This window comes from Dermacentor silvarum, chromosome 1, assembly GCF_013339745.2.
Source record: "Dermacentor silvarum isolate Dsil-2018 chromosome 1, BIME_Dsil_1.4, whole genome shotgun sequence".
NCBI classification, from domain to species: domain Eukaryota; kingdom Metazoa; phylum Arthropoda; class Arachnida; order Ixodida; family Ixodidae; genus Dermacentor; species Dermacentor silvarum.
Genome location: NC_051154.1, coordinates 125272054 through 125560411, shown reverse-complemented (window position 1 = coordinate 125560411; position 288358 = coordinate 125272054). Strand labels below are relative to the sequence as shown.

Below are 288358 nucleotides of genomic sequence, written 5' to 3'. Positions count from 1 at the left end.
GGTATACACCTAAGATGGCATAAAGACGAAGAGCCCGCAGACTCCAAAAGTCTCTTCATTAAACCTTGATTTGAGGTCTGCCAACACATTATCCAGTAGTGGGACGTATACCGACACGGCGACATCCTGTAGAAGCTCTCTGGATCAAGCCCTGGAGTGTTAGACCTGTGGCCGATCACCCTGAGTGGGTTGTGCCATTTCACTGTAAGGAACAGGAACAAGACCCGTGGGTCTGTCTCTTCGTGATGCGAGGGAGCCGCCACTCTGTTTCAAGCTCATCCGCGAGCGCGACGACTTGCTCGTAGAGAGGCGTGAATACCTCTCAGCAGTTTTTTCTCTGAGCAGTTAGAACAGCTATGGTGTCTCTCAACGTGTTCTTTGCTGTGTGCACATCAACGCGCTCCTTCTGGTAGAGGCCACTCAATGGGAGCATGTGCACCAGTAGGTCCGAGAGACAAACTACAGTTAGACCTACTTATAACGAACCTCCATATAACGAATTCCTGGATATAACGAAGTTTTTCTATTCCCCGCCGTTACTCCATGGAAGCACATGTATTTGAGACCTCTACGTAACGAAGAGGCTGCAGGAGACCCCCTCGAAATAACGAATTTTCCCCGCCGACAACCTAGAGATTTCGCCCCAAATTTTGTCATTTTTGCGCGAGCAGCAACCGGAAGCACCTTCTATGCCGCGACGGAATGCGAAGCGGCAGCGTCGCGCTTGGCGCGCTAAATTCACGGCAATTTCGAGGCGAGAGCGAGCGTGCGTGCGCGAGGCGGGCCTGCATCCCTCGACCCGGCGATCTTGCCGCCGCGGGCGTGACCTTTCCCCCTCCCTTCATTCAAACCTGATCCCGCCGCTTGCTGCAGCTGACCTAGCCCGCCAAGCCGGTACTCCGCCTTTCCTGTTGATGTTGCCGAAGGAAAAAAAAAACTTTTTTTTTTCAACGCGCTGGCAGCGCCACTCTGGTTACTGCGCAAGTCTCTGCGCTTCACTTCACTAACCTGACACTTGGTGACACTATACTACAGTGTACTAGAGTGTACACAGTGTACACTGTAACTATACGACGCTACGACGCCATCGTGTCGCTCGCTCTTCGTTTCCAGCGCCTCGCGCTTCTGCGAAACGACACGCGTCCACGCATCCAGTACCTGGTGTGACATTCTAAGGATGAGTGCTTCGACGAAGAAACGCAAGATATTGACCTTGTCTGCAGTTCGCTTTGAACAGAAGCCCGCGCGGGCGCACACTTTTTCCACATTGCAGATCGCTTTCAAGATACGGCGGCCGCCGCCGAAGTAAACGCCTCCCTTTCTCGCCTCCCCCGCCGTGCCTAGCGCGAAAGCGCGCTTCCGCCCCCCCCCCCCCCCCTTCTCCCTCGCGCGCGCGAGATTGAGTCGGCTGACCCCCACAAGCCATAGAGTTTCTCACTATAGTGTGAAACTATGCCGCAAGCATGGAGGAAGTATTTTTTACCTCCATGCCCGCAAGCTTTCACTCGCACACACAGCGTACGGCGCGCGGCGACGATGTTGCCGTGTTTGGACTTTACACGGAGCCTCAAAGCGACGTCCACGGGAACGGCACAAATGCGCTTCGCAAAAAAACGTGCTTCTGCACGGTTACTACTCCGACGGCGACTAAAACTTTAACGGCGACAGCGAATTCGTACCCCCTACCGGCAGTTTCTCAGCGTTACCAGGAACCGATCTCGAAGGCCATGCTTTTGTGCGCGGCAATCGGCAACAGCTGTACGAGCAGTAAATACGTCATGGTGGCCATGCTGTAAGTTCACTATCGCTGGCGACTGTCGTCCGGGCGTCGCAAATCGAGAATCGAGCGTCTGCGCACATAAGATTTTGCCGATTTTGTGCCTGTGGGTGTAGAACAAGAAACACAGTACGCACTAACCGTTTGGTGGGCAATGAGCGACTACGGCTTAAGTGGTCATGGGGTTCAATGGGGGCTGGGTGGGGGAATCTTGGCGACTACGTTTAAACCACAATTACGCATTAAGCGGGTACATATTAACGAGGTTTGACTGTACTATCCTTACTTCGTATAGCTGTCTGCTAATTTGCCGTCGCAGTCGCAAAAACCTTCGCCTTTCGGGCGAAACTGGGACATTTTGTTCATCGCAACTTTAGTGTATTGGGAGTAAATCTAAACGTTAAGCGTTTCTTTTTCTAATTTTCGTGCCGAACCTGCATATAACGAAATCCTCTTTATAACGAAGTTTTTCGGGAATTTGTCAATTTCGTTATATCCAGGTTTAACTGTATCGCCATTCCAATCTCGCCATTTCCAACAGTGACGCAGAGCGTCCTCGCTTTTGCAGCGCTTTGTAGTTATCTCCAGTTGGCAACAGCGTTGAGAGCTTTAGCCACGGAGCCAAGTGAGTCTGGAGACTGGATGACACTGTCGTGTCGTTCGACCCATCTCACCTAGCAAAGACCTTTAAGCTGGTGGCCAAGTGCTTTTAGGGGCGAAGCTCTTTAGGTCGAGCCTTGTCCCTCGTCGCGCCGTCGTAGCCACGCTAGTAATCGCCGCTCCGGCTAGAGGCGCAGCTGTGCTCTCTTTCTCTCTCGTTCCCGACGCGCGCTCTGTCTCTCTCTGTCTCTCTCGTCCGTAGCTAGGGGCGCTGCGGTGCACAAGGGCGTTCGTTTCTCTTTCTCTTTCGTTCCCGACGCGCTCTCTCTCTCGTCCGTAGCACGGCGGGACTCGACTTCTCCTCCGCGCTCCCTTACGGCCTTTGCAACGCGACGGGAGTCAATGTAATTTTTTCTGACGAGCTGCTCGATGGCTCGCCGCAAGAGGTCGCTACCACCTCACCGTGTCCGTGGGAGCGAAGGGTCGCGCGGGTAGTCACCGTAGCGCGGGCACAGAACACCCATACGAACTTGCGCGGGTTTGGTTTTGCTGCTGCCATTTTCTTCAGTAAATGCTGTCAAGTTTGTTCTTTGTTCTATGCTGTTGTCCCGACTGGTGAGATTCTTGTGCGCACAACGTTCGTTAGAATTGTCCGCTGATGCCCACGACATGAGTGTGGTCGGTTTGGTCTGCTTTTGTGGGCGCAATTACTTCACCACTTCTGTTCTTGACGGCGGCATGTCTATGTCGCCGATCCCTCGTGTGCTGCCTACTGTGTGCCAGGTTTTGCAGCTGAATGCGTGAACTTTCTCCGCAGGATCGTTGCAAGCGTGAAAGCGTCGTTCCTTCCTTCTGCCTCAAACGCGATCACTGTAGCCATGGTGTACTATTGTGTGCCATTTTTCAAATCTCAACAGGTGAAGACGCCGGGTGTTTTTTCATTTCACCAATTTCCTAGCGATGCGGAACTGTGTTCTAAGTGGCGAAAAAACATGTCCCGTGAAAATCTCGTCATCAACGACAAGTCCTCATCAACGGTAAACTGTAGTGTGTAGCAAACACTTCAATGAGAGTGATTATGTTCCCGGATGCCGAATACGGAAGTTGCTTGTGGGAGCTGTACCGACCATCTTCGAACTCTATCCGTCCTACATAATGCCAGCTGCAAAGAGACCGCTTAAGGACCCTGCGTGTCGTGACCCCCCAGCTCCTGGGAATTCATCAAAGCGAAAATCAGAGTCGCTGTTGCCTGCTCATTAATATTTTGGTGCCAAGGAGGAGGTAACCGAGGAGAGACAAAGTGCTTCAACACAAACCACCAGTAACAACACTTACCTAGCTAGTCACTATCTGGTCATGATGAAAAGGCTTCGGGCTCAAGTTGCCTACCAGCGCTCGAAGGGCGGGGGGCTACTGAGAAAGTTCTCTATATATAGAAAGAAAAGATGAAAGAGGACAACGACGACAAACACTATATTGCCCTCAAAAAGATCGTTGGTGATTCCCAGAAACGTGAGAAAAAGGCTGTTTTTCTCCGTCACCAGATACAAGTCTATGGCAGTAAACGACCTTGTTATTCAGAAGAAGTTGTCAGAGAGTGTGAGATTTGGCGCTTCCTTTCGTCAAAAGGTTATGATCACGCTCGAAAATCTGACCTCTTGACACGGCCGGCGAAGTGTACGCTTCACCAAAATCGCATGTTTTTGGCACTTTTGGACAACATTGTGGCTTTCTTTGAAACGGCTGCGAAGCACTTTCCGCGAATAAAAGTGCATGAAGTGCTGCAACTTCTCGTTGCACTCTACCATGAACAATCGCGCATCTTGAACTGCCCAGATGTTGGCAATTGTCACGCCAGGCGCACAGCTGGTGTGATTGTTGACAAATTTGTCCGACTACTTTTAGTAAATCACACAGATTAACGAAAAAAAATTAAAAGCCAGTTGCTTATGTGCATAAGCCACCCAGAAAATATTTTAGGCTTTATTGTACACGATGTGAAGGTTGTTGGCACCAAAATGTACAAGAGTGCACTGTATTGATCAGGAAATAAATAGTTTGTGCCTGTAAAATTTTTACCTTTGTTGTAGCCTCGCAGTATTTGCACCTCTCTTATAAATTGAAGTGCATGTACTGAGATAATCATTTTTCCTAAGTAACGACATCTGTATTCAATATTTGTGGATGTTGGCTTAACCTTCCCCTTTAATCTTTCGAGCGTCGTCTGCTACAGGCGTGCGGCTTCAAACAGAGGCTGTAAGCCGTTTATTCACATCGTATGAGGCTATGGTGTTGACTACTGGCACTTAAAATAAATATTAGGCTTTAAAATTTGAGATAACTTGCGTCTTACAGCCGGAATTGCACAGATGTTGCTGGTGCCTGAGCGCATCTGTGAACGCGCTTTGCGGAGGCGGCAACGGTGAGCTAACAGCGCCACCACAGAGTTGCGGCGACAGGCGGCAGCATCCATCATTGCAAAGGCCGTAAGGGAGCGCGGAGGGTGGAGTCGAGTAAAGTTAGAGTCGAGTCCGGCCGTGTCCGTAGCTAGGGGCGCTGCGGTGCACAAGGGCGTTCGTTCCCGACGCTCTCTCTCTCTCTCTCTCTCTCTCATCCGTAGCTAGGGGCGCTGCGGTGCACAAGGGCGTTCATTCCCGACGGGCGCTCTCTCTCTCGTCCGTAGCTAGGGGCGCTGCGGTGCACAAGAGCGTTCGTTCCCGACGCGCGCTCTCTTTCCCTCTCGTCCGTAGCTCTGGTTTACCCGAATGATCCCCCGGTGCTTCGCCCACTCATCATCATTCACGTCGTGGATATGCGGTGATTTTTTTTTTCAGAACAATATTTCGTTTTGGTGATGCGGTGACGAAAGAAATGATCTCCTTCATAATCCCTACTGCATTCCTGACGGCTTGAACGCACAATGACTTGGATAAAGACACAATGAGTGCATATTTAAAGCACGGGGGGCGAACTGTGTTTGGGGCACACCGCTTAATTTCGGACACGATATCACAGAGCTCTGACACATGACACTGCAGCCATCTGTCGCTATGCCAACGTACCTGCCGAGGTAGAGTTCTAGGCCCTTTAGCATTTTAGAGAATGTTCACCGAGTACTTTTCCTGTCATGATGGGCTCAGTTACGTTGGCGTCAACAGTATCGCTGTAACTGTGCAGGTCGACGAAACGGAAAGACATTTCAATGGCAGAAAACTGACCACTGCAAAACCACTGAACTAAAGAAAAAGAACAGAACTACTGCAAAAAACTTGAAATATTGCTATGAGAAATAGAGCACATTTCTCGCAGCTTCCGCTAGTCCAAGGTTTTTGAAATTTGATGACTTCTTGATTGACTAATTGATAGCTTAGATATCTATGCCGGATCATTCATAAGTCTTGGTTTTATGCAAATTTTGGCTTTGCACAGTTTTAAGGAGCTTGAAGCAAGCTGAAATAAAACGTTCTTCCTCTTTCTCCAAGCATCATTTGTTGCTGCTATTACTATTAGCTCTTGGAAAATGACAAGCACCACACTATCTTCATCCTAATCACAATTACAGAATGATATAATGTTTATAGAAAGAGATAAAACAAAAAAGTGAAAAAGATGCAAGGGAAGGAATTACAAGCTGCTATTCTAGCACATATTCTAGCAGCTTGATGGAATTCTTGCCCCAGATGTTCTCGCGCAGTGTCAGCAAATTGTGAAAAAAAGAAGAAAGAAAAGAAAGAAAAGTACATATCAATCGAAAAAGAGAACAAAAGAGTACAAACATACAACATACATGCAGTTACAGGTGAAATATACGCAGACAAATTCTAAAACTAACAAAATTAAAACAATACCAGTACTCGCGGAACAGTAAAACAATAAAAGGAAACAAATTTGAACTGAAAGAAAAAAATGTGCAGTAAAGAAAATTGGTATGCACATATTTCATTCTTATGTATCGGTACAAGTATATCATAAAGAGCTTGCAAAACAGTTGGACAACTCCATATGAAATATTAGATCTATAAAGCTTTATCAGAATGTACAACAGTGGTACTACTTTTAGTGCATTCAACGGTGATACATGGCATCTCTAATTAAACAATCTTTCCACTGCTTCCTTGTCAATGCATCAGCATTGATATCCTTACTGTTTAGTTAAGGATTGATATCCTTACTGTTGATATCTTTACTGGATATCCTTACTGATATCCTGTGTAAGGATATCAATGCATCAGCATTGATATCCTTACTATCAGCATTGATATCCTTACTGAAATACATATCCTTACAATATATATCATGTAATTGACATAATATATTGTAGTCTCTTTAAACCTAAGCCTGTCTGTGAAAAAGGTATGAACCACATGTCTCTTTGCCTGATGTTATAAGGTGTTTTAACAGGCTTTCTTAGGTGGCACAGTGTAAGAAAAAAGTCGTTTTTATTTTTCAGATCTTGCTTATGCTTGATGAAAAGGTTGAAATTGTACAGCTGTTCTATTTTAAGCACATTAAATTATTTGAATATGTTACATGTATGTATGAACGTCACGGGTATCTGCAATATAACAGATTGCCTTTTTCTATAGTGTGAGCAGTTACAACTTGTTTCTTTGTCCAGTGTTTCGCCAAACAAGGCCCTAATAATTTATGTACGAATAACAGGGGGCATTATAAATTAGTAATCTAATTTTGGGTGCAACTATATCTCGAATCCTGGAAATTATGCCACATGCCTTCACAACACCCTTGGAAACATCATCCATGTGGGAATCCCAGATTAGATTTTCACTGAAAGTAACTGCCGGCATTTTCAATTTCTAACTGCTTCCTCACCAGTAATGGTGCTAACAAAAGTATAGCCAGTACAAACATTATATATTTTGCCACCAAATGTGTTCTTTCACAATAAAACAAACCTCTGTACTACTCTGTTTAAAAAAAAGAAAACCATATGTGCATGCTGTATCATATATGTATAATAAAGCAATTAATGCTTGTGTCACGGAGTGGCATGGTTTCGAGAAAGCGCCACGCCAATTAAAGGGCGTCAAAAAAAAAGCGTCGTGGTCCCACTGTGCGGCATATAGTCTCGAGAAAGCGACACGCCGATTAACAGACGTCAAAAACGTCGTGGCCTCACGGGGCGGCATCTGGTTTCGAGAAAACGACACGCCGATTAACGGACCCAGGTGTGTGCGTGTGCGTCCGTGTGGTGCAGTGCGGAGGCTCGACCTTGGAGAGAGGGGAATCTACCGTTCCTTCGTCCCTGGTGAAAGGGGCACGGCCAAGACTTTTGGGAGGAATCATGAAATAATTAGGTGACCTCTGCATACCGGTAGTTCACTAGGGAAAGGAGAGGCTATTTAAGCGCAGGTTTTGGGCCCTGTTATTTAGTCTAGAAGCTGAACCTATGAGCTGCTGAGAAGGTGTCGGGAGGCTAGTGCCGTCCAGTATCGCCTGGGCCGCCTAGCCGCGACGGAACTCCAAGTAACTATAGTTGATGTACGAGACGTCAAACCAGCGTCTGCAAAGTTCACGGTAGTTCGCCTCAAGTTAGCTCAACCTACTTGAGGGAAGTCGTCAGATCTAGACTCCCGGGAAATCCAGCCCAGCAATCGCATCCACCTCAACAAGATCGGCCCGCCAGCATTCTTCGGGAAAGCTCTGCGCGCCGACTTCACGGTTTGTGGACTTGCTGCTGCTGCCCGGCCACGCATATGACATCGTTGTTTTCTTTTGAACTTTATTTTATTGCGATAGCAATTATATGGACACTTCAACCGGTATTCTGCCGTTGGCGTCGCCGTCGTCGTCGCCGTCGTCGTCGCCGTCGCCGTGAGGTTCCCTATAGATAAAATCTTCGCCGCGTGCCGTATACCGAGTGGAAGCGTGTGGGGACGCGCGCTATCACGGAGAGCGAACGCACTCAATCTCCCACGCGCAAGCAAGGAAGCGGGAAGCCAGCGCCGGAGGGAGCGGGGGGGGGGGGGGGGCGCATTTCCACTCTGCCAACAACCGCGCTCGTCGCTCGCTCGCACCGTCTCTTATCTCCACACGGCTCTGACCTTTATGCGCCGTGCATTCGCCGCTCAGTTTCCGTTGAAGCGATAGACCGCACGTACCTTCGCCGCTGCGGCGTATCCGCTTGCTGCCAGAGTTTTGACGGTCGTTGTCTGCAGTCATTCAGTGTGATCTATTCATGTTTGTTTGTGCGTGCTCACACCACGCTTGTTCATTCAGTTAGTAATAGTCGGGCCACATTTTCCAACGCACGCTACACATGCAATGCTGCCCAGATCGGCAGTGCAGCGCTACAGGTGTGTCCCTTCGCACGCGCTGCCCACGGGAAGCGCTTCTCATCAACACCACCGTTTCACACGCGCCTTCTCGTGGTCATCGAGTCTCTCTTCATGTCGGTCTACTTACGCCGCAGCACACCTGCTTACTTAATCAGCTCATGTTTACTACAATTCATATTGCTACCAAAGCCGCTCACCTTACTTCGTATGACATTGCTGTGTTGCTATCGCATTCATTGCTTCGCCCTTAGGGCGAAACTGTGACATTTTTTAGTGAAACGCTGTTAGGTGTTATTCTTGTATATTTGATCCGCACCCTGTTTCATATGTATATGTATTGTTAATTTCTCATCACATTTCTTTGTCATTATTGTGTTATATTAAGTTCAGATGTGTTAGTCTGTCTGGTGTCTTTTTATTATTTTAATTTATTAATTGTGTACTGTGGTTGGTTTTCTTTCTTTCTTTCTTTTTTTTTTTTTTTTTTTTTTTTTTGTTTACTCCCGACTCTGACTCTTTTCACTGTGTTCGCTTGAGTACGGAACGACCAACCGGTTTGTATACCCCATCGATCGACTTCGCGCCGACGACGAATCGGTGACAGCTGTGACAGCTTGCTTCACAAAACCACCCTAACCCCCCCCCCCCCCCCCATCTCTCTCATTCAAAACATTACAGTAGGTTGATATAAACAGCAAACAAACACACCCGGTTATATTTTGTGCGCTATTTTCAAGAGTATTAATTGTGAAAACATCCTGTTTATTTACTAACTTTTTGCATGTTGTGTGACGAGCTGCCGCGATACATTTTTTAAGAAAGAAGAACTAAAAACATTATGTACAGTGCTACTGTCGCTACGTATTTCATTGATAGAGAGGACATACATTCCAGATAAATCTGTAGGATTTCTTTGTTTTTCATTTTATTATGCTAGAAGTTGTTCTTTCTGTATTGTACATATGATATACACCGGTAAGGGGTTAAGGAGGCAATTTTAAGTATTAATTATTCAAAACAAAAAAAAATATTGGAGGCTTCTTCAGGATGTTGCTAATAGGCAACATAGATCGTTTCATCTGCACAGAAAGCATCACTTTTTTTTACCCATGTTAGCTGGGACCCACCAAACCTCCCAATTGCTTCTAAAAAAAAGTCTGCTGTGCTTAGTGTACAAACCAGGTTTCAGGTGCTATGCATGTGTGATACCACATGTGAAAATCTGTGATCTGATGCTGTGAATCAGATCAAAGAAATCTGTGAATGATGCTGAATTAGAGCACTGCACGGGCCCGCTTTACGAGGCCCGAGCCCAGCCCGGGACCGTAATACAAAGCGCGAGCCCGGGCCCGGGCGTACATGACCTAGACTAGCCCGGGCCTGGCCCTGGCCCGTGGTTCCAAGCCCGGTCCCGCCCCAGGCCTGTGTTACTGAGCCCGGGCCCGGGCGTTCATTATACTAAGCTTAGCTAGGCCCACGTGTGCAAGACCAGGCCCGGCCTGTAAGAAAAAATTACTTTTTTTTTACTTGCACATTTTACCGTATCTGTCAGCCTCACCTTCTCGAGGTTTAATCAGCTGCAGTATATAAGCAATAAAAGACCGAAATCTTTTGTTTCTTCCACGGGAAATCTGTTTTCCTGCTGGTGCGCATGCACTTACCTTGATTTGTACGATATGGCTCTATATGATGTCATTTAGTATGCAAATATACAGGGTGTTTCATTTTAGCTGCACCAAATTTTTTTAAATTGCCTGCAGGTAGCACAATTATAATCCTTGATCTAAACTACTCAATGAGGCGGCAACTACTTCCAAGAGAAATCAAAATGCCTAATTGAATAATTAACATAATTACGCTAATTAACTTTAATTAACTTTAATTACTTATTTTACGGCACATATTTTAATCAACGAATTATAGCCGCTGAGTTCGCAAGGCGTATCCACTTGGAACGAACTCTCAGGACTGAACCAGTTTCGAGATATTAATTTCCAAGGTGTCCGACGAAATCAATCAAATCAAATCAATTTATTCGCCAGTTTACATGCTGGACTGTCATTTTGGGCTAAAAGCTACATACGTAGCGTGACGTGACCCAAAAGACAGTACAGTGTGCGCACATGTACACTAGTTCACATATATTTCCAGCTCTCGCTGGAATTCCTCATGGATGAAATAGCTATGAACGGAAAGACAAAGAATATTTCGTCACAGCGAGTTAACAGAATTGGAAAAAGTTTTAACAGAATGCATTTTAAACAACACTACAATAGCAATACTAGCTATACAAAACAACGCAACACCAGCTATATAACATAGCATGAGACTGAATTTTACAATATTAACATTGGTAAGAAAAGGAAACAGGTTGTACACTATATACTTAGAACCATACACAAAGGCAGAATAATAATCACATCAGATATATTACAAGCGAACAAAGTATGAGCAGAGTTCTTTCTTACTGAAATTATCGACATTTTTGTATTCGTTCGAAGTGAATGGTAGGTTATGTATTAACGACTGATGCTTATAGAGTGTTCTGAAGTATGGAATTGACCATATCTCAGGATTTCTTGTGTTCGCATTAATGCGACGACGCTCTAAGGAGGCTAATTGTTTTATGTAGTTCCAAGCTAATTATGACATGAATGGCCTAAAGGATGGTCAAAACACCTAATTGAATAATTAACATAATTATGCTAATGAACTTTTAATTAATTATTTTACAGCACATCTTTCAATCTACGAATTATATAGCCGCTGAGTTTGCAAGGCGTATCCAGTTGGAACGAATTCTCAGGACTGAACCAGTTTCTAGATATTAATTTTCAAGGTCTCTGACGAAATGCATGGGTGTACTAGTTAACTTTTTGAGGAAAATGCTGTTTTATGCATTGAAGCACAAAAGTAACTGGCCTTAGCGCTAAAATAATGCAATAGTATCGACACTGGCAATAGTGCAATCGCAAAAGCGGTAACATGGAAATGGTTTGAGGAGTGGTTCTCAGTATAATTTATTTTTCCTTACGCAGAAACAATATTCGTTTTTGTGGAAAAGAAAAAAATTTGCGTAGCTTGCACTGGCGGCGCAATGCTAAAGAGACAGCGGAGCTGATGGGCACATAGCTAGTCCTGGCTTTTGGGCTAGGCTTTTAATTAAATTATAGGGTTTTACGTGCCAAAACCAGTTCTGATTATGAGGCACGCCGTAGTGGGGGACTCCGGAAATTTGGACCACCTGGGGTTCTTTAACGTGCACCTAAATCTAAGTACACGGGTGTTTTCGCATTTCGCCCCCATCGAAATGCGGCCGCCGTGGCCGGGATTCGATCCCGCGACCTCGTGCTCAGCAGCCCAACACCATAGCCACTTGGGCTAGGCTTTACGCACTACTTGGGCTAGGCACTACCAAGTCATCCCCAGAATTTTTCTGGAATTTATTGATTATTGATTGATTATCGATTAGCTATTGATTGGCTATCAATTGCCTATCGATGACTGACTAAGCTTAAGTAGTCCCCACCATGCTTAACTAGACTTATGCAGGCTCATCTTCGCTAGTTCACAGGTGTATGTGCCATTGCGTTTGGACCCTTTCTGCACTGCTGCCAGGATCGGCTCACACTTTTGGATTCAGCAGACTCATTACGCCCGCCTGAAACAGCTCCGCTGTTAAAAATGAGAACTTCATCCGTTTTACAATGTTCTTTGATAAGATATACAGTCAACTTTCTTGCACGTGTCACTTCAGCTTGGCACAGAATGCATTGAACCATGCAATGCATAACGGTCGCGTGTGCTCGAAGGCCTACTTAGGCCCTTTAATGAGCGGGCCCGAGTCTGGCCCGGGCCCGTGGCTTCAAGCCCGAGACCAGCCCGTGGCCTCAAGCCCGGCCCGTGGCCTCAAGCCCGAGCCTGGTCCGAGCCCGGCCCGAGCCCGCCGATAAACGCTTCGGACGGCCCGCGGGGCCGGGCCCGGGCTTTCGGGTCGGCCCAGGCCGTGCAGTGCTCTATGCTGAATGACTCACACTGATTGGTTCTTCTTTTTTGTAACGTAGCACATGACTCGGTAAGTAGTGCTGACTGAAATATTCTACATGTCTTGCAATGATTGACTGCTTTTTAAACTGTTTGACATTTTCCACTAATACAATATGTTTATGATAGCTCTGTCATACTATCACAAATACTGGTGTGTAAAAGATTTCAGTGTTAATTAAGCTGCCTTCTAAACTTGTGGTCCAAAGAAAGCACAGCTGCATGTTTCTTGCTCATGAAATCTGAGTTCTGTAATCCACCTTCAACTCTTAACATATTTTATTGTTTATAAAAAGCTAGTTTTATCGCATTGCGTGTTGTTTGATCTGCGCAAAAAGCACTAAGACTCCTTTTCAAACTGTTTATGCTAGAGTGATTGAAGAAGTTAAAGGGCTTTGTCCTCGTTGTATCTGGAATCTGTTGCCTCCTTCTCACAAACTTCTGAACTCCACTGAATTCTGCCAAACTCAAAGATTCTAGCTGACCAAAGTTCCTTATTTGTGAGAAAGCCAACAAGGTCCTTCCAAACAGCAAATGCTCTCCTGAAACCGTTTTTATGATATGCCTTGGCTAAGCAAGTCAGCTGGGCTTGACTCTTTCAGGCAGTAACATTGGTGATCACAATGGCCTGAATATCCCTGACTCTGTTTGCAAAGAAGGTATTTCGCTTTTCTGGCCTTAAATTATTCTATCCAAAATCTGCTGGTGAATTTAACTAGAACCACGAGGAGGAGGTACCTGAAAGTTCCTTCACCACTATCAACATTGGTCTGGCTACTGTCGGAGCTCCAAGAAGTTCCATTAGTCTAGGTGCGAGCATTTGCATATGTGTTAGCCTGGCCTTGACAATGCAACGTCTTGTGAAAAGGCCCTTTCATCTAAATCTGGCTTTGCGTATATCTCTGCTCCACAAATTAAGATGTTTTGCCATGCACCAGAAAAAGTATGGGGTTGTTTTGCACAGTTCTCCCAAAATTGTATGTGAAACAAGAAGGAGTATGTCTGAAACATGCAAATCTTCATACCACCTTACTCATCTTTTAGTTCCTAGATCTAACTTTCATCCATGTTGTCTTCTTCCAGAATTTTTAAAATAAGGTGTATGCCTACAGAAACTATCTGAGTTGCAAGTCTGAGCTGCTGCTTTGAGTGTGTTTCTGTTTGTGGCAAACATTGATACAATGAACATTTTTTTATGTGTCAAATCTATGTGTCCTCCAAGGACATGCCAGATTACTCCCAATATTTTCTCTGACATAGGGTCTGGTTTCCATGCGGCATGTGTTTCTACCTCTGTATCATTGATAGTACACTTTCTAATGTACATACCTGCTCTATACTAGAGTCGCATTATTGCAGGTAGCAACTGTCAAGCTGTTTATTCTGTTTTTTTAATCATAATTCTTTCCAGGAGGTATGCTGAAAAAATAAATTGAATTGAAATGAATGTCTAAATCTTTTTGCGCTGTTTCTGTGCTGGTCACGAAGTCATCCGCAAATTCTTTCATCTTCTGGAGGTGTTCTATAAGCTTTGCAAGGTATCCTTCAACCTCATGGGTGTTTTTTGATGGTGTCCACAGCGCACACATACTACGGAAAAAAAAAGATAGGCAGAGTGAAAGAGTGCTGACTGGAGTAGGTCTTGCAAACAAGATGAGCCCATGTCAGTTGTACATTGCTACTATAACCAAATGCGGTATACCCAAGCCTGGCTACCCACACAAGAGTAGCCCTAGTCGTCATGAAAATCGGAAATGAGGAGAAAAAAAAAATAGAGGAAAGGACAGGTTGTAAAGGAGAGGTGAAAGTGAGAGTGGGAAAGGGGATAGGAAAAGGAGATTGCTGATTTCTCCCGGTTGGGTCCTTCCGAGAGTACAGTCTACGTGTAGCTGAGGCCAAAAAGGTGTGTTGCCTCCACTGAGGGGCTATAAAGGTCCAAGCACTCGGCATTGGCTCAATCCTCAGCATCTTCTTTTCAATGGAGACGGCCAAGTCTCACACGGCTAAGCATGGGATGATCCAATTAACCCCCATGTGCTCGGGTTCGCAATGTCACAACCCACGAAACACCTGCTCACGCAGATGCCCTTGCAGGGTAGAGGGTGACAAGATAGAGGAGCAGTCATATATACCAGAAGTAGCTGTAATGGAACTCAAACAAGCAGAGGGAGCATGGATTAGCTCCTTCTGCTTGCAAAATATATAGGTGGATTAGGAATATGACAATGTAAGCACTAGAGGCAGACATAAAAATAATATATCATCTGAACATCCATGGAGGGTGATGGGAGCAAAAGTAGCAGGAGCTTTCTGATGCAGTTGAACCTTGATATAACAATAATGTACATAACAAATGATTGGATATAATTAATGAGTTAAATCTAGTATATTTCACACCAATATCAGCAAGTAATGAATACTTGCTTACAACAAATATTTAACGTCCTTCATTTTGGGTTTTGTTTATTTAATATTATGGAGGTAGAAATCGGGTGTTATTTTTAATAAGTAAAATTGGGGAGAGTGCAGAGTTCTTGTTGTCTAGCCTACCAAATTTCGAATTAACTTTCACAAACAATTAACACAGGCAATCACCTCTTTTTGGACACAAAATCTGTATTTAAACAAGCAAGATCACTCAAAGAAACATTTAATGACCAAGAGAGTTACTCGCAAGTCATGTTACAAACGTCTATAGAAATCGTTGTTGGCGACCATTATTTACAATTTTTAGAAAAACCACATAAACAAAAACAGCAGAGCTTGGTGATCCTTTGTTTACTTTGTTCTCTACGCTTGCTTAACAGAGGAAAAAAAGCAGGAAGAGTACTACACATGAGAATGGTTGCAAGAGGTGCCAAGAGGCGTCTTTTCCTTATCTTGCAAGCCCTTGTTGATGTACATCATTTCCATTTTGATAATTTCTATGTATGTCCTGCCAGGCCTTTGAATGTACCTTAGTTGGGAAAGCACCTCCTTAACGTCACAGCTACTCTTCACCTTACAGAGCAACGTCAGTACTGCATTCACTTACTATATAGCTCATTACGCATTGTTTACATGTGTGTGACGTATGGGAAATATTCGATGCGCCATTGTCGCATTCATGTAAATGTGGCTACTAAAAGTGCAACAAACTCTCATTTACTCAAGGCCGATAGGTGTTGAATATATATATGCCGATTTTCGCTTGAGTGTTAAGCTAAAAGGAAACATATATATATATATATATATATATATATATATATATATATGAATAACAACAATATGATATACCTTGAATGCTTGTTCACACAAGTTGAGAAGCATTTATTGGTTTTGTAACATGTGCATTTATTCTTATCCTTTACAAAAGGGTGGAACTTGGGGGAGAAATCAGGTTTAACACAATTCTTGAAAATTTGTCTAGGGTGAAAAAAAAATCGGGAGTTATCATGTTTTACCAGAAAACAAAGGACCCTACGAATATTTGATATAATGAAGGTATTTTCGTGCTAGATGCAACTTCATAATAACGAGTTTTGACTGCAACCTGGAAAAAGGCAATATAGAATTGGCCTACCTAACTGTAACACACTTCCGTACAGACCACCCATACCAACCCCACATGCAGGTTTTATGTCTGGGGAGGACTTCACGGTCAGGGAGACAAGTGCAAAGAAGGCGAATTGGGGTTTCTTTACCAAGCTAATCCACCATGGGAAAGGTCTCTGGAAACCTGCATGGAGCCATGTAGATATTGGGAAAGGTTCGAGCAGAAAGAATAGCTTCTGGCCTATTTTACCTGTGGGCTGGAAGCAACTCTAATGTGAAGAACTTAGACATATTGTGTTGTATGGAAAGAGACATATTGAAGCTAAACATTCATACCATCATTATCGGGGGACTTCAATTCTTGTATTGAGCACCTCGATGATAGAACAGATAGAATGAGCAGTGCCCTCTTCGTCAGTGTGGGCAGAAATGATATGGGTGCTACTTAACACTACTGATGAGTGTGTAGGCAAGACAACCTGAGCAGCATGTAGCAGAGGAGCCTGGATTAACTATTGCTTAGTGACTTTTTCATTTGCACTTCTCTCTCGATGTGTGGGCATGATAATCAACACCACAGGCCTCCGCAAAGTAGGCAGTGACTATATAATAGCTATGGCTTATGTTCAACAATCACTGTCTTCATACTTGAACTACCGACAGAACCAGCTCCTGACTTGAATGGGCAATTGACCATCTATCTGACCAGCTTGAGGTCGTAGCGCAGGATATACCCATGCTCGATTATGATGACTTTGAAAAATGTCCCCTGGACACAATTCAAAATGCAACAAAAGAGGTCATCACCAGAGGAGACCGGAAACGTCAGTACAAAGCATGGTGGAATAATGAAGTCTCAAATGAACTGCCTGAGTACAATCAGGTTTGTTGCCAAGACTAATGTGCCATACAAAATTGAGCTACAACCACCCAGATTATCAAACTGTGGGTGGGTTACCATCATGCAAAAATGTGCATGGTGTTATGATCGGCTTGGAACTGCACCTGTCAAATGTGGAAATCAAGCTCGAGCGCCTTTCCCGTTACGAGATAATCCTCTTTCATCCCCGAGAGAGCATCTGACCTCTACGGAGCAGACGAAAACGGCGAGCTACCAAGAAGGAGGACCCGAGGGAGAGGAGGTCGTCAACTTGACCGCCCGACAGAGGTCTGACACTTCCACAAGTTCCCCGAAGGAGTCATCGGCAGGTTATGATCTTCCTGGAATCTGTATCTCTCCAATGTGGGAAGCAAGCCCCAGCGCTTTTCCCGTGACGAGATAATCCCCTTCATCCCCGAGAAAGCTTCTCACCTCTACGGAGCAGACGAAAACGGCGAGCTACCAAGAAGGAGGACCCGAGGGAGAGGAGGTCGTCACCTTGACCGCCCGACAGAGGTCTGACACTTCCACAAGTTCCCCGAAGGAGTCATCGGCAGGTTATGATCTTCCTGGAATCTGTATCTCTCCAATGTGGGAAGCAAGCCCCAGCGCTTTTCCCGTGACGAGATAATCCCCTTCATCCCCGAGAAAGCTTCTCACCTCTACGGAGCAGACGAAAACGGCGAGCTACCAAGAAGGAGGACCCGAGGGAGAGGAGGTCGTCAACTTGACCACCGGAGAGAGGACTTCCCCGAAGGAAACATCGGCCACCACGAGGGGATTTAAGGCCGTCCTGGCCCCCGTGTTAATCAGAACCGCTCGAGACTCGGATAGAGTCAAAACCATGTACCAATGAAGTGAATACAATCTTTTCTATTTTTCATCATCACGATGCCCGCCTTCATCGTCGTTTCCTGATTCCTGCGGTGACGACCCACCTCACCCGGTCGAGATTATATCAGCTGGTTGGCAGCAATGGGATACTCCACCCTTCGTCCTGGCTTCAGCAGAATGGTGAGCGCTTGACTTTCTTTGAGAATTTGCGAGGTTTTAGCTTGTGTGTTTTCTAAAACGGTGAATTAGTTTGTGCACGTGCAGGCTCCTGTTGAAAGCTTCCTCACGTCACAGCAGAGTAAGAAAGTCCTCGTTCGGGATTGACCATGGATTTGGGCAAACGGAAAAAGCCAGAGTTGTTATTACTTTGTGAAGAGCTGGGAATTGAGGTCGGGAAAAGTCAGAGAAAGCCACAGCTTATTGGGGCGATTGAGAAGTGCGGGGCTCTTGAGGACGAAATTTCAGAAGCATGGGAAGAGATAGAGAAACGAGCTGAGAAAGCTGAGCAAAACGCTGCAGAAGAGAAGGAAAGGCAAAGAGCCGAGAAAGCTGAACAAAACACTGCAGAGGAGAGGGAAAGGCAAAGAGCTGAGAAAGCTGAACAAAACGCTGCAGAAGAAAGAGAAAGAGAAAGGCAGAGAGCTGATCAAAAGGAAGCTGCAGAAAGAAAGGAACCCGAGGAACAGAGAGCTCACGAACTAAAGCTAAAAGAACTAGACGTGCAGCGGGATCTGGCCAGGCAATCAGCAAATAACCTCGCAATAGATGAAAGGCATTCAGTTGAAGCAAGAGTGAAAATATGGGATCTCATGCCGTCGTACAAAGTTAACGATGACATGGGATTGTTTCTCGTTATTTTTGAACGAACCTGCGAGAGAAACGGGTTGGCACTAGAGAGTTGGCCGCAACAGATTCTGACCGTTCTTCCTGGCGAAGCAACCGAAATAATTGCAAGGCTAACGAAGGACGAGTCAGAGGATTATCAGAAAGTAAAAGCTGCGTTGCTAAGGAAATATCGGCTCTCAGCGGAGGCTTTCCGCCGCCGTTTTCGGGAGGCAGTTAGGACACCGGGCGAGTCTTTTCAGGATTTCAGTTATAAACTGAAAGTCAATCTAATTGAGTGGCTAAAAGGGGAAGACGCGTTCGGTTGTCACGACAAGGTTGTTGAGCTAATCTGCATAGAGCAGTTCTATGGGTCCTTGAGCGAAGAGATGCGCCTGTGGATTCAAGATAGGTCGGGCGAGAAGGGCTTAGAACGTGCTGCAGTGCTAGCGGATGAATTCGCCGCACGTCGCGAATCCGAGAAAACGCGCGTCAGGCCGTTGACTAAATTCGGCAAAGAGGAAAACAGGCGCCCCTTTCACAAAGAGAAAGCTGGAAGTGAGACCAAAGACATGCCGACAGATAATTTAGGCCAGAATAACAGTGCAGCGAAAGACGAAAGAAAAACAGAAAGGGCGTTTGAGGCTAGAAAACCGGTCGTCTGTTTCCGTTGCCAGGAGCCTGGACACCTTGCGATCGGCTGTCGGAAGCCTAGGATTGTTTTTTCTTTCGTAAATGACGACGGCAACTTGGAGCTCTTAGAACCCTACATTCGCGACCTCGCAGTGAACGGAACGCCATGTAGGGTACTTAGGGACTCGGCTGCGACAATGGACATCGTCCACCCTGCGTATGTGCAACCTGAGGATTTCACCGGGGAACATGCGTGGATCCGGCAGGTAGTTGAGGAGAATAGCGTCTGCTTGCCCATAGCCAACGTGAATATTGAGGGGCCGTTCGGACTATTGAGGACTGAAGCCACAGTATCACAAAATCTGTCCAAACATTATCCCTACTTATTTTCAAATCGCTCAGAAATGCTGCTAAAGAAAAAGGGCCTGAGTTTTGGCGACCCTACGGTCCAAGCTCTCCCGCGTAACACAGCTCAGGAAATCGCGGTAGAAGAGAACGATTGCGCCACGAAAGTGGAAACAGTGGCTCTTCCGGAGGCCGTTCCTTGCGGAGACAAGGCTTGTTTCAGCAGCCCTAAAAAGGTCAAGGAGGCGCTGAAAAACTCCCTTGTACTTCCGCATTTGAGCGACAGTCCTGAACCGCCCAAAGGAGAGGAGACTGACATGGCGGCCAAGCAGAGCAGGAAAATGACACTCGGGGATAGCAGAGACACATTCGGTGGCCGCCTGGCAATGCAAAAATTTTTCAGACGGCGCAAACGAGCGAAGTATTTAGCGCAGCGCAAATTCGAGAAAGAAGCCACACCGCAGCCCGTAAACAAAGGGCCATCATGCAGAACTTCAAAGAGCTCGTTATGGTGGTTAAGAAAACGGAGACTTCGCCAAAGGCGGATGACAACAGAACAGGGCGCGTCTCCGCGAGTAGGACTGCGGCTGAAAGGGGCAACCTGGCTGAGGTACGCGCGCACGCACAGGGCCAGTCAAACAGTCAATGAGGGGGAATGCGCCGCGAGAGCGAGGACAAAGGAAGAATGGCGATTCTCCTCGCGTTTACGACCTCCCTCTCTGAGACGCAAAAGAAAGCTGTGGCCACACGAATTGACAGGTGACGGGAGGGGGCAGTGTATGTCTGGCACCCTTTATTGCCCATGGCGAGGCCCAATGACTTTCAGATTGCGACCTAGTCGAGTGCGCATTAGGAGGTAGTAATTGTCGAATTGGGCGCCTCCATAAGGTTCCCGTTTGTAAATTTGTAAATAGAGCACGTTGCATTTTCTTTTCATTTGTTAGTTATTAAGACCTTATTTCTTTTAATTTCAAAGATTCCGCGTTAATCTCGGTGATTCGTTGTGATGATTGTTATGCGCGCCAGTTACGCGAATAAAACTGCGAAGCAGGTTTTGCGACGGTGGTGGCTCGTGAACGCGCTGTTTTTGTAGATAGGCATTGACCATTGGAGGTTTGTAGAAACAAACCATTTTAGGTAATTCAATGCTTACAGGGTAGGTGCGTTTATCGGCTACCATTGCAGATAGAGTATGGCTTTTGGTTTTCTGGCTTTAAAATGCCACTTTATGAATCAGCTTAATTAGGAGTTCAAGCGGTCATCAGAGCGCAGTACATTTTGCCTTAGAAGCGCTGGTACTGGCAGATGCTATTGACCCAACGAGTAACTAACTCACTGCGCAGCATTTATCCGTCTGATCATTTTCAATGCACTCTCAGTCTCTCAATAAATGTGGCTTTCCCGGGCAGGAGACCCAAGCAAAAAAATGAGCTCGGCAGGAAATCGGGCGGCAACCCATGGCCAGGTAAAAATACGAAGGCCCGATCTCGGCCTTCTGGGTCGGGCCGGGCTCGGTTGTTGCACGTGGCCAATCTGTTTGCCGACCACCGGCAGGTGGTCGGCAGTCGGCATCGGGCCGACGTCATGGCCGCCGGTTACTTCATTGTGGCCATGGTTGGCCACCGTACGGCCCAACAACTTCCGCACGACGGTCACAACGTGGCTTGTCCACGGCCAGCATTCTATTGCCGGCATTTATATGTCGGCTTTTTTTTTTTTTTTAGCTCACATGCACTGAGTGTTTTTTTTTTTTCTTTCTTTCTTATGTCGACTTTTTAAGGCCCCTGCTGCAGATACCAAATAATCCGCTTGTTCAGCAGAGTTACCTTAACTGCAGACATTACATTCTGGATAACTTGCTAGTGCAGCAGCATTTAATTGAAAGAGTCGCGCTAATTATATTTTTAGTTAATCGCTTTAGGGTACATGTCGTAATGGTGAAATTAGAGGCCGTAAGTGCGCAGGACATATTCAATCGGAACCAATTTTTTAACTAGCGCCAATTTCGATATATACGAAGTCAAATTAAGTCAGCAAAATGAGCTGGTGTCCTGAATACTACTCTCAAGCATTGCATATATTCACAGTGCCGCAAGAAAATACAGATGACACCAAGGCATTTTTGCCCCATATTTTGACGTATACCTTGAAACTGCGTGGTACTAGTTGCAAAATTGGTTCCAGCTGAATAGGCCCTGTATGTTAACGGGCTCATTTCCACCGTTACAACATGTGCACTAAAGTTAATAATTAACAAGATAATTGGCACGGTTTTGTCAATTAGCAACTTATGCACCAGACTGCTCATTTAGAAAGTAATGCCCACCTGTTAAATGCAACCCAGATGAAGAAAAGGATTGCTGGTATCTGCAACAAGATTAAATATATATATATATATATATATATATATATATATTGTTTGACATAAGAAAGGACACCCTGTATAATTCGCTATTTATATCATGCGCACGTTTGTGTCCTTAAGCGCGCTATATATAAAAAAGGCGAGCGCTTTGTAGACAAGTTATCACTACAGTTGATTTTTGTCGACTTTTATTGAACTATTTAGATACAAACACAACAGAAACTGGAATACTTTGTTGTGAAATGCTTTAATAGTAGGTTAGTTATTGTGACAAACATTAAATGGGAATTAATCAATGACAGTCTTGTATGGGTACTTGAAAATGTCCTTCCTTGAATTGCGCGTAAGCCTGTTTACCAGCGAACTCTGCAGCCAGGCCACTTGACTAATTCTGCTATGGTCACGCTCTGGTATCTGAAATACAGACATATACTACGTAAGTTTCAGAAATGGGACATGTATAACTATAATATTGGACCAGATGCACCGTGGCCTCTCAATAACTCTTTAAGCATTGTACTTAATTATGAACAACTTCTGACAAAACCCTGATTTTTCATGACAAACCCTAAATACGCATCGCACAAGCAAACGCAGTCTCCCATTATTTAGCCTCAAAACAAGCGTCGCGAAAATCTCACGCTAGCGGGGCGAAATTCGCCTTTCTTTAAATTACCTGCACCACGACTGCAACGTAGTACACACATCGTGCGCGCGGCATATACTAGTATAGGGTGTCCCAACTATCATGCACCAAGATTTAAAAATATGCAAATACAACGTAGCTGGACATAACCAAGGTAATATTGTTTGTCATCACTTGGAGATACTGAGATTTTTTTTTCATTGCGCCTAATTGCATATTTAGTCCTAATTAATTAATGAACTTGTCAAATATTATAGATGAAAAGTGTCAACGAAAAAATTGTAGAGCAACATGAAAAACTCCCGATACAGCTTTCTTTTGCTCAATACGTGTTACATAAAAGTGTTTTTCCGAGCGTGAAAGAAGCCCGCGAATACACCTAAAATTGCCGCGCAACTCGCGGCTTCAGGCACTTTGCGTGTATTCGCAGGTTTCTTTCACACTCGGAAAAACACTTTTATGTAACACGTATTGAGCAAAAGAAAGCTGTATCGGGGATTTTTCATGTTGCTCTACAATTTTCTCGTTGACAATTTTCATCTATAATATCTGAGAAGTTGATTATTTAATTAGGACAAAATATGTAATTAGGCGGAATGCAAAAAAATAATCTGAGTATCTCCAAGCGATGACAAACAATATTACATTGGTTCTGTCCAGCTATGTGGCATTTGCATATTTTTAAATCTTGGTGCAAGATAGTTGGGACCCCCTGTGCAGTATACGTTACGGGCACTGCATGCACTCATCGGTGCTTCATGCATATCACGACGCACCCAGTCTCTCAATTTGCTTGTACGATAAGCTTTGGCATGTGAACTCTTGCACATTGAGTGCAGCTCCATAAACCACAAGACATGACATTTGGCCGCGCTATTATAATGTCGCTTTCAACAGATCGAAAAGGGCAGACGAGCTCTCGAAACAAAGAAACGCAGCCTTACTCGCTCTCGTTCCAAATTAACGCTACAAAAGATAGCCTCTAATAGCATAAATAATACGTGCAACTTACGAGTAAATGTGGACGTCCGTAGGAGGTGAAAATCCGCATGTTGGAAATGTCCATTTTTCGTGAACAAGAAGCGCAGCGCCATAGCATCCTTGCGAAGCTGCGCCGATCAAGCAGCCACTGAACGTCTCTTCCCGCCAAGAGCTCCCCCGAACAGCCGCCATCTACGCGCCTGCCTCTTGCTGGTTCCTCTCCGTGAATGCTGCATGAACCGACATGCCACAGACGGTTGAGGCGACCTCCTGCTTTCTATTCTTTCGCTACCCGATTCTCTCGCCCAGGCGGATGTCGGCGCCGACTAGGCGGTGACTTCTATTCGGGCGCCGACTAGGCGGCGGGCGGGGGCATCCTGTATGATCGGCCAGCAGCGTCAGGCCAGCGTGAAGCCGACGTCTCTGGCCAGCCAAAACTTTCGTGTTCGGCATTATGCAGCCCTACGCATACGGGCCAGCATCCGTGACCAAGCCAGCGCCGACGGGGTCGGCAACATAAGTCGGCCTTTTTACGGCCCAAGCTCTTCAAGCCGACATGATCGGCTCCCAGCGATCTGCCGAGCACCACCCGATTGTCGGCCCTCGGCCAATTTTGCTTGGGGAAACAAAAACGTTAGGTATTAGGTTAATTGAAATATGCACTTCAGTCTAGTTTTTTTTTTTTTTTTTTTCCTTTTGTTAATTTTCGGGGAAGCTCGAACGAGGGCTGCAGGTTTAATTCTGATAAGGTTTTGTGTGAAGAATGTGTGAACCTGGCAGTTCTCATGGTTAGTTGGGTGCTCTCTGTTTGTTGTGCCTTGGGCTTGGCGTGGTCTACTTCCAGAGGGTGTCACCTGGCCTGCCTTGGAACGAACGGCGAAACAAAGCAGAGGCACGGGGTCTACGGTCTCTTCGAGGTGCTTGGATGTTGCAACCCCTTCGAGACCTCCTGTGGCGGTGGACGGGCTGTTATGATCGGCTTGGAACTGCACCTGTCAAATGTGGGAATCAAGCTTGAGCGCCTTTCCCGTTACGAGATAATCCTCTTTCATCCCCGAGAGAGCGTCTGACCTCTACGGAGCAGACGAAAACGGCGAGCTACCAAGAAGGAGGACCCGAGGGAGAGGAGGTCGTCAACTTGACCGCCGGACAGAGGTCTGACACTTCCACAAGTTTCCCGAAGGAGTCATCGGCAGGTTATGATCTTCCTGGAATCTGTATCTCTCCAATGTGGGAAGCAAGCCCCAGCGCTTTTCCCGTGACGAGATAATCCCCTTCATCCCCGAGAAAGCTTCTCACCTCTACGGAGCAGACGAAAACGGCGAGCTACCAAGAAGGAGGACCCGAGGGAGAGGAGGTCGTCAACTTGACCACCGGAGAGAGGACTTCCCCGAAGGAAACATCGGTCACCACGAGGGGATTTAAGGCCGTCCTGGCCCCCGTGTTAATCAGAACCGCTCGAGACTCGGATAGAGTCAAAACCATGTACCAATGAAGTGAATACAATCTTTTCTATTTTTCATCATCACGATGCCCGCCTTCATCGTCGTTTCCTGATTCCTGCGGTGACGACCCACCTCACCCGGTCGAGATTATATCGATGGCCAATCTTGTGCAGAATAAAAATAGGCAGTAAACTTACATGTCCTAAAGGAAATTAAGGAGTATTAAAATTATGCACCCAGCAACCAACAGCAGCCCTGCGTCATGTTCCCATACATCACACATGATTGGGCTCCATGTCTGAGGATGACGACTGCCTCCAACACATCGAGCCACACATGGCTACCAAATTCAAGACCCAAGCTCCCACTCCAACTTGCCTAAATGGCTGTCCACAAATGATTATCAACAACTGTGACATTATTATTTCAGGCAAATTAGAGTGAATAAAATACTTTTCATGGAGCCCAGAGGTACGACCTGAAGGCATGCCACCACTGCTCCTGAAGAGGTTGAAAAATACCCTGCAGCTCCTCCAGGAGGTTCCGAATGAGATCATTCAAGGTGAAAAAGTACCACAAAGTTGGACCTGCTTCTGTATCAGACTTTCTTGCTATAAAGGTGGAAGCAAGACCCTCCTGGAAAGTTATAGACCAATCTTGGTTACATCTGCCCTGTACAGGCTGTTTAGTGTCATACTATACAACAATGCATGATGGTATGGGCATGGGAGGTCCTTGGAGAGTTCTAGAATGGTTTTCAATGTGGCCGATGCCATGAAAATAATCTCATCACGTTAAGTCATCACATAAAAAAACAAAAATTTGTTCTAGTATCCTTGATCTTGTTGAAGGCTCTGATTCAATAGAACAGCACTTTCTGTTGCCTACCCTCAAAAAACTGTTTACTGAGCAGCTTATTGAAACTCCTGGAAACCCTATACAGGAACAAAGAGGCAGCAGAGGAGAAACCAACAGGCCCGATAAAAATATACAGGGCATTATAGGCCATGGCTGACTGCTGTCTCATGTCTTTTGTGACTTGGAGAAGATTGGACAGGGCACCTGTAATAGCAGTCTACTGGCACTTTTCTATGCAGATGTTAAAGTGCTAATAGCTGAGAGTGACCTATCTCCAGCTGCTATACTGATCCTCTGTTCAATGGAAGACAGAACCTTCGGCCTGCAGTTTGGTACGGCTAAATCTCTAGCCATGTGGTTTGGCTATAGAGATAGATGGTCCGATTGCTCCTTCTCTCACCGTGAAGGGCAAGTCTGTAGAATAGGCACAGAGCTAAATACTTGGGCCTAACGTTCGCAACAGGACAGGAACTACACCAGGCATTTTGTGGAGAGGCTGCAAGTCAAGGCAACATCTAAATGTGCCTTTCAGTCTAGGACACTGTGGTCCTTCATTAGACATTAAGTTACAGGAGAGATGTGTAAAGCAGTAGCAGTACCAGCCTTAACCTTTGGGAATTCCGTCACGTGCCTGATGTTTCTCAATTAACGAGCCCATGAAAAACGCAAAAGGAAGTGGCTAAGTCTGCCTTGGTTGTCATGCACTACTAAGGTCGACCTACCAGCCTCTCAGCGTTATTTAAGGGCTTGTCGAGGTCACTGGGCTCTTAGGTGAATAAACACCAAGTGGGCACTAGTTCAAGCTGTTTTTATTTATGGAGGAGATGCTCCCCCATGGTGAAGTGCAGAAACATGGCCTTTTCTTCTTCTTACCTACCTTGCTTTTCGAATTCTTTCACCTTAATTGGTGCTGGTTTATGGCTAAACTGCAGAGCATGGTGTCAGCCACCATAACACGTCAGCCAATCATAGCAGCTGGTGACACGGCTGTGCTTTCCAGGTGCAGTGTCATCGGGGCGGCTGAGCGGTAAAGCATATTTAACTGGCAATCTGATCGGTGGGTCCATATTTCGAATCCCAACAACGCACTGCAGATATTTTTTCTTTAGTTCTTTCATTATATCTTTATAAACTCCTTGCAAAGCACTTTGGGATTCCTGTGACAGACACCAGTGATCCCGCTAGACATCAACACTAGTTGAGTGAGCCTGTAATAGCTATCACTGTGAAAGAAAGCTTATATTTGCATTGTTTTATAGCTTATAATGTCATTTACAGCTGGATGTCAAGTTAACTGAGAACTTTGTAAATAAAAACTGAAAGGTGATTGTCTCTCGTGCATCATGACAGTGACAGTAATGAAAGAAAGGAACCATCATAAGATGAACATAGTATACTAGTTTGTTGTCCTCATTGAAGGAGGCAAGTGTAATGCACTACAGCACTGAAAATCGCATTATGAAACATTGTTCCAGCGCACAATTAAACACGGACGAGATGAGAAAGAGAGCACGAACGCCGGCCTTGACAAGATACCCTGCCAGGAGCCCTTTTCAGTGACAATAGCCCTGAATGGAACAGATTCCTTGTGTGTCTTTACTGTAAAGAAAATACTCAAAGAAAGTAAGTTAGCCGTGTTAATGCTCTTTCTTAATTTTTCTAGGTTGATCTCTTCACATAAAGGAATAGCCTTCTTCTCCACCTTAGCTAACGACACATTCACAGGGACAAAGTTTTTTTGTGATAGCCTCGTTTGCCTTCTGTCGGAACAGAGCTTTTGGCATCACAACAAGCCACCCTCTTTGTCCCCAACTAATAAGGCAAGATCCTTGCTCTTCAAGTAGTTAACAGTGAATTTAACAGGTAATTTGGAAAGGCGCACCTCTATGTCGCAGAGACTCTACGCGTTCAGCTATACATCACTCGTGTTCATCTGAACTGGCTGTCGCCGCGACATTTCTGACTATTGACAGCCTTCGTACCGGTTCTTCTTTAGGCTCGATACAAAACTTTGGATCACGGCTTAGCACGGCTACAACCCTTTCAGGCAAGTCACACTCACTAATGCAGGTGACTTGCTTTGGTCCAACTTGCTGCCGCACTTGCACTTTCTTCAACGCACACAAATTAGTAAGACACATGCTCCACAAAAATTTGGAAGTTCTTGTAGCCTCACGGGTCAGCGTTCGGAAAAGTGGGTCACCATTCTGTCCAGGCACTAACGAAGCGGAGTATGTGCGCAGGTAGTTCTGCAGGTGTCTGCTCGGAGCGCATAATCTTCAATTATCCTTCTGGAATGTCGGGCAGACGGGAAGCAAGGCGCAAACAGGGCATGAACACCAGGCAGGACAAGGCGATGGTCGAGAGCAAATGTGAGCTCTCTTGCACGGCACGTGGTCATTGCTAAAAGGTTGGCAAGGGTCGAGGAAGGGTTTGCACACATAAAAGAAGGGGAGACAGGGCCCATTGTACTAGAAAGCATATCGTTAAGCGTGGACAGCAGGGCTAGTTGGTTGTGATAGCATTATAAAACATCGCTCCAGCGCACAATTAAACATGTATGAGAAGAGAAAGACGACACGAGTGCAAGTATGTGTACCAACCCTTCCTCGGTGTCTTCGGTGTTTTGCAATGCTGGCGTTCGTGTTGTCTTTCTCTTCTCCTCCGTGTTTAATTGTGCGCTGGAACGATGTTTCATAATGCTAATCACAACCAACAAGCCCAGCTGTCCTAGCTTAACGATATACTTTCTAGTACATTGGGCCCTGTCTCCCCTCCTTTTATGTGTGCAAACCCTTCCTCGACTCTTGTCAATCTTTTAGCAGTGACCACATGCCGTGCAAGAGAGCTCACATTTGCTCTCGACCATCGCCTTGGCCTGCCTGGTGTTCATGCCCTGTTTGCGCCGTGCTTCCCGTCTGCCCGACATTCCAGAAGGATAATTGAAGATTATGCGCTCCGAGCAGACACCTGCAGAACTACCTGCGCACATACTCCGCTTCGTTAGTGCCTGGACAGAATGGTGACCCACTTTTCCGAACGCTGATCCGTGAGGCTACAAGAACTTCCGAATTTTTGTGGAGCATGTGTCTTACTAATTTGTATGCGTTGAAGAAAGCGCAAGTGTGACAGCAAGTTGGACCAAAGCAAGTCACCTGCATCAGTGAGTGTGACTTGCCTGAAAGGGTTGTAGCCGTGCTAAGCCGTGATCCAAAGTTTTGTATCGAGCCTAAAGAAGAACCGGTACGAAGGCTGTCAATAGTCAGAAATGTGGCGGCGGCAGCCAGTTCAGGTGAACACGAGCGATGTATAGCTGAAGGCATAGAGTCTCTGCGACATAGAGGTGTGCCTTTTGCCCCCAAATTACCTGTTAGATTCACTGTTAACTACTTGAATAGCAAGGATCTTGCCCTAATAGTTAGGGACAAAGAGGGTGGCTTTGTTGTGATGTCAAAAGCTCTGTTCCGACAGAAGGCAAACGAGGTTATCACAAGAAACTTTGTCCCTGTGAATGTTTCGTTAGCTAAGGTGAAGAAGAAGGCTATTGTTTTATGTGAAGAGCTCAACCTAGAACAATTATGAAAGAGCATCAATGCTGCTGACATAGTTTCTTGGAGTATTTTCTTTACAGTAAAGACCCACAAGGAATCTGTTCCGTTCAGGGCTATTGTCATTGAAAAGGGCTCCTGGCAGGGCATCTTGCCAAGGTCCGGCGTTCGTGTTGTCTTTCTCTTCTCGAGTGTGTTTAATTGGAACGATCTTTCATAATGCTAATCACAACCAACTAGCCCAGCTGTCCGCGATTAGCTCACTGAAAATCGTTTTAGAGGAATCCAAACATGGTGACATTCGACAAATAAAAAATTGCTTTGCTTATAGCCATACAGCAAATTCATGGGCTATGTAAGGCAAGGCTTGCATATTTAATGACTGGAAACTATTGTACACAAGTGATCTCCATGCCTTCGCTCAGGAACTGGTGCGTCTGCACAACTATCGCAGTTCTCCTGCAGCAGAATGATTCATAAGTCTTTACTTGCACCAGTCTTTCTCCCTGTAGACTTGCAGCACCTGATGTTATTTTAGCAGAAATGAATATTCGACAGCTTTGTACACTGAAGTCTTGAATCAAATACAAACCAAATAGAAAGGACCATTTGACTCGTAGTCGAAATTTCGAATACTTGCACACTTCTACTGTTAAATAATGTTTTTGCATACGTATTAAGCCCGTTTCACATGGTGCAATTTTGTCTGCGAATTCGCAGCTGTAGGAAATAGGCCGCTGGACCCTTCGTGTGTGCGATTTTTCGATGTTTGAACTTCTCTGCGAAAACGCAGATGCGGTGGTAGCCACTGTAGCGGTGGAAACAGACGACCAATAGGAGGCGGCTCGCTCATACGTCATCGCCATTCAGAATGCTTAACGAATATGCGAAAAACGCAGCTGCCGTAGATGCATGTGAAACGGGATTGCGAATTTCGCATCTGCGGAAATCGTAGCTGCGAAAAATGCACTGCAAAATCGCACCATGTGAAACCCCTTTTCACCCCGTTTCACCCTGTTGGTAGAAATTCGCAATCCATTTTCACATATGGATCCACGGCAGCTGCGTTTTTCACATACATGTAGCACAGGGTTTGCAAACTCGTATATTGTTTGGTTATGTTTAACCAACTTTTTTTTTTTTTGCTAAAATAACAACTCTGCAATGTTTCTAAACTATACATTTAAACTCTTCAAAGTTTTATTAACGTAGTTAATGAAACAAAAAAAAAAAAGCGTTCCGCCTCCTATTGGTCGTCTGTCTCCACCGCATCTGCGTTTTCGCAGAGAAGTTCAGCACGCCGAACATCGAAAAAGCGCACGCACGAAGGGTCCGGCGGCCTATTTCCCGCAGCTGCGAATTCGCAGACAAAATCGCACCATGTGAAACGGGCGTTGCCAATTCATTGTGATGGCTGCATGTGATGCGCGCACCGCCTCAACGCGCCGTCTCGCCTCTTCCCCAGAGCCAGTGGCGCACCGACGGGAGGGGGAGGGGGGCGTTTCAGGGGTTCTAACCCCCCCCCCCCCCCTTCTTTTGTTTGACCCCTTTTCTTTCCTTGCGCCTTTGAGTACTGCAACGAAGATGTGAGACGCGCAATCGTCTGCACACCCGCAAAAAGCGCATTTTTTGACAATTTCCCATGAAGACATTTAAATTAGTGCTGTTTAGATTGTATTGGCAAACGACGGCAAACTGTCAACCCCCCTCGCAGAGATCCTGGGTGCGCTACTGCCCAGAGCAGTGCAGTTGCGGTGTCCTCGCTGGGAGAAACTTCACAGCACATAACGCCATTTCCTTACCCCTAAAACTCTGCAAAGGGAACTGCTTGAAAATGTCACAATTAGTCACAATGCATTGTCGTGAGAAGCATTTGTTCATGTCTCATGAGGTGCTGAATATCGTCAGAGGAAAATAAATGATAGTTCAGTGGACTTAAACTAAAGGCCGTTTAAATCGAGTGCCGACACAAAGGCAAATTAATAGAAAGAAATGCGGCCTTTTTCAAACGTTATCTTGAACGACGCGCAATTAAGCATAGAGTTAGGGTGGCTAGAATTCTAGCCACCCTAATAGAGTTAATATAACTGGCTATATTAACGCTAATGCAATGAAGGCGCTGCCGATGGCGCCGAGCATCCGTATGCCAGATGGGCCGTTCATTACGTTGAATACTGGCGGATTGCAGACTTATTACACGGTTACATTTGCTCTGACTATTATTAATGCATCTTCATTACGCTTAACCGGGTTTCCCTTCGATCGCCCGTTGCAAAGGGCACGGGACGGCACTAAAGCCATCATCATCATTATGAGTTGAAGCGCTGTGTTGGTTTCGCTATGGAAGACGTGTGGACAGATTTCAGTTCAGTTTATTTGCTTTCTCTCGTCACTTCAGCATTCGTAGTATTATTTACGGCTGTTTTTGCGTACAGAACATCGAAGTATGGCTGCATTATGAGACAAAACAAAACAGGACGAACTGTAAGTGCATGCGAGACATATACCGCGAACTGTGTACTTACGGATGTGTTTACACTGGCGCGGTTCATTTTGCGTTTGAACTTACTGCGCTAGAACTAGGGCACGACTGTAACAACAAATACATTCTACCGACGAGCGATGATGTAACTGGTATGATTCGAGCGGCATCTCCCTGATGAGTCTATATGCGTATGCGAAGAACAGCTGAATAAGTGAAAAGTGACGCTTACAATGAATTTTTATATTTCTTGCACGTCCTCGAACGTGATTAAGTTCGAGCTAATTTCTCATCAAAAACGTCGATCCAACATATTAGTAGGACAAAGCCAATACAAGATGATTTCGGGTTGCTTTCTGATTGCGACATTCTGACTGCTACAGCGCTGGTTGCGACGTCGTTCAACAGGTTGTTTAAAATAAAACGCACGTTATTGGTGGAAATAGAAATGTGGTAAAGAAAGGTACCAAAACAAGTGCCATAAGGGAAGGATTACTGTGAGCCTTAGCACACCAGAAATATTGCTAATGAGTCATGCACTTGGTGGTTGTTATATCTCTGTTGTGCAGAAAAGACTGCTTCTTACATGTGAACTTGTGAAGTAGGGACATACTCCGCATATTGTGCAAGGGCTGCTGTGGTGGGAGGCGGAATGGGGTGAAAGTTCCCCGTTCCCCTCCTCCATCTACCATGTAATGTCGTGATGAGTGCCCTCTCCTGACAAAAATGAAAAATCATGTTCTGCCCCTCCAACATACATATCCTGGCACCACCCGTGATATTCGGCAGGAAATGTTTGTTTTAAACTCCATTTTCTTTATACAGAACCTGCAGTTCTGTTCCTAATTCTCTCTCGTTTGTTTTGATTTTTTTTTATGCAAAGCTTGCAGTGGTGGAAAAGGTGCTCAAGCTTCCTTGATATTCGAAGTATCTTAATGAAAAGTTCTAAATCCTAAATGAGCTTCACAGAAAAACCAAGTTGGTCTAATACGAGTTTCACATGGTGAACATTCGATGCAAGTGGGATCAAGTTTCTCGATTTTGATTAGCTCCTTTGCAAAAGCTGTGGAAGGGAGCTAATTGTGGTTAAGAAATTCAATCCCGATCAGGCTTGATTGTGATTGAAAGTGCCCTTGTGACACTGTTATAGCCAGCCACTATGCCAAAACCATCCAGCCAAAACCTAAGCACACTCACTCTAAAATGCACTGTGAAAAAGTAAAACTTCTGGCAACGCTATGCCAATGCAACAGATAAAATATCGCTTGTAGCTTCGAGTAGGCTTTCAGTGGCTACTGTTTGTCTGGACCCATTAAAAATAATTCGGGAAGGAATGTGCATCCAGACGTGGGCAATGCTATGAAAAACAGTCCTGCACGTGCTGCAAGTCTGTTTCCTTCTGCATAGCAGGAATTATAGAGATGCTATAGCAATGGTATGATGGCTAAACATGTTAAAGGAGTACTCTTGAATAACTTAGTTTCACAACATTGGGATGTTTCATTTTCTTTGTTTAAAGTCCTGGCTAACCTTGGAACAACCCTTGTAATTCAAGAACATGTTCAAGCAGCCAATTCGTGTTCAAGCACAAGGAAGGTTGCCCGAGATAGAGAAAGGTGTCAGGGGTTTCAGCCAACTAATGTCGCACTTTCCATGCTATTCATGCATATAAAACAGGTTGGATTGGGCCCTGTGGGCTCTTGGTATACCTTTGGCTATATGCAACTTGCTGCAACATGTAGATTCTATTTACTACTGGGTTAATAGCAGCCACAGCCTGTGCTGTGGCTACAATTTAACGGGGTTTTAATCTTTGTTATTTAAGCACTGCTAAGGAAGCCTTTTATTCATCGTAGCCTGCTGCCCAGTGTTCAGCAGCTCGACTTAATTTGTTGAATGCAACAGGAGATTCTGCTGTACAGCCTTGCGTTGTCAGCGCATTGAGCTTTAAAAAACAAAAAAAGCAACATTTAAGCACATATTTGAAAATGTGCTATTTGTTTTCTTTTCCCATTGCATGTTCTCCTACATTTTATTGTTCTTAAGTGCTCAGTCTACTGTGTATTGTTACTTTTTCGTATGTACAAACTTTGACCTTGACCAGAAATTTTCTCGTTTTCCAGGGCCCAGCTCTTGATGAGTTATCTGATGACGATCGGATGTCTGCAAAACCCCAGGCAGCCAAAGCAGCCGAGTCATTAATTGAGGCTACAATGACCGAAGAGCAGAAGACATTAGAAAAAGAGTGAGTGTAGGAAACAATAGCTGTTTCACTGCTTCCATTCATAAATTTAGTGGCTAGTTGGTTTTTGCTATTTTCATGTTGCTAATTCACATGAAAATGCATGTTTCCTTCGTTTGTTACATTCATGTGGCTATGTATTTGCGTGTTTACTCATTTCACTCCATATTTTAAGTGCACAGCATGGAAATGGGCCTTTTTGAGTCTCATGTTTGTGTCTTCATGCTACTTGAAATAACTTTTTCTTGGTGTGCTAGTTGCGATGAAGCTTGTTAGAAATTGAGCAGGTGATATAAGCTACGTTCAGCCTCATCAAATTGTTGCATGCAATGTGTTTAAATATAGTACCTCCATTTCTTGGAAAATGAAAACAAGCAGAGAAAGAGAACATTTTCAGTGGCATGTTTTCTGTTATCAACATGCTGCAAAGCATCCTCTGTGAATTGGGCAATCAATGGAATTGTGCTTTCTTGAATAAAGTGTTGATGATGAAGAGTTAACCTAAAACAAGTGAACATTTCAATGGCTCTGAAGCTATAATGAAACTTTCTCCTAGGTCAGCTTTTGGTGATTAGGAGCTATGCTAACTCTTATATTTGTTGGTGTAAATTTGCTTCTAAACACTACAATGTAAAACGTGGGCCACAAGGATTGCACACATGTGCAATGCACACCTGGCTGAGATAGGATGAGAGAACACTGTGCACAAGTAGAAGCAACAGCAGGGTCGGGTCAGGGCATCTAGCTGGCCACACATTCTATGCCAATTTAAGTGAAACAGATTGATCTTTGAAGCATTCTGCATCAACAAAGAGGATAGCTGCATTAGCACTGCTTATATTGGTTTCAAAAACAAAAGGAAGTGGCACATATATGGTATTGTTTTTGCCTCATGTAGCCTATGTCAGTTGTTGTCCAAAATTTGTGATGTCTGTGTCCAGGGGCGCTATAACGTAAAGCTATTCCAAACTTTTCTATTCCAATTCTGCAATCAGCCCACCACGATTGGTCAAAACATTTTCGGGCCACTCCCAACTTCACCTGTCTGTCACGTGATGTCACGAAAACTGCGATAGCTCCCCATCTGATATAACGTGTACACACTGATTACGCATGATTAAACCGCACAAAAGAAAAATAATTATTCCTGATTCGACGCCTTTTCACTATTAGCCCTCTGCTATTGGTCCAGTGTTTTTGGGCTGCGCCCACTTCGCCTGTCTGTCACGCGACCTCACAAAACCGCGAAAACTCACCACGTCAAAGTGACGTGTATGCGAAAAAAATGCATTAATATGCCGAACAAAACTGAAAATTTTTCTGAGTAGCCAGAGACTGCCCAGTTCCGAAAGGAATAGAAGATGGCTGCCCGCCGATCGCTCAGGCCCTCGCTACTCGCACCTGCCGGTGAGCATGTATTTATTTGCGCATGATAAACCTTTTTGTGTGGCAGTAAAACGTTATTGAGCCCTTTCGGCACGTATATGACATCGCTCTGCCAACTCTTCCTTGCTGAGGATCCGTTTTAGCGGTATTCTTATCCTTCCGTTGCACGCCGCCGCGATTTTCGACCAGCCATCGCAAGCTAAGTTAGGCGAAGCGGACCAATCGAAGAAGCCGGCACCACCCTCTTCATGCGGTTATCTATTTTCACTGTGCTGGCTCGGCCCCATCGAAACCTTCTCCACTAGAGCGTGCTCCTCGCCTCTTGTCAGCCAATTAGATAACGAACACCTCTCAGTGCAGGCAATCTTATTCGTTTTGAAAGTGAACAAAGGTGATTTCCTATAAATGAGGAAAGTTTGATTGGGTTGTTCAGACAACGCTGTGGGTCACCGCCCGATGCTTGCGTCGGTGGTTACGTAAATTTGACGTCAGGAGATTGGAATAAAAACAGTTTGGAATAGCTTTACGTTATAGCGCCCCAGTTTTATTTTGTGCTGGCAATATAGTTGCAAAATCTAGCCACCAACTAGTACACCTGACAGCACAAGAATTCTGTGGTACTGCTGTGTAGCCTTAATTGCAGCTCATTGGGGCTGTAGAGTGTCACAAAACATGACAGTCCAGTCATATACATATATAGTTGAATAACAGGCCACATTTTGGCTGTGAGAACCTTAAGGGTAGAAGGAATGATTGTACTACTCGTAGTAATCACAGAAATGTTGCTTTAGGACGCGCAACAAAAATCTCTGCCTACACACTGAAGTAAGCCTTCAATGAGATCAACTATCATCACAGTATTGTTTAAAGGCTGCCAGTAACACCTTTTTAGGTGCTGCTTATTGATCTCCAAAGGTTCTTTAATGCAGTAGCAAGGTAAATGCGGGAAGGGTAATATGTGCAAATGAAAGTTATATTACTCAGAAAATTAAAGATACAAGTAAACAAAAGCAAATTCATTCTCACTCATGATTCCCTTGCACAGTGGCAGCAAATGCTGCACTTAATTGAAACAGTGGCTCCTGTTACAGGGAGAAGTTTTTATTTCACAAAGGTCTTGCCAGTGTTGACTGCACTTTTTATTGCATTGTACTAATAGGGTGCATTTACAGTTCTGCATATTACATGTATTTGGATAGCTGGCATCGGAGTTAGCCCCGAGCTAAAGCTTCCTCTTAAGGGTCTCCTGAAAACCTTGCCGCACATTTCGCATTAAATAGCAAAGTCTTGTGCAGTGCAGTCAAATTTTACAAAGGTTTGTAAACGTGCATGCAAATTTCATTTTATGAAAGCTTAAAAGTGCTGTAGATAATTTTTTTGTTGCTGATTTGCTAGGGCTCAGCGGAAGCAGCTAGAAGAGATCTATCGACTCATGGCAGCACACAGTGACAAGTTTGGCGACACTTCAATGGAGGACATTGTGAACCAAATGGCATTGTATCGATGATGGCCAGCTGGGAACAATTTTCTGGCATCACATGTGCATGTGAATCCGCAGTTTGAACACCTTATTTTTCTTTGTTAATGCTTAACTCATGCCTATATTTTAACTAGTCATGTCTGTTGTTCCTCTGTTGTTTATTAAGTTATAATTTTTGCATAAAAGCAATTGTATTGCTATGTATACAGCCACATTCCATCGACTTTGATAGCTTTTATTTCTGTGCAAAGCCATGTAACCCAAAATATTACACTGCCATAGTCATAACATGTTTAACAAGATAATACAAAAGCATTTTGTGAATATTCTTTCTTCTGCATAAGTGGCACTCTACTGATGGCAATACACTATTGAAAAATAGCTTTGTGTGCATGCAGTGCAATATGCGCTGTCTTTCCATCATTTGCCATTCAGCTGGTTGTTAGCTAAAGTCGTTGCATCTCGTGTCTGCTTATGAGACAAGAGAACTTGTCACAACTGTAGCACACCTTTAATACTAACTGTACAGTTTGAACCACTAGTACGCAGTGGCAAGAGCCTGTCATAACCACATTGCCTACTGCATGTAGCTCATATATTCAATAGTACTGAAGGTATGAAAACCTGTGCACTTGTGGCATAATTCTATCTTAGTCAAAACTAGGAATTTGTTTTTGGGATGAGCGGTTCCAGCATTGTTTGCCCATATGTGTGTTATGGTTGTTTCTTTACTACCTACACCTTTACAACTTTGCTCTGTGTTCTTCAATTTTGTGCTATACTTGGTTGCAAATGGCTAATCCCATCTTTCGCTTATATTCAGTATGGTTTTTTTCAGTGGCTGAAAACTTAATGCTCTTGGAAGTGCCTAGAATACATTTCCTGGCTTCTTAAAAAAGATTGGTTCCAGTACAGTTCAGTGAATGTTACACAACGAGGCATGGATACCAAGTCAAAATGTGCAAGTCTTATTACACTAATTACTAGAGGCCGGATCTTTTGGCATTAAAAAAGTGCGTTTTAGGCGCCAAAAATAGGCAGGCAAAGCAACGTTTTAGGCCTCCAACGTCGTAAATATAGGCACAATAAATTATTACATAAATGCAAATAATTTCAAATGAAGACACAAGTACACAAGTACAATGTAGACCGCACAAAACAGGGATGGCTTTCTGCCCACTGCTGCGCATGTGGATGCAGGCCAAGATTTTTTTTTAAATGTAGTATCGTCGCGAAACACAGAGACCGTGTTACATGGGACATAACCGAAGCGGGAGAAATTCTACGTTTGAGGGATGGTTGCGTCAGTACCCCCTCTGTCGCTCTCACTGACAAGGAGATCAGATACTTCGGGCTATCACCACGTTGAATTTTGTGTGGTTTTGTCGTGGCATTCTGCGCATGGTTGGTGTGCTATTGTATGACTTTATAAATAGCGATGATTTCTGGAAAGAAAATAAACTGTTGGAAGTTCAGCGCTCTGTTCTCTCTCCTGTCCCCTCTGGTGGCCTTGCGCTGTTAACCTACCTTGACAAATAGCACACTACCACCATCTCCAGATTTTTGGATTCAAAATTGTTCCTCTTGTCACTGAGAAGGAACACTCGATGGCAGTGAACACCTTAAAAAGTAAATTACAAACAAAACAAAAGCCGCGTGCACATCACATTTTTCTTTCTTTTGCTCTTTACTCTCCTTTCCCCTAACGGCTCACCGCGGTTTTGCATTCGCCAACCGCGGCGCAACTGCTGCCAACGGTTGTTTTCCGAAAGTTGGTTGAACTAGATGACTAGGTTGAATCCCATAACGTTCCGAACAGTCAATGTTGCCCGGTAACATGAATTACGGTCTCTAACTGCACTCGAAAGCGAAACTTGAGGCTAAATAGTGTTCATATAGGTGCCGATATTGAAAATAGGCATTTATAGGCACTACAAAAGCCCTTCTTACCTTCTAATTCATGCTCATATATCAAATGATGGCGATAGGAGCACAAGGAACAAAAAAGGCATTTGCCTAAAATCCGGTCTCTACTAATTACAAGCATGTTATACGGCATTATATAACAGATTGATGTCCTCAAACTTTGCACGGATATTTGGCATCATTTAGACAGCCTCTGAAGTTGCTGTAATTTGCAGCTGTTGAATTTTACAAATAAATTGTTGCACCTTTCATCATCAAGTGATGAGAAATGCTTTCTGCGACAGAACAGCAAGTATCCTAGATTTGAAATTTAACTGTAAAACCCCATAATGTGGCAGCTGAAATATTTCAAATAACGGACATACATGTATTCACAGCAGTTCATTCATAGCATTGCTTGTCTGTGTCTTGGATTCAGCCATCTGATGTGTATAGTAGGAATGGACCAAAACATGAGCTTGTGCTCTGCAGTGCCCAGTCTTTATCAATTTTTTGGATGCTTAATCTAAGTGAAACCTGTGTGGATTGAAGACATGCCAGTGCATAAGTGGTAATCACGAGTCAGTCTAGCTGGTTAAACTGCACAAGTAATCCATTCTTGTTTGTCCATTGTGGGGGCAATCAAATTTGTGTGTGCCCTTATGTGTCAAGCAATTTTCAAATCCGAAAATAAGAGTTTGGCAGCAGTTTAACACAATTATGGGCATAGCTGCCATTTCGGGTAATTTTTACATACTGTACACATTATTGTAAGAACCATTTAGTATTAGCATTCATTAGCTCTAACCTCTAATTTCTTCTTTATGTGCGTTCTTGTTATGCTTACAAGTATGCCAGTGCAAATGCAAGAATGTCAGCATTATTCTGGTATTGTGAAAACTGGGGCATGCCATGGTGGCTTTAGTGGCAGGCAAAGCACACACTTTGATGTTAAATGCACTGCAGTGTCTCTCTCCAAGTGTAGTAACTCCAAACTGCGACCTGTGAAGAGCAACACCTATAAGGCTTAGTTGTTCTCAAAGGTTAAAAGAGCACATTTCCTCCATTTCCTATTGAAGTGCAGATAGAACTGAAGTGCTAAAAGAAGTGTAGTCTAGAGGTTGTGTATGTGTAACAGCACTTATGCCAGCAGATTCCTTTAGTAGTTTTTACTAGGGAAACTCACCCTGAAGTTTCGTGTTAAGACACATCAACAGTGGTCAAACAAAGGATTTCAACAAGGGGACTTGTCTTTGTCAGGGCAGCAACTGCTTTTCTTGAAAGTATTCATATAGCTCATCGCCCCACCACCAATGAGGGAGGAGAATAAGGGGTGCATAGGGTAGTGTGAGGGAAGTTGAAATGTTCAAAAGAAAAGAAGGGTAGGGAGGAGGCAGGGGAGGGGTTGTGCAGCTGGTTCTTCCAATAGGGGCGAAAAATGGTAAGGATTTTCATGTGTAAGTGGGCAACGTCAACCTGGTTTAATTTTTGCAGCAAGCTGGACATAAAAAAAAAAAAACACTTTCCGAGATAGTTGAACAACTAAATCTATAAGTTCATGCACTATTTTCAAGTTTTCAAGGACACCTCTATGTATACACTAACAAACAGATACACAAACAGACATCGCCGCTGACCTCACCACCAAAACAAAGCCCAAGAGAACAGTACCTTCCTGAGGTCTGCTCGAAACACACACATGCGACTAACAAGCACTAATGGCTGTACATGCAACCACAAGTTTGGCTCCTCTTTCAAATCCTGTAAAATCACTACGAAACAAACACAAATTACACATTAGAAAATACTCTAGTTACACCAGAGGAAAATTCCATGCGTTCTTAGGATTATGCTCAGATGTGCCCTTGGTACTCTATCTCCGCCTTGGCTGCGGGAGTGAAAGAATATTCTACAAAATGCCTTGCCTTTAACAGACATTTTGCAAGAACATTGCCGAGAGCAGGTCACGCTAATTATCGATCAACTTGAAGACAAATCTAGCTCTGGAAGAAAAGGCAGATCCTGGAGGAATTTGTTGAACGTAGAAAAGAAATTATTAATGAAAGATCAGTGTAAAAAAAAAAAAAAAAAACCATGCCACAGACTCCAGCTAGAATAATTCTATAAGCTTAAACCCTTGGTGCCCAGTGCCGCAAATTCGCAACATACTGAATTTTCACCCAGCACGCATTAACACACAAAAATTCCAGGCTAGTTTCCAACTTGGTGTGTCATCCACAGTTGGAACTTCATCAAAGTGAACAAGAATTGAGCGCATAAAGGCGACCATGCTGGAGTCGACAAAATGCAAGTACACAATTTTCCGTTATTGTCTGTCGACATAAGAGATGAGACTGGTGGTAAAATAAAATTGCTTTTTGTACTCGACTACCTCTACTTTTACTCCCTCCATCACAAACCTACTAGAATGCGAATTCAGCGGAGCAAATCACTGGACTTCCGCTGTGTTGCAAATTTGCGACAGTGGGCATTTTCACTTTATCTTGTACTGCTGCGGTTGGGTGGAAACGGGCCACGCGAGGAGTAAACAAATATAGGGAAGAGATTTAGCAGCACTGGTGAAGTAACATCAGCAGGCAGGCCATTGTGGCGACGCTGGCAGTGCTCTGAATCTCCAGTTTCATGGGTTTTGCTGCAATGCAACATTGAGTGTGTAAGTGTGCATGATGCTCGAGTGCTTTGCTTACTTTTGAGCGCATTTGCCAGGCTCAGAGGCCAGTCTGAGGTAATTGCATCGTGTTGTGCGCACTCTATATTACGGAAGCATTTATGGAAGAAGTCAACTTGGGACACATATTTCACCTGAAGACACCCGATGACAGGTGTCTGTGCAATGAAGATTAGGACTGCACATGCAGATTTCAAGACACGACGTCTCCTATAATGAATGCGAAAAACAGAGGTAAACTGCACTCGCTCCAAATGCGTGCCTCTGAGCATTAGAAGAGATGGCGTGAAGTGGATGAAGACATCCTGCTCCGAACAGTGCGTGGTAGATGCCTCAGTGGCAAGGACTTCCGAGAGTGAGAGTGAAGACATCCTAGTATTTCAAAAATTTCCTTGAAGCAACATGATCAAACAGGCAAAGGACCCTGCTCCAAAGCGAAATGGCAGGTAGCCATTGTCCATGGAAAGCACTGTGGTGGTGAAGTGGAAGAGGCCCAAAAAGCCGGTTGAAACTGCTGGCATCATAGCACAGGGCACTGGTGACTTGTTCAGGGTGTCTACCAAATTACTTTTTCCAAATTCCCTGACTTTTTCCAAGTTTTCCCAAACCATTCTGTGCGTTTTCCCCGACTGTTCTCATGCAGCTGAGGAGAGCATTCAGAAATCACCATGCTAGTGATGAAAGTTGTGAGTGGCATTAGAACTGGCTGCTCAACTGCACTTCGATGCAGGTATTGGTGTTACTGACATAAAAAGAGCAAGAGTGCAAGCTTTGGGTTTTCACACACGTTATGAATCAAACAAACCCCTGCTATTATTAACCACCAATAACCTGCTATCAACAAATGGGCTAGTAAAATTTTAAACCACCATTTGTGTTTGTGAAACATGTCCCTGCATTCGTGATCGAGCTTATTACCAGTGACCTCATTTTATGGACCGATATCAGTAGCCACAAGCCTACTTAGCTAGATTTCGGAGTAAGGGCCGCGCCGCATCAAAATTGTGAAAATTAAGTGCAGCCATTTCACGAGTCTGCACGGTATATGTTGCAAAGGGATACCACAACGTCCCACTGTGTCCCGTTTTAAATGTGCCGCTCACAACTTGCAATCCACAGCTCCCTGTGTCTAGAATATTTGACTTGTATCACATGCAGCAAGCTCCTCCTCCAGGCACCTCAACAACTGCAAATTAATGTTCGGGCCGTCTACTAATATTTGTAGATTCTTGCATGCTAATGTTCTATATGTTTTTTTTTTAATGCAGCTGTGAAATCTTCTGCACGAGTATGGCATAAAAACATGACATCAGGTAACGGGTTTTCACACTGGCATCTGCTGGTTCCCAGATCCGACTAATACATCCATTTGCTCCTTTTGTGCAATTTTGTTCAGGGACTCGTCAAAAGCCACAACCACGTGTGACACACCATCCAGCTTCAACAGCAGCCTGCTTCGGAAGTATGGGGCAATACCGTGACAAAATGTATAGTTAACTTTGTCATTCCCCAAGTTGAATTTTCTTCGCGATGTTGCACAGTGGGCAACATCGGGGGGAAAATGTGGCAGACGTTGCTGCTGAACGAAGTGATCCATGTATTGTTTCAGCGTTCAGGCACCAAACAATTTCATATTCTGTGACATTTTTTCATGACAAAACTGCTTGCAGAAGTTTTCATGTCTGGCACGACAGCCAAGTCTTCCCAGGAGCCTATGTATGTGCTATGTACTGCGAGGGCACGATCAGTAGTAGAAGTCACGGAACAGGCAGACTAAGTTGAGTCCAGCACTAAAATATCTGTAAAGGTTCATCTGGCTAGCACTCTGCAACGAGCTCATAGTGGATAAGTGTTTTATGCTTGCAGCTTGGCTAGCGACTACTGTGTTGCTCATGTTGCTGAGTGAGAAAGTCTTATGGCATACTTTGCATTCAGCCCTACCGGTGTCCGAAACGTTTGGCTTCACCCAATCAAGGTTAAATGAGTACTTCTTTGTAGTCAGCATCGCGTACCACATCCTACATACCTTGTTGACAGAAGAATGGCAATATGGCGGCCACCCTGCACAGATTGGATCAGATCGAACCTGGATTGCTGGCTAGGCTATACTTTTCTTCTTTAGTGGGCGGTCAAAAACTATTTTACAGCTAGCTCCCGCAGGCATAAAGAAAGGAAAACCGCTTTTTTTCCCCCCGGCCCGGAGAAAGGCCCTTGCGCCCGTGATAGTTGTAGCGGTGTTAGTCTGGTCCCTTATTTATTATTTGATACGAATGAGCGAACATTGGCCTAACATGAATGCTTTCGAGCCAAGCTAAGACATGCAAACGCTTTATCAGTTTGAGTTGCGTTATCGTTGCATTTGCTGTATGGTGTCTAGAAACAATAGTTGTGCCTTGCCGTCTTCGTAAACTTTTGCTCCACTGTTCACTGTGGTTGAAGCAAAGGGAGCGACTTTACCAGCTTTGATCTAGGGTTAAGGTTGTTTCCATCGACCTTCGCATAGACTTCCTTCTGTCAATTTCCGTGACCTGGCCAGGTTTTTGACAGATTCCTTGACTTTTTCAGACGGGTTGAAATTCCCTGACAATTCCAGGTTTTACAGGTTGGTAAGCACCCCATGTAAACACGTGCGGCAAAGTTGCAAACAACTGATCTGCAAAGAACGCTAATTGTAAAGGTTTTCATGTGCACCAAGTAGAATGTGCATCTGCTTCAATAAACACAATTTTCATCAGCACTTAAGGGAGGACGAGGCTCTTAAAACAGCTCATTTTTTTAAACAATTTGAGTTAAATTGGCACAGTTATTGTATTCTTAACAGCCGATTTCAAATATGCAATTTTTATCCTAGGATAAATATTCTTAATGATATCCAAACCGTTCTTTGTTTAGGGCCTAATTAGCTACTTAAGGTGAAGGTATTACTGTCGCCATTTGCGTGTAGTTCAGATTTGCCCACCAGGCGACGCCACTCAGTCATGTTTGGAAAAAGCGAAAAAAATCGGCTCTTCGCCGTCGCAGCATGCCCCGGTCTGGCCCTGTTGCGATGCTGCGACAGGTGATCCACTGAGTTGAGGAAAAGTCTCCCTCTGCCCCATTTTTCATGCCAAGTTGTGCCTCGCACCATTGTTGTTTTGTAAAATGGTCAGTGCTGATGAGGGTGGCTATTAGTGGCTTGTCACTGCCGCTTTTGACGTGGCTGTCATGTGAGTGAGGGCCGCTGCTTCGAAATCCATCCTGGCAGATGGCCTGCAGACTCAGTGCTCACTGCAGAACCTTGAGTGACATTGATCGTCAACTAGCTTTGTTTCTTTCTCTTCCTAGTGTGTATTTTTTTTTAGCATTTTTCAAAGTACGGGCCCACTAAACGAAGGTTCTAGGCTTGAAATGGTCACTGTTGCTTTGTGATTGTAACGATAAAGGAAAGGGAAGGAAACTGCTACACACCACAGTAACTGTCTAGCGCAGTCTGCTGACACCTGAACAGCGGTCAGCAGTGGAGGAGAGGTGGCGGTAAAAAGAGTAGGGGTAAAAGTTAGTATAGAGTAGCAACGAAATATTTACAACAGAGCGACTAAGTAAAAAGAAAAAAAAAAGAAAAGAAGACCATTTGTGGAGTGATTTCCTCAAGAAAGTTTGTCACAGGTCACAGTAGCAACGAAATATTTACAACAGAGCGACTAAGTAAAAAGAAAAAAAAAGAAAAGACCGTTTGTGGAGTGATTTCCTCAAGAAAGTTTGTCGCAGGTCCCGCACACCGGCACTGTTAGGTTGTGTGGAACATCCGAGTGTCGAGGCCCTACTGTTCGAAGAAGTAGCAGTGCTTTTGTAAGCTGCCCCCGTCCACGTCCACAGAGATTAGAGTTGTGGGCACGGCTGACACCAGTTTTGTTTCGACCGCATATGCCGCTTGACCTGATGCCTATTTCCCGACGTTCAGAAGCCCCCCAACAATACACAGAGCCCCTACTGCGCGCCTTGCAGAGCGCCAAAGAGGGTGCTTTTTGCATACATGCGCGACGGAAAGGCTTTGAGTGTAGCCAGCTAAAGCACTATTAGCCTCATGTATCCCAAAACAGATTTTTTTTCGCACTATTTGCAAACTGCATGAACATGAATGAGGGAATGGAATGGGCTGGCGAACAGATGTTCCTAGGGCGTCGGCCATGTTTTGGTGCCGGAGTGCCAGTTCCTGCAATTTCTGAAGCTATGCAGCGTTGATATGAGCTTAGTACATCAGATGGAGACCACTTCCAGGATTGCAACTGACGATAGCTCCGCCTGTCGTGGAATAGTTCAAATCTTCACCTGGTGCGATACAGTAGAGCGGCAAGTTGGGCTAGTTGGTGGATGTTTATCTTGTAAAACGGGGATACTGCGCTATAAAAACAGGGGCAACAGAAGTATAAATGGACAGGACGCGCGCATACTCATAACCGAATTTTATTGGGTGAAAGACGACATATATGCAACGAACAAAAAACACCTCATCATGCTAAGTGGCCATCCAAAACACTGCTGCCACATTCTTGCGTCCAGAAATTGCACCTCACAATCAGCAAGTACCATGGAAGGATCTCGCTAACACATACAGGTTTTTTTTTTTATACGCCTCGAACTTTTTGTTCATTGTATATATGTCATGTCATTGTATATGGAAATCTCCAGTAACCGAAATACAAGCTGGTTGCAACAGTTCATGACGGTACAGACAGCACTCGTGTTCTGTTATTCTGTCCGTGTCTGCGGTTGCGCTACCCTCATGCACGAAACTGCCTGTCACTTCAGGACCCATTGAAGTGGGAACAAATATGTTTCCAACCACAGGCAATTGTTTTGAAACTTGAGGCTCCAGTTATGTTCAATCATTTTTCTCGTTCACTGAGGTGCATATTTATTGTTCTTTTCAATATCGAAACACTTTGGAAAACCTTATTTTTTCAGGCATTCGCTTTGCCAGGCTTCTGAAAACCTTAGTACGTGCACCAACTTTTGTCAATAATTCGCGTAAAACACGAGACAGCACTTAGTCCGAAGAGCAGAATGCCATCGGGACGTGGGCGTAGCACCTGGGCCTTAGGACAAAATAGTTGCACACGAGGGAGGGGAACGGGTTGACTCTGCATTCACGTCTGGCAGCACCCTTGTTTTCTCGTGTGCCATTCTCGCGGTCTTATGGAAACTGCCAGTTGCGCCAAAAGTTGAGATAACTGGAAGAGCGCCGGCCCCCGGGGAGTCCTCTTTCTCCTCCACTATCCCCCAAGCCCGCACCTTTCGAGATAGTAAAGAGCGGTGCACTATAATATACGCTGCGGCATAGATTCTTTTTTTTTTTTCTTGGCCTTTTGTGATCGCCAACCAATGAAAACCTTACCGTGACTTTCGATTTGGTGATAAAAGTTATTATTCATGCGCCCCTATCAAATAGACAGCATAGTACACGTGGTTAGGCTGCTTTATTGGGGTAGAAATTGCGCACACAATCGCTGTCACGGGTTCGATGGCGCACCCGCTAGAAATCCCGTGCGAGTAGTTTTGGAGATCACGTCATTCGAGTTCCAGAGCCGCGGCACAGTGGAATGGTAAATGAAGCGGTTGCACAGAATGTTTGCTTTAGGAAATTCACATGCGCTCACCGCTGCTAGCGCTCATCGCGCCAGCGTTACGATTACGATGGCCATCGCAAGCACTTGCGCACAGCCTTGCACGCAGCCCCCAGAAGTTGTCCATGTTTTGCCAACAGCCGTTTTCGTGACACACGCATCCAATACCAAGTCCTCACATTAGCCTATGGAATATGATCACATGATCTACACAAGCAGGGACTGCATAAAGATTATTTGCTAAATGTACTTTTTCTAATAGTCATCAATCTATATAGTGTAAATTGTGCACGTGTTGTCTGCCTTTTTCGCGCTGTCCATGCTTTCCTTTATCTCTCTCTCTCAACTTTTTTCTGCTGAATTCGGAGACTTTCGAGCACATGTGTTACTGTATTCTGTTGCGCACACTGTTGTGCATGCAATGTTGGAAGAGCTTCGCAAAAAGAAATGGCAGAAAACTCTGCTCGATCGGCTGCCATGCACCGCAACAATTAAACTGCAGTCACTGCAGTGATTTTCAAGGGTACGATGATCACTCGAAAAAGAAAGTGGGGGTGGGACCACTATGCGAGTGCGATGATTACGTGGATAAATACGATATATCTTTCAACGAGAAAAGCACCTACTGGAAATCACGTGTTTCAAAACTTCACTGGGCGTTGGAACACGTGACATTTGGTTAGTAGCGCGCGGCTTGAAATGCAGCAGGTCATGCAGCCATCAGCACTTTTCGCTGCAGTCTGCAAGGCTCGATCATTCTTTGCTGCTAATCCTATCGTTCCACCGGCGTCGCATGCAATAGTCAAACACAGTACCCTGCCACACACTTCGCACCTCACCGCGTGGGGAAAGCAAGTTTCCAGATATCACCGTACGAGCCTTCAAAATAGAGGAGGCGAGGGCAATTTGCAATTCTCCTTGGCACAATAGCCTAACCTGCTGGCTAGCTGGCATGCACTCATGATGTACCGTGCACGGTGCTTTCTTTTTCATATTTTTCTCCCCGCAGCCACAAGTTAGTGAACTCATGTAGGACTACATTGAAGGCGTGGTTGCAGACACGTGTGCTTGAAAGAATGTGGGGGAGGCGCCGTGACTAGATTGAGCCAAACACTTAAACCTGGAGAGAGAATTCCCTCCTCGTTCTGCCCGCTTTGTAATGTTTAGTGGCGCCACATTTGACAAACGTTGGAACTGACGTGAAACTGCTTGATATCTTTTGGCACAGATGGTGCCACCACCAAAAATCGCCTGTGAGATTTATTATTTATCGAAAATCTTCTGCTTCAAGCACTGCTTAGTAAAACTCGTTAGTGCTAGTAATTAAATGACACTGTATGGTTATAGTAATGTGCAACAATGGTTGTAAATTAGCGTGTACATGAAAAAGAATGTCAATTTGCACGGACCTTGCAAGCAGATAAATTAGCTAAATTCACTACTCCCCTGTAGATTCCCTAATTAACATAAGCCAATTTTCTCTTCATAGAATCGGAGATAAGGGCTTGCTGCTTGATTATTCAAAATTTAGTTTCAGCTAGAATAGTTTTGTCTCGTCGACGGTAATGCGTGACCAAGTATAGTCATAAATTGCCAATTATAAGTAATACCTCACGAACTGTTCAACAGAACACAAAACAACTTTGCATAGATAAGTACACTGTAGCCTAGAAAACCACTAAATATTGTTGTCCTGAGTTTAAAAGGTAAAAAGATTAAAATGGGGGTGTTGGTCTTCAAGCAGGCCTCGATGTGGCGTTACAGAAGGCTACCCGAAAGGCAGGTCTGGTTACCGGCGAGCGCGAGCTAGAGCGTCAACAACAACCACACTCTTTGTCATCTTCTTGTCCCAGACATCGAAGCGCGGTCAATCGCCTTCAGTACAATTACCCCCCGCGGAATAAGGAGCCATCCTGGCGACCTAGGGGCAAGAAAACACAGGGGGATCGTAGCACTGCTTGAGTCTGGACACGTGGACAATTTCTTGGCCACGACGACGATGGTCAGATGACGGTTCTAACGGCTGATGAGATAGTTCACCGAAGATGTTTGTTGAAGTACACGATATGGTCCCTGGTACCGGCGAGCGCGAGCTAGAGTGTCAACAACAACCACACTCTTCGTCGTCTTCTTGTCCCAGACATCGAAGCACGGTCAATCGCCTTCAGTACAAGATATTCATTCATAAACTTTTGTAGTTTTGCCCATTTTTATTGGCACCTATATAAATTTCTAATTGCTTTACATGCAATTTCTCTTCATAGAAACCTTGTATAACATTTCATTTAAAGACACAGCAAATTTCATTTTGTTATGTTGAACAGTTTAGCCGGATGCGCAGTACAGCGGAGGCTAGTACAGCAAAAATGCAGTTTTTTGCTCCCACTGTTTTCACTGCTGTCAGGTAATGCTTCAGGCTAGGCGATAATACTAGGTGTCATTGGAAAGCACAGAAAGTAAGCTTTCTAACGCAATAAAGTTCACATTTGTCCAATGAGCGCAGGAAGCACAGTGCGTATGCAAACAATGACTAAAATGCCGAGGGCGTGCCGCCGGAGTGGGACCGCCACCTTAACAGCAACTTGCACAGTAAAGTACAGCACACGGAACCTCTTCCAAATCTTCATAGTGTGTCTAAGCTACATGTGGGCATTTTAGGCCACTTTGAAGCAAAGTTATAGGTTGCCAAACTAAGTCATAAAAAATGCCCACTTTGATACTAGAAAAACTGGTTAATTTAGAAAACTTCCTTGAAAAAGTATTATAACAAAATTTACTTTACGAATACATATCTATTTATCTTTCTAGGAAAGAAAAATGACGATAGCCCAAGTAGAACAAGAGAAATCACTCGTCCACTACACGCGCTTGAGTGAGCTGTGCCTTGAAGTTGGTGCCCTGGTTGGAACAGATTACCTCGGGGATACCGGTACGGCTGAAAGGATGAGAAATCAAGGGAAAATATTCCGAAGCATCTTTCTTGGGCCATAACTTATAAAATATTGTGTAAATGAAGGGTCTTGGAAGTGCAAATATAAGAAAACTGAAAATACAATTTTTGGGCCAGTTTTCAGCCTTCAAGTGGAGCTTCCCCCCTTAAGGCAGCAAGACCGTATTCAAGAGTTTTGCCAATATGAAGCACGTACAAGGAAAAAAAAAAGAGCGTTCCTTAAACGCATTTTGAAACTGTATAAATTTTCAACATTAGCCACATAAGGACCAAATGCCCGTGTCACGAATTTGCAACATACGGATTTTGAGAAATACATTATGGAGAAAAGCAGGTCTTGCTGCAGAACCATCCTAGCCAAAAAACCAAAATTGGCAAAATGGATGCTTGAACAAATCGGTGAACTGTTGTAGCCAGCTGGTGTGTGCATGCACGCACACACGTGCATACATGTACACCCTCCTGCATTTTTAACTATCGCGCGAGTGACCATCATGCATCATTTTAGCGCCTTTAAGTGGCGATAATCAGGGAGACTGGCAGAAGTACTCATGTGCACTAAGTACTCTCCTGTGAAAGAGTCATCTAATGCGATGTTCCCTTCAGGACGACGTACGACTATATTATACTGCTCTCGCGCAATATAGTTAAAATGTGCGACGCTGTACATGCACACAGAATGTGAAGTACATGCTTCCCCTGACCTGTGGCTGTAAATACAATGGACAGACGAGATTCTGTTTGAATGGCAGGCTTGGTGAGCAATGAAACGTTTGAAATAGCACATGGGGCATTGTTCCATACCTGGCCCTTCCCGCCGAACATGGACGCATGCAAACTACAAGCCAGACTTAAAAACAGGAGAGTTGAAATGCTGCTCCATGCGAAGTGGAGGAACACCTCTAATGACCGCCCCGGGACGATGTGCCTTTCGTCGTATTTTTAAGGTGGCACCGCAAGCAACTATGCTAAACAGTACGCGACCAGACGTTACCAGAGGTTTATTTTTCATCCAACATCCTCCTAGAGTGAGCTCCATGCCACGCTGGTACGAGGAGAATATCGAACTGCAGCACGTATGGCAGAAACAAAAAGATCGTACAGTAGCAGTACATTGGAACATCCACTGGAGAGAAATGCAGCAACAAAAGCAAAAACAGCGAATGGAGAACTGGCGGCATAGTTGCATGATATGATGATACACGACGGTGCATGATATCTGTGGCTATGGCAGCTTTTGACTTCCAGGATCATGATGAGCTTTCGGTTTTATTTTTACTACTGAGGCAGCTGTAAAATATCATCAAGATACTCGAAGACGAAGAGCAAGAGAACGGCTCTCGCGCGCTACTTCACTTCTTCAACAAACCATTCATGTTCGAAGCAGTCACCGGTCTCGATCGTTTTAACAATGGTGCCGTGACCAGGATTACTACCTCCCCGCCCACAAGAAGGTGAACCTGCAAAGAAGCAGCAGAGAAGAAAACGGGGGAGCAGCGGATCGACCTGGATCGAGCAACGAGACCGAAGTGAAAACCATAAGCATCGGAAGGCTGACTGACAAGTAAGACGTCATTGTTACCCACCTAGCAATGAGCAAAGAAGTATAGTAACCAAGAAGGGGAAAGCACTTCGCTCCCAGATAACGCAGCTCATCAACTCAGCCGAACAGCAAATTAATGAAGGAGCTAACAGAGAAGAGTTGCTCTCAACGCATGCGCAGATTAAGGGAATAAGCGAAAGCCTCAAGAATGGCAACGAACAAATGGAGAAATTTTTAACTGATGATACTGCCGAAGGTGAATTCGAGAGAATAATAGAGTATGACATGAAAATAGTGAAGATCTTGTCTACCACAGAGTTCAGAATTAGAGAGCCTGCACAGTTGTATTTGAATAACGGAACAAGGCAGGCGGCATCAAGCACAGCACAAGATGCAAAGGAAGTAGTTAAACTACCTAAGCTAGAAATGACAAAGTTTGGCAGAAGAATTTTGGAGTGGAACCGCTTCTGGGCTCAATACGAGTCAGCAGTTCACCTCAGACCTAACATGAGCAAGGGACAAAAGTTCAATTATTTATTAGCATCTCTAACCGGAAAGGCAGCGTCAGCAATAGAAGGGCTTCAGTACTCTGCAGAAGAAAATTATGATGAAGCGATAAAAATTCGACAAACAACGTTCGGAAATGGTGAACAATCAGTGGAGCTGCACATGACCGAGCTATTGAGCCTAGAGAAAGTGAGATTGGCGCAAGAAACTGATGAACGACGCAAGCTAGTGAACAGAGTGCAGGTCAACACATTGGCACTCAAATCATTGAAGGTGGAGACCGAGAGTTTCGCGCTGATGTTATTGATAGCATTGAAAAGAGCAATTCCACCGGAGTTATCCCAGCAGTTCAAGTCAAAAGAAGCAATGAGAAACAGCTCAGACATGGAAGCTAGCGCACAAAGCAGCACAACAAGAAAAGAATGTGAGGAAAAGCTGAACAGGCTTATGTCATTTCTGTGAGAGCAAATATCGTTTCAGGAAGTAACACAGCGTGAACAGTAGAGGATAACTGAGAAGCCAAGGGATAACAGCAGACAGCTTAGAACAACTTCCAGCTTTAATAGCTCAGAAAACAGAAGCTGCCTGTTCTACAAGCAGAACAACCACGCAACTTAAGACTGTCGTTGGAACATTCCAATGACAGATAAAAAGGCCATTTTAACAGAGAATAGAGCATGTTTCAGATGCACCCGGCCAAAACACACTGCACGTATTTGTAGAGCAAGAGTGATATGCAAGCAATGCAAAGGACGGTATGCTACATCAGTGTGTAGAACGGTGAGGCAAGAAAAGGCAGATCAGGTCACAACAAAGCAAGCGGAAGCAACGACGTCTACTCTACATGCAACTGAGAATCTAAAGCAAAACTTTGTGCTTTTGCAGACAGCTGTAGCTTGGATAGATAGCGAAAAAGGTGGCCGACATTGCCGTTTGTTATTGGACAGCAGGAGCCAGCGAACATTTATTCAAGCTGGATTAACAAAAGAAATATGTGCGAAGATAATATGAAAGGAAAGGCTGACAATTGGTTCGTTCGGAGGAGACGAAAAATTAAAACAAATGAACGTGGTGCAAGTAACTATAGCGACGCGAGAAAACAAGTCAGCCACGGTGATCGAAGCTCTACAAGTCGACATCATATCCCACAGTTGTCTACCTGCTCCAAATCAGAAACTCAACGAGAAAATGAATCAACTAAAGCTACAAGTGGCGGATGACAGAACCGAGACGACTGCAACAGATGCTATAGGGCTGCTCATCGGCTCAGATTATTACTGGGAGTTCGTCACTGGTAGAACACAAAAAATCAAAAGCAGATTGATGGCTTTCGAGACAATACTGGGTTGGGTACGGCAAGGCCCATTGGAGCAAACTAAAACACAATTAACTCAAGCCCAAAATCAAGCAGTCATGGTTCTGAAGGTTGAAGCTGCGGAAACAAAACTACAGCAAGAGCTACACAGGTTTTGGAGCTTGGAATCAATGGGAATCAAACATAGTTGTACTACTACAGAAGCTGAAATTGTAGAAGAATTCGAGAATAAGATAGTACAACTAAACGGTCGTTATCAAGTCAGCTTGCCCTGGAAAGAAAACGTCAACTTGGAAATCAACAAGGACAATGCAATGAAAGGACTCCTCCAACTGACGAAAAGGTTAAAGAAAAACGAAGACATGCTGTGTCGCTACGATCAAGCTATGACCTTGGGAGTTGTGGAAGAGGTTCAGGAATCTGAAGAACTACTGAATACGTTGTGTTACTACATGCCACATCATGCGGTTATTCGAGAGGACCGAGCAACGACTAAAGTTCGTGTAGTATTCGACGCCTCTTCACACACGCAGCAAGGCATGTCATTAAACAACAATCTAAAGGCAGGACCTAATTTAAACGAAGACATGCTGTCGCTGCTAATCAACTTTCGAAATGAAAAGGTGGCCCTAGTAGGAGACGTTGAGAAGGCATTCCTACAAATCTCAATCCCTAAAGAGGACAGAGATGCCATGAGATTTCTGTGGCGTACAGAAATCTGGCGCATGACAAGTACAAACCTGGCGCATGACTAGAGTTACTTTTGGTACAACACCTAGCACGTTTGTTCTGGCAGCTACAATCAAGCACCATTTGAAAGAAGTGGCTGAGCGATTTCCAGATACAACAGAAAAACTACAGAAAGCAATTTATGTGGATGATGTAATCACAGGAGCAGCAACATTTGATGGAGCTGTCAAGCTGTACAAAAAGTGTTCAAAGAGGCGGCGATGAACTTGAGAAAGTGGACATCGAATGAAGAGAGATTAAACAAAATAATAGATGAAAACGAAAAGGACGACGCTCACATGGAGATTCGATCGAAAGGATACACAATGCTTCTTGGCATGATATGGAAGCACTCAGAAGATGTGCTCTTCCCTGTGGACAAATGGGCGTCCTTACCAGCAACAACGTGCTTAACCAAGAGGACAGTATTGCAAGCAGCAGCAAGAATATTTGATCCGCTTGGTTTGCTGTCACCCTTTACGATACGCGCTAAAATAGGCTTTTAAACACTGTGGAAAACGGACGTCACGTGGGATGATCCACTCCCTAAAGAAGAACTCAACAAGTGGAGAGACTTGATGTCCGAAGCGGAGGAGCTGCGAGCTCTAAAAATTCTGCGATGCTACGCAAGCAGGGATCAAGTAATACAAGCATACAAGCTGCATGTGTTTGCAGACGCGAGTCCAACAGCATACGGAGCTGCAGCATACTTGGTACTAGTGTACAACGATGGAACAAAAGAATCAAGGCTACTGACAGCAAAAAGCTATGTAGCTCCAATCAAAGAGCTAAGTTTAGCAAGACTTGAGCTAATGGCAGCGGTTATAGCATCAAGGCTAAGCGACTACATCAAAAGTCACTTTTCAACGAAAGAATTCAAGAAGCTGCCTGCTGGACCGACTTCATTGGATCAAAGGAACAAGCAAAAGGGATCCATTTGTTACCAACACAGTCGCAGAAATAAGAGAACGAGCTGGTCATTCATTCAAGGTGAAGACAATCCAGCAGATTTACTCACAGGAGCTATCAGCGCAAAGACGTTAATGAACTCGAAAATGTGGAGGCATGGACCCGAATGGGTTACCTCCGTGGAGCTGGAAAGAGCAAGCGTGATTCGCCTGAATGTACAGATGGACGATCAACACAAAGCGCAATGTTAAAGCTGCACAGAATCAACAGAGAATGAACCAATCTTGGAAATAAAAAATTATTCATCATACGGGCGACTTCTAAGAGTAACAGCATGGATATTCAGATTCATAGACAATGCAAGAAAAGAACATCACGAGGGGCCGTTAACAGGAAAAGAGATTATAACTGCAGAGACATATTGGATACGACAACACTAGTACTACTCAGAAAGACAAGTGGCGATGCTAATTCAAGCACTATACCCTTTAAAATAAATGGACAAGAAGTCTACTGTGACGACAAAGGACTAATAAGACATAAAGGACGATTGCACTACAGCCAAGAATCAAGCCGGCACGTCATGGTACTTCCAAAGGACAGATATTTCACAGAACTACTGATACGTCACGTTCAACAAATAATATTGCACGGTGGAGTTCAAGCCACGCTAGCGCAACTGCAGGCTAAGTTCTGGATATTGCAAGGTCGGCAAGCTGTAAAAAGAGTTTTAAACAAATGCATAGTATGCAAAAGGCATAACACAAGACCAGCCACTCAAACTATGCCTCCCCTCCCGGCGGACAGAGCCAACGTTTCGGGGCCATTTCAAGTCACAGGAGTTGACTTCACCGGAACACTTTATGCGAAAAGCAAACACAAGAATGTAAAAACAATACGTAGTAATTTTCACCTGCACGGTAACGAGAGGAGTACACTTGGAGATGACCAACGACATGTTGACATCCAGTTTTTTACAAGCTTTCCGGCGATTCACCGCATGACGTGGTATACCCATCATAATCTACTCGGACAACGCCAGAACCTTTAGGAAGGATGAGAAGGAAATCAATGGAATGCTTGAAGCTGTTGGGCATGAACTAGTGAAGGATTTCTGCAGTGTACGCCAAATACAATGGAAAACAATCGCCGAGTGTGCCCTGTGGTGAGGAGGATTCTACGAACGCCTCATACGAAGCCTAAAGACATCGATGCAAAAAATAATCTCAAGAAAAACAACTTCAGTGGAGGAGCTACGCACAATTGTAGCAGTAGTTGAAGGAGCACTCAACAATCGACCGTTAACTTACGCAGTGATGCTACTGCGGACTTCTGATTTGGAGCAATTTTTGGAGCATCAGAAATTTCATTTTGGAGCACTTTGGAGCAGGTAATTTGGCAATCGGGAGCAGCTTGGAGCAGCTGATTTTTCACATCCTGAAGTATTTAAAAAAAAAACGAGTGTACATGCGACACACACACACACACACAAATTGATATCGTGTCATATATTGCTAGTTTTCCCAGATGTCATTCCGTATATCCATAAACAGAAATGATGGACACATTGGCGGCATGCAGTTATTATAATCACATGTCATGCTGCGCTTCAAACAAGCGACAGTAGAACCCCGCTGTTACGTTCCCGGGCGCTGCGTCTTCCCGGCTGTTAAGCTCCCATAGTACCCAATGCATTGGTAGCACCGCTGTTGCGTCGCAAATGTGGGACCGTTCCCGCATCATGTGGCCTCTGGGCTGCTGTGCCTTTGTTCTGCATTTTTCAAGTTTGTATGGCATTCTTTACTGCTGCTCTACAAAGAGCATGGTGCCTGGGTTTCAAACCAAGTGAGGTGCAGAACTATGTGGGCATAAATATACAGTAGTTCTAGCGTTGTACCTGCAGACTGCCTCATTGATAGCAGTCTCTAGTGCAGTCAGTGAGACATTGTTTTTTTTTTTTTTTTTTTTTTGTAGAATCGACCATGTTACTGAATGAAAGCTCTCAGCAGCCTTCTGAATCATATTCCATTGACATGGAGGTTAGGAGAGTCACTGATAGATAGGCAGCAATGCAGCTGCTAGGTGCTTTCTGCAGCCAGGTGTCTGTGCCAGCCCAAGTGGTCTAGTGAGCAGAGCTCATGATGAGGTTCTCTTTATGAAGGGGTGGTAGATAGATATTGTTACGAGATATCGTGGCATTACGATAATACAGTCGGCACACGATGTGCTAAGTCGCGGGTACGAGGTGGCGACGCGCGAAATGCCTAGCCGCGGGTCCGAGGAGTCGACGCTCGAGGTGCTTAGTCGCGCAGTCGGAGGCGCCGATGCACGAAATGCTTAGGCAAGGATCCGAGAAGCCCGCGCGCGATGTGCTTGATCGCCGAGTCGGAGACGCCTACGCGCGAAAGGCTTAGCCGCGTGACCGAGGATTCCGTGCCCGAAGCGAGGTCGCGAATCCGCGTCACCGATGCTCCAAATGCTTAGCCGCGGGTCTGAGACGTCTACAAAAAGCGGGATCGGCCACGCTACTGCGATGTCCACGTAGCGCCCGCTCTAATACTAGTCGAGATTACGGAAACCGCCCAGAGCTCGCGAGGAGACCGCAACAAGCGGTGCAGACGACGCCATCGCGAAGCGAGCACCGGACCAATGGCGAACTGCGCTGGAGTCACGTGGCGGGCGCGGGCAATCGGTGGCTCCGGCACGACCTTCACTCATTGCTTTTTGTGTGCTTGTTTCTGTATGGAGGAGATAGCTCAAGCGGCAAATTTGAAGACGGAGAAATGCGCTTTCCAACGAGTCCAAGATGGCGGCGCTCGGCTGCGCCGTTCCGGTAGAGTGACCTAGAATATGGGAGAGTGTCCAAAGCGCCGCGCGAATACATGGGAGGAGCGAGGACCTTTTTGTGTGAACTCCCGCGCCGCGGCGCTGCTGTACCGGACCCGTGGGCTTTCTCCGCTGCGGAAGCCGCGCCAAGGCGGCGGGCGTCTGCTACAAGCCTGATATTTTGGTTACTATTAGCCAACATCGCGATAATTAGGGATATATTAAATACCACGTCACCGCAAGGTAATACCCCAGTGACTCGCCGCACAGAGAACGCTTTTGCCGGCTGTGAATACGGGTATTTTGTCTATATCCTTCTAGCTCGCTTGGTCCGCGCTTACGCGGCGGTTTGGGTAACTCATTCCGCTCACTTACTTCATTTAGTTATGCGTGGAATGAACAACATGAACGTGCTGCAGAAGAAAATAAGCTGGAGACCGCGATAATAACCAATAGAACGTAGCAGATATGGCTAGCTCATGCTAACGCTTTTACACCCTATCGTTTCCTTTCTTTTATTTCATGCATTCGATTTGATTTACAAGACTGCATCCCGCGCTTTGTTGTTTCTTTATTAAGGCGGAATTCTTAACTTGGCTCTTGGGAAGCGGAATGGGCCTGTTGGCCGATGCCGCGGTTTAAAAAATAAATACAAACCGCGTAACTCTCGCGGCTCGTTCACTTAATTGGTATATATACCAAAGTATAGTGTGGAAAGGCACAAATGTGTGACTAAGATGACTGATGGGTCATGGCATTAGTAACTTGACATACTTGTACTCACGTCACGATTAACCATAACAATATGACGTGTGCTCGTATGACGACGGCCAGAAATGCCTCTGATGCTGTGGTTGTGACGAGAAAAACGTGTTGAATGCCAATCTCGATCTCAACGTGTCGAACTTACCCATATATCATGAAGAACTGAGAGCACATGTAAAGGGTAATAATAGTAATGATAATTTCTGGTGTTTTACACCCAAAAATCACAATATGGCTATGAGAGACGCCTGAGGTTCTTTAACGTACGTGCACCTAAATCTATGTGCACGGGTGTTTTATGCATTTCGCCTCCATCAAAATGTAAGCTGCCGTGGCGGGGAATCGAACCCGCGTCCTCGAGCTTAGCAGTACAACCTACCAAAGCCACTAAGCTATAGTACGGCGTGTACGTATAGGTAAAGGGTACACGAGAAATATACGCTGCAAAAAACAAGACAAACCAAAATAAATGAAACGCGAACAGTGCAACATTGTATACGTATGCCTCATTTCATAATTACGAGCAAGCGTCAGAAAACGAACATAATGGATTACGTATGTGCAATTCGTCTTTCGCCTTCTTGTGTTGCAGGAGCGCAAACACTAAGCGAATTTTAACATGAATGTAATTTTAGGAATATTTATTGCGTATGCTCGCTGGTTCGTACACAGCAAACATACTTACTGATCAATAACTACGTACTTTCAGTTACGTAATGACCGAGGCAACAAATCACCAGAACATAAACTTTTCATTTTTTGCTGTTATTGAAGATAACTATTTTAGGGATATGTAGAATCAATAGCGATATTTTTAGTGCATAAAAGACAGTAATTTTCAAGACGATTTTCCACTCAATATAATGCAAGCACAAACATCGTCACGCGCCGTGAATGCTTGTTAGTTTACGTAAAAAAATCACACGTTAAGCAATAACTATGGTATCATGAGAAGTTACATATATGTTGGTAATTTCAGAGAGGATTCACTGATTATTAAAACAAGGCTATTGCAGTAATAACTTTTACATACCAAATTAGTAAATGGCTATGCCAGTACTAGCTATCTAATCATTTCAATGTAGAAAAAAATATATATTTGTTTAGCTATATTGGCTGGATCGAATGGCTTTTCTTTCGAATGTTTGAATTTGAAGAAAGCTTCGCTCACGGTGAATCTTAAGGTACATCATGCGCGAAGTTTGTATTGAAGAGATAGCGTACAGCAAGAATTGCTCGTGTACGCAATCTCTGAAGCAAAATAAGCCAACAATATTGCGGCGTTAGGGCTGTCTTTGCTCTTTCTCTTGCTTCCCTTACACCTTCTCACTCTGCTCTGTTCATAATAAAATATTGTCGTGGCTAAAAAATATTCGAATAAATACATATGCACATAGCTGTAAATCACTACTGACCGTGAGCGAAAAGCGCGTAATGGTAAGCGAAGCGGTCACTGCACGCACGTAAGTATTTCGCTTGACTTCGCGAGTAATTTACCTTTTTCGTTACTGTTATTCTTGCAAGCATGGTGCTATTGCCCGCGTACCCATGCGAATAACGTTTCTTTTTTACGTTCTTTTCTTGCGCGGGCTTATTTAGAGCGTTTCTACGCACGCACAGTTACCGTAATACCGTTCCCGAACTCTAGCACCGGAGCTAGGCCGCGCTGATGAGTTTGATACGTTAGTTTTTGCATTATCGTGCTGCTTAAGCACAAAGAAACGCTCAAAGATGGGTAAGCTCCATGCAGCACCACACTGTTGAAGTTAAATAGAGTTTAAGTGCTTTGCGTGAAAAACGAACGCAAAAAACTACAGCGTGTAGCAGACGACCCTCGCTTCCCGCGCGCTTCGCGAGCGCGAAAAGCCCACGGGTCCGGAGCAGCAGCGGCGCGGCGCGGCAGTTCACAGAAAAAGGCCCTCGCCGGAGCCGGCGCTTTGGACACTCTCCCATATTCTAGGTCACTCTAGTTCCGGTACACCCTATTCTAGCCACTGTAGTTCCGGAGATATCGTGGCTTGAAAAACGCCGTTCTTTCGCGATTTCCGCGAAATTTTTCGGCACCTTGGCTGATACAATTTTTTTAGAGCACTTCTACTTGGTTTTCAGCGATGATATTTCGGAATCAGATAAAATAAGAGTTACAGAAATTGAAAATGTGATTTTAAAAAAATCGATTTTTTAGCCATTTTTCGCGATGCGAAAGCCGCGTCCCCCCTTAATCGGGACGCACGCGCTAGTGCTGTTTAGTCTCCTGTTCGCAACTAAGGCTAGCCCTATCATCGCGTTGCACGTTTTAATTCCCCGTTGGTGCAATTGTCGGCGATAGACGCCGCCAAATCCGAGACTGTTTGGCGCAGTTAGGCGCAATTTTCGTCGATTGTATCAGGATGGCGCAGTAAATCCCATTTGGCGCACTTTGGCGCAGTTGGCGCAGGAATGGAATCACTGCTTACGTGTATGGTGAACCTAATGAGCCCATGCCACTAACTCCTGCAGACATTATAGGCGGTCGCCAACAGCTTCAAGACTGACAAACAAGACCATACAACGGAGATGTTGAAGAAGCATTGCAAGGTAGATGCAAACTAGTGAAAGCTTGGTGGAAGAGATGGCATCACGAATATCTCAAGGAAATAGGAGCTACTGTTAAAGCCAAGACACAACAAGCAAAACCATTGTCCCAAGACGATGTGGTTTTAATTGAAGACCGGGGTCCAAGAAGATTTCGGAAAATGGTCCGAGTTGAAAAAAGTTACCCTGGACAACAAGAGTAACAAGAGCTTGCTTACTTCGGACAGGCAACAAAGAGAACATCTACCCTCTTGAAGAGTGCTTCAAATAGCCTGCCAAAGCCTATCTCGGTGCCAGTTGGGCGGGCAGGAGCTTGTAAAATATCATCATCAAGATACTCGAAGACGAAGAGCAAGAGAACAGCTCCTTGGCACGAGCGCGTGCTACTTCTTCAATAAACCATTCATGTTCGAAGCAGTCACTGGTCTCGATCGTTTTAACAGCAGCATCAACAGAAGGTTTTCGTTCTTATGTTTCATTTGAAGCATACTTGACAAAACTTTCTGATAAAATGCTGTTTTGGAGCAGGGTGGCACAAAGGTTTGCCTGTGGTACAATTTGTCACAGCTATTCCTCATCTAACTTAGACACAGCACCTTATGTGCACATTGCAGAGATTGCGGATGTTAGCTGTCATTCTGTGCTTGTACAGTTATAACAAAACACAGTGATGCACGAATGCACGACACATTAGGCAGAACAAATTGCTCAGCAACAAATGTGCAATTGGTCCATTGATTGAGTAGTCTCAGAGCTAAAGCTCATAAATGTCTGCACAGCCCCATTTGCAGGTTAAGGACCTGGTCATTGGGCAGTCTAGCTGGTTTTTTATACGTGGTTTTACAAAAATATTTTGACATAATCGGAATCCATGTTGACTAGGTGCTCATTGCACCTGCACAGTATGCACCACTCTATGTATGTATATCTGCCTGTACTATCTAACGAACCTCCATTACAAGTAAATGCTTCATCTGTTTCTGTACATCGTTGTCTCTAATTGTGTGCTAGCTGGCTACCTGAAATTGTGTTTGAACATTGCACTGCTTTGCAATGTAATCACCGCAAAGCTGGACTTATCAGCACTCTCAAGTAGTGAAAGGAAAAAAAAAATTGTCATCCACCAGACTAGCACAATCTGCAAAAGTAACCCATATAGTTTTTTCATAAAGCTCCACAGTTGCAATATTCGTCCTGGTCCAAGGATCGAACCTGGGACCAATGCAATGGAACAGTTGCTCTACCATACGAGTTAAGCAGGAGGCAAGCAGATTGCAGAGAGGCCAAACTAAAAAACTCAAAGCACTGGGGCACTGAATATGGCAGAACAGCTCTACGGAAGTCCGCAGTGTAGATGAAGGTTTATGAAAGAAATTGTTATCCACCCTCCTTGAGGGCTTCCGCAGAACTGATTTGTCATTCAGCGACTTTTTAGTGTGGCTGCTTGCTGGCATTTTTTCCCATGTAAGCCAGATTATCTGTGCTAGTAAAGCACTAGCACCCCAGGAATGCATGAAGTCGATGTGTCGTACTGCATCCAGCAGTGAGGGCCCTTGTAGGAGAACATTTGCTGTGGAGCCAATTGGCCATATGTTACAATTTGCGCAACACAGAGCCATGCTCCCTTTAAAAAAGCACGCAGTCCTGAAATAAATATGCACTTCACCTCCCAGAGCCCAATAGGGCACATACTTATGCATAAAAATGATCTCGCTCCAGATTGCTCAGGCTGCGAAACTCCTTATAATGGATCAATAATTACGCAAAAAAGTCATATCTAGATTTACTGGAAAAAAAAGCTTGTTGCAGTGAGCCACCTACAATGAAAAAATTGAGTGAAAGCTGCTTTTATGCTGTAGTGCCTAGGAATTTCACCAATTTTAAAAGGTTCATGCTTTCTGCAAATGTGAAGAGTAATGTGAGTGTGCATGCAACTAGCTACTGCTGGAGTGTGTCACCTTGTCGGGATATGGGGGGATTGTCCACGGCCCTCTGCCTCGACCCACCGAGCCCCGCGGTTGGCGCATGCCTGCGCATCAACCGCGGTCTGGTACAAGCTCGAGGAAACAATACACGACAACCACGTGTACACTCGGAAAGCATTTATTACGACTGCAACTAACACTTCGAGCAGGCCAGCTAGCTATAGTTGACATCGCTGAGGGTTCCCTCAAAGAGAACAATACACTAGGTAAAGCAGGGCTTCCGACTTACCAACTGGGGAATACGGAAGGGCCGCGGCGTTTGCCAAGGCAAGAACGCGGTTGACTAACCACGTGCGGGAATACGGAAGCGGCGGCGGAGACTTCCGCCATCGCCGCTTGCTGGGGACCAAAGAGACCCGGCGATATCAGCGGGATCTCATGTAACCCACCCGGTGGCGCTGATAGCGCTTGCGATTGACACAGTGTATTGAAATAGCAGAAAAGGAACACAGGCCCCTATGGCTTGCATTTCTGGATATCAAGGGAGCCTATGACAGTGTAATCCAAAAGGATTTGTGGGACATACTGGGCACTCTAGATGTGGAAGATGGAGTAAGAAATCTTTTAAAAGATATCTATAAAAGTAACAAGGTGCTTATAAAATGGGAAAACAAGGTATCTGGGCCTATAGAGATACAGCAGGGGCTTAGGCAGTGGTGCCCTCTGTCACCTCTGTTGTTCATGCTGTATTTACAAGGATTAGAGAAAAAATTAGAGAGGAGCGGACTTGGCTTCACCTTTCCTATTTCAAGCAAGGAGAATGGATTAAACAGTCATTACCAGGACTGATGTATGCGGATGACATTGTACTTATGGCTGACAGCAAGGAAGACTTGCAGAGATTAATGGACATCTGTGGTAAAGAGGCAGATGGCTTAGGTTTGAAGTTTAGTAAAGAAAAATCGGCAGTCATGATTTTTAATGATAATCAGGGCACCGAGCATAGGATACAGGAGGTTACGCTGGAGGTGGTGGATAAGTACAAATATCTTGGAGTGTGGATAAACAATGGGGCTGAGTACCTAATGGAACATGAAAAATATGCAACAGCTAAAGGTAGCAGAAATGCAGCTGTGATGAAAAATAGGGCACTGTGGAATTACAATAGGTACGAAGTGGTGAGAGGGATTTGGAAAGGGGTGATGGTCCCTAGTTTGACTTTCGGCAATGCGGTCCTGTGCATGAGATCAGAGGTTCGAGCAAGGTTGGAAGTTAAGCAGCGAGGGGTAGGTAGACTGGCTCTGGGAGCACACGGAAATACACCAAATCAGGGGGTACAGGGTGACAGGGATGGACGTCATTCGAGGGCAGGGAAGCCAGCAGCAAGATAGAATTTGAGGAGCGATTGAGAGAAATGGCAGAAAAGCGGTGGGCAAGGAGAGTTTTCAGTTATTTGTACATGAGGAATGTTGATACAAAATGGAGGAAGCTGACCAGAAAACTGTCAAATATTTGGACTGCAGGAGGGGTGCAAACCAGGGAACAGCGGTTAAGAAAAAGGTTAAGGAAACAGAGAGGGGTCTGTGGAAAACAGGGATGCAGACGAAATCAGCACTGGGAACATACAGAACTTTCAAGCAAGGAATTGCCAAAGAAAATATCTACGATAATTCTAGGAGAAGCTCTTTGTTGTTTGAAGCCAGGACGGGAGTATTGCGGACTAAGATGTACCGAGTCAAGTACCAAGGTATAGACACGTTGTGCGGTGCGTGTGGAGAAGAAGAAACGGCTGAACACCTCATACTTTTCTGTAAAGGGCTTAACCCTACATACAGTGCAAAGCAACGGGGCTGATTTTTTCAAAGCATTGGGGTTTAGGGACAGTGAAGGCAAAATAGACTTTAAGCAGGTAGAAATAACCAAACAGAGGTTATCTGATTGGTGGATAAAATCAAGGCAGGGGTGAAATTAAAGTACAAAATATGTTAATAGTCATGGCTAGGTGGCGTATGACACCGCCCGATTTAAAGGGTTCAGCCTCATCCATCCATCCATTCCCGTGCGCCGCCCGCGGAAGGAAAGTTTCCCCTCTCCCAACTCTCCCTGGCACGCATGCGCCTGACGCGACGTTTGTTGCCCGTGCGGCGGTTATGGGACCCGAGGATTCCCACAACCTGCATAGGCAGCATTAAGTGTTAAAATTATGGGGTTTTACGTGCCAAAACCACGATCTGATTATGAGGCACGCCGTAGTGGGAGACTCCGGAAATTTGGACCACCTGAGGTTCTTTAAAGTGAACCTAAATCTAAGTACACGGGTGTTTTCGCATTTCGCCCCCATCGAAATGCGGCCACCGTGGCCGGGATTCGATCCCGCGACCTCGTGCTCAGCAGCCCAACACCATAGCCACTGAGCAACCACGGCGTGTCTCGCATGTCAAAGAATACGCCAACTTGTCACTAGTTCACGTAGTGCGTTGCTCTAAATTATGCAGTCATCAAATTGTGCTAGCATGCTTGGCACCACTGTTAGTTGCAAACCACTTCTCATATGCAGCATCAGTAACTTACAAGTTTCACAAGGGCACCATCATGATATCAAGTTGTAATGGATGTGGCCTGCACAGAGAAAATGGAGATGGGATGAATGCGTACCTTCCTTTAAGGGGGGACGCGGCTTTCGCATCGCGATAAATGGCTAAAAAATAAAATTTTTGAAAATCACATTTTCAGTTTTTATAACTCTTTCTATCTGATTCCGAAATATCATTGCTGAAAACCAAGTAGAAGTGCTCTAAAAAAAATTGTATCAGCCAAGGCGCCGAAAAATTTTGCGGCGTTTTTCAAGCGCCGCCATCTTGGTCTCGTTGGAAAACGCATTTCTCAGTCTTCAAATCTGCCGCTTCAGCTATCTCCTCCATGCAGAAACAATAACAAAAAAATCAAATGATTGAAAGTCGTGCCGGAGCCACCGATTGGCCGCGCCCGTCACGTGACTCCAGCGCGGTTCGCCATTGGTCCGGTGCTCGCTCCGCGATGGCGTCGTCTGCTCCGCTTGTTGTGGTAGAGTACACTCTAGTTGTGGTCTCCTCGCGAGCTCTGGACAGTTTCCGTAATCTCGACGCGTGTCAAAACGGGCGCTACGCGGACATCGCAGTAGCGTGCTGATCCCGCTTTTTGTGGACGTCTCAGACCCGCGGCTAAGCATTCCGAGCATCGGCAACGCGGACTTCGCGACCAAGCTTCGGGCACAGAATCCTCGAACACGCGGCTAAGCCTTTCGCGCGTACGCGTCTGACTCGGCGATCAAGCACATCGCGCGCGGACTTCTCGGACCCTTGCTTAAGCATTTCGTGCATCGACGCCTTCGACTGCGCGACTAAGCACATCGAGTGTCGACTCCTCGGACCCGCGGCTAGGCACTTCGCGCGTCGGCACCTCGAGCGTCTATTCCTCGGACCCGCGGCTAGCCATTCCGCGCGGCGGCACCTCGGACTGCGTGACTGAGCTCATCGAGCGTCTATTCCTCGGACCCGCAACCACGCATTTCGCGCGCCGACTATTATCGTATTGCCACGATATCTCGCAACAATACCTGTCATACCACCCCTTCATAAAGTGAACCTCATCATGAGCTCTGCTCACTAGGCCAATTGGGCTGGCACAGACACACGGCTGCAGAAGTGAGGCATCATACAAAAGTACAGGCTGGAAAGCACCTAGCAGCTGCATTCCTGCCTATCAGCGGCTCTCCTAAGCTCCATAGCCATTGTCAATGGAAGATGATTCAGAAGGCTGCTGAGAGCCTTCATTCAGTAACATGGTCGATTCTACCTAAAGAAAACAATGCCTCACTGACTGCACTGGAGACTGCTATCAATGAGGCAGTCTGCAGGTACAACACTAGAACTACTCTATATTCATGCCCACATAGTTCAACACCTCACTTGATTTGAAACCCAGGCACCATGCTCTTTGTAGAGCAGCAGTAAAGAATGCCTTACAAAAATAAAGGCAGAAATAAGGCGCACCAGACCAGAGGCCACATGTCCAAGAAGCCCCACATCACAAAACACATCAAAGATTACAAATTTAGTGTGTTTTAGAGAACTGAAGAGAAGGTGAAACTTTGAGAGGCGTTTTCTAAAAACTTTTTTTTTTTTTTGCCTTTCTGCTCAGTTTCTGGGGTGATTTTTTTGTTACCATTTAGCCTATTCTGATTGTTTTTTTTTTGTTTTTTTTTTTGTCACGTTCCTTGAACTACAGTGCAGGTCGTGACAGTCTCGCTTGGTGTAAAGATAACTTGAAAAGTGACTGTCTAAAAAATTTGTGTTGCGCAAAAAGAAAAGTAAGACTGTCACAACCTCCAGCACGCATTGAGCTATGCAGTCAATACTCAACGAGCCTTCCATCATGTTTTTTAAGCTCCCCAGGCCCTCCAGAAAGTTCAAGAGAAAAATTCTTCTCAATAAAATGTTCTCAAGGCATCACTCTGAAACTTTTATAGAAGTATCAGGGAGACATTCTAATAAACATTTGTGCCAATTTTCATCAAAATCCATGAAGAAATCAGGAAGTTGATTTTCAAAGCAACGTCCCCCCTTAAAGGTGCAGCACCTCCATCCCTATTCTAATGCAAGATGACCATACCAATGCCAAACTGAACAAAGAGAGTGATATAACACACAAGTGTACACCCTCATCGCGGTTCCTCTGTACTTTAGTAATGTGTGTGCCAAGTGCACTTGAGGTTTACAAAGCTCTTAGTATAAGGATGTTTATTGGAAGGCACTTGAAGTAGCGCAAGGGCGACTGTCCAAAAACCACAGCACGGACGCTCAGCACGAGCGGCGCTCGAGAGCCGAAGAAAACGACCCACTAGAAGGTACTGGAGAAGGAGACCCACTTCAAGGCGCTGGAGCGGACAACCCACTTCAGGGTTCCAATGCTTCGCTACAATTACCCCGGTGTGAAAAGGGAGCCGCCCGACGACTTAACAGGTTGTCACCATGAGTAGGTCATGGTATATCTTGAGGTGCTCCACATTGACCATGTCGCGCCCTCGACGGCGCATGTCCGAAGATGGTTCGACGAGGTAATTTACTGGGGACGTGCGTTCGACGACACGATAGGGGCCTTCGTATTTGGGCATTAGTTTCAAAGAGTCCAGTTGGTAGGGACTGAGAGCCAGACGAGCGCCCCAGGGAGAAACATGGGCGCAGAAGTGGTGGTGTCACCGCGAATGCGGTTCTGCCGCTCTTGTTCATTAGTAGTAAAGGTCCGGGCAAGGTTGCGACACTCTTCAGCATGTCTGGCTGTGGCAGATAGAGGCGTATACTCAGACGTGTCTGGCTTGTATGGAAGGATCGTGTCGATCGTGTGCGACGGGTGGCGGCCATACAATAAGAACGGTGAGAAGCCAGTAATACTCCGAGGGGCGGTATTGTAGGCGTAGGTGACAAAGGGCAGAATGACATCCCAATTTGTGTGGTCGCGGCGATGTACATTGAGAGCATGTCGCCGAGCGTGCGGTTAAATCGCTCTGTGAGACCGTTTGTCTGTGGGTAGTAAGCAGTAGTTTTTCGGTGAACGTGACACTCTTTGTGAATGGCTTCGACGACTTCCGACAAGAAGACACGGCCTCGATCGCCGAGTAGCTCCTGGGGTGGACCGTGGCGCAGCATGAATCGGTGGAGCAGGAAGGAGGCTATATCTCGTGCTGTAGCCGCTGGAAGGGCAGCGGTTTCGGCGTATCGCGTGAGATGGTCAACAGCGACGATGGCCCAGCGGTTACCAGCCGACGTCAGGGAAAGAGGTCCGTATAAATCGATGCCAACGCACCCAAACGGCCGGTTAGGACAAGGTAAAGGTTGTAGACCTGCTGGCGAGAGGTATGGCGAAGATTTGCGGCGCTGACAATCGAGGCAGGAGCGAACAAATTTCTGCACGTACCGATACATTCCCCGCCAAAAGTACCGTTGTCGAATTCGGTGGTAAGTTTTGTATACCCCAGAGTGTGCACACTGCGGATCAGAGTGGAACAATTCACATATTTGAGAACGGAGACTGCGTGGTACTACCAGTAACCACTGGCGGCCGTCGGCGCTGTAATTGCGTCGGTGAAGTAGCTCGTCGTGAATGGCGAAATGGTGAGCTCGACGACGCAATGCGTGAGTGGGTGGTGTTGCCGACGAATCAGTGAGCAAGTCTATCAGCGAGACAATCCATTGGTCCTTGCGCTGTTCTGTAGCGATGGTGTGAAGGTCGATGGAAGAAACGGCCAGCTGAGTTCCTGAGCAGCGGGCGTTGTCATCGGGTAAGGGTCGCGAGAGGGCGTCGGCATGTTGGCGTCCGCTGCGGTAGAGCACGCGGATGCCGTAGTCCTGCAGACGAAGTGCCCAACGGGCGAGATGGCCTGAGGGATCCTTCAATTACGACAGCCAGCATAGTGCATGGTGGTCAGTAACGACAGCGAACGGGCGACCATACAAATAAGGACGAAACTTCGCAAGGGCCCAGATGATCGCCAGGCATTTTTTTCGGAGACGGTGTAGTTGGCCTCGGCTTTAGTAAGCGTACGACTTGCATACGCCACGACATATTCAGGGAACCCTGGCTCATGCTGCGAAGGACAGCGCCAAGGCCAACACCGCTGGCATCCGTGTGTACCTCTGTAGGGGCCGTAGGGGCGTAATATGGGCGGAGACGTCAACAAACGACGGAGCTTTGCGAACGCGTCCTCGCACACTGACGACCACGAGTCGAGGGGCCCCTTACTGCCAAGGAGCTTCGTCAGTGGCAATATAATAGTGGCGAAGTATCGGATGAAACGTCGAAAGTACGAACACAGTCCTACGAAACTGCGCAGTTCTTTGATGGACGTAGGTCTGGGAAACTCTACTACGGCCCAAAGCTTGGCTGGATCGGGGAGGGTTCCATCCTTGGACACGACGTAGCCCAGTATGGTCAGCTGCCGTGCTGCAAATCGGCACTTCTTTAGGTTCAACTGTAGGTCGGCGTTGCTCAAACACGTCAAAACATGACGGAGGCGTTGAAGATGCGTGGAGAAGTCTGGAGCGAACACGACGTCGTCGTCGAGGTAGCACAAGCACGTGTGCCATTTCAGGTTGCGCAAGACGGTATCCATCATGCGCTCGAAGGTCGCGGGCGCATTACACAGTCCGAATGGCATGACGTTGAATTTGTACAAGCCGACGGGCGTGATGAAGGTACGAGGAAAGATACCCAGCACCTCCACCAATCCGCCTTTTTCATTTTCCTGTGCTGCCCTCTGCCGCACGCCACCCGAAACGTTTTGGTGGGGTGCCGGGGCTTTCGCAGGTTGATTTGTGAACCTGCGCCCTTGTTGGGTGTGCATCGGTTGTGCATTTCGTGGATCGCAAATAATTATTAATGGCTCCTGCGGGGCAGTATGTCGTTCCTGGAAGCCATGTAGCACTCACCAACTATATATAGGGTGAGCAAGCATGATAGCGCTGTTTTGTTTATAGTGTGGCCTATAAAGGTACGCTGAGTACTCTCTGCCGGCGCGGCTGCTTTAGAGTTTGTTGTTGCTGACTCCTGCACTTGCACCTCGCTTTTCTTTCAATTCTTTTTGCAAATTCTTTAAGACATTTTGCATAAATAAAAAGTTTTCGACCGCGCAGCCTTCCGCGTCGGATTTAACAAAGCGGTGCGCTTGTTTACATCGACATCTACAGCCACAGATCGTTGTTAGTGTCAAACATTGGGAAAAGGTGCATCGCTGATATGAAAAAAAAAAGTCGAAACGTTGAATAAAACACACATACCTGCTCATATGAGCCGCGTTATTCCACCGTGAGACGAGTCAGTATGAGCGCCTGAGCTACTCAACGGCGACTGTGATCCAGTTACAAATATCCAGCTGTTAATTTATTACTGATTCTCGCTTTTCTTTAACTTCATAGTTAGCGCATGTCATAAAGCATTATTAGAGAAAAATGTGCTCACATAAGCGCTCATTTAAAGACCGTGTTGTTCTCCCGCAAAAACGCGGATGCCATCGCTGACACCGTTGGTATATAACTGAGCGAGGCGGCTGTTTATGCTGCTGTACCGAATGTACCATACGTCTCTTGTGTCGCGTTTGACGCAGAGATAAACAGTATATCTCGGGAATTAAGAAATGCGTGAGCATACCAACACGTACAAACCGACCCATCTACGTTGCAAATACGAGCGGCAGCCTACGGGAATGGTGACCTACAGATGTTGGCACAGCCGTTGGGCACAGCACTGTGTCGCCGCTTGCAGATTGTGTACGCGCCGTGCAAAGCGAAGAGTAGTTTATTTTAAATCGCTAAGGCCAGAACTGAACTTTCCTTCGTCCTCACTTTCTTACTTTTCTATTCAGGTCCGCCGGTAGTGGGTGCACGAACTCGACGGAGCCAGGCCTAAGCTTCGCTGAAATCAACATTGGCTCAAACTTCATGTGCACGGCTTGAGAGTGTCGAAGCCTTGCGCATTTCAACCTTTCAACTTCGTAGGCATGTTTTGACTCACTTTGAGCGCAATTATTTATATATACCAACGAAGGCGTTGCGGCTATCGCGTTATCGGTTCGACGGCCTATCGCACGGGTTTCGGTCGAATGATGGTATAGGCACGGTGATTTTCTCGGTGCCGTCGACAAGAAAGCCCGTCGCAGTACCAAAGCCAGTCTTACGCTACGCACACTTTCAGTACTGCACTGACGTCGAGCTTGGAGTTTCAACGCGGTACACGGCACGAGCGTCCGAGCGCTTTTTTTTTTGGGGGGGGGGGGGGGGGGGGAACGTTTCCCCCAGATGGGGCCGCACGACCGCGCGCGCGACCCTTCCAAAACGTTTTGCGACTAATCCGCCAGGGCAGGGCTCATGCGCCATCGGGCCGTGAAAAAGGCGGATTTATAAAGATGTTTATTGGACGGCACTTGAAGGAGCGCAAGGGCGACTGTCCAATGTTCGTTAGCGTTTCTTATTCTGCAGGCACTCATTTGCTTTCTCTCTCCTAGAAAGTTGGGTTGAGTCATCCGTTTTATTAGAAAGATCAAAACATGGTCTATAGCCAATATCGCGTTTATTCGATTATAAGGTGAGGGTGCAATTGGGGGTACACAAGAAAGAAAGAAAAAAAGAGTATGCACACCAATATAAGGCAATACAGAGTAGCCAACACATTATCGAGACTCAGCGGGGATCGCCTGAAATATTGAATTTCTAACACAACCAAAATGCAAAATGGCAACTATGAAATAGGGAGGAAGGGCACTCCAACACACAAAGTTCGGGTTATATGCGAATTTTGTAGGGATGGGTGAATATTCGGTATTGGCGGATATTCGATCGAATAATTCTATATTCGTTATTCGCTGCCATACATCAACCATAAATTCGGTATTGGCGGATATTCGATCGAATAATTCTATATTCGTTATTGGCTGCCATACATCAACCATAAATTTTTAAGGCTATACATTTTTGCATTAAAGAGCCAGAAATATGCGACGCAAAAGAGCAGAAACGGCACTAGCGTACAACCGAAACGAAGAGGCGGAGTCCGAATTGCCATAGTCATCAGCGGAAATCGTACGTGAATGATACCAATGACGGAACGCTTCGTGCCTATTTGTGCCTTTATTGCATTTACCACCGCGTATAACAACGTGTTGGCCGCGGGATTTCATAGTCGCCACCCATGATCGCGTCGATAGCTGCCGCAGTTTCTTCCGTAGCGGTTGCGGCAAAAAGTAGTTTCGTTTTGACTCAATACGCACGTCGGCCGCATGGCTAAAAAGCTGCATAGTGGCCATCCATGATCGCATAGATAGCGACCGCGATTTCGTCTGCAGTTGTTGCAGCGAACAGTAGTTTCGTTCTGACTCGATGCGTGCGTCGACCGCGTGCCTTAAACACCGCAAAGTCGCCGTTTATAATCGCGTCGATAGCAGCCGCGGTTGCGACAAACAGTTGTTTCGGTTTGACTCGGTGCAAAGCTGTCGAGGATGAAGAGCACCGTCTACATCGCGATGGACGTGCGATCTGTTGGTGGCCAGCTTACTGGCGAAAAAATAATCGGGATGTGCACGCCGTAGTGCAAAGCGTGTCGGAAATGATTGGCGCGCGCCGCAGCCGTGCTGCGAAGGAAGTCGCGAGGCCTCGATCGCCGCTGCAAGAGCCAATCAGTCACGAGATGACGAGAATTGCAGCTTCCGCACTGCTTTTGTGCAAAATAGCAAAAGGACTTGCTCATCCATTACACTAATAAAATTGTGCTGATGTAGTAAGCATTTGTATTGTTTTCTGTATACCCTGATGATAATTCAGCATTCGGTTAATTCGAACATTTTTTTTCGGTCCTGTGAAATTTGAATTAACTATGTTTTACTGTAATATGTGATATATACTATTCGAACTATTCGATTAGAAATTACTCGACCAAATCACTATTCGCTTCGAACCTCACATTCACTATACACCCATCGCTAGAATCCTTTAGGTTCACGGCAGCGCGAATTTCTCCTTACAGTGTGGCTTCACGGCACTACGGTTTGCGTTGCCGTGAAGCCACACTGAAAGGAGAAATTCGCGTTTAAGGTGGGGCATGACTTCGAGGTTAAAAATTCTGGGAGAAGAACCTCGCCTTACATTCGAATAAATACGGTAGATTGTTGTATGTGCAATTGCGCAATGTAATTGACAAACACACATGCTACTCCAATACAAAAGCATTTATTTGAATCTTTAAAGTAAAACCACAACATCAAATTTAAGTCTCCATGACAAGTGTGCACAAACAAACAGCAAATGAAGCATAAAAACAGGCGCACGACTTGCTTTGTAATGTTATGAACTAACCTCCGAGGATGAGTCATTGCTTTGTCGCTTATTCACAGGGGAATAAAAATGATCAGAAAAAAAAAAAAACATGCCTTGTCCAAATGTATGTACACTGATTCAAAGCAGCTTAACTTAAATGTTACATGTTGGATGTGGAGCATGTTGGCAACATGCACATGCTAGAGAAATAGCAGGCAAAACCTGTCTCTTTTCACATGGTGACACGTACAAGAACTATTTTACAGGTCTAAAGAAAGCACAGTCCAGCTGGTCACAGCATGAACATGTTATGTTCAAACCATGTAGAGCATGTGATGGCATGCATAGAAAACATGTTTACTGTGCTATAGCCACCACTGCATTTCAATCACAGCATTAAAAAGAAAGGTTAAAAATGAGGAACACACATGTCCTGTGAAGAAACTAGTTCATACTGTGTTCAACACCACCACTGCTTGGAGAATGGCTGCTGATCCCACGACATGTGCACAGGGCTCCACCCTAAAACAGTTAAAGCAAGTAACACAACATATATGAATATTTCTTGGCAAAATACCTTAAGCCTGTAAGCTTATGTCATTGTTAAAATAGCCATGCACAAGCACACAAAACCAGCTGTTCAACACTTAAAGATGCACAATTATTCAATAGATGTGCAGAAGTAAAGAACAAAACTTCAATTCCAGTCTCAGAGTTTCAAATCATACTGGGTGCTTGTACCTTTGTTATTCCTTGACCTATAAAAAAACTTGATACAGTGTAGACCGCTTATAATGCAAGTCGCCGGAGTCGCGAATATCTGCACTATAACCAATACAACTATTTTATTGCGATAATGGACACTCCAGGCGCATTCCTGCCGTCGCTGTCACCGTGCTCTAGGTTTCGTATTCGCTTACTAAATAAATTAACAAGCACAGTGTCACGTGCGCACAAGCAAACATGAACACATCTCACTCGACTGCGGAAATGAACTGTCAAAACGCTCGAGTGACGAAGCGCGGCGAGCGAATTGACCTTCGAGCTATAATGCCTCTCGCTTCAAACGGCGAAAACATGGCGGGCGGCGGACTTTTCCCTTCGCAGATAGCTTTCAAGATAGGGCCAAGGCGATCGTATCGCCGAAGTGGATCGTCGCAGATTACGTCCTGCTTCGGTCCACTGAAACCGTCCTGCATTGCTTTGCTGGCGAAAATCCTCTCCTCCTGTTTGCGCCAGTCCCGCAAGTTTCGGATTCTCCGAACGCCCGTGATGTGACCCGATTTCCGTCCGTCTCCGCACACATGATCACTTTCCCTTTAAATGCGGCGTCATGATGAACTATGTACTTCATGCTGATAGAGCAGACGCAGAGAACGTGAAGATAGACGGTAGACAATTGCCTAAGCACGTCTACTGCAGCACATGGAGGAAGCTACGGTAGCTAGGCTCGACACGCGCGCGAGGCGGCCGTATTGAAATGCCGACGCTATATGGTAACACAGACTTAGGGTCGTACTCGATTCTAACGCGCACACAATTTTTTAACCTGTTTTATTGGGAAAAAAAGTGCGCTTTAGATTCGAGTTAATAGGGTTACTGTGGCTTGAGGGGAGCGTTTGCCGTCTAGATTGACTGCCAAACTTTCAAGCAGACGCACTGTAACCGGTATTTCGTGTCCCGCAACTGCACTATAAGCGATACGCGTATACATAGAGTGCTATGGGAAAATTAACGGGAGTCTGAAAACACCATATTATATCCGGTCCTGCACTATAAGCGGTTACGTTATAAGTGGTCTATACTGTATTTACCCTTGATGACACCAGACCACTTTTTCTGTGACTAAAGAAAATGAGCCTCAACAATCTAAGACCTTTTTCTGGCACAGGAGCTTTCCTCCTGCGCCGTACGAACACCTTTCAGCAGCAATAACTGAAGCAAATGAGGGAAGATGGTGCATGTTACTGCCTAATTCAAACAAAAAAATGTATTGTTTATTGTTTAGTTATTGTTTAGGTGTGACGGCACCTTGCCTCTTTATGATGCCAACTAGCTAATGTTCCAGCATGCCACTGCTTTTTTTTTCTTTTTCTTCATTACGACAGCTGACCTAGGAATCCATATACAGTAGAACCTCGCTGATACGTTCCCCGGCTTCTACGTTCGTGATTACCCGGCTCCTACGTTCGTAATCGCGAAAAATATACATAACCCCTTAGAGGAATGTGTTAATACGTTCCGGTTAATACGTTCCCGGAAAATGCAATTATTCAGCAGCAACGTTCAGCATTGCGGCAAACTGCGATTGTAGGATACGTTTTGGAGCGAAAAATTATCATTCAGGTGTGCAAAAAGGCCGCTCTCATGTGTTTGTGAAGCGCTAAGTGGCAGACGGCCGCAACGCGGCTTCTCTGCAGTGCTCAATTCCCCCCACAACTTCTGCGCATTGCTCGTTCGCCCGAAGTAACGAAGCGCGGCAGCAGCGGCGAGCAAATTGACGTTTGCGCTACCTCGCTTCAACGCGAACTACTAAGCGGCGAAAACAGGTGGAGCGCGCGTGGCGCTACGACTCGCCGAGACGGCGAGAACGCAGGCTTGCGCCCACCGGCTACCTTCGCCGAAGCCCTTGCTGGCCTGGAAGCCTTACAAAGCGCTTTTTCTTTCGCACAAAAGACAACGAAAATGCGGACAAGGATCTGCAATGTGTGCAAAAGGAGTTCCTGTCCAAGGGTGTGACGCAACGGCAGAAAATACAGCTGAGTCTCGATAATTCGAATTCGAAGGGGCCCGAAAATTTGTTCAAATTAAAGGAAGGACTTATTTTTTATGTATTTGTGCACCATAGCGCTACGTACAAACGGTGCTGAAATATCGCGGTGCGCAAGCCCATAGAGAGCGATAGCCGCGAAACTACCCACGCCGGCCAACGCTCGCATCCCGATAGCGCCTCTTCCTCTTCACAACCACAATCTCTCTCTCTCTCTCGCATCCTGATAACGGCAGTGAACGAAACTTCAGGGAGCGGGCGGTGCCGGCACAGCGACGCACGCACGTAGAGTCCGTCGAAGGTGAGGGAGGAGGGCGGCAGGGAAGCGCATTAGCCTTGGCAACCCCGTCGCTTCGGTGGCTCCCCTCGCCCTCACTCTCAACTCCCTCGTAGCTCCCTCACCTTCAACTGTCTCCGTGCGCGCCCGCCGCCGTGTCGGCGCCGCCGCTCCCACCAGCCCGGCGCCAGCTTAGCACTTTCGTGACCGCGCCTATTCCCGTCTGCAGTATTTTCTCGATAGTACAAGTTCGAATTTTGGCACTTCTCCGAGTGCTTTGGAAAGCTAGCGCCATCGCGCGGGTTAAAGAGAGACTATTTTATCAGTTTTGGATTTGTGTTTCTCTTTTTCACCGCGCAGGGATTTTTAAAGCGCCTGCATAGTCGGGGTGACGAGCGCTCGTCGTTTGGCATCTACGTCGCGCGCGTCCGCTCCACGGAAACGGCGAGTTTCGACGGATTCCGACGCATCTGGGCTCGAATTTGCGGATGATCGTAGCAGCACAGACTCGGAAGACGACTTCGATTCGTCGGACTTCAGTATTTTTGTATATTTCAATTTTTTGAATATCTTTTTTGTGCAAAGCAGCGTGGATGTTTTTATCGATCTTTCTCGTTCTTGATGCAATTTTTTTGTTTTGATAATTTTTTTCGTAGTATGTTTAATAAATACGCTGTTTGAAATTAATACCGTTGGAAAGATAATTTCTTCTTCTACAATTTGATACCATACACTTCAACATGAATCATTTCCTGTGGCAGGAAAAAAAATTATTGCCAGACTACCCGAAAACTACCGATTTTCCTGCGGTCACGTAAGTGTTAGCCCACTCCCCGAAGTTTCCTTTTCTGCCGTTAAAGCGAGCGTTGGCCGGCGTGGGCAGTTTCGTTGGCCGGACTGGGCCTCTGCATCGCTTCCTTCTGCGCAGCAGCCGTAGCTTTGGCCGAGACGTTGGCACGTACACGCGTGTTCCGGCGCGACTCAGAAACAGCGACCTTGCCATTTGAAAGTGAAATTTTCGTTGCGGTATTTTTTTTTTCTTTTTTATTTCTCCGCGCGGCGTTGAGGGGTCTCTCCTAAGCTTTTGCTTTATGGCGGTGTCGGAGCAATGCCGGTAGGAAGCGCCGCCACGTGATTGGGCGTGCTGCTGAGAGCATTGTCGGTGCGCGGTTATGTTCGAATTAACCGTCGCAAATGCTTTCACGTTCAAATTACCGAGCGTTCTCGCCCATTGGAGTACACTTAACTTTGACGGGACCACAGCGTCAGTTCAAATTAATGAGATTCGACTGTAACTATGTTTTGAAAGAAATAAATGTTTTCTGCCCTTGCACCTCAATATGGGCTTGTCAGCTTCAATTTTTACTGGATTCGGATCATACGTTTTCCCGGATCATACGTTTATTTTTCGCATATTTTTTGAAAATGTATGAACAAGGTTCTACTGTATATACTATTTAGTGCACGCACCCTTCGAGGCTGAATAATCCTGTGTGATGGCCAAAATTGAAAATTAGGCATAGTAAAAAATGTGCAGACTGAATCAGACCTGCCAACCATAGCAGTTGAAAAATACTATGGTCAAAGCCACAAAATACTAAATATTGTTTTTACTCAGGATATCAACTGTTTATTCAAGAAATTCTTGAAATGTGTTCTGTAAAGATGCTAAAGATGCTGTGAACAGGGAATCTGCTCCGTATGGTTGTAGCAAGAATGATCTGCACCAGACAACCAATGTTTGCATGTTTATTTATGAAGATTCACCTAACGGCGGACGATATCTTGGTTCCCATTATGTCAATAAGTGGATAGTGCTAGCACGGGGAGGTCCAGATAATCCAGCAGGTCCGAAAAATCAGGCTGAGAAATCCAATCATTAAAAAAAAATAATAATAATGAACTTTAGCCTAAACTAGATACAAAGGAAAAACCATAAATTTATCTGTGCCAATACAACAGTCATAAACAAGCTCTGAAAACCAAGCATTTTACAATAAAATTGTCAAAATTGGCAGGTATGCTGAATAATAAACCCAGCAGCATGTACCGCAGCTGTAGAGGCAACTGTCAGGTAGACTTGGCCTATGGTCCACCTTGTTTAGCCCTTTCAGACACCAATTAGTTGTGTTGATTGAAAACTTACTTCCCCCCCCCACCACATTTCTCACATCTTCAGAATCATAAAAAGCTTACAGCTGCAGAATAGATTTAAGAGTTTTCAGTTCTTTAGTAAGTTCTGTTAAAGAATGGACCCCATGCAAAAACTCACTGCAGGAACATCAGATGTGCGAACATCAACTAGTTCATGTCTACCAGGCACGAAAAGCACCTATCCAGCTACTCAAAAATTATGACTGGCATAACACATTGCGAAAAACAATGAAAGAAGTGAACCCGCTACATACAATGACATACTCAAACCTAACCGTCTACCTTCACACTTGTTTTACTAAAACAATTTGCCTGTGTACTTCAAACTTGCAGCACTTTGTGTTGCAAGCTTGAAGTGTTTCAAGATGTACGGGATACATTTTATATATCCTTACTTTTATCAATGCTTTTGCTGTTCATGCACTACCTTGGTGTACACAATTGTGTACATAGTGTCTGAAAGGGTTAATTTTCAGTTTTTTACATGTGAACATTTCATTTTCCAATGTGCGGTGGAGGAAAAGGAGTTCAGTTTATAGAATTTTTTTTTAAAAGCTCATTAAAAACAATTTAGTATTTCGTTCTGTTTGTTGTGCAATATGTAAATTTTTGCGGTAATGTAATGCGGCAATGTAATGTAACATTTTGTGGTAATATAAAATTTTTTTCATGTGCTCTGCCATGTTGCACAAGTGCTCTGACGATTGGTGGTTTAATGCCTCAACCATGATGAGCAAAGCCAATCCCCAAAAAACCGAAGGAAAAGGCCCTACCAACGTTTTATTTAATGGAGCTGATTAGAATGACTTTCAAAGAGACTGTCACCACAAAATAACAACCTACTTCACTTGTGACTAATGCAATCAAAAGAAAACTCTCTTTTTGTTTACGTGCCATCCGACAACGCTGCATTCTATAAAGTCTTAAGCGATAGAGCGGATATGTTTATAGCAGAACTTAGCTCTCTGTGAAAGGGTGGGAGCTCGGTGATTACTGCATAGACTGTGTTATTTCTTCCCGAATTCTTACATGAAGATACAAATGCAGATGCTCGTGGGCATGTGTACTTATGTTGTGAAGAGTGTCAAGAAAGAAGTGGCGCCTTGTTCTCTCTTTTTTCGTACTCCCATGGCGCAAACGTGTCAAACAGGCAGCAGGTGCCCGAAAATAAACTGCGGGCCTTAACCCACAAGCAACATTGTAGTGCTGTTAGTGCCCTGAAGATACTCAACAACACGGGCATTACTTAAAAAACAATTTATAACATTGCAGAAGCTCACCTTTAAATGTTTCCTCCACTCTTTCCTTTCTAGATGCGGAAAACTGATGGCACCCACAGTCTCACTTCTTCTGCTTCTTACGCTGCTCAGAGCCCTTAGAGTCAGAGTCACGCCGCCGTTTAGCGTTGCTACCATTCTTTTGGGGGCTTGCAGTGCCCTTCTTAGATGGACTTCGGGAATCCTTAGATGGACCACGGGAATCCTTTGATGATGGACCACGGGAATCCTTCGATGATGGACCACGGGAATCCTTCGATGATGGACCACGGGAATCTGGAGCTGGACGTTTGCGGTCCAAACCTTTTCCGCCTTTGCGTTTGGTGTATTCATCCTCAAATTCGTTACGGTTTCGGTCAGCTGCATGTAAAGCCACAATCCATTAAATTAACATGTGTCAACATACACACACGCAAGCACATGCGCACGCATTCAAGGAAAGATGAGCAAGATGAGCAGTAAATTTAAAGGGGTTAGTGTACTGATATTAAGGACCTCCATTTCTGTAGCCCAACCAAAATTTCATTAGAAGCATCCATACCCACAGCACAAATATTTTATATACATAGACAAAATATACAAAAAAAAGAAAAAGAAAACATGTCTATCAAATTGTATGCCCTGCAAAAGTCTGTCACAATTTGCAGAGATATTTTAAATGTTTTAATCATATAGAGTAAAACCTCGTTAATTCGACCCTCGTTAATTAGGAAAATCATATAATTCGGACTTGTCCTTTGGTCCCGGCCATCATAAGCATTATTCAATGCAATGAAACTCTCGTTAATTCGGACAACTTTCGGAGCTCGGCGAGTGAGGAGCGCCACAAATGTGCACCACCAAAACAGCGCTAGCGTCCAACCGAAATGAACCGGCAGAGTCTGCATCTTCGCATCACATAGTCATCAGCAGAAATCGTACGTTGACAGCAACGCCAGAACGCTTCGTGCCTATTTATTCCTTTAAAGCCTTTATTCTTGCCTTTACAGCTGTGGACAACACCGCGTGGCCGCAGGCTTTCACCATTGCGTAGTCGCCATCCAACGCTCCTCCTCGGCTCAAGGAAGTGGATGACAACGCCTAGCGCCAATAGCAAAGTTTCTTCTGCAGCCAGTTGCGGCACAGTAGTTTCGTTTTGACTCGGTACACATGTCAGCTGCGTGCCTAAAAAGCTGCGTAGTCGCCATCCATGATCATATCGATAGTGACCACGGTTTCGTCCGCAGTTGCAACTCTGTGCGAGCGTCGGCCACGTCCCTTCAGCACCGCAAAGTCGCCGTTTATAATCGCGTCGATAATAGCCGCGGTTTACTCCACAGCGGTTGCGGCAAACAGTTTCGATTTGACTGGGTGCAAAGCTGTCAAGGATGAAGAGCACTGGCTACATCGCGATGGATGGATGACCTGCTGGAGATTTGCTCAGTGGCGAAAACATAATCGGGATGTTTGTGCAGTAGTGCAAAGTGCATAGCAAATGAAGGCACGTGCCACAGCCGTGTTGCAAAGGAAGTCGCAAGGCCTCGATCGTCGCTGCGAGGGCCAATGAGTCACAAGATGATGAGAATTTCAGCTTCCGCTCTGCTTTTGTGCAAAATAGCAACAGGATTTTCTCATTCATTCACTAAATAAAAGCGTGTTGATGTAATAGGCATTAGCTAATTTTCTGGATACCCTCGACAATTCGACATCCGGTTTATTCAGACTTTTTTTTTTTTTTGATCCCGTGAAATTCGAATTACCAAGGTTTTACCGCAGTTAATTTTTTTTTTTTTTGCTGCCAAAGCTGTGTTTACTTCAAGTTAAGTTTTTGCAGTGCACTTAATAATCAGTGTTGCTGCAAACAAGACACAATCGAAGGAGCTTGCAGATCTATAAAATCTGCAGGAAAATTTAATGCTTTCAGCAGCCAATGCGGAAACGATGTTGCGAGTATGAACACTATTGTTTCGGTGATAAGCCTTGGATTGTGCTACAAAAACAGGGCTTCCTAAAAATTTGTAGTCGGACTAAAGAACTTCAGCAACTTATATCAGAGAAGTGGTTGTTTACTTGTTTTAGATTTCTCTGCACCTTTTGTCATGCATAAATACAGTTCAATTTGTGTAATTTTGGCTGAATCGCATTTGCACATATATATAGCAACAGATGGGCCAAACTCAACCTTTGTTGATGTACTAGCAAAGGCCCCCACATGAAGCAGTGTAGCATGTGTGCACCATTGATATTTTCCTGGGTGTCTTCATTTTGCTGCCCTGATTACCCTGGATTGTCCAAAACAGCACGTCAGCGCTCATTGGCTGAAACCTACTTAATCTGTATGAAACACCCAGACACAGCATAAGGTAGTGCAGCACTGCTACGGCTACCACTTGCCACAGAAATATTGACAAAAAGCACCGCAGTGATTAAAGAAATTCATTTTCTCTTTAAAAAAATTTCAGCTGCAGCTGGAAAGCAGCCACAAATTATGTACTTCCTGCCCCGCTAGGACTAAAGCCCCAATAGCCCAGTTGTTCCATGTCTCGTACTAGAATTAAGCATTCCAATTTAAAGCCATATGTAAAACCAGTGCTGGGCAATATCGAAGATACTATCCTTAGATACGCTTTGGCTATCTTGTATCTGTATCATCATAAGTCTGGCAAGACGTGTATCAGTATCTTTAACTGAAGGAAACTACATTCTTTTAACGTTCCGCCAGAACCCTCCAGCGAGGCCAGACGATGAGGTCTGCACGTCCCTATTGGTGGAGCATAGTCATGTGGTGGCACTCATGGAGTCTCAACAAAAACAAGCCAACCCTTTGTTTTCTTGACATTTTGCTCGTAGCCACCGTACTGTGCTGTGTACGCCAACCCGTGCGTCTTTCGTGCTAATTCTGATTCCACTACAGTGTTGTTATCAAAGTTTCTCTTGCGTGGTGCTTTGTTATGAAGTCTGAAGAATGCAAGAATGGGGTTGCCTTGCGTCTAGTAGTTGGCTTTCAAACATCAGCGATTTGAAGGATCTCGTGGATGCAAGTTTTACTGTTGTGAACCAAAGCGTGGATAGCACTGCTTTTGGGAAACTTGTGCATAAGGCAGCTAATTCGTGCACATGATTGTTGCTCGCATGCTCCAAAAGCAATTCTTGGACTACGTTACATGATAAGAATTCTGCGAATTATGAATAAGCTACGAAAGCTGCACATTACAGATGGACTAGCGCTTGTTTATACAGTCGAATCTCGTTACTTCGAACATGCTTAATTCGAACTGACGCTGTGGTCCCGTCAAAGTTATGTGTATTTCAAGAAGCGAAAACGCTTGGTAATTCGAACGCAAAAGCATTTGCGACGGTTAATTCGAACATACCGTGAACCGACAATGCTCTCAGCAGCGCACCAAATAACGCGGCGGTGCCTCGGACCGGCATTGCTCCGACACCGCCATAAAGCAAAAGCTTAGGAGAGACCCCTTAATGCAGCGGCAGAGGCCCAGTCCGGCCAACGGAACTGCCCCACGCCGGCAAACGCTCGCTTCCCGATAACGACAGACAACGAAACGTCAGGGAGCGGGTTAAGCTGGCGCCGGGCGCGCACGGAGACAGTTGAAGGGGAGGGAGCTGAGAGAGAGGGTAAGGGGAGCCACCGAAGCCACTGCCACCGACGCGGCGGAGTTGCCAAGGCCAAATCCGTTTCCCTGCCGCCCTCCTCCATCCCCTTCGACGGTCTCCGCGCATGCCCGCCCGTCGCGCCGTCGCCATCCGGCGCCGTCTGCTCCCTTAAGTTTTGTTTGCTGCCGTTATTGGGAACCAAGCGTTGGCTAGCATGGGCGGTTGCGCGCCACGATATTTCACGATTCGCACCGTTCGTGCATCGTGCTATGGCGCTCGAATACTTCAAAAATACGTCCTTTCTTTAATTCAAACTTTTAATTCGAACAAATTTCTGGGCCCTTCAAGTTCGAATTATCGAGATTCGACTGTACATAATGAAAGTTTGATATGCTCGATAGCTGGTCGCCAAGCAGAGCAACTGACTGCAATCAAATACAAAAGCAACAAGCAAAAACCGCGGACAGTGCAGCGTATAAAGAGCTTTCATGTTAAGCCGCTAAATCAATCCCAATAAATTGTTTCAGAATGAAAATATACCTCGAGCAAGAAAGAAAAATTATGAGATACTAACAGATGTTTCATTCAAATGAAACAAGGTTGGTTGGAGTTCAGAAAATTCCAAGCAAACATTTTTGTGCATGCAGTGTTTGCTGCGACACTATATAGATATGTAATAAATATTGATGAATGTATTGAAGTATCCTAAGATACAAATGGAAAGTATCGTATCAGATACAATTGCAGTAGTATGTTGTATACTTGTTGCCAGAGTATCTTGTATCATGACACAACTGCAAAGTATCTGTGCCCGGCCCATTGTAAAACAAGCATTCACACTTTGTAATGCTTTGACACGCTTAAGATTGGTACAGCAGCTCTGTGCCTCTGGGCATCAAAAATCATGACGCTATTTACTGACCCGAAATACTGTTTTTGAACAAAGTAACCGTTTGCAATCAAGCCAGTTAACCTTTAGGCTTTATCACAAAGTCCTTAGCACTGGCAAGCGGTGTGAACTAACCACTACACCATGGGTTCTCAAAGTGGGTTCCGCGAGCCACTGATAAATTTTCCGTGGTCCCGCGCTCGCCAATTAAGTGGCTAAAACGGCGAACAAGAAGTGTGCTCGATCCACAGAACTTCCATTACCCATGCCCGAGTGTCAAAACGCACATCACAGCACGTAACGGCAGTGCGTGAACTGCGCAATAAATCCGCAAACAGCTTGTAGCCACCCAACCTTCGAAAACGGGCAGTGCGCCTAAGCTTTTGCACTTGAATCTCGGAGGCCGTAACTTACCAACATGCGCATTTCTCCCGTTTGTAGATAGGGTAGGTACCGATAGCATGCGCACTGACGTATACGTCGGAGGAATAAAAAAATAAATGCGCGGAGCACCACAAATGCGCACCGCGAAACAGCAAAAACGGCGCTAGCGTCCAAAAACAAAGCGGCGCAGTCCGCATCGCCATGGTCCTCCAAGGCAATCGTATGCGATACGTGACTGACAGCAACGCCGAAATGCTTTATGCTTATTTGTGCCCTCAAAGCCCTTATTTTGCATTAATCGCTGCGCCTAACACCATGTTGGCGGCTAGCCACGTGTTTCCCTAAGTTCGTAGTCGCCATCTGTGATTGCATCTGTGATTGCGTCGAGAGTCACCACAGTTTCATCCGCAGCGGTTGCAGCAAACAGTAGTTTCGTTTAGACTCGGTGCGTGCGTCGGCTGCGTGCCTTCATAACTGCATAGTTCACCATACATGATCGCGTCGATAGCAATTGCGGATTCGTCTGTACTTGTTGCAGCAAGTGGTAGCTTCGTTTTGACTTGGTGCATGCGTCGGCCGCCTGCCTTCTGAACCGCAAGGTCACCGTCCATGATCGCGTCAATAACGGCCGCGGTTTCGTCAGCAGCGGTTCCGGCAAGCAGTAGTTGCGCTTTGACTCAGGTGCAATAATGTCAAAGATTAAGAGCACCGGCTGCATCGCGATAGACGGACGATTTATTGGCGACCAGCTCCCTAGCGAAAAAATAACTAGATGTGCGCACGGTAGTGAAAAGCGTGTCTGCAGATGAAGACGCGCGCCGCAGCCCCACGGCGAAGGATGTTGCGAGGCCTTTGCCGCTGCTAGCCCCCCCCCCCCCTTAATCAGTCATGAGATGACAAGAATTTCAGCTTCCTCACTGCTTTTGTGCAAAGTAGAAACAAGATTTGCTGATGCATTCAGTAAATAAAAGCTCGTTGACGTACTAATCATTCAATTAGTGTTTTCTTGATACTCTGGCTAATTCGACAGTAGTTTAATTAAGACATTTTAATTCGGTCAATTGGGGGGGGGTCCTTGACGCTTCATGGAGCTTAGTAGGGTTCCCCGGAAACGAACATGCTTGAGAATCCCTGCACTACACAATACCTAAGTGTGGAACCTTGATTATACGTCCCCCGGTCATGCAATGACCCGCATTTTACGACGGATTCGTTTGGTCCCGGCAAAACGGCCATAGAAATAAATTAAAAACCTCGATTATACGACGCAATTTTGTGCCGACCCCGGCTCACACGACGCCTCTCTCAGTACCATTCGGGGGGAAAAAAGTCCTAAGCAGACGCAGGCTGGCGCATGAGCACACTGCAGCCAGCTGACAACGGGTGTGCAATAGTACTATATTTATCCGAATGTAATGCGACTGCGATTGTAACGCGAGGGGCGACTTTTCAGTTACACGAAATAATTAAAATAAAACCGCAAATGTAACGCGAGATGAACGGAAAAAGAAATGGTACCTTTATTCGAGGAATCGCAATTCGGAAACTTGTTCTTTTCACTCATCATCGTTGTCTGAAGAAGAGACAGATCTTTCCTTGGGCGGTATTTTCGGGCGATCACTTTCGTAGATGGTTTCACTTTCGCAATGTGTGACTCGGCACTGAAAGCGTCCCCACCAATTGTTTCTGGCACTGTCCTAAGCACGCTATCAGCGCCAAGAGCACTGTCGGCCATATACTTTGAGGGGTTCGGTGCTGGGACGAGCAGTCTCACAAAACCGAAACTATCTCCAGAAGTGATCGCCAGAGAATCAAGTCATCTTCCGTGCTGTCGAGCTCGTTTGAGATTTAAGTACTTCTTAAGGAGGGACATGGGTCTTAGGCCCAAAAATTACCCAAAAATCGAGCTTTGCAAAATTGCACTTTCGGATTCTGCATCTATTCTCTTGATCTACAAAGTTTCTTATCTCGTATGTCGATATTTAAACCATAATATATTAATTTTAAAACTAAAGTGTGGGAGATTTGTTTGTTTCTTCATTTTTACAAAATACTAATTTTGCACACCTAGCAATACATTTACTGCGATACATCAGTAGCACTTGCAGATAGAGTAATAATTGTTTTTGCAGCATGAAGCGAGGTGTTTGGAGCACACAACACAGGAAGCACTTTTCCAAGTTTTTTTGTTTTAAGTTTTTAAAATTGGCCTTTTGTGTGGCCAGCCTTTTGTGTGGCCAAATGCATGGCCATGTTCAAAATGGAGTTCATTGTACTATAAAATAAGAAATATTGACCCAATCATAAAAGTGCTTCCTATGTTGCAAGTCTTGAGCTTTCTGCTATTAATCCATGTCATTTGTATATTTTCATGTGGCGGTTATTTTTCTATTGTAGTAAGAACAAAATACATTGTTTTCTTAATTATGTAATGAAATAATGAACATACAGAAAAAATAACTGCATTTTTAGAATCAGGAGAAGAAACTAAACAAGCATGCGAACATTTATCAAGTTTGATTCAAAAATAGGCGAGGATAGCTCTAACCACCATATCCCCCCTTAAAAGACCGCACAAACATTTCATTCAAGGTCATTACCAGGCCACTTCAGGTTCCACAGAGCCTTTCCGACTGGTCTGGCATTTAAGGGGGGTCGTGGCTTTGAAAATCAACTTCCTGATTTCTTCATGCATTTTGATGAAAATTGGCACAAATGTTAAGAATGTCTCCCTGATACTTCCATAAAAGTTTCAGAGTGATACCTTGAGAGAATTTTATTGAGCAGAATTTTTCTCGAACTTTCTGGAGGGCCTGGGGAGCTTAAAAAATATGATGGAAGGCTCGTTGAGTATTGACTGCATAGCTCAATGCCTGCTGGAGGTCGTGACAGTTTTACTTTTTTTTTTTTTCACTACACAAATTTTTTAGATAGTCATTTTTCAAGTTACCTTTGCACCAAGCACACTTTCGGGGTGAACGAATAGCCACACCATAAATTTATAAAAAAGTCAAGATAAAAATGCGAGACTGTCTCGACCTGCACTGTAGTCCAAGGAACGTGACAAAAAAAAAAAAAAAGAACACAATCAAAATAGGCTAAACGGTAACGAAGAAATCAGCTCCAGAAACTGAGCAGAAAGGCGAAAAAACTTGAGAAAAAGGCTCTCAAAGTTTCACCTTCTCTTCAATTCTCCAAAACCCACCAAATTTGTAATCTTTATGTGTTTTGTGATGCGGGGCTTCTTGGACATGTGGCCTCTGGTCTGCTGTGCCTTCGTTCTGCCTTTTTCATGTTTTTATGGCATTCTTTACTGCTGCTCTACAAAGAGCATGGTGCCTGGGTTTCAAACCAAGTGAGGCGCAGAACTATGTGGGCATAAATATACAGCAGTTCTAGCATTGTACCTGCAGACTGCCTCATTGACAGCAGTCTCTCGTACAGTCAGTGGGACATTGTTTTCTTTTGGTAGAATCGACCATGTTACTGAATGAAGGCTCTCAAGCAGCATTCTGGATCATCTTCCATTGACAATGGCTATGGATGTTAGGAGAGCCACTGACAGATAGGCAGCAATACAGCTGCTACGTGCTTCCCAGCCTGTACTTTTGTATGATGCCTCACTTCTGCAGCCAGGTGTCTGTGCCAGCCCAAGTGGCCTAGTGCACAGAGCTTATGATGAGGTTCTCTTTATAAAGCGGTGGTATGATAGGTATTGGTACGAGATATCGTGGCAATACGATAATAGAGTCGGCACGCGATGTCTAAGTCGCAGGTCTGAGGTGCCGATGTGTGAAATGCCTGGTCGCAGGTCCAAAGAATAGACGCTCGGCGAGCTCAATCGAGCAGTCCGAGGTGCCGACGCGCGAAATGCCTAGCCGCGGGCTCGAGGAGTCAACGCTCACGATGCCGACGCGCGAAGTGCCTAGCCACGGGTCCGAGGAGTCGACACTCGATGAGCGATGTGCCGACGTGCGAAATGCGTAGCCGCGGGCTCGAGGAGTTTACGCTTGATTAGCTTAGCCACGCAGTCCGAGGTGCCGACGCGCGAAATGCCTAGCCGCGGGCTCGAGGAGTCGACGCTTGATTAGATTAGCCGCGCAGTCCGAGGTGCCGACGCGCGAAATGCCTAGCCACGGGCTCGGGCAGTCGACGCTCGCGATGCCGATGCGCGAAGTGCCTAGCCGCGGGTCCGAGGAGTCGACACTCGATGAGCGATGTGCCGACGCGCGAAATGCCTTGCCGCGGGCTCGAGGAGTCGACGCTCGATGTGCTTAGTCGCGCAGTCAGAGGCGCCGACGCACGAAATGCTTCGGCAAGGATCCGAGAAGTCCGCGCGCGATGTGCTTGATCGCCGAGTCGCAGGCGCCTACGCGCAAAAGGCCTAGCCGCGTGTCCGAGGATTCCGTGCCCGAAGCTTGGTCGCGAAGTTCGCTCGCCGATGCTCTGAATGCCTAGCCGCGGGTCTGAGACGTCCACAAAAAGCCGGATCGGCCACGCTACTGCGATGTCCGCGTAGCACCCGTTTTAACACTTGTCGAGATTACGAACTTTCCAGAGCTCGCGAGGAGACCGCAACAAGCGGTGCAGACGACGCCATCGCGGAGCGAGCACCGGACCAATGGCGAACCGCGCTGGAGTCGCGTGGCGGGCGCGGCCAATCGGTGGCTCCGGCACGACCTTCAGTGATTTGCTTTTTGTGTGCTTGTTTCTGTATGGAGGAGATAGCTGAAGCGGCAAATTTGAAGACGGAGAAATGCACTTTCCATGGAGGAAGGAAACCCCAGGAGAGGCCCTGGCCAGCACGAGCGTATTGGAGAAAGTGTGGCGGAAGTCACGTGCTGTTTTTCGCAAAGGAGCACTGGGATGGGTACCCCAAATGTCAACGTTGCCATGACAACCGCGCTCCTGAAGCTTCGCTGCTGCTCTCGGTCTCTGAAAAGTGAGATAAGATTTTTCCGCCGGTGTCTTTCCCGCAGCACCTTTTGTTCGCGAGAAAAGCTGACTTTGGAGTGTGGTGCGTAAGCTTGAAAGCTGTGTTTTGGGTCTGTGAGTGTGAGTGTCGGCCAGCAATAGATACACTCAAGCAATCACGGCGCGGGTCTTCGTCGTCTTCTTCAACGTGCCACGGAAAAACACAGGAGCGCGTCTGCTTCACTAAACCTGCTACAGAAGTGTCGTAAGCTTTGTTTTGACGCGCGTCGGCAGCACACACTTCCGGCCGCTCGTAACAATGCAAGTTCAAAGTTCGCGCCCATCTGCTCCGGCGAGCTGCAGAACCCCTGATTGGAGGCGCAAAGAGAGGTGGCACACCAACATGGCTGCACTTCCGGCTTCAAAAAAGTGACGTCAGGGCCTCTCCTGTTTTGTTTCCTTCCTCCATGGCACTTTCCAACAAGACCAAGATGGCGGCACTCGGCTGCGCCATTCCGGAGATATCGTGGCTTGAAAAACGCCGTTCTTTCGCGATTTCCGCGAAATTTTTCAGCACTTTGGCTGATACAACAATTTTTTTAGAGGACTTCTACTGGGTTTTCAGTGATGATATTGCGGAATCAGATAAAATAAGAGTTATAGAAACTGAAAATTTGATTTTCATAAAATCTCATTTTTAGCCATTTATTCGCGATACGAAAGCCGCGTCGCCCCTTAAAGAGGGCCTGCCGCTGGTCCTGCCATCCGCAAACCGTCGACGTCTCTTGAAGCGGGCATCATACCGAATGCGCTGTGTCGCCATAATGTCGCAAATGAACGTAGTTGAACCGCAAAAGCCCGTAGGGTATTGCGGCATCGTAACCAGGCACAAGCACAGCGAAAACAGTGTCGATTGCAATAAAAAAAAATGTTTCGACTTCAGTCGACTTGTATATGAATTGGATCGAGACAAAGTTGCAGGTTGCTAACATAGCGCTAGAAATTGCGGAATTTAGAGCATTTGTTTTAAAATGGCCAATTTTGCTGTCATACGACTGCAACACGAGGGTTGAGTTCAAGCAACGAAAATCATTAAACATATGTGCGTTACAATCAATAAATATGGTAATTTCTTTATAATTTAGTCTACCTTCCTTGGAGCAGTGCAGGTTCATGTCACGGGCTTATTCAGGCGGTCTGTACCCGTTTTTTGGGCAAGACTGAGCGTCCCTGCTCATATTCTTAGTTATTCGATTATACGATGGTTCTGCGTGGTCCCCTCAAAGTTGTATAATCGGTGTTTCACTATCTACATTTCATTCTTCAGCATGAATACAATGCCTTTTGTGCACAGATATTACTTAATGACTCCAACTTAACAAGGTAACTACTGTTGACTTATTCACATATGACATTGGTCATTCTAATCTTAATTTTGACTGCAAGTTACACAAGGCATCTATGCTTTTAGAGTCGAACCCGGACATATCGAACCCACATATAATGAATTATTGTGTATAACGAACAGCAGTAAACTCCCCTTGAAAATTCTTGAACATCATTTTTGTTTTATACGTCAAATTACCTATATATTGAACTTTTTTGAGATCCCCTTCAGATTCGATATATCCGCGTTCGACTGTATAAACATTTGTTTGAATTCGATTGTTGGATAATTTAATACAATAATGCATGCCTCACAAGAGGTGCAGTTGATAAATGCCACACATACACTTCTATAACAGCTACATTATCAAATGAGACAGACATGACAGCATCTCCCACCTTCTCTAGCTTCTTCTTCAAGCTCAGACCAGTCTTTCCCACTCTCCTCGCTGGTGCCAAGCTCGCCACCTGTCACAAAAACATAAAAGCAATCGTACTGTAAAAAAGCATGGGCATGTGAACTGTACTGAGAACCAACCACACCTTTTAGGTTCCTTAATGCCAAGCTAATGATCGAACAAGCAAGACCTCTCTTGTACATTTCAGCCAGTTTTTAGCTAGTTGATTTATTAATTAAGCTTATCATACAACACGGACTATGAGAGGAGCCGGTTCTAGAATAATTTGGCCACATGAAGTTTTTTGATATCCCCCTCAATCTGCACTCAAGCACTTTGGCATACTGTCTCATAAGAAAGCGGCAGCTGAGGATCAAACCTACCTCCTGCTTAGCAATATAATGCCATAGTGAATACTACTACCAAAACAGGGGTGGGACTGCCCAAAGTCATTTTGGAGCAATTTTAGGAGCAAGTAAAATTGCGTTTTGGAGCAGCTTGGAGCTGAGTAAATTTCATTTTGGAGCAGCTTGCAGCAGGCCAATCTGAATTTTGGTGGTATAATGAAACATGGCAGTGCACTTCGTGAAACCACGATGAAACAGAAAATAAACCACCACAAAGCGCGTAGTAGAAGCACACTTTGCTTATAGCTACAGCTTACTATAGAATATGCAAGAGTGTTTGGAGCGGCGGCACGGCGCATGTTTTCCTGTAAAGCGGAAAACATCAGTGGAACTACAATCGAACTACGTATATATTCCCACGCCGACGCTCATGATGATAGCGGAAAATGTTCTCAATATGCAGTCCAATCGAAGCTAACATTATTTCTGGGTCACAATATGTCACTGCAGACCCAGAGAGCCGCAATCAACCCTGCGCTGGTATAACGTAAAACTATTCCATCTGTCTTTTTTGCGATAGCAATGATATGGACACTCCAGGCACATCTCTGCCTTCGTCGTCGCCGTGATGTTCCGTATAAAGTCTAGGGGCGATAACATAGTCGCCGCCCGCCATATGTACGACTGAAATTGTGCGAGGGTGAGCCGACGATGGCGGCTCAATTTCGTGTGCTAAGGGAGGAAAACGCAGAGGAAGCGCACAGCCTTCTGTCGCGCGCAAGGCACCGCGTGGGGAATGGAGGGAGGGAGGGGGGCGTTCTCCGGCGGCTGCTGCGTATGGCAATGCCGCGTAGGCCCTATCTTGAAAGTGGTCTGCGATGGGGACAGAGAGCGAGTCCTCATAGCTTCGTACGCACTGTGTTTTCACCGCTTACTTCGTGTTGAAGCGAGAGGGAGTACGAAGGTCAATTAGCTCGCTGCTGCTTCCGCGCTTCCTCACTCCAGCGTTTATAATGCGAGTTTCCGCGGTCATCGAGTGAGATGTGTTCATGTTTGCTTGTGCGCGCGTGACACCATGCTTGTTAATTAAGTTAGTAAGCCAATGTTTACAAGTTTATACGGCCGATAAAACTACTATCCTTACTTCGTATAGCTGTCTACTGATGTGCTATCACAATCGATGCTTTGCCCTTCGGGGAAATCTGTGACTTCTTATTCCAAATCCGCTATCAGCCCTTCGCGGTATGTCAAAATGGCTCTGGCCTCGCCCATATGGTCATAAAAGCAGATTGGAATATTTCTATGGTATACTGACCCTGTGGATAGAGACGCCCGCCTGCTGAACCTGCTGCAGCCCGTGCCTCCCTATATTATCTAGTTCGCTTGCAGTGCCCTCAGCCTACTTTCTGTTGTTTTGTGCCTCAGCTAGGGAGAAAATAAGCATCTTTATTATGTAAATGCAGCTTTGGAGAGGCGTCCTCATTCCAGAATGCCTTGAGCTAGGGCCGCGTCCTGGGTCCTCGCAATCAGCAACGGCTGATCTTCGAGGTCGGAGCTGGCCAAGGCTCTCTCGCAAAGGTCGTTAGTGTGGTAAGGGTTTGGAGGATTTGGTGGTGCCTCTCTGCAATCCCCTACTATGTGCCTGAGGAACCCGGGCTCTGCGCAGAAGCGGCATTGCGGAGAGAATTATGTAGGGGCTAAGAGGTGATTTCTGGTTGGGTGGGGGAATGTATTAACTTGTATAGCTCGGAGGAATCGCTCCTGCTCTCTAGGTAGTGACTTGTATGGGGGTGCATATGTTCTGCGGGTTAGCTTGTAGTGTGGTGTGATGTCTTGGTACGAGACTAGAGGGTGCATGCGCTCGGGTTCAGATTCCTCAGCGTTGGCTCGGTGGGTCAAATCTCGAGCCACGTGGCTGGCGACCTCGTTGCCAGGAATGTCGTGATGAGCTGGCGCCCAGATGATCATGACTGATCTGGTTAGCGGCTTGACGATCTTGCGCATAGTGGCATGAATTCTGCCGCTAGCGAAGTTGCGGCACGCCTATTGGGAATCGGTCACTATGACTTCAACTTCTGTTTGGGAGAGTGCAAAGGCTATGGCCGCTTCCTCGGCCCAATCAAGCGTATTCTAGTACACTCTAAATACAGCCGCCCTGGCCGTTCCGACAGCAGTGACAACAGCCGGAAGTGCCGAAAAGTAGTGTTATAAGTGCGAAAATCCTGAGAAACTGCACGGGAGGCACGTGATCGGCTGCACTCTTTTTCGGAGAATGAATCTGCTCTCTGTTCGCGCAGCGTGTTTTCTGTGTTTGGCGCAGTAATCTTCATTTGTATCAAAATGGCACAATTGGCGCAGGAGTCCCACCCCTGCCAAAATAGACTACAGTAGACAGGGTTTGTACAGAACATTAGACTCAAAATACAAGGACAATTCAAGGATTTCAAGAACTCCAAAGGCCAAAATTCGAGGGGGAAACAAACCTTCATGCAGCTAAGCAGCTGAAGCTTTTTTAGGTTGCCTTTCGAAGTTGACTTCCCCATTTTCAATTGCCTTCTAGCATGATGATTAATAGTGTCCGGCTTCAGCCAGATACTCGTCACGTTAAAGCCAAATTAGAAACTTACTTTCTGCTAAGCATTCCTAGAACCTAAGGCTTGAAAATGGAGCCATGATAGCTGCGATTTGAGCAAATTAGCACAACAAAAATACAGTCAAACCTCGATATAACGAAGTTTTACTTGCAGAGAAAAGCTTTGTTAAATCAAGGTTTCGTTAATTCAATATAGCTAAGATGAGGAAATAAAAATAGTTTGTTACATCGCAAATTTCATTAAATCGACGTTCGTTATATCAAGGTTTAACTGTGGTGGTACAACTTCGTCACACTTCACTGGGCTTCGTCTAACCCCACGACAACAGTGGTAGCTTAAACAAGCCTGCCGTTCGTGACTGGGACAGGCCACAATGCATCGCTTAGAGACACTGAAAATAAAATATCTAGGATCGTTTCCCAATAGACAGTGCCCATGGCATAGCCCTGATGCAGAGATTATTGCTTTGAATGTTCAAAGGTCGCCCCCAACCCCATTTTTCAAGGAATTCAAAGTGCACATTTATTTTCAATGAGTTTTAGAGGCCCTTGAATCTTTTTTGAATTCTAGAGCTTTAAAGGATTTCAAAGAGTTGTACAAACCCCCAGTAGAGCCTTGTCAATACTTTTTGAAACAAATGAGAGTATAGAATATCCAAATAGAGCATCTTTAGCAGTATATACTGTGGATGCTTAGTGAAATTTGTACAAGCCAGCAAGATATCAACAAGGGTCTACTGTGCAATTAACATTGTAAAATTACTGTTGTTTAGCACAAAAAAAAAAAAAAATTCACAATGTCAGAAACCATTTTCATTTCCTGATCCGAGTTCCATTGAAAACTGTTTTTTTTTTTTTTTCAATGTAATGAAACCGTCACACGGTTTCAATTTAACGAAGTATTAAGCGCATAGTTGGGGCATGGCTTGTATGGCCAACAAATCTAACAAAAATTTCAAGAATATCGGCCAAGGCAACAATTATTTCAAGTGTGTTTCCACATGTAAGTTGGGACGCGATAGGGAGGAAGCAGCACTGTGAAATTTGTAACTTTGGCAAACTCGCGGAATTGCAGCGGCTGCAGGGTGTGCGGCAGCTTACAGCGCTTGGAGAAACATGAGAGCTGAGGATTCCTTCTGTGCAAAGGGGGATGGGGAGGGAGTGAATGCACACACATCGGCCCTCTTCCCCTAGAGCACAACTCCTCCTCCCGTGCTGCGGTAAGTGCAAAAGATGAGCGGAGACAGTTGGTGCTTTGATGCACATTGTGTTCCCACGGTTACAGTGTCGCGTAATCTCACGTTTCGGAGACATGGTGCGAAGGGTTCGCTCGCATTGTGACAGCGAGGGGGCAGCGTTGTACTCTGGCATCAGTTGCGTACTGCGCAGTCGCGTGGGCCATATTTTGAAAGCGATCTGCGTTGGGGGCAGAGTCTAGACAGTGTAGGTGTGTCAGTGGCTCGTAGCTTTGTGCGTGCTGTATGTTCTTGGCACTCAGTTTGCGTTGAAGCGATAGACAGCACGAAGTTCACATCGCTTGCCGCTGCTGCAGCGCTTCCTCACGCCAGCGTTTTGACAGCGAGTGTCCGCCGTCATCGAGTGTGATGTGTTCATGTTTAGCTATGCGCGCTGGCACTATGCTTGTTAATTTAGTAAGTAAGTGAATATTTCCATGTTTATACGGCCGGTAAAACTACTGTCCTTACTTCATATAGCTGTTTAATCTGCTACCGCAATTGATGCTTCGCCTTTCGGGCAAAACAGCCTTTTTTTAAGCCTAAGAATTGAATTTGTGTGCAGTTCACCACTTCTCTCATTTTTTAATTTTTCCCGTCCCTCGGCTTTTCCCTTTTTTCTTTTAACGGTCCCGAAAAAAACATATCAGCGGGGTTCTACTGTATATATATATATATATATATATATATATATATATATATATATATATACACACAGCAGAACCTCATTGATACGATACCATTCCATACGATTTCTCAGCGCCAACGTTCGCGATCGAGAACACTAAAAATGACAGTTGAGTTACTTTTTTTTTTACCAGTTCATACGTTCTCAGAAAACACAATCTTTCAGCAGCAACGTTCAGTACATCTCTAAACTGCGATCGTAAGACATTTTCTGAAAACAAAAAAATGCTTGAGGAGTGTGTGCACAATCAAGAATAGTAGCCACTCGCTGCACCAGCTTCACCACAAGCTCCTCCGCCCACTGCATGTGAAAACGCCGGCATGCACTCAGTTTGTTGCTGCGGTACCAGCAAATCTCCTCCCTGGTCGTTGCGCGCCGCATTCACAGCTCTTGCCGCCAACCCTATTGTGATAAGCATCCTCACCAATCTGTTTTACAGTGCGTGGGGGTAGTGCCATTGGAAATGTGCTGGACATTTTAAGTAGGCAATAACCCAAACACCGCATGCAGGCACTGTGATGAGAGTGTCACTCCGGTGGCATCCGACATTGCTTACCAGGTTGATTTTGTGGTTTGCTGTCGCCGTTTTAAACATTACAAACTAGGAAAACAACAAAAGGCATTTTGGGCCGCTCAAGCCCCACCAGCTCGACGCACGTCAGCGCCTCATCCTGCAACGATTCGCGAAACACTTCACAATACCTAAGGCCAACTACAATTGAGTCTGTCAACTTTCTTTAGTTACTTCGGATTGTATGCTTTTTCTCGCGTTTGTTTTCCACAGTGTATGAACGAGATTCTACTGTGCGTGCACGCATAAGGGGGGGACTGTAAAGAGCAAGGCGCCCCAACAAGAAATCTCCAGCAGCCCTCTGCAGGAGAACATAAGGAAGATGCTTGAGGCGTGTTCAGATTAATAACAAACTTCACAATCATTTGCAAGCATGTAAACTGTAACCAAAGAGCAGCCACACTGTGGAGATCAATTAATATATTGTTTGAGGCCCCTTGCGTGTTGGAGATAAGAACTCCTGTTCTGACCTTTGAAAGCTATGGAAAGCCAGCATTGTTTAGTCCATGAAGTGGTCAATCAAAAGGCCACTAATGAGCAACACCAAGTTGGTTTAGTGTGGTGTATTTTTTTTCATGACTTGATTTCTATTTATTTGGCAGAAGAAGATTAGCTATTGGTGGACAAAATAAGGGCAGGGCCAAGGTTTCTTATTCTAAATTTCACTCCTGAACCATTTCGCCAGTACGGTGGGGTACCGTATTTACACGATTGTAGGTCGACCCATTTTTTCAAATTTGACAATCCAATGTTGGGGGGTCGACTTAGAATCGAAACCGAACCGTGTACCGCTGGTAGCAGCAAGAGAAACGAGAAATCAGGGGCGCTACGGCGTGGTTACAACTTTGCCCCTACGTTTCCATGGTTACGGTAGAAGCTTAGCGTATTAATTTACCGTATTGCATACATTTTGATTGCGCGCACCACGAGCGCACGGCTCTTGTGGGAGCATCGATCATGGAAGAGCCGCTATTTGGGGGGTATGGTAGTTGGCGGATGAGCCGTCGTTTGGGGGGTATTACCGTATTTACACGATTGTAGGTCGACCCATTTTTTCAAATTTGGCAATCCAAAGTTGGGGGGTCGACTTAGAATCGAAACCGAACCGTGTACCGCTAGTAACGGCAAGAGAAACGAGAAATCAGGGGCGCTATGGCGTGGTTACAACTTTGCACCTACGTTCTTATGGTTACGGTAGAAGCGTAGCGTATTAATTTACCGTATTGCATACATTTTTATTGCACGCACGGCTCTTGTGGGAGCATCGATCATGGAAGAGCCGCCGTTTGGGGGGTATTGGTAGCTGGCGTAAGAGCCGCCGTTAGAGGGGTATTGGTAGCTGGCGGAAGAGCCGCCGTTAGGGGGGTATTGGTAGCTGGCGGAAGAGCCGCCGTTAGGGGGGTATTGGTACCTGGCAGAAGAGCCGTCGTTTGGGGGTATTAGTAGTTGGCGGAAGAGCTTTTCTTTGAGATACGATTGTTTTCGACGGCCGCGCACATATGTCACTTCTGTTGTGCTGAATCGTCGCGCCTGTCATGAGTGCCAAGAACTTTCGGCGCTCATTCTCAGTAGCGTTCAAACGGGCTGCTATCCTCCATGCCGAGGAAGCTAACAACTGCGCAGCGGGACGCAAGTCTGGAGTCAGTGAACGTGTGGTGCGGCAGTGGCGGCTTCAGCGCGAGGAAATTTGGCCTCCCTGGCTACTGTGTGCGGGTGGGTCCTCTCTGCGTGGGCGGCTGTACCGCGCGATGTCGTGGTGCGGTCGTTCGCGAAGTGTGAACTCACACTTGATGACGACATGCTGTGGGACTGCAGCAGCTATGATGGCAGCAGTACCAGTGAGGTCAACTCTAGTGACGATGAGTAGTCTTAGCAACCCCATCAATGAATTTCCCTTGAGTGAAATGCACTCGCGTGGTTTTTCTCCCCCCCCCCCCCCTTTTTTTTTTGAGACATGCAATTTTGGGGGGGTCGACCTACATTCGAGTCGACTTACAATCGTGTAAATACGCTATAACATGAAAATTTCAAAGTATTGCAAGTTCAAGCTGTAGAAAAAAATTAAAATACGAAATGAAGTCTTTAGTTCTTTTAGAAAGCAATGTATCATACTTGTTAGCTAAACCTAACAGTTCGAAGCAGATGCTGTCCAAATTTCATTATGTCAGGACGAACTATAGTGGGCACGTCAAGCCAGTCTCATTTTTGCATCTTTTGTGGCATATCAAGGCTCCACACGCATTACATAACTGATGTTCCTGGTATTCCAGAAGTTTATAATTTGCCAATTCGAGCTTAACAATGCCTTCCTCCGTTTGCAAACTAGTTTATCATGATGCTCTATGCTATGTTACCAACATCTGCAATCGGTGAACTTTGCGTCAAATAGCACATGAAGTCATGTATGATTTTTTAAACTTCGGCACAAGAACTTCACTCAAAATCTATTGGAAACAGTACTTCAACAGCAACTCCAGTCATGCACATGGCTGCTAGAAAACTTTAAACAAGACCATACATTGTCTAGACCAATATATATATACGAGGCTCCTGAATTAGGCCACTTAACACAAATCATTTTACAGAACTTTCAGGGTAACCGAGAACTTTCAGAGTAACTGATAATGAAAAAAAAAAGATGTTTACCGACAGAATCTTCATCTTCACTGACTTCTGAGGCTGAATAGTCTTCAGAGTCGTCCTCTTCATCAGAGTCAGATTCATCTTCACCAGAGTTTTCTTCTTCACTTGGATTGTACTGGTCATCTTCCTCTGAGTCATCATCCCCATCACCTTCTTCACCATCAGACTCAGGATCCAAGAAAGACCAACCACCAGACTCAAAGAAGCCCTCTGGGTCATCTGTGATTGTCTTCATTATCTTGGTCCAGTTCAAACTTTGAATTCCTTCTGTGTAACGAATGTCGCATGAACTGCAGGAGAACAAACACAGTTTTATATGAGTCAATTACATGAAGTGTGGACAACAGTCTCCACATCTTTCTACACACAATTATCAGCCCGAAATAATGTCCTAGTGTTGGCCTACAGCGAAAAGAATATTGAACACCATACAACAGATACATGCCGACAGCTCTGTTCCCCCCCCATCACACAATATTTCTTTCATTTCATTTCTTTTTCAATCCCCCAGACTGCCATTTTTTTTTTTTTTTTCATTTCTTTCCAGTTCATTATGCACAGTGAGAGCCTTGGGTCAGTGGTTCTCAGCCATGGAAGTATCCGGGACCCCTTGTGCACCTGTGGAAGGCCTTCAGCTTTACGAAAAAAAAAAAAAAGCCAATCATTGAAAAGTGCTTGGTGTCGTCTAAAGCAATGCTTGAGGGTTACCAGGGGCTCATCAAGGCTAGCTTGGCTCAGAAGCGCATTAATGACATTTACCGTATTTACTCGATTTCTAACGTGCCCTCGATTGTAACGCACACCTGTCTTACGTGACCAAAAAAGACAAGTCCCTTACAGTACCGCACATCTCATGCTTTCATACAGAAATACAATTTTCTCTCATTTGGAAAAACAATGATTTACTCCCGATGCACTAAAATTGCGATGAATAAAAAAAAGTCTCAATTTCGCCCAAAGACAAAGCATCGATTGCAACAGCAAATTAGTAGACTGCTATACGAAGTAAGGATAGCAGTTTTATCAGCCGTATAAACTTGCACACATTCGCTCACTAAATAAATTAACAAGCACGGTGTCACGCGCGCAAGCAAACATGAACACATCTCGCTCGTTGACCGTGGAAACTCGCTGTCAAAATGCTGGAGTGACGAAGCGCGGCGAGCAAATTGACTTTCGTGCTAGCATGCCTCTCGCTTCAACACGACCTATAAGCGGCAAAAACAGCGTGCAGCGGAAGATAGGGCCAAGGCGATGATCGTATCGCTGAAGAGGATCGTCGCAGAATACATCCTGCTTCGGTGCACTGAAACCCTTCCGTGTTGCTTTGCTGGTGAAAATCCTCCCCTTCTGTTTGCACCAGTCCCATACGCAAGTTTCGGATTCTCAGAATGTGCGTGATGCAGCCTAATTTCCGTTCGTCTCCGCACACATGATCACTTTCCTTTTAAACGCATCATTATGAACTCGGCACTTCATGCTGATAGAGCAGACGCATAAAACGGGAAGACAGACGGTAGGCTAATGCCTAAGAACGTGTACTGCAGCACATGGAGGAAGCTACGGCAGCTAGGCTAGAGTGTAGCTAGGCTCGAAGTGCGTGCGAGGCAGCCATTTTGAAATGCCGACGTCTATTTGGTAACACAGATTTATGGTCGTACTCTAACGTGCACGCAATTTTTTAACCTGTGTTATCTAAAAAAAAGTGCGCGTTAGATTCGAGTAACTACGGTAGTCTGTCCACGTATTTCTGACTGATGCTAACTCTAGCCTTGCGAAAAACATGGCTAAGCTGGCAGCTGTAAACGAAAAATTCATAAATAAGATGTACAGTAAAACCCCGTTAATTCGAATTTCACGGGACCGAAAAAAATGTCCAAATTAACAGAATGTCGAATTATCGAGGGTATACAGAAAACAATAAGCAAATGCTTACTACGTCAATGCGCTTTTATTTAGTGAATGAGTGAGCAACTGCTGTTGCTATTTTGCACAAAAGCAGATCTTGTCATCTCGTGACGCATTGGCTCTCGCAGCGGCGAGAGGCCTTGCGATTTTCTTCGCAGCACGGCCGTGGTGTGCGCCTTCATTCGCGACATGCTTAGTACTATTACTATTGCGCGCACATCGCCATTATATTTTCGCCAGTGAGCTGGCTAAAACAAACTCGATGTAGCCAGTGCTCTTCAACCTCGACAGCTTTGCACAGAGTCAACATGAAACAACTGTTTGCTGTAACCGCTGCGGAGAAAACCGTGGCCACTATCGACCGGATTATGAACGGCGACTTTGAGGTGGTAAAAGCACGCGCCCGACGCACATACCGAGTCTGATAGAAACTACAGTAAAACCTCATTAATTCGGACTCGTCCTCAGGTCCCGACCGGTGTATGCATTATTCAATGCAATCCAACTCTCACTAATTCGGACTTATTTCAACACACATCGGTTAATTCAGACAAAAGAGCAAGAAAGGTGCTAGCGTCCAACCGAAACGAAGCGGCGGAGTCTACATTGCCATAGCCACCAGCTGAAATCGTACGTGGATTATAGCAATGCCGTAACGCTTCGAGCCTATTTGTGTTTTAAGCCTGCATTCTTGCATTTACCGTCACACATAACAACGCGTTGGCCGCGGGCTTTTATAATTGCGGAGTCGTCATCCACGATGGTGTCCGCAGTCATCTCTGCAGCAGTTGCCGCGAAGTGTAGTTTCGTTTTTACTCGGTACACGCGTCGGCTGTGTGCCTAAAAACTGCCTAGTTGCCATCGACGATCGCATAGATAGTGACCGCGGTTTCGTCCGAAGTTGTTGCAGCGAATGGTAGTCTCGTTCAGACTCGACGAGTGCGTCAGGCGCGTGCCTTTAACACCGCAAAGTCTCCATTCATAATCGCGTCAATAGCAGCCACGCTTTTCTCCGCAGCGGTTGCGGCAAACAGTTGTTTCGTTTTGACTCTGTGCAAAGCTGTCGAGGTTAAAGAGCACTGGCTACATCGCGATTATGTTTTAGCCAACTCACTGGCGAAAACATAATGACAATGTACACGCAATACAGTTAAACCTGCTTATAACGAACCTCCATATAACGAATTCCTGGATATAACGAAGTTTTTCGATTCCCCGCCGTTACTCCATAGAAGCACATGTATTTGAGACCTCTACGTAACGAAGTGGCAGCGGGAGACCCCCTCGATATAACGAATTTTCCCCTCCGACCACCTAGAGATTTCGCCCCAAATTTTGTCATTTTTGCGCGAGCAGCAACCGGAAGCACCTTCTCCACCGTGATGGAATGCGAAGCGAGCGCACGTGTGCGAGGCGGCCCTGCATCCCTCGACCCGGCAATCTTGCCGCCGCGGGCGTGACCTTTCCCCCTCCCTTCATTCAAATCTGATCCTGCCGCTTGCTGCAGCTGGCCTAGCCCGCCAAGCCTGCCCTCTCTCTTTTTCCAGCTGATGTTGCCGACGCGCTGGTACACACTGTGGCACATCAGACTCGATAAGCGCGGACACGCGCTGTCAAACGCTGGCGGCGTGAGGAAGCGCCGCTGGAGGAGTGAGCGAAGTGACCTTCGTGCTGTTGTCTATCGCTTGAACGCAAACTGAGCGCCGAGAACACACAACACGCAGAAAGCTACGAGCCGCCGACGCACCTACACTGCTAGACTCTGCCCCAACGCACATCGCTTTCAAGATACGGCCTGCGCGACCGCGCACCGCCCCGCTATCCCTCCCCCTCGCTCCCTCGCCGGTGCCTCGAGCGCAACGGAAGAAGGCGCGCTTCCTCCCTGCTTTTCTTGCGCGCGCGAGATTTAGACGCGGTCGTCGGCTCCCCTCGCACGTTTTCACTCGCACATACAGCATACGGCGCGCGGCGACTGCGTTATCGCCCTTGGACTTTAGGGTACGGCCACGCTAGCGGCAAAAACACGCAGCAAAAACGCGCGTCAGAAACGCGCGGCAAAAGCGGCAGGAATCGGGGGTCTTGCGGCGTGCCGCGCGAAATGGTTTCTGCGGCAAATGCCGCGTGCCGCGAGATGAAGAACCAATCAAGAGCGACGAGGGTGACGTCACGGAACCACCATAACCGGAACGCCGCCGGTCCGCGCCGGGTTTTCAATCGACGATCGTCGTCTCTCGCATGAAACAACGAGCGCTCGCGGTCTTGCTCGCCCGTTCGGAGAGTGCGGGAGATTTTATCGCGCTGCCGCGCGGCAAGGCGCTGACGCGCGGCAACTTGCCGCTTGCTGCATGACGCGCGCGTTTTTTGCTGCTAGCGTGGGCGTACCCTTATATACGCAATATCTACGAGCCAAAACCAATTTTAGGGCCACAACGCGTCATGAAGACCATCTTTATATAGCAAATACGGATCTCAAGGGCCATACTTTTGCGGGCGGAAACCAAAAATACGTCATAGTTGTCGACCCCAGCACTTTGGCAATGCCATCGTCAAGCCACCAAGCCAAGCGACATGAAAAGTCAAAATGGCCGCTCGGGCCGGCGCGGGGTGGCAGTTCGCAACGTATGATGCGGGAACGGTCCCACAGTTGCGACGCAACAGCGGGGTTACTAATGCATTGAGTTCTATGGGACCTGTGCCGGGATCGGTCAAAAACGACGTAACAGCCAGGAAAACGCAGCCCCCGGGAACGTAACAGCGAGGTTCTACTGTAACACTATACGACGCTACGACGCCATCGTGACGCTCGCTCTTCGTTTCCGATGCCTCGCGCTTGTGCGAAACGACACGCGTCCACGCATCCGGTACCTGGTGTGACATTCCGAGGATGAGTGCTTATACAAAAACGGAAAACGGGTGCGCGTTACAATTGAGGGCGCGTTAGAATCGAGTAAATACGGTAAACGTTTATTTTTCGAATTTTCGTGCCGAACCTGCATATAACGAAATCTTTATAACGAAGTTTTTCGGGAATTTGTCAATTTCGTTATATCCAGGTTTAACTGTAGTAATAAAATGTAGACCGCTTATAACGTAAGTCGCCGGAGTCGCGAATATCCGCACTATAACCAAAGCAAGAATTTTCACGGTCCGCACATATGCAAAACATGTGCATCGAGCCGCCACGCGTATGCGACAGTCGAGGAATGCGGCTAGAACGTTTGCATTCAATTTACAGTCGAATCTCGTTAATTCGAAACAAATCACGCGGCGGCGCCTCCGACCGGCATTGCATCGGCACCGCCATAGAGTAAAAGCTTAGGAGAGACCCCTAAATGTTGCGCGCGCGAAAAAAAAAAAAAAAAAAACGCGGCAGAAATTTCACCCTCTCTCAAATGGCAAGGTCGCCATTCTGCGTTGCGCCGGAAGCTGCGTGTACGTGCCGACGTCTCAGCCACGCTACCGTAGCCACGCGTAGAATGAACCCTTCTTTCTCCTTTATATTTCCTCTACTTTTTAGTCACGTGTTGACCTTGCACGCTGCGGCTACGGCGCAGAGGGAAGCAGCGGCGCTGTCCCAGGCCGGCCAACGAAACTGCCCCCGCCGGCTAACGCCCGCTTCCCGATAACGGCAGAAAACGAAACTTGAGGACGTGGCGCCAGGCCGGCTGTAGCGGCGGCGGGCGCGCACAGTGACAGTCGAAAGTGAGGGAGGTACGAGGGAGGGCGAGGGGAGCCACCGAAGCGGCGGAGTTGCCGAGGCGAAATCCGCTTCCCTGCCACCCTCCTCCCTCACATTCCACGGTCTCTGCGTGCGCCCTTCCCCGTGCCGTGCCGGCGCCGCCCGCTCCCTGAAGTTTCGTTTACTGCCGTTATCATGAAACGAGCTAAGCCGGCCTTGGCAGTTTCGTGGCCCTCGCTCGCTATGCGCGCCGTGATATTTCACGACTCACACTCAAGATTCTGGTTTCAGCCTCACTGGCTGTTCGTTCGCACCATGTGCCCTTCTCCTCCACTTCGTCTCTCTTTCTTCCTCGAGCACTTTTTGGGGCGCCCGTTTGAGGGGAGCGTTCGCCGTCTCCGCTGACTTGTGTACTCCCAGGCAGCCGCACTGTAACCGGTATTTCGTTTCCCGCAACTGCACTATAAGCGATACGCGTACACATAGAGTGCTATGGGAAAATTAACGGGAGTCTGAAAAGACCGCACTATATCCGGTCCTGCACTATAAGCGGTTACGTTATAAGTGGTCTATACTGTAGTAAAAAGCATGTCGAGAATGAAGGCGCGCGCCACGGCCGTGCTGCGAAGAAAATCGCAAGGCCCCTCGCCACTGCGAGAGCCAATGAGTCACGAGATGAGAATTTCAGCTTCTGATCTGCTTTTGTGCAAAATAGCAACAGGAGTTGCTCACTTATTCACTAAATAAAAGCACGTTGACGTAGTAAGCATTTGCTCATTGTTTTCTGGATACCCTGGATAATTCCGTTAATTCTGACATTTCTTTCAGTCCCGTGAAATCCGAATTAACGAGGTTTTACTATATCATTCGCTGCAACAACTGCGGACGAAACCGCGGTCGCTATCTATGCTAGCATCAATGGCGACTACGCAGTTACTTAGGCACGCGGCTGACACGCGCACCGAGTAAAAACGAAACTGTTTGCCGCAACCGCTGTGGACAAAACCGCGGCCACTATCGACGCGATCATGGATGACGACTACGCAATTATGAAAGCCCGCGGCCAACGCGGTGTTATGCGCGGCGGTAAACGCAATAATACAGGCTTTAAAAACACAAGTAGGCACGAATTGTTCCGACAATGCTGTCACTCGCGTACAATTTCAGATTATGACTACGGCGATGCGGACTTCGCCGCTTCGCCATAGTTTCAGTTGGACACTAGCGCTGTTCTTGCTCTCTTGCGTCGCACATTTGCGGCTCTTCTCGCTAACCGAGCTCTGAAAGTTGTCAGAATTAACCGATGTGCGGCCAAATAAGTCTGAATTAACGAGAGTTTGATTGCATTGAATAATGCATATGCCAGGCAGTACCAGAGGAAGAGTCCGAATTAACCTATTATTCCAATTAACGAGGTTTTACTGTGCCATGTTTAAGCATACAGAATGCTGAGGAAAATCCATCGTGGCTGAGCATCGTGCAGAAAGCAGGTGCCACTCTGCACCTGCTCTTTTATGCTACTGCTTTACCTTGTTATTACATTTATTGATCTGATGTCTGTTGGCTTTTCGATTGCTTCAATTGATATTTGGGGAAATTACAATCCCTGACACTATTCAGGAGCAGGTAAAAACCAGGTGTAGATAATGGAGTTTTCAATGCTCTCCAATGTAAGCAATCCGGGAAGTGTTCATTGAGTTCTCTGAATCATCCCAAAAAAGTGCGGAACTTTCTAATGCTGCTTAACAGACCAAACTATCAGAAAACAAGGGGCTAGCACAAGCCACACTATCTTTCAGCATCTGCTTCTTTCTACATGCAGGTAAGTAGCACCTCTTCCACATATCTAGTATTCTTTCATAGCACCTTATGCTAAGAAATCAATATTCTTTTCACAATTTTAGGTGATAGAACTGGCACTGTTGAATAGCTTGGCTATGTGCTCAGAGACTTAAAATTGTTGCTTCAAAAATTTGTGTGAAATTTCGCCTTAGTATTACTGCAAGTCAAAGATCTAACTATAATTAGGGGACACAAGAGGAAAGACTAACTTGAGCCACTCCTTCACATGGTCAAGCATGTTCATTGGGACGGCATTGACCATAGCACACTTCCTGTGGTAGTCCTTGAATACGAACACCATATCAAAATTCTTCAGATGAAACTGCACTCGTTCAAAATGAACCAGTTCCACTTCTTCCAGGGTAACAATGAATGGTGGCTGTATTTGGAAGAGAAAAATATCAATGAGAATCAAAGCACTTGAATTATGTTTAGACAATAATACAGTACTTCCAATTTGATCAAATTGCATCAGCAGGTCTTCAACAGTTTCCAAACGAGTTGGGCATTCAGAGTTGAAAAATTAGCAAGGATAATACAAAATAATTACAAAAAACAGCCTGTAGTATGTACAATACACAGTCAACTCTCGTTACAACAAACCCTGATAATCCGACAAAAAATGCATTATCCTAAGTCCATAATATCCAAAACGCCTCACCTCTAAAACTTTGGTCACGATTTCTAACAACGTTATTGCAAAGATTGAGGGATGAACATCGAAAGTAAAAAAGTCTTACTTTTGCTCAAAAGGCGAAGCATCGATTGCAATAGCAAACTGGTCGAAGGATAGTAGTTTTATCGGCCGTATGAAGTTACAAATATTTGCTAACTAAATTAACAAGCATGGTGTCACGCGTGCACAGCTAAAAATGAACAAATCTCGCTCGATGACCGCGAAAAGTTGCTGTCAAAACACTGGAGTAAGGAAGTGCAGCAGCAGCAGTGAGCAAATTGACTTTTCTGATAAACGTCGAAAGCACACCGCATACGAATCTACCGGCACTGGTAGATTCGCAGATCGCTTTGAAGATGAGGCCCGCACAGGCACCTACATCACAGATCCCTTTCAAGATACAGCTCCTGCGCCATAAGTAGTAGTTGCTGGAGTAGAACCTCCCTCCACTTCCTCGCCTCCCCCCATGTTTGCGCAAAAAAAAAAGACAGCACGCTTCCACCCCGCCTTCCTTCCTTCCTTACTCCCTCACGCGCGCACGATTGAGCCGCGATCGTCAGCCGACCCTCGCAAGCCTGTTGTCAGCCGTGTCGACACAGCAAAACTACACTATATACTTTGGAAAATTATAACTGCGCTAAAAACGAGACACGAGAACGAAGTGGACAGAACGATCGCAGTCTATAATTTCAGCAACTTCGTTCTCATGTCTCGTTTTAAGCGCAGTTATAATTTTCCTAAATGTCTTACCAACTAGCCCCCCATCAAACGCTTCTCGAGTACACTATATACGGGCTATATTGAAAAAAATTGCCGCTAATTTCATCCTCTGTAGCCGATAGTCCGTCGTAGTGTGGCCCGTTAAAAGTGAACTTCGTTGCATTAATAAAATAGGCAGAGCAAATTAAGTCGGAATCTGGTCCTTTATAACGAGCTTATACTATATTTTCTTAGTCTCAAATTTTGTATCACAAAGTTAGCATCTTCCAAAATTCCTGTCCACAAAATGGTTTTATTCTCAAAATATTGCAAAGTGAAAGCACCTACCCATATTAAAACAAAATGGGCACCATTTCTTGACATGTTTTTTTTTGCACTTTCTTTCAGAGCTATCAAGGCGGAAAAAAATCTAGCAGCCAGATATTATTGATTTTTGGTATCCAATGGCTTTTCACACTTCAACTGCATTGTCATACCTGACAAGTTCGGAGAAACTAAATCCGGGAGCTCTTCCGACAGAGGGAGGGGTCAGTCGGTAACACCCCCCCCCCCCCCAAATGTCGATATTACAAGTACTCCCAGATGAACTTCAACAGATATACAATTGACCACATGAACATCAAGGTCTCACTTTTGCAAGCATTTCGTTGTTGCCAATTTTGCCTTTAAAAATCCTTTAAAATTTAAATTCTCGGGTCTTCAGTCCCACAACCACCATCTGATTATGAAGCACGCTGTAGTGGGGGACTCCGGATTACTTTGGACCACCTGGGGTTCTTTAACGTGCACCCAATGGACAGCACACAGGCGATTTTGCATTTCGCCGCCAACGAAATGCGGCTGCCGCGGCCGAGATTTGATCCCGCAAGCTCGTGCTTAGGAGCGCAATGCCAAAGCCACTAAGCAACCCCGGCGGGTAAAATTATTCAGATAATGATTGATTGTAAAAAATTCTGTTTTCACATTTTGCGAGGTTGACGTTTCCCAGCAACTTGAACGAGCGACACATGGACAAGCGGCACTGCGTCCTCGTATTTTTCATGATGTTAAATTGCCGTTCGCACTTTGTATTGCTCTCTGGTATCAACAAAATACACAGCGTCACTTCGGCTGAGCGCTCCATTAAAAGTACTTGAAGATACTTTTTGCACTAGCGCTCCTCGCTTTTAAAGCCATGACTGACCGTAGGCCTATGCAATGCCAGAGTGGCTGACGCCGAGGAGTACGATGGAGAGTCTAGCATTGCTAGTTGCATAAGAAGGCATTCGCTGTCTAGTTTAACGAGACTAGGATCACTAGGGCACCCAACAACCTCGTCAGCGTAAGGAGCGGCTCTGCGGTTAACAAAATAGCGCATGTATAGGGTTTCCCTACTACTTTCTTAATTTTGCGCGATGAACCTCTAACTGGATTACATTGTTCTTTTGTTTTTTTTTGCCAATGTCCCCTCACAAAGCGCTAGACGCGGGAACAGGACACAACAACAATTTCCAGATTTTCCTGTCAACCGTAGAACCGGAAGAAATGATCAAAATCCGGGAGTTTCCCAGGTAATCCGGGAGACTTGGCAGGTATGCATTGTGAAAGTTTTATAAATACCACATTATTATTTTGAACATGATGATGATGATATATGTTGTTTTGTGGCGCAAGAGCCAGCTATGGCCAAAGAGCGCCAAGACGTGGTGTACTGAGTGAGCAATGGTATGATCAATGACAGTGGGTAGGTGTAGGGTGACTGTAAAGGGGTCTAAAATCCTGCGCACTAAAGGTGCGTAAAAGAAAAAGTTATTAAGATCATGACAATGACGTGATAGGGGGGGCAATGAATATAATATAGTATAAAAAGGTAATAAGCGATACCAGGCACTAATGCCTCACAGAGACCCTTAGAAGCAAGGGCCTGGAGGAGAGTGCATTTCAAATATGCTGTCGCAGCAGCATATTGTAGCGGGATACCGCTACGAATCTCACGGGTGAAGAACTTGCAAAATGTCGATGTCGTTTAAAAAGGCTAAAACTGAATCGTGCTCAAATACCGGGTCATTATGTAAAAACATCGCTGGGTGAAGGGGTATATTCTCTCTATAGGCTTGAACAAAGTGTTTTTTTCTTTCAGGTTCTATTAGTGGACACTGTACTAGGACGTGAAGTACAGCAAGTGCTTCCCCACATCTAGTACAGGTCGGGGGTTCGCCTCCAGACAACAGGTAATTATGCGTGCCGTAAGTGTGTCCTATTCTGAGCCTACAGAATAGGACATCATTTCTTCTAGATTTCTTGGTCGATGGCAAGTTCCCCAAGCGAGGCTTAATTAAATTAAGTTTGTTATCAGTCTGGATGTCCCACAAAAGTTGCCAGTGGATTCAAAGTCTCTTGCGTAGGTATGGCTTCATATCGGGAACAGGGACGAGCTTAGATGTTTTGCCAGCTTTTGCCTCGATAGATGTGGCAAGCTGGTCTGCCAGTACATTTCCCTCGATGTCTTGGTGTCCGGGTGTGCTGCCCGGACGCATAAATAGTATTACATACAAGCGAATAAAGTGATACTATTACAAGATTTTTGTTCCTTTTAAGAGATTTTAAGGCTTTTACTACGCTCAGCGAGTCTGTGTTGATGATTGCTTTTGGTATTTTCGATTCTTTGATGTATTTAAGAGCCGACAGTATTGCATAAGCCTCTGCTGTGAAAATGCTCGTTAGGGGGTGCAGGGCGTCGGCATCTGAAAATGATGGACCAACCACTGCATATGAGACGCCAGCATGAGACTGATGCATCGGTGTAAAATTCCGGACAGTATTTATGCTTCAGTTCAAGGAAGTGCATTCGAATGTGTGTAACCGGGGCGTGCTTCGTAACATGTAAAAAAGACAAATCACAGTATACAATCTGCCACTGCCACGGTGAGACCTCTATAGTGGGTGTCATTAGACGATGTTCAAAGAGTGGGACATCCATTTCCTCAGCCAGACTTCTCACACGCAACGAGAAGGGCTCTTTTACTGCAGGTCGGTTATGAAAGAGGTGGGAGCTGGACAAACCATTTACAGTGGAATATGAGGGATGTTCACTGTTTGCGTTCACTCTAAGGAAATACCGTAAAAACCCGCGTATAATACGAGGTTTTTTTCTCAATTTTACCATGTAAAATTTCTGCCTCGTATTATATGCGGATCCCAATGTTTTCAGTGTAAAATTTGCAGTTTCGGGTTTGTTTTTGCTTACTATCACCATCAAGACTCGTAGCGGAGTATGCGTCATCTTGCGGTGGCGTCGGCAGGCTGCTACTGCTTTCAACGGGCGCCATTTTGACCACGCTAAGAATCGGCACGTTCGGTAGTCTATCTCGCACGATGTCGGGACTGCGAAAGTAGTATCCAGCTGCCTTTAAAAGGAAAGTTATTTTAGCTGCTGAGGCCATTGGAAATTGCGCCGCAGGGCAGCACTTCGGCGTCACCGGGAGTAAAGCCCCTATATATAAAAAGTATCGTCACGCTTTGAAGAATGCCGCCGCCTCCTCGCACACCCCGTCCGAGGCCGACGCCGCGTCTGTATTGGCCTCATGGCATCACGTCGACCGTCGCGCCGCCGGGCGCTGGCTGCGTTTGTTTACGATCACGCTCCATCGCCATTTTCGCCCGAGAAGCGTCTACCGACTGGCGAGGAGCACAAGGATAGCAGTGAACACAGTTGGCGATCGTCGAATCTGATCAGCGGCAAAAGATAAACAAGTGCACGTGTTTCAAGCGGTGTTTGCGGCGCAACGGTCGAAAAAGGAGCGCGAAAGAGAGGAAAAACGAGGAGGAGGGAAGGCGGAGGAGGAGAGTATCGCTACTTTTTATATATAGGGGCTTTAATCGGGGGCAGCGCTCATGGCTGGGATGACATCCCAGTTGCAACGTTGCAACGGTGGAAGAAAAGTGCATTTGGCCTTGGCAACGCCGTCACAGAACACCCATACAACGCCGTCGCTTCGGTGGCAGTGGCTCCCCTCGCCATCCCTCTTAACTCCCTCGTAGGTCCCCCTACCTTCAACTGGCTCCGCGCACGCGCGCCACCGCTCCCGTCGGCGCGGCGCCAACTTAGCCCTTTCCCTGAAGTTGTCGGGAAGTTGGTCGAGACGTCGGCTCGTACAAGCGTGTTACGGCACGACGGCGAAACGGCGACCTTGCTATTTGAGAGTGAAATTGCCGCCGCGCGTTTTTTTTTTTTTAGTTTTTTTTTTCTCCGCGTGGCGTTGAGGGGTCTATCCTACGCTTTTGCTCTATGACGGTGCCGGAGCAATGCCGGTCGGAGGCGCCGCCACGTGATTTGGAGCACTGCTGAGGGCATTGTTGGTGCGCCGTATGTTCGAATTAACCGTCGCAAATGCTTTCGCGTTCGAATTACCAGGCCCATAGCAATACACAACTTTGACGGGACCACAGAGTCAGTTCGAATTAAACGTGTTCGAGTTAACGAGATTAGATTCTCAATGCTTTCTGTGGGTTTTCCTCGCTCGCATTATATGCGGGTGAAAACTTTTTTTTTTCGTTATTGCTATCCCCAAATAACACCCCGTATTATATGCGGGTCCGTATTATACGCGGGTTTTTACGGTACATGAAAGCTGTGTAGGTCCTCTGCAAGTGGAGTGACCACTCAATGGATTCCATGTAAAGGCTTTCTACAGGAATTGTCCTAAAGGCACCTGTAGACAAGCGAATACATAGATGGTGGATGGGGTCCAGCATCTTCAACACGGTTGGGGTGGCTGACTGATAAATTATGGCCCCGTAGTCTAGGCGTGTTCGTATGAGGCTTTATACAAGTTTAACAGACACTTTTTGTCACTACCATATGTAGTGCATGACAACACTTTTAAAATATTCATTGTTTTCATGCACTTGATTTTTAGATGTTTTAGGTGTGGTATGAATGTAAGCTTTGTGTCAAGAATTATGCTTAAGAATTTATGTTCCGTTTTTACAGGTAGACTCTGACCTGGTCAATGTCGGGGTTCTCGGCCTTTTGGCTAAGATCAAATGTATTATTTTGAACACTACGACAGTGTACTTTAGAGAGTAAGCTGGGCCTTTATGGTAGCAAAACCTGATGCAGCCCCTCAAGGGCACACTACAATTTGTAATGTCTTAAAACAAAAAGACTTTGAATGGTAAAATGAAACTTTATTTAGACCCACTTGGCCTTCTGATGGCAAAAATTTGCATTTTAGCAGAAAGTGTTCTTTGTTTGGGAGGTGTTTTTACTATTCGTGGGTAACAGATTTATGCTGGTAACAGGAACGGAAGGGCTTTGGTGTTGCTTTACCAGATGCACGCGGTGCTAATACATATATTGATTCAAATGAAGATGTAATATTTAACGATGGACAAAGGCGTACAAGAGTAAAGCATTCACAATTTGGTTCAATGGTGGTTGAAACATTCAACGTAATGGTAGCCTCTTTTGCGATGACAGTCAATTTAAATTGCTCAAATCATATGCCCTTCCATTCGCAAAACTTCACCTGCAACGACTTGGGCAGCTGGCACGGGTGAACATTATTCCCTCGGTATCTTTGCATAACGAGTCCAACCCCTTCGATTTATTGGCGTTTCATTCCTTGCATTTCAGCTAGCTGGCATTCTTGAACTGGCAATATAAAACCCCTTTTCTGTTTGCACTGCCCTCTGTTCTTTGTTTCTAGAGCATTTGAAGCCCAACAAAACCAAAAATTTCACTGAATATCGCTTTCCATTGGGTGTGACACTCGTTCGGCACAGCATTTCAGAACACTCGCATCAAATGCATCGTTGAGTAGCACTGGTGTCTCCCACCATTGGCGCAATCACCGTGGTCTTTATGATCAAGTGGTGTGTGGTGTTGCGCGCCGCACAGGCTGGTGCAGCTAGGCATAACTGGCCAGGCCAAGCCAGCCGGCGCAGTGGGGCTCATTGGCTGCTGTGCCGAACACCCTTGCTCATACAGCACAGCCACATAAGAACGGTGCATCAACTACAGTGTAGTTGGCACGCTGTGTTGAAGATGAAAGCATCAGATTGATACAGTGCAGTCCACTTAACAATATAAGAACGGACGAAAATCTGATTGTAATAACCTATCATTGCTATGGTATCTAGACTGCCATAAAAAAAAAAAAAAAAGCTGCCGAACATACCTCTGTAGCTTCGAACCAATTTGTCACTTGTGCTAAAGATCAGACGTAGAAAATAGCCTGTGAAAAATAAAACATTTATCTATACCTTTAAACAGCGCTGAAATAGTAAAAAATCTGGTTTGCTTTCACAGCAGTTTCAGGCTTACAACCGCGGTGTGCATTGCGTCCAGATGTTGCACAAACACTGACAGCACTCCTTTAGTGAGCACGAAATCAATGAGCGACTCGATCGACGGCACCACTTTGTATTAACATCGAGGTTGGGGTCAAGGTCATTGTCAGTCGCTGCTGTTGTCGCCTCCGTCGCACAACGACGCCATCTGCCGCGACAATGACCACCTCATCGCAGATCTCTTTGCAGAACGAGGCAGCACTATCTGCACTCAGAAACTTCTCCATCCAAGCATCACCTGCTTTATCACAGTAGTGACTTACTGTCAGTGTTGGTTTCACTATCATGGCGAAATTCAACCTGGTGCACAAAGCCCACCTTTTCCTTTGATTGGCATGGCCACTAGTTCCAGCCTTCACGATCGCAGCGCTCCCCTGTTTTTATGAAATGTCAATATTGTTAAGTGCGCAAATTCATACTTCTTCGAGTCTCACAAAATTTCCACTTTGTCTCAAGCGACACAACTTTTCGCTTTGTCAGTGCCATTTTCTACAAACTGGGCTGTTTGCTGCTTGGGGGCTGCTCTGTTGCGGCACATTTTCGCGCTCCCTGAGGGAGTGCAGAAAGGGAGAGCACCACCGCACTGCTTCACTTTCACTTTTCACTTTCTCTCTCTTCTCTGGACACACATGGAGCACGATCATGGGCAATGCAGATGCAAAGGAGCTGGCGCCATCTTGTGGAGCGCAACTCGCAATGCTCTCCATGGCTTTTGCAAAAGAGGCACGGGTGGGATGGGCTGGGCTGCAATGATGGCAGATCTTGCGTAGACAAACTTTTTCACCCCATCCCGGCATCGATCGTTTAAGGGGAACTTAGCAATGCAAATGTCAAGCTCAGTCTGCATGGAAAACGCCATCAAGAAAGCAAAATTATTATTGTATCCAACTTGTGGTCATAACGTACGGTTATGTTTTTTTTTCTCCTAGCCCTAATGCATAAGATGATACTCGTAAGTCAACTCGTTGTCCTAACCAATTTAAGTATAGTTATATCTGCTATCATAAGTGAACTGCACTGTAGTATGCGAAGAGCGTGTATTTGGCTTTCACCAGCGACAAGTTGCTTTTTAGTCCATTTTCATTTCCCTTTACCTGAGCATTTCTACACATCAATTAAAACATTGTCCCTATGCTTTCCTTGGCTTCATTATCTGTTGGATTTATATGGTCGTAACACAAAAATCGGGGCCCCCTCAGTTCCTCTTCTCGTTTAGGCCAATAGCACGCAACATTCAGTGTAGAACCATACATTGCGACATTAGGTTATCTTCTCAATAAGCCTCCTTATCAATTACTCCATCTGCATTTTGATTTATCTCACTAAATGAGTGCCAACACTCCCAGCATTTGTGATTACCATCCGTATTCTGGGTAAGCACTATTTTGAGTAAACAGTATTTTGTGGCACGTAAAGGAGCCTCCTAACTTCTAATTACATAATTCACTATACAGCATGGAAAGGACAGCAAAAGAGCAGAGGGGTTGACACATAGCACTGAAACACTCTAATAGCTATGTTCATTGACTGACTTTAGCCTACATTGTGCCAGAATCCCTCAAAGAGGTGCATCCTCACCCAGTCCGTCAAGTTCACTAAGCAGCCCGATGTTGGTTGAAGGAGCACTGTGCTGCGATAGGGTACACCAGGAAAGCCCAAGTCCCGGAAGGGTGTGTCGAATTCGATTTCTCCTTTGGTAACCGCCTCGACTTTTTCACAGAAGGTTTTGAAGGCAGTTTTGAGCTTTTGGCGCAATTCCCGCTCAGCCTGTGGGACAAGAGTAACAGCAAATCAGGAAGGCCACAATAAACTTAGGGTACTTTGTGGCCAGTGGAAAATGCGAAATCCACACACCTTCTTACCTCAGACCTGAAGGAATACTTGGGAACACTAACTCCGTACAGAGAGGGCAATAGTGAAAAATTTAAATTCTGGGGCTTTATGTGCCAAAACCACAATCTGATTATGAGGGATACCCCAAATCAATTATGACCACCTGCGATTCTTCGCACGGTACAAAGACATATCTGCTTTTTCGCCCTCATTGAAATGTGGCCACCGTGGCCCGAGATTTGATCCCACGACCTCATAGGGTAACAGTGAAGCATACTATAAAGAACAAGTTAATTCTGCACATACACATTGTCAAGGCTTTGACTCGGGCTTGAGAATTTAGAAGCCTATCACAACAATGAACAGCTTACAGTTCATAAGCTATGGAAACAGCACACATGCCTCTCCTTATAGGATGATCGCTTGAAATTTACCGCAAGATTAGACTTAACAAAAAACATAAGCATAACAAAATACAGCCTTCTACTCACCTGCTCTGCAGCAAGATCATCTCTATCGTGCATGTGTTGATGTTTTCCCAAATCTGTAGTGATCTCTCCAACTTCAGTGTAGAACTGAACATCATTGTGCTTCTTCTTGCCAAACATGATGGCATTCTAGAGGGGGATGAGCCCACAATAAGCAAATTTGTACAGAAAAGTCAAGTAATGTCAGTTAACAAAAAAAGGATCTTAAACTTGAATGTTCAATCATAGATATTGATCACCAACTTTCATTTCTCCCATTTATCAATGCATGATCTGTCTTTCACCATTGTTTCTCACATATCTGCCATATATCACACACATTTAAGAATTATTTTTTTTTTTGCATTAAATACCATGTACTTTTCCAATCAAGTGCAGCGCTCCCACACATTGGTGAATCACTACCCATCCATGAATGCCCACAGTAAATCCTCCCCCATTCCCCCCCCCAAATTGGTACAATATGCGTGGGTCATGTCTCAGTATTTATGCAGAGTAAGTACATGAACCATGTGTGAAAAATACCTCGCACAACTAAGAGTCAAACCCTTGCCAGTGACCCCCAACATTTATTAATTCCTTGTCCTACTAAACCCATCATATCAGGCCCAACTTGCTGAATTAAAGTAGCACCTGTGACTTCAGAACTTTTTCAGTTTTTAAGTGCTGTGACAGCAGTACCAACACCTGTAAATGCCAGTCACTGGTTCAGTTTGCATTTACAGTCAAACCCGTTTATAATAGATAGGTCCGCAAAAAGTGGTCGTTATTTCAGTAGTTCGTTATATATGAACTCGCCCTTAAATATGCTCAAAAATTAACCTCACTGAAGCTAGCATCAGCAGTTACAATTCGGCAGCACTTTAGCCCGAAAACTAGATTTTCAGCGTCATTTATGTTCCCGGTGCATTCCCACACCTAGCTGCAAACTTACATCCATCTTAAGTCCGAAATGCGGTGTCGTGTAGCTCTTTCAAAACGGCACCCAGTTCCGATCACGTAATTCCGAAACTGCAAGTGCAGCCGCTATTTTTCATTTGGGAGCTTGTGATCTATTCTACTACCAGCGAGACATCACCGTATTCTGCACATGAGACCGTTCTAGTTGGCTGGAAGCGTAAACTTTGGAAACCACTGTGGCATGCCTAAAAAGGTCTAGGACATCGTGGTGTCGGCATTACGACTGCGTGTCAGCCACACGCGCATACCTATGTCACTTTGAGCGAGAGAGAAAAAAAGTTCACAAGTCAAAACGGCACCACGAACCATTACCAGCAATCCGCAACGCGTAAATGAAGCAGTGCCAAACCATGATCTGCTGATAATGGCATAGTAACCGCTGACCCTTTGCAGCATTGCATGGTGGCAGTAGGTGGTGCAGCGTTGACAGTAACGCTTCAGCGGCCTTTGTTACCATGGCAATAAGACAGATAGTCGTCCTAAATTGTTGAAACACGCATAATGCACATGGTGCCACAAGGACAATTGCGCAAAAACGAGAGTGACGCTGTCATGGCATCCAATATTGCACCAGCCCACGCCCCGCGCCATGCTGTTTATGCTATACTGGCTCTAGGCTGTGCGACATGCCTCCCCCCTGGAGGCATCCCTTAAAAATGCGTGACCACGCGTGACCTTGCGGCTTCCAAAATCCCCGCGAGGCAGTTGCTTCTGTGCGCCCAGTTTGGACGTGCTTCCGTGCTTTGGTACTCCGCGTGTGCCCTCTTTTGACTGCGACAGAGTTTGAAGCATTCGTTTTATCTAGAAGCAGCTTCGATAGGGAGGGTTGGAAAATCGTAAATGCACTGAAATGTGTTCGTTATAATCGATAAATACTAGTTATAAGGGGGTTTGACTGTAGTACATGTTCTTGAAAGAGCCCATGCACGTAAGAAAACAAAAATATAGCAGACTTCTGTCAATTCAATCTCAACCAAAAGTCCTGCCAAGAGACCATACATGCGAAACCATGAACCTAATAAATTCCCTCTGCACATGCAAGAGCTTATGGTGGCCTAGTCAGATGGCACAGCATGTGCCACAAGGTTGCTGAACATGGTAGGCCTGTTGCACCACTGCTACTGTGTGTATGGTGATGGCGGAGATGGATTAGCTTTGACAACTTCATTAGACATAGTAATTTCACTAAAGAAGATGCAGGAGAATAACTTCTTGTTTAATGGCAGGTTTTTGAATCAGCTTCAGCTTACCTATTGGTAATTATAATGGTATAATGGTATTGGTAGTTATAATGAAGTAATTTCCGACTCCTCTTCAATACAGGAAGGTTTTGTAGTACAAATCTCAGGATTTGACAGGCCTCAACAAACTTAACAATGTAAAAAATAAAAGAAATGCTGTGCCTAACCCTGAGTGTAAAGTGGAGAAGGATTATCATCTCCCCATCACAAGGCTGGAAAAAGGCATGCTTGGTGTTGTTGTACAAGATGTCAACTTTGTCACCTCGCACTGAAGTGAAGCGGAAACCTGCAGGAAAAAAAAAAAAGAAGAAGAAAGCCACATGTCCACATTAACATTCAGATGGCATAACTGAAACAAAAAATCAAATTCAACATTTAGTTACATAAGGAAAAGTTTGCATGCCTTTTGAATGTAAAATGAATGCATGCCTTTTACTGCACCCAAGACAAATTGCCACTGGCAGGTATGAAATAACTCTGAATACCTGTGGATACACTTATTAGGCGTATCGGCGCTCGTACTGGGACAGCAGAAGGCAGGTGTATGCATGCGTAATTAAGGAATACATAGTGTCTTGTGACAGTTGCCCCTTGCTACTCTTGGAATGGTTCACCACAATACATCGCGTATGCTCTACTGCGTAACACTATATTGCAGCAAAGCTGACGTTTAAAACCAACATTATGCAACGCGCCGCGATTCCCACGCTTCGAAGCCATCAGCAAGGACTACAAAGGCGAAGTTTGCGCCATTACTGACAGCAGCGAATTCCTTCCCATGAAAAACACAGCACCGAACAGCAGGAAGCTTAATAGCAAATATCAAAGCAGCTAGACCTAGCGGTGACAGCCAATACCCTGGCCATGGCTGCTGGTGGATCTATGTACGAGAGCACCGGTTTGAGGCTATGCGATAATCGAAATGGTGGTAGTGGTGGCTTCGACTAATGCCATTTTGGACCTACAATTACAGCAAAAAAGTCGGGAAAATCGTATGGCGAAGGGTTTTTGCATCCGAAATTTCAGGCATTCTTACACATTGGCTCTATCGGGCATGTAGCTGTGCCACGGAGGTGTCCGAAAAATCGGTCATAGTATTTATAACGCGGGAAAAAAGGCCAATTTGAACATTTTGATAGATTTTTTATAAAAGCTTTCTATTTATCCACAGTCTTGGATCCAAATAATTGGCAAAAATATTTTGGCAAGCAAGAACCACAAAATGTCAGGAAATTGATCTCGAATTTGCAACATTGCAATTTTGTCACGTTTTCAGCTGTAAATTCTGCATTGGAGTGTTCCACCTAAAAATATTAAAGGTTGGATATTGGACATAGGACACCTAACAATTTGTTTCAAGAAGCCTATTCAGTAATTTTTCACTTTGCAAATTCTTTTAAGTAGAAATTAAAATAACATCTTGAAAGCATGCATAGCTATAACTTTTATGCTGGCAACCAGGATTTAAAAATGGCGCACGCATTCCGGCGACGGCTGCCCTCTAAAAAAAAGAAAAAAAGGTTTGTTTCTGCAAGTTTTATGGGACTCCACTGTTGAAGGCCGGCTCTCTTAAGTTTTGCAGCGACTAAACAGAACAGCAGCAGTTCTGCCCCAAACTGTCAAACTCGAATTATGACAGCGTGTTGCCGTATCAACAGTGGACGCAGATGGACATAAAAAACCCCACCGGCGCCTCCAAGATTTGTTTTCTTGGTCGTGCCTGCCATCAAGATGTTTTCAAACTTCTAATGAGCAATTTCCCGCACGTAGGACTGCAGAGACTCGGGGGGGGGGGGGGGGGGGATCCCTTGCTGTGCAGTGGAATGAAGACAATCTTTTGTCCCAATTTTCAAAAGGGTCTTGTGCATCGTTCTCACAAATAGTGTGTTATATGAATTTCTGGGTAGTTTTAAGACAACAGAATTGATTCGGCAAATAAAAGAAAACTTGCACTCTTTTAACATCTTCAGCCAGAAAACTCTGCAGCAAAAGGGTCAATTTGAACATATGTTCCACTATTCATACACCCCTTTCTTTGGTCAAATGACTTACCATTGGAGTGCGCTTCCAAGATGCCTGAAATACGCTTTGAGTAGATGTTTGGCCGAATGTACAGGTCCTTGAGCTTGGGATTTCCTTTGTTTGAGCTTAGCACAAGAGTGTCCTGCTTTACTATACCCTGCACCAAGCAAAGAATACCACATATTATAATTTAAGAACTTGAAATAAAAGTAAAGTGTTTTTCTGGAGCCTGCACAAGGACAACTTCATGTTGAACAAAAGCTGGTACCTCTTTCTCTCGTTCCTCAGCTTCCCTTGTCTTAAATTTCTTCTGAACTTCTTTGATGAGTCTGAAGGCTGTGTTCAGGTTGGATGAGGGTGCCGAGATCTCCCCTGGCTCCTTCACGTTGGTGCTTCGGTACGTTCTGCAACACATGCAACAGAATACAGGTTTACAACCACCGTCATGAAGGCAGCATGTATAAATTAGGTACACAAGGATAGTACAAGTGTGCGTGCATTAGTTATGACTAGTAAACGAAACAGTGCATCACAGATCTTAATTTAAAATAACTGTAGCAAAAAGGCTTACATTTCCTTCAGAAATGTGGCTTCTGGATTAGGGAAGATATTGCCTTCATTTCGGCCCAAGGCCGAACCAGGGTGAAAGAAGTTTATCCGAAGATAGGTGTAGTCCCCTTCAACAGATTGTGATATGTTCTGAAATCAAGCACAAGAAAAATGGGTAATGGCAATTATGGCTTACTAAAAAATGTGCATTAAAAAAATATTAAGGTGGATCTGAGATGATGGCAACAACCATAGTCTAAGACTCATTGCTACTGGCCTGTTCGTATCTTTTGTCCAGTACTAGCACAAGAGACCCATTCATTCACAGCATGTCTTGGGCACCAACACTGCTGTAGCACGTGCATAGTTGCAAGGCATTCTTTCAATCTTGCAGTACTTCCTCATGGGAACATAATGCGATGTTTCTCAATGCATTTAGCTTAATACAGTCGAATCTCGTTAATTCGAACTGCCGGTTTATTCGAACTGACGCTGTGGTCCCGTCAAAGTTATGGGTTATTCAATAAGCGAAAACGCTCGGTAATTCGAACGCAAAAGCATTTGCGACAATTAATGCTCTCGACCGACAATGCTCTCAGCAGCGCGCCAAATAACGCGGCGACACCTCCGACCCGCATTGCTCTGACACTGCCATAGAGCAAAAGCTTAGGAGAGACCCCTTAATGCAGCGACGGAGGCCCAGTCTGGCCAACGGAACTGCCCACGCCAGCAAACGCTCGCTTCCGGATAACGACAGAAAACGAAACTTCAGGCAGCGGGCTAATCGGCGCCGGCCGGCGGCAGGCGCGCACGGAGATAGTCGAAGGGGAGGGAGCTGCGAGGGAGCTGAGAGAGAGGGCGAGGGAAGCCACCGAAGCCACTGCCACCGAAGCGGCGGAGTTGCCGAGGCCAAATACGCTTGCCTGCTGCCCTCCTCCCTCACCTTCAACGGTCTCAACGCACGCCCGCCGGTCGCCATCCACTCCCTAAAGTTTCGTTTGCTGCCGTTATCGGGAACCGAGCGTTGCCCGGCGTGGGCGGTTGCGCGCCGCGATGTTTCACCACTCGCACCGTTCGTGCATCATGCTATGGTGCTCGAATACATCAAAAATACGTCCTTTCTTTAATTCTAACAAATTTCCAGGCCCCTTTGAGCTCGAATTATCGAGATTTGATTAATTAATTGCCGCATCTCACTCCAGCGTGTTGACACAGAGTTAATTTTCCGCGGTCATCGAGTGAGATGTGTTCATGATTAAATGTGCGCACCGCCCTCGGCAATTTAGTTAGCGAATGTTTACTAGTTTATACAGCCAATAATATGACTATCCGTAGTTTGTATAGCTGTCTATTAATCTCCTATCGCAAGCTATGATTCGCCTTTCGGGCGAAACTGCGAGATTTTTTCCTTCCGCTTTCTGCCTCGGCGATCATATGTGCCTTCTCCTCGAGAGAGAGAAATTTTCGTTTGTTCGTTGACGTAGCCATTTCGACAGAAAACGGCAGCGATTGCGGTGATCCCCTATAGTCTCGCGCAGGCGCGTGATGACCACGCGTGGCTATGGATTGCAGTGGCTTAAATTGGTACTTTGAATTTGATTTTGTTCACAAAAACCTCGTTCAAGCGGACATACGATCATCATAGCTTTGGAAGGGCCTTCTAATTTGACTACGCGGCAGTTCGAATTTCAATGCCGCCCCAGTTTCGTTCTCGAAAAGTTCGTTGAAGTGGAAATACCGAATAAAACGCCTTCGTTATGAAGGGACTTTTTTGGTATTACTTTCTATGGGCAGCTGACGGGGAATCGAAATATCTTCGTTGTGGCGGAAATTTCGTTGTAGGGGGATTCAACTGTAGAATATTGCCATTAAGCACAGTAAGGCCAACTCTGCTGTTTTTTCAGCTTCAGAGGAAAAAAAGCACAATATTTTCCAGACCTTAGTATACGAACAGAGTTATCTGTACTAGAATACTAATTTAGTGTTCCATTTAGTAAGAGTAGAGCATACTCTACATCTTGATTCCAAGGTACCAAAGTTACTGATAGCTAGCAATATTCTTGTTACGTAATGTGAGTAGTCTCCCAAGCATGTCCAGCACTGCGTTTTCTTGCTCAAAATTTGTAAGTGTTAAACTTGGGGATAAATTTTCTGATATTTGCACACCCCTAGTTAATCTCAAAGGCCACTGGTCTTGACTGAGGAACTTGTGATAATACATAAATGCTCAAAAATATTTCCTGTGCCACTATACAACTCTACTAAGCACTGCATGCCATAAACTTACCTTGATAGTGGAAATGTGGTAGGGAACTGGAATGCCAAATATGGGCAAGATCACAGTTTCATACTTCTTGTCTGCACAAGGAAAGTGAAACACAGTATAAGGCAGGGCAAGCAGCAGCACAACAGAAAGAACTACAAAGTTCTTCAGTTATAGCCTCCATTTCTAAGAGCATTCTAGAAAACTCACTCAACTCAGATTATTACCTATGAAAAGTAGGACTATACAAAAAATGTGAACACCTTCCAGCAGAACCCCAATTAGTGTTCAAGGAGTCCATGAAAATACAGCATAACCCCGCTGTTACGTTCCCGGGTGCTGCGTTTTCCCGGCTGTTACGTCGTTTTCGGCCGGTCCCGGCACAGCTGCCATAGAACCCAATGCATTGGTAACCCCGCTGTTACGTCGCAACTGTGGAACCGTTCCCGCATCATACGTTGCGAACTGCCACACCGCGCCGGCTCGAGCGGCCATTTTGACTTTTTATGTCACTTGGATTGGTTGCTTGGCGATAGCATTGGCCGCCCAAAGTGCCGGGGGCGACACTTATTACGTATTTTCGGTTTCCGCCAACAAAAATATGGCCCTTGAGATCCACATTTGCTCTCTAAAGATGGTGTCTATGACGCGTTGCGGCCCTAAAATTGGTTTTGGCTCATAGATAACGCCTTCGACGCGCGCCGTATGCTGTATGTGCGAGTGAAAGCGTGCGAGGGGAGCCGACGACCGCGTCTCGCGCGAAAGGAAGAAAAGCAGGGAGGAAGCGCACCTTCCGTTGCGCTTGAGGCATCGGCGAGGGAGCGAGGGGGAGGGATAGCTGGCAGCGTTGTGCTCTGGCATCATACCACGTTTATATGGGTGTTCTGTGATCATACTGCGCAGTGGCGCGCGGTCGTGCGGGCCGTATCTTGAAAGCGATCTGCGTGGGGGCAGAGTCCACACAGTGTAGGTGCGTCGGCGGCTCGTAGCTTTGTGCTTGCTGTGTGTTCTCGGCGCTCAGTTTACGTTGAAGCGTGTGGGGATGCGCGACTCTCACGCACCTCCTGTGGTCCAGCTTCACCGCGTGGCTGGGTGCCGGAGGCGGTCGTAGTGGTTGCGGCGCGTTGCGAGAGATGGCGCGAGTGTCGCAATGCTAGCGCCACCGAACGGCGGGGTGACTTGGGAGAAAAAGGTCGAAGGCTCTTTTGGGCTTGGGATCGGCGGGCAACACGCACGAACGCTTTGCGAGTGCGCCGGCCCACTTCGCGCGACCGTCGCGCGAGGCTAAGAGCAGGACACCAGTATGGACGAACACGGATCGTTCGAGCGCGCCACCGTTCGCGTGACTGTACATGTGAACAACTAGGCGATGGTGTCATAGCACGGGGCGAACGTATTTGCTCGCTATCGGGTCGCGGTGAGTCGGACTTCCTTGATTTGTCGCGCGCCCTTGTGAATGTTCAATTGGTTGTAATTCGGCTAGTGTGTATTAGTGTATGAAAGGTGCAATAAATGCCCTTTTGATTGTCTGTACTATTGTGTTGTCGTTCCTTTGTCCCAAGAGCCCGTGTGAGACCCCACATCTGGCTGCCCAACGTGGACCTCTTGGGGCATCGGACGATAATATTAACTGTTTTGCTCGGTTCGAGATGTTTCAACCGAAGCGTAGTCCTAGCGTGCATTTTGATCGCTAGTTTCGGCGGCGTGCTTTCTTGAGCGAGGCGACAGTTGCTGTAGCATGTTTGAACATTTCAACATGCTAAGCCTTTTCGCGAGTGTTTTGTTGAAGTACTGTACACTCGTCGGTACGAGAGCCACGTGGTCTGCATCCTGGGAGAGCGAGGCCTAGCGCCCGCGGAGCATTGGCAAGCCTGAAGCGAGCGAGTATGGAAGCCTCGTGGGCGGTCCGAATTTCTTATGTAAATAGCTTCTTCTATCTCTGACTTCGGAAGTCGCGGCTCAGGGAGTCGGGTGGCCGCGGGCCACGGGTGCCACTACGGGCTGACTGGTATTGTGGCCTGCAAGCAAGCGCTTGGACCCAGCAAACGGTTTTTAGTTTTATCGGACATGACTTGCCCCCTCTTCATACCAGAGAAATGGTACCTCAAGTCCTCGTGCACAGCGAGCCTGACAGTCAACTCTGCAATTTGGAGCTCCTTTGCAATTGCCCACATATACTTCCCTGGGTCGTCACTCAAGATGACTTGCAGCCACCAGAGAAAATCAGGGGTTCTCACGACGTCTGACCGCTGACTGTGCTTTTCCCTTTTTGCCACAGAAGATGCCCTGTCACCACTAGAACACATCAGTTCTGTCTGCATGTCATAAACGAAAGACTTCGCTACATTCAGAAAGGTGGCAATTTCCTAGTCGCTGTGTTGTGCGGCCAGGGCGACGAGAACTGTCAACCTGCACACTTCCATCTTTGAACAAACTGCGCAGTATGAATGATAAGGGGTCAACAAACAAGAAGCCGCAGGCCTAGATAGATATGAGCCTGCTGGTGTCTATGGCGATAAGGAATAGTGTTCTCAAATACCCCGCGCACCCGGTAAATGTCCTCCCAATTAATGTTGCAATGAATTAACCCAGGGGTTCTGGGTTCGCTCCAGGGAACCCTGCTAAGTTCCATGAAGCACCAACCGAATTAACCGAATTAAAATGTCCTAAAGAATCGAATGTCGAATTATCGAGAGTATCAAGAAAACAATAAACAAATGCTTAACTACGTCAACGCGCCTTTATTTACACAATGAATCAGCAAATCCTGTTTATATTTAGCACAAGACCAGTGCGGAAGCTGAAATTCTCATCATCTCATGACTGATTAGCGCTAGCAGCGGCGAAGGCCTCGCGCGCGTACATCCCGATTATTTTTTCGCCAGTCAGCTGCTCGCCAACAAATTGTCCATCCATCGCGATGTAGCCGGTGCTCTTAATCTTCGACAGCTTTGCACTGAGTCGAAGCAAAACTACTTCTTGCCGCAACCACTGCGGACGAAACCGCGGCCGCTATCGACGCGATCATGGACGGCGACCTTGCGGTTCAGAAGGCAGGCGGCCGACGCACGCACCGAGTCAAAATGAAACTACCGTTCGCTGCAAGAATTGCGGACGAAACCGCAGTCAGTATCGACGCTACCATGGATGGCGACTACGCAGTTGTGATGGCACGCAGCCGACGCGCGCACCGAGTGCAAAGGGGACTACTGTTTGCCGCAACCGCTGCAGACGAAACTGCAGTGGTTATCGACGCGATCATGGATGGCGACTACGCAATTATGAAGGCATGCGGCACGCCGCCAATGCGGTGTTACGCGTGGCGATAAACGCAAGAATAAAACCTTTAAGGGCGCAATTAGGCACGAAGCGCTCCAGCGTTGCTGTCAATCAAGTGCCGCGCACGATTGCCGCTGAGGACCATGGCGATGCGGACTGCGCCGCTTCGTTTCGGTTGGACGCTAGCGCCGTTCTTGCTCTTCTGCGGCGCCTATTTGCGACACTCCACGCATTTTTTTTTCTTCATTTTTAATTCCTCCAACGTATACGTCAGTGCGCACGCAATCGGCACCTACGCTATCTACAAACGGGAGAAATTCGCACGTTGGCAAATTAGGCCTCCGAGATTCCAGTGCGAAAGCTTAGGCGCGCTGCACGTTTTCGGAGGTTGGATCGCTACAAGCTGCTTGCGGATTTATTGCGCAGTTCGCGCGTTGTCGTTACACGCTGTGATGTACTTTTTGACACTCGGGCATGAGTAATGGAGGTTCTGTGGATCGAGCACACCTCGTTTTCGCCAGTTTAGCCACTTGGTGACGCGGAACCACGGAAAATTTATCAGTGGCTCGCGGAATCCCGAGCAGGGGCCTGCGGAACCCCAAGGTTCTGCGGAACCCACTTTGAGAACCCATGAATTAACCGATTGTCTACACATATAAAAATACTAACAAAAACAGTGCAAAAATTACAGGATAACTCTGACAGGGTATCAACATGTAGCTCTGTGTAAGTCAGTCCTCAAGTTGCCGTTTCCAGCTGTGCAGCAAGAACTAGTTTTTTTTGTGTGTGTGTGTTTTTTAGTACTAGTACTTGCAGCTGGAAACTGATTATGGCAAAAAAAAATTATTTTCAGGTTTCTGATCTTAAGGAGTAAAATTTGCTCGACATGGTGGTCTTACAGTTTGTTGGCTACCATGTTGTGCACAAAGATGTTCAAATAAGATTCCATCAGAAATAAGAGCTTCAGTTGCAGCAACAAAAATATGTTCAGACTCACTAATCGGTGTAGCCATGCAACCTAGGTATACAAGATTAAGTTGCTGAAGCACCATTACCACTGCAGGAGCTTGAGGCCTCCAATGTCCATGGTTTGGTGTTTTAACCTTAATACTAAAAGCCACTGCAGTGGAATTTTAAAAATACGCGCAATTTTTTATACATGCAGAACTCTTATTTTTTGGACCTCGCTCCACACACGAGCATGCACCGACCCTGTGGCTTCCGCATTAGGCACCACACACCAACAACAGCATTTCAGTGCAAACAAATTGCTGCATGCACAAGTGGTGTACTATTTTGACATGAATATCTTATAAAATGATAAAAGTGCATGTAATGAAAACATGTTCTAATATTATTGTTTATTTATTTGCAACCAGACTACCCACGCACCTTACTTTGGTATCACTGTGTTGAGAAAAGAAGCCATAACTAGAATCTCGGTAATTGAAACTCGAAGGGGCCCAATTAAAAGCAGTTCGAATTAAAAGAAGGACTTATTTTTGAAATATTCGTGCCTCATAGCACGATGTAGGAACGGGGCCGATTCGTGAAATATCGCTGCGCGCAAGCGAGGGCCACGAAACTGCCCCCGCCTGCCCAACGCTCGGCAGAAAACGAAACTGATAAAACAGGCTCGAAACATCGCCGCAATCATCTTAGGGACCCCAGACTGTCCTCTTTCTGTTCAAATATTATTAATAAGGATGTTTTACTCTCTCTCTCTGGGAGCGGGCGGCGCTGGCACGGCGACGGGCGCGCGCTGACACCTTCGAAGGTGAGGGAGAAGGGCGGCAGGGAAGCGGTTTGGTGTCGGCAACTCCGCCGCTTCGGTGGCTCCGCTCGTCCTCCCTCTAAACTCCCTCGTTACTCCCTCACCTTCGACTGTCTCCGTGCGCGCCCGCTCCCACAGGCCCGGCTCTAGCTTTCACTGCTATTTTCTCCGAGTGGCTGAGACGTCGGCACGTACGCGTGTGTTCCAGCGCGATGCAGAAACAGCGACTTTGCCATTTGAGAGAGAGTGAAATTTCAAACGGGTTTTTTCTTCTCGTCTTCATTGCGCGCATCGCTGAGAGGTCTCTCCTAAGCTTTTGCTCTGGTAGTGTCAGAGCAATGCCGGTCAGAGACACCGCCGCGTGATTTGGCGCACTGCTGAGAGCATTGTCGGTGCGCGGTATGTTCGAATTACTTGTCGCAAATGCGTTCGCGTTCGAATTACCAGCCCATTGATTGAATACACATAACTTTGACGGGACCACAACGTTAGTTCGAATAAACCGGAAGTTCCCGATACAGCCTAGAAAATTTTTGTTGGGGATCATTTGTGCCAAGGAATGGTCCATAACATAATAATCGCTGTATGAAACTGAAGTGCAACAATACTGATATCAAATACAGGAAAGTACTCACAAGATAAACCCTATTATTGTTAGATAGGCCAATAAAAGCATGACAAGCTCCCATGTCACACATGGCAAGAATCAAGGCAAAAAACTGCTTACCAACAAATATTTTGAGCTCTTTGACTTCTGGTTCCTTTGGCATCTGATTCACAGACTTGTATGAAACATTCGATTTCCGGATTCTGGTTCAAGCCAAAAAAGCAGAATACAAAATCAGAACCTACATCAACATATATCAAGTCATGTTTCCAACATAACAATACAAAGCCCTAAACATCACACAAGGTTTGGCTCAGCGAAAGATCACCTACAATGTATGCTTGTTACCCTTTCTGCCTAATTTTTATTACCATATATTCCCGAGCAAGAGCTGGACTTTTTTTTTCCCACAAATTTGAGCCCAAATTTCTTGGGTGTGGCCATCCAAATGTAAAAAGAATGAGTGATGCTTTGAAAAACAGACATGCTTTCTGTCGTGTGCGACGACATTGGAAAGCCTTTATTTTAACTTTGCTACCTCGTTCGTCATTACTGGCATGTGACTGTAGGTGGAGCAGCTGGAATTGGTTGACTGCAAGTATGTTACAAGATGAAGCCACCCTTAGTAATAGGCTCAGACATGCCACACATAAGGCTAGGCGGTGAAATACCGGTGTTTTCATACAAACCGTGAATGGAATATTTTAGTCGATAGCACCAGCATACATTTCAAGAGATGTGGGAGCAATAAAAGCTCAATGCACAAACGTGTACAGTTGTACAGTAGGAACAAAGCGGAGAGCTTAAGCGTGCCACATTAAGTGGCGGACATGAGTTGCATGAATACGCATGCATGGCACAATACAGATCAACGACAAGTAAGTTACGTCGGTGCCTAAGTTGACAGGCTTCCCCTTATCAAATGCAGAAACAAGCGAAGAAGAGACAGATATGCTATGCATTGCTCTGACTAAAGGTGAAGCTGTCACACCTCGTTACTGCGCAGTGACAGAATCCTTTAAAGCTATCTTACGACATGTAATGGTATGTTGCAGTCGATAACACCTGCATACACTTTTTGGGCAATGTGGGGGTTTTTGGTAACTTAGAAATCCTCCCCAGAATGTGTAAAAATGCCCGACGGCACAACCTGTGGCTGCTGGGAAATGACTTTCATAACATCTACGATCAGGTTGTGAATGAACTTCCCACGAAAACGCTATCATCTGCGGGTACAATCAAACAGGAGAACATACCCCACTGTGTACAGCATCAATAACGTACAGACCTAATGTAGTATAGCAGTGGAGAACGAGGAGTGCACTTAAAAAAAGGGACTGCAGCCCATACACAATTTTTTTTGTCCCCTATAAATAATTAGGTACAAATTTAGGGGTTCAGCTCTTACACAAGAATATACAGTATTTGCGAACATTTGAGGCTTTATATTTGTTAACCTTCTCAAACGAGAAATTTTTTTTCCATTTTCACATGTTAACCGTTTAACTGGCAAGAAACATGACCTAGAATGGTTTTATTGCTTCAGTCCTTTACTTTGCTCAAATACATACCAATTGAAATATTAAGCGGTTTCTCTAAAAACTAAAAGAGATACAGTAGGTCAAAATTATTGTTGACCAGGTGGTGAAAGGTAAATGTATGATCCAAAACTCGTTTCTGGCACTTGCTTTGGCAAGGTCAATGTGTGTTTTTGAGATGCACCTTTATGGAGTTAAGAAATAAGAGCTTGCTTAAAAAAATTAAAATTTCACTTTGGTGAGAATATGACCCCCCACTTGCGCCAAGAAGAAAACAACGAAGCCTTCAGGTATTGTGACCAATACATCTGCTACTGCTGCTCCCGCTCGACATTTTATTGAATACCACTGTTGAGCTGGTACATAAATAACGGTAAATTGAAAGGCACAGACTAATATATTTGGATTTCTCTAGTTTTTGCAGCTGCTTTTGGTAGGTCAACAATTTTGTTAAGCTACCAGTTAAAGGGTTAACACACAGCCTCGCACGATTTACACAACCCCGAATCCATTTGCCAATTTTGCAGAGCCCATGATCCCCCTTTTATTAGTGAAGCAATTCTACCTGCACTAAAGAAAAGAGGAGGCAGAAAAGAAAGGAGTGTTATAATTAAAGCAAAGCTACTGATATCTATAACTATTTAAGCTGCTGTATTACGCGCTAAAACATTTCAGCGGCTTGCGGCTCACACATGTTATAATCTTAAAGGCCACGCAATTGTGGATGAAACAATCAAAATGACCAACAGAATATAAACATGGTTGTCCTCTATTTCATGCTGTGCATACTTATCCCAGTCACTGCAAGTGAAAGGAAAGAAAGACAAGTTAGAAAAGCACCGTAAGGCCATGCAAAGGCAAGAGCAGAGAGCACCAAAGACCAGCACACACATGCTCCTAAGTCAACTTGCCAACTTACTTCTCATCCTTTTGCACGCCGCGTTGTGATGCCAGCCTGTCTTTGGCTGCCTGATTCAAGCGTTCTGCAAGCAACTTTTGGTTCTGCTGACGTTTCTCTTCTGCTGACTGTTCAGTCTGCATTGAAAGAGTCGCCAAGTTGAATGCTTTTTCAGATATATACACTGGAACCTTGTTATATTAAATTCCAAGGGGACTGTGAATTTATTTAGAGAGACAGAGAAAAAGGGGGAGCGGGCTGGCAAGGGAGTTTCGAACTAAAGAGAGCCCTTTTGAATATAGCACTAGATCATCTTGTGATACAGCGCAACATATCACCGAACGTTAGTGCCAGCATTACCATTTATTTTTGAAGCGCTGCCTCAGAAATTGCAAATCAAGAAGCAAGTACAGCTACAGCTGCCAGCTTAACTATGTTTTTAGCAAGGCTAGAGCTAGCATGAGTCAGAAACACCTGGACAGACTAAATGTCATCAATGCTCTCCTGAGCCAAGCCAGCCTTGATGAGCCCCTGGTAACTCTCGAGCATTGCTTTAGATGACACTGGGCACTTTTAAATGATTTGCTTTTTTTTTTCGTAAAGCTGAAGCCTCTGCTCAGCAATTAACTGATTCACAAGTGGCACCAACTGATCATTTGGACACCACCAATTCCGACAATCTCGATTATTTGGACAACTTTGAGGTGCCATCACTGGACCACAAGTTTATTGTACAGTTAAACCTGGATATACCAAAATTGACAAATTCCCCAAAAACTTCGTTATAAAGAGGATTTCGTTATATGCAGGTTCGGCACGAAAATTCGAAAAAGAAACGCTTACCGTATCTACTCGATTTTAACGCACCCTCGATTGTAACGTCGTGCACCCGTTTTCCGTTTTCGTCTAAGCACTCATCCTTGGAATGTCACACCAGGTACTGGATGCGTGGACGCGTGTCGTTTCGCATAAGCGCGCGGCATCGGAAACGAAAAGCGAGCGTCACGATGGCGTCGTATAGTGTTACAGTAGAGCCCCGCTGTTACGTTCCCGGGTGCTGCGTTTTCCCAGCTGTTACGTCGTTTTCGGCTGGTCCCGGCATAGCTCCCATAGAACCCACTGCATGGGTAACCCCGCTGCTGCGTCGCAACTGTGGGACCGTTCCCGCATGATACGTTGCGAACTGCCACCATGCGCCGGCCCGAGCGGCCATTTTGACTATTCATGTCGCTTGGCTTAGTGGCTTAACGATGGCATTGGCCACCCAAAGTGCCGGGGGTGACAACTATGACGTATTTTGGGTTTCCGCCAGCAAAAGTATGGCCCTTGAGATCCGCATTTGCTATCTAAAGATGGTGTGTATTACGCGTTGTGGCCCTAAAATTGGTTTTGGCTTATGTTCCGTATAAAGTCCAATTGGGCGATAATGCAGTCTCCACGCGCCGTATGCTGTATGTGCGAGAGAAAACGTGCAAGGGGAGCCAACGACCGCGTCTAAATCTCGTGCGGGCAAGAAAGAAAAGCAGGGAAGAAGCGCGCCTTCTTCCGTTGCGCTCGAGGCACCAGCGAGGGGTGAGGGATAGCGGGCGGCGTTGTACCGTACTCTGGCATCAACTGCGTACGGCGCGGACGCGCAGGCCGTATCTTGAAAGCGATCTGTGGTGGGATAGTCTAGACAGTGGAGGTGCGTCGGCGGCTCGTAGTTTTGTGCGTGCTGTGTGCTCTCGGCGCTCAGCTTGCGTTGAAGCGATAGACAACGGCACGAAGGTCACTTTGCTCGCTTCTGCAGAGGGGCTTCTACACGCTGCCAGCGTTTGACAGCGCGTATCCGCGCTCATCGAGTGTGATGTGTCACAGCGTCTGCCAGCGCGTCGGCAACATCAACTGGAAAAGGAGAGTGCCGGCTTGGTGGGCTATAGGCCAGCTGCAGCAAGCGGCAGGATCAGGTTTGAATGAAGGGAGGGGTAAGGTCACGCCCACGGCGGCAAGATCGCTGGGTCGAGGGATGCAGGCCCACCTCGCACACGTGCGCTCGCTTCGCTTTCCGACACGGCGGAGAAGGTGCTTCCGGTTGCTGCTCGCGCAAAAATGACAAAATTTGGAGCGAAATTTCTAGGTTGTCGGAGGGGAAAATTCGTTATATCGAGGGGGTCTCCCGCTGCCACTGCGTTACGTAGAGGTCTCAAATACATGTGCTTCTATGGAGTTACGGCGGGGAATAGAAAAACTTTGTTATATCCAGGAATTCGTTATATGGAGGTTCGTTATAAGCAGGTTTAACTGTATAAGTACAACCAAAATTTCGGAGACCTTAAAGGCACGCCGCCGTTCAATAATTCGGACTCCGCCTGTACAACTACATGCTAATTTGACCGCCAAATTGAGTGGAAATAGCAATATTCTGGCTTTGATATGTTGCTGGCATCGCTGCAGCATGGTCGTTGCAGCATGTTGCCGACACGTCGAAACCAAAACTAGCAAAGCCTAGTTAACCAGTTTGACTGGTTAATAATAATAACTAGCTCTGACCGTGCTTTACAATAACTAAATAACCTAGCTCTGACCGTGCCTAAACCATAGGACAAGCGATCCCTGGCAAGCCATTCGCGAGTATTGCGGTGTTCAATCCGTGCGGCCAACATTTGGTCATTCACTTGTTAAAATGCGATGCGATCCCAGCTACTTGTTTAGGCGGCGCTGACAAGGACTGCTGCTTAAAAAAAAATTCGAATATGTTTAAGCTTCGCCTTTTAAGAGTGGAATGCGACCCCGATCGCATCGCATTTTTCTTTCGGTGGGCTTCACTGCAACACAGAACGTTGGAAAGCCAGCTTACAAAGACCAAGCTTACACCGATCCCCTTAATGTCGACTTCACTTTTAGACAGAAATGCATTGCTGGGAAGACGTTTTTCCAGGGGCAATATAAGTCGTCTTATATTAAAATGTGAAGGCCTTGGCACCTTTTTTTATTATTTTATTATTTGTTTGCTATTGCCCTGACGCGTGCGCGTCCAAAAACGCATTAGGCAGGCAAAGTCCCAATTTGACCTGCCGAGGATACGAGCGCCATCTGGATAGTATTTTCGCAAGTAAACTATCCGAGCACGCCCGTTCGCATGGTAGAAATGCTGGAAAAGGGGTTTGTGTTTGAGTTTCCTCGTAACAGCGTTAAGTTTTCTCGTACATTCAAATTACAATCCGACGCCACCATGTCTGTAGGTTGTGGTGAAGTCGTACTTTACCATTTTTTTGACGGATTTCACTGTGAGAAATTCAATTTTTGTTCACCATAACCTTGCACCATGTGGAGGGCCTGCGCAGTCGGGATGATTTTCTCCTTCGCTAACACCTAGCGCAACGCGGAAGGCCTGCATGGTCGGGGTGGTTGGGGATAATTTTTTTCCACCACAGAAGCCGACATCCACGCCAACGGCGGATTTTCTGAGACACGGAGCCCTTAACGCTGTCATGTAAAAAACCTGCCGCTATTTGGCTATGATCGCACGGTCTTACTTCTGGGCCGCGATTTTGTACCAATGCATTCTGCTCAATTCTATATGCAGCCCTTATCATCCACCCTTCATGGCCGGCTGATACCACTGATAACGCAGGCGGAGTGCCACTCTTACCACTGATGAAGTGCAATAAGGAGTGGCACCGGAAAAGGCATCGCTACAAAATTACAGTCTTGCCATGTTGACAGGCGTTGAAGGTATGGTGCGTGCATTGATTGTACTTTCGTCTAGATGTGGCTACAACATGACAGTGGTAGAGATCTGGACTGACCAGATACTAGGCAAGTGTACATGCACCACAGCAACGTGTTGACAAACTTCAGCTTTATTTTTTAACGATCCCCTTTGGGGGTACTTTTACTTTTGGAACATTTTGTGTGACCAGAACCAGACACATCAATGAACGATAGCGTTCTTGGCACAGTCCCAAGAATGCCATCGCTCGTTGAGGCCCATGCGTTTGACGCTAGTGACGCAAAATCCCGCAAAAGTGAACGTATCCCTGAAAGTGGTAATCCGAAAATATTGTACACCTTTATAGGCACTCATGGAATAAAGTCTTGTTTTCTGGTGAATTTGGTTATTTCGGACTCCCAATTACTCAGATTTTTAAGTAGTTGCCGCTGAGCCCAAATTATAAATTATAGATAGGCTACGTAAAGATAACGGAAATTCAATTAGGTCACTTTAGTCTAAGCGTTATGCATGTCTGCAGACCACTATGGCCACACACGTATTGTGCAGTCATTAATTTTGGTGCACTTTGGCGCAAAATAGTGTTTTTTTATCAGGGTGGCGCGGGAAATCTCGTTTAGTGCAGAAGTGGGAACACTGGTCTGACGGCAAATGTAAATCAGAATCACACTATCGTAAAAAACAAAATTAAATCGGTGCGGAAAATAGGTTGACCCACCAGCAGCAGGTTCAGTTTTGTTTTCTCCTGGGAACCCTTTACCTTTGCGTGCCGAAGCTGCCCCCTCCCCTCCATGGTTGCCCAATCTCATCTTTACGGATCACCACTATGCATTTAGTATTTAACGAATAGCCCAGGCAAACTAGAACTCAGATTACGATGCACTGAGCTCGTTATTCATCCTAGCGCAGCAGAAGCTGATGATAAAGCTTTCACACAACGAAGCAAATCGCGACTTGAGATTGCAGACTGCCTATCAGGTGATCATACGTATGTCACCCATGCCCGCAGAGCTCCCTCAGTCCACATGAAGTGCTTCATAATACGGTTCGGTCGTGTTTACTCCGTTACTGTTGCTCATGCGAAGGCTGCTCCGCCGCACTGTCACCCTCTGTCGTGTGAATGCTAGCTGCGAAGTGACCCGATTCCTGTCCCATGTCACGTAACTGATTTGCCCACGATCACGTTGTGTGAATCCAGTTTTATCAGCATCGCCTAGAGACGGGGATAGAGCTGCTAGCCGAAGATACGATGTGGACGAATCATGCATTCGCGAACGGATACATTTTGCAAGGATTGGAACTATGTATGCAGTTATTTTCGCAGGTTATACACGGCAATTTATTTTCTTCTTTCCGGGTTGTACCTGGGGGTGCGGATTATATGTGGAAAAATATGGTACTGATGCACTACGACACACAGGCTAGAAAGCTCTGGTTTCGTTTTAACAATCATTGCCACCGGGGGACGTATTTTGAAACGTTTCACTTAGGCAATGGTTCGCCTAGGCGATAGTCACGTTCAATAAATCAACCGGCTGCTTACCCGTGATGTCAGCATACACTACCAACACGCGCTCTTGAACGTTTCACAACACGCGAAAGAGTGCACCGTGCGAGTGCAGAGCGACTCGGGCATGCTGTTTTCGAATGTATAGGCAGTAGTACGTCACAGGCGTATAGATGTCGGGAGCACTCAATGACACCGTGACGTCAAAATGACGTAGACCAGAACTACTAGACGGCGCGATTATTTTCCGGTTTTGCTCAACCAGCCAATCAGCACGCGTCTGAAGGCGAAATGGTCACCTAGGCTAATTATCGCCAAGTGGAACGTTTCAGAATATGTCCCCCCAAAAATTATGGGGTTTTACGTGCCAAAACCATGATCTGATTATGAGGCACGGCGTAGTGGGGGACTCCAGAAATTTGGACCACCTGGGGTTCTTGCACCTAAATCTAAGTAGTACATGGGTGTTTTCGCATTTTGCCCTTATCGAAATGCGGCCGCCGTGTCCGGGATTCGATCCCGCGACCTCGTGCTCAGCAGCCACCACCATGACCACTGAGCAACCACGGTGGGTAATATGGCCCCAAACCTCCAGCAGAAGTCTGGAGAAGACATGGAGCCATTACTGCTGAAATGAGGCTTTTGAAGCAGCCTTTAGCAAGATTTGCCCTTTGAATCAGCAGTTCTTTGACTAAGTTTGATACCAGTGACCACGGGACGCATTCACCAAGACAGAGACCACATGACATGCATCAAAATGACCTATAAAAATTCTTAAAAGCTGGCAATGTAACTTTCCACCTACAGGGGTAAAGATGCCCTCAGGTTCTGTAAATATTTCGCAGCACAACATGACCTACCCTGAGCTTAGAGTCCAAGATCGCTGTTCTTCGACCTCCACGCCCCAAGATTGGTGCATCTTGCTTCTTCTTGCCATCCTTTTCCTCCTCTTCATCATCCTCCTCCTCCTCCTCTTCCTCCTCATCCTGCAAAATATAATGCTGAGCCCGAACATTACAACCTCAAAGCTAAGCTTACCTTGATGAAAATGGCAATGTTCTTCAGCTTCTTCTTGCTGTTTGTCAAAATTGTTGCTGGCTGACCCTAAAGCCACAAGATAAAAGAATTATTTGCACTCTGGCAAAAATTAAAATAGGATTAGAGGGGACCAAAAACATCTCAAATGGGAGAAAAATCTGCCAATTGCAAGATGTTTTCTAAAAACAAAGAAGTTCTACTTTATGCGATGCTGTGCAGAACCTATAGTTTGCTCATTGTATTTTGAAAGTGACTCACCTGCTACTGTTAGAAGACACACTGGTGCTATCTCAGAAAGCATTCTACAGTATAGACCACTTACAACGTAACCGCTTATAGTGCAGGACCGGATATAATACAGTCACTCCTGTTAATTTTCCCATAGTACTCTGTGTATACGCGTATCGCTTATAGTGCAGTTGCCGGACACGAAATACCGATTACAGTGCGGCTGCCTGGAAGTTCGGCAGTCAACCTAGTCGGCAAACGCCCCACTCTAGTCACAAATACCGTATTTACTCGAACCTAACGCGCACTTTTTTTCTGATAAAACAGGTCCAAAAATTGTGTGCGCGTTAGAATCGAGTACAACCCTAAATCTGCGTTACCAAATAGCTGTCGGCATTTGAAAATGGCCGCCTCGCACGCGCGTCGAGCCTGGCTACTCTCGAGCCTAGCTACCGTAGCTTCCTCCATGTGCTGCAGTACACGTGCTTAGGCAATAGTCTACCATCTGTCTTCACGTTCTCTGCGTCTGCCCTATCAGCATGAAGTACCGAGTTCATGATGCCGCATTAAAAGGAAAGTGATCATGTGTGCGGAGACAGACGGAAATCGGGCCGCATCATGGGCGTTCGGAGAATCCGAAACTTGCGTTCGGGACTGGCGCAAACAGAAGGTGAGGATTTTCGCCAGCAAAGCAATGCGGAACGGTTTCAGTGGACTGAAGCAGCATGTAATCTGCGACGATCCACTTCAGCGATACGATCGCCTTGGCCCTATCTTGAAAGCAATCTGCGACGGGGAAAGTCCGCCGCGCGCCGTGTTTTCGCCGCTTATCGGTCGCGTTGGAGCGAGAGGCATGATAGCACGAAGGTCAATCCGCTTGCCACACTTCGTCACTAGAGCGTTTTCACAGCTTGTTTCCGCAGTCAACGAGCGAGATGTGTTCATGTTTGCTTGTGCGCGCATGACACCGTGCTTGTTAATTTATTTAGTAGGCGAATGAATACGGAACCTAGAGCACGGTGACAGCGACGGCAGAAATGCGCCTGCAGTATCCATTATCGCAATAAAATAGTTGTCTTGGTTATAGTGCGGATATTCGCGACTCCGGCGACTTATGTTATAAGCGGTCTACACTGTATCAAGTTTTTTTATAGGTCAAGGAATAACAAAGGTACAAGCACCCAGTATGACACCCAGTATGATTTGAAACTCGTACGCAGGAACTAACAAGCTGGCAGTTAAGGAATGACAAAGGTACAAGCACACAGTATGATTTGAAACTCGTACGCAGGAACTAACTACAAGCTGGCAGTTAAGTATAGCGGCAACTGTCCAATAGATACACATGGCTAACAAGTTATTATATAGAGGTTTGAACTGTAGTAACAGACACACAGGGCCCCACTCATGCACGGTTCACAATCACCACACGCTAGTGTTAGCCCAAATAAACTAAAATGAAGGTGTCTGTCTTAAACAACTCGTCACCAAGGAGCGTTATTGAAGGCCAGTGCCTTCTTCAGTCGGGATGGTGCTGTGCTCTACACAATGGAGTCGACGCCCATTTGGGAGTACGCGAGTCGGAGCCTGCTCTTCCTCAACATGAGCGGGTGTGCCACAAACATACTGAACACAATACAGTAAAATATCATTACTGCGAACCCGACATTAACAAACTGTTCAGAAATCCCCCGTTGGCTTCTTATAGTTTCAATGCAAAAACATTTCAGTACTACGAACTTCAGAATACCAATCGTTATTCAGCTTCCATGTCATGTTAACGCCTCAGTACTACGAACTATTATTCCAAAACATGGGGATTCTTAGATTTCCGTGTATCCAGTCACGACAGCTGAAACAGGAGCTAGCAGACGACAAGGCGCAGAAAGACGCCGCGGTGCATGGGTTCGGAAATCTTGAGATGGCGCCTAAGGGAGGGGGGGGGGGAGGGGGGAAGCATGCTGGCACGCATCATCGGCACGTCAGAAAGCGGGGCGGCCGTCTCTCGAATTCCAATCGCCCACGGTAATCACTTCTCGAGTTCCAAAAAAGCCTCAAAAGCACAACGATCACGTGAATCAGTAACAGCGGCATGTCACAAATGCCACAAGGGAAGCGGCTGTCGCCTGCACGTGCACAGGTTTTTCCGCGCATGCCTTTTCCGCACCAGACAACCCGGATGGCAGATGACATGTTGGCGCGCATTGCAATGGGTTCGTACCTGGTTTAGGACGGTACCCTTGCACTCTACAGCGATGCAGTGTGCCCTAAGGACCCGCATGGACTGATATTCAGACATGGCAGCTCAGTAGAGCAGCAGGACCAGCGAGGCGAGATGCCGTGCACGGGGTCGGGTATCATCGAAAAATAACTTTCGCTCTTGACACTTGTTTTTTCGCTCCTTGGCAAGGTAACAGTGTGCCAGCTGAACAGTCAGGCGAGCAGTTCTTTCTGAAAAGGTCCCGAAGTGGCGATTGTCATGCGCACGACGTTCGAACACTAGCTCGGGGTTCCTGAGCTGCTGCTGCTCCGCCCAGAAAAGTGTCGCCTTGCAATGGAAGCCTGTCACTTCCTTCTTTTGCCCTTCTTTATGCGGCCATCTACTAGCTACGCGTGTGGAGAAATGTAACCTCCGTACTCGCGGGGTTGCCACACGGAATGGTCACACTTTGTCCACCTCAAGCAAGACAGTTGCAGTATCCAAGGCAAGGAATGTGAAAAACAAAGAAACATCACGCTTTAGAGGCAACTTTGAGCTTTCTTTTTGTTGGTAGTTTTCTCGGCATCAATGTCTGTTTTGATCGTGCCACTCTTATGACACGGTGCTTCGGTAGTGCATGGGACCGAAATCTAGGGCAAATAGCAATAGCACAAGCCGAGAGCCAACAGCGACATCTTCGTGGATAGTTCGTATGGTGACAATTTATGAACTGATGGGCGGAAAGGTAGATTTTGGGGCTTTCACTAATAACAACTTTTCAGAATAACGCACCATTTACCGCGGTCCCCTGAAGTTCGTTTTATCGAGATTTCACTGACTACAGCTTGGAAATAATAGACTCCTCAGTTTTGCAGTGATCTTTCCTATCCAAAAAGGCGACATTCCACCTAAGAGAGTATTCAAAATCCCGAATAAGTACTCGTAAAAAAAACATTTAAAAAAAATATTCTTTAACATGCTACGGCGGAGCTCATAGCCACCCCCCCCCCCCCCCAATAAAGAAAATTTCAGCTTCATTCCAGATCACTTCAGCTACAGTAATACCTCGTTAACTTGAACTCACATATCTTGATAAATTGGCTAAGTCGAAATTTTATGCAGCACTGAAGCATTTCCTATACGTGCCATATATTTACTGCCCTCGGCATCAATTTTTGGGCCAAATTGCAGATATCTCGAAATCTTGACTGAGAGTGGAACAAAAATTCCACCGCCGGACCGTTTAACAAGCTTCGGGCGAGGCTGCCGCGCCTACCACAAAGCGGACGCCCCTTTCCTTGAACGCGAAGTCGGAACCTAGTGGCATAACAACTTTGACAAGCAACCATGTGGCACGTCATGTGACGGGAGAGACATGCGCACGTGCCTACGCAAAGGCAGGCCCTGCAAAGCACGCTTGACGCAGTTTCTTTTGTTCTCTTTATGCTACGCACGTGATTTACCATCATAGGTGTGATTTCCATATTAATTATATTTTACGCAACACACGCAGCACGAGTACGCGCTATGCGAGCAGGATGTGGACCTCAAGATGTGCCAATATCAGCTTAAACAAGAAACTTGCTTCGCTTGGTGCAAATAAAGTTGAGTGCTGCAGTGTGAATGATCAGCTCATGCAATGTGTGAAGCAGCTCGAGGACGCCTTTCTAGGTCCAAGTGCTACCACGAAGCATACCAGCCTTACGCAGTCTTTTCTGCACTAAATAAAATGGCAGTGCTGCAAAACGGAGCTGGCTGACATCTCTGATATATTTTTTTATTTTTTCTTTGAAACCTTTTTTTTTTTTTTCGGTCTTTACTACTTCGAGTTAACAAGCTATTACTGTATACAGTGGAATCTCGATGATACGATTACGGCTATGATGAATTTCTGGATGATACGAATTTTTCTGAGGCCCGGCCGAGCCCCATTTCTTTGAAACGTGCTAGAGAACGGTTGTTACGAATCGATTTTCGACCCGCGTCGGTTGATACGAATAAACGCCGCCCCACCGACGGCCGCGAAAGAGAACAGCGCGCAGTCACGCACGTTTTCCCTTTCTCTTTTGGTGCGGAGCGCGGACGCGGCGCCGGACAGCGCGGAAGCCGCGACTGGGCGCGAAGAGTCACGGCCGGGCTCGACTGGTGCGCGCGCTCGCAGTAAGAAGCGAGCGTGCGCGCCAGTCGAGCCCGGCCGTGGAAGACTTTGAAGCGGTGAGCTTTTGTTGCTTATGTGCTTTTCTTTTTGTCCCTTCGCTCGCTGCGGCCACCGCAGCGAGCGAAGGTTCGTGCGGTCTATCGCTTCAACGGAAACTGAGGGTGCGTAAGCACAGCGCATACAAAGGTCAGAGACGTGTGGAGATCGCTTTCAAGATACGGTGCGCGCGACAACACCGACAGCCGGCACAGGCGCAAAGTACAAGAACGCATTTGTTGGCAGAGTAGGAGCGCCCTCCCCCCCCTCCCTGCCCCCCCGCTCCCTCCCTCCCGCGCTACCTTCCCGCTTTGCTCCTTTCGCGCGGGGATGCGTCGCCAGTTACCCAGCTCAGTTGCAAGATACGCATTTGGCGCCGCAGCACAGCGTCGTCGTCGCCCCCCCTCCCTCCCATACCCCCCCAGCCTTTCGCGCAACGGAAGTCGCGTTTGCTCTCCGCTGTGCGTTCGCTGTCGGAGAAGGCGCGCGTCCCCCGCGCGCTTTTACTCGCACATACGGCGCGCGGTGACGACTTTATCACCCTTGGACTCGTGCTACTCCTCAGCCTCGCCCTCGTTGGCCTCCTCTCCCATCGGTGGGCGCACCTCGTGCTCGCTACCGCCCTTGTCGGCGAGATTTTCCCGCGGAAGCCGCAATTTCGTCTCACGCGGCTGCACTGGAAGCGGTATGCGTATACATGGAGTTCTATGGGAGGGTAAACGGGAGTCGGAAAAGGCCACGTTGTAGCCAGTTCTGCACTATAAACGGTTACGTTATAAGTGGTCAATACTGTAAATGCTTTTTACGTACGTGTGCCAGAGTGAGTTCACCTCTCGACTCTTTAATTTAGCTAGTTTTAATTGTGTTTCGATGATACGAATTTCGGCTACCTTATTTACACGATTGTAAGTCGACTCGAATGTAGGTCGACCCCCCCAAAATTGCATGTCTCAAAAAAAAAAAAATGGGGGGGGGGGGGGGAGAAAAACCACGCGAGTGCATTTCACACAAGGGAAATTTATTGATGGGGTTGCTAAGAATACTCATCGTCACTAGAGAGTTGACCTCACTGGTACTGCTGCTGTCATAGCTGCTGCAGTCCCACAGCACGTCGTCATCAAGAGTGAGTCCACACTTCGCGAACGACCGCACCACGACGTCGCGCGGTACAGCCCCCCACGCAGAGAGGACCCACCCGCACACAGTAGCCAGAGAGGCCAAATTTTCTCGCGCTGAAGCCGCCACTGCCGCACCACACGTTCACCGACTCCAGACTTGCGTCCCGCTGCGCAGTTGTTAGTTTCCTCAACATGGAGGATAGCAGCCCGTTCGAACGCTGTTGAGAACGAGCGCCGAAAGTTCTTGGCACTCATGACAGGCGCGACGATTCAGCACAACAGCAGAAGTGACAGATGCGCGTGGCCGTCGAAAACAATCATATCTCAAAGAAAAGCTCTTCCGCCAACTACTAATACCCCCCCAACGACCAGCTACCAATACCCCCCAAACGGCGGCTCTTCCGCCATCTACCAATACCCCCTAAACGGCGGCTCTTCCATGATCGATGCTCCCACAAGAGCCGTGCGCTCGTGGTGCGCGCAATCAAAATGTATGCAATACAGTAAATTATTACGCTACGCTTCTACCGTAACCATAAAAACGTAGGTGCAAAGTTGTAACCACGCTGTAGCACCCCTGATTTCTCGTTTCTCTTGCCGTTACTAGCGGTACACGGTTCGGTTTCGATTCTAAGTCGACCCCCCAACATTGGATTGCCAAATTTGAAAAAATGGGTCGACCTACAATTGTATAAATACGGTAATACGAATTTTTTTCATGACCCCGTGAGATTCGTATCATCGAGATTCCACTGTATTGGTAAACTATGGGTACATTCAATTTGGTTTCTACCACACTCAGACTGTTTGCAACAATATACAGTAAAACCTCGATACAGTGCCACGAAAATGTTATTGTTATAACTGGGTTGCATAGAAAAAAAATCAAAATAGGGGGATGGCAGAACTTTTGTGAAAAAACTATAATGGCGGGGTGGCCAGCGTCCCACCCCACCACCTTCCTCCATCTCGATGCCGATTGTGTTGACTCATTTAACTGTTTAATACTGCTTCCTGCGTGCTCTGATCGCATGTAACAAGTCACGGCTGTCGGCATTCAAGAATGGCACTGCTATAGTAAAACCTCACTAATTCGGATTTCACGAGACCGAAAAACTGTCCGAATTAACCAAACGTCGAATTACCGATGGTATCAAGAAATCAATAAACAAATACTTTCTACGTCAACACGCCTTTATTTGTTGAATGAATCAGCAAAATCCTGTTTCTATTTTGCACAAAAACATTGTAGAAACTACAATTCTCGTCATCGCGCGACTGATTAGCGCTCGCAGCAGCAAAGGCCTCGCGACTTCTTTCACAGCACAGCCAAGGCGCACGTCTTGATCTGAGACACGCTTTTCACTACCGCGCGCACATCCCCATTATTTTTTTTCGCCAGTGTCGCCAGGTCGCCGCCCATCGCAATGTACACGGGGCTCTTCATCCTCGACAGCTTTGCACTGAGTAAAACTAAACTATAGTTTGCCGCAACCGCAGCCGCTGTTGACGTGATTATGAACGGCAACCTTGCAGTTCTGAAGGCGCGCGGCTGACGCACGCACTGAGTCAAGACAAAACTACCGTTTGCTGCAACTGCGGACGAAACCGCGCTCGCTATCGATGCGATCTTGGATGGTGACTACAGGCGAACCAGACTACAGTGGAATCTCGATGATACGAATCTCACGGGGTCATGAAAAATATTCGCATTAACCGAATTTCGTATCATCGAAACAATTAAAACTAACTAAATTATGGGGGGATGAGGGGATCAGATCGCGAAAATCGCGAGAAAAATTGATTTTTCAAAACCACGCGTTTCGGTATCTGCAACGCCTAATCTACGCTGTATCAAAATGGTTTGGCTGAAAATGCACTAAAGGTGGGCGAAAATGATTTATTCGTCAATGCGCAGGGCGAGAAAACAGCTTTAAATCGCGCTAGATCACCGCAATTCACGGAGACATCTCGTATTTCCCGCCACCGAGCGCCGCCATCTTGGTATCGTTCGAAAGCTCAAAGTTTCGCCGTTCCGCTTCTCAATTCGTCCGTCGTCGCCATCTTGTAACAAACGCGCAAACTCAAAAGAAGCGCGGGTCTGCGATAGGTAGTCACACGGGCCCTCCGATGAAAGCGGGCCTCCGATTGGCTGCCGTGCTGAAAGGCGTCTCTCCATTGGTTGCTGCTGCGGCAGGGGCAAGATGGCGACCGCAGTTGTCTGCTTCGTAAACCACGCCGGCGTCTTCACTTGACACGCAGAATTCAGATTACTGAGAGCTCCTAGATTAGTGATGGATCGTCGCCCGTTGGAGAAGAAATTTTGGACGAAGCACGCCTTCGGAATACGGAGGCATGCTCCTACGGCAAGAATACGGTGATTAGCGGGAGAAGCGGAGGAGCACCCGACTGAACGTGCCGCGCTACCTTGCACCGTGGATTACGTGCCGCGCTATCTTGCACCGTGTGACTACAGCAGCGAAACCGACAATCGCCCTGTGCCATCGGCACCGATAACGCAGTCGACGGAAGACGTGCCAACGGAGGCTCCTGCGCCTCGGCATACCGCCGCGCGAATCAGCCGAGATCGTATCTCGGTCGACATAGCTTGCTGCGACTAGGCAAAATGGCGCAAATGCAAAGAACGTGGCCCGAAGCACAGCAGCCACTCCGTCCAATGGGCGGCCGCCGAAAAGGAGGAAAAGCACAAAAGCAACAAAAGTGCCACCGCTTCAAACTCTTCGCGCCCAGTCGCGACCTCTGCGCTGTCCGGAGTCGCGTCCGTGCCTCCAAACCAAAAGAGAAAGGGAGAAAGCGCGTGACTGCGCGCCGTTCTCTTTCGCGGCCATCGGTGGGGCGGCGTTTATTCGTATCAACCAACGCGGGTCGAAAATCGATTCGTAACAACCGTACTCTAGCACGTTGCAAAGTAATGGGGCGCAGCCGGGACCACGAGAAAATTCGTGTCATCCGGAAATTCCACTGTATATCCGACCCGTTTACATCGAATTACCCCGTATATCGAACATTTTTGAACACCGTAATGTTACAATGAGAATATATAGCAAAAAGTAGGGTTACATCGGACAAAAATAGCAGCCACTATTGATATACCGAACTTCAAGCAGCGCAAAACAACCCCAGAAGTTGGCTTTCCCGCGCGGCGAGCGCCCTTTACGCGATCGGGCGAGCTGCCATTACCCCCCCACCCCCAGCAAAAAATGCGCACAGTTGGGCTAAGGCCCAACTGCGCGCGTGCGGCGCTGCTTTCGCTCTCTCGGACAGCCACCCCCTAGAAAAGGTGGTTCGCCTAGTCTCTCTCTCTCTCACAGCCTTGTGTGCCGCAGTGCTCATCTGCTGCGCAAGAGATGGCTGCCGTGAAACGGCAGAACCTGACAATATCCGCAAAGCTGGAAATCATCAGAAGAGTTGAACGCGGAGAAAAGAAGTCAGATGTCACCGCAGCATACAGCAATTTAAGAAGTATGCCGAGTACAATACTGAAAAATAAGGCCGACATTAGGAGCTAAGGCGGACAAGAGACCAGGTGCTACCCGCCGTGGTTGCTCAGTGGCTATGGTGTTGGGCTGCTTAGCACGAGGTTGCGGGATCAAATCCCGGCCACGGCGGCCGCATTTCGATAGGGGCGAAATGCGAAAACACCCGTGTACAGTAGAACCCCGCTGTTACGTTTTTCACGGGACCGTAAAAAAAGAACGTAAGAGCCGGGAAACGCAAGCGCCGGGAAACAGGAAAAATTGAGAAATGGGAGTACACACAGCACGCACAATGCTACGAGCCGCCGACGCACCTACACTGCGTAGACTTTGCCCCCAACGCAGATCGCTTTCAAGATACGGCACGCGCGCCGCCGCGTAGTACGCAGTTGAAGCCAGAGCACAACGCTGCCAGGTATCACTCCCCCCTCGCTCCCTCGCCGGTGCCTTGAGCGCAACGGAAGAAGGCGCGCCGCAATCGTCGGCTCACCTCGCACACTTTCACTCCTACAGCATGCGGCGCGCGGCGACGGCGTTATCGCCCTTGGACTTTATGCGGAACATCTATGAGCCAAAACCAATTTTAGGGCCGCAACGCGTCATAGACACCATCTTTAGATAGCCAACACGGATCTCAAGGGCCATACTTTTGCTGACGGAAACTGAAAATACGTAATAACTGTCGCCCCCGGCACTTTGGGCGGCCAATGCCATCGTCAAGCAACCAAGCCAAGCAACATGAAAAGTCAAAATGGCCGCTCGGGCCGGCGCGGTGTGGCAGTTCGCAACGTATGATGCGGGAACGGTCCCACAGTTGCGACGTAACAGCGGGGTTACCAATGCATTGGGTTCTATGGGAGCTGTGCCGGGATCGGCCGAAAGCGACGTAACAGCCGGGAAAACGCAGCACCCGGGAACGTAACAGCGGGGTTCTATTGTACTTAGATTTAGGTGCACGTTAAAGAACCCCAGGTGGTCCAAATTTCCCCAGTCCCCCACTACGGCATGCCTCACAATCAGAACTGGTTTTGGCACGTAAAACCCCACAATTCAATTTTTTTTGTGCTATCGGCGCCCAACGAGTATGCACGGCTGCATATGAAGACGTGGAGGCAGCAATGTACAAGTGGTTCATGGATGTTAGGTCACGAAACATCCCAATTTCTGGGCCCATAATTGAACAGAAAGCGAAGAATTTCGCTTTCCTTCTGAACAGACCCAACTACAAAGGTGGCTCAGGGTGGCTGCAGCATTTTAAAGAGTGTCACAGCATTGTCGGTCGGGCGGTCACCGGAGAAAGCCGCGCAGTGGGCGTCAGCAGCGTGCAGAAGTGGATTGAAGAGAATTGGATTGACATCACGACTAGGTACCATCCCCGTGATATATTTAATGCTGATGAGACTGCTTTGTTCTGGCAAATGCTACCGAACAAAACGCTGGTGTGTCCCACGGCGGAAAAGTTAAAGCCCGAATATCGGCGTTGCTCGCCACCAACGTCGATGGATCGACCAAGTTTTGACCACTCGTGATCGAAAAGTGCAAATCGCCGCGGTGCCTAAAGAATGCACTTTCTATTCCGGTGATCTACAGGTCCAACGGGAAAGCTTGGATGATAAGCGAACTTTTTGACAACTGGCTTAAGTCCTGGGACGATGACCTGGTAAGCGAAGGCAGAAAAATCTGCTTACTCGTTGATAATTGCTCTGCGCATCATTGTAAGGTAAGCATCAGCAATATCGATCTTCGTTTACTGCCGCCGAACACAACCTCGGTGCTGCAGCCCTTAGACTAAGGTGTCATTCGTGCACTGAAGGCAGGCTATAGAAAGCGCCTTGCGCAACGGCTTTTGCTTGTGGGGATTGAGGGAGGCGCCGGCGCCATTGCGCAGGCTTCACCTGTTCTGCCTTCCTTCGCCTTTATTCCCCGCCCGCGCCGCCTAACCGGTTCCCGCGGTGGCGCTGCGCACGCGGCGGTTGGCGGTGAGGGCGGGGCGCTGACGTCACAGCAGCCGCGTTTCGGCTGCGAGCGGCGGAGCGTGACTCTCTCTCCAGGACCAGCGCACGGTACTTTCTTTCCTCTTGTTCGCCGACACCTTTGTGACTAGGACTGGAGCTCGCGCACGGTGCCTTTGCCCATGCGGGGAGCGCGTACTGTGTGCTGATCCTTCTCCCGACGCTAAGCCGATGAGCGGTGCCATAGCACTCGCGTGAGGTCGTACCACGCCGAGCCGCACTTGCCGAAAGCCTATTGCCCGAGCTCTCGCGAGTTGACCCACTTGTTATCGCCAGAGCAAGTAGCATAGCCGCCGGGACTTTTCCTAGCGGCATGTCCCAGCTTGAGCCTGTGCTCTCGCCGCGACGTGCTATAAGCGCCTGTTGTATTTTCGCCCTTGCTGCGGGACGGGACCCCTTTGGTTCCCCGCCGCGCGGGCGTTTGTGCAGTGCGGGTGCCGACGGATTCAGTAATCGGTTTCCGTCAACTCGGGGCTTTACTGTGTTTTTGCGTGCGTCGCTCGGTAGCCCCTTGCGGCCTCTGAGCTCGCGCGCGACCGGTGCTGGAGGCGACGGCTGACGCAGCCCTGTGGCTCGCTATGCTCGAACCCGTGGGTGCTTACGGCTGCACTTACAAATGTCAACAAGGGCAGGCACCATGTACAAGAGGATGTTAAAAGAAGGACCAAGAGATGGATGGCGCCGCCGCCATCCCGTGCAACACGCTCCGCTCCCGCCGTTTCTGCAACCCTACTTCCTCTATATCTGAGGGTGCACCTTTTTTGGTGTCGGAGCGAATATGGAACGAATTTTCTACTGCAGTCTTAGATGCAGTCGCCACCTGCACTGCAGCACTTGCCACTAACAGACAGGACACGGAAGGACACCTTTATAATGTGTTCACCCCCAATTGTTTGAAGCCTGTAGCTTCCAGAGTGCTGCTCAGAACTACTGAAACAGAGCATAGGCATTGCCAATCAGCCAAAGCCAAGCACGGACTTAATTGATGCAATGATCAGGCCAGTTGCAGTCTGTAGCACACAACTACCATACAGAAATACAAACTAACACTGAACAGGACATTCTCTACACAAGTTTGCAACATATCTATGGATTTGAATATACTATTCAATGACTCACAAGCAATGGTAGCCAACTCACCTCATTTACCAAAACTGTGTCTCCAATAAAAAGTGCGTATGTCTTGATGCCTTCATCACCACTTCCTTTCAATTGAAGGCCAGAGAAGCCTATGTTGATGTTGAAGACCATACCTATAATAGAAGACGTGATTATAGTGACCCCAACCTCAAAAATTCAATTTAAAAGCATAAAGGAACACTCCAACGCAGAACAAATCATTTTTTTTTTACAGGAAGTATAATGTCGTGGTATAAAACATGTTTAGTGAAAGGGTCCCAGCACTAAAATCTTACGAATTTATTGTTTTAACCTGGTAAAGAAAAGCAACACAATAGAGCCAACTATATCATCGTGCAGTGCTGGATGACTGATTACACCTAGAGCATATCACCAATACTTCTAATGAGTTATTGTGAATTCCGATATGTTTTTTAGGCTTCCGATATTCTTGCGCTTACATAAATACAAAGTATTAAAAATATGTGGCATTCTAAAGTCTTCCAGAGGCTGAGTATTTTACTTCTAGTGCTTTTCTTACAGACAATAATAAATAAGCAAAATTATTGGCAGTACTCTTCCTTCCGTAACAGTGCTGCAGCCTTTCCCAGATTATTCAGGGGCCATATTCTAAAACGTTCCACTTCGGCGATATTTCTTTTTCGCTTTGTGAGCGCTGATTGGCTGGTTGAGCAAAATTGAATGACGTCAGGCTCAACCAGCCAATCATCGCGCGCCTGAAAGGGGAAAAGAAATATCACCGAAGTGGAATGTTTCAGAATACGGCCCCAGGAAGTTCACGTATTCACCTGTAAATGTGAAGGGGTACTGTGTTCACGTCTGCCACCAACACCTTGTGTCGGCCTAAGATATCCACCAGGTAATGTCATTACATACTGGTTTCTCAGCCCGCATGAAATTGAATGTGCTTGTATGGTCACTTATTAGGTAGCCAGCGCTGCACTTAGTCATGGCACCAACGACGCACACTGCGTACAGTCTGCCTCACTCACTGCAAGATCATTTCCTTATACAGTCGCCGACTGATTTTCCGGACCTCGCAGGGACCAAAAAATAGTCCGGAAAACTTGTTCATCCCAAAAAATAAAATTTATTAGGGTTAGAGTGGCATAAAAAAAATCTAATAATGCCCTGCCTCATAATACACTTGGAGGCGATCAGATCTGCTTGGATTTGCGCAAGACAGACGTCTCTGTATACAGTCGACAAGAGCATCACTGCATTGGCGATCTCCGTTGGCAGAGATAGAAGGAAATGAATTCTGGGGTTTTACGTGCCAAAACCACCATTTGATTATCAGGCACACCGTAGTGGGGGACTGCGAATTAATTTTGACCACCAGGGGATCTTTAACGAGCCCCCAATGCACGGGACACAGGCGTTTTTGCATTTTGCCCCCTTGAACCGCGGCCACCATGAGGTTGCGATTTCATCCAGCGACCTTGTGCTTAGCAGCGCAACACCATAGCCGCTAAGCCAATGTGGTGGGTGATCATAGTAACGAGCCCCATTACTTAGCACCACTTGGATCTCACGAAGACACAGGAGGTGGCGCCGATCACACAAATGCGAAGCAGCACAAACACACGCTAAGATGCGACACCTCCAAGACACACCTCTGTGGACACACCACATGCAAAGCAGCAAACGAAACTTTAAAAAAAAAAAAAAGACTGATGCCGCATTAAGTGATTATGACGATAGTTCTGGCCAGAAAAAGAAAGAAAAAGAGAAAGTGCCTTCCCGCGAGCGTTTTGTACGCTAAGGAAGAGCGGGCATGGCCTTCGAGACTAGAGGATGGCGTGCGCTTTCTACTGATAGCATGCGCTTCACAATCTTGGAGGCTATAGAGCAGGCCACTGGAAGCCAAGCCTGGCAATGAGAGCGGAAAATCCAGCATGGTGGCCTCAAAGATCGGGTAGGGCCTCATGGATCGAGCATTAGCCGTATGGGAACCCTGGCAGTGCATTTACAAGTCCGAATTTTCGGGGTCCGAAAAGTCTGTTGGCGATTCGATCCCAGCCAGCACCCACACATTTCTATGGGCCCAAACTTTCCTTATTTACATTTCAAAATTGTCCTTCGCCAGATGATTCTAACTTGATCAATCAGCATGCATTCGCATGACCCCTAAGTGGGAGAGTCTTTAGTGGCAGAGTCTCGGCGGAGCTTAGGGGACAGTGAATACATGGAACACACATCATCTCTTGTTGAAAATGGCTATTTTCGGCCAGCTCTATAACTATTTCGAAGCAATAACCACAGCTCACAATGTGATTACGACATTTGCCCAATGACAATCGGTCCAAACTAGCCTGCATGGAGCAATCAGACACGATACAAAAGCTGCCCTTGAAATGTTCGCATGCTTTGCTGCATAACACTGATGTACCGTACTGAAGTGGCTTTTTAAAAATGTGTGGCGGAGCTGACTTTAGGAAACCAGCTGCCATTGTGGCCATTGTGCAAAAGTTGTCTCAAAAAAAGAACCAGGTGCACATTAGACGTTTACTTCGTTAAGGAGCTTTAATGTCATTCCTACGTTAGTTTGCCACTTTGGACACAGCATTCGACTCGAAGGGGGGGGGGGGGGTAGAATTTGGCAAATACTGTCAAACTAAGGTGATTTGGCACTTTCTCTGCATCTTGTTTATAGGTAGTTCAACTCGCTGGATAATTCAATCAATTTTGTAAGTCTCTTCAGGGTCTAATTAACGAAGTTGACTGTATAGATCAGTACCTTATCTAAAGCTAAGGTTTCAAACCTCCTTCCCCGGGCTTGGCATTTACCTGTTCCTCACCAAATGCCCAAACTGGACCAATCCCAGAGACAGTATTCAGTGCTTTCACTACATTATTGGTCCCACCTATTAATTGATAGATTCAACATTATGACGCAGGAACTATTCGTAGAACTGTGCTAAATTCAAGTGCTCATCTATGAAAGATAACATATACTCACACAGTGAACGCACTCGCATAATAAATGTTGCCCAACTTTGCTCTTTAACCATAACATTGGTATAAAAAATCCAAACAGGGTGTAGACATTTGTCAGAAGTAAAAATAACATTCACCACTGCAAAATTATGAAATCAACACTGAAATCTGATTTCGACCATAATCGGCACTGCCAAGAAAAGTGCTGGGGATTCCCTTTAGGTATAAATATATCATATGGTTCTTTTAAGTGTCTACATAAATTCACTTCCATAGGAATGCCAATTATGATAAGAAACTTAACAAACCTTTACGAGCGACTGCCGTGGTCTTCGACTGAATCACTAGGGAGCTCTCACGAAACTCGATCCCAGTTGCAAACCTTTTGTAAGGGAAGACAAATGCAATGAAAGAATATAATGAAAAGGGCAGCACCATTAACCAAAACAAACAGCAGTTAGCTACTCTACACTGAAAAACAGAACAACAGAACTGAATAAAAGGATCATAATTGAGCAGAAAAGATAGGCAGACACATTCAAAAAAGCGCTGTAATGTCACACACTGCATGCCATGTGCCTTCCCTTGCATGTAGTGCACCCACACGTACCCCTGACTGTGCCGATTAGGCTTGGCAAGAAGTTTTTTTTAACAGTTTTGGGGGTTCCGAAGGCAACTTAAAAATTGCTTACATGTGACTCCTACATCCAATTCTCACATCAGCATGACCAAGCTCAAAACAAGCCGAAGCTAAAAAGGAGACGCGCTAACCTACCCTCATCCTCCTCCTAGCATGCACAACACCCCACGCCCCCTCTAGAGCGCGTGAGAAGACAGCACACACTCTTCCCGTTGCCCTCCTTTGCTTGCGCAAAAAGACGCACGCTTTTCCTCGCACCTACAGCATATGGTCTTAAGATGCTATCGCACTTGACTTTATTGGAACCTCACGGTGACGACAACGGTGAAAATTCATTTGGCGTGTCCATACAGCCAATTATAAAAATTGAGGGACGCTTTGCTGTCAAATACTGATGCAGAAAAGATACAGTATTTTCTCGCGTATAAACAGCACCGCCAATCACAACATCCTTAAAAGAAAAACGTGTATTGTCTTAGCCCGCGGCTTTGTTCCCCACCTCTTCCGTGCACCGATAATCTTCAGCTTTTGCTGCACTACGGCTGTCGGGTACTGCTAATCCTTATCCGAGTTGAGGATCACTGGTGCTGTGTGTACTTTTCAGTAACGACACTAAGGTAACACAAAATAGTGACCCGAAAAGAGGGGAGAAGAGAGCTTCAACACACGGAGAGTGAGAAGGAGTAAGGTTTTTAGGAGATAACGAAACTGTGGATGACAGAACTTTGCCTTGAGGTGTGGCTTCTGCGGTGCGTGCTGCTCTGAAGCCACATTTAAAGGCCAACTGCAATGAAATTCCACTTGGGCTAAATTGCCTATAAATGTGTAGCATATACTATCCATGTAATCTTGGCAAAGCCGCAAGGCTAGTAATTACCGCTGCGGACAAAACCACTGCCGCTATTGACGCGGTTATGTATGGCAACTACGCAGTCATGAAGGCACGCTGCCAACCTGGTGCTATGCACGGTGGTAAACGCAAGAATAAAGGCTCTCGAGTAGGGATGGGCGAATATTCGGTATTGTCGAATATTCGATCGAATAATTCTATATTCGTTATTTGCTTCGATTCGAATTCAGGTATTCGATATTTTCAAGTTATTCGGCGCTCCCAAATAGGCAGGCAAAAGCAACGGACGGCCGGTACACATCTCGGAGGCTATGCTTCACGTCATGGCTGCCATACATAAACCATAAATCTAGAAGGCTATACGCTTTTGCATTAACAGCTGGAAATGTGCGACGCAAAAGAGCAGAAACGGCGCTAGCTTACAACCAAAACGAAGCGGTGGAGTCCGCATCACCATAGTCATCAACGGAAATCGTACGTGAATGACGACGACAACGATGGAACGCTTCGTGCCTATTTGTGCCTTTATTGCGTTTACCGCCGCGCGTGATTTCATAGTTGCCATCCATGATCGCGTCGATAGCTACCGCGGTTTCTTCCCCAGCGGTTGCGGCAAAAAGTAGTTTTGTTTTGACTCAATACGCACGTCGGCCGCGTGCCTAAAAAGCTGCGTAGTGGCCATCCATGATCGCATAGATAGCGACCGCGATTTCGTCTGCAGTTGATGCAGCGAACGGTAGTTTCGTTTTGACTCGGTGCGTGCGTCGGCCGCATGCCTTAAGGTACGGCCACGCTAGCGGCAAAACGCGCGCGTCATGCCGCAAAGTCCACTGTGGCAATCGCGTCTCTCCGCGCGACATGATCCCGCGCGCCCTCGGAATGCGGTATCATCGTGAGCGAAAAGGGTGCGATCGGACAGCGTCCAGAAATCACCCTAGAACCACGAGAGACGACGACCGTCGATTGATAACCTGGCGCGGAGCGGCGGAGGTCCAGTTGCCATGGCTCCGTGACGTCACCCTCGTCGCTCTTGATTGGTTGCCACTCGCGCGCGGCATGACGCGCGCGTTTTTGCCGCTAGCGTGGCTGTACTAACCACAAAGTCGGCGTTCATAATCGCGTCGATAGCAGCCGCGGGTTGCAACAAACAGTTGTTTCGGTTTGACTCGGTGCAAAGCTGTCGAGGATGAAGAGCACCGGCCACATTACGATGGACGATGGACGGCGAAAAAATAATCGGGATGTGCGCGCGGTAGTGCAAAGCATGTAGCAAATGATGGTGCGCGCCGCGGCCATGCTGCGAAGAAAGTCAAGAGGACTCGATCGCCGCTGCAAGAGCCAATAAGCTGACAAGATGACGTCACGAGATGACAATTGCAGCTTGCACACTGCTGTGCAAAATAGCAAAAGGATTTGCTCATCCATTACACTAATAAAATCGTGCTGACGTAGTAAGCATTTGCTTATTGTTTTCTGTATACCCTGATAATTCGGCATTCGGTTGATTCGGACATTTTCTTTCGGTCCCGTGAAATTTGAATTAACTAGGTCTTACTGTAATGTGATATATACTATTCGAACTATTCGATTCGAAATTATTCGACCAAATCACTATTCACTTCGAACCTCAAATTCAATATTCGCCCATCCCTAATCTAGAGGCACAAATAGGCATGAAGCTTTCTGGTGTCGCTGTCATTAAAGTACAATTTCCACTGATAACTATGGTGACGCAGATTTCAATGCTTCGTTTCGGTGGACGCTAACGCCATTTTCCCTCTTTTGCGTCGCGGATTTGCAGCACTTTGGCGCTCGCTGAGCTCCGAGAGTTGTCCTAATTAACCAATGTGCAGCCAAATACGTCCGAATTAACGAAAGTTTCATTGCATTAAATAATGCATACGCCTGCCGAACCAAAGGACGAGTCCGAATTATCCAATTTAGCGAGGGTCGAATGAACAAGGTTTTACTGTACTGCACGACCTTAAATAAATAGAATCTCATCTAAATATTTGTCTGATATTTTTATCATCGAAAAGACCTAAAATCTGTAAGATGAGGTAGTAAAAGGGCCTTAATTGCAATTTATTTATAGCCAAGTATGCTCAACACTCACAGACCTGCAGCACGTTAGCTTTGTCCAGCGGCAAAAAAAAAAGTGGAGAAAAAAAAACTCCTTTCCACAGCATCATACGCCCGAAAGAGTTCTTTTATATATTTTTCTTCTCGCGCTCAGGTGCAAGATGTCTAGCTGACATTCTGTTACGCTGGGACCTCATGCGCAGCAGTGTCACGGCCATTGAACTACTGCGACAGGTGCCATCAGAGAAGTCGAACCAACTTGACACGAGTGGGTCACTTACCCAACGTTCTTCGTCATTTTGTCGGCAAGCTCTTTGTGGTCCTTGTTGATGCGTGCCATTACAGCTGCAAACACATCGCACAGCTTAACTCCGTCCCGAAGTTTCTCAAGAACCACTTCTTCTTCAAGCTGCAACAAGAAGTCATAGAGGTCCTGCTGCTCTTGGCTAGGATTTACCAGCAGTGTGCGGACGATGTTGGAGCAGTACGACTTGTAGCGGGCTCCCAATGCACAAGTGATGGCCCCAAAGTGCAACGTATTCTTGTCACTGTGTAGAGAGAAGAGATGACCATGATTAAAAGGGCCCTCAAGGAAAATATGTAGAGTTTGACAAACTAGGCTTCTGTAATAACAAATTCGTCATTCGTAGTGAGAAATGAGCTATTGCAAATGATGAAAATGAAAAATCAAAATGGCACCACCTATTTTGGACTATGGTGCCCCTCATCTGACCTCAGCACTGGCTGATTCACAGATCCTGGCCAAGAGGGAGGTCACATGGGGATTACATTAACTCCATAAGATGTGGGTGATTAAAATTGAGGAGCAGCTGCGGGACATTCGGTGGCAATTTTCTATGCCACTAAGTTGTATCGAAAACAATGACACAGAAAACAATGATAGACATCAGACAAATATTCTATTGATCTAAGATGGCGTAATGTTCCCCTTTTGTATTCCTTTATTATAGAAAGAAGGTGCTGAGAGACAAGAAGATTTAGCATAGAAAAAAAAAAGAAAGAAAATTAAAGGCTATTTTGGCGTGACCAAATCTATGAAATAGGTAAAGCAGCAAGCTACTGTTCACAGTTTGGCCGCTATGTTGATTCCTTTTGTCTGGCTTTTCATATCCTTTTTATTATTGTCCTCAGTACAGTAGAACCCCCCTGATACGTTTTTCACGGGACCATAAAAAACAAAAAGATCATATGAGCCGGGAAATGCAAGATCGGCCGAGAAACAGAAAAAATTTAGTAACGAAGGTAGTGGTGAACTGCAAACAATTTTATTTTAATTCTCACGTTTAAAGAAAGTTGCAGTTTCGCACGAAAGCTGAAGCATCGATTGCGACAGAAAATCAGTAGACAGCTATACAAAGTAAGTACAGTAGTGTATCGTCCGTATAAACTTGTAAACATTTGCTTATTAAGTGGATTAACAAGCATGGTGTCAGCCCGCACAGGCAAACATCAACACATCATACTCTATGAGCATGGACACTCGCTGTCAAAATCCTTATGTGAGGAAGCGCGGCAGCAGCAGTGAGCGATCTGACCCTCATACTTTCTATTGCTTTAACGCAAACTAAGGGCCGAGAAAACACAGTACGCACAAAGCTACAAGCCGCTGACGCACCTTTCAAAATACGGCCCACGCGAGCGCTCAGTACGCAACTCATGCCAGAGTACAACACCACCATCTCCTAACCCCCGTCCCCCCATGCCTCAAGCTCGATGAAAGCCGGTGCCTTGAGCGCGATGAAAGAAGGCGCGCTACCTCCCAGCTTTTCTTTCTTGCGTGCGCGAAATTTAGTCACGGACGTCAGCTCCCCTTGCACGTTTTCACTCGATCATACAGCATACGGCGATGGCGTTATCGCCCTTGGACTTCATACGGAACATCTACGCACCAAAACCAATTTTAGGGCCCCACGGCGTCACAGACATCTTTAGAACCGAAAATACGTTATAAGTGTCACCTCCAGAACTTTGGGCGGCCAATCCCATCGTCAAGCCACCAAGCCAAGCGACATAAAAAGTCAACATGGCCGCTTGGGCCGGCAGTTTGCCGGAACCGGCCGAAAATGACGCAACAGCCAGGAAAATACAGCACCCGGGAACGCAATAGCGAGTTCTACTGTACATTAGTGCAGGTCACAAAACTTGATTTTTTTTTTTAACAAAGTCTCTTGTTTATCGCTTAACACTTTCCTGTCCGCGCCTATATCCATCGACACCATGTTGTCAATGGTTTCAACTTGAATTTTACCGCATTCGGAGCGCTTATGGACAGCTAGCACCATCCAGCGCATAAAAGAACTATTTTTCAAGTTTCGCTTTTGTATTTCCTTTTTTCATTGCGGGGGATTTTTAAAGCGCCTTTAATTTGTGCTTGACGAGCACTCGTAGTTTCTGACATGGCGTCGATGTCGCGCGCAACTGCTCCTCGGAAACGGCAAATTTCAACGGATTCCGATGAGTCTGCATCAGAATTTTGTTATGGTGGTAGCAGCAGAGACTCGGGAGATGATTTTGATTCATCCGACTTCAGCACAGACGGTGAAAGTGCACCAAGTAGCCCCGGAACGTCGACAGGTATCCGCCGGTAAGTTCAGTTTTCAACTCCGAACCATTTCATCGTGGCCACGATCAGGTCTAAAGACATCCGGTGTGTTCTAAAGGTCGCGGTTCTTATCTGCAGGGTCAATGGCGTTTGGACAGGACCACTTGTCGGCGGCAGCACAAAGAGTAGAGTTTTGCACGAGAAGACGGCCGGTTGTTGACCTCGGTATTGCCCTCCGCAGTGCCGCGCGGTGCTTCGCAAGAGCCGTTGACTTCTTCGCGCTGTTCCTCACGGCAGAAATAATCGCAGATATGCAACATGACTAATAAATATGCGTGGATGCATATTTAGGAGAAGCAGTCGTACAGTGAGAGAGACAGATCATGGAAAGAAGCGACTCCCGATGAGATGAAGTTTATTGGACTTCTTATTTACATGGGTATCGTACAAGCGCCGCGCTTGCACTGCTACTGGAACACGCGGAAATTATTTTCTGGTCTTCTTCCGTCTTCGGTAATGCCAAGAAATCGATTCAAAGCATTGCTTGCATTCCTCAGTGTGTCTGACCCTGAGAAGACAACTGCCGCATCCCATGGCAAGCTGCATCGTGTAGCTTCGCTGCTGAAGCACATCAACACCTCATCCGATGAATTTTTTAAACCTGATCGGAGCCTCCCCGTTGACCCGCATCCCCACAGTATGCATCAATCAAAGTGTAAGACCTATAGCCTAATGCCCCTTACAACACACCAACCTGACGACGCTGAACTTGAGATTGTAGTTGCCACCAGATTGAATGATTGCCGGGTAACAGGAGTCCACTTGAGATGGATCCACACCACCTAGGTATTTTTTCTCCTGGAAAGCCTGATCCACACCCTCAGCAAGCTTGAAGTGTTTCACTTTCTGGAATTATATAAGAATTCAGATCAACATTTCAAAAATAAACCCCTCGCAACAAGGATGGTTATGAGAAGATGCATCTCCACAAATTTCAATATGAACATTAGTTTGCAGTGAAAGTAACCGATCTACAATAGACTTATGATGGACACGGCTAAGCCAAATTTTTGGATATGAAGAACAATGTACAACATTGTGTGAACATTTCCTTGGTTTCCCATAGAGCCCGTGTAAATGTTTTTAAAACATCTGCGTACACAAACTGCTCAGTGAGAGCCCCGGATCGGCAGACTTTGAGGTGGCTCTGCCAGCTACACGAGAAGTACAGTGGAACCTCGATTATACGTCCCCTGGTCATACAACGACCCACATTTCACGACAAATTGGCCTGGTCCCGGCAAAACCCCTACAGAAATAATGTATTAAAACCTCGATTATACGACGAAATTTTACGCCAACCCCACCTCGTACGACGCGTCTCTGGTACTGTCCGAGAAAAAGAAAAGAAAAAAAAGTCCTAGGCAGACGCAAGCGGCACGTGAGCAGACTGCAGCCGGCTGATAACAGGTGTGCAATACCCTATTTACCCGAATGTAACGTGAGGGGTGACTTTCGAGTCACCCGAAATAAAATAAAGAATAACACTGCGAATTTAGCGTGGGACGAACGGAAAAAGAAATGGCACCTTTACTCAAAGAATTGCAATTCGGAAACTAGTTCTCTTCACTCATCACCGTCGTCTGAAGAGGAGATGGAGCTTTCCTTGGGTGGTATTCTAAGGTGATCACTTTAGTAGTTTTCACTTTCGTGAAATTTTGCGTGACTCGGCACTGAAAGCGTCCCAGACCAGTGTTCCCGACGCTGTACTAAGCTCGCTATCAGCGCCAAGAGATCTGTCGACCTGTATACATAGAGGGTTTCCGTGCCGGGATGCGCCGATTCTCGCGAAAGTGAAACTATCTCCAAAAGTGATCACCCGAGAATCAAGTCATCTTCCCTGCCGCAGAGCTTGTTGAGATTTCAGTACTTCTTAAAAGACGCTAACCATTTTATTTGGGGTAGATACCAGGTGACTTCAAGTTCCACAGTGCCTTTCCAAATGGCCTCGCATTTAAAGAGGGCCAGCCGCTGGTCCCGCCATCCGCAAAACGTTGAGGTCGAGACACCGAGCCGCGGTAGACTTCCCCAACTCCTCCGGCCATCAAAATTGCTCATCTCTCGAAGTGGCTGTCATACTGAATGCGCTGCATCGCGAATTAACAGAGTCGACCCGCAAAAGGCCGTAGGGTAGTGCAGCATCGTAACCAGCAATAAGCACACCGAAAGCAGTGTCGATTCCACCCAAAAACAAGTTCTGAATTTGATCGACTTGTCTATGGATTGGATCGAGACGTGAAGTTACAGGTTGCCAATGTAATGCTAGAAATCGCGGGATTTAGGTAGAATATTTGTTTTAAAATGTTTAATTTTGCCGTCATTCGAATGCAACGCGAGGGTCGAGTTCAAGCAACGAAAATCATGAAAAAAACTCGTGTTACAATCGAATAAGTACGGTAACCTTTAAATAATTTAATATACCTTCCTTGGAAGAGTGTGGGTTCGCGCCGCGGGTTTATTCAGGCGGTCTGTACTCGTTTTTTGGGCAAGACTGAGCGTCACTGCCTATATTCTTAGTTTTTTTATTATACGACAGTTTTGCATGGTCCTCTAAAAATCTCATAATTGGGGTTCCACTGTAAATGTTACGGAAACCCGCAGGGTTGACAGAATACAAACAATAACTGAAAAGGTGCTCGAGGTGCCTCTGCATGCTGATTTATGGTGAGCACACTGCCCAAGAGCCCCACCTCTACCACAAAGCCCAGCTTTTCAAAAGGTCATTATTCCACCCATTACCTCAATTGCACAGGCAAATAAATGCATGTGTGCAAACAACAGCTGTAGCAGATCTGTGTTCTCAGGTAGAAGCGCATCATTGGTTTGACGAAAAGCCCGCATTTATTACATATTTATGTTTACACATACAAATTACCATAACACACAAAACTCCACAACTCAAACCAGTAAAAAGCGAAAAAAATTTGAGATAAGAAAAACGAAAATAAAAGGCCACAGGTAGCACAGGGTGACCCCATGGAGCATTTTCAAAATGGTGCCAGTAATATTCTTGGTCTACACTCGAACGTCATTTAAACGAAGTTGAAAGGGGAGTAGAAATTAATTCAATATACCCATTATTGCCATTTACTGCAATATATGCCCAATGGGATGCACAATTGAAAACATGGAAATAAGACAGCTTTGTAGCCCGCGGAACCAATACATGGCCCCACATGCAATGAAATTTGAATAAAACAAAAAAGAATATTCAACGTGTGCAACGCACGACTTGGCACCTGACGCAACAGCCTTTAGTTAGGTGCCTTCTGTTTCATTGTGATGATCCTTTGCGTCCACTTTCCACTTGGCTTGTCACGGTCGAGCAGCACGTGGCACACAACACAGCGCTCCGCTGTGTGATCGAGGAGGTTAGCGAACTTCCCTGCGCCGACTTGGCTCGGCCGGCTATTGGCCTTCGTGATTACACCAATGTCAATGCAATCTCTGAGCCCATGCCCAGCTGCCAGCCCGTGAAGCGAGCGGCAGGGAGAGGGAGAAGTGAATGCACTGCCTGGGGTGACCCCCGAGATTGCACCGCGGAGATCTGTGAGGCCACGTTCAGCTGCCTGGCCTCACAGAAGTGAAGACGATGGTGACGAAGGAACTCGAGAGGTGCCGATATCAGCCGAAACAAGAAACATGCTTCGCTTACTGCGAAATAAAGTTGAGTGCAGCGGCGGGAACGATTGGCTCATGCAATGTGTGAAGCAGCTCTAGGACTCCTTTCTAGGTCCAAGTCCTACTGCGAAGTAGACCAGCCTTAAGTATAAACACCACGCAAGCAATCTTGCACGCTACGGCGACAAGTGATGTGATCGAGATTGCTGTTGCATTCGCTTGTCGCCTTCAAGTGGATCATCAAGCAAGCGACAACAATGAGCAACGTCTCACCACTGTTGCCTTTAAGAGGGCAGCAAATATGTGCGAAAACTGGTGTGACGCGTGCTTCATTAGTTTGTGTTTTACTGTAAAGAGCAGCATAAAATATTTCTGAAGGTCTTGCAGTAGGTTCCTATCCTTGCATGTATCAAAATTTAGTCGTTTGCTCGTTCCGTGCTACAATCTGTAGTACTTGACTGATGTACATCCAGTTCTAGCTTCGGCCTATTGGCTAGTCGCTCAAAGCCCTTTCGGGCGACGAGCGCTGAATTCTAGATTTCCAGAACCGAGTGATTGAGTAACAAGAACGAGCGTTTTGTTCTCGCAGCGGCCCATTTCATCACTGAAAGCCGTCGCTCGTACAAAATCACTCTCATGGGGTTTGGGCGTAACGCAGTTTTCCCTGCACTAAATAAAATGGCAGTGCCGTGAAATGGAGCTGGTAGGCAACAACAGTATGTTTATTTTTTTAACCTTTACGAATAGCCAGTTTAGAAGCTCTTGTTGAATAGCTGGTCACTAGTAGTGAATTTTTTTAGAAAGACCTCGACTTTTCATTGCAATTTCCGCAACATTGCTCATCTCAAAATTTTTTCAATTTTTTATTGCTTCGAGTTAACGAGGTATTACTGTAGAGTTAAAACATGCCAAACCTTATCTGCATCAATTATCTCCATGATCTGGTCTCGCAGGTACTTGGCATACACATCCACAGTCACTTGGCAGGCCTTCTTTGTAAGAGCTATTTCTTGCTCCTCCTTGGGAGCCATCACATAGGCCACAGCTGCACTGATGTCCACCTGCCATCAAAGAGATACATAAGAACCAACAGTGACACATGCATGCTTTGGGAGTATCACAAGTGTGAGACACTGATGTGTCCCTTATCCTACAGCTCATGGCTTGTGCAACACAAATCGAGAACAGGCACAGTATAGCACAGCACTGAAATTAAGAAACAGCACAGACTCAGGTTTTGTATTAAAAACGTCCCAGTCCAAAGTGGGCAACAAGGGCAGCAGCTTGTACGACAACCGCAGTGTTGAAGTCAATGCAACTCGCGAATTCATCAAAAAGAAGGAAACGTATATGAAGAAGGCAAAACAACATGAGACGACTACTATTTTGCGTGACATCCGCGTGTCGACTGCGCTTTTCACGATTGCAATGTCCGAATGTTTCAACACAGTTGAAAACTCGTCATACACAAATTCGCAGTAAAGCGCAAGGGATTTGTCCTTTTTCGAATTCATTGTGAAATTGAGTGCGCCTCACTTATTTTTTTTCGTCTACGAACACGTCGATGCAGTGCTGTGTTGTAAGTGCTGAACATGAGCAACTTGTTAAATTCTGCTCTACTGTCGGCCTGCAGAAACTGCTGCGCCATTGAGCTTTTAACACCTAGAAAATCCACAGCGCTGTCATGAAAGCTGCAAGTGAAAACTTGGATAAAGCCAGAGCCATGATAAAATACAATTGGTAGCACAATTAGGGAAGACAGTTGGGCTACTTGGTGCTTATTACAGACTTGAGACACCATTAACTAGCGGGAAAAAGACAGGACGGTAGCGAGAAGCCCTAGTATTTTGTCCTGTGTGCTTCTCACCTGCAAGAACCGTGAGGTTAGAACTTGTGGTGTAGTAGAATTCTAGCGAATAGTCATACATTACAGAGCCCCTGCTGAACATTATGGCCACTTTTCTTATTTTTATAACTAACAACTTTTTCAAATTTTTAACAGCGTTTTCCTCCTCTTCCAGTTTTGCGCAATATGTAATTATGTGCACATTTTTTAGTATACTTCAAACTCATGTCTGCATGAAATTATACATACACATTCCTGAAGGTGTATAGATTGCGTATATCTAAAATTGCTATAAGTCATACATGCTAACGAAATTAGCAAATCACATGCAAATGCATTATCAAGTAGAGCCACAACAGATGTTTTTTTTTGCATTTCATACTGTCAAGGCCAGATATTTTGAAGTTAAACATGTCATGGCAAGACAAATCAACCCTGTAATCAAGATTAGAAGAAAGCTGCATGATAATAGATACACAGGTCAGAACGGTAAGAATTGCAGAAGACATGCTAATACAGTGTAGACCGCTTATAACGTAAGTCACCGGAGTCGCGAATATCCGCACTATAACCAAAACAACAATTTTATTGCAATAGCAGCTATATGGACACTCCAGGCACATTTCTGCAGTGGCCATTGCCGTGAGGTGTCATATGAAGTCCAAGGGCGATAAAATCATTACCGCACGCAGTATGCTGCATGTGCAAGTGAAAGCGTGCGAGGGTGAGCCAGCCATCGAGACAATCTCACGCACGCAAGCATCAAGGGGGGGGTCTACTCCTGGCGGTCCAAGCAGCCACGCGCGCCCATTGGGGCCGCTGTATCTTGAAAGCAATTTGGGGTGGGGGCACAGTCCGCCGTGCGCTGTGTTTTCGCGGCTTAGTTCAGGTTGACGCGAGATGCAGCACGAAGGTACGAGGTGTGTTCAAAAAGAAACCGAACTTTTGAAATAGCGCGCCAACCGGCAGAGGTAGCGCGCTGCGATTACCGAGTGCATGTAGCGGCAGGTTTAGACAACAAACTGCCATTGGCCGCGTTTCACTCTGACCGTTAGCTGGCGAGCTACAGCCGCTGAAGTGAGCACATGAACAAGCTGTTCTTCGGATTGGTGCCAAAGTGACAATGAAGGAATTGGAAGAACAGCGTGTGCGTGTGAAGTTCTGCTACAAACTTGGGAAAACTTTCACAGAGACATTTCAGTTGCTTAGCCAAGCATACGGGGAGGACTGTATGAGTCGCATGCAGTGCTATGATTGGTTAAAGCGTTTTTAAGACTGAAGAATATCGGTCGGTGACGATCCCAAGCCTGGACAACCTTCCACATCAACAGATCATGACCACGTCGAGAGAGTTCGAACTGTGATTCGTGGAAATTGTCGTTTCGCTGTTCAAGAAGTCGCTGACGAAGTGGGTATCAGCATAGGATCATGTCATGAAATTTTGAGCGACAAACTTGGGATGCGTCGTGTCAGTGCAAAATTCGTGCCACATTTGTTGACTGACGAACAGAAGCAGACCCGTGTTGAAATCAGCCAGGAACTGCTCGCCGCTGCCAATGACGATGAAAACTTCCTTAATAAGAACATCATAACAGGCGATGAGACATAGGTTTATGGCTATGATGTTGAAACTAAAGTGCAGTCATCGCAGTGGGTGGCCAAAGGTTCTCCTCGTCCAAAAAAAAAAAAAACAAAAGCACGCATGAGTCAGTAAAAAATGAAGGTGATGTTGGTTCTGTTTTTTGACTGCAAAGGCATTGTCCATCAGGAATTTGTGCCGCATGGTCAAACCAGGGAAGTTTACCAGGGAATCCTAGAACGTTACGAGATTCTGTGCGAAGTAAGAGGCCTGAATTGTGGGAAAATCTGGCTTGGATGTTGCATCATGACAACGCCCCGGCTCAGCGTCGCTCCTTGTCCGCAGCTACTTAGCGAAACACCACACTCCTGTTGTGCCCCACCTACCATATTCTCCGGACCTAGCCCCAGCAGACTTTTTTCTATTCCCCAAGCTTAAAACCACCTTGAAAGGACGTCGTTTCCAAACCATAGAGGAGATCAAGGACAATGCAAGAAGAGACCCGCGCGTCATTCCAGAAAGTGGGTTCAAAGAGGCTTTCCAAAAATGGAAGATCAGAAGAGTGCATTGCCAGTAGAGGGGACTACTTTGAAGGGGACAGCACTTAAAATGTTGTACCATAAGCAGTAAAGGTGTTATAGCAAAAGTTCGGTTTCTTTTTGAACACACAATTCGCTCGTTGCTGCTGCCACGCTTCCTCACTCCAACATTTCGACAGCGAGTGTCTGCGGTCTTCGAGTGAGATCTGTTCATGTTTGCTTGTGCGCGCGTGACACCATGCTTGCTAATGCACAGAGAGCTGCAGCGACGGACGCCCTTTTGCGTTGCGTCATTCTGCCCGCTCCGCACGAGGAATGCTGGGATGCGTAGCCGGCATGGTGAATTAAAAACAGGAACGGAGCTATTCACGCGCCAGCAACGTTGGACCGCACCCGACGGCGCCAGACACGGGAGTACAGACATTGGTTGTTCACCACCTTGATGTTGCGGAGCTCGATACGCGAGCGTTACGTCAGGGTATACAGCGGCTATAGGGAAGCGTTCTCCATTTCGGCTGACTGCTTAACTTCCAGGCAGCCACACTGTAACCGGTATTTCGTCTCCCGCAACTACACCATAAGCAATGCGCTTATACATAACAGCGCTATGGGAAAATTAACGGGAGCCTGAAAAGACCGTACTATATCCGGTCCTGCACTATAAGCAGATATAAGCAGTATAGAACACTAAGTGTTCAATACTGTGTATGCCGACCTCATCCGCCTTACGTTCAATTTTTGCTCCCGCTCTAGGAGGTACCAGTACCATTCAAGCTACAGGACCACTGTGATCTAGAACAGCCATACCCATTACCACATTAGAAAAACAAGCTTTAAACAAATTCTAGACAATATCACCACCAGGCACTCAACATTAGCATTTTCATCATGTATGTCAACTGTGCCGAAGGAGGATGGTACTTTCCGATGGTGCACAGACTACCAACTGGCACACTAACAGACTTGTGTCCATTTAATGTGCCATGCATTGATGGCATGAACAAAATTGGAGGCTTTGAGAGGTTTTTGTGAAACTTCTGTCTGGAAAGGTTATTGGCAAATTCCTAACTAAAAGAATACAAGAAATTAAGAGCTTTCATAACACCTTTTGATGCATATAAACACAGCAGGCTCCGATTTGGTTAGGACTCGAGTGCATGCTTTTAAAAACTTATGCAAGTACTAGCTGCTCTTGCAAGCAAATTGTGAAACGTCTATGTAGAAAACAATGCGCACTCAAACAGCAACAGAGGACCAACATGCAAAGCAATTAACACACAAAACAAAAACAAATAGACTTGCCATGTCAAATTTTTCTGGAGAGATAGCAGACCGCCAGGCATCCATAAACTCACCAGGAAATTTATCTTTGCTAAATTCACCAACCACTTTTCCCTGTTAAAATTTACAAGCGACAACAAAGTTTTCCCGCGTAAGTTCACACCATAAAACACAGCTCCTGCACCAACACAGACAAGCAATAATTTACAACTGGTGAGCAAACTTCACTTCAACAAGAATAGTTAGGATCACAGTTCTCCTTATGATGGGCAACATGGGAAATGCTGCTCGTTGCTCTGGTTGACTGCCCAGAACTTGGCAGTTGATTTGGTCAAAATCTGCAATAACTTTTTTCCAGAAATTCTCATTTGTTTTTTGATCAGGTGGGGAAATATTAGAAAGAAATATGAAGTACCAGCTGAGAGAATCAGGCTCCAAAAGGTGCCATCGCACCGCAGATCACGCGGCTTTACGTTGACACAACTCCAGCATTTTGGTAGTCGCAAAGAGGAGATGGGACCTTCAGATATCCACAGCACCATACTTCACCGTGCAAAACTAAAAGCAATAGAAGCGAGCAAGAGGAAAAACTAGCATTGCAGTTTGTTGCTATTGCCACGTGCACACAGGAAGCACTCCTATGGCTGACACAGATTTGAATCACTGGCACACATTTCGTGCAAAAATTTCGACAGCGGCAAGCTGTGCATTTCTTTGTTCTGGCAATGTTTGGTAAATAGTGGTAGGCTGCGCTGCTGGCTCATGTTTCTTTCACCAATGCATCCAAAATGCAAAATTGTTCACTGTACACTTCAAAATGGTGAAAGGATCATAGCAAGAGAGAAAAAAGAAAAAAAAAAGCTTATTTACTGAGAACGACAGGACGTTGAGCTATTTGGTAGAAATACATGCCAGAAAGGAGTTAGGTGCACAGACAAACACAAGAAAAGGGAAACGGACAACACCAACGCAGCTTATTTGCGTGTGTAACCCCCTTCCCTTCCTTTTCAGTCACAAGTGGTCCACCCCTCCAAAATTTGTCCTGAACTGTGGTTACGATGCAATAATACAGTAAGACACTGCTTTCAGGTGAATCCACTTTTTGTTCATGATTATTCAGTTTAAGCTATATGCGCAATGTCCCTCACTGGAAAGCACTATAATATTAACTGCTAGAGGACTTTAAAATCTGAGGAAAGCATGGTTGCGCGAACAGGAAAAGAAAGACATGGAAAGAAAAGTAGGAAACGATAGGTCAGGCGCTGAACTTTTTTTTTTCAAGTTCAGCGCTTGACCTATCATTTCCTACTTTTCTTTCCATGTCTTTCTTTTCCTGTTCACCGCAACCATGCTTTCCATGTCAACCAACTTGCCCATGCAACAATTTCTACTCGACTTTAAGATGCTTACTTTATTTTTTAAAACACAAGCACTTTAGTATTCTGCCCTTTATCTTAATGGTTGCCCATGCAAAGCAATCAGCTGAAGCATACTTACATTACGGCTTTTCTTGATGGCTTCGATCAGCTTTTCAAAGTTAGCCTTGTCTTTGTCAGCCTGGAGAAAGTTCCAAATAAAGCAATGTTACTACAAGCCTGACAACTGTTTAAGGCAAAATCAAATACTATATCAACGAAGAAAAAAATCCTCTCCATATTTAATACTTACCAACAAACCACTATGAAGTGTGACTGTCTTCCACTAAAACAAACTTTATACACATGACAAAATACAGCGGCAAGCACACTTGGAAAATATTTCAGTGAGTAAAAGTGTACACAGTGTAGCAGACTACCGCAAGCAAAGAAAAAATTTCCCTCTTGGCATCGACCTATGGGCTGTAACATGAAACGTCTTTAACCTTAACTTCAAGGCAAGCTACGCCAATTTTCCGACTCCTTAACCCCAATGTTAGAATGGATGAAAATGTCCCTTAAAGGGTCCCTGAAACGGTTCGGAGAAATTTTGTAGACGGGTAGGGTACAGCTACAGTAACATTCGCGTCGCAATTTAAGTGAAGCGTCTCATATTAAGAGAGCTACGGACGATTACAAGTTACTTTCCTCCCTAGCCCTGCATTTTGTCCTCAACTCGGTCACCGAGTTATCGGGGCTAAGCTCCGCCTTCGCTGGCTCTACGTCATGCTGTGACATGTTGTCTTCTATTTCTGGTTGTCTTGGAGCCAGCGCGCGAAGGCTCTCCAACCTCTCCACTAGCCGCCCGGCCGCCGATCCCCAGCAAGAGCGATCAAGTAGCGTGCGTTGCGAGCGTTCTGTCGCAGCGCCGAGCGTGTCCGGTATTCCGGTAACCACAGGCGAGCTGGGTGTTTTGACGGATAGCCAGAGGCGTAAACTAAAGCCCCTCCATATCGCTGTGATGAAGGAGCTTCGTAGACGTATGTGAGCGGCCTGATCAGCACGCACGGTCCAGTCATCTGGTGGCACAGAGCTTAACCAGCCAAATACAGAGCTAATATTCCTGTAACCAAGTGTAAAACATTTTAAACATATAAAAAGACATGTTCAAGATTAAGCTCCTGCCAAAAATTTGAGCCAGCAGCAAAGTAGAAAAAACTTGGTTACTGCTATATTAGCTGTGTGTTTGGTTGAGTTTTGTGCCGCCAGGTGGCTGCACCGTGCAAGCAGTTCACATTTGCGCCACTGTTCATCACGTAAAACGTGGTGAAACGGCCAGTACACTTGCGCTTGCGTTTACCTGAATACCGGACACGCTAAACTCTATTGTGGCAAGTCTTCGACGTGAAGTGACAGCCGCAAACGTGTAGATGCTGGCGCCGTTTGGATACCGACAGTTCGATTCGCTGCAGCCACGACGCTTATTTGCTGCCTTGCAGCGGGGCACGATGTCGCAGCTTGACATGTCGCCGATCGTAGCCCACAACGCAACAAGGGCGAACCATGGTGCTCGCGAAAAGAAAGAACAAGACCAACACTGACCGCGCAGCTCTCACCAACACGGAGCACGTTTTAACACAAGTAGGCGACACTTGCTGTGGGCCGGAAGTGCTTTTAGTGTAGTGATACATGTCCTTGTCCATTCTCTTTGTTACTTTTTTTATAGAAACAGATTAACTAACATCTAAACTATTACGAACAACATTTCTTTACCATAATGTTGGAAAAATTATCGATGACGCGCCCTGGGCAGCCAATCGGATAGCTGGCCCAGTGACGTGTTATGGTGAAATCACTTGGTCACAAAACTCATCCGATTGGCGTGCTGCAATGGGTAGCGATGTACCTTTTTAAAACCTTATAATAAATTACACACTTTACGTGGAACGCTTCGATGCGTCAATTAATGATCAGAAGGACCTACTGTTAACGAATCAGTACATTTGTGCAATATCGTCAAAATCGTTTCAGGGTCCCTTTAAACCAAGGACTTCATTAGACATTAAGGCTTTTATTAATAGATGTCTGAAGTAGACATCTAGTACTGGCCCCATTTCCCTCAGAGTAGAAAAGGCGAGGTTATATACACTTGAACCTCATTAAAACGAAACAGTATGCAACGAAATAAAGGAAATTCCCCTCGAAATTCCTATAGAGATCAATGCATTTAAAACCGCGTTTTAACGAAGTGAAATTGTCCTGCCAATGGATATAACGAACTTGATTAGTCTCCGAAACCAAAAAATATCTGACCGTTGCACGCTCAGTACATCGCTTTCCGCGGGGTTTGGCACTTGTTCGCTGTGGCAGTAAAAAAATCTCGTGTCCCGTGTCGGAATACGGCGTCGAGCAACAATGGTTTCTTCACCGCCACGCCTAACGGCGCACCTGCAGATGCTCACTATCGCACTTCTCCACTCACCTCTCTTCTGCGAACCTGGCTGCGCGAGCCGCGCAACACTGCGCGAGCCGCGCAACACTGCGCGAGCCGCGCAACACTGCGCGGCTCCATTTGGCTTGGCCGGTTTGTCTTGCGTTGTTGCAACCTCATAAGCAGCAACATTACACTCGGAAACATAACGCAGCAGCTATAAACTTGACATTTCACCGCAACACTGAACTCAGCGACAAGTAATGCTCTCGCATTTACACATCACAAGAATTGCTTAGGTAACCTCCCAGTTTTTTTCTGTCTCCTGTAATGGGCAAGCTAGTTAAGTTTGCCTAAGAATGCAGAAATAATTTTAAATAAAGCAAAGAACATCCCATTGAAATTCAAACTGGGCTGGTCAACCCAGAGCTTGTTCTTATAACATCAGTGGCAACATTAGGAAAAGCACACACAATAGCTGTTTGAAGCAGAATTAATTGTTGGAAAAGATCCACAAGGAGATGCCCCTTTTTAATAGCAGATGCATTCCACACCTTTCATAAAGATGTAGCAGGCCCCCTTCAATACAAGCACCCAACCAGTTTTAACCTGTGCTAGAGGATGATGTGTATACAGGTCCAACTATCCAAACATAAGCCCACCCTGTTTATATCCTCACAAAAAAAGTTTTGCTTGCAACTTACCTTATCCCGAACAAGCAGGGTGATAGGTGGTGCTTGGGCCTCGTTCTCTTTGCCAGACTCCAACTGCTTGAGAAATTCAACTTTTTTCTTGCTGGCCAGAAAGTAGATAGCAGACTCGCATAGCACCATGATGGTGTCAGTCAGCTCATACCCAAACAGCCACGTCTGCAACATGAGAAAGAGTATTTAAGGTATTACAACATTTCTTGGACTTTTACTCTGCAAATACCAAGTCACTTGCTGCTGAGAGAGACACTGAAGTGAAATTTCGGATGTTGTAGACTACACTGCATAGGTTTCTAATGTACCATTCTGACAGGATCCAGATCTTTTACTTATCAAATGCATAAAGAGAGAAGACAACCGGTAAACTGCAGCAAGCCACGAGTCAACAATATGCATGAGGTTGGTTGATACAGACATGCATGCAATCATGTTTTACTTTATTTTCATTAAAAAAATGTACCTATGCTGTATTTATCCGTGATGATTCAATAAAGAATGCGAAAATGAAGTCACAGCCCCAGCACAGTGATCAATGTCTACATGCAAAAGTCAGCCGCTATCAGTGCGTTCTTTTTGCAAAATAAGGGCTAATCCACACAGGTGTCTCACAGAGGTCACCCGATGAAGTTGGTCATATCGTATATAAGGCCACAAATGGTCACTTTGGTCAAAAAGCGACTGTTTTGGGTCAGTGGCTCACGGCTCTATCACCCATGTAAATGAGCCCAAAGATGCAGACCCTGTATTGCATCTTGACTGCACACAATAAGGTTGCCTTGATGCCAGCCCTGCCTACGGCTTTTCAGAATGATGTCAGCCTTTGAGGGAGCCCGTACTGCCTCGCCGCCATCACGTGTCAAAGTGGTTAAGGTGACATGCACATACATGCAGAGGTGGGACTGCCCAAAGTCAGTTTGGAGCAATTTTTGGAACAAGTAAAATTGTGTTTTGTAGCAGTTTGGAAAAGACAAAAGTTCATTTTGGGGCAGCTTGGAGCAGATATAATTTTGTAGTTTTGAAGCAGTTTGGTGCAGGTCAATCTTAATTTTGGTGGAATAATGGAATATAGCAGCACACTTCAAAACCACGACAAAACACAAACCAACACGAAGTATGTAGTAGAAGCACGATTTGTAGCTACACCGTACTAGAACATGAAAAAAAGGTTCGTGCGGCGGCATGGCGCATGCTTTCCTGTAAAGCTGAAAACATTGGTGGCACTACGATCGAACTATAGATTCCCGCGCCGACGCTCATGATGATAGCGGAAAATTTCTCAAATGATGTGGTCCAATCGACGCTATGACAATTTCTAGATCACCATATGCCACCACAGACCCCAAGAGCCACAATCAACCCTGGGCTGGTATAATGTAAAGCTATTCCAATCTGTTTTTATTGCGATAGCAATTATGTGGGCCCTCCAGGTGCATTTCTACCGTCGGTGATATTCCGTATAAAATCCAGGGATTAAATCATCGCCGCCGCGGGCCATATGCTTTATGTCAAAGTCAAAGCGTGCGAGGGTGAGCCGAAGATGGCAGCTCAATCTCGCAGGCGGAAGGGTGGAAGCATGCCGTTCTCCATCACACACAAGGCCAGAAGGAGGGGGTTGTACTCCGGCGGCTGTTGCGTATGGCGCAGCACTATGGGCCGTATTTGAAAGCGATATGCGATAGGGACAGAGTGTGGGCGCTGATAGCTGCGTGTGCGCTGTTTTCGTCGCTTAGATCGTATTGAAACGAGAGGCAGCACTAAGGTCAAATTGCTCGCCGCTGCTGCCGCGCTTCCTCACTCATTTTGACAGCAAGTTTTCGCGGTCATAGAGTGAGATGTGTTCATGTTTGCTTGTATTGGCATGACACCATGTTTGTTAATTTAGTTAGTAAGCGAATGTTTACAAACTTATACAGCCGGTAAAACTACTATCCTTACTATGTATAGCTGGCTACTAATTTGCTATCGCAATCGATGCTCTGCCTTTTGGGCAAAACTCCTTTTATTCCAAATCTGCGATTAGCCCTTCATGATGTGAAAATGGCTCAGGCCTTGACCATATGGGCATAAAAACAGATTGGAATAGTTTTACATTATATCGGCCTTGGGGACACAGACGTCCGCCCGCTGCACCCACTGCAGCGCGCGCCTCTTAAATATCTAGTTCGCTCGCAGCGCCCTCAGTCTATTTTTTGTTTTGCGCCTCAGCTTGGGAGCGCCGTGCTAGAAGGAATTTTTTTATATCCACCTATGCGCTATATTCTAGTACACTCAAAATACAGCTGCTCTGGTGGTTTCGACAGCAGCGACAACAGCTGGGAATGGCCGCACGCATGCCACCACTTGCCGGAAGTACCGAAAAGTCCAGTGTTATAAGCACGAAAATTACGAGAAACTGTGCGGTAGGCACCGTCGCACAGTATAAGGAATGTGAATGGCTGCACTCTTTTTTGGAAAAAGAATGCGTTTGCTGTTCACGGCAATTGCCGAAGCACACATGCTTAAGCCGTTCTGGCACAGCGTGGCGCAAATTCGATCAATGTTCTGTGTTTGGCGCACGAGTCCCACCCCTGTACATATATTACTCAGTGCAGCGTTATCTTGTTTTATCACGTCTGCAATGAAAACAGTGTCAGAGACACATTTCCTAGTGCGACTTGAACTTGCAATCTGCAGTGCGATTAAGGGTGCACAATAGCTCTGTAGCTAGAAACACCACTATGCCAAGCTGCTGCATGCCTTTGTGCCCCAGCTCAAGGACACCAGTGCATTCAGTTTCCTCTCAACCAAGAATGAATGAAAAAGTTAATTCAATAAAACATGATTATTTGTTCAGGAATTTTTAAGACAGCGTAGCGTGTCTTGCTCTCCAGTTATTTATTGCATTTTCTATTTGTCATTTAAGCAACAGTGGTGCAGTTTTCCTTGACTGTGCAGTTAGTAGCCTCACCTGGTTGCGTGCTTACTGAAACCTTCATTCTAATACATTTGTTCAAGGGAACATATGTTGCAGATGCTCATCCTGTAAATGCCGGGCGCTGCATGGGCAGCGATAACAAAAGTGTAAATATGAAAGTATTGCATTGTGTATGAAATGGATCAAATATAAGCAACTTTTTGCAGAACATGTTCGATCGATTGGCACCTGCTGTCACTTGAGGACATGTTAGGCGAGCGAGCCAGCAGTCACATCAGCAGCCGGCCGGTCTCGTTACATTTCGTCAGTGTTCCGTCATTTCATATCTAAAAAAATGCACACCTGTCAATTGTGCAACATTATGTCATAAAACGTTTCGTGCTCATGAGGGTGTAAAACCATTGAAATAATACACAGACTGACAGCACAGTTCGGAGATCAAACACTGTCAAGGCTACATGCGTTTGCCTGGCAGAAGGAATTCATGGAAGACCGTAAAGAGGTAGAAAACAAGGTCTATGATTGTCACCCATGGATGAGCAAGGCTTGGCTGTTATCTGGCAAGGTGCTTGAACTCTTTTTTGCGACCTGCATGACATTTTGCACATTGATTTCTTGCATGAATGTTGCACCATCAATACTGCATATTACTGTGAGCTTTTGAGTGAGATTAAACTTGCTTATTGTTGAAAAGGACGTAATCAACCAATACGTAGACATTCTCCTTCATGAAAGCACCAGACAGCACACTGCACCTGTACAACATTAAGGGAATTGGGTTGGACACTGCAACACCACCCCGAGTTGTCACCCTGCGACTCTTTGGGCCACCCAAAACAGCTCTGGGATGCAAAGAATTCGATAACAATGCAGCAGAAAAGTATGTGCATAAATGGGTGCTCACTCAACCCACTTCTTTTTATGATGGGATCAAAAACCAACCGATTTGCAGGGAATATGCGTATATAAATCAGAATATCATGTAGAAATATAATGGATTCTTGGTTTACTTATCACAAATAAAATAAGTATAAAATGATAACCTCGTTTATATTTCATCCACCTTCGCAACATTGCATCAAGGAGTATATTATTAGTGTCAACTTTCTAATCATATAAGAACAAATAGTGAAAAGCTGCAAAAAAAAAAATTTTTTTTCAGTATTGTCGAACTCAATCGATCAGCTTTTTCACTTGTCACTAAAAACGTGTAGCTTGCAACTGCATCAGTAGCTTGTTATTAATGGTTTGTGCAAATTGCTTTTCTGGATGAAATGCTGCACTGAAAGCTTAGCTGCTGTATTTTATTAAACCTCATTTGAAACACAAACTGCTTTGTAACTAATGCTTGCAGTTCAAATACTCAAAACAACCCTAGTCTTTTTATTTTTAATCTACACTTCAATGGCGACCAGTTTAAGTGGAGGCAAGAAGAACATGGAAGCTGACTTCTCAAATTCACCAAAGTTCAGACCTACTCTTGGGATGATACCTGTTCTACGTCACATTTCACAGCACATGCAGTTTTTTAAAAACTTGTTGCCTACACCTTGTAAAAGGGTATTAAGATTTCATACAGAAACAAACTACAGTGGAATCTCGATGATAGGATCACGGCTAATACGAATTTCCGGATGATACGAATTTTTCTGTGGTCTCGGCCGAGCCCCATTACTTTGCAACGTATTAGAGAACAGTTGTTACGAATCGATTTTCGACCTGCATCGGTTGATACGAATAAACACCGCCCCACCGACGGCCGCGAAAGAGAACAGCGCGCAGTCACGCGCTTTCTCTCTGTCTCTTTTGGTGCGGAGGCGCGGAGACAGCGCCGGACAGTGCGGAGGCCGCGACTGGGCGCGAAGAGTTTGAAGCGGTGGCGCTTTTCTTGCTTTTGTGCTTTTGGGGAAGCACGGCCACCACAGCGAGCGAAGGTTCGTGCGGTCTATCGCTGCAACGGAAACTGAGCGACGTAAGCACAGCGCATACAAAGGTCAGAGCCGTGTGGAAATCGCTTTCAAGATACGGAGTGCACGACAACACCAACAGCCGGCACAGGCGCAAAGTACAAGAACGCATTTGTTGGCAGAGTAGAAGCCCCCCCCCCCCCCCCTCCTTCCCTCCCGTGCTGCCTTCCCGCTTTGCTCCTTTTGCGTGAGAGATTGCGTCGCCAGTTACCCTTGCGCCCGGTTGCAAGATACGCATTTGGGGCCGCAGCACAGCGTCACCTCCCTCCCATACCCCCACGGCCTTTCGCGCGACGGAAGTCACGATTGCTCTCCGGTGTGCGTTCGCTCTCCGTGAAGGCGCGCTTTCACTCGCACATACGGCACGCGGCGACGATTTTATCGCCCTTGGACTCGTGCTCCACGTCTCATGCTCCTCCTCCGCATAGCCCTCGTTGATCTCTCCCATCGGTGGGCGCACCTCGTTGAGAAGCGTGCTCGCTACCACCCTTTTCGGCAAGATTTTCCCGCGGAAGCCGCATTATAACCGGTATTTCGTCTCACGCGGCAGCACTGTAAACGGTATGCGTATACATGGAGTTCTATGGGAGGGTAAACGGGAGTCCGAAAGGCCACGTTGTAGCCAGTTCTGCACTATAAACAGTTACGTTATACGTGATCTACACTGTAAATTCTTTTTATGTGCGTCTGCCTGAGTGAGTTCCCATCCGACTCTAATTTAGCTAGTTTTAATTGTGTTTCGACGATACAAATTTCGGCTAATACGAATATTTTTTGTGACCCCGTGAGATTCGCATCAAGATTCCACTGTAACAATATAAATTCAGGAAATTTTTTTTTAGTTTAACATTTCATTACCAATTATCTAGCCAGCAAGTTCAGCCGCCTTTCAAGCTTTCTAAATGCACCCTCAGCAACCACGAGTACATCTCGATCATGCCCACAGAGAAATTTTCTGTAGGTTTTCGAAGAGTGACATCTCATATGACAATTTTTGATGGTGAAAGCAATTTACCAGCGTAACAGAAAGCACATGAAAACTACTTGTCATTAACAAGGCTCAAAGCTTTCTATAAGTTGCTCCACTGTGAAACTTCAGTTCAGCCCTGCTATTGAGGTCAAGTGTAAGCACTAAAAAACTCGCATACAAACAGCAAAAATAGTATTGCATAGCCAGCGAGCCTATACGAGTTTCAACCCAATAAGGCCCCTGGGCTGTACATGTCACCACCCTGAACTGATAGGCTTGATATCGAGGCCACCCTAGCATTATAAAGTAAATTCAAAACTATCTGACACTCAAGCCTGGAGGGACATGCATGGAAGCTCTCATTGGCATGTTCTAAAATGAAATAGTTTGTGAGCTGGTACCTTTTTTAGAATGCAGAAACAGCATTCCAGTCTTCGACCCTAGCCTCCTGTGTGCACTCAGGAGAGACTTCACTCGCAATAAGAGCAACATGCTGAATACATATGCAAGTGTCCCTTTGTCCATCTCCATTTTCGACAACACTAGTTACTTAAGCCAGCACAAATAATGTGTTCGCTCCAGTAGCACCTGCTGTGATAATTATCCCCAGCTCTTAAGTGGCTATTAACTTTGGGCTTTGATTTACAAGTCCCAAAACTGCCCCCGCAGCATGCCTCTTCTGCAGGGACATCCCTGAGGCTCTGCTCACTGGCCTTAGAGTTTTCCAAAGCATATTTGTTTTTCACGTTCAAAACCAAATGCAAGTGCCCACAACCTGTCGGAACATTTTCACTCTGACCACTAGCAGGCATCTTAAAGGGCCCTTAAGCCACTTCCGACATCTTGAACACATTTTAAATAAACATACAGAAACAGAATACTGAGACAACCTTGATCAAATTGTTGCAGCTGTATGTTCATTGTAGACTAGTATATACTACAGTGAATATCTTCAGAGTGGGCCCTTTAAGGTGGACGCAAGGAGATTTCAGGCGGGTTTTCTTGCTGCTGCTTTATGCAGACGATACACAGGCATTTTTGCATCCAGCCTACAGCAAATTCACCAAAACAGTATTTTCCCAAGGCAGAAGGACGATGGTTTTCCCAATCATCGACAATGGTGGAATGTCCGTGTTCAATGAGGACATTCATAATAATTTTCATGGTGAAATTCTCTGCCTACAGCTGCAGCCCTTCCGGCAGAGCCTCAAACAAAGCAATGAGGGCTGCACTAGTGCTCCACAACAATTGAAGGAGCTTGTGATATTCATCATCCATGTAGGCTGATACCAGTTTCTACATACAACAGTAATCTGCGCCAGCCCTCCCTTGAAAGCCTTGCAACAACCTATGCAGACAAAAAATCTATTGGTTGATCCATCCTCTTCAGACTGCAGATCACGTGTGTAGCAGTCGTCCTTTGGATGCTAGAAAGTCAGATGTTTGCAGTGAGTGTGCCAAAATCTACCTCCAGCGGAGTATACGTGACATTTAGCAGATGACAGATAGGATGATGCCAGGCGAGTGCTGGATTATCATGTGCGTCCATCTGCCTGGATCCTTTTACCTATGCGGCTACATATCTTCTTATCAGAGAAGTCCACGAGCTGCAAGTGGACTTGAAAGAGACCCTTGGCCACATAGCAAATTTTGATTACACACTGGAAGTTGTTACGTGCCCTCTTGGGTGTGTTCTACCGCAAGAATTTTTCAATTTGGTTCAATAATAGCCGAGATAAAAATATTTCAGGAGGCAAGCATCACTGTCAACAAGAGCACTCTCTCCACTTGCCCCGTCTAGCCTCCACAAGTGAAATTCCTTCCCTGCGTTCTCCCATACTGGAGTTCGAGGATTGCGTGATGCATACATCACGGGCCCTGCGTTCTTTTTGTTTTTTCTCGCGCATTTTTTTGCTGCGCAGCACACTTCCGCTGACGGTGGCACGCGTGAGCTATTGCGTTTGCCTTGTTTTTTTCCAGCAAAACGTGGTGTAGGGCATATGGATTAAAAGTTTTGGAAGCAAATAAAATAAACTTTTAATGTCCTTTAAGCATAAAGTTTCATCAGAAGACAAATATTTTTGGTATAGTCATATTTTGCCAGACTTAGTACTGCTGAAGGCAATACCATCATCATCATCAGCCTATATTTATGTCCACTGCAGGACGAAGGCCACTCCCTGTGATCTCCAATTACCCCTGTCTTGCGCTAGCTGATTCCAACTTGCGCCTGCGAATTTCTTAACATCATCCCTCCACCTAGTTTTCTGCCGTCCTCGACAGCGCTTCCCTTCTCTTGGTATCCATTCTATAACCCTAATGGTCCACCGGTTATCCAACCTACGCATTACATGGCCTGCCCAGCTCCACTTTTTCCGCTTAATGTCAACTAGAATATCGGCTATCACCGTTTGTCCTCCGATCCACACCACTCTCTTCCTGTCTCTTAACATCGAGCCTAACATTTTTCATTCCATCGCTCTTTGTACGGTCCCTAAATTGTTCTTGAGCTTCTTTGTTAACCTCCAAGTTTCTTCCCCATATGCTAGCACCGGTAGAATGCAATGATTGTACACTTTTCTTTTCAACGACAGTGATAATCTCCCAGCCAGGATTTGGTAATGCCTGCCGTATGCACTCCAGTCCAATTTTATTCTTCTATAAATTTCTTTCTCGTGATCAGGGTCCCCTGTGAGTAATTGACCTAGATAAACTTACTCCCTTACAGACTCTAGAGGCTGAATGGCGATCCTGATTTCTTGTTCCCTTGCCAGGCTATTGAACATTATCTTTGTCTTCTGCATATTAATCTTCAACCCCACTATTACACTTTCTCAGTTAAGGTCCTCAATCATTTGCTGTAATTCATCCCCATAGTTGCTGAATAGGACAATGTCACCTGCAAACCGAAGGTTGCCGAGATATTCGCCATTGATTCTCACTCCTAAGCCTTCCCAGTCTAAGAGCTTGAATATTTCTAAGCATGCAGTGAATAGCATTGGAGAGATTGTGTCTCCTTGCCTGACCCCTCTCTTGATAGGTAGCTTTCTAATTTTTTTGTGGAGATCCAAGGTTGCTGTGCAATCCTTGTAGACATTTGCCAAGATATTCACATATGCTTCCTGTACTCCTTGATTACGTAATACCTCTATGACTGATGGTACCTCTACTGAATAAAATGCTTTTTCATAATCTATGAATGCCATATAGAGAGGTTGATTGTACTCCGCAGATTTCTCTATTACCTGGTTGATGACATGGATATGATCCATCATACAATATCCCTTCCTGAAGCCAGCCTGTTCTCTTGGTTGGCTGAAGTCAAGTGTTGCCAATTTTATTTGAAATTACTTTAGTGAATATTTTATACAATACTGAAAGCAAGCTAATGGGTCTATAATTCTTCAATTCTTTAATCTCCCTTCTTATGAATGAGTATAATGTTGGCGTTCTTCTAGCTTTCTGGTACACTTGAAGTCGTGAGGCATTACATATAAAGGGCCGCAAGCTTTTAAAGTATGATATCTCCCCCATCCTTGATTAAATCGACTTTTATTTCATCTTCTCCAGCAACTTTTCCCCTGGTCATGTCTTTCAAGGCCCTTCTAACTTCATCGCTAGTTATAGAAGGGGCCTGTGTCCTGTTCATCACTACTTCGAATGAAAGTATCTTGGCTGCTCTAGTTACTGTACAGGTCCGTAAAGAATTCTTCCGCTGCTTTTACTATGACGTAATAGTTCAGCGGAAATCCGCTAGGTGGAGATAAGTAATTAAAGGGAAACTGAGACATCCACCAAAATGTAGCAATTTGCTACAATGGAAACCCAACCGGGTTCCTCGAAAGAAAGCCTCGCAGTTGAAGAAAAATTCGTCCTGGTCCGGGACTCGAACCCGGGACCACCGCCTTTCCGGGGCCGCCGCTCTACCATCTGAGCTAACCAGGCGGCTAGCAGATGGCAGGGCGAAGTCAAATTTGTCGACAACTCGAAGCAAAGGCAAGTGTATGACGTAATAGTTCAGCGGAAATCCGCTAGGTGGAGATAAGTATGTCGTCGAAATTGTTGATATTACCCTGCTTATCTTTCAGTGCATACATTTTGCCTTGTCCTATGCCTAGTTTTGTTCTCACTGATTTCATGCTGTGTTCATATTTTACTGCTTCCTCAATCTTTTACAGGTTATAATTTCGGATATCCCTTACTTTCTTCTTGCTGATCAGTTTCGACAGTTCAGCAAATTCTATCTGATCTCTCAAGTTTGACACTTTCATGTTATGCCGTTTCGTTATTAGGTCCTTTGTTACTTGGGAGAGCTTACCTACTGGTTACCTTGGAGCCTTACCTCCCACTTCAATTCCTGCTTCTGAGATCAACCTAATACCAAGCAGCAGTTAAACCCAACTATACAAAGCTACATTTCGTTATGGTGACCAGACTTCCCAAACTACAAAGTGGGATGGGGAAAGGCTAAGGAAGGCATAAGGTGTGGTTGGAGAAGCCATGTCAAAGAGGCATGACCCACAGATGCAGAGTACAAGGAAGCTTGCTACTGGTTTACTTTTGGCACTTATAGTCGGGTACAACTTTAGAAAACAGCAGCATTTGCCCCTCAAAGGCAGATGCACACAAGCCTCCTCTAATGGGCACACACTTCAGACTGACGTCATGAGCCAGACGGCCGGTGACCCCGCCGACAGAGAACATGGCAGCCCGCGCTTCGAGCTGGGCCGAATCGTGTCAGCGAGACTATTTCTTTAGTCGCGGAGACAATTGGCTGCCGCACTTCAGTCATCTTAAGTTGTCACCTTAAGTCACCTTAAGTTGTATCAGACTAGTTTCAATTTCTTGTAAATCATAGAACTTATGGAGGGGTTACAATTTCAATTAGGCTAAATTTTTGGCTCTGAGAGTGGTGAAAGAGCTGTGTATGATTGTGCACACACTGGTATACATTCTCAAATGATGCGACAGTGCTGCATAAACTAATAATTTAATTATGGGGTTTTACGTGCCAAAACCACGATCTGATTATAAGGCACGCTGTAGTGGGGAACTCCGGAATAATTCGACCACCTGGGGTTCTTTAACATGACCCCATCAAAATGCGGCCGCGGTGGCCGGGATTCGATCCTGTGACCTCGTGCTCAGCAGCCCAACACCATGGCCACTGGCTGCATGGAAACTCCGACCCTCAATGTGCAGCCAATGACCAGCTGCTCTTGGTAGTGTCACAAGACCATGAAGCCTGGTGCCAGAAAATATGCAGGCTGAAGGCAATAGGACAGAGCATACCATCAAGAGAATGAGATCACGGCCACAAAATTAAGATATATCCTGCCTCAATCATGAAGCATATTCCAGACCGTTGGCATGAATTACAGCAATATGAAGAAGTCACTGAACATCTCAAGGCATATAAGGTCACAGGAAGAATGCACTGCTACAAATTTCCAAGACAGCATTTCAGTCCGCTACCAATTGCTTAGAAAGCATTGAAGTAACAGGTCCCAGATGTCACATGTGCCATCTAACACATTTGGGGCAACTTGCAGTGCTTTTTCTAACTCTCACACCTTTGAGTTCGCAAAAAGCTAATGTAAATATATTGCTACAAGGTGGTTAATAATTATTTTTAAAAGTACTTAACAGTTAAACATGAATAACATGCGAGCAAGGTTAGGTCAGCAAAACTGGCTCACATTTTATTCAAGTCTGGTTACATACCAATGCAACTGCAACATGCTTTCCTTATACTGACTTGACACCACCGTAAACATGCAGGCAAATAGGCGGTTATTCACTTGTGTGAACCTTAGGATGAAGTTCTGCTTTCAACCCCTATAAGAACGAGACACATAAATACCCCCCCCCCCCCAAAAAAAAAATCCCATCTAAATGAATGGAGCGTAAGCATAATCAATGTAAAGAAAATATTTTGCGGAATCTTTTTTAGCAATAGGCGGGGCAACAGGCAGAGATCTGGGAATGGGCTTCACCCGAAGCCACCTATGGCTTCCTTTAAAACTCGTGCAGACCCTAGGTGCACATTGCATTTAGTTTACATTAGGTGTGCAATACCACTGCATCCGGAGATCTTGCATCACTCTGTCTCCTCTGACCGTGTTTTCAAAAGTAAGCGAGTTATATGCCAAACATTTTTTCTCGTCGTGTGTTCCTGTTCTAAACCAACACATGAACTTGCTGCCTGTCATTCAGTGTAAGCCAAAGTCATTTAACTTTCTTAGACACTGTACTCAATACCGAAACTCATGAAGAAAAAAAATTTCTTCCTGGTGTGTTGCTAATAGGCAACACTCGTCCATATAGGGTTAGAGGACAGTAAAGGTAAACATTTAAGCATTACAAAAGCGTCAGACAAGTGCTGCACATCCTCCCAATGCATCAATCACTTTTACAGGAACAAAATTTTCATAAGCAAGAAAATGATGCAACTATAAGGCAAGGTCGGCACTATCACTGCAAGAATATGGTAGCAACTCTTGGTAGATAATTTGACATGGGAAAAAATGCAGCTTGGCTTGTTTGAACTGAATTTTCCTACAGAACAACTCACTCACACTACATCTCTACACCACTCAGGGCCATTTGCAAGTGTGTGGCACACTATATAGACTTCCGACTCAAGCAGGTGGCAGCAGTTGGCGGAGCATTTTGCTCGGAGATTGCAGGTGCACTGCAGGATTCCTGTGCTGCAAGAGCATCAACAAGATCCACCGTAGCAGTACTTCAAAGACTGCCATTTCACAATATGTGCACACCGGTTGGCATTTTCATTTGGCACTGCACTGTAAACGTCATTTCCTGATGCCACATTGCAATTTTCACTAAACAGTGCAGCATCTTAACTTATACACCTCTAGCTAACCATCAGCGGCAGGTGGTGGAGCATAACATGCACCAACATATGACCTTCAATTCATTGCAAGCAATTTTAACTGCAAACAGAGTGTGGATCTTTCAGTCACACTTTTCTCCCCAACTCACATCACCTTTTGGCCCAAAACAAATCCTATAAGAATCTTAAAATAATTTGTCAAGATTACCTGTCCTTGTCTTTGGTGTCTTATCAAATACTATAATACAAAGCAGCTCACACAAAATGAAATGTGTCATTTTATTTCTCTATACATCTAGAGGTTGCAGCTGGCTGCTGGCCAGTGTCTACAAAATGAAGTCAAAATACACTACGATCACAGAAGCAACAAAGGTGACAAAACGCAAAACCTTTAAGCCGCATGAGACCGCATGAGAGCGATTTTGTGCACAACAGCGACAAGAGACTGCTTCAAGCGACGAAACAGGCCGTCGCGCGAACAGATCGCTCGTTCTTGTTGCTCGGTTCTGGAAATCTAGAATTCGTCGCTCGTAGCACGGAAGTGCTGTGAGCGACTAGCCAATAGCACGAAGCCGGAACAGGATGGATGTACAGCTCGGTCCATTCTTAGAGGGAACACGCGAGCGCGTGGCCAGCGGTCCGCAAAGCACGAACTGTTGGCGAGATTTGGAAACACGGAGCATGCGCATAGATTCATTCGGACGGTGCGTGCCCTGCGTCGTCTGCTACTTCTCCGCCCTAACGCTATCAAGCGCTAGCCCATCCAGCTTTCTTGTTTTTTTTCGCCACTGTGAAGCACTGATACTAACCCTGCCTCCCGCTTATTGAATAGGCGGACATGATACGGTTGGATGGGCAAACTTGGTATGCTCGCTGCATCGGGCTTCAATTGTTTTGTCTCTTAAGAAAAGTGGCCAGTTGCTGCGAGCAGCACGGGTTAAGTACTGCTCGCAGTTACGTAACTCCAAAGTTACGGGTTGCTCCACAACCATTATTCAGGTAAATTTTCTCAGCTGTGAACAGCGCTTGGTCCTATTTCCCTTGCACACGAGTGTGTGTTTTTTGTTTTTGTTTTTTTTTTCATTTACAGAGCATGGACTTTTGCCAACACACTGCCAGCTATGCATCCTTTTAAAGTCGTACGACTAGTTCTGTTCCCATATACCCTCTGTCGCAAAAATATAATCAATAAATTTTCTCCACGTTTACTTTCATGTGTCGTTCTATGCACACTTACATCATTGTGTGCATGTGTGGGTGTAACAGAATAATTTTAATAAAACTGCATGTCCAATCAATATCACAAATATCCTAACTATGGACCTTCTGTGGACATTGCTTTAACGAACAATTAAGAACCGCGTCGAGTTAAAACTCGCGAGAGACTGCAGCGACAAACAAAACTTTCTTTTTTTTTCTGCTTGCTGATTACCCGATGAGCAGCAGGCAGAGTGGCGGCTAGATAAATCCTACCGCGGAAAAACGGATGCACTCTCTAGCGCTTGTTGAGCGCAAGGGCGGAGAAGTAGCAGACGAAGCGAGGCACGCGCCGCCCTTACGACTATGCGCATGCGCCGCGATTACAAATTTCGCCGATAGCTAGCGCCGTGCGGGCCACCGGCCACGCGCTCGTGTGTTCCCTCTAAGAGTGGACCGAGCTGTAAATCAGTATAGTATTACCGATTGTTGCACGGAACGAGCAAACGACTAAATTTTGATATGTGCAAGTATAAGAACCTAGTGCAAGACCTTTAGAAATATTTATGCTGCTCTTTACAGTAAAACACGTCAACTTAAATTAATAAAGCACACGTCATGCCAGTTTCAGCGCGTATTTGCTGCCCTCATACTGGCAACACAGGGGAGACGCCCTAAGTCGTCGCTCGGATGCGGTACGACTTGTAGGTGACGAGCAAATGTGACAGCCATCTCCAACGCGTCGCTTGTCCCTGTCGCGCACATGATCGCGTGCATGCGGTTTATACTTTTACGAACTACTACCTTGTCGCCATTCAGAGCCACTGCATACCCTCACCTGTATAGCTGTGGACTTGCTGTACACAATCTCTTCATCAACTCCGACAGCAGAAACAAGGGCGTCCATTTTACCCAATGAGGCATAATTGTCATCAGGTTTCTGCACACAATAAAAATCAAGTGAGATTTCTCTCCCAAGTTACACCTTAGCCACGGTATAGCATAACAGGCAGCCACAGAAGGAAAATCAAAAGCAATGTCTGTCAACATCTTATACTGAACCTTTTAATTCTATGAAAGATTGCACAGCAAATTAAAAACTGAAGCTACCTTAAAAAGGGAAAAATATTACACCAGCTTGAGTCAAGGGAACAAATGTCACCAACTCAAAAGGACTTGTCACGGGGAAAGTTGGTGTGGTTTACTATCCATTATTTTTAAAGCCACGAAAAACACACACAGAGAACGAAACAAGAATGGGAACCGAGGGGCTCGATTTTATTAATCATAACCACATAAAAGCCAACAGACAACGAAGCCAAAGAAAGCATCGGGGGAAATTAAGTGTAGTTGAAATTGGAATGTAGAAAATAACGAAGAAAAGGGAAATTAAAGTGGACGAAAAGATAACTTGTTGCCGGCGGGAGCCGAACCCGCAGCCTCCGCATTACGCGTGCGTTGCACTACCAATTGTGCTACAGCGACGGCCATCAATTCGTCCACTAACTTCGGTATTTATGTTTTACTAGATACTAGCCCTAGGAGTGTTAGTCAGCGCCACTCAGAACCATGGTGGGCGGATGTGGAACATCCTTTTTAGCCCGATGGCTAAAAGGATGTTCCACACAACACACAAGCACTCACATGTGTGTTGTGTCCTCTGTGCCCTGTCTTGTTTTTCATGATGAGAAAAAGAATTATAAATGTAGCTGTTGCAGAAAACATGCTGCTGGTTAAAATGTGGTACACAGTGGCTGCAGATTCTTTTACAGCATCAGTCAATGTGCATACTTTGTACTTCTTTGTCTGACGACCCAATACTTCTATTCGTATAAAATATCCAAGATCGTGAGACTTCTGCTCAATATTAGATCTAAAAGGCTTCACAAGTGCAGGCAAAAGGTTCAGAACAGTATCTTGATGAAGCTTATGAAGCAACAATAGTAAATGCAGCTGAATAAAGAGCATGACTTTCCGGATTCGGAACTTTTACAAGTGGTTGAACTACAACATCTCAAGTCAGCATGAATCTACACAGACTGACAAGATGCCTGATGCGTTGCTTGACACTAGAACACATGTACAGACCTGTTCCGACATCAACGACAGATCTACAGGCAAGTGTGGAGCGCGCATTTGCAACAAGCGCTCTTCGCTGACCGGCTGACAGCAATTGAATACAGTTACGCAGTTATAGCCCTACAGCGGAGTACTGGTTTAGGGACCAAAAAGCACCACGATTTTCGTTTTTCTGAATATGCTAGCACATTGGCATAGAAAGCATTACTTTGTTACTAGCAGCGAAGAAAACGTTTTTTGCACATCACGCTGAAGACATTCGACAACACTGTTCTGCGCTACAACGAAGCTAGTAGAAGCGCAATTTTCCACACGGTGCGCTTTTGTAACACGGTTTACGTGAACCTTCATGGCACACAGTTAAATGAACAGCTGTCATGACATCCGTGGCATAAACGACGAGGCATTCCCAAGTCTGCATAAGCTTTCTTCCTACAAATCGAAGGTTACAGCACACACCGTTCAAAGGCGACGGCACGTGTCTTAGAGTCAAGACCCTACCTAGCCAAATTCATTCTCAAAGGCAAGACTCGCGTTTTCAGCGAGAATGACAGTTGAAGTGCGCTAAGAGCTTTGAACTCCCGGTAATAAAATGACCTGGGTGAGTGCTTGCGTTTCTGCAACTCCCATTACTTGATGCAGACACGAACATGAACAATGTACCCGGCTCATTCACAGCGTATAAGAGCAATTAAATGTAAGATAAAGCTGCGTGCGAATAGGAGAAATAAATAAATGTATGCATACCTTCCATGCGGCGTACAAACGTCGTATCCGTCGGTAAAAGGTATCTTTATTCACAGTCAAATTCGCCATGTCGCTTGAACAACCACCAGAAAATGGCGGTTTTCGTCGGTTGCGAATGGCGCGAGTAGCGCGAGAATGGAAACGATCATTCTGCCACTAGTGGCGCTAGCTAGGGCAATAATTTAATAGCGTAATAAAATTATGTATGTGCTAGAAATCTTCAAAATGTCCGAATATTTATTTAGTATTTATTAATACTGTTGGCACAAACCAAATTTAGGAGGCGTTGCACAAACAAACCATAAAAACACCGCATAAACGCTTAAGCTCTGAGCCGCCAGGTGGCCATCAGCTTGCATGGCTAGAGCGAAATATGGGCGCTTAAGCGAGGGTCGTCTGCTACGCGCTGTAGTTAAACTACAGCGCGTAGCACTTAAACTCTATTTAACTTCAACAGTGTGGCGCTGCATGGAGCTTTTCCATCTTTGAGCGTTTCTTTGTGCTTGGGCAGCAAGATAATGCAAAAACTAACGTATCAAACTCATCAGCGCGGCCTAGATCCGGTGCTAGAATTCGGGAACGGTATTACGGTAACTGTGCGTGCGTAGAAACGCGCTAAATGAACCCGCGCAAGGAAAGAACATAAAAAATTGATGGGCACGCGGGCAAAAGCACCATGCTTATTCGCGCAGTCACGCAGTCATTAATCGCGCAGTCAAGTGAAATATATACTTACGTGCGTGCAGTGACCGCTTCGCTCACCACTACGCGCATACCACTATATACGCGCATATCACTCACGGTCAGTAGTGGTTTAGAGCCATATGCATATGTATTTATTCATAATTTTTTTAGCTTCGACAATACTTTATTATGAACAGAGCGCCGTGAGAAGGTGTAAGGGTACACGACAAGGAGCAGAGACGGCCCTACCGCCGCAGTATTGTTGGCCTATTTCGCTTCAGAGATAGCGGACATGAACAATTCTTGCTGTACGCTATCGCTTCAATACAAATTTCGCGCACGATGTACTTTATGGTTCACCGTGAGCGAAGCTGGTTTCAAATTCAGACATTCGAAAGAAAAGCCATTCCAGCCAATAGGTAAAAACATAAAAAAGGTGAACAAATATATATTTTATACATTGAAATGAATAGATATATCTACTACTGGCCTAGCTATTTACTCATTTCGTATGCAAAAGTTATTGCAGCAATAGCCTTGTTTTATTAATCCGTGAATCCTCTCTGAAATTACCAACATATAACTTCTCATGATATAATAGTTATTGCTTAACGTGTGGTTTTTACATCAACTAACAAGCATTCATGGCACGTGATGATGTTTGTGCTTGCATTATATTGAGTGGAAAATCGTCTTGAAAATTACAATCTTTGATGCACTACAAATATCGCTATTGATTCTACATATCCCTAAAATAGTTACCTTAAATCAGTAAAACATGAGAAGTTTATGTTCTGGTGATTCATTACGCAACTACAAGTACGTAATTATTTATCAGTAAGTATATTTGCTGTGTACGAACCAGCGAGCATTCGCAATAAATATTCCTAAAGTTACTTTCATGTTAAAATTCGCTTAGTGTTTGCGCTCTTGCAATACAAGAAGGCGAAAGAGTCGCACATCCGTAATGCATCACGTTCGTTTTCTGACGTTCGCTCGTAATTATGGAATGAGGCGTACGTACACAAGGTTGCACTGTTAGCATTTCATTTATTTTGATTTGTCTTGTTTTTTGCCGCCGTATATTTCTCGCGTATCCTTTACCTACACGCCCTGGTAGCTAGCTTAGTGGCTTTGGTAGGTTGGACTGCTAAACTCGAGAACGCGGGTTCGATTCCCGGCCACGGCGGCTTACATTTCGATGGAGGCGAAATGTAACACCCGTGTACATAGATATAGGTGCACGCATAGGCGGAAAGTTTTCATTTTTTCGGAGGGGAGTTTCCGAACCCCACCCATGTATGCCTATGGGTGAGGTTATTATTTGCTATATAATAATATAATATACTAATAGAATAATATATTTGACCTTATTTGCTATATATATATATATATATATATATATATATATATATATATTACCTTTAATAAAAGTTACACTGCAAACTTCGTGTGACCTCGAAAAATTGTTCACTGAAGTGACGAGCTTATACGAGTCTTTGCAAGACCTCAGAGCTGGAGACAATTCAGTTTTACAGCCTGAGTCCCCTCGCACCGCCAAGAGACTGGCGTCTCTTGGTTGAGCCATGCGACAAGCGGATTCAGTTAAACACGTTAGGGAGATACATGTATTTCATGCGTATTCAGTCGCACAAGTACACATCTATGAAAAAGCAATATAACGCCTTGTAAAATATTTAATACAAAATATACAATCAAGAAAACTTTTCCTCACGAAAGGTCAGTTATTGAGAAGTTAAGACATAGCATATATAAGCATTAAACGATATATAACAATTTCTGAACACAACTTATGACTGGAATTATTAGCATAAGCATAATGTAATTCCATAACGCCATATATAGTTTCATTACATGTCAAAGCATGTCTGTGCCACTGGTTTCGTTTATTTTCCGGAGGCAGAACAAATGATTATAGAGTAAAAATTATCAGGTGCCCAAATAAATAAACATATTAACAAACAAATAAATAAGACAGCGATATCTCAAAAGCGTGAAAGGACTCGATAGCAAATATAGGAACAACGTGGATTGTGTTATTGAGAGGCAAATGCAGCATACGACGAATAAAAATTAATAAGGAAAATGCACAGATAGACTTATAGACTTTTTTTTTATAGGCAGTTTTACAAATAGCGCAACCACGCGTCTTTTCTTACCCAAATGCCCTCACTCTGCTTGCGCTGTTATGGACCCCATTTTCGTTCCTTAAATTTGTATAACTTTTTGCGTTGTTTTCTAAGTCAGGTGGTTTGCTTTGACTTGTAAGTTGGTGCATTTCTCTCTCCTATTAAAGACATCAGTTCGTTCTCTGATGCGATGATTTCACCATCATTGAAAAAGTGTTCGTTCGGGCGTTTGATCTGGAGATGAAGTCGTTGGCAATCTTAATCAAATTGATTTTGCGGGAGAGTTCTTTGTGGGCGTGAAAAAATTGCCAGATGGTTCAAACGGGCTTGTCCAGTCGTCGGCCGCAGGTACATTTTCAGTCACCGAAGGCAAGAAAAGGACATTTCGGATGTGGTCGACGAGACCGTTCCCAGTGAACCACAAATATCCATTGGATGTACCACAAAAGACCAAATATCCAAAACATTTAACGACGTCCAGTTTACATCTATAGTATGTTCGACTAGTACGTGGCAATCAAGGGTCATCCAGAGGACGTCGAATGTCCTTATGATTTGGACATCTCTTGCACATTCAAAGCTCTCGTGCATTGATCGTACATTGTGCGTTATGAGTCGATGCATGCACTATGCCGCAGAAATACAAGCAAATTGTCTCTAATGCCTACCAATGGGAAGCTAGGAGAGCAAAAGCATTAAATTGATTATTTTGCAATTTAGCACGACCTTTGCACGCACTGCTGGAGGTCTAGTAACGTTGCTGCTGGACACCGCGCGCAAAAGCCAATACTTTCGCCATTTTTTCGCTATGCTTTCGGTCTCGGTTACGTCATTTTCTTTCTCATACAAGGATGCTTTATTTTTCAGTTATATCTATTAGTACACTGTTGAAAATACGTAACCTTTAACTTGCTGATGTATTACGACAGTTTATAAAGAAAAAAAAAGAAGCTTGAACTCGCAATAGCTTTGACTTCGCATCGCCACTGATTCAGCAACACGCGCCTCGATGCAAGTGCGCAGCAATGTTCCGAAACGGGCGCGAGCAGCGTGTGCTTTATTTGTGTCTTTTCGACTTTTGTGCGGTTGACCATGGCCCAAGTACTGTACGTATATACTAGGCAGAACTGTACAGTTGCGTGCTGAAATTTAGAGCTGTGCTTCTGACTGCTATTTGTGGTATGTTTGTTCGCCTTGCGGAGCGCTTACGGGAATGTTCTGGAGGCAATGTTTTGATGGTTAATTTTCGCACATGTTTGTATCGCTTGGTTTTCCGGCGTTCCTCTTCAAGTGTCAGGGATATTTCTCATTTGCAATGCCTATCTCTAAGTCTCTGGCAGCATTATGTTATTGGCACTTTTGTGATCTGAGAAGCTGCCCGACCAAGTTGCCTATCAAGATGAACATTCCATCTCTGGATTCTGCTTGCGTGGAATTTATTTTACCATATATTTTTCAATGCAGCTAGAAAGTACTGGCTTTCTATCTTGAATCCGGTGGCCCCAGAAGCAGGTGCTGGCAAGCAGGCCATGCACTTTTGGTCATTAATTAGTATGCGATACTACCTCTTACTAATCAGTTTTATTCTTTTTAATTATAATTGTGACACTGTGCCTACTAGTCATTTTGTGCCTACTCGTTACTTGTGTTTTAATAAAGTTTAATTTTCAAGAATCTGTTTTTGATTACGCGTTTCTTTTTTTTTTTTTTAGATCCGCGTTCAACCTGTTTGTATACAGCGAGAACATGTAATGAATAATTTCATACACGTGCGTGGCTGGGGGCCAATCATTTTTGTAATAAAGCTTTATCAGTTGTATAAATAAAAAAGTAACACTGGTATGACATTGTGAGTTTCACAGGTGTGCTTTACCTAGTGCTTACTGAACTCACTATTTTTCATTTATCCATTGCAGGATTTGTAATGATGCATAATGATCAGAATGCGGATTTACCGGTTTTCTCATCACAGTTTTCGCATTTTGATGAGCGCTAGAACTATATATAAAGTTGACAGTCACTTAAGCGAACACTGAAGAGGATGAAGGCAGAAGCCTGCACACTTCACGAAGCATTAATAATTATTTGTCATTCGCATGCGTTGTTACTTCTATTGTTTTCTCCTACCAAAGTTGTGGGCTCGAGTGCCTTAATTACCTGTGCCTTAATTAACTTCGTCATAACACCCATGGTTGCGGGCTCTACTCCCACTAAAGGTCGAGGGTTTGTGTGCCTTAATTGTATCTTAATACTTTGTCTTAACACTAAAAGTCGTGGGTTCGACTTCCACCAAAGTTCGAGAGTTCGAGTGCCTTAATTAACTCTGCCGTAATTAACTTGCCTTAAATAACTTCGCTCTAATGAACACCCAAGGTAGTGGGTTCGACTCTACCTTCACCATGTCAATTGGAATCCAACTTGGAGATAATTTGGAGATGTGGCCGGTTCGCCCATATCTCCAAGTGGTTTCAACTCCCAACAAAGGCCGTGGGTTAGAGTGCCTCAATTAACTCTATCTTAATGAACTGTGCCTTAATTCGCTTCGACCTAATTAACACCAAAGGTCGAAGGTTCAATCCCCAATTTTGGTGCCATTGAATTTTGGTGCTGCGACGCTGGACATCGGATTTTTCTACCATTGAGCCATCTAAGGATTTCACCTTAAGTGTTGCAATTTATATTTTCACATTCACACGTTACGTTAACAAAACATTTCAAGCAAAGTCACCAGCTACATGCCGACAAGGGGGGTAACTGTGCCATTAGTGTGCCTCAGCAGATGTACCATCGAGGACAAATTAAATGCGAACAGCGGAGTGTGTGGCCGAAGCATAACTAAAGGTATACGGTGTATGTCATCGGCCAGTCGTTGTGCACTGTGCGTGGGGATGTAGTTCTCAAGGAAGAGTGCAGTGCTGCTCGCCCTATTGCGATAAATGTCACCCGTATTTTGTCCGAAAGTTGTTTTCTCATCTCTCCTCGGGCAGTGCCATACCCACCTGGCACTACACTGTTATGGTGACTAGCACCATCGCTACATCTGTAGCGTGATATAGCTGGCATGCACCCAGCTTGCTAACGTGCATTGCTTTGCTTTTGTTACCACCATCAAAGCTGCCAGTGTCTAATCGTAATTTGAATAGCACGAAAAATGTATTGCATTGGATGCGCAACAACAGTGCTAGCCAGCCACCTTAAAAGTAATCACAGATAGGAATGGCACTGCAATGGCTGCGGTGAGAATACAAGCTTCCAACAAAATACAGGTGACGTAATACGCACTAGGACAAGCAGCCCCGCACTCTGCATCGAAACCACATGCATGTGTACAATCATCGCTGGCCGACGCCACACATTGTGCTTTTAGTTACGTTTTGGCCACACACTCTGCTGTTCGTATTTCATTTGTATTCAATAGTACATCTACTGTGGCACTCGCAGGTATACAGCTCATTATAGCGTCAGCAGGAGAGATCCACTAGATGTTCTATGGACGTCCTGCGTCCCAAAAAAGAACATCTATTAGAGGTTACTTATGTCCAGCTGCGACATCCTTTCAACGTTGGAGCAACGTGATCTGGATGGGACTTAGATTATCCATGGTACGTACTTGTAACGTTGTTTGGAGAAATATAGATATCTATAGGACGTGTGCAATGTCTCAAACATGATGTTCTATGGACATCTATGGTACATTAATGGTTCACTGGGTTATAGCCAACGCAATTTTTTAATTAGCTTGGCCATTTCGATCAGGCCAACGCCTCCAGATCAGGCAAAATGTTTCTCAGCTGTTCGCCCTTGCCCCCCGTAAACATGTGCACGACGTCCACAAATGTGTGCAATGAAGCCGACATTTGCTGGCTTAAAATGTCAATCAGCATATCTCGAGATCTGTGCAAAATCAGGCGTCCTAGCTGGTTCAGGGTCGTCACCGTAGAACCATGTTATAAATGCTCAGTCTTCCTTCCCTATGGCAAGCTGCTCAATGTTGGACATATGCTGCCATATATCAGGTGGATAGGTGTTGTTTAACGAAGACAGCGCTGTGTCAAGTACTTCATAGAACCTCTGGTGGTGCATGTCACTCGCTGATGGAAACACGTGAGCTGAGGAACCTTCGCGATAGCGGCGTGGAGTCGTTTTTCGCCTAGCGGCTTGAACACACGGGTCCTCAACTTCTACTTTTCCTGCCTCTGTCATACATATGTGGGTCACGCGATTCATTTTGGAGTTAATCTGCGCCGAGTTCAAGCTTGGGCCATCCGAGATGGCTGGTCCCTTCGCGTGCGCTGTCTCCCCGCGCGCCTAGTGTTATGTTTCCGCTGGAGCTTATACGGTGGAAAATGCGCTTCCTTTTCAGCGTCAGACGGGTTCTGGCGAAGTGCCGATAAGCGAGGTGCCCACTATTAGTTTTGTCGTTGGTGCTCATGCTGTGTTTGTATCCGGCCGCACATTGCAACGTCCGCAGCCGCGGTAAAAGCGAGCTCGACGCCTGTTTTCTATTTCTCCTTTTATTGCGACAGCTATTATATCGACACCCCAGGCAAATTTTCGCTGTCGTTGTCGCCGTGATATTCCGTTAAAGTCCAAAAGTCATATGAGTGAGCAACCCATACACTGTGGGAGCGAGAAAAAGCGCGTAACACTAAGCCGAAAAGGATGGCGGCTTGATCGACATTATCTTCCCACGCGGTCAATATTCGGGTTAGTTGGAGGTCACGTGATCAAATGCGCCCATAGGGAGGAGAGCACGCGTCTTCTCATCTAGCCCTGCCGCAGCTGCAAATTACTGTTTGCGGTTGACGCTTACGCGGCCCGCGTGCCGTATCCAATTGTTGGTAATCATTGGGGGGTGCAATGATCAAGGGCGAGCAAGGATGCCTGCGAACTTCATGCGCGCTGTCTTCCTTCTTAGGCTGTTTTTTTCCGCGCCCCAAGTGTTGCAGATCGCATAGCCTAAGTTAAGAGACAGGGGTAATTGGAGATCGCTGACAGAAGCCGTCCTGTAGTGAACATAAATATGTGCAGATGATAATGGTGAATCTAATTTTTGGAGTCGCGGTGAATCGCATGGCTGTACGAACCATTCGCCCCCGCTGCCGGCGTTCATCATAATGCCAGCGTTGTGATAGCGACCGCTCGTGGTCATCCAGCGGGATATTTACTGGTTTACATGGTCTGTGCATTGCACGATGTTTGTTATTTTAATTAGTGAGTAAATGTTACTACAATTCATATAGGCGATGTAACCAACGTACAGACTCGTGTGAGGGCCGCACTTTTTTGCCGCAATTTTGACGAGCCTTACAAGGGACCGGGCCATTTTATCTAATTTTTCCAACTACGAGTATGAAATCCGCTGTAAACCTCCGCGATCGCCTCCTCTCACCATCTATAGTGGTGTAAAACTTTAGAAGGCAGCGGCATTTGCCCCTCAAAGACGGATACACACGAGTATCCACCAGTGGGCGCGCACTTTAGACTGACGTTAAAGTCGCTATATATAAAAAGTAGCGCCGTTCTTAGATCTTGCCGCCACCGCGCTCACCCCGGCGCTTCCTCCTTGCCGCCTCCTGTCGCGCCAGCCTCCTCCGCCTGACCGGCCTGGCACAACACCCCTGCAGACTCTGCAGCACACCAAGGCCTTCCATCTCGGCCTGATACGTGCCGCCTATGCCTGCCGGTTTTGCTTCGCCCAGCCATGGCGACTCCACTCTATCCCTTCTTTCGCTCCCACCTACCCCTCCCCGTTGGCGCTGAGCCGTGCTCCCTCAAGGGCTGCAGAAGATAGCGCCAACCTTTCCCTTTCCCTCAAGAACCACTTATCATCCCCATTGGCCAATCCGTGTCACGTGGAAGCTCGCGTCGCGCTTTTGTATATTTTTTTCTTTCCAGCGCGCTCCGACTGCCATTCTCGGGCCTGTGCGACGAAAGTGCTGTACGCACAAACGGATCAAACGTGTTAGGGACAAGAACTTCGTTGTGATGGCATGCTGCTGCTCCTTAAGTTGCCGCAACCGACAAGGCGAGGGCAAAAGGCTTTTTCTTGTTTACCATCCGGCGTGCGCAAACGCTTGCTGCACACTTGATATTTGCGCCGTCTCGCATCGTCGCGTTTCTACTTCCAAAACGGCATTATTAAGACCAGTTACTGACTGACGAAGCAAAATCGCGCCTCAAAAACGTCTCCGCAGGGCGCGATCGAAGTTTTCCTCGGATTTCCTCTGGTAGCGCGTTAGCTGTCGTCTGCCACGGCAGGCCCGACGAAGGCGGCGCCACTGTCGATATCGCGCCTCGATCGCGCTGGTCGCGCCGAGCGCGATAGTGGAACGGAGGAGGAGGGAAGTGGATGGCGCTACTTTTTATATATAGGGGTTTTAGATCGTGCTGGTCGCGCCGAGCGCGATAGTGGAACGGAGGAGGAGGGAAGTGGATGGCGCTACTTTTTATATATAGGGGTTTTAACTGACGTAGGGTGCCTCGATACCCAGCGCCGCCGTTCAGGGTGGAGACAACCCCGCTGGCGCCGCCATATTGAATCACACGAGCTGAGACTCAGCTATGCTTACGTTCAGAAATAGTGTTACTCGCGGCGCACTTCCAAGTGCTTTGCCTTGATGAGGTTTTTTTTTATCGCTATCGCATCTGCACATCTTTATAACCAATAGCCGTTAACTCGTCGAAGGTCCAAGATGTAAATGTATGGCGCCGGGAACATGCCCCAAGTTGCCTAATTCAATCACATTTAATATGACGTGTGTATGTTTGAAATACGCACTATTTTTTTTTTTTTGCACTTCGATGCTTGGTATATAAGGTTTGCGACCCCCTGTGTGTGGAAGTTTTTTTTTTTTTTTCGCTGTTGTATTTTGGTTTACACGTCACGCATCCTTTACCGTAGCCAGCCACTCGCGCACGGCGGTTAGTTTCCCTTGCGTTGCGCGTGCTGTTCGCGTTCGTTGCAATTATTTGACGATATCTACGCGCAATTTTGTTTTTTTTTTTGCCCACAAAACTGTGTGCTGGCAGAATTAAGCTGGTGTAAAAATAACTGCGATGTGAAAATAAGGTTTCGTTAGTGCTGTAGAGAAACATGTAACGTAACTTGTCTGTGTCAATCTTGCGTGGTACACACAAGAAACCAAACGATGCACAAAATACATTTACTTATGTCTAGTACAATCAATCATGAAAGAGATATGTACATGAAAAATTATATGTACTGTGTGGCGCCTGACGGTTATGTTGAAAGACGAGATAAAAATATTCGCAAGGTAGGCTCGACACACAATTCGGGATAGGGAGAGTTTTTTTTTTAAATTTATTCATTACATGGGGGGGGGGGGGGGGGGGGGGGGTTCAAGTGAGTACATCAACCTTATTACACACAATATAAATCGAAAACAAGAATGCAAACAAGAAAACGCAACCGCGGGTAATATTAAGCAAGATATCCAGCCAGTTTTTTTCCTTCCTCCATGGTCACGACTGTCACGACCACGACCTCCTCAGTACAGCTATCCAATCCAAGCCAACACAAGCCGAGCCGGTTTCGTGCAGCGTACGCAGGCGCTTCGACTTCGGGGTTTGCTGAAGTAGGAGCGGTTGAGACGGAGGAACAGCGGTTGGAGCGGTGGTCGAATTACTCGTCAGAGTTCATATTGTACATCACTTTCGCGCTCTGTAACCTGTCCGTGCCCCTCAGCCCATCCTGCAAAGCTACCACGGATGTGCTGCTTGTGTCGGGAGTGTCCGAGCTATTCCACTTTCAGCTGTTCACAACGTCCAAGGCTCGCCTGAGGTGTTAAATATGGGTTGAATGCGAGCACTGCACTACCTTCAAGGGGAAAAAAGCCGCAAGAAAAAGCAAGACTTGCATGTTGGTCGTCAGTCATCCAAGAGATGTGTAGCTTCAAATGAGACCCTGTGCCGTGACTCCTCGAAAATTTATGATGACTGTTATACGAAAATTTGTGATGACTGTTCTAGTCACACTATGGCTTGCATCTGTTTGTGAGTCAGCATTAGAAAAATCTACACGAACATCGACTCGGGCGTCAGCTATGCAGATATCCAACAATAGTTCGTCGAACGCAGCGGCCAACGTGTAAGCTGACTTATCGCGAGAATGTCGACTCGCTTACACTGTTGCTTGTTGACTCCAAGCGTGCCGCGAATTTCGTTTTACTTGAACTAGTTGCCATCGTTCTGAGACGGCTACAAAACGAAAGGCTGAGTAAAGCGTAAACATGTTTGTAGCTGTTAGGAGCACATTAGCTAAGTACGATGTCGCGGGTTCGACTCCAGGCTGCGACGGCCGCATTTCGATGGGGGTGGTATGAAGAAACGCTCGTGTACCGTGAATTGTGGGCATGTTGAGAAACCCCAGGTGGTCGATATTAATTTATTATCTGGAGTCCCCCACTACGTTGTGCCTCATAATCAGATCATAGTTCTGACGTAAAAACACCAGAATATAATTTAATAATTTTTTATGTAGCATCACATTTAACCTAATAAAGTTTCGTGCTGGTCCAGTAATGTGTGCAAGTCAGTATGCAGTTTGTATGAATTTTCTGGTGAACTTTACAAGTGATAGAAATGTGCTTCACTTTGTTTACTTGCAGCAGCATGGCGTAATTCTTATGTATCTTCATAACACTTAGTACGAGGGGCATTCATAAAGTTTGTACTATCGATACGCAACCAGCTCAGCATAGATCTCTTTGGACTTGTGTCCCATGAATGCAGAAAGCGGATTGCTGCCCGTGCTTTCTCTGTGGACACTGCATTATTTTGTTTTGATACCCAAGCGGTGTTCCATGGTACATAAAATGCAATTTTTATATTCTGCTAAAACTAAAGAGACGTGCGCTCATTTTGATGCCTATCGTGTATGCATGCTCCAAATTTATTGTACTGATAGTACGAACTATATAGGTTGGTCTTCATTTGATAACTGTACTGATTACAAGGAGCATTAGTTTGTTTTATTTTGGCATCAATTTTATTCCGTTTATTTTTCATAATGTAAACAACTTTTGCAAATATTCCTCTCACACTCAGGCTGTAGCTTTACAGGCTTGACGCTTGCCAAGGAGTAATCACTGCTGCTGGGCTGTTGTAACTGAACTCTAGCTAAGTAGCTAGACATTTTAGCAACATGCATTTAAATTCTCCAGCGGTGCTGCTTATGTGCTTCGGAAACATTCGTAACAAGGCATTAAACTTGTCTAAGGACTCTGTGCTCTGTGATTATAGTAGCGAAGAAACCGTAGAGACTTATGATCGACTTCTTATTTCACTGTAACGCTCCCCTTACCCCATGCGAGGCCTGTAAGGAATTTTTGAATAAGTAAAAACAAATTGGTTGCTGCCCTTATGTGTATCTTGCTTTGACAAATATTTATCTTTTTAAAGTGGGCATGTCCTTGCGTGAAATAAAGAGCTTGTCAGTTGCCTTTGCGAAAACATTTATAGTTCACTGACTAGTGTTTTTTATGTCTGTATGAAATAATGTTTAGGCAATAAGCTTTGGATATCTATATTGTAAATCCTTAACATGTCTAATTTCAGTTTCCATCATAATTTTGTTCCATTTATAGAAGAAAACAGGGCAGGACACATGCTGACAACTGCTGATTTCTATAGTCATAATTTTTCATGTGTATTTTCAACCAATGACATAATTCACAGCCTTTATACCTCGCTCAGTAATTAAAACAGAATAATCGGCCCGCATAGCGGCCAGTGCCTTTTGGGCCACTGGTGATTGTTGGGGGGGCCAAATACAGTCGCAGTGTGTCACAAAGACTCTCTCTTTCATCGTATACCACGATGCATCCGCTCAATGCCCCCTGCAACTACTGCTGGCAAAAAAAGCGCCGGTCGCCTTGCAGGTTGATTGTCACATTTTAATCACTGTGCGCTGTACAGAGGGGTTCACTGTTATAGGGAACACTTGAGTGCAGAGCATGTCTGGACTTTCCTCTCTTGCAACAGTACAATCGCTAGATTTGCAGCAGGACACTTGTGGTTGGCAGTTCTGTCTCCTTTTGGGGGGACGCACCTGTGCAGTGCACTGATATTGCTTCCGCAGCCACTTGCAGCTAGGACGCCAGCAAAGTGATAGCCGCACATGTGAGTGTTCCCTGTAACAATGAACCGCACTGTACACGTTTCAGTCCTAGTGCATTATTAGTAGTTTGTTGTAGGGTAGAAAGCAGGGTTAGTTGTAACGGATGCATAAGTGAAATTGGTGCGTAAACCGACTACCACACAAAAAGGACACAGGATGAGCACTCGTCCTGTGTCCTTTTTGCGCTGCCCTTGTTTTGTGTGCTGGTTTAAATATTAGTTTGTTGCACCATCTTAAAGGCAACTGGACAGCTTTCATGTCTGGCATGTCAATGTTGCAGCTGAAACTCTTGTATTGTCTGTCTTGGCTCATGTTTCTAATTTAACTGCAGAACAATGTCCATATCGAATGGAACAGACAGCAATGTTTCAACAGTTGCTGTGACAACATCAGTCCTTCCTGCCCAGCCAGCAGAACCAGTTCTTCCACAGAAGGAATCTGCTGAAGAAGAGCACCACTCCAGCATGACTATATTCTTTGCACTCAGTGTTATAGGTGTGTTTGTAGCAGAATTTCAGCCCATGCACTTTGAGTGTTAATTTGTGTTTATAGGATATCTAGGAATATTTAACTGTGGATATCAACAATGCAAGAGATTGATGTGTGCATGTGTGTTTTACATAGTAAAAAAAATACTCTTGTTTTTGTGTTTACTAGTGAAATTCAGGTTGTCAGCAGGATGGCCTTTCTTCCTTTACTATTTCCTGCTAGCTTCTCCTCTAGTAAGGGTGACCATCATTTGGTCTGTTGCGACCATCAATTAGTGTGAATTCTAGATTAGCCATTAACCCTCGTATTCACCAGTGCATGCTGGCTGTAAACAATTCCTTAAATGCAGTGAGTGTGAGAAAACAGCACCCGTAGACTGAAGTAAACACTGTGCTTCAATAGTGCTCCTTTGCAATTATCACAATGAGGAATTTCTTGAGCATTATGTCCTCACTTGAGTGCCTTCATTTTGATGCTAAGAGTTACTGATGATTAATTTCTTAATCTTGGTATTGTTGATAGGAATGATTGAAGTGTGGCCACATCTGCTGAGTAGTGTCATCTGCCTTCTGGAGTCAGAGTTGGGTATCAAAAGACAAATATTAAGTGAATTTTAAGTGGTACATAGGTGCTGCATGATGTCCAACGTGTCACTTTTACCGAGACTAGAGCTTTTGTGAGCGAGAAAATAAAAAAAACCTAGCTCCCGGTAGGCATTGCCACTGTCAAAATGTGATATTGGCTCAGATGACATTACATGACCCATTTATAAATGTTAAATTGTAGTCAACCTCTAACAATGAAAGAAAAAGTTTGCATTGCATTTCCCCATAAAAAAAAAATATGAGGTGTGGCCTGGTTTATTGGACTTTCCTACTAAAGAATTCACTTATGCTACCTCTCCATGCAGCTGTGTCAGTGCTATTTGAAGGAGTGGTGCCCACATTATGCAAGCCTCTGCTTTAATGCAGGGAGCTGTTCCCAGCAGAACATGACCTCGAAGATTGCGGATCAGATATATATGGGAGATCCTGTTCGTTGCAGGCAATTTGAATAATGGGACAGTTCTGCAGCCTTTTCAGTCATAATTTTCTACACGGCTATGAATCAAATCTAGCCATAAAACAAATGTAATGTTTACAAAAGGGTGATGCAATATTCTGGACTGATTCATTCTTTTACCTTTGGTGTCCCTTTTCTAATTTCGGAGTAAGACTACCAGTATCTAGATAACTGCCTTTTCAGCAGAGCAAAAAAGAAAACACTTTTTTTTTGTTGAATAACTAATATGTCTACTTTCTTTTTCAGCGGTGTGCATATTGATGATTCACTTTTTGATCCAAGCCAACTTCGAATTCCTTCCTGAAAGTGTTGTTGTTGTACTCATTGGTAAGCACTCGTCGCAGTGATTGCATCACACGAAGTTTTACACATTCAGGACAAAGCATGTGCCAGCATCGGTAATAGCTCGTAATAGAAAAGCAACACAGCCAATTATACATGTGCATTTTTATCACTTTGCATTTGTGCTCTGTGCCATTCTGCACAACACAACTGTGCAGGCTACTATTATTGTACTAGGTGCTTACATGACTGCAAACGTAATTTGAGGGAGACCTCACATTTCATGATGGTGTCACATTACATATTTCATGACTAGCATCTGAGTTGTATATAAAACAAGCCTGAACTAGTGATATATGGTATAGGTTTTCATGAAGTTTTCATTTTGCTAGGGTAGGGATGAACATATTCATTGCTGCCTACCGTCATGTCGCACATTGCGATGAACAGAGGCTGTCAGCCATGAATTGTGTGATTAAGTGGGCCTCTCATTCCCATCTGTTTAAAGTTCTTTAATGCTAATAACCATTCTACGTAATTGCAAATGACTCTTTGAAGGGTTTCATCTGTTAGGGCTATCAGCAAGAACCCTTCATTATTAATTTTTGAAATTCACGAACTCCTCATGTTATCATCAAGAGAGGTAGAATGCAATAGCATTTGGCAAATTCCATCATTCAGTGATCTCCTACCAGCCATTGAATGATCATTGAATGAACTCCCTCTCAGCCTCTACCTTAGTGGGACAAAGCGTTTCACATTCTTCTGTCCTTGCCTTTTTCAAACAATGCATCTTCGATGCCTGATTGACTCTGAAGTGGGCAGTGCATTGCTTGGGCATTTCGGCAGCCCGACATTTCCACACTGCTTCGTCCTCACAAGGCCATCTCTCTGCTGCTGCAGCAGGCAGCTCCTTCCTGACTGAGTGCCTTCTTGTGAGGCAACTGGTGCAATGCATATCATGGACAGCTTCTATAGCTAGCCAAAAGGGTGATGCATTTGATGATGCACGAAGCGTAGAGCATGATGGATTCAACTCTGTGACCAGCGTGACCCAGCGAGCAAATATCGTCAGGATGGGGGGGGGGGGGGGGCATAATCTTCTAAGCATGTCTTACTCCTTTCCAATAATGGCGGCTATCACGTGTTCCTGATATTAACGCCTGTACCGCCTTTTTCTGTCTGGTGCATTGTTTCTTGTCATAGGTTTTGACCCATTTCCTTCGTATTTACTTCCATGTACCTCCCCTCCTTCCCAGCTGTTTTATATGACAACTGATGACATTTAAGGGTGCTGAGTGCCCTTGGAATAATCCGAATTACGCTATCACATTAAACAATCCTTGTCCTTGGCTGGGTGCTCAGTTGTGAGTTCAGTTCACGTGTCCCTGACACTACTCCACAGCATTTCCATTGAAGTGATGGAATAGCAGGAACATGGTGTACAGCTTGAAACACATGCTTCATGGAGGACTAGAGGCTGTTGAAAACATCGTAACACTGAGCATGACAGTGAAAAGGCGGATTTCATTGTTTGTGCAGCCAGATTCCTTGTGTGATTTCTCAGTAGGAACTTCAGTGTATGAGCAGTCTCTACACAACTTAATATGGTGTCGACATGTTGTAATCACATAAACGTGTTCTGAAGTGTTTGTGTAAATGCACTTATCAGTGAGAACATGGGCTATCACCAACACATCTCATTCGCTCTCAAAAGCGAAGAGTCTTGTTGCCAAGAAGCTTCAGCTGTTAGCTTCTGAGCATATAGTCTGTAACATATAGTAACTGTTATTTTTGTTTTGGGTAAGTTTTTTTATACGAAAGTCGGAAGCAGTACACATGTCAGCATTATGGGTATGCGAAGACAAGGCAGAAAACAGGACGGGCTCTAAGTCTCCATTGGAGTTAGCGCCCACCCCGTTTCCTTCCTTGTCCTCATCTTTTCTTGCACTACTGTATTCGTAATTAATTATTACCAACTAGCCCAGTAGTCAATTCTATTGTCAGACGTCAGCAGCAGTGGGCAGGAACAGAAAACACATTCTTTAGCACCTGTACATTTGTTTGCGCTATGGACCTGTTTTCACATTGTTGCATAGTAGACTCAACATCACTGAGATGAATTATTTGATAAGTTGAACAGTTTGGTGACTTCAGTATAGTTTCCTGTAGAGTCCAGTCAGTTTCTGTTAAGCCAACTTCTTATAAGATCAACAGATTTCTCAAGTTCCTTCACATTTGTCTTAAACAGAGTTTGCTGTAGTGGTGTGTCAAAGCAATGATTTTACTCAGCTAATTTCTTTATTTTGCACCCCGTGTTCTCTATGATTGCTATTGCACTACAATTTTCTCTCTGAATAATCTAATTTAAGCATTACATGTAAGTGGCACAATCTTCTTTTTGCCCAGTCTTGTCTGTCTTAATGACCCGGACATTCTCACCATGAGGCTCAAAAACATGTTAAACGAAACCATTTGTATATGCGCCTGACCGATTTTGCAAGATACGTAGAGTACCTTGAAGCTTATATGATTGCAGTTAGTTCAATTCCCAACTGCAGCAGCTGCATTCCAATGGGGTTTGAAAGCAAAAAAACACTTGTGTACTAATGGCACCAAAGAAACCAAGACGGTAATGTTTTATATTTATTTGTTTTGCCGATTTGTACATTTAGCAAATGTATACCCACCCTGCTAAAACCCTATGTTAGGGTTGCAGTATTCATAAATAAAAAAAAATAAAAAAAATTAATATTTCAAGGCCATCCACTACTCCATTTCCCTGTGTTGCTTTAGGATGTTAAACCCCGTCAGTTACCTTATGGTTTGCTGATAAACACATCAATGTGATATGGGTGTTTTGTTAGTGTGAAAGAATTTGCACGTCTGTATTTGTTCCCCTTTAACATTCAGGTGCCCTGATAGGCCTATTTTTGAAGTTGATCTCAAGTCAGCACCTTGGAAACTGGCAGGTAAGATGATCACTTTACCTCACCATATTTTTGCTCTACTTATCACTGTGTTTCTTATTTAGAGTCCATATTTATTACAATAGATATCCAAACACACATAAAGCAATGTTTCATACAGGAGGAGGTCCGTAGTCTGTGACTGGACAGGGGCCTCCTATACTGTTGAACACAGAATAAATTACAATGACCAAACCTAATAAGGAAAAACGTTACCATATAGGCTCGTGTAAGGGCCGCACCCATGTAAAGGCCGCCCCCAACTTGGCAGCCAAAAATTTTGGATAAAAATTTTTTTTCGACGAAGGAGCAATTGCATTCGGTGCCCCGATGTTGTGCGGGTGTTGGCGGATTTTTTCATGCTGCATACTTCCGCTGCTAGGTAGTGAGAGCCATCTAGTAGCGGCCCTCACACGGGACCGAACCTTTTAGTTCAAACCTTTTGGTTCAGTCCTGTAAAAGGGCCGCGCCTCGTCATAATTGTGAAAGAAAAGTGTGGCCCTTACACAAGTCTATATGGTTTGGGGCAACTAAGGCAACTGATTGTATGATTGTAACTGAGCATGCTAAATGCTAATTTTTATAAAAAATGAAATATGTGATTCAAAGATTATAAATAGTAAAAAGCCAACAAAGGGAATTGGTAGCAAAATATATCAGACAAGAACTCGGCACATTTAACAACAAGAGTTTACATTTTGAAATGTGGCAGGACATACATTGCAACGGTAGAGTAAAAATATACTTCACATGAATAAAATGAGCAACTGGGCTAAACAGCAGCTACATATGTTCTCTACCAGTAAAAATTTATTTGCTTTTAAATGCATAAGGAGACAGATGATTTTAAGATCAATAACATTTCGTTACAAAATAGTTGAAAACGAAATGTCTGTTTACAGTTGTCAGCGCATGGTTTCGGAAAAAGAAAATTATTAACTTAAGTAAACCTTGTATTACTAGTATTTAACAGATATAGCTGTTGGACTCAAGACAAACGAAACTTCATTCTTAAGTTATCTGAACAATATTAAGCAACCTGATTTGACACAGTTGAACCTCAGTATAACCGAATGCACCGAAAAAGTTAATTCAGTTGCATATATCATTAAGTATGTTTCAGCAGTAACAATCACAAACAAATTCTTAGAACAATCATGCCAGATAACATCTTCTCAGTAAGCATTTATGAACCTAATCCCACAAGAAACTTGAACATTAAAAAAAATGTCGCAGTTTCACTCTAAAGGCGAAGCATCAATTGCGATAGCAGATTAGTAAAGAGCTATGCGGAGTAAGGATAGTAGTTTTATCAGCTGTATAAACTTGAACATGCAGCAGCACCAGCAACGCGGAGAGCTGTTGTCGACGCCATCGGCGTATTGCCTGCGTCCGCACCGAACGCGCGCGGCATTGGTGACTGTTGCCAGTGCCTCTGGGGGTGGCTCGGAGGTTTTCGATGAGGTCAGAACGGGACACTCGTCGAGCAGCGTCGAAAGTATTTACCACGTTTTCGCCTCGCAACGTTTTTATATAATTACGCATTTGGTGCCGCAGCTAAATGTCGCCTGCCCTCCCTCCTTCCAGTCCTCCCAAGGCCTTTCGCGCAACGGAAGAAGTCGCGTTTGCTCTATAGATATGGCGATTGTAAAGGAGGAAAGAGACACTTAATTCTGCAGCCCTTCTGGGAGCATGGCACAGAAAGCGCGTTTGCTCTCTGCCATGCGTTCGCTCCTCGTGAAAGCGTGCGTCCCTCGCACGCTTTCGCTCCCGCATACAGCATACAGCGCGTGGCGACGATTTCATTGCCGTTGACGTCATACGGAACCTCACGGCGACGCCAACGGCAGAAATCCGCTTTGTGTGTCCATATAATTGCTATCGCAATAATACATAATCATAAGTGCTGTTGCATGCAGTAGAGATTGTGTTGAGAGCAAAGCCTTGGTTTGTATTGCGTCCAGTTTTAGCAGCTGCTACCAGATATTGCCATGCGTGCATGTGTATCATGATCATCGTCATAATCATATCTCACTAGCATTAGGCATTAGTTTTGTTTGTTTACAATGTTGCTGTTATATGCAAGGCCAAGATCACTATAATGCTGTTTGCAGTATTTGTTCATGATACCAGTAGCAATGCAATGCAAGTGTTTTAAAGTGAAGCTTTCTTTGCGAACCCTCCCAGACACGCACACGCGTTGTATGAAGGTATGCTGACCGGGTATGTCAAGCTTTGTTCTGCGTAACAAAAAAATTACTTATCCTGTCTGTTCACAGGCATCTCCAAAGCACACCAATCTGTTAATCCAATGGTGAATTATATTTAACAGATTCATTTATTTACTTTATTTTCTTTTTATTTAGTCTGTCAGTATGTGCCACTAGGTTCTTGGACAATCCTCCAGAATGGGCATGACCCACTATAGGCATGATTCCTACATAAGACATGAAGTTATCTCTAAAGCACCTAGATTTGTTAATAAAATGGGTAATTATATTTCACAAATACCTTGACTTAGTTTACTTTCAGTGATTTAGCCATTCGGTATGTGCCACTGGGGGTGTGCCCATTCTTGGCTAATCCTCCAGAATGGGTATGTCCCATTGTGACACAAGGGCCACAGAATACCTAAATGTTGCTTGATACGTGTCATACTTTTCTGTGCATACGCCTGTCATCACAAAATTGTATGCATCACCATTAGCTGTAAAGCATTTAAGTTAGCCGCTTTACTTAAGCTTCGCCTTGCAGATTCCAACGTGTGTTGGATCTGCAAACTCTTTTTCTTTTTCTTTCATTTTTTTTTCATTTTTTCTTTTTCTTTCCTTTTTTTTCATCTATTTATTATTATTTTTTGATATAAATAATAAGTTTATTTGCCATCATACATATTAGGTGGGAGGGCGGAGGGAAAAAAGCTGCTCACATGCAGCTTGACCAGCCCACAGCCCCTGATTTGTTTATTTTGGCAGAAGCAGCATATCAACGCATAAAAGTATACACAAAATTGGCACAATAAGTGTAATGTAACAAACACGGTAATGATGGCGTCTCGAACAAAAATGTAATTCCATTGGGAATACAAACCACAGAACAGCATGAAATCACAGCGAAGGGAAGTATGCAAAATTAAGCACTGTACATAATGCGGAGATTCCAATAATAACAAGAAAATAAATCAAAGCGATCTAATTCGTAGGCGTTCAAAAGACAGGGTAACATGTAAGATAAACGCTGATGTCCGGTATTAAGACGACGAGTATGAACTAACCAGCTTTCTGCATATCTAGTTGGGTAGCATGATAGTTTATTTTGCAAATTTGCAAGAATTTGTAGACTACTGAGGTTTTCTGTTATCTCTGTTTTGAACTTCACGCTCAGTTTGTATTTATACAAGTTGTGTATGTTGATTACTCTGGCACTGAGAAAAACGTTGAGCTGTGTGGGATCATTATGGTGAATTATAAACATGACGAATGTACTTTTACTGTAAAAGATGAATGTGTTGCAAGCTAGAGGTAGCTGAGGTTCCCCATACTAGTTGGCAGTAGTTGAGATGAGAAAAAACAACTATTTTATTATGATAATGGACACTCCAGGTGCATTTCTGCCGTCGCTGTCACCGTGCTCTAGGTTCCGTATTCGCTTACTAAATAAATTAACAAGCATGGTGTCACGCGCGCACAAGCAAACATGAACACATCTCACTCGTTGACCGTGGAAACGAACTGTCAAAATGCTCAAGTGACGAAGTGCGGCGAGCAAATTGACCTTCGTGCTATCATGCCTCTCGCCGAAGCGAGAGGCATGATAAGCGGCGAAAACACGGCGCGCAGCAGACTTTCCCCGTCGCAGATTGCTTTCAAGATAGGGCCAAGGCGATCGTATTGATTGTATCGCCAAAGTGGATCGCCGCAGATTACGTCCTGCTTCGGTCCACTGAAACCGTTCCGCATTGCTTTGCTGGCGAAAATCCTCTCCTTCTGTTTGCGCCAGTCCCGAACGCAAGTTTCGGATTCTCCGAACGCCCGTGATGCGGCCCGATTTCCGTCTGTCTCCGCACACATGATCACTGTCCTTTTAAATGCGGCATCATGATGAACTCGGTACTTCATCCTGATAGAGCAGACGCAGAGAACGTGAATGACAGACGGTAGACTATTGCCTAAGCACGTGTACTGCAGCACATGGAGGAAGCTACGGTAACTAGGGCTCGAGAGTAGCTAGGCTCGACGCGCGTGTGAGGCGGCCATATTGAAATGCCGGCGGCTATATGGTAACGCAGATTTAAGGTCATACTCAATTCTAACGCGCACGCAATTTTTGGACCTGTTTTATTGGAAAAAAGTGCGGGTTAGATTCGAGTAAATATGGTATTTGTGGCTTGAGGGGAGTGTTTGCCGTCTAGGTTGACTGCCGAACTACCAGGCAGCCGCACTGTAACCGGTATTTCGTGTCCCGCAACTGCACTATAAGCGATACGCTTATACATAGAGTGCTATGGGAAAATTAACAGGAGTCTGAAAAGACCGTATTATATCCAGTCCTGCACTATAAGCGGTTACGTTATAAGTGGTCTATACTGTACTTTACAATGAACTTGGATAAACGCAAGTGCAAAAGTTTTTCGAGGACTTTCGAAATCACAGGTAGTATTGACACCGGCCTATAGTTGCTCAAATAATTTCGGTTGCCTTTTTATATATTACAGTTAGCTTTGCTATCCACATTTTTGTCTGAAAAACTGCTGTCGTTATGCACATATTAAAAATGTTGGCAAGATATGATATCAGCGACATGTTTCACAGGACGCACCTGGAGGTCATCGATATCATGGCATGTACTGTTTTTTAGGCTCTGTATCACAGATACTATTTCCTGAGCTGTTGCAGGTTGCAGAAATATAGAGTCACTGTTCGGTGTATTCATGTATTCTAAGGCATCGTGCAAGCCACTGCTTGTGCTAGTCTTACAAAAGAAAGTGTTAAATGCATAAGCTAAATCATTTCCAGATAATTCTTGGCCATTGAATTGTAGTTTCAAGGGTGTGGCGTGAAACTTGCGGTGGTGTAGGAGCGTGTTCAGTCGAGACCGTAGTAAATCATGTCTGTCATGTTCAGCGTTTAGAAAAGAAAGATTGTATTCTATTCGTGCGCATCTCAGGTTTTTGCTCAGTTTATTTCTGTGTTTTTTATAAATGACTAAGTCATCAGGCGCTCGTGTGCTAAGAAATTGTTGGTAAAGTTGGTCCCTTATGTTCATTTCATGCCTTAATTCCGTTGTTACCATGTATTTTACGACTTCTGCGGCGAGACTTCAAAGGAAAATGAGAGCAATACAATTTCTTAAATTGATCAAGAAACACATTATACCCTTCATTTGCATTGGTTAACTGGCTTTCATACGTCCAGTCAACCTTTAGCACCTCCTCGCGAAACCTGTGAAGCGTAGGACCTGTTATTATCTGATGGTATATTTCCTCATTATTGTTTGTCTGTAGTCTGCTACCGTTAATACAGAGGAACACAGGCAGGTGGTCGCTTATATGATGTGATATCACTCCAGATTTTGCTGTACATAGTTGTGAGTTTGTAATAAGAAGGTCTAACTGGACTCAGTAGTGATTCTAGTGGGTTCAGTGATTACATTGTTGAAACCATTGGAAATGTAACAGTACTAAAATCTCGTGCATTTTGGTTATTAGAACCCATATCAATGTTGAAGTCCCCACCGGCAATCAAAATAAAATTATTTTCAGTAATAAATGTTAGAAAAGAGTCGTAAAATTCCAGGAACTTAGTAACGCTGCCCTTTGGGGGGTGGTACCAGACAGAAAGTACGGTTTTGTCTGCATGCTGTGTAAGCACTTCGAAGTCAGATGTTATTAGGCAATAACGTTCAATTAGTTGACATTCGATATTTTCTCTGAACCAATACAGTAACACCCCGCCCCCTCTGGAATCGATTCGGTTTAGATAGAATGTTTTGTAATGCGCGGCGAACGATGATGAAGGAAGGTGCTTCAAAGCAGTGCAGTAGGAATTCGGCACTTGTAGTCGCTAGCCACAGGCAGGAACAAGAACCCGACTTGAGTGCAACCACAAGGCTGATCAGCATGGATAAATCATCATCCCATGGATCCCATGGAAAAATTCATCACTCTTGAGAGGGCATGTACAAGATATATATATTAAAAAATTCGATAGGTGATCAATCACCTCAGCAAAATTTTCAGTATTTTGTAGAAAGCACACACAGTAGCAAGACTGAAGACACAATGACCAAGATAGTGGTAACAGCACACAAAAAGAAACACATGCAAAATGCAACACAAATTATTGAGTGCAGGTACAGTATCAGTACAGCAGCTGTACAGAATCAATCACAAACAACAAAAAGTAAAATACTAATTTCAATACATGGTCTAGGTACGTTAGAAATGTTTCATTAGGGCCCGTTTAAATGAGCCGATATGAGGGGATTTAATGGTAGGCCGCTAGTTCCAAACGGATACAGGGTGTTTCAGCTAAGTCGTGCCAAACTTTTAACAGTTAATGTGTGAGTTAAAAGAGTGCAACAAACTTAGTATTCTCTGTCCTCTTGAACAACTCAAAGTGATTTTTACTAGGAGCTTAGGTAATTCATTAACAATAATTAACAAACTTTTAAAGCATTGATTTAAATGCAAATATTCAATGTAGAAGTTCCGCTGTTGAGTAATATCCAGATAATTTATTTCCATGATTATAGATGCTGTGTTTTTAATTTTTCTGGGCTGCAAAGAAAGCATGCAAGATTTGAAAAAGTGCCCCCTGACTACACGCTTATGTGCAGTGGCATTAGTGTCCTCAAACATACCACCAAAGAAGGATCGGCGCTGCACGCAGACTGAAGGCAGGCCGCAAGAAAAAATTATAGGGGATGGCCACACCCCAGTCATCTCCGATATGTCGCCATTCACCGCAAAGCATCCTCACCCTTTACGCTGCCTGTCAACAAGAATAACACTGACAGAGCTTCAAGAATTGCCATGCATCATTTATCGCATGTCCCATAGCTTCAACCAACAAGATATCTTGGAAAAAGTGGAAACCAAGACCATAGTATTTGATCCATCTCCGTTGCTCAAGGCCTGTTCATGCCTTCAATCTGTGTGGAGCATCAGTCATTCGTTCGTGGCATGTTTGAGGGCACTAATGTCACTGTGCATAAGCGGATAGTCACGGGGTATTTTTCAAGTCTTGCGTGCTTTCTTTGCAGCCCCGAAAAATTAAAACCACGGCATCTATAATCATAGAAAGAAATTATCTGGATATTACTCACAATTATCTGAACATTTTTGTTTCACAAATTCTATTGAAAACACTCGGTCAACTAGTCAAGTAGTATGTAAAAGTGGACTTTCCCTTCTCCTCACAAATACATATAAAGGAAAACAGAGGTTATGTAGGTCATGTTTTGTCTGCATTGATATTCCAAGAAGCTCACCTCTGCGCCAAGTCGTGATGTCGGAGTACCGTATTGTTTGCCCCAGTGTAAGTGGTTTTCGATTTCCATCATGTAAACGAAGTTCTTGTGAAAATGTTTTTGACACTAACTCTCCGCATTTAAAACATATCTTTTGCAGAAGGAAGAGGCTCTCAGTCCAACTATGTTTTTTCTGGTTCTGCTGCCACCCATAATCTATGAATCTGGGTACAACTTGCACAAGGTATACATTTAGCAACCTGTGAAAATGTTCAATGATGCTACAAACCATGTGCTGCGGCTGTGTGTACATGTAAGGAAAAAGCATGAAAAAACAATTTACCTAAGTTCTGATCAACTCGGACGTGCAGGAAACTCACTCCAGTATTGAAGCCTTTGCTACGAACCTCTCAGCATATTTTTTTCTCAGTGGTCACAGGTCATACGTGTTTGTTCTTAGAATGAAAATTTGAAAACACACAGCATGGAGTTATTTTATAAAATGAATTAACTACCAAATGTATGATATTATTAAGCATTTAACTAGAGAGGAAGTTCTTAAAATGTATCTTGGAAATTTTGTATTCAAAGAAATTCTTGTGGGTTTTTCATGAAAGTTCGTCTCGCGCTACTCATTTTGCAAGGTGCTGTTCAATTCTGCTTATGTCAGAATATATATATTGAATCATGAGTTGTGCAACATTGGAAAACCAACTCGGCTTTCTTTGCTCTCAAGAACATAGGTCAGCACATGCACTCATAGTGATTTTTTTACATGTGTTTCTTTGGTAGAATGAAACTGTATGTCAGTGTGAGTGGGAGCCAATGAGTGTAAATGGGCCTATGTGTGAATGGACACAAGTGTGACTATGAGCCAGTACTGGCTAATGTAAATACTGGTGAATCTGCATGGATGAGATTGTGAGATGTGAGTGAGTGCATATCAGAAAAAAAGATATATATATATGTATAGGTTTGTTAACTAGCATGCGAAAGAAAGATGATCTCAACAGGAAAACTAAAAAACAGCCATTCAATGTGGGTCTAAAACTTAGGTATAAAAATGTAGTAATATGTTGAATAACCTTCTAAAAAAATCAAAACGACTTTATTATGAAAAAGAATTTTGTAAGACAAAAAATAACCCCAAGAAAAAATGGAAACTTTTCAATGACTTTATAAGTAGACCACAGGTTAGTAGAATAATTGATAAAATAAATTATTAACAACAAATCTACACAGAGGCATCTGGCATTGCTAACTCATTTAGTGATTACTTCTATGAGACATACAATAATAGGCCCGTAGCTTCATCGTATCCTCTTACCCATTGTAACCATTAATTTTTTCTCTTTCCTGTCATCCCTGATGAAGTGCGTTCTACAATCCTAAAATCTAAAAAACTGTAGTGCCTGGCTAGATAATATTTCTGCGTATCACTTAAAGCTCGCTGCTTCATATATTGCGGAAACATTAAGCAATATAATTAATGTGTTGTAATATAAGCAATTAAGCAATATAATAAATGTGTTATCTTTCCGAGCTCACTCAAGGAGGCTAAGTTAATCCCGGTGCACAAAAAAGGTGATATCACAGAGGTCTTAAACTGTCGTCCTATCTCTATTTTGTCTTCAAGTAGCAAAATTATTGAAAAATTATTTCTGAAACGTATTAACAAGTACCTTAACAAATGTAAGTTGCTAAAGTCTTGCAAATTCAGTTTCCGTGCAGGTAGTTCAACCAATTTAGCTTTACTATCATTAACAAATTTCTTAGTCTCCAATCGACAACGGCAATTTTGTCGGTTCTGTATTTCTTGATTTTACTAAAGCGTTTGACACTGTTAATCATAATATTTTATTTACTAAACTAGAATCATTGGGTATAACTGGTCCACCTTTAACTTAAAAAAAAAAAAAACCTACTTGATCGCGAACAATCAGTCTGCATAGGTGGCGTTTATTCAAACGTTAAGGTCATTAATCAAGGAGCACTGCAGGGCTCAATACTTGGGCCTTTTGTTGTTTTGTATCTACATTAATGATTTACCTGATTGTATTAATCTTGTATTAATCTTGATTGTATTAGACATATGTCTAAAGTTGTCCTTTACGCTGATGATACCACCATTTCTATGTCACATAAATCATTAGCAATGTTAATCACTAAGCTGAACAGCAAATTGATCAAAGTTGTTCAATGGTGTCATTTAAACAACCTAATTTTAAACCCACTTAAAACTGAGTTCATGATTTTTAAAACATCTCGAAAAGTTCTCCCTTATCTACCGCAAGTATCCATAGACCATCATTTAATCCCAGCGGCTGATTGTGTATCTTTCCTTGGCATAAAATTAGACCTTAACTTGAAGTTTACTAATCATATTGCTTATGTTAAACAAAAAAACTGCTTTTGGTATAAGAGCTCTCATTAAATCTCGTGCATTTTTTTCTGTTCATGCCTTATTGTCTTTATACTTTGCCTTCATACATAATCACATCACATATGGCATTACTTCGTGGGGAAATACATATAACTGCCACCTTTCGTCCATACAGCACATTCAGAACCAGGCCATTCGCATTATTACCAACAGTTCTTTTTACTCTAATGCTTCTCCGCTCCTTCAGTCTAACTTCATTCTTCCTGTATCTGCCTTATTTAAATTTCATTTACTTATCATTCTATTTAAATTACTTAATGAACAGCTCGCACTTCAATTAATAGACTCTAGGTTGCTCACAAATACCAATAGCACTAGGTTTGCCCATAATCACAACTTCGACACCACGGACCCGAGCACACGAGGGTTGGACCCTCCCACGTTTAACCGTGCGTGGCTTAGCCGTATCCGGGGAAAAGGGGATCCTGGGGGTTGAGCCGATGCCGGGTGCTTGGACCTTTACGGCCCCTCGGCGGAGGCAACACACCTCTTTGGCCTTCGCTTCACGTAGACGGCACCCCCGGACTGACCCACCCGGGGGAAATCGGTAGTTGCCCTTCCTGTCTCTCTCTCCCTCCAACCTTTGTCTTTCTCTCTCCCTTTCAATCTTTCCTGTCCTCTCTTCATTTCCTATCACTTCCGACTTCGCGGGCAGCAAGGGTTAACCTTGTGCATTATATCCTGCCTTGGGTATATGTATTTGGTTATAGCGGTGGCGTACAGTTGGCGTTTGCAGGACCTGTTCCTTACAGATTCTGCAGCGTCCCCTTGTTGGGCTCCATGGTGGGTGGCTGGCGCCACCGCCGAAACACATTCCACATATATGGATAACTCCTTTCCTGCACTTGCTGATCGCCGACCGAAACGGGGGCGCACCGAAGTATTTCAATTTTTTGGTCACAAGACAGAGATTTTTCCACGATTTCACGTGATCCATAGTGAGAAGCCAGAGAAGAACGCAAGAGCTGCATCACCTTTTCTCGTTGCGAAATGCTTGACTGAAACCATAGGACCAGGCTACAAGGCTACAAAGTTGGCAAGTGGAGATCTCCTGCTGGAACTCCGCGACAAAAAACAACATGACAAGTTACATACCCTAGTGTCTTTTGGCGAAATACCAATTACAGTGACCCCGCACCGCACGATGAACACCACTCGTGGTGTCGTCTCAGATGATGATCTCATGGACCTAACCGAAGCTGAACTTCTAGAAGGCTGGAAAGATGAAAATGTGATCAATGTAAAACGAATTAAGATGAGGCGAGATGGCAAAGAGATCCAAACGAAACACATTATTCTCACATTCGGTACAAGTGTTCTGCCCGAGACCATAGAGACAGGATACATAAAGATCAGAGTGAGGCCCTACATTCCGAACCCTCTCCGTTGCTTTAAGTGTCAAAGATTTGGCCACAGTTCGCAGAACTGCCGTGGCCGTCTCACCTGTGCGAAATGTGCCCACGAACATGCATCCGAATCCTGTGAAAACAAACTGCAATGTGTCAACTGCGATGGCGAGCATGCCGCCTACTCCCGGTCGTGCCCGTCGTGGAAGAAAGAGAAGGAAATAGTCACAGTAAAAGTCAAACAAAACATTTCGTTTAAAGAGGCACGAAGGCAGGTGTCCTACCTGCCAAAAACCAGCTTTGCCGATGTGACGCGCCAGGGGGCAGCGCCGCAGCGGCTTCCGGCTGCTGTCCGGCCCGCGCGTAGTGAGCCGGCGGTGAAGCTATCTGCCCCCTCGGCGGCTGCAGCTAGCCCTGCTCCGCCATCCCAGAAGGGGCCATCGACCTCCGGGCTGGTGGCCTCCAAGGTCTCGCCCCTCGAGACGAGGCCTTCACCACGAACAAACCGCTCTCAAGAGCGGGTGTCCAGCGTGCCGCATGAGCCGATGGACACATCTTCAAGCCAGACGGCGCAGCCAGCGCCTAAGAAGCGGCGAGAATCTCTCGACCGCTCCAAAAAAGAAAAAGCCCGCATCACAGGGCCCGACAAGGGCTCTGTAGGTTAAGTTAGTGTTTTTACACGAGACACACAGCACAAACATTATCTACAACATGACCACACAGATACTACAGTGGAACGTCAGAGGACTACTTCGTAACCTCGACGACATCACAGAACTCATGCATAAATTTAATCCGAAGGTGCTGTGTGTCCAAGAAACATACTTAAAACCTACACAGTCCAACTTTCTAAAAGAATATGCCATTTTCCGTAAAGATCGTGACAACGCTTCTGCCTTGTCCGGAGGTGTAGCCATAGCTGTAAATAAGCCTGTTGCTTGCCAACAGTTTGCCCTCCACACGCCTCTCGAAGCTGTATCTGTGCGAGCAATTTTATTTAACAAGCTTATAACGATTTGCTCCATTTACATACCACCCAACCATCACCTCAGTAAAACAGAATTTTACAGCCTGATCGACCAGCTCCCAGAACCATACATTATCACTGGTGATTTTAATGCTCATCATACTCTTTGGGGAGACTCGCGATGTGACGCGAGAGGTCGACTCATTGAAAACTTCCTTGTTAACTCCGGTGCGTGCCTCTTTAATAAGAAGGAACCAACATATTACAATATCCACCATAGTTCATGTTCGTCAATAGACCTGTCAATTGGCTCTGCCTCACTTTTCCCTGATTTAGAATGGCATGTAATTAAAAACCCATTCGGAAGTGATCATTTCCCAGTAACCCTAAACTTAGTAACCGAACATGACTCTCTTCCCCATGTCCCTCGCTGGAAACTGGCCTCAGCTGACTGGGAATGCTTTAGGGAATCCACGTACTTATCACGAGATTTTATAAGCAATTTTACTATAGATCATGCCGTATCATATTTTACTGCTTTTATCATTGACGCCGCTGAGAAGTTCATTCCTCAAACAAGTGGCACTTCATTCAAAAGACGGGTCCCCTGGTGGAATAACGATTGTAGACAGGCACGAAGGAGACAAAATAAAGCTTGGGGCAAACTACGTGAATGTCCTACGGCTGAAAACCTAATAGAATTTAAACATGTTAAATCCCAGGGAAGAAGGACGCGAAGACGCGAAGAGGGCAAGTTGGGAGAGGTTTCTCTCAGGTATCAATTCGTATACTCAAGAGGCAAAAGTATGGAACCGGCTAATGAGGCTAAAGGGAAAAGAAATTCATCCGTTGCCGCTAGTGAATGACGAAGCGAACAGCTTGGAAGACCAAGCTGACGCTCTTGGCGAACACTTCGAGCGCGTGTCTAGTTCAAATAATTACTCCGAGGCATTCTTAAAATACAAACAAATCGCAGAACGCAAGGCTATTGACCGCAAATGCAGACAGAACGAACCCTATAACATGCCTTTTAACATCGCCGAATTGAGAGCCTCCTTGACTGCATGTCGGAGCTCTGCACCTGGACCCGACAGGATCATGTACGACATGATTAAACACATTCACAGTGACACTCAAATAACGCTAATCGCACTTTTCAATGTTATATGGGCTACCGGGTACCTACCTACTGCATGGAAAGAATCCCTTGTCATTCCGATTTTGAAACAAGGTAAAGACCCCACATTAGTAACAAGTTACCGCCCAATAGCCCTCACAAGCTGTATCTGCAAACTCTTTGAAAAAATGATAAACCGTCGCCTTTTACACTTCCTTGAGTCAAACAAAATTCTTGATCCATATCAGTGCGGCTTCAGAGAAGGACGGTCTACAACCGACCATCTCGTGCGCATCGAAGCAAACATTCGTGATGCCTTCATACACAAACAATACTTCTTGTCCGTGTTTCTCGATATGGAAAAGGCGTACGATACGACCTGGCGTTACGGAATCCTGCGCGATCTGTCGGCAATGGGCATCCGCGGTAATATGTTAACCATTATTGAAAGCTACCTACACAACCGCACATTCTGGGTTAAAATAGGTAATGCACTGTCGCATCCATTTATACAAGAAACTGGTGTGCCGCAGGGAGGCGTGCTCAGTTGCACACTGTTTATCGTGAAGATGAACACACTTCGTGCCTCATTACCACCGGCTATTTTTTATTGTGTCTGCGTGGACGATATACAAATGGGCTTCAAGTCCTGTAACCTGGCCGTGTGCGAGAGACAGGTACAGCAGGGGTTAAACAAAGTGTCTAAGTGGGCAGACGAAAACGGGTTCAAAGTTAACCCCCACAAAAGTTCTTGTGTTCTTTTCACAAGAAAGAGAGGCCTGATCCCAGATCCTTGTGTAGAACTGTGTGGACAGCAAATACCTGTGAACAAAGACCACAATTTTTTAGGCATCATACTTGACTCCAAGCTAACGTTCATTCCGCACATCAAATATCTCAAAGCAAAATGCCTAAAAACAATGAACCTAATGAAGATTATATCTCATACAACATGGGGCAGCGACAGGAAGTGTCTATTGAACCTTTATAAGAATCTGATTCGTTCACGACTAGATTATGGCGCTGTAGTATATCATTCTGCCGCCCCAAGCTCACTAAAGATGCTAGATTCCGTTCACCATCTAGGTATCCGCCTGGCCACCGGCGCTTTCAGAACAAGCCCTATTGAAAGCTTATACGTAGAATCGAATGAGTGGTCACTCCATCTGCAGAGAACATACATCAGCTTCACGTATTTCCTCAAGGTCCACTCTAATCATGAACATCCGTGTTATAAAACTGTTAACGATTTGTCATGTACTACATTTTTTCATAACCGACCCTCTGTGAGACGTCCTTTCTCACTGCGCGTGAGGGAGCTTGGCGAAGAGACGGATGTCCCACTTCTTGAACACTGTCTAATGCCTCCAGGTAAGCTATTACCGCCCTGGGAGTGGCAGGTGATAGAATGTGATATATCCTTTGTAGAGGTAACAAAACACGCTCCTGAACTCGAAATCGCAATGCATTTCCGTGAACTCCAATGGAAATACTCTTGCTCTGAATTCTACACCGACGCGTCCAAGTCACATGCTGGCGTATCTTACGTGGCTGTCGGTCCATCTTTCTCGGAATCAGACGTATTGAACCGATATACAAGTATCTTCTCTGCAGAAGCCTATGCAGTACTGTGTGCGGTTAAACACATCAAGAAATTAAAACTACAGAAGGCAATAATATTCACGGACTCCTTAAGTGTCGTAAAGGCACTAATGTCTTTAAGGAAACACAAAAATCCTGTTTTTATTGAACTTTACTCATATTTGTGCAATATCTACTCATCTGGTAGACAAGTGACAATATGCTGGGTTCCTGGTCATAGATCCATCGAAGGTAATGTGCTAGCAGACCAAATGGCCACATCAATTACATCTCAAGCTACTAATCTTAGCAGTACTATTGCCATCGCAGATCTCAAGCCTTTGTTGCGAACGAAACTGCGAAGCCACTGGCAACGCATGTGGGACAGTGAAGCAAATAATAAGCTCCACTTGATTAAGCCACAGTTAGGTTTCTGGCCCTGTACAACTAAAACACGATGAACTGATGTCCTACTCTGCCGTCTCAGAATAGGACACACATATGGAACTCACAACTTTCTGTTGACTGGTAACGAGCCTCCAACCTGTGGTCGATGTGGTGAGAGGCTGACCGTCCTCCTTGTCCTCCTGGAGTGCCAGGAAGCCGAAACAGAGAGAAGGAAACATTTTCCTCTTGCATACCGATACCATATCCCTATCCATCCCAATATGTTTCTTGGCAAAGAACCGATTTTTAATACCAAAGCAGTCCTAGGTTTCTTGAATGACGTGGTACTACATGTAATTAGCCCTAGATATTCGTAGCACATCCTCCCGCCAGAGGATGCTGTTGCGATAGTGTTTAGTATAGCACATGCCTCCAGGCCTTTATGTTCAAGGGCTCTGTTGAGGCAATAGTGCTTCATGCCAATTTTCGCATCGGACATATTTTGCAAATAGTAATATTTATTTGCAATGCATATTCAATGTTCGTAGCACACGCCATTAGTCATTCCCATAATCTTATTACCTGTAAATTTTATGCACTTTACAGCGACAATTTTAGGCCCCTTTACAGCCACGTCATATCCACCACTCGTAATCCATCGCATCAATTTAAACTCATTAACACTGGCCCGGCGCTCTTTGGCCATTATTGGCCCTTGCGCCGTTAAACCCCATATATCAGCATCATAATCACAACTTTATATTACCTAAATGTAATACAAACTGTGCCAAAATGATATCCTACTTCTCGGCAAATAAATTTTGGAATGACTTACCCTATGCATTTAGATCATCATCTTTGCATGCATTCAAATATGAACTTCAAAATTTTATTTTGTAAAACTAGTTGTCCTGTTTAATTTACTTAGTATATAAAGTGTGTACTTCATTTGTTAAATAGGTTTGTACAATTTAGATTGATAATGTGCGTAATTCTTTATTTGCATGTATGACTCCTTGTATAGAATCGAATGTATTCCTTTCTACTACTACGTTCACTATTTATTTACTTGTAGATTGCATAACTTTATACTGCTGTATCAATCATTTTGTACCAATCTTGTTAACCGAGGGTCCCGCTGTAGTCGTTTGACTTTGGAACCCTCGCCTGTATACTACTAACAACCATGTATCTTGAATGAATAATAAACTGAAACTGTAGTAAAAAAAGAAAAATATGTCTAACAATTTGCAAATTTTTAGAAGATACTCAGGAATAAGGTATTTTTGCAACAAGGTCTATTATAATGTACAACTAGCTTTATGTTCTGAAAGAAACAAGAATATGCAACTCATATTTCAGTGTAGGCAGCTTGTGTTTGGACTCTGAATTGATGCATTGTGATGTACTGTCTAAAAATATCTGTAGCATTTAGTAATGTGGATGCATTATAAATGGTTGCACTTGCCATGTGGAGTGGATATGAATCGAATTATGTGCCTGTATATGCAGAGCTTCTACAAAATAGTAGGTAATCACTGTCAGAGAAAAGAGTGCTTCATATTGAGTGGTTGGCACAAAACTTGTGCCGAATGAACGATAACTTCCTATAACATATGTCTTACTTTGCTTGTTGTACTGCCTGGGTATGCTTTTAATGATTTCTCTAATTTATTGCAGGGTAACTTTTTCCAAAACATTGGCTCCATCCTGGTATTTTCTATTGTTGGCACAACCATCTCTGCACTGGTTATTGGTGGCGGTGTTTACTTGCTTGGCTTGGTGAGTTTGTGGTTTCTTCAGAATTACCGTTACCTAAAATCTGAAGCATTTTATCTCTTGTCACAACAGCCAATGTGCCATATCATTCGTAACATTTCATATCCACCTACCGGTTGGTATATATTGCAATCGATGTGAACATTCCCAGCAGGCATCACGTACTCACAAAGATGCTTTTCCCTTAATATTAATGGGTTACTAGAGGTAACTCCATTAAGAATCAAAGTTTTTTTTTTTTGTCACATTAAAAGACTTGCTTAATTAAGTAATTGCAGGGATGGAGCAATTTTGTTCTCAAGGCACCACATGTTTCTTTAAATGGGGTGAAAGTTGTTCAGTTTTTCAATATGTAGGTTTTTCTCATGATTAGTCATGAATGGCAACTCGTATAGCATCATCAAAAAATTTATAAGCAAACCTGACTAATCCTCAAACAGGAGTGTGGGTCTGGATCTCAGTGGAGCAACATATTTAGCCTGTCAGTGGAGTCAACATATTGGGGCTGTCAATGGAGTCATAATATTACGTGCTGTTAAGTTGCATTGTTTTACCTAGGAGCACCCTCCATTTTCTACCAATTAGACAGTTTCTGCTTGGATATTGATAAATCACAGCTTTGTATCTCACATTATTTTGCCTTCTTATGGAACTTTTTCTTACTGGAAGGTCTGCGTAGTTTTTAATCTATAGTAGACTTTTATAATTTGACTTCGGCTAATTCGATTTTTGGTTAATGTGATTTCTAACGAGGGTCCTGGCTGGTACCCATATGAGCCAAAACTTGAATTATTTCAATCCTGTAATTGGCCCTCACCAGATAGCGGGCCTGACTTATCTGGTGACTCTAGTTATGACCCCAATGGCTGCAGCATACGTCTTGGTGATGCTAGGAGACAGTGAATGCATCAGACATGTGATCTCCCACCAAAAATATCTGTTTTTGTCCTGCCCTTGGAAGATTTTTAAGGGAAAACGGCAATTCACAATGAGTTATTGCCACATTTACCCATTTCTAAAGCATATTTTGTCAAAGAAAATTAATATGAACATTGTCTGCATGCTGCAATCAAATACAAACTGTGTTCATGACATTCAAAACAGGCTATTGTTGGGACCAGCATCATCACCATTGTCATTACGAGGTTGTGACATAGCAAGTTCTTGCATAGGATGGCAATGCCAATGCGTCACTTTCAGTCTTTGGTTGCAAAAGCTCATTCAAAAGATAAGTTATTATACATGCTAAGCTTGTGGCAGCAAAGTCATGTTAGGTGCTTTTGGCGTTCTCGGAAATTGCATTCATCACAGAATGAATTGGCAAAGTGGTTAGTCTAGTCGTGGGCCACCAAACCATTTGTAAATGTGGAATAAATGTGGAATATCAAGCATACAATAGACTGCATGAAGTGCAACATGATGGGGTCCATAGGCAGAAATAATGTGCTGTATGAAAGTGACAACGATAAACAATAATTGTGTGAGGGTAAAATTTGCTGGTTTTGATCTTTTTCTGGTTGTCAGAATCGAAAGCATGCTACAAAATATTGGTTGCACAATAGATTTATACTTTGTTTAGGAGCTTTGATGTCATTTTTACGATAGTTTTCTACTTTGAACACATAAAAACTGGTTGCACATGAAATTTTGGGGGTGTGCTAGAACAAGGAAAACACTGCCAAATGAAGCAGCACTGTATTCGGGCATTTCTGCTGCCTCTTCTTTATTTGACCTGCCACATAAATTGATCAATTTTATTGGCTGCGTCAAGGTCAAATTAATGAAAGTTGGCTGTACACGTGTTTAGAAAGCATATCTCTTTATCTGCTTTTGTCATCACTCAGATTGCCAGTATAGGCTTTTAATTTCGGAGATACTATCCTTAATCATGCTTACCGTTAAATGAAGTGCCCTTGCATCCTCAAATGCCCAATAATGCTTAATTCAGTTTGAAATTTATTTATTGAAATGTGCAGCTCTTATGAAAGGCAGCTTGGTACTGAATGTTACAGTGGAGTACAGACTGAGATACTGTAAATATATTTTTTTGGTAGGTTATTATACTGATTGATAAATCTAATGTAAATTAGTGCAAGCTATAAGCAATGAAGCTTCGTTGTCCTTGAATTATTAGTCATTGTAGGGACCCTTTATCTTGAATTCTCCTGCAGTGATTTAATTTCTGGCTACTTACTTCACAAGGTATTTCACAAAAAAATGTTGCTGTGTGAAACTCTGTCTCAACCAACATGCATGATCAACATGATTATATAGTAATCGATCTGTGTTATCATGGAAGTTTATTTAATGACATACACCATGTTCTCTGTGCTCCAGGCTGATGTGGCCTACAGGCTGGACTTCACTGAAAGCTTTGCATTTGGCTCTCTTATTTCGGCTGTGGATCCCGTAGCAACCTTGGCTATCTTTCATGCTTTGGACATAGACCCAGTTCTCAACATGTTGGTATTTGGCGAGAGCATTCTTAATGATGCTGTCTCTATCGTACTTGCCACGTGAGTCATTCATGTTTTTATTTAGTACTCGCTTCTTTTAAAAAAATTTTCAGCCAGCACTGGGCTGTTGTAAACCACTGCCTACCTTTTTATTCATGGCATTCTTGTGTTTTCATTTTATCTAAGTATAACAGGAACCACATATACTTGTGTAATAGTATATGTCTAGGCCATATACCATATTTCCTCGATTGTAACGCGAGTTTTTTTTCCAGATTTTTGGTACCTGAAGTCGATCCTCGCGCTACAATCGAATGCCGTAATTCAAGTTGTCTAAAAAGTGCACTGATGCACCCAATTCTAATCAACGAGTGAAATGTGCGAGTGTAAGCGCGTGAGGGACGCGCGATTTCACAGAGAGTGAACACACGGCGGAGAGCAAATCCGACATCTCCGTCGCGCGCCATAGTCACGTGAAAGGCCGTGGGGGGATGAGAGGGAGGGAGGGGAGGCAATGTTTAGCTGCAGCACCAAATGCATATCTTGCTACCGGGTGCAAAGGAAACTGGCGACTCAATCTCCCGTGCGAAAGGAGGAAAGCAGGAAGGAAGTGTGGGAGGGAGGGGGTGCGGCTTGTACTCTGCCGCAACTGCGTAGTACTAGTATTTTGCGTGGCTGCAGGCTGTCGCACGCACCGTATCTTGAAAGCGATCTCCACACGGCTTTGTATGCGCTGTGCTTTTGCCGCTCAATTTCTGTTGAAGCGATAGACTGCACGAACCTTCGCTCGCTGCTGCGGCCGCGCTTGCTCACGCCAGCGTTTTGACAGTGGTTGTCTGCGGCCATCGAGTGTGATCTATTCATGTCTGCTTGTGCGTGCTGACACCATGCTTGTTAATTCAGTTAGTAAGTAAATGTGTCCAAGTTTATGCAGCCGATATAACTACTGTCTTTACTCCGTATAGCTGTCTACTAATTTGCTATTGCAATTGATGCTTCGCCTTTCGGACAAAACTGTGACTTTTTCATGCATCAGGTGCTCTCGCATTACTCAAGTGGTTTTCTTCTTTTTCTGTTTTGCTGGACGCAACAAAAAGTCACCCCTCGCGTTACTTTCGCGGTTTTATTTATTCTTGATGGACGCAATAAAAAGTCACCCCTCGCGTTACAATTGCGGCCGCGTTACAATCGAGTAAATACGGTAATATACGCACAACTGAAATTGGTTTCTTGGTTTCTACTCCTCTCAGGACCATTTTGGAGTCTGGCAGCCCAAGCATGGTTTCTCTGACAACAGGGCAGCTTGTTCTACACGGCGTTCAACGCTTCTTTCTAGTTTTCTTCTGCTCTGCTGCAATTGGAGTGGCCTTTGCCTTAGCAGCAGCTCTTATATCCTTTTGCATTTTGTTCAAAATCAACTTAGTTTGTTCTTTCTACATTGCTACACCTGGCAGTAGCAGCAAGCGAGAGCTTCATTGCTAACAGCTGCTCCATTACATAGGCACTGTGCTTCACAAATAGGCTGTAGGAAACCAGGTCAGAGTGAATTTGTTTATATATGCTAAGACATATTTTGATTGAATTAATTCTAAGCAAAGCTTATAAATAATGAAGTACGGTAATGTGTGTCCTTATCAAACTTTTACATGTTGCAGATAAAAATTAGCCAATTACAATTACTTCATTAACAATCTAATTGATTACAATGACTAATTACAGGCCTACAAAATTAATTGTGTGATTACTAAAAAGTAATCAATTACTTCTACATTGCTTTTCTGTGAAATTTTTTTAACATTGCACAAACAGAGTACAGTAAAATCTCATTACTATGAACCCCACATTAGCAAACTTTTCAGATTAAAGAACTTTTCAGAAATCCCCCACTGACTTCTTATAGTTTAAGTGTAAAAATATTTCAGTACTACGAACTTGAGAATGCCGAACTTTTCAGAATAACGGTCATTATTTAGTTTCCGTCTCATGTTAACAACACCTCAGTACTACAAATTAATATTTCAAAATCTGGGGATTCCAAAATTTCCGTGTATCCAGTCACGGCAGCTGGAACAGGAAGCTAGCAGACGAGAAGATGCAGAAAGTGGGCGCCACGACGCATGGGTTCGGAAAACCTGAGACGGTGTCCCAGGATAAAAAAGAAGTACGCTGGCACACGGCATCGGCAGGAAAGCGGGGCGGCCGCCTCTCGAAAGGCCAATCACCCATGATAATCACTCCACGAGTTCCGAAAAAGCCTCGAAAGCAACGCGATCATTACTCAAATCGGGAAACGCAAGGTAAACGGCTGTGGCTCACGCGTGCACACTGGTTCCAACGCTAAGGATGGCAGATGACATGCCGGCATGCGTTGTAATGAGTGCGTCCCTGGTTTAGGACGGCCCTCTTGCACTCTACAGTGACGCACTGTGCATGAAGGCCCCGTGTGGACGGATATTCCAACAGCGCAGCTCAGTAGAGCAGCGGGACCAGCGATACGAGAAGGCGCGCAATTGGGTCGGGCACCACTGCAAAATGCTTTTGCTCTCGACATGCACTTTTTCATTCCGAGGCAAGGTAACAGTGTGTCAGCTGAACAGTCAGGTGAGCCGTTCTTTCTGAAAAGGTCCTGAAGTGGCGATTGTCATGCGTAAGACCATGCAAACACTGGCTGAGGCGACGACGCATCAGGTTTTGCAAGCGCATGCTCCGTCCAGACAAGTGTCGCTTATCAACGGGGGTAGCTCACTTCCTTCTTTCGCGCTTCTTTCTGTGGCCGTACTAGCTACGCCGCTACGCTCACAGAGAAATATAACATTTGTACTCACGAGGTTACCACACGGTCACACTTGTACTTTTTGGGCGGTGTCATTTACGCGCGCTTGCGCTTGAAATAGTTCAGGTGTCCGCCTCGAGCGAGACAATTGCGGTGTTAATGGCAAGGAATGTGAAAAACAAACAAACAAGCTTTGGAGGCGACCTAGAGCTTCCTTTTTGTCGGTAGTTTTCTCGGTGTCAGCGTCTGTTTTGAGTGCGTCACTCTTATTACACGGTGCTTCGGTGGTGCGTGGTGCCGGAATATATGGCAAATAGCCACAGCGCGGTCCGAGAGCCAACAGCTAGACATCTTCGTGGATAGCTCATATGGTGACAACTTATGAACTTAAGGGGTAATGGGCGGGATGGTTCATTTTGGGGCTTTCACTATAACGACTTTTCAGAATAACGAACCATTTACCGCGGTCCCCTGAAGTTCAGTTGTTGGGATATGGGGGACGATGCCAATGGGGAGGGGGGGGTTCTGCCTCGGCACACTGAGCCCCATGATTGGCACATGCCTGCGCATCAACCGCAGTCTGGTACAAGCTCGACGAAACAATAGGCAACAACCACATGTACACTCGGACAGCATTTATTACGACTGCAACTAACACTTTGAGCAGGCCAGCTTGCTATAGTTGACATCGCTGAGGGTTCCCTTGAAGAGAATAATACACCAGGTAAAGAAGGACTTCCGAATTGCCAACTGGAGAATACGGGCGGCTGCGGCGATTGCCGCGGCAAGAACGCGGTTGACTAACTACGTGCGGGAAAACGGGAGCGGCGGCGGAGGCTTCTGCAATTGCCGCTTGCTGGGGACCCAAGAGACTCGGGCGATGTCAGAGGGATCTCACATGACACACCCGGTGGCGCTGATAGCGCTTGCGATTCCCGTGCGCTGCCCGTGAAAGGAAAGTTCCCGTCTCCCCACCCTGCTTGGCGCGCATGCGCCCGACGCGACGTTCGTCGCGCGTGCGGCGATCATGGGACCCGAGGATTCCCACACAGTATATCGAGATTTCACTGTAAATAGAATGAGCTGGCCTGGCTCTTTCAGTGCATCCTCTGCAGCACTTCACACATTTTTTTTTTTTTTTTTCATTTAACACCTGCTATTCAAACCTTTTCACCAGTCATCTTTCCTTGCTTTCATGTGAAGGCATCAGCAGCGGCACTGAAAACTCACTAGATGTGCGCACTGGAGGGAAGGGTGGTGTTTTAATGTACAAACACCTTGTGCACAAGACAAGATTGTGGTTACTCAAGGCCGCATTGCTTGAGTCTGGGTCCTCTGTGAAGCACAGCGCTTCCTTGTTGCTGGGACTCAGAAGTGACGCTCCTGGTAGGGCCAATGAAAACTGAAAAAAATCATCCATAGGTGATTTTCTGGCATCAGCATCCAAAGTGGCCATCACTATCAAGCCAGGGCAGTGCCTGTTCAATTCCTCGGCCAACATATGGTATTAAGTTGAGGGCACCACTTCTGAGTGCCCCAATTTGCCTGTCTGAACATGCGCATCTGCAAGGCTGTTGTGTGGCATGACTGCAGGCATTCTACTGTAGTCTTGTGCAAATTCAAGTGCTCAAAGCTGTGTCTCCTGTTACAACTTGTCTTTTCAATAAAGTAGGTGCCTACATGTTCGATTTGTTACTGAAAATCGTAATGGGCTAATGGAAAAGTAGTTGAATTACTTTGACCATTACAGAGTAGAAAAAGTTATCGATATATTACAGACCTACCAGAAAATTTAATTGGTTACAAGTATAATTAATTGCATGTAATTTGTTACATTCAAGTCTGGTTCATATCTAGGCAAACAAAATATTATGCGAATAGCTCACTTTTATGATATGTATAAGGCATGAAGACGATGTTGTAAACATAACCACACGACAACACGTGCTGAAGTCGAGACTTGACGAAAATGCAGTAGAGAGTTTTAAAATAGGGGCTCCAAACACTTTGTGGCCCAAAAGAAATAGCTTCGAATCCACTGGGCATGCGTGAAATGCAAATGGGTATTGCGTCGGGCACGCTATTTCACTGATTTAGCGGGAGCCCCAAAAGCTTTGCGTCAACAAGCGTGGCGGCACCAATTGAAGCGATGGCTCTAACCTAGCACCAAACTGGGCTCAATTCGTGGTAACACATGAAGTTTGTAAGCTACGAGAAGTGACTGCAGTTATTGCTTTCTCTCAACTAGCGTGTGTAATGAAGACTGATTCATTAGACGCCGCTGATCCTGAATTCGATTGTAGATTTTATGGCTCGTATTGTCGCGATGCACAAAGCTCAGGAGCTTTATTAGAAGCACCGCGCCGTACTCGGGAGAAGGAACCAGAGAGGCGCCAACAACAAGAATCTCTTCTTCTCTAGATGCCTTCCGTAATCTCGAGCAGCCCGGTCGTCGTCTTTGTCGGCGCCAGGGTGCACTTGTGCACGAATACCGACGCGGCATTACCCTCCCTCCAGAGCGAGCATCGTCCCGATGCTGATCAGATCGTGGCGGAAAGACTCGTAGGTGATAGCTTGGTGGTGTCCACTTCACTCTGAATGATATGGCTTCATGCGCACTACGTGCACTACCTCAGGCACCTGTTGACGGCGTTTCGAGCAGCATGAACCATCACCAACCACCTCGTAGGTCACGTTGCTAATACGGCGTAGAACCTTGTATGGTCCGTAATACCGGCGTAGAAGTTTCTCCGAGAGCCCTCGGCGTCGGACGGGAGACCAAAACCACACTCTTTCCCCGGGCGTATAAGCGGCAAATTGGTGGCGGAGATTGTAGCGTCGTGCGTCGCGTTCTTGCTGACTAGTTATCCTGACGCGGGCGAGCTGTCGTGCTTCCTCGGCGCGTTCAGTGAAATCTGCGGCATCTGCATCTGAACCATTGCAGTCATGAGGCAGCATAGCGTCAAGCATTGTAGTGACTTCTCGACCATGGACCAGAGCGAACGGCGTCATTTTCGTTGTTTCTTGGCGTGCCGTGTTGTATGCGAATGTGACGTATGGTAAGATTGTGTCCCAGTTCTTGTGCTCCACATCGACATACATGCAAAGCATGTCTGCGATGGTCTTGTTGAGGCGCTCGGTAAGCCCATTTGTTTGTGGATGATAGGCCGTGGTCTTCCTATGGGCTGTGCCACTCAGCGTGAGCACAATGCGCAGAAGCTCAGCTGTGAATGTGGCTCCTTTGTCGGTTATGATGATCGCTGGAGCACCGTGTCTGAGGACAATGTTCTCGATAAAGAATCATGTTGCTTCAGCTGCCGTGCCGCTCAAAATTGCCTTGGTTTCCGCATATCGGGTTAGATAGCCCGTCGCGACTATGACCCATCTGTTGCCGCTGTCAGATAGTGGAAAGGGGCCCAGGAGGTCTATGCCAATTTGAGCAAACGGCATTTCCGGTACTGGAACGGGGTTCAATAGCCCAGCAGGTTTAGTCGGTGGTGCTTTGCGTCGCTGACACTTAAAGCATGTCCTCGCGTAGTGCTTCACCTCTTCTGCGAGCCTAGGCCAGTAGTAGTTTTGTTTGATTCGTGCTAGTGTTCGCATGTAACCAAGGTGGCCCGAGGTGGCTTCGTCGTGGCAGGCTTGCAAGATTTCGCGGCGGAGAACTTCGGGAACTACTAGCAGATGGCTCTTCCCTGTTGGAGAGAAGTTCTTCCTATAGAGAATGCCATCGCGCAAACAGAATGAAGGTAGACTCCGTGAAAATAATCTCGACACCTTTGTAGCTCGCCCTTCCAAGAACTCGATCAAGGTGTTGAGCTCTTGGTCGGCTTGCTGTTGCCGAGAGATGGCGGCCACATCAACAATACCTAAAAAGCCTGCGCATTCATCCGCATCTGCGCTCGGTGATTCAATAGGTGATCTGGAGAGGCAGTTGGCATCGAGGTGCTGTCTTCCCGATTTGTACACCACTGTCATATTGTACTCTTGAAGCCGTAAGCTCCAGCGTGCCAAACGTCCGTACGGGTCTTTCATGTTAGTCAGCCAGCAAAGCGAATGATGGTTGCTTACTACTTGAAAGGCGCAACCGTATAAATACGGGCGAAACTTTGTGACTGCCCATACGACGGCCAGACATTCCTTCTCCGTGGTTGAGTAGTTGGACTCAGCACGTGACAATGTTCGACTTGCATAAGCAACTACTCTCTCGGCACCGTCTTGCCAATGAACAAGGACAGCTCCAAGGCCCACGTTGCTGGCATCGGTGTGGATCGCTGTTGACGCATCCTCGTCAAAGTGAGCGAGTACTGGCGGAGTTTGTAGACGCTGCCGTAACACGTTGAACGCCGCTTCTTGCTCCTCTCCCCATACAAACGCAATGTCGTCTCTTGTGAGGCGCGTGAGTGGAGAGGCGAGATGCGCAAAATTGGCAATAAATCGTCAGTAATAAGCGCAGAGACCCATGAAGCGTCTGACCGCCTTCTTATCCGTAGGTCGAGGGAACTTTGCGACTGCTGCAGTTTTATTGGGGTCAGGCTTAACTCCTTCTTGACTAACTACATGACCTAGAAACTGAAGCTCTTCAAACCCGAAGTGACATTTTTCAGGTTTCAATGTCATTCCCGCGGACCGTATGGCTTGAAGAACTGACAGCAGCCGCTTTAGATGTTCTTCGAAAGTGGTGGAAAAAACAATCACATCGTCGAGGTGCACCAGGCATGTCTTCCACTTCAGACCGGATAAGACAGTATCCATGAGCCTTTGAAACGTGGCTGGGGCCGAGCATAAGCCGGAAGGCAGAACCTTGAATTCATAAAGCCCATCAGGCGTCACGAATGCCGTCTTCTCTCGATCAGGCTCATCTACCTATATTTGCCAGTATCCACTCTTAAGGTCCATAGAGGAGAAGTAGCACGCATGCCGTAGCCTGTCTAAAGAGTCGTCAATCCGCGGCAGCGGATACACATCTTTCTTGTAACATGATTCAGCTTGTGATAATCAATGCAGAACTGCAAGCTACCATCTTTCTTTTTGACAAGCACCACAGGTGATGCCCATGGGCTGTTCGACGGCTGGATGACATCATCCTGTAGCATCTTTTCAACCTGCTGCTGTATTGCCTCGCGTTCTTTCTGAGCTACACGATACGGGTTCTGTCGGATGGGTCTTGCTGTCTCCTCCGTGATGATGCGATGCTTTGTCAGCGGCGTTTGACCAACTCGTGACGTAGATGAGAAGCAGTCCTTAAACTGTTCAAGCCGTTCCATAAACCGGTGTCGATCTGCAGGTGTTAAGCTCGGTCCAATGTCGACGGCGGGTGTACATGGCGTTGTAGAAGCCTTGGCTTCTCCTTGCATAGCAAAACAGTCTTCAGTGTGGTCGATTTCATCGAGATACGCGACAGTGGTGCCTTTACCGATATACCGACGTTCATTTGTGAAATTTGTCAATAGAACCTCTGTACGCCTGTCGACTAAGGAGACGATGCCACGGGCGATGGCGACTCCTTGGCAGAAGAGAAGGGCGGTTGCATGTTCTGCGACCGCTTCTTCGGTGAGCTGTGTGCCACAACTGACGGAAACAAGGCTGCAAGACAGTGGCGGTATGCACACGTCCTCGTCGATAATACGTAAGGTGCGGTGCTGTCGCTCTGTTCCATTGGTCATGTCGTTAGCAGGGGAAAACGTTACTACGCCGTCACGCATGTTGACAACGGCGCCATACTCCCTTGAAGAAGTCCATGCCTAAAATGAGTGATTTGCAGCACTCCGGCAGAATCACGAATGTGGCGACAAAAGCTGCGTTCCTGATCGTGAGCCTTGCAGTACATTTGCCTGTAGGAGTCATAATCTGGCCGCCAGCATTGCGAATATAAGGGCCCGTCCATTTTGTCCCGACTTTCTTGAGTTTGTCTGCTAGCAGATCGCTCATAATTGAAAAGTCTGTGCCAGTGTCTACTAAGGCCGTCACTTTGTGCCCGTCAATCGTAACAGCGAGGTCGGCAGTCACAGTTTTGTCGGCATTATTTACGTTTTTATCGGCGTCTTCCTTTCTCAGCAACAAGGGGGGATTTTCAGCAATTTGAGGACTTGCAACCTTCCCCCTTGAGGTCGCTGCTTTCAGTTTCCCCGCCGTGGGCTGGGAGAACGACCTCTCACGACGTCAGCAAAAGTGCGGCTGTTCGGCGAAGCGAAATGTGCTGGAGACGGTGAGTGCGACCGGAGATTCGAAGAGCTCACTTGCCGGCCAGTGCGGCTGTCGTCGAAGGAGACACGGTTTTCATCAGCCAGGCGACGCGTAGTGGCATATGGGCCGCCCTGGTAGCCAGCTGGGCGATGAGGGCATAAACGATAGATGTGTCCTGGTTCTCCACAATTGTAGCACAATGGTCGCCGATCTTCAGTGCGCCATATATCGGCCCTACGGAGCTGGGGCCGTCTGACAGGTTCCCGTTGGGCCCAGGCTGCGACAGGAGGCCGTTGACGGTATTGTGGCGCCGGCAGGGAAGACAAGGGATGGTAAACAGCGTCTGTATGGCTGTATGTGTTCAGCTGGTACGGCGGCTCAGACGGCGATGGACGGCGGACCGCGTCTGCGTAGCTGTATGGATTCGGCTGGTATAACAGCTCGGTACGAGGCTCGGAACGGGCAAGCACCTGTCGGAGTTCCTGTCGTACCACTTCAGCGACGGAGGCAACCGGGAACTCGTGCGGCGGTGCAAGCCTAGCGTTCTCCTTCGCAATTTTCTCGCGCACAATCTGGCGTATCAACTGGCGCAAGCAGGTTTCATCATCTGTAACCAGTGCTGCGGCTCCTGTCGGTGCCCCGGCAATCAGACGATCGTACTGTTGGTACCCCTACTGCAGCGCCTGCTCGATTGCTGTGGCCTCTTTAATGAACTCGTCCACTGTTGTCGGCGGATTGCGCACAAGGCCAGCGAACAGCTGCTCCTTGACACCACGCATGAGATGGCTGAGCTTTTTAGCCTCCGGCATGTTGGGATCTGCGCGGCGAAACAAACGCGCCATGTCTTCGGCAAACATGGCGACACCTTCATTTGGTGTTTGGATGCGCATATCGAAAAGGCGCAGTGCGTTTTCATGTCGATTTGTGTCCCTGAATGTGTCGAGAAACCGACGCGAGAAGTCCTCCCACATTGTCAGACTTTCCTCGCGGTTTTCAAACCACGTCTTTGCACTTTTTTCGAGTGCGAAATAGACGTTGAAAAGCTTCTGGTCGGGGCGCCAGTGATTCGATCTTGCTACCCGTTCATATTTCTCCAGCCAGTCCACCGCATCTTCATGCGCGTCACCGTGAAATGGTTCAGGAATCCGAAGGTTTTGAACTGTTACCTGAGTTGGGCTGCTTGGAAGTGCCATTGCTGGAGCTGGGGTGGTTGCTGTTGATGAAGACGATGTTTGCAAGACGCCAAATTCGGGGCTCAAACCTTGCAGGCGGCGGCTCGTGCGGTGAACAGGCGTCTCGACACGTGGATGTCTTGTGGGGCTAGATGCAGGGCTGCTCGTAGGAGTGCCGATCATGAGGCGACGGTACCCAGCAACTCCACCAGTGTCGCGATGCACAAAGCTCAGGAGCTTTATTATAGAAGCACCGCACCGTACTCGGGAGAAGGAACCAGAGAGGCGCCAACAACAAGAATCTCTTCTTCTTCTCTAGATGCCTTCCAGAATCTCGAGCAGCCCGGTCGTCGTCTTTGTCGGAGCCAGGGCGCACTTGGGCACGAATACCGACGCGGCAGTATGCCTAACACAGCTTAACTTGGCTGGTGAAGGCATGTAAAGTTGGTTACTCAAAACTAAGCGCAACATTTTGCTTGCTGCTAATGGATTAACTTCTAAATTGTAATTAAATGCAGAAGTCAAACTCACTCTTGTTATCATAAAATGGTATATTTTAACATTTATAATACCTCTTCTTTGACGCCTTATTGGCGCTGTAAGTGCAAGACGCTATCCGTAAACGCAAAGCCCTATTCTAAAACTCTTCACTCCTACATGCCCCCAATGCTAACATCCGCAAAGCTCTTTGGGGCCCCAAACTTCTGGGGCCTCTATTTTAAAACTCTCTAGTATAGTTTAATTCTTACCATGCAGTTTCAACATTGCAGCACTTATATATGGTTGTGCATGTAGTCAAGGAGTTAAGTCATCATAAAGTGTGCGCTCTTTTGATGCTTCACTGTGTAAAAGCCAAAAGAAAAAAGGGAAGCACTGTTTCAGGTGCATAAAAATTATTTGGCCACACTTCAAGGCCAGCCATTGTTTCATAATGTTTCTTTTTAATTTTTCCATTCAGCTTGTGTTTAAGTGTTAGTATCAAGCAAGTGTATGACCACTTAGCTGCATTGAAATTTTAGCATTTTATACTACTGTGCTGCTGTCACTGCTGCTGTTGCTATTGCTTGAACAGGGGGAAATAACTGCTATGGGGGCACTCTGAAAGGCAGGGTGTTGCCATTGATTAAGAACATTGGTGGCTCTATATTAAATTAAACTTATATTGCTTAATGTGCTGTTTGTAGCTAATAAAATAATTTATGTATTCATAGTTAACTATATTCTCAGGATAACACTACTCAGTTTGCTAATACAGTCGAACACCTTTATAGCGAAGTGCTCAGGGCCTCACTTTGTTGTAAACGTTGCCCATAGCTCACAATAGAACCGGGACGGACTTATTTCTTTGTTATACAGGTCAGTTCATTGTACAGGCGCTCCACTGTAATAATGGCAGAGCTTCCTTATTTAAGCGATCCTGTAGACAGAAGCTTCAAATACTTTATCTTTTGGCATGCTTGTTCGAAAGTCACAATAGTTTTGAAAAACAAAAGGCATGTATACCTCCTTGACTGAATTTTTCTATTGTGCACCTGCTAAAATATATAGACCTACGCAAGAATCCCTCCCTTGAGTTTGGAATGATGTTGGTGTTTGTGTATGCTCCTTATGGGCTTGCAGAAGGCATACACCTATCAGGTAAGGCCCATGCCATTTTATGCAGAAGCATAAAATATTTGCCTTGTGCTTAAAGTGATTCACAGGATAATTGTTTGCATATAGTCATACTGGATTTTTTTTTTTCACGGATACAGCCAGGTGTCATAGCACATTTTAATAAATGTAGACAAATGCTGCAGGTTTTTCAGAGCTTGTCCATGTTGTGAATAATAATAAACTTTATGGCCCTTGTTATTCTGTTACATGTTTACTGCAATATCTAAGCAAAAAATGCACCAAAGATGTCAATTTTTGGATTTCTGGGTAGTCGTGCTGAGGTTGAAAGAATGGTATTACAGTTAAACCTGGATGTAACGAAATTGACGAATTCCCGAAAAACTTCGTTATAAAGAGGATTTTGTTATATGCAGGTTCAGCACGAAAATTCGAAAAAGAAACGCTTACCGTATTTACTCGATTCTAATGCGCCCTCGATTGTAACGCGCACCCGTTTTCCGTGACCAAAAGAGAGGAAAAAAAATCCTTTACAGTACCATGTACCTCATGCTTTCATACAGAAATACAACTATCGCTCAAAATTTACTCCCAATACACTAAAGTTGCGATGAACAATAAAGTCCCAGTTTCACCCGAAAGGCGAAGCATCGATTGCAACAGCAAATTAGCAGACAGCTATAAGAAGTAAGGATAGCAGTTTTATAGGCCGTATAAACTTGTAAACATTCGCTGTTTAACTAAATTGGTAGACGAATGCCTAAGCACACGTACTACAGCACATGGTCGAAGCTACGGAAGCTAGGCTCGAAGTGCATAGGAGGTGGCCATATTGAAATGCTGATGGCAATATGGTAGCGCAAATTTAGGGTCATACGCCTGAGCGGCTGGATCAGGTTTGAATGAAGGGAGGGGAAAGGTCAAGCCTGCGGCGGCAAGATCGCCGGGTCGGGGGATGCAGGCCCGCCTCGCAGTTGCCGTGAATTCGAGCGCGCCAAGTGCGACGCCGCTGCTTCGCATTCCGTCGCGGCGGAGAAGGTGCTTCCGGTTGCTGCTCGCGCAAGAAGGACAAAATTTGGGGCAAAATCTCTAGGTTGTCGGCGGGGAAAATTCGTTATTTCGAGGGGGTCTCCCGCTGCCACTTCGTTATGTAGAGGTCTCAAATACATGTGCTTCTATGGAGTAACGGCGGGGAATAGAAAAACTTCGTTATATCCAGGAATTCGTTATATGGAGGTTCGTTATAATCAGGTTTAACTGTATTTGTTTGTTTTTTGAAGTGTTAATATGGAGAGCTTGTAAAGGGCTCTATTTACAAACCAGTATGACCCAACAACCATGAATTAGAAGATTCCTATTGTGCACTGAGTATTACAAAATAGATGCAGGCTTTTTTTTTACATTGACATAGTGATGTAATTTTATCGAGGTGTGACCATGTGAGAGGGGCTAGACAAAATATGCTTCCTGTTGATTACTCAACTGGGCGCCTCATTTTATTGAGTGAGAGAGATCATTTTGTTCTTTTAAAAAATGAAAATGTTTTGTTGATTTCGGCTATTTTAGTTTTCTCACTCATTCAGGACCCATTTTCTTTAGTGCAGCCTGCATTTTGCATGCGCTGCTGCATTAGACTGGCACTTATATTGCAAAACCATAACTGTCATAATAGCTTTCATATCTTTTTTTTTTTTTTTACCAGTAGTGTGGTGCGTATTATGAATGCCAGGATTTGCAGCTAGAACATGGTGTCATACAGATTTCATGTTAATATACTTCATAGTTACATATTTAATCAAAAAACAGCATTACTTATTATGACATTTACATCTGCCTTATGTGGCACTATTTTGTTGAATATTGCATCAGAATTATTGTTCTTTCTTTTTTACTTCGCTGAAAGCTCTATACTTTTGATGCTTAAGCATCTGTGTGCTTAGAGTTGGTCAGTGCAGTGCATTCTTTTAGTGCATCTATGTGTCCTCTGTGGACAACCTTCACCAACTTCTTGTTTCTCTTCTTTGGTGACAAAGGTATCATGGCGATACTCTTCAATGGTGTAGTCATGTCTCATTACACCCACTTCAATTTGTCTTCAGTGACGCAAATTACAATGCAACAAACACTGCGGACTATTTCACTTATTGCTGGTGAGCCTTTCTTTGACTCAGTTAAATGTTTGAAGTGTGCGTGTTAACTTCCCGTGTGCCCGTTTTTATTATTATTGTTAGTAGTTGTAGTAGTAGTACTATTTGTTTGTCTTAATGGCTGTGTGGCGTGAAACCTTCCCATTTTAATTAGAAATGTGAACCTTCTTCTTTATTACAGAATGCACAACACAACATTGTAATTCTAAGTTTGTATTTGTAGATATACAGTGGGAATCTTGATGATACGAATCTCACGGGGTCATGAAAAATATTCGTATTAGCCGAAATTCGTATCATCGAAACACAATTAAAACTAGCTAAATTAGAGTCGGAGGTGAACTCACTCAGGCAGACGCACGTAAAAAGAATTTACAGTATAGATCACGTATAACGTAACTGTTTATAGTACAGAACTGGCTACAACGCAGCCTTTTCCGACTCCCGTTTACCCTCCCATAGAACTCCATGTATATGCATACCGCTTACAGTGCTGCCGCGTGAGACGAAATACCGGTTATAATGCGGCTTCCGCGAGAAAATCTCGCCGACAAGGGCGGTAGCGAGCACGCTTCTCAACGAGGTGCGCCCACCGATGGGAGAGATCAATGAGGGGCTATGCGGAGGAGAAGCATGAGACCTGGAGCACGAGTCCAAGGGCGATAAAATTGTCGCCGCGCGCCGTTTGTGCGAGTGAAAGCGCGCCTCCCCCGCGTGCCTTCACGGAGAGCGAACGCACAGCGGAGAGCAAACGTGACTTCTGTCGCGCGAAAGGCCGTGGGGTATGGGAGGGAGGTGACGCTGTGCTGCGGCCCCAAATGCGTATCTTGCAACCGGGCACAAAGGTAACTGGCGACGCAATCTCCCACGCGAAAGGAGCAAAGCGGGAAGGCAGCACGGGAGGGAAGGAGGAAGGGGGGGGGGGGGGGCTTCTACTCTGCCAACAAATGCGTTCTTGTACTTTGCACCTGTGCCGGCTGTCGGCGTTGTCGTGCGCTCCGTATCTTGAAAGCGATCTCCACACGGCTCTGACCTTTGTATGCGCTGTGCTTACGCCGCTCAGTTTCCGTTGCAGTAATAGACCGCACAAACCTTCGCTCCCTGCGGTGGCCGTGCTTCCCCAAAAGTACAAAAGCAAGAAAAGCGCCACCGCTTCAAACTCTTCGCGCCCAGTCGCGGCCTCCGCGCTGTCCGGCGCCGTGTCCGCGCCTCCGCACCAAAACAGAAATGGGAGAAAGCGTGTGACTGCGCGCTGTTCTCTTTCGCGGCCGTCGGTGGGGCTGTATTTATTCGTATCAACCGACGCGGGTCGAAAATCGATTTGTAACAACCGTTATCTAATATGTTGCAAAGTAATGGGGCTCGGCCGAGACCACAGAAAAATTCGTATCATCCGGAAATTCGTATTAGCCGTGATCGTATCATCGAGATTACACTGTACATATATACAGTAAAGCCTCATTACAGTATAGACCACTTATAACGTAACCGCTTATAGTGCAGGACCAGATATAATACGGTCTTTGCAGACTCCCGTTAATTTTCCCATAGCACTCTGTGTATACGCTTATCGCTTATAGTGCAGTTGCGGAAGATGAAATACCGGTTAGAGTGCGTCTGCCTGGAAGTTTGGCAGTCAGCCGAGACGGCGAACGTACCCCTGAAGCCGCAGATATACTCCAACAAAACGCGGGCGCATGCGTCGAGCTCCATGACATCACGGTGGTGAACAAACGGGGTCTATACTCCAGCGACACGACGCAGTAAAGTGCCCCCTCCCCCCGGCGTCTTGCGCGCAACGGAAGACGGCGCGCTTCCTTCCCGCTTTCCTCCCTTGCGTGCCCGAGATTGAGCCACGATCGCCGGCTTACCCTCACATGATTTCACTCGCACATTCAGCATACAGCGCGCGGCGATGATTTTATTGCCCTTGGACTTTATACGGAACCTCACGGCGACAGCAGAAATGCGCCTGGAGTGACCATAGAATTGATATCGCAATAAAATCGTTGTTTCGGTTATAGTCCGGTGCCGCTTCTAGTGCGGATATTCATGACTCCGGCGACTTACTCTGAAAAGACCGTACTATATATCCGGTCCTGCACTATAAGCGGTTACATGATAAGTGGTCTATACTGTACCCGCCGCGGTGGCTTAGCAGCTATGGTGTTGTGCTGCTAAGCATGTGGTCGTTGGATCAAATCCTGGCCATGGCGGCCACATTTCGATGGGGGCGAAATGCGAAAATGCCCGTGTCCCTTGTACTGGAGGCATGTTAAAGATCCCCTGGTGGTCAAAATTAATACGGATTTCCCCCACTACGGCGTTCCTCATAATCAAAACGTGGTTTTGATGCGTAAAACCCCAAAAGTATATATATATATATATATATATATATATATATATATATATATATAAACAAATAAATACACACACACACACACACACCATGTGTCCCGCATAACCTGTGCCAGAATTTAAAAAAATATGCAAGTATCACGTAGCTGGACAGAACCAAGGGGATGTTTGCCATCGCTTGGAGCTAATCAGACTATTTTTTGTGTCTTGCCTAATTACATAATTTGTTATTATTAATTAATAAACATCATTTAAAAAAGCCTGAAAAAAAAACTTGTGAAAAACAAAAAAGTGCCTAATTTCTTGTGTTTCGTGGGCTTTCTTTCCTGTTTGGATAAAAACTTTTATGGAGCACGTATTGAGCAACAGAAAGCTGGATTGGGAATTTTTCAAGATGGTTTACATTTTTCTCGTTTACACTTTGCTTTGAATATAATATTTAATGAAGTTCATTAATTAATAATAACTAATTATGTAGTAAGGCAAAATACAAAAATAATCTGGCTTGCTCAAAGCGATGGCAAACAACATTACCTTGGTTTTGTCCAGCTACGTGGCATTTGCATATTTTTAAAGTGTAGCTCAAGTTACATGGGAGTAACTTCATCTCACTCATGGTATATGAGTGAGACGAATAAGCACATCCACATTAATGTAAAGTTAAGTGAAAGTGGACACAAAGCTAACTTGTTGCAGGTGGGGATTGAACACTCATCCTTCACATTACACTTGCAATGAAAAAATGTCGCAGTTTTGCCCGAAAGGCGAAGGATCAATCGCGATAGCAAATTAGCAGAGAGCTATTTGGAGTAGGGATAGTGTTTTATCGGCTGCATAAAGTTGGACACATTCACTTACTAACTGAATTAACAAGTGTGGCGTCAGCGCGCACAAGCACACATGAATAGATCACACTCGATCACCGCAGACAACCACTGTCAAAACGCTGGCAGCAAGTGCAGCCGCCGCAGCGAGCGAAGGTTCGTGCTGTCTATCGCTTCAGCGGAAACTGAGCGGCCGAAAGCACAGCGTGTACAAAGGTCAGAGCCGTCGGCGACGACAATGGCAGAAATCTGCTTGAAGTGTCTATATAATTGCTATCGCAATAATATATACAGGGTGTCCCAACTATCATGCACCAAGATTTAAACATATGTGGATGCCACATAGCTGGACAGAACCAAGGTAATGTTATTTGCCATCACTTGGAAATACTCAGGATATTTATTGCATTCCGCCTACATACATGATGAGCCTTAATTCATTAATCAATTTTTCAAATATTATAATTAGATTAAAAGTGTCAATGAGAAAATTGTTAAGCAATATGAAAAACTCCCGATACAGCTTTTTGTTGCTCAATACGTGCTACATAAAGGTGTTCTTCCGAATGTGAAAGAAGCCTGCGAATACACATAAAGTGCCTCGAGCGACCAGTCATGGGGCAATTTCATGTGTATTCGCAGGCTTCTTTTACACGAAAAACAACGAATTCTCAGGATGACACCAGTTTTGAGATATTAATTCTTGAACTTTGCAGAGAAATGCATTGGCATTCCAGTTACTTTCTTAACAAAACGTTGTTTTATGCATTGAAGCACAAAAGTAACTGGAACGCCAATGCATTTCTCTGCAAAGTTTGGGAATTAATATCTCGAAACTGGTGTCATCCTGAGAATTCGTAGCAAGTGAATCTGCCTTGCGAACTCCACAGCTAGAATTTGTAAATTGCAATATGGGCCATAAGGTAATTAGTTTAAAACTTAATTAGTGATTTTTTGTTTATTAGTCGTTTATTCATTTAAGTTTTTTTGTGCAAGTAATGTCCGCCACTTCAAGTAGACCACCTAACAAAATAGAATTGTGCTATCTGCCAAAGACAACCTTTAAAAAGTTTTGGAAGTGTTCGCTGAAACACCTGGTATATACTGCTTTAGCAAAAATATATAGTTTCAGTTGCAAAATGTGTTCCAAACCTTGTGAACTAAGTTTTCTTCCAACCTGTGCTGTTATGTTGTTGTACTATACACTTTCTGCATTATTTCCTTTAACATATATGGTCACATTGCTGCTTCTGTATTACTATGTGCTATATACATTTTCTGACAGGGGGTCCCCTTTCGGCTATGTGCTCTGGGACCTCCTTCTGTATATTCATTTATGCATGTATGTTTCTTATCAATCAAATGAACTGAAACTTTGCAGAGACCTCAGTATTTGCCTACCTGGGTCTTGCCATATTCAGCTACCGACTTATTATCAAGCCTTCTCTTATAATATGGAGCATTGTGAGTGTATTTTTGACTGACCTTTCTATTTCCTGCATCCTCCTTCACCCAGAATGCGGTAGCTGGCTAAAAAAATCCCTCTGCTCCTTATAGCGAATAGCTATTAAGGGTTCATGACATAGCCATTGGGTTCTCTGTCCATGTGTAAACAATGTCACAAAATGCATCGCTTGCTGGATTGTTCCAGTGCACTCTCTGTACGAGTGTGGAGCATTAAGAGACATTAGAAGCTGGCAGACTTTCTTGCCAAATTCATGCTTGAAGCTCTATTTACTTATTAAAAAAAATATTTTGACAAAGGTATGCAAGAAGGAAAAGTGACAGTGATGGTTTTACTTAAGCACTGACCCTGTAGCTTCCTGCCATCATCTTGCATAATTGCACAAGATTGGTTACCTTTTGCACAATAATTACACGTGACTGCTCAGAATTGTATGGGTTTGAAGGTAAAACAGATATTGACCATGTGCAACGCTGTGAGTGCTAACATGTGCACAGGTCTAGGATGTTCCCTGTGCCAGTGTTCATTTTCTCTCACTCCCCCAGTCTCTCAAACTTTTTGAAACTTTAGTCTACATTAAAAAAAAGATGCTGCAGTGCACTGTGCTGCAACCAAACTGTTAGCAGACCTCGTGAACATTTTTGTTTTCGTTGCTTGGCAACAGTAGCAGTAAATACAATTTTCTGATAATTGAACATAGAACAAAAAAGAAACTTTGCAAACTTGCTTTAAGTATCAAAAGTTCAGTTTAACCAGGTTGTGTTCCTGGAACATGCTTTGTAAATGTGAGACGAAGCAGTCATTAATTGTGAGGAATTGCTGAGAAAGATTTATTAAAAACTCTGTAAGAGAACTTAGTGTAAGAAATTTCATACAGTGCCTACGAGCACTTTCGGCCATTCAGTTATCATTTTTGCTGCTTGTGCAACAATTACCTTTGCTGTAAAAAAGGACCTTGGCTTAGTAAAGCATTTTAGGCTAGTTTGGTACGTGCTGGTCGAAATCGAAACAGTGCAGTAAGTGTGACAGATGCCAGGAACACATGTGAGGAAGATGGGAGCAAACTTGCAACTTTTTATTTAGGAGAAATATATAGCATTCATTGCTTCGCCCTTAGGGCGAAACTGTGACATTTTTTTATTTAGGAGAAAAGCACAGCCATTTTTTAAGGCAGTTGCAAACACATGCTAAATGTGAGTACAAGACAGTGACAGCAATCGACAAAGGCAGCTATGCAGAAATGACTCTTCACAAATTTCTCTTTCTTATTGTTAAGTAATAAAGATGTTCTGATGCACTTGTCAGCTGCTCTACTAATGTTGACTGCTTTGACTCTCTCTCAGGTAAACAGTTGAAACATTTTACTGTGTGAAACAAACTGCTCGTAGTTGGAACCTGTCATCTTCGTATGTGTCCCTCCTCATCTCACTTTTTCCACCTTTCTTTTTTCCCAAAGGGCCTTGGTTATATGTTTGACAAAAGCAGCCTGGAACTTCGACATTGGTGCAGAGAACTGTCTTCGTGTATTTATAGATCAACGAGTGCCTCATACACATGTGCTAGGTGTCCTGCAGTTTCCCAACAGTCCTGCTATACTCTGTTTCAGTAGTTCCTTGCAGCATAGCCGAGGCTATGTGACCTGCAAGTGCAGATTCTTGTGCAGCGAGATGTAGTGCCACAATTCGGAACCCGTTGCATGACTAAATGGCCTTGACAAGTGGTCTTGTCGGCAGGTGTTTACTTGGAAGCTTTTCTGCAGGTCGCAAGGCGTTTTATTTCGCCATAGTGCTTGGGTTTTTAATAAAATATTTGTTGAGCATCTGTGATACTACAAATAGAGTTCTCAGAACACTTGTTCGAATGAAAACTTGCAAAGAAAAAAAAAATAATGCAACGCTGCCGCATAGACATTAATTTGCATTTAAAAAGTGTAAACAATTAATTGCTCTGACAGGGGCTGAATTCATACGTGTAGTTGGCACAGCCACAACACCGCGGAGGACTCCCTCCTGGGTAGTGCTTCATCCTTCCAAAAAATGTCGTCCACAGACTTGCCTGTAGTATCGTTGCAAACTGCTGTTTTATGCGAAAGGAATGAATAAGTTGGCATTGGAACATGCTTAGAACGGTGCAGAAGCAGCGTGGTAAACATGCACAAATTCTAATTAAGCTAAATTTTAACGGCTGCACTTACGAATGTCAGCGAGCGCACCATGTACAAGTAGTTGTTACAAGAGGGATGAATAGATGGCGTCACCATCTCATGCTACATGCTGACCGAGTGCTTCCGCTGTCTCTGCAACCCTTCTTCTCCGCTGTGTCTTGGAATGTCTTGAAGACGCATGCCTTTTTGGTGTCGGAGTGAATATGAAACAAATTTTCTGCTGCTACTATCACAACAGCTGATCTCGCTGCGCAGTTGCAGCCTTCGTAGTTGCTGCCGCTGGTTGCGCTGCAGCACTAGCCACTAGCAGACGACAGGGCTTGGAAGGGCACCTTTAAGATGTGTTCGCCCTTCCAATTAGTCAAAAAAGCCTGTAGCTTCCGCAACGCTGCACGGAACTCCTGAAACAGAGTATAGGCTGGAAACAGGTCTGCTTGTACAAAACCATAAAATTATGCAGTTTTCATTTTGTTCTGCTTCCTTGTTTGAAGCAGTCTACTGAATTAATCATATTACCCACATCATAACCAATATAATTTGTCTTTACACCAGATTTTTTTTTTCTCTTTCTTCTGTTGTGACCTTGAGAAATAAAAGAGAGGCCGCTGGACTGTTCAGTTAGGTGAATAAGCTTAACATTGTTTCCTCTAAGAGTAATCTACATTAGTGATTGCATGCACATCTAACTGTGAATGTGGCTTCATGCGCTCAAAAATGGCAGTAGCATGAGCAGTAGCACTAACATTAATATGTCACCTGCCATGGTGGCATAGTGGCTTTGGTGTTGAGCTGCTATGCCCGAAGTCACGGGATTGAATCCCGACCACGGCGGCCACATTGCAATGGGGGCAAAATGCGAAAATGCCTGTGTACCGTGCACTGGGTGCACATTGAGGAACCTCAGGGGGTTAAAATTAATTCGGAATATCCCACTGCGGCGTGCCTCATAACCATATGGCGGTTTTGGAATGTAAAACCTCAGAATTTATTTAACATTAATAATGTCATGTTTAAGAAGTTTTCATGCCTCGTATTTCAGTGAAGATGAAGCCTCAAAACACTGGTAGTAATAAAAATTTAATGTTAACTGCTTAATTCTTCAACTTCGGCTTCTAGCATCTGTGAATCATAGTCAAGCTTAAGTATTACCTGTTGTAATCAATTTCATGCTACCAGAAATTAATGATGAAGTTAAGTGCTTTGATAAAGTCTTCTTGGCATTCAAAACTCATCTATACGGAGGATGCACTTGAAAGAATATTTACAGTGCATGAGTTATTAATTGCATGCAATAATGCAGTTGACTTGTTTTACTTCATACTTCTAGGGACCTTAGATTTTTGTTTGAGTTGTCAGAAGGTTGTGTTATCCAAATTCTATTGAACTTTGTCCAAAACAGAATATTACTTATTACACAAACATACATAGGATGTACCCAGTTGTATTTGAATGTGTGTACAATCAGAGCAAGTGCTGGAATGGATAAATGTGTTGTGCAGGAGTGGTATGTACTCTTACAATCATTTTTTGGGACCCTTTCACTTTCGCAAGCTTTCGTGTGACTAACACCAGATGCGACAGCATCTACAGGCAACAGTGTTCCTGGCACGGCGTACTATTGCTCACAGAGGCTAATGTGTGTAACGCTAGTCATGCGCAATCTCGTAAATGTATCCCCGAACGTGATAGTACAAGAAGGATGACTCAGGTTGCATTTGTGGCAACTGGTTTGACATTGAAGTTTCATAGTGACACTCTTCAAGATACACAGTATCTTGAATAATGCCTGCGGATACATTTTGACTATTCATGCCTGCTGTATGACCTCGAATCAGCTATTTTTAATCATTCTTCTGCTCCATGAAAGTCCAAGAGGTTAAACAAACCAAAATTCATGGTTAACTTAGTTTAGCAGCTTCAAAATAAATGCATTAAAAACTGCAGTTCAACCGAATTTTTTTTATTTAACTTAAAATCGAAGTATTGGGAGTGTACTACACCTAGAATAGCACTGGTGGGTCCATGTACAAAATGGCTGCTCATTTTTCTCTTTTCTTTGTTGAAGCATGTAGCAAAGGGAGAAGCCATCTTCTATGCAAAGGCATAAAACACTTACTTGTGGTCATAGAGAGCAAAACCTGATGAAATTCACAGCAGGATGATGCATAAGTATGGCAGCACCCAGTTCCAAGAGAAAAGTCTGCAAGAGGACCAATGCAGTTAAAAACAGTCAGACACCACTTGGTACATTGGTTATCCCAACATGGCCACCATTGGTGTGGAGACCGATTTCACTGGTGTCATTTTTCATCAGAGTTGTCACATTCTTCTGGTAATTCTTGCCGGGGAACTTGATATTGTTGTATCCACGCATACTGTTGTCACTGAACTCCTCCACCACTATTTCAAATCAAGTTTGCAGCGAGTGTCTAAGATGCTGACTAACATGCATGGGACAATGTATGTGCACTCCTACACAGCTTATGTTCTGTAATGAAGAAGCAGAAAAGTTCTGTCCGTGGTTCATGATCTTACAGTACTTTTATATCGATGTCACTCAGCCACTTTCGATCGCTATCGATCCCAAACTGGATGGAAATTCTTGACCACGATTGGCTTCCTCCCTCGGCTTGCTCAAAGCAGCCAACGTGACCGAAAAATTTGATCTGAATCAGGCTCGATCATGATCAAAAGTGTGCCATGTGACATCTGTATAAATACAGCCCTGATCTCATCAGTGTGATTGCCATGCGATTGAGCCACTGAGGACTCATTGAGGGGATGATAATTTGAGGCTGATGAAAATTCCAAAGGAATAGTGTATATCTAGCTGGGACTGTTAAAAAAAAAAAAAAAGGTAGCAATTTTCAGATGAAATGCAGAATGTGCATGTGCTATGTATTACAATAAGTACCATAAAAGCACACAAATAGTGCAGAGCCACATATAATACAAGGCAAGAGTTGGCGATAGCGATCAAAAAGTTTCATCCACATAGTATATTATGAGTGAGGCAAATTCAGCGAAAATATTTATTTACATCGGACTTCATGCTTCAATCATTGTCATCTTCGGTTGTGCTGTCTTCGGGCAGTTCTTTGTTCGAGAACTCTTCCCAGAGATAGTCATCTGTGCCGGTGAGTGTGTGTGAAATGCCGCATTTCTTAAAGGCGCAACACACAAGGTCCTCTGGAATGCTCGCCCATGCATCCGCAATCCACTCGTATAGTGTGGATCAGGAGTGCCCTCTCTGGATGGTGCCTCTTGTATGCTAGAGGACAATTGGGATGGTGGTAGCCATGCAGCAATAACAAAAACTAAACTTCTGGCCCAATTTTTTTGTAAAATTTTGGTTTGGATCCACGTATTGCACGAGGCAGAAATTTGGGATGCTAATAATTGGAAAAAATCCTGGTATTATATCCGGATGTGTTATGGTACTATGAAAAGAATGGTGATTTCATTAAGAAATTAAATATTGTTTATATGTCTGCTTGAGGTATATTCCCTCATTAAATTGAATGCGCTGGAACTTATTGAAAGCTACCTTCCACTTTAATAAAGAGTGTGTGCTCATACTTCTCCGGTTTTCTATAGAAAATTTGGCCTGTTGCTTGCTCTGCCTGTATAAGGTACATGGTAGTTTGTAAAGGCTGGTTTACTTTGCACAGGGTACATTTCAGTCTTTTTAATCACCTGTTTATTTCCATTTCTGTAGTGATGTACTTGCTACATTATCAGGTGGAACATGGATTTTGTGGAATTTGGAGGGAGTATTGTGCTCGTTCTTCAGCATAATATTTAATACCTGTCAAATATTTATCATAAATGCTATTTTACATTTTAGTGCCTGTGCCCCAACCTCTCTGTGAGTCTTGAGTAAGTCACATATGAAGTACTGTATTTACTCATGTATTTTCTTTTTCCTTTTTTGAACACTTTCAGATACTTTGTCTACTTGGACGAGCAGCAAACATATACCCATTGTCCTTTCTAATGAACTACTTCCGAGAGCACAAGATTACCAAAAAGATGATGTTTATCATGTGGTACAGTGGTAAGCTACAATGCTGCTCTTTACTCACTGATATAGACAGTGAAACACAGTCATTGACACAAGCATTTTTCTGGGGAAACAGTAATGGTTGGTTAAATATATTGAGCAAAAGTCAATACATTATGGCCTGTAATTGATAGAATTGCATGCTGAAATTGCATGTTGACTTTCAAGTGTCTGAGCTATGGGAAAAGTGCTGTAATATGCCACAGTATTATACAGTTAAACCTGCCTATAACGAACCTCCATATAACAAATTCCTGGATATAACGAAGTTTTTCTATTCCCCGCCGTTACTCCATAGAAGCACATGCATTTGAGACCTCTATGTAATGAAGTGGCAGCGGGAGACCCCCTCGATATAACGAATTTTCTCCTCCGACAACCTAGAGATTTCGTCCCAAATTGTGTCATTTTTGTGCGAGCAGCAACTGGAAGCACCTTCTCCGCCGTGACGGAATGCGAAGCGAGCGCACGTGTGCATGCGTGCGTGTGTGAGGCGGCAATCTCGACCCGGCGATCTTGTCGCTGTGGGCGTCACCTTTCCCCATCCCTTCATTCAAACCTGATCCTTCCGCTTGCTGCAGCTGGCCTAGCCCGCCAAGCCGGTGCTCTCCTTTTTCAGTTGATGTTGTTGACGCGCTGGTACACGCTGTGACACATCACACTCGATGAGCGTGGAAACGCGCTGTCAAACGCTAGCGGTGTGTGGAAGCTCTGCTGGAGAAGCAAGCGAAGTGACCTTCGTGCTGTTGTCTATCGCTGCAACGCAAACTGAGTGCCGAAAATACACAGCACGCACAAAGCTACGAGCCCTCGCCCACGCACCTACACTGCTAGACTCTGCCCCAATGCAGATCGCTTTCAAGATAGCAGTTGATGCCAGAGTACAGTACAACGCCGCCCCGTTATCCCTCGGCCCTCGCTTTCTCGCCGGTGCCTCGAGCGCAACGGAAGAAGGCGCGCTTCCTCCCTGCTTTTCTTTCTTGCGCGCGTGAGATTTAGATGCGGTCGTCGGCTCCCCTCGCACGTTTTCACTCGCACATAATTACGGTGCGCGGCGACTGCGTTATCGCCCTTGGACTTTATACGGAATATCTATGAGCCAAAACCAATTTTAGGGCCACAACGCGTCATAGACACCATCTTTATATAGCAAATACGGATCTCAAGGGCCATACTTTTGCTGGCGGAAACCAAAAATACGTCATAGTTGTCGCCCCCGGCACTTTGGGCGGCCAATGCCATCGTCAAGCCACCAAGCCAAGCGACATGAAAAGTCAAAATGGCCGCTCGGGCGGGCGCGGGGTTGCAGTTCGCAACGTATGATGCGGGAACGGTTCCACAGTTGCAACGCAATAGCGGGGTTACCAATGCATTGGGTTCTATGGGAGCTGTGCCGGGACCGGACGAAAACGACGTAACAGCAGGGAAAACGCAACCCCCGGGAATGTAACAGCGGGGTTCTATTGTAACACTATACGACGCTACGACGCCATCGTGACGCTTGCTCTTCATTTCCGATGCCTCGCGCCTGTGCGAAACGACACGGATCCACGCATCCGGTACCTGGTGTTACATTTCAAGGATGAGTGCTTCGACGAAAATGGAAAACAGGTGCGCGTTACAATCGAGGGCACGTTAGAATCGAGTAAATACGGTAAGAGTTACTTTTTCGAATTTTCGTGCCGAACCTGCATATAACGAAATCCTCTTTATAACAATGTTTTTCGGGAATTTGTCACTTTCGTTATATCCAGGTTTAACTGTATTTGCATATTTGAGCATATCTAAGTAAGTTCTGCTATGCACTTTACTGGAAAACACAATAGGGATGGTACAAAATACAAAATGTTATGCACATTTCACGTAATTTTGCACAATTCATTTTGTGTTTTGTCCCATCTCCCTTGTATCATGTTTACCAGTACTAACCTGTATAGCAGAACTTGCTTATACAGTGTAGACCGCTTATAACGTAAGTCGCCGGAGTCGTGAATACAGTATAGACCACTTAAACGTAACCGCTTATAGTGCAGCACTGGATATAGCACAATCTTTTCAGACTCCCGTTAATTTTCTCATAGCACTCCATGTATACGCATACCGCTTACAGTGCAGCTGCGTGAGACGAAATACCGGTTATAATGCGGCTTCCGCGGGAAAATCTCGCTGACAAGGGCGGTAGCGAGCACGCTTCTCAACAAGGTGCGCCCACCGATGGCAGAGGAGATCAACGAGGGCGATGCGGAGACGTGGAGCTTGAGACATGGAGCATGAGTCCAAGAGCGATAAAATAGTCGCCGCGCGCCGTATGTGCGAGTGAAAGCGTGCAGGGGACGCACGCCTTCACGGAGAGTGAATGCACAGCGGAGAGCAAACGCGACTTCCATCGCGCGAAAAGCCGTGGCGGTATAGGAGGGAGGGTGGGCGACGCTGTGCTGCGGCACCAAATGCGTATCTTGCAACCGTGCGCAAGGAAAACCGGTGACGCAATCTCCCATGCGAAAGGAGCAAAGCGGGAAGGCAGCACGGGAGGAGGGGGGGGGGGGGGGGCGGCTTCTACTCTATCAACAAACAAATGGGTTTGCGCCTGTGCCGGCTGTCAGTGTTGTCGCGCGCACGATCTTGAAAGCGATCTCCACACGGCTCTGACCTTTGTATGCGCTGTGCTTGCGCCGCTCAGTTTCTGTTGAAGTGATAGACCGCACGAACCGTTGCTCGCTTTTCCCCACGCCCGCGTTTTGACAGTGGTTGTCTGCGGTCATCGAATCTATTCGTGTTTGCTTGTGCGCATTGACACCACGCTTGTTAATTCAGTTAGTAAGCGAATGTGTCAAGTTTATGCAGCCGATAATACTATCCCTACTCCTTATAGCTCTCTACTAATTTGCTATCGCTATTGATGCTTAGCCTTTCGGGCGAAACTGAGACATTTTAAAAAATTATTACTTTGTCTGCTCATTACGAAGATCGTGGGTACTTGGACATTAACCTTTCAACGTTCGTAAATTTAAACGGATGCAAAACTCCCAGTCGCACGCTTCGATTCTCGGATACGCACGGCTGCTTGGTCTACATGTTTTGCATACGTGCAGGGCTTGAAAATCGTTGTTTGGTTACAGTGCGGTACCCCTTATAGTGCAGATAATATGCAAGGCCAACTAGCTCCTCCACAAGTTGCGCACTTTGTTTCATGTTTTGTCCCATCCCCCTTTCATAATGTTTACCAGTAATCGGTGTAGCATAACTTGCTCAGGTATGGACTACAAGCTGTACTTCAGCATGACCTTATCTGTGAAGTGGTGCCGCATGGTGTAGGAGTAGTGATGGCTCAGCTTTTACCGGTTTCTTTCACTTGTGCATGTAAGGGGATGCAAAAAAAAAAAATGAATAGAATGAATGGACAGCTTAGGAACACTCATTTGTATTTATAAGTACAGTCGAACCCACTTATAACAATATTCAAGTGCCATGAAAATTCCATTGTTATAACTGGGTTGCATGAAAAAAAGGCAAAACAGGGGGATAGGACAGCTGTTGTGAGAAAACTATAATGGCGGGGAGGGCCAGTGCCCCTCCACACCACCTTCCTCCACCCGGCTGCTGATTGTGTTGACTCATTTAACTGTTTAACTCTGTTCGCTGCACACTTTGATCGCGTGTAACAAACTCGCGGCTGTCGGCGTTCAAGAATGGCACTGCTATAGTAAAACCTCGTTAATTCGTATTTCACGGGTCCGCATTACCGAATGTCGAATTATTGTGGGTATGAAGAAAACAATAAACAAATGCTTTCTACGTCAACACGCTTTTATTTACTGAATGAATCAGCAGAATCCTGTTTCTATTTTGCATAAAGGCAGTGCGGAAGCTGCAATTCTCGTCATCTCGTGACTGATTAACACTCGCAGCGGCGAAGGCCTCGCGACTTCTTTCAAAGCACGGCGACGGCGCGCGTCTTCATCTGAGACACACTTTTCGCTGCCGCACGCACAACCCGATTATTTTTGCGCCAGGTCGCCACCCATTGCGATGTAGACGGTGCTCTTCATCCTCGATAGTTTTGGTGCGCACTGAGTAAAAACGAAACTGTTGTTTGCCGTGACTGCTGTCGACGCGATCATGGACGGCGACCTTGCGGTTCTGAAGGCGCACGGCCGACGCACGCACTGATTCAAAACGAAACTCCTGTTTGCTGCAACTGCGGATGAAACCGCGGTCGTTATCGACGCGAACATGGATGGCCACTACTCATTAAGAAGGCACGCGGCCAACGCGCGTACCGAGTCAAAATGAAACTACTGTTTGCCGCAACCGCTGCAAACGAAATCGTGGCCGCTATCGACGCGATCATGGATGGCGACTACTTAGTCATGAAGCCATGCGGCCAACGCGGTGCTATGCGCAGTGGTAAACCCAAGAATAAAGGCTTTAAAGGCACAAATAGGCACAAAGCATTCCGGTGTTGCTGTCATTCCAGTACGATTTTCAATGATGACTATGGCGTTGCGAACCATTTCGTTTTGGTAGAAGCTAACACCGTTATGGCTCTATTGTGTTGCACATTTTTGGCGCTAAGGCCTCTTCGCCAGCCCAGCTCAACTGGCGCGGTCCATTCGTGTTCGGAGTGGTGGAAAGGCGACGGGAGAAAGGCGCGTGCAGTGCGAGGCTGGCGATGCGGAGAAGGATGGAGCCATTGAGCCGTTGCACGCGGCGGCGTGCAACTGCTCGAGTTTCTTTTTTTCTTTTCTCTTTTCAAGGAGTTCGCATTCCATTCCCTCTCGGCACTGACCCCCAGTAGCCAGACTTCATCGTTATAACTGATAATGCGGCATGGCTCCGGAACCGGGAGGGGGGGGGGGGGGGCAGTCGTCCCCACAGGTTCTAAACCAGTGGGGGCACGCCCCCACACTCAAGGCTGTACTATGCGTAGTTCCATCTTCACCTCTGCGTTTAAGCAATGGAATGCAGTTTTTACCATAGCAAGCATGAGGAGATGGAGACGCAGCTTTTGTATCTAACAATGGCCAGAGTCCACCATGGCATATAAATTTTAAAATTTCAAATTTGGTAACAGACAATAAAAACCACCTTGAAGAGCGATTATGTTCTACAGTTGTGTTCGGGTCTCAGGAGCATATATATATATATATGTAAAAAGAGAGAGAAAGAGAACTACACAATAAGCATTGTCTACACGACCACGATGCGACATGAGCCCTGCATGGCGGCATTGTAGTAAGCGGGTTATTTTACCATAGAAAACATACAAAAGTTGATGATGCAGCAGCTTCTCATTGTTATAACCGATATAGTGTTAAAACTGGTATCGTTATAAATGGGTTCGACTGTATACAGTATAGACCACTTATAACGTAACCGCTTATAGTGCAGGACCGGATATAGTGCGGTCTTTTCAAACTCTCGTTAATTTTCCCATAGCACTCCATGTATACACGTATCGCTTATAGTGCAGTTGTGGGAAACGAAATACCGGTTACAGTGCGGTTGCCTGGGAGTACGGAAGTCAGCGGAGACGGCGAATGCTCCCCTCAAACGGGCGCCCCAAGGAGTGCTCAAGGAAGAAATAGAGACTAAGTGGAGAAGGGCACGTGGTGCGAACGAACAGCCAGTGAGGCTGAAACCAGAATCTTGAATGCGAGTTGTGAAATATCACGGCGCGCATAGCGAGCGAGGGCCACGAAACTGCCAACGCCGGCCAACGCTTGCTTCACGATAACGGCAGTAAACGAAACTTCAGGGAGCGGGCGGCGCCGGCACGGCACGGCAAAGGGCGCACGCGGAGACCCTGGAATGTGAGGAAGGAGGGCGGCAGGGAAGCGGATTTCACCTCGGCAACTCCGCCGCTTCGGTGGCTCCCCTCGCCCTCCCTCACTTTCGACTGTCACTGTGCGCGCCCGCCGCCGCTACAGCCGGCCCGGCGCCAGCTCCCCGAAGTTTCGTTTTCTGCCGTTATCGGGAAGCGGGCATTTGCCGGCATGGGGCAGTTTCGTTGGCCGGCCTGGGACAGCGCCGCTGCTTCCCTCTGTGCCGTAGCCGCAGCGTGCAAGGTCAACACGTGACTAGAAAGTAGAGGAAGCATAAAGGAGAAAGAAGGGTTCACTGCCATTTTCCACGCGTGGCTACGGTAGCGTGGCTGATACGGCACGTACACGCATGTTCCGGCGCAACGCAGAATTGGCGACGTTGCCATTTGAGAGAGGGTGAAATTTCCGGCGCGTTTTTTGTTTTTTGTTTTTTTGTTTTGTTCGCGCGCGTGACATTGAGGGGTCTCTCCTAAGCTTTTACTCTATGGCGGTGCCGGAGCAATGCCGGTCGGAGGTGCCGCCGCGTGATTTGGTTCGAATTAACGAGATTCGACTGTAAATTGAATGCAAACGTTCTAGCCACATTCCTCGACTGTCGCAAACGCGTGGCGGCTCGGTGCACATGTTTTGCATATGTGCGGGCCTTGAAAATTGTTGCTTTGGTTATAGTGCGGTACCACTTATAGTGCGGATATTCGCGACTCCGGCGACTTACGTTATAAGCGGTCTACACTGTATATATATATATGGTCATGTTTTCCTCATTTTCTTAGCATTTTACTATGGTCAGTGTATGTGATGTCAAGTCACATGGTGATAGTAATTATGTGTACTTTGTTCTTTCTTGTTGCCTCAATAAGTCAGCCCACATATTATATTTTTGGTGACACTATATTCTTGTGGATCATAATTCCTTGCGTTTTCATGGTGGAAGATGGTATCTTGCTACTTGTAGAGGTCATATTGATACATGCATATTGCATGTTTCTTGTGGACGATGCGTGCGGGCACCCCGACAAAGAAGACGAACTGCTCCTTGCTCTCGAGCTGTCGGCTGAACTGGCCAGCGCTGCAGTTGTCTTTTGTAAATATGCATTGTAAATAGTCTCCAGTGCTTAATCCTTCGTTAGCATAACATTTTGGTGGAGAGTGCCGTTCCCTGTTCTCGCCACGGAGCTCCGCAGCGGTCGCACCGTCTAGCTTTCCACCATGGCTCCCGGTGACGACACCTCATCTGCTTTTACTCCTGCGACTCCAACAACAACGTACATCACGGTTACCAATCCCCGCGATCCTGGCATATTCTCTGGCCTAGATAATGTGGACGTTGAGGACTGGCTCAGCTTGTATGAGCGTGTTAGCCGAAACAACTGCTGGGACCCAACCATAATGCTAGCGACTGTACTATTTTACTTGGGCAGAACACCTCATGTCTGGTTCCAGACACACGAGGATGAATTCTCTAGCTGGGATGCTTTCAAGGAGAAGCTCCGCAACCTCTTTGGAAATCCGACTGGTCAGCAGCTGGCTGCAAGAAAAGAGCTTGCTACTCGGGTGCAGTCTTCCACTGAATCGTATGTCTCGTACATACAAGACGTGCTCGCTCTTTGCCGGAAAGTCGACGAGAACATGGCCGAGGTTGACAAAGTAGGCTACGTTCTCAAAGGACTTGTTGATCTTCAACAATGTTTCCACCATCGACGTCACTGTCAAGGAATGCCGCCGCGTCATTCCACCGTTCCCCCGGCTCCCTAACACAGCTGCGACGTCATCCTGCGTCGACCTTACCGCTTCACCCCCCTCCAATGAGAATGTAACACCTATTGTTCGCCACAAGCTCAAGGCTGCAAGTCCTGCCCTGTTCCATCCACGCCCACTTAACCCCACCACTGACCAACCAGCTCCAGCGATCTCCCTCATTCAGGCAGCTGTGCAGCTAGAATTTGCCAGCCTCGGTTTTCCTGCTGCCTGCTCTGTCTCCCGACCTGACACCGTACCGGTGCCGACAGCTGCGCCTTGCAGCGATCTGTATTTCCCTCCCAGATACCACAACCCTACAGAGTGGAGAACTCCGGACGACAAGCCAATCTGCTTCTGTTGCCTCCGAATTGGCCACGTAGCTTGCCACTGCCGCACCTCCTGTACGTCCCCGTATTCGAGCTACTTTTCCCCGTCTCCTCACCCATATGCCGATCCTCGCTGCTACTTGCCTTGCTGTATGCCTCCTACCTCTGACGTATCCGTCGATGACAGTCGGCTTGCTCGCTCGCCGTTACGTCAGCGCCGTCGGTCTCCGTAACCCCAGCCACGCCGCTATTCGTCGCTGACCAATTATAGACCTTCCCGGACACAAAACTAGACCATGCAGCTCCTGGGGGTAGTGCTGCATTCGCGTAACACTATAATTAATTTGAAGCCTCTCAACCTTTGTTAACAAGTTTGTACTTTGGTATAAAGTAAGCATCTGTTGCTGCATATGACTGATTTTTGTTGCAATATTTGTTCTTGCCTTTTGCAACAAATGTGTACTGGATGACACACCTCTGACTAGCCCCCCCCCCCCCCCCCCCCTTCATCACACTCCTGCCCACTTTGCTTTTAAACCACCCTGAATTAGTAAAACAAAATGACATTGTTGATTGATTATAGCTGTTATAGTACTCCCTCACTGCCTCCATGTAATCCAAGAACAGCATGACTGCATGGCAATAGTACAATTATGAAAATGGCTGCAACTGTGTTGAATGATAGCTGGTGCCGTTGAATGACTGATCTCACTCATCTCACTTACACAAGAACGTTTTTGAGAATTTTGTGGAGAAACAGCCAGTGACCTCGGAATAGGCTAGCTTAATCTGAAGCAGCAAAAATTCAGCCATGTGCAGCCATCTACAATATCTCAAGTGGCACTGTTATCAGCTGTGATTTTCATTTGTTATCATTGCTGCTTTTTGGTTAAAAGCACAATTGTGATTTTGATTTGGTGCCATGGCAAGTAGCACAGAACATTATTTGAGTAGTGTGCTGAGGATTCACTTTGTGCTGCATTGTGTTTACCTCTTTTCCTTTTTTCTTTTGCTAGGACTCAGAGGTGCCATTGCATATGCTTTGGCTATGCATTTGGACTTTGATGATGAGAAACGCCACGTGGTTGTAACAACAACACTCATAATAGTGCTCTTCACAATACTGGTAATAGGTGGCTCCACAATGCCCCTCTTGAAGGTAAGGTAATCATTTGACCTGTTAAAAACAGCTCCAAATAAATAATGCCTACTAAATGTGTGGTTGATAAGGGAGAACAGTGTAAATAGCTCTTTCTGCTAAAGTGCAGTTTTTTCTTGTTTTTTTTTTGCACGCAAATTTCACTCAGTGATTGCATTTTATGATGAATTTTGTCACCCTGTTGGGATACAGTACTTGTTTAACAGGATAAATTGAAAGCCTATGTGTCTATGGGTATACTGCACGAAAAATGTAATTTTCTCAGTGAAAGGAACGATAGCACTGGAACGTGAAACTGGAAGGTGCTGGATCTTCTGCAACAAGCGTTTCACCCTTGACAGACAGTGCAACCACAAACAAATCGGCAGTTTAGCCAAAACTTCCTTTTTACTGCTATTTCTTATCAACATTTGGTATGTTGCAACTTTCAAGTGTTTCAAGCACAGGCCATGGTGGATGAATAGACAAGTGTGTGAGCAATGCTGCCTGGCTGTGGCGCTGGACAAACATGGTCATGTTTATGTTGTTCACTACCAGGGTGACGACAGGGTGTTGGTGTCATCATTTTATATTGTCTGCTGGGGTCTGGCGCATTGCCCTTGCTCAAACAAAGGTGGTGTGCTATTCTGTTCAAGGATCATCTAATTGAAATTACAAATTATGTGTGCAGCATTTTGAACGACATCTTCAATACCACACCTGTAGTACCAAATACAAGGAACATGTCCTAGTATATGTTTCATGACGAGAGCACGTTTGTCAAATCATGCTTTGTCTCTGCAGAAATGAAAAGTTCCATGTGAAGTGTTGAACGCAGCAGCCATGGACCTTTATGATCACCAATCACTGTGCCCTCTGGAGTGCCATTTGCGCTCACACTTATTGTTAAGCACATGGCAGTGGCTTTAGACCACTTAGGAGGGCAAATGTCTCCATGCTAGTTGCAAAATTTTTTGCAGACCTACCACAACAACTTCTAATGTCAATTTTGTAGGGAATCATCTCCTTGAAATGTATGAAGTAAAATGTGTTTTTGTTAGACTTGCAAGAATGCCTGCTGAGTGGGGCACATTGAAGTGAAATCCTGTGTGACCTAGTGTTGCAATGTGGGCTTCTTGGTATGCCATCTTACTCACCATGGTTGCTCAGTGGCTATGGTGTTGGGCTGCTGAGCACGAGGTCGCGGGATCGTATCCCGGCCATGGCGGCCGCATTTCGATGGCAAAATGCGAAAACACCCGTGTACTTAGATTTAGGTGCACGTTAAAGAACCCCAGGTGGTCCAAATTTCCAGAGTCCCCTACTACGGCGTGCCTCATAATGAGATCGTGGTTTTGGCGCGTAAAACCCCATAATTAATTTTTTTTATGCCATCTTGGAATACTAGTGCATTGCAAACCAGATGACGACACGAAAAGAGCACATGAATGCACAGACATGGCATTGTCCGAGTCATCATCATCATCATCAGCCTATATTTATGCCCACTGCAGGATGAAGGCCTCTCCCTGTGATCTCCAATTGCCCCTATCTTGTGCTAGCTGATTTGAACTTGCACCTGCAAATTTCCAAATTTCATCACTCCACCTAGTTTTCTGCCGTCTTCGCCTGCGTTTCCCTTCTCTTGGTATCCATTCTGTAACTCTAATGGTCCACCGGCTATTCATCCTACGCATTACATGGCCTGCCCAGTTCCGTTTTTCCCTCTTAATGTCAACTAGAATATCGGCTATCCCCGTTTGCTGTCTGATCCACACTGCTCTCTTCCTGTCTCTTAATGTTAGGCCTAACATTTTTTGTTCCATCGCTCTTTGTGCGGTCCTTAACTTGTTCTCGAGCTTCTTTATTAACCTTAAAGTTTCTGCCCCATGTGTTAGCACAGGTAGAATGCAATGATTGTACACTTTTCTTTTCAATGACAGTGGTAAGCTCCCAGCCAGGATTTGGCAATGCCTGCCGTATGCACTCCAACCCAATTTTATTCTTCTGTGTATGTGCTTTTCTCATGCCCTCGTGTGGCTTGTGCTACTCTAGTATTCCTCTGTGATTTTTGGGATGTTCAGACAAAACAAGACTGCTGGTAATATGTATAGCTGTAAAGTATGTGCCAATTATTGAACTTTTATAGAAGCAATACATAGCTTGTACGCTGTCATTGAGTAATGCTGTGGCAGTTTATGGGAACTTGTTTTTAGAGAACCGCCACACCATTAGAAATGTTCTTTGCAAATGGTTCGTACACTCGTTAGCCTGTCAAGCACATCTTTTATGAATGCTGAACAAGCAGAAAACTGGTAGCACTTCATTTGGTAGTTTCTTGCATATGTAGGACTGTACAGTGATTACATGAACAAGAGAGATCTCAAGCTTCTTCTTTTTTTTTTATAATTCATTTGTGCTCTGTGTCTTCAAGACAGTGATAAAAAACGTTTTTAGGCTAAAAGTATAACAAATTTGATTCTCTACGTCGGCTGCACTACAAGGCTGCTTTTTAACTAAGAACTCTTGGCCACAGGCATTTCCACTGGAAGTGCGGATCACTGATAGCTCATGGGGAAGGTGCAAGTACAAAAGCAGTGGTCAGTGTTGCATAGCTAGAATCACGCTTGCTTACTTTACTCCTCATTTAGAAATTGGACCCTCTCACACGCCAAACTCTGGGCCACCTGTCCTTCAAGACAAGGTGGCCTGTCTGTTCGCCTCCAGGTTGTCCTCAAAACAGCCAGTGGCTGTTCAGAGTTTGAACGATTGAGAAGTTGAATAGCAAGGTTCACTTTCTGATGCCAGTTAGTATCCCCGTGTTGCTTTTGAAAAGGAATGCAGAAGGGGGTCTGTGGACGAGATTTCATGATTAGAATAAGGCTTTTCAGGAAAGCTCACTTCCAGATTCTTGCAATATGCTTACCTCTTGCAAACATTCTCTCATGTAAGATTTTTTAATACATCTAAAGACTTCGTCAAAGATAGATCTCTTGCCCTGTACTGCTGTTTTATTGGCATTTGTGTTAATTGAAGTTATTGTAATATTATTTAACTGACCACACGTACTGCAAGCCAGAGATTTATCCAAAGCAGTACAATCTTCATATGTGTGCAGTACTCGTTTACAAACAAATAAAGAAAATTGGTAGAATGTTCTTGAAAATAATGGAGCTGACTGTAAAGAATGTCATGGTTGAACTCTGACAATGGCTTCATGTGAAAGCACAATTGAAAAATAATTCTGTTCTAGTACTGCTCAAAAGGAAATTATGTTTCTGCAGTAGTTAAGAAGAAAGCTAGGCTGGTTGGTTGCTTCTTGAATTGTGCTACATATTTCTAGTCCTAAAGATGGAATAGTACAGCCTAACAGGACTATCACTGAACATAACTGGCTCACTACAGCAGAATTGGGTAATACAGTCCGATTGTATTCTACTAAGCCAGTTGAGGCCTGCTGCTCATCTTGTCTCTGTGATGTTGTGTGTCTCTGTGATGTTGTTGTGATCTTGTCTCTTTAATGCTGCAATTATTTTTTATCTCTTGCTCTTTTTAAACTAAAACAGATATTTGTTTGGTTGAAATTTTGGAGAAATGATGGTAAGATTTAGCGTAAAGTGTTAAAACAAATGCAGAAAATAAAAATCAGTAAAAACAAAGAACTGTTTTGTTCTTGACCGTTAAATGAATACTTACACTAAAATTTCATCTCACTTTTTTTTATTTGTTATGTAGCTGTCAACTTTGCAGTCGCGTTATGCGGACTCAATTCATTGAACTCACATGAAATCATGTATTATACCATCTTTTAATGAAAATAATTTAAAAAGTGCACCAAGTGAAACATGTTTTCAGGCATATTGAGCAGGACTCCTCCATACATCACACAAATCAGTGTTGTAGTTGCATAATATTACTGATGCATGGGTCACAAGCATACCATGATTGTCTCACCAAAAGCTTTGAGAGAGAGAGAGTAAACTTTAATGGGGAAAGGCAAAAAAACAAGGAAAATGTGGGTGGAGCCCCTAGTCCAGGGCCCCACTGGCTTGAGCGGCTCGCTGGGCTTGGTCCAGGAGAGCCAGCTGACTGTCCTGTTCCTCGTCCGCAAGCCATGCCTCCCACTGCCTTAGAAAGTGTTGTTTAGTAAATTTGTGTGTGTTCGCTTGTGGAGGTCTTCTCGCGCATATGAGTGTGATGTGTGGCAATGTAGGCTTTTCGCCACACCACGGACATTTGTCTGCGTACGCTTCGCCATGTATTTGTCTTAGCTTGTGTAGATTAGGATAAGTGTTCGTTTGGAGTCGGCGCCAGTCCATCGCTTGCCGTCTGGTCAATTTTGGATGGGGCCTGCCGAACTCCCGTCTTTCCTCTCTTTGTTGTTCCAAGATATCTCTCGCAGTCGTTGGAAAGTCCCTACGTGGCTGGTCCGCCGCTCGGATATTTAGTACTCGAGCTAATCGGTCCACCCTCGTATTTCCCTCCATGCCTTCGTGTGCCGGGCACCACGTGAGGCTGTGAAAATTACATAGCTTATTGCCTATGATCCTAATCACCGCCCGGGGTACCGCCCCTGACAGGAAGAGGCGACACGCCGCCTGTGAGTCGGTGATGACAGCCGCGGATGTCCCTCTGCATTCGGCGTCCTTCAAAGCTAAAGCTACCGCGGTCGCCTCAGCGGTTGCCGTACATGCGGTTTTTACTGATGCCCCTACTACCCGTTCCTGACACGTGGCGACTGCGATGTGTATGCCACATCCAGAGTAACTTGCGTCCGTGTAGTAGACGTCCGGCTTGCCTTCGAAACTCCTTCGCAATGCTCGCACCCGAGCCTCTCGTCTTCCCCCGTGGTACTTCGGGCTCATATTTTTTGGGATTGGTGCTACGCATATACGTGCCCGAATTTCCCTATCGAGAAGTGATGTATCGTCTGCGCTATAAAACGGACGAGGTGCATACCCCAGTCTGTTTAGAACAGTTCTCCCTTGTTTGGTTTTGCCTAACCTCTCTCTCTGAGACAAGAAAACGGCCGCTGCGTGTTCTTCGAAGGTGTTGTACACCCCTAGCTTCTCCATTCGTTCCGTGCTGGTGCTCTGAGGGAGCCCAAGGGCAGCCTTATATGCTCGTCGTATTATAATGTCCAACTGTTTAATCTCTTGTGCGGTGGTGTTTAAGTACGGGATGCTATACGTGACTCGACTGATGACAAAAGCGTGCACTAGTCTAATTGTCTCGTCCTCCGAAAAGCCTTCTCTACTGCACGTGACCCTGCGGATCATTTTCGCCACATTCATCACCGTGCCCTTTAGCAACCGTATCGCATGCTCCGCGTTGGCTTTCGGTTGAATCCATATCCCCAGAATATTTAGGGTTTGCACTTCGCGGACTTCCTGTCCGTTCAGAGTGAGTTCTATACTCGGCCGGTTTGCCCACCTGGAATATCTTGCACGCACCCGAACGAACTCTGACTTTTCGGGGGCGCATGCCATTCCCGCCTCCCGTGCGAAAAGCTCTACCTGGTCGATTGCCCACTGCAAGAGGTCCTGTTTTTCACCGTAGGATCCTCGAGTCACCCATATGGTGATATCATCCGCGTATATGGCACTTCCTAATCTCGCTTCCCTTTCCAACTCTGTTGCTAACCTCCTTATGGTCACATTAAAGAGGAGCGGAGAAAGTGGGGAGCCCTGGGGGGTACCCCTGTTCGGCAGCGTGAAAGGTTCCGACCTTGTGGATCCTATTCCTATGGTCGCCCTACGATCACACAGGAAGCTCCTTGCGTATTGATATATTCGCTCTCCACAGCCCACTGACTCCAGGCCCTGCAGAATGGCCTCGTGAGATATTGTATCGAAGGCTTTCCGCAAGTCTAAGGCCAGCACTACGTTGTCATTTGCCCCAATATGTGGGTGTAGTACCTCGTGCTGTAAAGCTAGGAAAACATCCTGCGCAGATATGTTGGGACGGAAACCAAACATGTTCGCGGGAAAAAGGTCGTTTGTCTCCATGTGGTCCGCGAGTCGAGTTTGTACTACTTTTTCGAAGAGCTTTCCTGCACAGGAGGTCAGGGATATAGGCCTGAGATTTTGTATATCTCGAGGCTTGCCCGGTTTCGGAATCAAGATAATGTTGGCCGATTTCCATTCATTGGGGATTTCTCCTCCTTCTATCCATACCTGTTCATTAAAGTATTTGGTGAGCTCCTCTAAACTCTCGTGACTGAGGTTCCGGATCATGGCATTTGTGATCTGATCCGGTCCCGGTGCCGTGTTCTTTTGAAAGGATTAGTTTTAGCGTTTTCTGTGTAGCCGTTTTAGTTCCCACCGGGTTCATCATGCTGCGCAGGACATACCACGTTTTCTTCGTCCCGAGTGTTTCCCTGAGAGAGTTGCAAAATTGGCGCCAATTCCCCTCATATAGTTCCTGCGCATACGAATTCGCCTGCTCGGCCAGTTGAGCGATCCTTATCTTAAGCTTGCGGTTCATCTTTTGCCTCTTCCATCTTCTGGTCAACCCTCGACGGGCTTCCCATAAGTGCATTAGGTGCTTGTCCACCACGGGGTAATTTTCGGTTGTGACCATTGTCTTTGTCACTCGTTTTAATGTGTCCCTTAGCTGAGCTGCCCACTCCGAAATGTCCGTGATCGACCCTGTCGTGATCTGCTGCTTGCGGTATTTTGTCCAGTCTGTCAACCTAGCTTCGGTCACTCTCCGTCTTATTCTCGCAGAGTTTACGGATATGCTTAGTATGAAATGATCGCTTCCAAGGTTATCCCCCAGGTTTGTCCATACCGCTTCCTCCTCCCTATTCGTAAAGGCTAAGTCGGGTGATGTGTCTCTGGATGCACTGTTTCCCGTTCTAGTGGGCATGTCGACCTGGTTTAGAAGTGCGAGATCGTATTTTTCCATGAGATCTAGCAGCGTCCGCCCCTTTGCAGAGTTAACCCTATAACCCCATTCTACGTGTTGCGCATTAAAGTCCCCTAAAATAATAATCTTATCCTTGCCCATTGCCTTGTTCATCGTTTCCGCCACTATGCTCTCGAAATCCGCGTGTCGCTCCTTGGGAGGGCTGTAAGTATTCAAGATTACCGTCTTAGGCTTACCCCGTTTGTGCGGCCATACTGTAATTCTCTGATGCTGTACTGGTTCCCCCTGACTGTACTCTACACTCAGCGCCACGTCCTTTTTAGCGTACGTGGCTATCTGAGGGTAGTCCGGATGCTCATATAAATCATAGCCCTTAAGGCTCCGGTGAAATTTTCCTATCTCCTGTAGGCAAATAATGTCCGGAGGCACTGGCGCCGACTCAATATATTGTGTGAAGTTGGCGTGCTTTCTGCCCAACGTGTTGCAGTTCCACTGCCATATCTCAATGCGTTCTTCGGATCTGGTCTTTGGGTGACTAGCCATGATTGGTACAATCGCTGTCCGAAACCTCTAAGTTCTTGGGTCCTCTCGTGGGGGCCCCCGGACTGTGGCTAGTTCTCTTACGAGTTCCTCCTCCTGCTCCCGTCGCGAGGCACTCCTCCATGTGTCGTTTGAACTTGTGAAACTTTGAATGATGGGATAATATGGGAGGGAAGGTGAGGAGGCTGTTATATGTTCCTAGAGAAGCAACAGCTGTGGACAAGGCTTATTTTGTGGTAAATGCAAAGTGCCGAGTGAAAAAAAATGTGGTTGATCCCTCTTATATAGGAATCGGTATAGAACACGAAAGTGAAACGTGTCTTCACAGAAGTAGTGTAATGTTTATTGCACATTGATATATAATGTCTATTGGTGTTTTGTGGCTAAAGCGCCCTTAGGCGTTGATGCACCCACGCTGACGCCTGGTGGCACGTCTCCTCCATCACGACTACCAACGTCGATGACCATGAGCAACCGTCGTGCATATGGAAGCTGCACTACGCTGCACACGCTAGCACAACGCGAAAGACGAAGCACGTAACTGACACACTAATACAACGCGCAAGACAAAGCACGTAACTGAATCGTCACCGAGTCAAATCAGCGCGTACAGCGCGTCGTAATTGCAGCCTCCGCGATCAACTTCAGAAACATTTTCAGAGCTAATTGCGGAGGCCACGCTCCGCTGTGCTGAGTACGGTGAACGCCACCTAGGTGGCGTTGGTAGTGCTTCTTGATGCCAGCGTCCCTTCGAATGCTGGCATCGAGGCGTCGTAGTGCTGAGACCACCGAAGCGTTCACTGTCGGTGCGCGTTAGTGTCATAATGCAGTACTTCTCTTTTCTGCTCGTAGGCGGCGGCACCGCCCCGAGCAAGAGCGCGGGTACACGGAGGAGTGTTAGATATATAAGGCGCGTCTGTGTAGCTCTCTGCAAATGCGTTTGTGGCGCAATGGGTTAAACGCTCGGCGATCTATCGTCGCGGACCGAGAGGTCGTGGGTTCGATTTCCAAATTTTGCATGTTTGTGGAACTTTTTCTTCTGGTTTCTGTCTTTGTATTATGTTCGTGTACATTGTAAGCTGACGTATTTCCGTGACGGAAATACGTCAGTGAAGTCTTGGTGGACCCCGGCATAAAACACTTTCGTGTTAAAAAAAAAAAAAATGGCTGAGGTAGCACACAGCTAGCTTCTAGCAGCAGGGCAGCTATATAATGAAGAAAAAGAAAACGAGAAAAAAATTTTGTGTCAATACCCCTTTAAAGTATTCACTGCTCTGCTTATATCAGTATTAGCTGCAAACTTATTCACTTGTGTCTTTATATGCTATTTTAACTGTGTGTTGTTGCATGTGTGATTTTTATTTCTTCAGTTTTTAAAGGCAGACAAACAGACCACAAGAAAAAAGCGCCGAAGAGCACGGCAAGTCACTCTAAGCAAAACCAAAGAAATGGTCAGTAATGTTTTTTGTACATCAGCGAGGATTTCTTTATTGCTTTTTTTTTGTAGTATTTTGTTGGATATTTGTCATTAAAATTTTTGCTCCTAGTACGAGTATTCCTTTTCCCTAGACCTTTATGTGCACATGTGGTTTGTTGAGTGGAGCACTCTTTCACTCAAATTCATTCAGCTTCATTCAGTACTGTCTTCGTTGCCAAATTTATTTTGGGTGCGCTGCCCTTCAGAACAAGCACATAGTTTAAATCATGTCTGGTCTCATAACAAAATGCCATTCATGATTAACTTAAGTGGCACTAAAGTATTAGATTTAGGTTTTGCGCAACCATAGTTAGAGGACTCGAACTACCATGTGCACAAAAGAGCATAAAAAGCTATAAATAAGACCACAAAATAAGTAAAAAAAAAAAAAAAACACAAGCAGAGCATGGAGCTTTGGTTGCGCAAGGATGCTTGGGTGTGCTATTTCTTAACCTTTCTAGTGGCTGCCTGCCACAGTGGCTTAGTAGCTATGCATTTCAACTGGAGTAAAATACAATAACCGTGTATTTAAATATAGGTGCCCGTTAAAGAACGCCAGGTGATTAAAATTATTCTGAAGTCCTCCACTACAGCTTGCCTCATAATCATATCGTGGTTTGGCAGGTAAAACCCCAGAATTAAATTTTTTTAACTTTCCCTATTGGCTCTTTGTGAAGCCTCCAAGATAGTTGTTCTGCATAATGAAGACTCCTTCACCATGGCGACATGGTCCATCCTGACAGCATAACTAGCTTCAGCATGGTGTTTACTCATGTGTGATCTCTACCTCCAGACACCTGTACCTCTCAAAAACATGCGAGAAATCTCACCAATGCCGTTTACACAGAGAATAAGTACTGCAGTGGCAAAACTGCTGTGTGGTAGGTGCATGGAATGATGACACATGAATATTCCTCATGCTAGAAGCAGCCAGTGTTTTGCCCAGTTTGAGCCCCAATCTCAGTCAGGTCGAAGTACAAACCAAATAGATGGCTGATCCTGGAGCAGTCTATTTGCAGGTGTAGTGCTTAGCAGGTGATGCGACCTTGTATTTGAGCAGACTGCCTATATAGGGGTGACGTAAGAACAAAAATCATCCATGTAGCACCTTGATGCTTTACACTACATTCATTTTGCATCTTCCCTGTCTTGAACAGAACAGCCAGTGGCATCAGGATTAGTAGCAGGCTGTCTTTTTCACAATGACACTGTTTCATGCACCATTAGTGTTGGGTATTGTATCATAAAAAAACACTTTCAGTAGTAGAAATCAAGAATAAACAGAGGCCTAAACAGTTTGATAATGTTTGACAAAGACACTATGGACCCCTACTTAAACGAAAAAGATGGCTAAAGTTAGGACAAACTACCCAGTGATCTCCATGTGTTACAAATTTTCACTGCCTATTTAACAGCAAATAAGCTGCCATTGGGGTTAAATAATGTTTTAGTTAGCTGTCATGCTGTGTGTCTTGGTAACAGCTCACCATCGAGTTATCCTGTCTCTTACAGTATTTTCAAAGCCACAAATATTTTAGTAAAATATTCACTGACGTTTATCTAGCAACTGCTGATTATATCTATTGACCAATGGCACTCCTGAAGTTGTACCAATATGACTGCTATAAAATGTAACAAAGCTATGATGTGCTCTGGCACCTGGCTGCCGCTCTCTCATTTCTCTTTCATTATTTTTCCAAGTAGTTTTCTCTTGCTAACATATAAGCTAGTTTGCAGCTTATCAATTATGAACTTCCCTGTTTGTATGTCACTTACAAAATATATACAGGGTGTTTCAGTGAACACTTTCAAAATTTATTTAAGGTTCCCTGTGGCAAATAGCCCAATTCTAGTTAATGAGCTGGTCTACTCGAAGAGGCGGACATTACTTGCACAAAAAGTTGAAATGCATAATCAACTAATCAACAAAAATTCACTAATTAACTTTTTAACTAGTTACCTGATGGCCCACATTGCAATTTACAAATTGTAGCCGAGGAGTTCGCAAGGCGGATCCACTTGGAATTAATTCTCAGGATGGCAGCAGTTTCGAGATATTTATTCATGAACTTTGAGGAGAAATGCATTGGCGTTCCAGTTAATTTTGTACTTCAATGCATAAAGCGACGTTTTGTTAAGAAACTAACTGGAACGCCAATGCATTTCTCCCCAAAGTTCGGGAATTAATATCTCGAAAGTGGTGTCATAGCGAGAATTCGTTCCAAGTGGATCCACCTTGCCAACTCCATGGCTACAATTTGTAAATTGCAATATGGGCCTTCAGGTAATTAGTTAAAAACTTAATTAGTGAAGTTTTGTTAATTATTCGATTATGCATTTCAATTTCATGTGCAAGTAATGTCCGCCTCTTCGAGTAGACCAGCTCATTAACTAGAATTGGGCAATTTGCCATGGACAACCTTTAAGAATTTTTGAAAGTGTTCGCTGAAACACCCTGTATATATAATTTGCTGTGTCACTTGTTTTCTTTTTAATCATGCACTGTTGTGGATGCCATCGAGTGTTTTAAAATCACTTCCCTAGTGTACCCTGCTAGGGATTCCAAGTTTTCGTTTGTGAAATGCCTAAAGCACTACCTCTGTGATGCTGCTTTCTGCTAGGGTCAAACAATTGATGCAGAGCATCTATCTGAACTGACAGAAGAGGAATATGAAGTCAACTTCATGAAGAGTAACATCAAGGGCTTCATTTTGCTGGATTTAAAGTACCTCATTCCATTCTTCACTCGCCGGTTTACCCAGAAGGTGAAAATCTTTCTTGAAATAAGTGAATGAATGTTTATTTATCTTTCTTTACATGAGAGAAGGTGGCTGTGGATAAGAGTAGTTGAGAACACGGCTTAACAGGGCTCCAGCTCTGGCTTGAAAGCATTCAGATAAGCAGGGCTGCTAAGTGTGCTCTACAGTTGTGTAATCAGATACGCAAAAAAGCAAGTTTGTTCATATTTCACATCGTGTACACAAAAAAAAAAAAAAAAAAATAGTACATACCTAGTTGCAGTATCTATACTGTTCACAAGTGAATCAACAAATGACAACTGAAACAAAAAAGAAAAAAATTCAAAGCCCGAAAAATAGAAAAAAGTGCCTTCACAATCTACTCAGCACGTCTGTTATCACTTCATAAGGCAATTTATGTGCAATGTTGCCCATATTTTCTTGCTTGTTTTGGAAAGGGAGTAAGATATAGATCAGGGGTTCTCAAGCATGTTCGTTCCAGGGAACCCTGCTAAGCTCCATGAAGCGCCAAGGAACCCCCCCCCCCCCCCCCCATTTAACCGAATTAAAATGTCCAATTAACCGAATGTCGAATTACTCAAGGTATCAAGAAAACAATAAATGAATGCTTACTAAGTCAACAGGCTTTTATTTACTGAATGAATTAGCAAATCTTGTTTCTATTTTGCACAAGAGCAGTGCGGCACCCGCCGCGGTGGCTCAGTTAGCAAAGGCGTTTCGTGGCTGAGCACGAGGTCACGGGATCGAATCCCGGCCGCAGCGGCCGCATTTCGATGGAGGCGAAATGCAAAAACTTTTGCCCGTGTACGCGCTTGCGTTGTAGTGCATGTTAAAGAACCGCAGGTGGTCAAAATTAATCCGGAGCCCTCCACTACGGCGTACCTCACAGTCAGAACTGGTTTTGGCACGTAAAACCCTAGAAAGAAGAAGAGCAGTGCGGAAGCTGAAGTTCTCGTCATCTCATGACTTATTTGAGCTAGCAGCGGCGAAGGCCTCGCGACATCCTTCGCAGCGCGGCCGCGGCGCGCGTCTTCATCTGAGACACGCTTTTCACTACCGCGCGCACATCCCGATTATTTTTTCGCTAGTGAGCTGGTCGCCAACAAATTGCCCGCCCATCGCGATGTAGCCGGTGCTCTTCATCTTCGACAGCTTTGCACTGAGTCAAAGCGAAACTATTGCTTACCGCAACCGCTGCGGAGAAAACCGCGGCCGTTATCGACGAGATCATGGTCGGCGACCTTGCGGTTCAGAAGGCAGGCGGCCGACGCCATAGCCGACACACTCACCAAGTCAAAACGAAACTACCCTTTGCTGCAACAAGTGCGCACGAAACCGCGGTCGCTATCGACGCGATCATGGATGGCGACTACGCCGCTGCGAAAGGCACGCAGCCGAAGCGCGCACCGTCAAAACGAAACTACTATTTCCCGCAACCGCTGCTGCGGACGAAACTGTGCTGGTTCGATTACGCACTTATGAAGACACGCGGCTAGCCGCCAACGCGGTGTTACGCGCGGCGATTAACGCAAGAATAAAGGCTTTGAGGACACAATTAGGCACGAAGAGTTCCGGCGTTGCTGTCAGTCACGTATAGCGTACGATTGCCGCTGAGGACCATACCAATGAGGACTGCATCGCTTCGTTTTTGGACGCTAACGCCGTTTTAGCTCTTTTGCGGCGCGCACTTGTGGTGCTCCGCGCATCAGTTTTTTTTATTCCTCCGAAGTATAACATCAGTGCGCACGCTATCGGCACCTACCCTATCTACAAACGGGAGAAATGCGCACGGCGGTAAGTTAGAGCCTCCGAGATTCAAGTGCGAAAGCTTAGGCGCGCTGCCCATGGCTGCCCGTTTTCGGAGATTGGGTGGCTACAAGCTGCTTGCGGATTTATTGCGCAGTTCGCGCGTTGCCGTTACGCACTGTGATGTGCTTTTTGACACTCGGGCATAGGTGATTGAGGTTCTGTGGATCAAGCGCACCTCGTGTTCGCCGTTTTCGCCACTTGGCGAGCGCGGGACCACGGAAAATTTATCAGTGGCTCGCGGAACCCCGAGCAGGGGCCTGCGGAACCCCCGGGTTCCGCGGAACCCACTTTGAGAACCCATGATATAGATAATTAACAAGGAGACCAGGAGTTGTGTGTGACATGGTATGTTGTGTGTATGTGACATGTATAAATAGTCAACATTGGTTTTTGTGAGTAGATTGGAAATAACAAGAATAGCTGCACTTGTCATTAAAGGAAAGCTTGGTAGGAAAGCAAATGACTAATTATGCATAACAGCAGCCATTACAACATAGAAATGCTTGAACAAGGACTGGCTATGGTAGAAGAAACATCAGCTGTAGCTCTTATGCATTCTTCTATGAAATTGAGAGTTTATTTTCTGCAGCAGTTCATCCCATGGTCATTTTAACTGACCACACAGAAATGAATTGTTATTAATTTATGTAATGAACTCAATGGAGACGGATAAAGCCGTTCCTCCATTTTATTGAACTTCTTTCTCATCTTCTTCTCCTCCCGTACTCGCGCCACTTCAACTTCGTCTTGACGGCACTCCACATTCACCGGGGCCTCTGACTCCATCCCTGCTGGGATGGTACGGGATGATGTTCCCAATGGAGCTAACTTCGATCGTATTCGCCGGAGTCTCGTAGTACACTGACTTGAGGATTCCTTGCTGGCTTGCCGTGTTGGTGACCATGTATGGACCACTAAATTGGCACTTAGAGCCGCTCAGTCCTTTCTTGACCAGTATAAAACTTCCAGGTTCAATCACAGGCAACTTACGATAGTGCCTATTGTCGAAGTTTCTCTTCATTGTACATTTATATTTCATTTGCTGTTGGCTGTCTTGGGGGTCTCTAGAAGAATAACGCGGCCGGCGATTCCTAACTGATGATCTGCAGGAATCCAAGGACTTGTTCCATTTGCACAAATGTATGGACTGCAGCCCAACCCCTCCGTGTAGGTGTTATTGTGTTGAGTCACTGCAGCTTCCAAGGCACATTTCCATCCACCAGGGAAGGTAGGGTATAAATCCAAATACTTCTTGAGGTCGCGAATTAACCTTTCTGCGAGTGCGCTGCCTTCCGGATGGTACGGAGTCGAAAACCTTAGAGTGATGCCTCTCTGTTCGGCCCATCTTCTGAGCTTTTCGCTACGGAAAGCAGTTCCATTATCAGAGACCAATACTTTAGTTGTCTTGAAGATGACGCGTTCCATTAGGGCGATTACAGAGTTGGCATCCTCCTTTCCACATTTAGCTGTTGCCATTTTTGTACACTCGTCAATGGCGACAAGGAAAGCCTGCGTCCTCCGCACGCCTTCCCCCTTTTTGACTTCAGTGACAACTTCAAAGGGTGGACAACTTCAAAGGGTACGCTCGAATACTTGGGAATGACCTTTTCGTTTCCTCTAGGTTTGTATTTGGCTTTAGCCATTTGACACAGGTGGCAAGTTCGGACATATTCGTGTACGTCTTCTTTCATATTTTCCCAGGTAAAGCGCTGGTTTATCTTCCTGAACGTCTTTGAGAATCCGTCATGCCCACCCGATTTGGAGCTGTCGTGGTAAAGTCGCAAGATTCTTGGCCGGTATGTCTCTGGCACGTAAAACTTCTCGCCCTGTGGTCGAATTTCCTCTGTTCCCTCCCAGATGTTGATGGCACACATTTTTTCCTTATTTGTTGCTGATGGAATATGCAGCCTCGATAATGCATCAGCTTCTGGTAGCTTGTCCCCTGGTCTGTGGGTCACTTCAAATGTGAATTGCTGCAGTTCATTGATCCACCTCGCAATACTGCCTTTAGGTTGCGAGAGATTGAGAAGATAGGTAAGTGCTTTGTTGTCCGTAAACAGCTTGAACTGTCGACCTTCAAGGTACGTTCGGAAATACCTTACAGCCATTACCACTGCAAGTGCTTCCTTTACCGTAGTAGGGTAGTTTTCCTGCGCTTTCGTAAATGTGTATGAGTAACCCACAGCCTTGAGTTGGCGCTCTGGTGGCTGTGAGTTATCCCGTTGGTAGAGGACAGCCCCATTTCCATTAAGTGATGCGTCCGTGCAGAGCTCGAAAGGTTTTTCGAAGTCCGGAAGTATCAAGACCGGATCTGAAGATATGATGTTGACAAGTGCTTGATATGTTTGTTCGCAATGTTCACTCCAAACAAAGGTGCACCTTTCTGTGTAAGAGATGTCAAACATTTCATCATGGTGGCGTAGTGTGGTATGAAGGCTCAAAAGTGTCCAGACAGACCTAGAAAAACTCGCAATGAATGCAAATCGTACGGCCGAGGCAACGTCTTTATCCTCTCGACAGACTCTGCTTTGGTGCTTTTCGTGTGGCCGTCAAACACTCTGCCCAGAAATACCACAGACCGCTTGAAGAACTCACTTTTCCTGACATTGATCTTCAACTTGGCTTTACTTAGTGCTTCCAAAACCTGTAATAAATGCTTTGCGTGCTGGTCCTCTGTTTTAGAGTACACAATTATGTCGTCCACGTAGACGTTATAAAATTGTTCAGTACAAGCAGATAGAACATTGTTCATCATTTTTTGAAACCAGGCGCCCGAGTTCTTCCAGCCAAATGGGAGCCTGTTGTATTCGTACACATCGAAAGGTGTAACAAAAGCTGTAAACTTCTTGTATTGTTCTTGTAGAGGAACTTGCCAATAACCTTTGCAGAGATTGATTTGCGAAAACCACTCACATCCTCCAGTTTCATTAATTATGTCATCGATCCGTGGCATAGAAAATGGAAACAAGTCTGTCTGTCAGTTTATCAATCGGTAGTCTGTGCACAACCTGAAAGTCCCGTCCTCCTTAGGCACAATTGTTATAGGTGATGCAAACGGGGATGTCGAGGGCCTGATGATGTTAGCGTCTAGCATTTGTTGCAGTTCGTTTTTGAGCCATACTTTCTTTTCGTGAGATAGCGGATAGGGCTTCTTGCGGACTACATTTGTGTCTCGTAGCTTGAATGGAACTTCCAGGAAAGAAGTCGCAGGAGGGTACGCACCAATGCAGATGAGCTCAGGATACGTTGTCAGTATCTCGTCTGCGTTTCTCACCGTCCTAACCTGCGTTTCTTGTGCCAAGCAGTTTCCTTCTAAAGTTGAGTCGATAGTTAATTCATCTTTCCAAGATATGTTTAACTTAAGGCGCCTCATGTCCGACCTTGACAGTATGAAAGAAAAATTCACGTCATTCATTACAAGTGCCTTAACCTTGTTTGTCCGATTCTGGTATTTAACAATCACTGTTGTCCAGTAATGCAGAATTCTTCTGCTGCCGTCGTAACTTTGCACCTCCACTTCTTTATCTTGTCGGATTTATCTTTTGTCTGCCAGGACCTCATTTATGAGACTCAGACGCTCCTGTGTCCACTAGCAGATGCGTGCCTCTGCCATTAATTTTCATTTCGGCATGAAGAATGTTAGTCTTAAATAAATATACAACAGCTCTGTCGTTGTATGACACAGATGCACTGTCCTTACACTTTACTTGGCTTTCCATCCTTTCACTCCCAAGTGATCTCTCTTTCGCTTCTGTGTTCATCTGATCTAGGGTTACTATGCTGTTGACGTCCACTTGACCGACATTTTCGGCTTTTTTTCGGGTAGTTAGATGTCGGTCGGCATGCGCAAGGGAGTGTACAACAACGTTGTTCAGGGCGAGCAAGAGATCCTCGACGGTTTTAGGAGGTTTGGCCAGCAGCTGTTTCTGACAGTCTTTGTTCATGCCTAGCATAATCAGTGGCACAATTGATGTGTCAGGAAGGTTTGCGTCAGCGAGCAGGAGTAGCCTTCGCTTTTCATAAAAGTATTCTTGAAGGCTTCTGACTTTGTGTCTAAACAAAATGGCATTGTTCCACCGTTCTAACCGGTTAATTTCAAACGATGTCGGGAAGCTCTGTTTCCATTGACTCCACGTGTCACTAAGGTGGTCTAAGATTCTCATGTCAAACCACTTTTTTGCAATTCCCGACAAAAATGGCCTTAGGTTTCTTATCTTGTCATCGTCTGAATCCCATCGATTTTGTTGGCAGGCGTATTCATAAAAGCCAATCCACGTAGTGGCAGCCGTTGGTATACCATCAAAATGGTCCGGCTTTATGGCATCACCTTTTGGAACGGCTCTGTGTAATGCCGCCTGGCTCAATATGTTCAAGAACTGTGACTGTTGCTCAACCTGCTTTGACTGCATCTGCAGTAAGTTAATCATAATAGATATGGTATTCTGTCCAGAAGGTGACTCATTGGATGGTGTCTGACAGTAGTTCTCGTCATGGTGCATCAAAGTGTGAAATTCAGCCGTACCTCTCTCTGTCAAGGGACACTCGCGTGAGCTTGCCTTGCTGGTGACGTCGATGAGTGGCTTGATTGATGTAGAAGACCCGCCTGAGTCAGTGTCGCACTTGTCACTTGGACGGTAGCTACCCGGCGTGTCCATCTTCCCGTTCAGCAACTCTTCTCAACGCGCGCTAGTTTTAATCCTCTGCGACTGCGCCAAAATGTAAAGAACTCAACGGAGACGGATAAAGCCGTTCCTCCATTTTATTGAACTTCTTCTTTCTCTTCTTCTTCTCCTCCGGTACTCGCGCCACTTCGACTTTGTCTTGACGGCACTCCACAATTTAATGCGCCAACTGCCTTCCTGCCTTTTATTGAACATGGTCTACAATTTTACATGATCCGCTGGTAGCATTCAGTAACTGAAAAACAAAGCTTCATCTGAGTGTCACTCTGTGGCTTCATGGCTTCCTTTCTTTTTTTTGTCTCTTTTCCCACTAATTTTAAATATGTAAAATGAAAAACTAAAGGTATTTTGTAGAAGTAATCTTCTGTCGTGCATCCAAGTAACACTAGAAACCCAATGTGTTTATGAACTTTTCTTATAATGACACTGCAGAACAGAAGTGCACTTGGTATCGTGTGCTTGAACTTTTTTATGGGGTGAAAATGTATTTGTCACTCTTTGAGATACGTATATCTCAGTAAAAAAATGCCACTGTCCATACCTTTGCATGGTATTTACCAGAAATACGGTGTGAATCAATTTTGCTGCTTTACTCTCCTCAGTGTAAATAAAAATGTGGCATGAGGCAAATAGTAGAAGTGATGCAATATAATTTATGTTGAGCCAGGTTGAAGCATGAGCAAGTTGAAGGACTTTAGAAAGGTGGATCAACTTTTGATAGGTGAACTTCTCATTGCTAAGGCTGTTTGGTCAGTTTTCATCCCTGAGTTTTGTATGGTTATGCAGTGATGTCATGCGCCATTGCAGTGGCAGTGGCTACCTGTAAAGGAAAAGCCGAAGCAAGAATTACATGCAAGTGTGGCATGTTTTCAAGAGGTGCATTCACGTTGGCGTGAATACTACATCTCCCGGTAACACATTACACTGCTGCACATCCTGGTTGTTTCTTTGCAGGTTGCTACCACCATTACAATAACTCAAGGCACACCCTCTCTTTCTCAAGTGCGCAACAAATGATTAATTATATAATCTTTTATGCAACCAGTTTAATATGCATGCCAAGTGAACTTCAGCTTTGAGCTTAGCACAGGCTTCCTGATTACATCACAAAAGTCTGATGTGGTGGTCTCATGGTATTGCAAACTGCTGATACATGTACAGGTTGTCAGCCAGGTGCAGTTGTCACAAGCCACACCATGACTGTGTCTCGTAATGCTGGATGTATTCTGCCACATAAGTTAATCATTGCTCCTTTGTCTTGCACTTCTCTGTATTCAACAAAGGGTAGGCCTTGTCTAATGCTGTTGCTTCTCTGAGAACAGAGAGCGCCCCTGATGACCTTATATCACCTGAAGTCCTATGGAGGGCCAATGTGCCCAGCTTTTGGCAACATGATCATGGTATGGCATTCTGCCGCTGCACCTGGCTGACTCACCCCAATTTATATCAATGGTTTGTGATACCCTGTGACTACGATTTCATATTTCTGTGACCTAGCCTGCTTCAGCGTGCTTCAAGCCCAAAACATTGCATTTGGCAGATATTTTGAATTAGTTGCAGTAAAATGTGATGTTATGTGCTGCGTACCCAAGGAGTTGTGGACTCGCACTGTAATGATTGAGTTGACAGCAAACCATTCAAAAAATGAAACAAAAATATTGTGCATGTACTCCTTTAAAGCAAGCAAAAACTTATTATTGCATTCTATTTGCTGTTTTGTCCACCTTGATGTGCACTGACCTGTCAATTGCGTGACTGCCACACATTTTTAATGGCTACATGCAGGAGGTGCAGGACGGCAAGATCCAAATGACTGACCTGACCAATCAGTGGTACCAAGCCATTCGGGCTCCCATTGATGAAAGTGAAAATGAAGACTCTGAAATCAATGGTGTGTAGGAGTCTATGGCTTGCTGCACTATTACTTTCTTAATGGATGTGAGAAGATACTGTGTTTTTTTATAGTCTTGCTAATCTGTATGTAGCAAGGAAGTTTTCATTTGCTTTCTTTTTTGAAAGAATACAAGAAATTTTTATTTAAAATGTTGATAGTGAGATGTGTGCTGTGGTATACATTCTTTATGGTAATTAACATTAAGCACGTGTGATAGCATATTGACAAAAATGCATGCATGGTTAGCGAGCTTGAAACTGGGTCGACATACCACTTATGAACACCTATCTTTTTGGTCAGAGGGTTCCTATGTGGCACATTGTGCTGAAAACATATCACTGAACTGATGTCTTGCATCAAATACAGTATGGCCTACGTATGACATCATTGTTTATAATATAGGATCAAGTGCAATGCAGTTCCTTCAAACCACAAAACATTAAACTACTCTCCTACTGCTTTAGAACCAACTGCTTGAAGAAAAATGCGTTCCTACAATGCACTGTATAGACTTTCTGTATTGCACATGGCAGACAAGGCACTGTTCTGAGCACAACAGCAACCTTGTAAATGATGTGCATATATTGGCAAGAAGCTGGCAGAGGAAGAAAAAGATGAAAATAAAATTTTTGTAGCCCTTTTGATGAGGCGTCATCTGAAACTGCATGACAGAATTACTGTTCATTGCATCTGTTATGTAAGTGGACCACATGTGGAGCCATGGTAACAGCAGCAATTATGGCCAATGATGAAAAGTACTTGTGGGGAGCATCAAATATGCTGTAATAGCAGTATAAAGTGCACAAACACACAAATTTACGCTTATCTCTGAAACAGTGTTTCATAGAAATTATTGTTGCCTAGGCTAGATATGCATCACAGAAAAATTGTATTATTTTAGCCATCATCTTTTTCTGCTCTTGTGTATTTTATACTTAGAATGCCTTGCAAATGTAGGATGTCCATTCTACATGTACTGTTAAGAGCAATAGCCTAATACCACTTGAGCAGCAACCATGCAGCCATTACTGCACCATCTCGCAACATAGTTGTGCAGTTCGGTCACTACGTTAGTCAAAGTGCAGTGTTGTTCTTGAGAGTTGGCTTTCTTGAAAAATACAGGTTTATGGTTGTACTGTAATAGCATTTATACCATAGACCATTGAGACTCCTGCTGTACATGTTTAGTGGTCTACACTGAATGTCAGTCATGCTGTGTCAAGGGGCTGCACTGCAGAGAGCTACAGAACTCAAGGAAGTGTGAAATAAATGCAGTAGACTTTCATGAATCCAACCCCTGTTAATGAAATTTTTTCTTTAATTTGATCTCATGGGAAGGTACCAAGCATCATCATCATCATCTGCCTATTCATGTCCACTGCAGGACAAAGGCCTCTCCCTGTGATCTCCACTTACCCCTGTCTTGCGCTAGCTGATTCCAACTTGCGCCTGCAGATTTCCTAACTTCATCATCCCATCTGGTTTTCTGCCGACCTCGACTGAGCTTTCCTTCTCTAGGTATCCATTCTGTAACCCTAATGGTCCACCGGTTATCCATCCTACGTATTACATGGCCTGCCCAGCTCCATTTCTTCTGCTTAATGTCAACTAGAATATTGGCTATTCCCGTTTGTTCTCCGATCCACACCGCTCTCTTCCTGTCTCTTAACATTAGTCATAAGATTTTTCGTTCCATTGCTCTTTGTGCGGTCCTTAACTTGTTCCGAATAATGAATACCTTCTTCAGGAAGCGCAGCAACAGGAAGTGGACCTGGAAAAGCCCTAATGGCGAAACAAGGAATGAAAGATTTCATACTCTCTGCCGATCCAAGCATAGTGCAGGATGTAGAAGTGTTAGGTAAGGTAAAGTGCAGTGACCATAGGTTAGTGAGGTCTAGGATTTTTCTCAATTTGATGAGAGAAAGAGTGAAATTAGTCAAGAGGAAACAGGCCAACCTAGAGGCAGTAAGGGTAAAAGCAGACCAATTCAGGCTGGTGCTTGCAAACAAATATGCAGCTTTAGAAAAGGAAGGTAAAGACAACATAGAGGTAATGAATGAAACCGTAACTAGGTTGATCTCAGAAGCAGCAATTGAAGTGGGAGGTAAGGCACCAAGGCAACCAGTAGGTAAGCTCTCCCAAGAAACAAAGGACCTAATAAAGAAACGACAAAACATAAAAATGTCCACCTCAAGAGATCAGATAGAATTCGCTGAACTGTCAAAACTGATCAACAAGAAGAAAGTAAGGGATATTCGAAATTATAACATGGGAAAAATTGAGGAAGCCGTAAAATATGGACCACGGAGTAAGATAAGACAGGAGCGCCGACTCCGCTCGTCTGGAAGGGACACATTCTGCAACGCCGGCTCCTGCTTCACAGCGTGTTCGCCAGACGGCGCTACGAATTAAGAAAAACTCTGCAGCGGAGAGGAGCAAAGGCGCGGGGACTCTCTCGCGGCGCCTGCTTGCCTATCCGTTTTGTCGTCTGCTCCGCGCACGCCCTGACGACTGTAGTACTTGCGCTTTATTATTTGTGCGCATATATTTTTTGTGTTTGATTGCTGTCAAATTGAGACGGCCGACGGTCCACGTTTGTAGCAGACGACACGCTCAGCGGGTGCCGCGCTGCCCGTTCTGCGCCACCGTCGCCGCCGTCGCCGCCGGTCTCCGCCAGTCTCCGCCACTCAGCGCATGCACACATGGAAGCAAGCTGTTGAGTGTTTTCCACGCGCCTCGACAGATGGCGCTACAAGATGTATAATTTGCGTTGCACGTTTTGTCCCGAGCGAATGTGTTGCGCGGCGGCGGAGTCGGCGCTCCTGTCTTATCTTACTCCGTGATATGGACACAGCATTAAACCAGTAAGACGAAAGCTTGGCATTGGACAAGGCAAGATGTGTGCACTGAAAGATAAGCATGGTATCATCAGCAATTTCGATGACATAGTAAAAACAGCGGAAGAATTTTATACTAACCGAGCAGCATAATAACGTCTAAATGAGCCATGCCTTCCTTTATATTGATGATCTACACAATGGCATGCATAAAATAGTTTGACATCAGATGATGTGTGTACATGTGCCGTGCACGACTGCTGGCAGCCAAAAAGTCAAAATCATGTCGGAGTGGCTACTGACACATGGAATATCACGAATGCAAGAGTGGCAAGGAACACAAGTGGCCAGTAGGCAAACACAGAGAAAAAAATTAGCGTCGCTTATACTGGAGGCGCAATGCTAAAGAGACAGCAGAGCTGATGGGCACCTAGCTAGTCCTGGCTTTTGGGCTAGGCTAAGCACTACCAAGTCATCCCCAGCATTTTCTAGAATTTATTGATTATTGATCAGTATTTATTAGCTATTGATTGGCTATCGCAAGATATTGGCCACGTATTTAGGCTAGGCTAAGCACTACCAAGTCATCCCCAGCATTTTCTAGAATTTATTGATTATTGATCAGTATTGATTAGCTATTGATTGGCTATCGCAAGATATTGGCCACATATTTGGGCTAGGCTAAGCACTACCAAGTCATCCCCTACATTTTAAAGAATGTATTGATTATTCATCGATTATCGATTAGCTATTGATTGGCTATCAATGACTGACTAAGCTTAAGTAGTCCCAACCATGCTTACCTAGACTGAGCCAGGCTCAGCTTCGCTAGTTCACAGGGGTATGTGCCATTGCGCTTGGACCCTTTCTGCACTACTGCCAGGATCGGCCCACATTTTTTGTGGATGACTAACGGAATAATGGCCGGCTTAAACAGCTCCACTGTTAAAAGGAGGGGGAGCCATTTGTGCCTGCAACTGCCATTCAACCGAAGTCCGCCCCTTGATATATGTGCGATATCACAACCCAGCCGGGACTGTGCAGCTCAACATCATCGCCATGATTTTAGTGCCAGCATTCAGAAATTAAGGAGCCAAAACATGATAGAATGAATGTGAGAAGAGTGGGCTATCAGCCAAGATGTGTAGTTTGCCAAAAGAGCGTACAGATAGAGGTAAATTTGTTGTTCATATTTATTCCATGCAGGCAGCAGGGCTAGATAAATGTGCAGGAGGGAAGTTCCCTTGGAGAGAGATCAAGTGCAAACCAAGGAAGCAGGCAGGGAAAAGGACAGTTAGGAACTTGCCTTCTAGGTAACAGCTGGGAGACATAGCGGGGCCATAATGAGATGCAATATCCCGCCAAAGGCACTGAATTGCGACCCGCAGTTGGCACCACCTCATTAAACTTTGTAAATGCCAACGGTAAGCATAAGTTCAGTGGCAAGTGACTATGTATACTTGAGCAGCAGTGCAATCAACAAGAGCTGTGAGGATTCCAAGATAACATATTAATGTGCCTGACTGAGCACTCAAGCTAGGCCTGATGCCAGAAAGGCGTTGTTGCACTAAACATGTCAGAATACGTTGGTGGGCTGTACGGCCTGCTTCATCAAGCATTTTTCTTTTTCTGTTAATACATAGACAGAGGCTGATTATTGCAGATTAATTAGGCAAACAATGACATAGAGCATTTGGACGTTTTCACGCCTTCTAATATGATCTGTCAGAAAATTCAACTGATTTTCATGCTCCCAATCCCATTAAAGTCGAATTGATATACGTCAACTGTAGTGCTTTTAGTACTCTTTTGTTGTCATATTTTCTTTTAGGTAATGTGTGGGGCATCCTCGTTGCTGCTATCTTCCTTCTGGGGTCAGTTACGTTTTTCTTCTTAGAGCATATGGTGCCCAAACTTTTTCTTATTCTGTCAGAAATAGAATAAGTCATGATGAAGGTTAGCCACCACTGCACAGACTGGTATCATGATTATCTTACCTTGGTGCCATGGAGGTTCTTGTCATAGATCAAGTTGCCTGAACTTTGCATATGGTACTTGTAGCACTCTCTCAGCTGCAGCAGTGGTGAAGTATCTTTTTTTTTTTGTTGTTGTAATTTAGTGTACTGCCAGTTGGGGAATTAAACAGCTGCATCAGCTGCATTGAGTAATCGCTCCCCTCTAGTAGCAGCTAAAAGTGACTATGTAGTTTTGAAGTGATAAACCTTGTCTGATCTATATAACACATTAAAGATGACTATTCTCAGGTTCATGTGTAAGAAATAATACCTGGAGAATAGTGCACACAGTAGTTGCTTCCTAGAAAAAAATCGCAGTGCATGGTGTAACAGCGTTCAGCGTTTGTTATTGTTTACAATTTATTTAAATTAAAAGCCACTGCTTACAACTACTTCAAGTAGGCTGTAGTGTGAGCAGGGAAGTTTGAGGCAGTTTTACAAAATAGAACAAATTTTGTAGTTATCATTTCGTTTTTTTTTTTTTTCACCATGCTATTGCAGTAACAGTGATATTGCCTAAGAGGGAGGCAGTCGTCATGTGTATTTCACAGCATATTTAACCCATCTATGCTATTGTTCATTGCTGATCAAACTTTTGCATGAAAGCTTCATCATTTCTTGCAGGCCTGTTGTACTAGGTGTGAAATAGGAATGGTTTATTTTATTTTATTTTATATGGTGTAACTTGGTGTAAATGGCAAGTTTATACATTACATAATGCATAAGAAGTTATCAGTGGTATAAACTGTCTCAGATAGTTATTGAATACTTTGCAGAGGGAGTATACTTGCATAAACGATTCAAAGGGAAGCATTCATAGGTGATATTTTCATAGACATTTTTGAGAAATTGACAAATTTAAGTGCTTATGATCAGTAATTTTTACCTGCTCTGTAATGATTCCTCTTGGAGAGTGTTTTATGTAAATGGATCTTTGGAAAGAAACAAACAATTCTATACATATGTGCAAACGCTTCATGAAAAATTTGCATGTTCAATTCTGTCGTCCTCTTTGATCGCCTAGCTAGTAAAACGTAGTTCAGCATGTAGTAAAACGTAGCTGGGCATGGTATTTTTCAAAGCAGCCTCAGTGCCAAGACTCTCGCTGCATGTCTTGCAGTAAACAGTATATGTACGCCCTATTAACCTCTTGTTCTATCTTATTAATTGCGTCCAGAACAATGGCATATGGCATTTCCCAATTCACTGAAAAGTCCTCAGTATTACTAAATCCAAGTAACTTTTCTCATGAAATAAAAGACATTGTAAATGTTATTTTGTTACATCTGTTCCTTAAAGGGACTGACAACTGGCCAGAATGTGGTGTGAGACTTTGATGGAAATGAAATGACTATGATTGACCATAAGTGATAGAACCAGCATGCTGTTTGCGATTTAAGTAAGAATTATAATTTCATATTGGCAAAGAAAGTAAAAAAAAAAAAAACAGTAATTGGCGCGACCTGGTGGTGAAG

The 288358-nt window shown here is 45.3% G+C and overlaps 2 protein-coding genes across 2 annotated transcripts; one reads left to right on the top strand and one right to left on the bottom strand.

Moving 5' to 3' along the window:
• Positions 1-74176: 74176 nt before the first annotated feature.
• LOC119436001 (FACT complex subunit SPT16-like) lies at positions 74177-191034 on the bottom strand. Its single transcript, XM_037702722.2, has 26 exons — positions 190883-191034; positions 188895-188996; positions 174147-174311; positions 171154-171213; positions 169678-169770; positions 165326-165472; positions 161485-161636; positions 158449-158715; positions 154904-154977; positions 151656-151768; positions 139267-139332; positions 139089-139214; positions 133031-133146; positions 130694-130776; positions 124938-125008; positions 122673-122800; positions 122370-122505; positions 122132-122258; positions 120247-120365; positions 117882-118007; positions 117136-117324; positions 108038-108207; positions 100403-100689; positions 92324-92392; positions 80761-81117; positions 74177-74801 (listed from the first exon to the last, which is right to left on the bottom strand). The coding sequence occupies exons 1-25, from the start codon at positions 190949-190951 to the stop codon at positions 80822-80824; spliced, it is 3351 nt and encodes a 1116-aa protein (XP_037558650.1). The 5' UTR covers positions 190952-191034; the 3' UTR covers positions 74177-74801; positions 80761-80821.
• Positions 191035-201272: 10238 nt separating this feature from the next.
• On the top strand, positions 201273-288143 carry LOC119436000 (sodium/hydrogen exchanger 8). The gene is made up of 17 exons (XM_037702719.2): positions 201273-201826; positions 204189-204352; positions 205655-205735; positions 208604-208662; positions 216290-216373; positions 225651-225752; positions 228087-228265; positions 229456-229594; positions 239869-239974; positions 241984-242100; positions 246661-246743; positions 252854-252965; positions 261879-262021; positions 270781-270861; positions 273509-273652; positions 281923-282028; positions 286802-288143. The coding sequence occupies exons 1-17, from the start codon at positions 201636-201638 to the stop codon at positions 286810-286812; spliced, it is 1902 nt and encodes a 633-aa protein (XP_037558647.2). The 5' UTR covers positions 201273-201635; the 3' UTR covers positions 286813-288143.
• Positions 288144-288358: the final 215 nt, after the last annotated feature.

Excerpts from the sequence above, each read along its gene's own strand:
- LOC119436001 (XM_037702722.2), bottom strand. The coding sequence starts at position 190,951 with ATGGCGAATTTGACTGTGAATAAAGATACCTTTTACCGACGGATACGA. Across the intron at positions 188,997-190,882 it reads GTTTGTACGCCGCATGGAAG|AAACCTGATGACAATTATGC; the intron begins GTATGCATACAT and ends TATTGTGTGCAG. Across the intron at positions 122,801-124,937 it reads ACCACATTTCCACTATCAAG|AACATATCACAATCTGTTGA; the intron begins GTAAGTTTATGG and ends GCTTGATTTCAG.
- LOC119436000 (XM_037702719.2), top strand. The coding sequence starts at position 201,636 with ATGAGACCCTGTGCCGTGACTCCTCGAAAATTTATGATGACTGTTATA. Across the intron at positions 270,862-273,508 it reads TAAGCAAAACCAAAGAAATG|GGTCAAACAATTGATGCAGA; the intron begins GTCAGTAATGTT and ends GCTTTCTGCTAG. Across the intron at positions 273,653-281,922 it reads CTCGCCGGTTTACCCAGAAG|GAGGTGCAGGACGGCAAGAT; the intron begins GTGAAAATCTTT and ends GGCTACATGCAG.